Genomic DNA, 288,358 nt, shown 5'->3' with positions numbered 1-288,358 from the left:
AAAGGAGGGAGGAAAGAATAGCAAGATATCTATCTCTAAGCCTTGTGATTGAATGCAAGGCTGCGTATTGATTTTGCTTCTTTGGTTTTCTTCCTGACAAGCATTTGTCAACATGGATTTGTATTAGTTCCCAAGTTTGTTTGTGAAATACACATCCTTCTTTCCCTGCACAAGAAACAAAGAAGGTGCCTAGAACATGGTGCCAGTCAGGACAGGTGACTATCATTGTCATGCCTATGCTTTTCCTTAGCTACGAATGAAGAGAATGTTCCTTTTCATATTACAAAGGAAATGCGCTCAGCTCCCTCCTAAGAGAAGGATGGTAGATTTCTTTTCCTGGTATTGTGATGGCATCATCAAATGGTTTTTATCTTCAAATAGTTTGAGCACTCAGCTGTGGAAATGCTAAAATTATTAAAAGCCTTGTGCATTGAAAGCTTCAGAATTTTGAATTGAAAGGGGAGATCTTTTAATAAAGTAGTTGTATATGTTCACATGACTAGTTCTATGACAGATGGTACAGAGTTTTTGTTTTGTTTATTCATTTAGTCGCTTCCGACTCTTCGTGACTTCATGGACCAGCCCACGCCAGAGCTTCCTGTCGGTCGTCAACACCCCCAGCTCCCCCAGGGACGAGTCCATCACCTCTAGAATATCATCCATCCACCTTGCCCTTGGTCGGCCCCTCTTCCTTTTGCCTTCCACTTTCCCTAGCATCAACATCTTCTCCAGGGTGTCCTGTCTTCCAATTATGTGGCCAAAGTACTTCAGTTTTGCCTTTAATATCGTTCCCTCAAGTGAGCAGTCTGGCTTTATTTCCTGGAGGATGGACTGGTTTGATCTTCTTGCAGTCCAAGGCACTCTCAGAATTTTTCTCCAACACCACAGTTCAAAAGCATCGATCTTCCTTCTCTCAGCCTTCCTTATGGTCCAGCTCTCGCAGCCATATGTTACGAAGGGGGAACACCATTGCTTTAACTATGCGGACCTTTGTTGTTAGTGTGATGTCTCTGCTCTTAACTATTTTACCGAGATTTGTCATTGCTCTTCTCCCAAGGATTAAGCATCTTCTGATTTCCTGACTGCAGTCAGCATCTGCAGTAATCTTCGCACCTAGGAATACAAAGTCTTTCACTGCTTCTATGTTTTCTCCCTCTATTTGCCAGTTATCAATCAAGCTGCTTGCCATAATCTTGGTTTTTTTCAGGTTTAGCTGCAAGCCAGCTTTTGCACTTTCTTCTTTCACCTTCATCATAAGGCTCCTCAGTTCCTCTTCGCTTTCAGCCATCAAAGTGGTATCATCTGCATATCTGAGATTGTTAATGTTTCTTCTAGCAGTTTTGACCCCAGACTTGGATTCTTCAAGCCCAGCATGTCACATGATGTGTTCTGCGTACAAGTTGAATAGGTAGGGTGAGAGTATACAGCCCTGCCGTACTCCTTTCCCAATCTTAAACCAGTCCGTTGTTCTGTGGTCTGTTCTTACTGTTCCTACTTGGTCGTTATACAGATTCCTCAGTAGGCAGACAAGATGACTTGGTATCCCCATACCACTAAGAACTTGCCACAATTTGTTATAGTCCACACAGTCAAAGGCTTTAGAATAGTCAATAAAACAGAAATAGATGTTTTTCTGAAACTCCCTGGCTTTTTCCATTATCCAGCGGATATTGGCAATTTGGTCCCTAGTTCCTCTGCCTTTTCTAAACCCAGCTTGTACATCTGGCAATTCTCGCTCCATGAATTGCTGAAGTCTACCTTGTAGGTTCTTGAGCATTACCTTACTGGCATGTGAAATGAGTGCCACTGTTCGATAGTTTGAACATTCTTTAGTGTTCCCCTTTTTTGGTATGGGGATATAAATTGATTTTTTCCAATCTGATGGCCATTCTTGTGTTTTCCAAATTTGCTGGCATATAGCATGCATTACCTTGACAGCATCATCTTGCAAGATTTTGAACAGTTCAGCTGGGATGCCGTCGTCTCCTGCTGCCTTGTTATTAGCAATGCTTCTTAAGGCCCATTCAACCTCACTCTTCAGGATGTCTGGCTCTAGCTCACTGACCACACGGTCAAAGCTATCCCCGATATTGTTATCCTTCCTATACAGGTCTTCCGTATATTCTTGCCACCTTTTCTTGATCTCTTCTTCTTCTGTTAGATCCTTGCCATCTTTGTTTTTGATCATACTCATTTTTGCCTGGAATTTACCTCCGATGTTTCTAATTTTCTGGAAGATGTCTCTTGTCCTTCCTATTCTATTGTCTTCTTCCACTTCCGCACATTGTTTGTTTAAAAATAATTCCTTATCTCTTCTGGCTAACCTCTGGAATTTTGCATTTAATTGGGCATATCTCCCCCTATCACTGTTGCCTTTTGCTTTCCTTCTTTCTTGGGCTACTTCTACTGTCTCAGCAGACAGCCATTTTGCCTTCTTGGTTTCTTTGGGATGTATTTTGTTGCCGCCTCCTGAACAATGTTGCAAACTTCTGTCCATAGTTCTTCCGGGACCCTATCTACTAAGTCCAGTCCCTTAAATCTATTCTTCACCTCCACTGCATATTCCTTAGGAATATTAGTGAGCTCATATCTAGCTGATCTGTGGGTCTTCCCTAATCTCTTTAGTCTGATCCTAAATTGTGCAATAAGAAGTTCATGATCTGAACTACAGTCAGCTCCAGGTCTTGTTTTTACTGACTGTATAGATGTCCGCCACCTTTGGCTGCAAAGGATGTAGTCAATCTGATTTCGGTGTTGTCCATCTGGTGAAGTCCATGTATAAAGCCATCTCTTAGGCTGCTGGAAGAGAGTGTTTGTTATGCAGAGTGAGTTGTCTTGGCAAAATTCTATCAGCCTATGTCCTGCTTCATTTTATTCTCCCAGGCCATGCTTACCTGTAATTCCAGGAGTCATCTGACTGCCCACATTAGCATTCCACTCTCCTGTGATGAAAATAATGTCTCTTTTAGTTGTGTTGTCCAGTAGGTGCTGCAGATCCTCATAGAACTGATCTACTTCAGGTTCTTCAGCATCTGTGGTTGGGCATATATTTGGATCACTGTGATGTTAGATGGCTTGCCCTGAATTTGAATTGAGATCATTCTATCATTTTTTGGATTGTATCCAAGCACTGCTTTAGCCACTTTACTATTAATTATGAAGGCTACTCCATTTCTTCTGTGGTCCTCTTGTCCACAGTAGTAGATCTGGTGGTCATTTGATGTGAAGTGGCCCATTTCAGTCCGTTTCAGTTCACTGACACCCAGAATGTCTATCTTTAATCTTGACATCTCACCAATAACCACATCCAATTTGCCCTGGCTCATAGATCTTACATTCCAGGTTCCAATGGTTTGTTGATCCTTAAAATATAGGATTCGCCATTCACCACCAGCACCGTCGGCCGCTAGCCATCATTTCGGCTTTGAGCTAGCTGCGTCATCACGTCTGGGGCTAGTTGAAACCATCCTCTGTTCCTCCCCAGTAGCATTTTGACCATCTTCCAACCTGGGAGTCTCATCTTCCGATGGTATACTGACATATCTCTGGTTGTACTGTTCCATTTAGTTTTCACGGCAAGAATACTGGGGTGGGTTGCCATTACCTTCCCCAGGGATCGCATTTAGTCTGACCTCTCTGTCATGACTTTCCCATCTTGGGTGGCCCTTCATGGTTTAGCTCATGGCATCACTGAGGTGCTCAAGCTCCAGCCCACGGCAAGGCAACGATCCTTTGCTGAAGATGGTACACAGTAGCTATATATATTCAGTTGTGGTTCATCATGTGATCAGATACCAAAATATAGATCTAAATAGGGACTGATGGTAAATTGCTCCTCAGAAGGACAGGGTTGTGTACAGAAGATAGAGAAATCCCTTCCTTTAGAGTCACTTCTTTTCCATCCTGCAAAGCAACTGACTCCTTTGGACTATTAAAGAAAAGATAAAGCAGTTTTTCTTTAATTTTGGGAAGCCAATAAACTCTGAGATTCTGCCATGGAATGGTGGTGCTAAGCTTGCCACTTCCTGTTAGGTGAAGGCGAGAAGAGGCCATGCCTGGCAATGCCTTCCCACTTAGCAAAACCACATTCAGGGATTCTGCAAGCTGGAAATCAAGGGATGCTTCCCCCCACCCCCCGGAGACTGGTTTATACATATATGCATAAAGATGCATATATATGTATATGACCTGATATATATATACATATAACTTTGTATGTTATCACCGTACCATGGGGGATGTTTCATGTCTCATCTTAAATATACCAGTTCAGAAATATTATGTAACTCGATAGTGTTTATACTGCAGTAAACATATGTAGGTTATATCTACCTGGAAACTGAGCAAACTGGTGCCATCAGAGTCTGCCTTTCCTTTTTCCATTTTTAGAACAAAAACAGGCTATTCACTCAGTGGAGCAAGAACTATCCTTGATACTGTGGCTCTTAGAACCTATGAAAAGAGGGGATATCCTCTAAGGCATATAGAAAAAAATATAGAAAAAAATACATTACAAATATCTTTTAGATCACAATATTGTTCTCTGCTGTAGTAGTCTGGTGATCCACAGTGATGGCAGTGATGAAATCAGTTAGCTGCAGTTCATCATTCTTCATGAAAGAAAAGTTTATGCAATTTGGGCAAAGTTATGTAAAAATCAGCATATTTTTAAAGAAAGATATGTCAAGGCCTAGTACTGTTAAAATAAAACACCTCATGGAAAACTGTATTCATTGGAGTGTTGATTAGATAACGTTGCCAAGAAAAAGCATAAATAGCTGAAACTATTATGCAAAAAAATATGAGTCTAGGTTCCAGAAGTAATTTACATAAAATGTACTTACTGTAGGAAGCTTTACTCAAAATCCATATGGCAATGACTACATTTTTTTCAAGCTTTAAAAAAAATCCACATTGTAATTTGACAGTGTTAATAACACAGGAGAGTAAGTGGCACTCATACCAAACAGACTTGGACTCGTTCTGACATCCCCATAGGTTCTCATCTCAGCAGTTGTGCCCAATATCTCAATTACAGACAAGCAGTCTGATCCTATGGTTATTTAATTGGACATATGATCTTCCAAATTCAATAACAAGTATACTTAGGATGACAGACCAAACAATCCCCAAGTTACAAGCATATTATTACCACTTCCAGGTTATTCAGGCTCCCAATAACCTGACATAGTTCCCTCAACATCAGATTAAAAAATAAAACTACAAATACTCAAGAATAAATGCCCAGGGCTATCACTGCTCCCCATATATTAAAAATAAAATGAATTCTCCATTAAGTGTTTCCCAGATATTTAATTGCATAAAGCAAAATATGGAGTCCATCAAGTTTGATTCACCATTGAGTTACAGTTCAAGATGAAGGAACAGTGAAAACAGAAGCTACAGATGTCAGCTATATTTCCTGTTTCAACAGGGAACCTGGTTGATAGAAATCACTACAAGCTGTTTATGTGCTCTCTGTTCTTTGCTACCACTCCTATTCTTGAAAATGAAGCCAAAGCTGAATAAAAACTCTTATCCATAGTAAATGAATCTTCTTTTTGGTCCCATAATAAATACTACTTTCCATATTGTAGTCTCATGTTATATAAATAAGAACTGCTCAAACAGAACAGCAGGTTGGGATCCTGAGATAAGCACTTTGCTAACACAGTGTTTACTGCTTGAAGTTTGGGCTCAATGTATAGTTTCATAAAACATAAAATCTTGTGATCATGAGCAATAAACTACAGTCAACAGATGTGATAATTATTGGCATTTTCTCATATATTATAAGAATAGCAAAACAGGAATATTGCAACACTGGAGTTCAGAACTTGTATGTAATTTTGAACAACAACAATAGATGGCAAATCAGTACTTCATTTGCTGATGTAAATTATGTTTGATTTACATAGTTACAGCAATTCATGGTTCTTTTTTTTTTACATGAGACAGTATTTTTATTTCACTTATTTTCTTATCTTTTAAAAGTACTGCAAGATGTAATAACTGAAAATAGCAGAAAATCTATCTTCCATCAGTGCTCTGTCTTGGATATGCTATTAAAGTAATTCAAAGAGATATGTCTTTCTCAAGTGTGTAATACATTGTGAATTCCATAATCATGAAATTAGGAAATTAAATAAGACTTTATGTTGAAATGCCTCTTTCAAAAAAACTTGAGCCAGAAATATACTTAGAAATATATAAAGGAAAGAGTAATGAGTGGAATATTTTCATTTTGTAAATTTTATTATTTCATTTTCATTCTTTTTATTCCTAACATAAATTTACTCCTAACACAAGAACAAGCAAAGAGGCCTGTTGGATGAGATGAAACTCCTATTAGTGCACCATCCTGTTTCCCTTTATAATTAGCTATAGTGAGTATAAAGGATGCCATTGAAGGACAGAGGGAAGATCCATTACAAAGACAACAATCAGATGCATGAGGCTTGAACCCAGGCCAAGAAAGTAGTTCATGAAAATATCTCAGTCAGCCCCCACACCACCCCAATTCTATGAATGTGCTTCCCTTCCTCCCTCTTTTATCTTCATGAGAATTGCAAGATTCTGTTACTATAGCTGTTCTAATAAAAGTAGCTTTAGGTCTGCACGTTGTCTGTTTCTTAGTCTGGTCTACCTTATACAGCTAACATCAAGGAGACAGGTAAGAAATTCCAACTCCATCTACATCTAGGATGCAAGACTGGAGGGGGGAGATAAGGACTACCAGAATGGGAAGATGTAGAGCAGTCTGCATAGCAGAAAGAAAGGGCAGGGGGGAGTCACCTCACAGGGTACAGTTATGTTACAAGACTTACCCCTATATCAATGATATTGGGGAATTGCCAGCGGATGAGGGGAGCAACACATCTGCACTTGGTTCCCATGGCCCTGACCATGACAATTTAAATGAGGCTTGAACCCAGGCCCAGAAAGTGGTTTATGAAAATGTCTCAGACAGCCCCAACCACAACCCACATGAAGATAAACAAGGGAGGAAGAGAGGCACATTCTGTTACTATAGCTGTTCTAATAAAAATAGCTTTAGGTCTGTATGGTGTCTGTTTCTTAATCTGGTCTACCTTATAGGGCTGACACTAGCTAGTTATCTCTGGAGAGACCATAAGCAAGACAAGAGAAATTCATACTCCTGCTCCAGTAGCAGTTCAATTGCAAAGAGACTATAGTTTATTCTCCTGGAACTTTTTTCTGTGAAAAAGATGCTGCTCTTAAGTACCTTTGACGCTGAAACATACCTCAACCTTATCAGCAAAATGGGATAATAACTTGGGGAAACAATTCCACAAATGCTCTTTTATTTTTCATTTTCTATGAAATGTTTATCAGCAAGCTCTAATTAAGAGTTAAATTTAATGTGAGAATATTGTGCCACATCATGATCTAGGGTTATGCTTTCCCCCTTTTTCAAATGCCTGAAGTTGTAGTTGTAAAGAAATGGTCCTGAAACTTTGTCCATTTTCTAAAGATCACTATGGACACTATGTTAGTTTTGGCTTGCTTTCTGCCTATCATTTTAGGTTCTTTGGACAGAGAAATGTCAGCTTCGCTAGTACTCTGCTTGCATATCTGCATGTACTTTATAAGTGAAAATCTGTAGCCACATCCAAAGTGAAGCATATTTCAAGAGCCTCAAAATGTTTTATGACGACTAGGCCTAATTAATGCTTCCACAATGACCTCTACATCTAGCCCATATCAAAAACATTACAGCCAAGTTGATTCAGTATGAACTTGAGACCAGGCAAGAAGTAGTATAATGAATACTTAATGAAGAGTAATTACTGGAACTCTGCCACCACAACCCATGGCAGAAGTGTATGATAATTAGATCATTACAATCATGTGTAATCTTGTATACTACAACATCCGTAATCAGCAGCAGGAACAACTGCATCTCACAGAATAACTATTCACCACAGTATTCAATAACTTTATTGATTAGTCAAATGACCATATCAGAAAGTTGGGCATCAGCCACTATAAAATATTAAATGTGATACCATAAAAGAGCTGAAAACAGTAAAATTAACTAGAATATACTATGTTGAGATAAAATACGATAAAATACGGTAAGATAAAATAGAGATAAAATTGTTAGATAAAAATGCAGGATGTGATAAAACAAGTGATAAAATACAGAAACAATGTGAGTTTAAATGAATTCGTCACCTTTACATGCCACCCCAGTGCGTTCTATAAATTGCGTTCTCAGTTGGACAGCCCTAACTATAAACTTAACAGTTCTATTGACCACATACGTATTTGTGCCCCGGAGGAAGTAACATAGTATTTTGTCATGATCCCAGTATGTGGTTCTGTCAATTAGTGTCTGAAGGTACCGAGCCCTTGCTGGGGCATATAGCTGGCAGTTAAACAGGACATGTGCAATGTCTTCTACTTCGGGTGCTCCACAAACACATGTCCGCTCAAGGTAAGGCACTTGGTGGAATCGTCCGTATTTGACCATAGAATCTAGCTGCTCAAATCTTGCTCTAGTAAGAGCTATTATTATCTCACAGAATAACTAAATACTACTTATTTACTCATATGTGCTAAAAACTTTTATTTCTTCTATCTTGACCCAGGAAATTCTTCAAATATACAAATATTAAATACATAATCTTCAGTGGTAAGTAAACCTCAGATTAGGCCTCTCTTGTACAACATGCATGTGTTTTCCTAAATGGAAAAAAAGTTGGAAGATCTATAGGAATCTTCCCTAGCTTTACCCAAATGCCATTCTGGTTTTAAATTAGGGACTTAGAGACCATCACATCTGACAGATATTATTTTAGAGGAAGGCTGTTTTACAGGTATCTCACATTTAGGAATGTTGAGGGTAAAATTTTGTAGACAAGTCAAGTCTCTGCTTACAGTTTGACACATACAAGCAGTAGTGAAGGAAGAGAGAGACAAAGGATTTGATGCATTTAAAGGCACACATACTGTAATAACTCAGCTAGTCTTTATGGTGCTACAAAGTTTTTCTTGTTTTTAAAATGATGGAAGAATGAAGGATGCATCCTTTTCTTTATCAGTGAACTTATGGGCTAGGACCTCCACACAAAATGTCCAATCACATGGAGACTTTATTTATGCAAATGAAATTAGCCTGGTGGAAACAAGGCTGATCCCCATTCCATGTCTTGATTATCAGGCTTCCATCCTGGCCTTCAGCAGAACATCTCAGATGTCCTGACACTTCACAACTTAGTTCAACTTCTCATCTTGGCTTGGCTCTCACAGACATATTCATCTATATTAGAAGTTTTATTGCAGAGAAGAATAAAGCTGTATATAACAATGGACTGCCCACTACCAGTGCAAAAATGTTAATGACTAACACTCTCAGGGGTTTAAACTCATGGCTTCTTCGTTCCACACTTCCAAGAGAATGCTTGATAGCTTTGAAATCATCAAACCTCAGTAGACAATTGAACTGTTGAATATTATAGAAAGGCAATACAAAAATACTATGAGTGAATGAAGGACTCATATATGTGAAAAAGCTACCATTAAGTCACACAAGAAATTACTTATAATTTTGTATCTTATTAGGTCAGCATGTTTAATCAAAACAATTCTGCAGGAAGTCATGAAGTACTGGATTTGCTTATGTAAACCACTCCTGAATCATCAAGGGAACACAAAACTCTGTCTTTGTGTGCGTGTGTATTTGTGTCTGTGTCTGTACTTCAATGGAAATTCAAAAATGAAAGGGCCAGGAAACAACATTCAAGGTTGGAGTTGAAGAGAACAGACCTAATAGCCAAGGCAGCTATCAGTATCTTCATATACTGGATATGAGATGCTAGGTGATTTGACTAGAACCAAGTTGGCCAATTCTAAGAATATATCTTATATCCATATAAAGCCATTTTCACTATTGGATTGTCCTGAGCCAACTTTTCTTCCACACAGAACTGATGGCTCTTTCTTTTTCCTTTTTATGAATAACTTTTATTAAAAGAAGATTTTACAAAGATTTTAAAAACTACAGAAACACAGAAGAAGAAATAGAAAAAGAAATTATAAAAGGATAAAGAAGAAGTGAAGCATAACAAAAAAGCAAGAAAAAGAAATACAGTATGTATTTGCGTCCAGTATCTTTTCGCTTTTTCTCAAGTCCGCCATGCACAACGAAATGTCCCTTCATGTTTTTCACAATTTCATGGCTCTTTCTTTTGCTGATATCTCTTTGGCTTCAGTACTAATAAAAAGACATGCTCATTTTTCTTGAGAGCAGTGTTTTAATCATGTGGCATTTTCTTTTACTCCAAGGGTAATTGAGCAATCAATTCAATTAAGGTGTCTTGGTCCAAACAGAGAGTATTTTTATTTATTTATTTATTTATTTATCAAATTTGTCACCACCCATCTCCTCCCACCAGAGGGACTCTGGGCGGTTTACAACAAAATACTCAGTAAAACAATAAATATATAAAATACATTATAAAATTACATATTATTAATAATATAAATAAAAATAAAGTCCAGATGGCTGTATCTCATTCAGTCTTCACGTGGAAGGGGCACTTCAAGGAACTAGCCAACCCCAGACATGACTCCTCTCCTCCCCGCCCCAGGCCAGCTGGCAGAGCCAGGTCTTCAAGTTTCTCCAAAAGGCCAGGAGTGATGGGGCTAGCCTCACCTCCAGGGGCAAGATGTTCCAAAGGATGGGCGCTACTGTTTAATATTCTTCAGTTGTAAAAATCCTTGTACTGGCTCTTTTAAAAATTCCCTATACAGACATACAAAATTCGCTTCTGAAAACCTTTAATACAGGTTAAGTATCTTCTCATCACTTTGATGGTTAAAGAGTGGCAAAATGATACCATTTTTGTCAATACCTTAAGAAAAGTAACTTAAGAAAACTTAAAGACAACACTCCTTCCCCTGGCAAAAGCCTTGACTTCATACAGTGTACTAAACCATATCTCCGCAAAGGATCGTTACCTTGTCGTGGTGCTGGAGCTTGAGCACCTCAATGATGCCATGAGCTAAACCGTGAAGGGCCACCCAAGATGGGAAGGTCATGACAGAGAGGTCAGACTAAATGCGATCCCTGGGGAAGGTAATGGCAACCCACCCCAGTATTCTTGCCGTGAAAACTAAATGGATCAGTACAACCAGAGATATGTCAGTATACCATCGGAAGATGAGACCCCCAGGTCGGAAGATGGTCAAAATGCTACTGGGGAGGAACAGAGGATGAGCTCAACTAGCCCCAGTCGTGATGACGCAGCTAGCTCAAAGCCGAAAGGACGGTTAGCGGCCGACGGTGCTGGTGGTGAACGGCGAATCCGATGTTCTAAGGATCAACACACCATTGGAACCTGGAATGTAAGATCTATGAGCCAGGGCAAATTGGATGTAGTTATTGGTGAGATGTCAAGATTAAAGATAGACATTCTGGGCGTCAGTGAACTGAAATGGACTGGAATGGGCCACTTCACATCAAATGACCACCAGATCTACTACTGTGGACAAGAGGACCACAGAAGAAATGGAGTAGCCTTCATAATTAATAGTAAAGTGGCTAAAGCAGTGCTTGGATACAACCCCAAAAACGACAGAATGATCTCAATTCGAATTCAGGGCAAGCCATCTAACATCACAATGATCCAAATATACGCCCCAACCACAAATGCTGAAGAAGCTGAAGTAGAGCAGTTCTATGAGGATCTGCAGCACCTACTGGACAACACGCCTAAAAGAGATGTTATTTTCATCACAGGAGACTGGAATGCTAAGGTGGGCAGTCAAATGACACCTCGAATTACAGGTAAGTATGGCCTGGGAGAACAAAACGAAGCAGGACATAGGCTGATAGGATTTTGCCAAGACAATTCACTCTGCATAACAAACACTCTCTTCCAACAACCTAAGAGACGGCTTTACACATGGACTTCACCAGATGGACAACACCGAAATCAGATTGATTACATCCTTTGCAGCCAAAGGTGGCGGACATCTGTACAGTCGGTAAAAACTAGGCCTGGAGCTGACTGTAGTTCCGATCACGAACTTCTTCTTGCACAATTTAGGATCAGACTAAAGAGATTAGGGAAGACCCACAGATCAGCTAGATATGAGCTCACGAATATTCCTCAGGAATATGCAGTGGAGGTGAAGAATAGATTTAAGGGACTGGACTTAGTAGATAGGGTCCCGGAAGAACTCTGGACAGAAGTTGGCAGCATTGTTCAGGAGGCGGCAACAAAATACATCCCAAAGAAAGAGAAAACCAAGAAGGCAAAATGGCTGTCTGCTGAGACACTAGAAGTAGCCCAAGAAAGAAGGAAAGCAAAAGGCAAGAGCGATAGGGGGAGATATGCCCAATTAAATGCAAAATTCCAGAGGTTAGCCAGAAGAGATAAGGAATTATTTTTAAACAAGCAATGCGCGGAAGTGGAAGAAGACAATAGAATAGGAAGGACAAGAGACCTCTTCCAGAAAATTAGAAACATTGGAGGTAAATTCCAGGCAAAAATGGGTATGATCAAAAACAAAGATGGCAAGGACCTAACAGAAGAAGAAGAGATCAAGAAAAGGTGGCAAGAATATACAGAAGACCTGTATAGGAAGGATAACAATATCGGGGATAGCTTTGACGGTGTGGTCAGTGAGCTAGAGCCAGACATCCTGAAGAGTGAGGTTGAGTGGGCCTTAAGAAGCATTGCTAATAACAAGGCAGCAGGAGAAGACGGCATCCCAGCTGAACTGTTCAAAATCTTGCAAGATGATGCTGTCAAGGTAATGCATGCTATATGCCAGCAAATTTGGAAAACACAAGAATGGCCATCAGATTGGAAAAAATCAACTTATATCCCCATACCAAAAAAGGGAAACACTAAAGAATGTTCAAACTATCGAACAGTGGCACTCATTTCACATGCCAGTAAGGTAATGCTCAAGATCCTGCAAGGTAGACTTCAGCAGTTCATGGAGCGAGAATTGCCAGATGTACAGGCTGGGTTTAGAAAAGGCAGAGGAACTAGAGACCAAATTGCCAATATCCGCTGGATAATGGAAAAAGCCAGGGAGTTTCAGAAAAACATCTATTTCTGTTTTATTGACTATTCTAAAGCCTTTGACTGTGTGGACCATAACAAATTGTGGCAAGTTCTTAGTGGTATGGGGATACCAAGTCATCTTGTATGCCTCCTGAAGAATCTGTATAACGACCAAGTAGCAACAGTAAGAACAGACCACGGAACAACGGACTGGTTTAAGATTGGGAAAGGAGTACGGCAGGGCTGTATACTCTCACCCTACCTATTCAACTTGTATGCAGAACACATCATGCGACAAGCTGGTCTTGAGGAATCCAAGGCTGGAGTTAAAATCTCTGGAAGAAACATTAACAATCCCAGATATGCAGATGATACCACTTTGATGGCTGAAAGTGAAGAGGAACTGAGGAGCCTTATGATGAAGGTGAAAAAAGAAAGTGCAAAAGCTGGCTTGCAGCTAAACCTCAAAAAAACCAAGATTATGGCAACCAGCTTGATTGATAACTGGCAAATAAAGGGAGAAAATGTAGAAGCAGTGAAAGACTTTGTATTCCTAGGTGCAAAGATTACTGCAGATGCTGACTGCAGTCAGGAAATCAGAAGACGCTTAATTCTTGGGAGAAGAGCAATGACAAATCTCGATAAAATAGTTAAGAGCAGAGACATCACACTGACAACAAAGGCCCGCATAGTTAAAGCAATGGTGTTCCCCGTAGTAACATATGGCTGCGAGAGCTGGACCATAAGGAAGGCTGAGCGAAGGAAGATCGATGCTTTTGAACTGTGGTGTTGGAGGAAAATTCTGAGAGTGCCTTGGACTGCAAGAAGATCAAACCAGTCCATCCTCCAGGAAATAAAGCCAGACTGCTCACTTGAGGGAATGATATTAAAGGCAACACTGAAATACTTTGGCCACATAATGAGAAGACAGGACACCCTGGAGAAGATGCTGATGCTAGGGAGAGTGGAAGGCAAAAGGAAGAGGGGCCGACCAAGGGCAAGATGGATGGATGATATTCTAGAGGTGACGGACTCGTCCCTGGGGGAGCTGGGGATGTTGACGACCGACAGGAAGCTCTGGCGTGGGCTGGTCCATGAAGTCACGAAGAGTCGGAAGCGACTAAACGAATAAACAACAACTAAACCATATAAGAAGCCCTTGTGGATTTGTTGGGTTTCAACTTAGCATGAACCCAGCCATTTTTATTTTTATTTGTCAACCACAGTGTAGAGTCCTAGTGTGAGATATAAATTTAGACTTTGTGTTCAGTCAATCATAGACACAAATTATGACTTATTATGATGTGTGTGTAATGGTTGCCTATCCTAAAATACTCTCAGACTCACAAGCAAGAGCTTAATAAAATCTGGTTTATTTAAGAATAGTATGTAAGTACAAAGAAAGCTGAGAATGGGAAAAGCACACCAAATGCAAACTAAAAACCCCTCGGTACAAACGAGATCCCTCCCCCTGTAGAATCTTCCCAGGCTCACAATCCCAGGTACTCCCAACAGCTTCTGATGATGCGGTGTAAAAGTCCTTGAGCCGAGCACATAACCCAAACACATTCCATTGAAACAAACATAGATACAGAGCTTGGCACAAGGTCTCCCAGCAGCTCTGTCCCAACAGCAACGTGCGTCAGCGCCATGGCATGTGAAACGTTACGATATACAGTGCACATTGAAACAGTGAACATGACAGTGTGACTCCACTCCCAAATATGGTTGGATTCCACTTGGCTGTGAATATTCAATCTATAATATCTGCTATAGATATCCACTGCAGTTCTTGTGGATAAAAACCATGCCAAGGAGAATGAATGTCATTTATAATTTTTGCCTTAAGATATCTTTATGGAAAGAGATTAATACAAAGAAATTTATACCACCTTTCCTCAGTATGATGATCTCCAGATTTATGGTGCCCATAATTGCTCAAGCTGCTGCATTCCGGATCAGCTGGAGCTTCCAAGTGATTTTCAAGGACAGAGTGAATTGCTGGAGCTCAAACAGGAACTGACTAAGGTATGACTGACAATGAGCAAGACCTCCCAATACAGAAAAACTGAAACTGACCCACAAGATAGAGCTGTGCAAAAGTCTTCCTCCCCACAGCTGCCACCTGTTCTTTGAGCATGATCAATGAGTCCAGAAGGCCCCAAGATTACAGATCACCTGGGCACGGAAAGTGAAAGCCCATGCAGAGTCATAGATGGGGTCAAAGGGCTTTCCACCACAAAGTCTAGTTGGGATTGTGGCTGAGCCTGTTCATCCCCATCCAGATCTTAACACTCTATAGACTCAAGACAGAATTTTAATTACATCTTTTTGGCCTGGAGTTGAAAAGCTAATGACTTCTTGAAGATGTTAAGCATGTTGGCAGAGTGCTAGAAAGCATTTGGCCCAGGAGAGATCAGAAAAGTCACACACCAGGCATTTCTATAAAAATAATTTTATTTACAGAAAGCAAAACATATTTAAAGGCTGTTTGCTGAGAGGAGAGATTTCTGTCAGCTGCATACTCTCTGCAAGCCTACATAGAAGGGAAACTGAAACTAAAACAAGTTCAGGCAAGTTCCTCCCTTAGGCAATGCAACCATTAACACATGAAAAGGGGACAATTAAATTCAACCTCTTTACCTGGCCAAAATGATTAGTTACCATAGTAACCTTAATCTGTAGTAGAAAACATATTAACACTCCCCTTTTTATACTACAGATAAGATGCAAACCAATTTTCTTTGACAACTGTATGTCTTTCCATTCACAATATTTCAACATTATTTCTCCTTTGGTTTAACAGAAAGCTACCATCCTTCTTCCTGTGTATTTCCAAACCTAGGTAATTTGTTACAGTTCCAAGGCTTTTTAATGTGAAATGACTTTTCATGCAGGCTTCAAAATCAAGCCTTTGTTTTTCTGTTGGTGTGAACAGCAGCAAATCATCAACATAAATGCACAGATACATACAGCCTTGTTTGTCTTTCTTCATATATACACATGGATCTGCTTTTCCTTTTCCAAAACCAAAATTCTGCAGTTTTTCATCTAATTTTTGGTTCCAGGATCTAGCAGCTTGTTTTAACCCATAGATTGACTTCTGCAGTTCACAGACTAGATTCTCCCCTTTTACATAGCCAGGGGGTTGCTGCATATATAATTTGTGGTCTAAATCACCAAAGAGAAATGCAGTTTGAATGTCATAGTGGTGAACTGACATTCCTTTGAGTGCAGCAATTTTTAACAGTAATCTAATTGATTCACCTTTAGTAACTGGTGCAAAAGTCTTGTCAAAGTCTAAATCTTTCCTTTGAGTGAACCCTTTTGCAACCAACCTTGCTTTATATTTTTGGATTTTGCCATCAGCATCCCTTTTCAGTTTGAAAACCCACCTACAACCTAGACAGCGTTCATTGGGAGGTAGATTTACCAGTTTCCATGTTTTATTTTCTTTCAAGGATGCTAACTCCTGTTGCATGGCAGAATGCCAATTTTGTGCAATCTCAGGTGGTAAAGCATTCACTTGTTCTAAAGACTCAGGTTCTGTGAATATGTGAAATGCCTTTACTGTTTCAGCCTGAAAACCTGATGGAGGAACACCTTTATTACTTCTCTGAGATCTGCGAGGTAATACAGGGCTTAAATTTTGACTCCTATCACTTTCCTGAGAAGCATCTGTCTCATCAGACAGATCTTCAGTTTGCTTTTCTGGTTTAATGTCCTCATCAGGCAAAAGATCACCATCAGCAAGTCCTTGCTGTTCTCTTGTGGTGGTCAGATCAACTGGAGAGCTAGAATTTAATCTCCCCCAGTTTTGCTCAGCAAAAGAAGCGCTTTTGCTAATTATCAATTTCTCTCCCACTGTGAACCTGTAGCTCCTTTGGCTTTGTTCATAGCCAACAAAGATGGCTTTCTTTGTTGTGGGGCCTCCTTTCCTTCTCTGTTGTTTTGGAATATGAACCCATGCAGTGCTACCAAACACTCTAAGATGGTTTACCTTTGGTTTCACACCATAAAACAAATGGAATGGAGTGTCCTGAATCACAGAGTTATACAATCTGTTTTGTACATAACAGGCAGTAGATATTGCCTCTCCCCAATACTTAAAGGATAAATGTGAATCTTTCTTTAAGCATGCATTCCATCACATTTTGCAAGGTTCTGCCCTTTCTTTCAGCAACACCATTTTGCTGAGGGGTGTAAAGGTTAGAAAGAATTTGTTCTAGCCCCTTTTCCGCTAAGAACCTTTGTGAGAAAGGTACTCTCCTCCTCTATCACATTGGAGTGCAGATACAGGCCTAGGGAATTTTCTATTTGCCCATGTCACAAAACCTTTAAATTTCTCAAATGCCTCATCTTTATGTTTTAAGATGTAGATAAATGTGTATCTTGAGAAATCATCAATGATGGTCATTGCATACCTTGCTTGTCCAAGACTTGGAGCAAAAGGACCAATAATGTCAGAGTGTACAATTTCCAAAAGTCTAGTTGTAACTCTGTCACTGTGCTTACTCACAGGAGCTTTTAGTGTTTTGCATTCTTTGCAAACTACACAGTCTAAGTATTTATCACAGGGTTTTATCTTTAGGTCAGCACACAGCTGTGGTATTTGTGCTATATACTTGAAATTAGCATGACCAAATCTCCTGTGCATCAGGTGTACACATTGGTCATGATATGGAGTGTTGCCAACTGCAGCCTTGCAGCTTGGCTTCCTTGCATTTTGCACAATGTACAAGGAGTCTTTTAATATACCAGTAGCACACAATTTTCCATTTTTACATATCTCACAATCATTTTTCTTAAATGTTATGACATACCTGTTGCAGCCAATTGTGCCACAGATAAGAGATTTGATTGTAAATTTGGCACATACAACACACCTTTTATAGTTTTTCCCAAGCAGGATAAATACAAGTCACTTTGTCCCATAATTTTGGTCACAGACCGATCAGCCAAAGATACACTTTGTCTTTCAGTTTTAGACAGTGACACAAAAGAGCTTTTACAATTACATAAATGACAATTGGCCCCAGAATCTAACACCCATACATCAGAATTACCCTTCTCAGCAACCTGTGCAATTTGGGTTGTCTGAAGAGCCTTCTTCTGTGTTGCCCTTGTGTTCTTCTTCTCTGTCTTTCTACTCTTGGGTCTCAAGGCACAGTCTTTCTGCAAATGTCCAGCTGAACCACAAGTGAAGCATCGCTGGCTGGCTAGCGCTGTGGCCTCAGCTTCCTTTCCCTTCTTTTCCCTTGTTTTCTGGTACTGCAGCTTTCCAGAAGAGATTGGGGGGGGGATCTTTCCTCTCTCTTCTCCCATTCAGTGAGTAAGTCCTGTGTAACATACGATGGGGTGAGGTCTGCTTCAGGCATAGCCTCCAGGGTACAAATCAGCGTGTCCCACATTTCATTCAGTGAGGACAGGTAGATATAGGATTTTGTGAGAGGTGTAAATTCCATTCCTCTCTCCTGCAACTCAACAAACAACTGCTGAATATGATGCAGGTGCTCAGGAAGCCTATCTCCTTCTGCAAGGTAGGCTTTGTACAGCTTTTTTGTCAGGGTAACTTTACTCCCTGCTGTTGCCTTTACATACAAGTCTCTCAAAGCATCCCAAAGTTGCTTTGCAGACTGCATACCTCGCACGTGGACTAGCTGATTATCCTCAACTCCCAGGATAATGGTGGCTCTAGCCTGCTCATCCTGTCTAAGCCATTCAGCACTGGATTTTGGGGGGTTTGCTCACCAATTGGCAGCCAAAGATTCCCTCTGCGAAGATACATCTCCATCTTCAGGGCCCAATTCAAATTGTTTGTCTCTGATAGGCGCTCCAGAGGCATCGCTGAGGGCTGGGAGGTAGCCATGGCTTCTTCCTTCTTTTGCAAGTCACCTCGGCTGGCTTCTTTGTCCTGTAGACCGGCAGTTGCTGGAAAATCTCCAGGTGGCTACAAAGAAAATCTTCACAGGTCTTTGCTACCTGCCTTTAAATTGTGTATGAGGTGTGGAGCTGATCTCTCTATTCTCTCTGGGTTTTACTGGGCTTACTGGGTTTACTGGGCTGTTTACTGGGCCCATAACCTGTTGGCAGAGTGCTAGAAAGCATTTGGCCCAGGAGAGATCAGAAAAGTCACACACCAGGCATTTCTATAAAAATAATTTTATTTACAGAAAGCAAAACATATTTAAAGGCTGCTTGCTGAGAGGAGAGATTTCTCTCAGCTGCATACTCTCTGCAAGCCTACACAGAAGAGAAACTGAAACTAAAACAAGTTCAGGCAAGTTCCTCCCTTAGGCAATGCAACCATTAACACATGAAAAGGGGACAATTAAATTCAACCTCTTCACCCGGCCAAAATGATTAGTTACCATAGTAACCTTAATCTGTAGTAGAAAACATATTAACAAAGCAGAGGGAATAGAAGTGTTATCTCCTCAAGCAACCCTACATCTCAAACTCTTACTCCACACTTTCATCAACTTAAACTGCCCAGTCAGGGGAAAAAAAGACTAATATCCAGTGTCCCCTTTTCCCAATCTTCACAGAAGGCTATCATGACTGATCTTAATTACTATTAGTGTCATCACTATTAGATCTATTCATCTTCATTTCCCAGTAGAAGATGGAAATCTTATCCCTTCATTTTCTTGCAGGTATTACAACTTGCCATCCCAAGATTACTATAACTATTTTATCTTTTCTAGAGTTGATGAGTTTCTGAGGGGAAGAAAAATCCTGCTACAGAAATGGAATTCTGCTTGCAAAATATAAGATGTGGCCCCCAAATATTTGTGACCAGGAGATGCCTTCTTTTCACTTATCTTTATAGTAATATGCACCTTCATGAGTTAACAGAAAATTTTAAGTAAGACATATTTAGAACCTTGGAAGTATGAAACATGCCTGTCCCTCCCCACCCCCCAAAAAACTTCCAAGTTGGGACTTTCTGTGGAAGTATTCATCTATTTCCAGTTATAGTCCCTGCCTAGAAAATGATTAGAGAGCCAGTTTGGTGTAGTGGTTAAGGCCCCAGGCTAGAAAGCAGGAAACCATGAGTTCTAGTCCTGCCTTAAGCATCTAGCCAGCTGGGTGACCTTGGGCCAGTCACTTTCTCTCAGCCCTATGAAGCAGGCAATGGCAAACCACTTCTGAAATCTTGCCAAGAAAACTGCAGGGACCAGAACAGGCAGTCAAAAACTGACTCAAAGGCACCCCACCTGCAAAGAAATGAAATGATTACTTCCAACACAACAAAATAGTGTTTCATACATCATCTTCTGCCCTGATTCTGTTAGTCCATTAATATACAATAGCTCTCATCAAATTTCCATTAACTCTTAAAGCTACTAGAAAGTCCATTTGATTGAGTCTAGTGGCTAAAGGAATACCCTGATAATGAAAGATGTCATCAAAGTGATAACTTCACTGGGTTCCATCAAGCATAAATAATATCCTACCTCAGAAGTAAAATATGCTTTTCAGTGGCATGGAATTCAGATAAAGTGATGTTCTGAGTGAGTCATAATATAAAACGTACAAGCAGAGAAAAGATTAAATTATGAAGGGATAAGGGAAATAATCCATGTTTTTGAAAGATTACAGTTGGAGATTGGTCTGTAGCAAAGAGTGAAAAGAACATCCACAAGGTGTTCAACTTATCTCACAGGGATATTAGCCCAACTTATTTCACAGGGATATTGTAGAAAGAAGAAACTGAGGGAAGCCGGTTGTGTACTTACCATGAGCTCCTGGTAAAAAGGGGGAAAATAAATCGAATGAATATATAAAGAACTTACCTGGAAAAACTAAAAGTTGCAGTTCCAGCACACTTGGAGGATGCCAAGTGGGGGGAATATCATATGTTTTCACCAGGATTCAAGCTGCAAGCTCATTATTAAAAGAAAAAAAATATTAAAAGAAAAAAAATGAGGCTAAGTTAGCAATTGAGAATGTTTATGCAGATTTATTTTCCTGTATATTTATACAGAGGTCAGATCTTATGAGAGACACTCAGAAACAAACAACTTCTAATATATGAATTTAATATTATATTAAATTCATAAAGACTGCCAACTTTTATCTTCATTTTTTTTTCCTTCCACAAGTTATCAGTTAGAGGTACCCACTGAAAACAATGGAGAAATGTATGCACAACTGGAATGAAAAAGCAGCATATCCCATTCTTTCCAGAAAATAAAAGAGAAAGGTACAGACAGGAGTTCTTATGCTTTCTCAGTCAGATATTCCTTTTAAAAAGGTATTATTTCATTATTTTTTAAACATTTTCAAATGTAGTAAATCTGCAATCAAGTCAATCAATGCAAGACTCCCGTGTGCAAATGAACTCTGAATTTAAGGTAGGAAGGGCTCTGAGGAGACTATTTAATTAACTGATTCTTGCTACAGACCCAAGCCAACTCCTTAACAACGGTTGCTCTCTAATTTTTCCTATCTCTAAAAATGTCTAGAATAGAGGAAGAGAGCATACAACCATTCCAGGCCAGAGTTCTATCACAGCTAAACAGTGCCGGTTAATGCCCAGTGCTGATAGATGCTGGAAGTTGTACCTCAGGAATACCTGGAGCCATAGGTTCTAAAATCCTTATAGGTTTGTGGAAAAAGATGGATGAGCCACCCTAAGAATCTTTCTCTTTTTCTCTTTTACTCCTTATTCCTTGAGAACTTCATGCTCTAGATTTATTGTTCTAAAGTTCATCTGGTGTTTCCAACATACGGTCAGGAGCACCTAACAGGATGCAGATGTTGATGGACAGCAGGTAGAGAGATGGAGGTCATAACAATCAGGGACATTGACATACAGTGAAATAGCAGCAAGTCCTGCTGAGAGGATTTATAGTTCCTAAATACATAGGTTTCTAGTCTCCAACATGCATAAAGGAATTGATGCTAGATCTCACATTAAATGGCAAATTTCATATTGCCATACCTGGCTTTTAATAGAAATCAGGCATCCATAAAGAGCTTCTAATTCAATAAGTCAAGATGTCTGTCTTGAACGTTTGACCCTCCCTGTGAAGACAGCTGATGGAAACCTTAAACAATACTTCATGACTGGTGGAAAGTTGTTGTTGTATTTGCTGAACTACCAACAGATTGGTGAAGCATTCAGACAGGTTTATGATTAAATCTAAGAGATCCATAAAGTCAAGAACCACACAAACGTTACAGAAGTATTATTAATAGCCACAGTATCTCAGGGTTTGATCTGGTGTCTGCTAGTTTTTTCTGCTTCACCCATGACAGATTTCCTTGTAACTGCATTACAGACATCTTAATGAGCCTCTGTGCTCCCAAATTTACTTGCCCTTTACTTCCATGTGAGCAAATTCCACAAGGTTCTACTGCATATCGTGTTCTGAGATTCTGGCATGAATAAATCTCTTTGTGGCATTAAAATCACTCTTTTTCATTATGGGGAAAACTTAGTAAGATTCTTTTCCACTACAGTAACATCTACATTTATTAAAGAAAATGAAAAAATCTATTATTTTACTTCTCCATGCTAAAAGATAGGATCCTACTATAACACAATTTTCCTGTCAATCAACTGACAGCACTATCTAATATAATTATAATTTAACATGCTTTCCTTTTCTTGTATATATTAGTTAACTCATTATCGTTCATATACTAAATCTGGGTATTATCTAAAGTGGGTTTTCAGAAAGCCTTCATCCACTTTTGGAATTTTTCAGTAGCATTCATTCTCTTTCAGATTCTATTTTGACTTTTGATTAACAAGTGTCCTATCCTCATTAACATGTTAAAAACACTCACCTCTTCTGATTAGCACAGTCCGCCATGCAAATTCTTTTGTATTGCACTTCTAATGACTAATACATGCACTCAGATCCAAATGTAGTATATGCTTATTCATTTTTATTCTCATTTAGTTTGACAGTCAACTTCTGATATGCATTTGGTGTCAAATGCTGGTAAATGAAGCTACCATAGAGAAGAAAGATGCCTCCATTCATTGTTCATCTTCAAAAGAAAACTCCTTGAAGGTGTTGCACATTCAGCCTTTCTCAGGATAGAAGCAGAACCACAGACAATTATCTGCAGCTACATTTGGAAATAATGTGCTAGACAAAAGAATTATTCTTTTGATGAGGGTAACATGGGTAGGATGGAATGACACCAAAGGAAGAATGAGACCAACCCATGTACAGCAAAATGCAGCTTAGGTCTGAGACAAGAGGCCATAATAAAAGAGTTTAGTAATGTCACCCATGGGGAGTGGATATTACAAGATTCTCTTTGACTTAGAGTATCAAACTCATACAAGTTGTTGGGAAACTTAAGAGAAAGTGTATGGCAGCCTTTCCCAACCTGGTGCCCTCCAAATATGGGGGAGCTGTGCCTAATTTCCACAACCAGCATAGCCCATACATATGGAGGGCACCAGGCTAAGAACAGCTCTCCTAGGAAGATGTAACTGAACAGTTTAGATTTTCTGCAGCAGATTGCAGCAGTACATCAGTACTTGTAGAAATTCTTCAGTCAAGTTGACTTTTATTTAGTTCTGTGATCTCCTCTTCTCTCCAAGACACTCTGGTGTATTTGGGGCTATCCAATTTTATCTCTGTTAAGTAGTCTAAATGTTAACAATCCAATGAACTTCATGCTCAAGTCAGGAAAGAAGTATCTTCAGTCCAACTCCAAAACTCTGCCCATTGATCACTTATGTCCATGAGCTGTTGGTTTCAGGTTGGATTCACATAAATGATTTAAATAAGTAAAAAAATAAAGGTAATATATTATCTATGGATATCCCAGATCTCATGCAAGGGTTAGATTATATACATAACAGACAATGAATCTATAATCCATATTCATTATATCAGTCATATAACAACAAAGTGGGTGAGGTTCAGTTTGACATAAGAATGTTGCTTGAGACATGGCTAAGTGCTGCATTTTTTTCACATACTTTACTAAAAAATAAAAATATAAAATTCTCATTAAGAACTATAATGCCTTTTTCTTTTGCATCATGGTGACGAGGCTGTATGAATACTAGTGACTGGCCATAGGAATTTGCTGATGAATTATGTTGGAGGTGGTATGTCTAAGTTATGAGGGACTGATTTTGAAGGTCTTCAGATCGCCCCTGAGTCATGAGTTGGTGCTGTAGAGGTTCACAGTAGCTGCAGGGATAGCAACAGGCAGAACCTCCAGGGTCGCCTCACAGTGTCCAAGGAAGAAGGCATGTTTGGCAGCCTGCAATAGACACGGGCTGGACAGGACTGTATAGCTGACCAGGTTGAGTCAGTGGTGGAGAAGCAACAGAGGCACCTGTTCATCAGTGCTTGGTGCTGGGCTGGAGGTACCACCAATCAGCTGTTAAAGATATGGGAGTAGTAAGAAAGCAGGCAGTGATTCCCAACTCAATGGCAGTGGTATTATGTCCAGCAGAGACCAATCTCCCAAAGGAGCAGTGGCAGCAACAGCAACCCAGAGACACTTGACTTCAGTGTTTCAGATGAGGGCACTGAGCAGCAGCAGGAACAGGATGGGCTGGTGGGTATGCTGGAGGGCTGCCCTGAGTCCGGTAGCTGTTGCAAAGGTAGTCATCTGGGCATCAGCCATTTTGCCTTTAGCTGGATTCAGAGCAAAGGGAGTGTGTATCGTGTGTTCTATCTACCAGCATGATACCAAGGTTGATTTTTTTTTCCCTCAGGCATTGGGCCAGGGTGCTCGATGAGCCTATTTTTAGAACTATTGATTTTAAATGAGATTGGCCTTAGATACACTGTGCTTTTACTTCTGTCATTTTTGAAAGTTTTAACCCAACATTAGCTGCCCAAAATCATGTTCAAAGTTCAATCAATTAATATTTAAGTATAAATTTTCTATACCTTTTACTTGAGCTACATTTTCCCTGGGACTACTGATGGTTTTGAGGGTAATGGGGTGGGGGGGTTAAATATAATCAAATACCTGCCTTTATTATTGTGGCTTATTTTTACAGGTAGTCCTCGTTTAGTGACAATTGGGACTGGCAACTTGGTCATTAAGTGAAATAGCCACTAAGTGAAACTGTGACTGTGCTTATGATCTTACTTCAGATTTCCTTTGCCTTACAGACCTGCAAAGATCATAAGTGCAGGTCACAAAGTTACTTTTCATCACAGCCATAACTGCGAATGGTCACTGTCTGAGGCAATCACTAAGCGAGGATTACCTGTATTAATTGTCTATTGCTACACTAATTTCAGTAAGTGAGCTTTGAGAGAGTTTTATATTATAAAAGGCAACTGAAAATACTGTAAAGAAAAAATATATACTTAAAGCCTTTACATCAGGGCCCATAAGGAGACAGGAAATTGTAATTAAAATATAGCAGCACCATGAAAAACATAACAATACCTCCAAAACATGGAAAATTTCATGACACTGATAACTGCATTCGTTTCAGAGAAAACCATCTCTAATTCCTCCCACTTAAAAAAAATATATTAATAGCAATGTGTACTGCCAGTTATTACTATAGGGATGTAACCATTCAACAAATAAAAGCTAAATGATACTCAGCCTCCTCCTGAGAATAACTGGATGTGTATAGATCATGAAGCTACAAATATCACACCACCTTCCTTCCTGACTGGACAAAAATGGATCTGCTTTGGATACACCATTATCTTCATGTTCAAGCTGTTCAAGCTGTCTCCTTTTTGGGTGGAATTTTTTAATACAAAGATGGACATGCTAAAAGGTATAAGAAGAAAACATCTACTAGAGAAAGAAGAAATAAAAAAGAAATGCTGTGCATATATGGAAGAACTGTACAAAAGAGATATCCAGAGCAACAATACTTATGAAGATTTGATCACTGAACTACATGAAAGAAATGCTTAAATATTTTGGGCACCTAAGCAAAGGAAGTGTCATTGGAAAAGATCTTTATGCTTGAAAAAATTGAAAGGATTTGATAAACAGGCTGAAAGAAGACATGGTAGCTGGAAAGTATCACCAATGACACATGTAGCAGCTGTCAAGGACTTAAAAAAGCAGTAACTGAGAGACAACTCTGACAAAATTACGTCCATTGACTTGAATGGACCTAACTTGGTCATTGTACTCCATAAGCTTCCATGCTTGAATGAAGCATATCTGTACCAGCAACTCATAATGTTTTGAATATTCAGAATAGGAACTTAAAAGCTGTCCAACTTTGCCCACTTCAGGCAAGCTGCCCACTTATAATGCTCTCAAAGTGGTATCTTGAGCATATATTGAAATATATTTTGCAAACTTTAAAAGCAATTTGGCCAAATTTTTATGGGATTTGAATATGGGAGAGTAATTTTCCCCATTCACACAACCAGCATTTCCCCATTCAAAGCAAAACTTTGTAAGCCATAGAACGCCTCTCCCAAAAGAAAAAGCGTGCGTGAAGGTTGCAAATCTATGTCCTATTAAAGTTCCTTCTCAGCAAAGATAGATAGGGATGGAATGTTTGTTTGCAATACTATTTCCATTTCTTTAAAGTGAAGATGCACTGCAAATATTGAAACTTGCTTTCAAGTAAACCAAGCTTGGGTTCCATTGTGGAAATGAATGTATGAAGTATATTTTCAATTGCCTTTCACAACTGTATGGGTATCATGTCCATCTTCTCTCCCAGATGACTTTTCGTAACCAATGTGTGATGCAGATCCTTGTGGATCATGGCCTTGAAATAGCTTAACACTTTTCTTCAATTAAACTGTCTGCAGAAAATTGTTCTTTCATCTGGCATTTGATACACAAATGCACTTCCAAGTTCTCAGTTGGATGAAGATTTTTCAAGTTCAGCCCTAATTTATTTATCTTAAAACAGACAATGTACTATAATTATACAATAAAGGCTTCCCAATCAAAGCTTACCTTATCCAGAGGTAATTAATACAAAGATTGTTGAATTAAAGATGTGAGTCTTGACACTTTGGTAGGGGGTAAGGGACATGGTCTCAAAGGCCCAAATTATGCCTGAAACAGACCAATTAACACCATGTATCTTCTTTTATGTTAACTCCAATTAGGGTTTCTTAAAATTTTTGAAGTTATTTTCTTTTTTACAGTCTCAGAATGTCAGAAATGTACATCAAAGGAAAACACTTCAGTGCGAACACCATAGGTAACACTCATTTGCACACAAATCTGCATATTGCAAAGGAGTACAGAACTCAGTTTGCATGCATTATTGCAAGATGAGAGCTGATGAATTAAAAGCCTTAACAGTCATGTAAAGGATAGAATGCACCTATATCTATTTACAGAATGAACTTCCAAAAAGGAAATTAAAATCAGAATCCATTCATGTACAAGCCATGTATGCTTGGACCTTTTTTAGACATAGAGAAAGCTTACTTACAGGAAATATCTATCTACAACCTTAAACTGGCTTAAATACCATTTTTTTTCTCTCTGGAGGAAACTGAGAACTGTAATTCTGTGTGAGTCAGATGAAACTACAATTCCCAACATTCTTTGTAGGAAAACATGCCCGTTAAAAGTTGTAGGAAATCAATATATCTTAGTAATACTAATGTGTCTTCTGATACTGTTCTTAAGATCCAGATTTTCACTCCAATTAAGGTGGTTTTTTTTAGTATCACCCCCTGCCAAATTCTGGTACTCAGTATCTACCTGTTAACAAGAAGGTCAAATGTGTTTGACCCTGGCTTTCACAGTTCCTAGTCCAATATTTTAACAACTACACTTTCTAGAACACTGAGAAAAGTTAGCCCTTTTGTGGAACAGAGTACTGACCATTTCCTCAATTCCTGACTGATATCCTATAAACTCCAGTGCCAGGAAGTCCATCAGGCCATCAACACATCAATAGTCAAGCAGGCAGTTGAAGCTTGATTTAGACACTGCCACAAATCGATGCTTGGCAGGTATGGTCTGTGGTTGTCAAGTCCTGGCAGAAAATTTCATAATGGAGTGTTTTGTACCTATCTCCCTGTATTTTTGTTGTTTGCTTGGAGAATATGCTTAGACAGACTGTGTCTCATGGTTGATTCATATAATATGGCTTCTTGTGACTAATAATAGCCCCAGCATATTTTTTAGAAAAACAATCACTCCTATTACTCTACTGACTAGGTTAATGGCTTTACATGACATATTTTCCCTAGCATGATCTAGTTAAGGATGTGGATCCAGTCATGGTGAATCTGTCATGTCTCAGAGGTTATTTAATATATACATGAAATGGCTGAAGTACCATTCAACATTTTGGGATCCAGAACCACAAGAGGGATAACATCCAATTCTAGCCTTTTTTCTCTCCAAGGAACCTATTCAAGTTCCAGATCAATGTCTGATGACCATGATGGACTGGATAGTGCTAAACAAATTGAAGCTGAAGATAGTTCAGAGAATAGAGCTTCAATGTGTCTTTATCAAGATTATACTTACGACTATACAGGGACGCGGTGGCGCTGCGGGTTAAACCGCTGAGCTGTCGATCGGAAGGTCGGCGGTTCGAAACCGCGCAGCGGGGTGAGCTCCCGTTGCTCGTCCCAGCTTCTGCACACCAAGCAGTTCGAAAACATGCAAATGTGAGTAGATTAATTGGTACCTATGGACAACGCCGGCTCCAAGGCTTTGAAACGGAGATGAGCACCGCCCCCTAGAGTCGGACACGACTGGACTTTACGTCAAGGGAAACCTTTACCTTTACCTTATACATGACAACTGAAGTTCATAGTCTGTGTTTTATTTATTTATTTTCTATCCCGCCTTTATTATTTTTATAAATAACTCAAGGCGGAGAACATACCTAATACTCCTTCCTCCTCCTATTTTCCCCACAACAACAACCCTGTGAGGTGAGTTGGGCTGAGTGTCAGCACCTGCTCATTAGAGCATTCACACACACACAGTCAAGTAACTGGATTTCTTTGAACTGTTTTAATGAAGCATAATGAACAGTACAGAAGGCAAGCTGCGAATAAAGAATTCCCGCCAAAACCTAGTTTAAACTACATTCCCTTAACTAGTCCCCTTTCCCACAAAGTATGTCACTCCCCCTCCCATCCAGATGGTATTCCTGTCATATCTCAACCTCACGTCCTTGATGTGCTCCGTAGCCAAAACAACCCCTTTACACTCCAACTTCACACACCCCTCACATCCGGCAACCTTAGAGAATGACATGATGGGAGATGCCCTGATAAGGGTTTCTGTGAAACCTTTGATCAGGGAATCTGACATTGAGAGAGAGTGACTGGCCCAAGGTCACCCAGCCAGCTTTCATGCCTAAGGCAGGACTAGAACTCACAGACTCCTGGTTTATAGCCCAGCACCTTAACCACTAGACCAAACTGGAAGTTTAGGATGTCTCCCAGTTGTAAGTCCATAGAACTGTTCAATAATGTATTTCAGTTTTCTTGTTTCTCTGGAATATTTCAAGGAAAATCTGAGAAAATTTGAATAGTATTGTATCTCTTATTTTTTTTCTTTTCTTTCCCAATTTCAGTTATAATAATCACTATTACCTGATTAACATAATCAAATCTTATAAAAGTTCTTGAAGTTCAATATTCCTATCTTTCTTTTTCTCTTTTTCATATATATACCCACAAGCAAGTCCCACACACCAAGCTGTTCCTATTGTAAAATTCTAGGTATCTTTGATTGGTCTACTGATAATGAAATTATATGTGGGCCTTTAAAATACAGTATATCTGTTGGGTTAGACCAACATCTTATTTCTGAAAGTGGCCAAGTGGATACTTGTCAGAATTTACACCACTGTGTATAACCATCAGCATCTGCTTCTCCTGTAGTTTGCTTCTGCTGGGCCTTCAGCCAAAACATGATGCTGCTTTTGTTTGGTCCATAATTCAAAGAAATGCATTTATTCCTGTTAATGTAATGTAACAAATACAAGATGCTTTCTTCTGCTGGAATTTTAATTCTAACCTGTAGCACAGTTGCAGGCACATACAGCTACTGTATAACGTTTCTTATTAAAACAAACCTTCTCTGGTATACAATTATTTCTTCAGATGGGGATTATAGGCTTGTCAACATCAGCAACTGACTGCATGTGTGTGTTGTGTGCGTGTATATATTCATGCTCTGAGATCTGCAAGTTTCATTCTTAACTCACCAAGAAAATGGGACATGACACTCAGCACTATGGGATATTCAATCATTTCTGACCCACTTGCACTCTTGGCTTGTCAAGGCCAGGTAGATGTGGGATCAGCCAGCTTTTAACATTATTGCAACAGTGCTGGGAGTTTATGTCTTTACTTTAAGACATGGAACTGAAGCTGTGAAAACAGAGGTGGGGATAACCCAAGCAGATATATTCAGTTGTTTGCTGAATATATAGGTCTGTAAGAATAGCCTCTTAGGATTAAACTAAGGATCTGCAGCACTTTTCCAACTAGATTTCCAGGCTTATGTTTCCAGCACTAACTAACTCTATGCTTCAAAAAAGCTAATACACACTATTTGAAGGCAACTGAGTTCCCCTAAAAGCTAATACACACTATTTGAAGGCAACTGAGTTCCCCTATATTTTGCCCCTCACCAAATTGTTTGTTAGATGCATGCTGCCTCTGAGCATGGAAATTGTTATGCTATCACAGGTACTTGCTAGTCATCACCCAATTCTTCATGAGTTTATCTACCTCTCTAGGCTGCCACATTTTTTGTTATCCCTTAAAGTTATTTAATGTTGAGTAATTTTCTGCCTCCTATTTTATTGCATAGATCTGAATTTATCCGGGAAGTTTAAAAACGTTTTTCCACATTATGTATAATTTTAGAAGCAGATCTCTCTTTTCTTCAGCTGCATGTTCATGTATGATTTGTTCATTGTTTCCCTGTAGTTAGCCTTAAATATTTATATTCCATATACCCTATTTAATTCAGTTTAATGTAGTTCCTCAAATTCTTCAGATACAGATATCAAACTAACATCTTCAGAATAGCTCTACAAAGTAGCTAATTTATTATATCATATACTATAAATCTGTTTATTTAATTACCAAATAAACTGGATGAGTCTTCTTGATGCTTGAAATTAAATCCATCAAACTTCCTTTGAATTTTGTAGAAATCCCTTCTCTGATTTGTTGAGTGATATATTTCAGTGAATCAGCTGTATACTTTCAGAATTTCAGCAGTTTGGTTGCGTCCTTTATGGTTTAAAGCTGGGTGCATAACCCACATCCATGTGTGGGCCTACAATATCAAGATTGTGCTTCCTAAATTCAGCACCAAAATGGCTGAGTATTAGCACTGCAGTGGAGGAACTGTTTCAGAATCAAGGATAAGAATGAGAATGTGAGATAAAGCTTAAATACCCACTCTTAAATACAAAGTCCCTCCCACAACAGCTGAAATCAGTCTAAAAACTGCTCCCATTCCCAACTATATACTCGCTTAAAAACTCAAAACACACCATTGGTGAATGTGATATGGGATTAGACTACAGGTTATCTCACACAGTAATTTTGTTTTGAAAAACTGATATTTTTTAGAAGTTTGCACTCTTGTTAATTAAATTCAAATAGTATGGATACTATAGATATTGCATGATCTTACAAACTGTAAAAAGATTGATTTTACGAGGATGGAAGGATAACATTTTCCAATAATTACCCCAATGGTCTGCCTTTTGGCTTTATCGAAGGCTATGTTTTGACTTCAATTTCTATATGGAATGCCAGTGATCAAGTCAAAAAAATTGCTATGGGCTCCATTATAAATAACTTTCTTTTTTTGAGTGGGGGAAGTCATGCACAAATAGGGGCAGATACTTCAGAATTTGCAATGTTGCCGATTAAAATTGAAAATGAAAGTGTTTTCAATTAAAGCACCTCTTGATTTCACAATTTAGTCAAAATGCAGGACTATCTCCTTAAAATCCCCAAATACTGTACTATTAATTTGTTTTTAATTATTCTAAGTCTATAGTTTTGTTTATAAACAATTTTATAAATATTACTTAGGTAAGATGGATATTGCTGGATATGATTGGAATAAATAGCTGGAATATCCCATATTAATAAATTAATGCCTAATAGTCTTAAAAGTAGTAAGCATGTTACTTATGATCTTCAGATGAGACTAATTCAACAAGAAATTTTCTTTTACAAACATTGGACACCCCAGAGGATGTTTTAAAGTGTTTTAAGCGTTTTCCAAAAGACTTTTCCAGGTATGCCTTACCAACAAATCCCCTCATATTTTTTCCATTCTCTCTTTTCCTTCATATGGTGGGATCGTAATGGCATTTTTCAAATCAGCAGGTACATGTGCAGTCTTCACACATGTTATAGAAGTTGTGTGGCTTCTCCATAAGCATACAACATCCATATTGTAATGTATCGCCAATTATACTATCTGCACTTGCACAGTTACCATTTTTCAACACTGTCGCAACACTTCACACTTAGATTCATCAGGTTGGTCAGGGACACTACCAGTTATAGCATTCATTTCAGTTCTACTCTGTACAGGTCAGCCATATCCCTCTCATCCACGGCCTCTAAAATGCTCCATCAAGTATCCTGGCTTCACTTTCATTCCAAGTCATGTTATCACTTTTGTTTTAATTGCTTTCACTTTCCTGGAGGCTTCCTGGGTAGACCTTTTCACCCACCCAAAACTTTTTTTAAAATTTTCCATCAAGATCACTCTGCATTTGCTCTGCTTCTTTTAGTAGCAATCATTCCCTGCCCTCTTTGATACGTGCTTTACAATTATCTCTTTCTTTCTATACGCATTGTAAAATCTTTTTCTCGTCATTTTTACAACAAACATTCTTTTACAACACAATTTCCTTTGCTTCATTTCAGCAAGCATTCTTTTTAATATTTGTCTTCAACTCTACTTTTTCATAATTGTCTTTAATTCTACTTCTGCGGCACTTAGTTTCACTCTTTTCCAAGCAATTTCCACATTCTCTTTCCTTCTGCCATCTTCTGCTCATTCTGCTGGGACATTAATTTATCTTCTAATACCTTTTCACTTTTTCCAGCAGTTTTACTTACACTCTAGTTTCTTTCACTTCTTTCCTTTTCTTCCATGACCATCCCCCCCAAATTCTCTCTTGATATTTTTAGAAACTGTTATATCCCTCATTCAGATCTTTTCATCCTCCTTTTATCCTTCTGTAAGTCATCCTTTTATCATAAGCAGTTTAATCAATCATGCTTTTTAATTATTTCTTTGTTTCTTTGTACCATAAGCCGTGATCATCAACAGATGGATATATTTATATTGACCTCCATTGCCCATCATGGCTTTAATCAATCAAGACAATTATGAATAATGGAGGTCAATGTGCATGAGTTCATCTGTTGGCAAATAGGAAGTATGGAAGATAAAATTAATTTAATTTAAATATAATATTTTAATTACATTATATTACATTTAAAATTTATACACACACACATCCATTCAATTCAATTTAAAACAACTACATTAATTTAATGGCGTTGTATGAACCTATGTTTAAGGCTAACTGAATTGTCTATAAGTAATAAATATTCATGTAAATTCTTCTATTTTTACTCTTTTTCATTTTGAAATAATCAGATTTTTTTTTAAAAAAACAATAAGTTAAACAGGAAATGTATTGCATATCAAGGCAGAGAAACTGGGGAAAAAGTAGGTCATCTGGGAAAAATAGGAGCATCTTCAGAAAGATGGTTGTTACACTGTGTTCAAAAGATTGTTTAGAGGTTCCTAATTAATATATTCCATATATTCCATTTTGTATCTGTTGATGACATATCAATGTTTGAACCTCTTGTCCAAGAGCCTTGGGTGGACAGGATTCTCTATCCCAATATTTCTTTCATAAATGTATGGTAGTGATTCTACAAGAGATGATTGTGGCATCTCAGCCAATCTCCTAATGTTGTATAAAGTATTCATGCTGAACTGGAAAGCCAAATGTTCTGAAGGATTACATGAGCAAATCCTTGATTATGTGCAGCTTAAGGCAAAAAAGGAAATCCATTGGTAAGTACAAAAGTACATGCAATTTTCAGTGCCTTAGTGCCCTCCCCAAAAATCAAGATGTGGATCTTTAATACAATCAGGGTGATCACTAAATGGGACAAATATAGCATCTATTAAATGAACTGTTCTTTATATTACACAAAAGGTATTCTTTGCATTATATACTATCCCTCCTAATTTTTCTTGGATACAAACCATGCTTTGATTTTATGTGTCACCTTGAGACACAAAGCCTAATTTGGCACATTGGTAATTGAAATTCCAGTATCCATGCAGTTTAATTATTGGCAGAACTGCAGTGTTGGTTTTGTTTGCATTAGCATATGTCACCAGGTGGCATTCTGATCTAGCTGGGGTGCCTAATTCATTATTCCCTGAGAACTGGAGAGATACAAGCACTGATGAACCGCAGGAAACTAGAAGTCCCAAAGTACAAAGAAGGTTCTAAAGTGCTTGAATGCTTTTTTCTCCACTGTTATGTGGGGTGGTGGTGGTTATAAGAGGATCTCATATATGGAATGATTATGCCCTTGCAAGGCTGGGCAAGGGTTGAGACTGCTAGTGTGTCCCCCTTCAGTGTCTGCTATATAGAGAAATGCACAATAATTTTAAGCAGAGCTGCTCATCATTCATATTTGCAAATGCTGTGGATGTCTTAGAATCCCCCAATAACATAAAAAGTTCTTTGCTTTTGTGCTGCTGCCTGTTAAACTTGCCATGCTGGCTGGAGAATTCTGGGAGTTGAAGTCCACACGTCTGGAAGTTGAGAACACCAGTCTAAGAGCACCTCCTTCCTGTCTTACAATGCAAACTGCTCAGATGCTATCCCACAAGCGCAACATGTCCACCACATCCATGCAGCTTTTATGCAATTTTCTGTTATTTATATATACATGAAAGCAAGCAAATCAGCTGCAGTTCTCCAGCTCATGATATATCCCTTTGAAGGAGATCTTGATTCTGGTTACAGAACCCACATGAAAGGTGGTATTGTAGCATTAGCAATATCTTGGAGTTTGTTCTGATCAATTACCCTTCTGCTATCACATAAACAGTAAATTAAGCCAAATTATACAACATTGGTGTAAATGCAATATTATCAAGCTGTTTAAAAGTATAACCACCCAGAGTCACTCTTTGAGTGGGATGGGCGGTGATTAAATTCAAAATATAAACAAACAAACAAACAAACAGTATAAATAAGTATATTCTGCAAGTTCTGTCACCAGCACAAGTCATTTTACAGACTAAACTGGTTTGTCCAAGTTATGCTGCGCTTTTTTTTAATGCATGCTTTGTCATGGAAAATATCTAATTAGAAGCAGTTTAAAAATGACATTTCTTCTGCTTGTAAATCATTAACACCTCCCCCCACAAAAAAAAATAGTAAAAATGAATCCATGATGCTTTCAGCCCTGAACTGCATAGAGTTACAGTAGTCTATTAGTAGATCACACTGCCATCTAATGGTAACTACATAATGTTGCCTGGTTTCTTTTTTTCCAAATGTAATGCTGGTAAATAAACAAAGGTGGCAAAAAATGGTGTACTCCCAGGTATATGCTATAAAACCAAAGCATGCAGGCTGTCTTCACGCTGCCAATGAAACCTTTAGCCTGTCTCCTGCATACAAGCTACCAGCCTTCTGGTTTCCTTGTGCTGAACTTAACTTTTTTGCCCATCAGTGGTCCTAGTATGTTTCACTGGTATTTTCTAAACTCAACTAAAGAAGAGCTCTATATGGAAGAACGGCTGCTTGAGGTCTTAATTATCAAGCTACTCAATCCATCTTCTGTTATTTCTGCCTGCTGCTTTCAGAGGGAAAACCTCTGTGAATCTGAATTACATAGATTACCACCAAAGATCAGAAGAGGCTGCCCCCTGCTGTCTAGCTTTATTAGTTTGTCTGATTAATTGGTTGATTGATTGATTGATTCAGACTCCAGTTTTTGGCACAGGTGAGCACTCAAGGCAGCTTTGTGTGTGTGTGTGTGCACATGGGTGTGTGCGTGCGTGCACACATGTTTGTCTTCAAGTCAGTCTTGACTCCTGCTTGGACAATTTTCTTGGCAGCATTTTCAGAAGTGGTTTGCCCTTGCCATCTTCCTCAGCCTGAGAGAAGATGAGTGGACCAAACTCACCCAGCTGGCTTCATACCCAAGACAGGATTAAAACTCATGGTTTCCTGGTTTATAGTCTGATGCTTTTAACTACTATACCAAACTGGCTCTCCAAGGCAGCTAACACAATTTAAAAACAAAACCAGAATACACAGCATGTATTTTCAGGATGGTAGGATGCATGTTGGCTCACAAGGCAGTCTCTGGGTCAGAGTTCTGTCATTCGCAACTTGGCATAGCATGCTTGATGCATTGCCAGGGAGGAAAGAGGTGTTTTCTGTTGGCTCAGCTGACAGAAATTTGTATTCTGCACTACCTGAGCAACCAGAGAAAGTTGAGGAAATGAACCCACTGCAGTTTGGGACAATCTGTGTCCCAGTCTGGCCAGACTTAGTAATGGTTGCCTAGTGGTATATCTCTTGCCCACCAACCAATGTTCCAAATGAGAGTGTGTTCTCCAGGATAGGTGACTTGATAACACCCATCACTCATGCCTGGATGCTGACTTGGTTCAGCAATTCATCTCCTTAAGATGAACCTGATAAATCTCACATTGCTGAACTTCCCTGTCTTCATTCCATACCTCATTCTCCAGACGGCTGGCAAGATATGGGCAATGGTGAGGGGTGAGTGCTGTTCTTAAGACAGAAACTCAACTGGATCACATTCTGAGCCACTCATTCACTCACTGCAGCAGGTCATACTAGGATTAGTCCCTGGCTCATATCACTGGAAGATGAACACTGGAGGTTCCACCCTCCATCTACACAAACATCAGTTATGTCACAACAATAAAACCATAGATAATTTCCTTAACTAATAAAGTTTACAATCAACCATAACCTTGAATAAGAACATTTTGTCCAATACCAAAAGATTACAAGCAATCTTTTTAAAAGAGGATCCAGAACATGTCCCCAATGTCAGGCTCAGGCAACAAGCTGGTCAGTCAATTCCTGTCACAATTAAATGGATCAACATTTAATTGCAACATTGATCCAAAAAAAGCGGACCCTGCACATGTGGGAAAAACACTAGGAAGAAATTCCAGAACTATGTCATCACTGCTTGATAAAGTTTATAATCATGCCCTGGTCACCTCCCAGATAGACTACTGCAACACGTTCTACATAGGGCTGCCCTTGAAGAGCATTCTGAGGTTTCAGCTGATACAAAATGTGGCAGCGTGGGCAGTTATGTGTTTCTCTAGAACAGTTCATGTTACATCTCTGCTCTGTGAGCTGCACTGGTTGTCAGTTTGCTTCCGGGTGCAATTCAAGATGCTGGTTTTGGCCTTTAAAGCCCTTCATGACATGGGGCTGGATTATTTGAGGGACCACCTCCACCCAATTATATCAGGCCATCCCATCAGGTCTGACAGAAGAAGTATGCTGCGGGTTCCGTCCACTAAGGAGTTACATCTGGTGGGACCCAGGAGATGGGCCTTTTCTGCCATAGCACCCACCCTGTGGAACATCACCCGCCCTGAGGTAAGACCAGCCTTATGCCTGATATCCTAAGGATCAGGAAGTCCCTTAAAACATGGTTGTGCCAACAGACTTGGGGATCTCAGGAGGTGGTAAATTAGTGAAATGGCTTTATTGCCCATAACAATAACTCTCTCTGCTACTCCATTATTGGTATTTTTGATTGGTGATTTAATTGAATTTTTCAATTGTTAGTTTTTTATGATTGCTTTTTATTGTATGCCACCCAGAATCATTAAGCTGTGAGATGGGCGGCTATATAAATATGTAATGTTATTAATTAATTAATTAAATTACTGTATAATACAATACAACACAATTGTAACAATATAATAACAATTTTTTGAAGTATAGCATTAATCATGAAAAGAAAATACTCCAAACAGTCTGGGTACTTCTTTCCTCACCTTTGTCCTGTTTCACACGAGCTCATTAACATAGCTTTCCCTAATTGTCGATAAAGATTGATTGATTATCTACATTCTACCCTGCCACAATTCAGAAACTTTGATGGCTTACGTAATATATGAAGCCAAATAAAACATCAGTGCGATTATAAAACAATAAAACAACTCCGCCTGTACAAAAATAACAAGCAAAATGGCAAATAAAGATGGCTTTAAAATCTTTCAAGTTGTTAACGAGGGAGCTAGCCTGATCACAAGCAGGGTGCTCTTCCACAGCATTGATGCTGCCATGGAGAAGCATCACCTTTTTGTTTCAGCCCCTCCCCCCAGTCCTCCTGAACATGTGGGGTCAGTAGCATCTGTCTGTTTGATCTTATAAAAGGCTTAATATTGTTTTAATGCTGGAATAAATTTTATTATTGGTTATTTTGTTGTATATCGCTATTTTATGCTTCAATGTTTAATTAGTCCGAGTGTTAGCTTCTTGGAATACAAATAATGGAAAAGGGGTACACAGGACAAAAACCCTGAGAAGACAGAGTTTATAGCACAATTCTCTAGCATCACTTCATAAGGCTGACTGGAAAGCTAGCTAGTCCGGGACGTAAGATCAAGCCTCTGCACAAAATTATTTTACCTGCAGAAAAACTCTAGTTAGCAATCTTCTTGTTCAGGGTAAAGCACGTGATTCTTACGAATATATAGCTCAACCCCAGAAGGAACATACATACCCATAAAGTGGACATTTCAGTCATACAATCATATCTGAATTCTGCCGCAACAGACCCTGGCTGATATACATAATCCTTAATTATGTATATCAGCCAGTACTGAAAGACTGTAACTTACCTGGACAACTGAATTATCAGAAGAAGAATTTGACTTTGTTTCATATTACCTCTAAAATCCCCTTCCACCCTGCCTTTTTAACCTACAAGGATTTGTGCCACAGACATTCACTTATTTTAAGTTGTGTTTTATACAGACGTAAGAAATTATCTTGTTCTTTCCTCAGTTCATGAGCAGACACCATGTTCCTAATTTATTTATATTTATCTCTTATTGCAGAAATCGTATTACAGCAATGTTAAAGAAAATTCAAATACTAAATGAACAGTTGGTTTCCAGCAGACTATCTAATATATATGACCTTTGCTAAAATTAAGCTACATTAACTAGTCACTGGAAGAATAAGATGAACAATTGTATGGCTATAAATTAACAATGCAAGCTATAAGCAGCGGTTAATTTAGATAAGACACCAGAAAAAAACAAAACAGACACCACCTAAGATGAAAAATTTCACTTAACATCTAAAACCTAAATCTCAAGGAAACACAAAGATAGCTAAGCATTACTATAATAAACCAATATATTTTCCAGAAGAAAGTGTGTATCTAATAGTGGTAGTTCTAGACAGCATGAAGGAAAATGAAAACTGTAGTTCAACTTCTCATGGTGTACGTACTGCTCAACCCTAGTTGGCCACTATGTGTCACTGGGTGCTGGATTAGATGAGCCTGTGTCCCGATCCAACCTAGCTCTTCTTCATGTTTTCATACTACTGAACCCAAAATTCTAAATTTAGCACTGTTAGCAATTGCTTCTCCAGTGATGAAAAATTTTCTTCAGCATGTTCAGTTTGAAGATATGGACAAGATTTTAGGATGAGAGAAGTTCCTATGCAACACTGATGTTTGTTCCTCTTGGTCATCTTGGTTTGTAAGGGTACACAAAGGTGTCAGGTCTTCTTTCCAATCTATCTAAAAATAGCAGTAGTTCATTCTCCCACTTTTTTCTTTAGGTCCCACTTTTTTCAACCATCATTAGTAAGTGTCAAATTTCACAGTTTAGGATATTATGTTTTTGTGCTCTGTGATGACCCATCACCAGGAATTCACAGATGAAATTATCTGGATCCCTTTCAACTTGGCTTTAGGGCTGGATTTAGGACTGAGACATCTTGGATCACCATAGCAAATTAATTCAGTTCAAGTAGAAACTGGATCATATCTCTGTCAGACCTCCCAGCAATATTTACACCTGTATTCTTCTGGGCTATCTTACTATCTGACTTGGGGCTCCAGTCTTCAACCTCTTGGTCTGTGACATCCCACAGGGTTTAATTTTAGGGGGCCTACTTAACTTAAAATTTGAAACCTAAAAAGCAATACCTAGATCATTGCTTCTGAAAAAAAGAATGCAGCTGGCACATCAACCTAAGTTGTAATCTTATATTCAGGAATACAAATCAGTAGAATTCATGTCTATGAATATGTGCACAAGACTGTAATTTTAGCCATCACTACCATCTGGTAATCTAAAAGCAGTACTGGATCTAATAGGATATACAACTTAAAAGCTGCCAAGAATTTTAGAACTAATAGGGCTGTGTTTTTTCTATCCCTCATTTAATAAAGGTTGTCCACTAAAGACAGCAATATTGTTTACTGAAAGCTAAACTGAAAAGAACCTCACAAACAGAGTCATTAAAGTTATAGAAGGATATGGAGGTATTCTTAACTAGTGCTGAAGTAGGAAAGACACAGAACTTTCTCAGTCTTCTTCAGGATGTATTTGTCTCTATGTCAGAACTAAACTCACAAACACTTCCCTGTTATTAGACCTGTATTCTATTGTTTAAAAACCCCTCCCTAATCCACCAGATGGTGCTCATTACCATATGTAATATGCAGTTTGCTCTTTCAAAATAACCAAACCCACCCATCTTTGTCCTCCAATATTTTTTTTATGCTGATTCTTATGCAGGAGGGTGGGTGGGTTTGGTTATTTTGAGAACGAACTTCCATGTTGATGTTTTTAGATTGTGCACTAGCTAAAGTCATTTTGAAAGGCTGGTATAGAAATCCTGTAAGAGAAGTAAATAAAACTATAAATAAGTACTACCTGCCAGAAATGTAGCTCAAACATATTCAAATTTATTTATACATGTAGACAAAGTAAGCCACTAAGGAAAGATTTGTACTGTTAGCATCAACTTGCTAAAGCTACAACCAGCCATTGTGTATCTGAAATTCTTTTTTCCTGCTTCTCTTTACTGCAACCACAATCGACCTACTGTAGTTCCCATTAAATGCAATTCTGCTTCCAGGGTTCCATTTCTTCAGCCAAATCATAACTAAGCTATAAGTGAACACATGCTGAACTGTATGTTCTTCATTAACTTTTTTTCAAAAGCTGACTTATCTAACAAAGCCTACAAGCAATTACGAAGAGAAGAAAGATCTGGAATTCATCTAAGGTTTTTATTGAGAGAAACAAGGGCATGGCTCAGGTGAAAGGTAAAGCCATATGTTCAGAACTGATATATGCTTAGTACCATGTACAATGTACTGTATGTGTCTAATTCCAAAGGCAAAGCAATGCATAAAATAACAACACTATTTAAGCTATAGGACCCCATGAAGTATTAATTAATGGACATCAATGGATACAATGCAATAGCCCTAGCTGGCTGGTATGTTTCCATCCTGTTTCAGTTTGACCAGTTGTATCTTCTCCTTCTTCAGTTTCTGAAGTGATGGAATTGAACGACTGTCTTTTCAGGCTGGTTCGTGGACAACCCTAGCCCACTGGGAGGCATGATCAGTTGCACTCCAAAAAGTAAGAAAGGACAGGATTATGTACGAACGATGAACATGTGATTGCTAAAATGTATAAACTTATTTTCTTCTAAAAAAGAAGAAAAACAAATCAAAGAGTGCATGATAAAATGGGCTAAGAATTTAGGTTATAACATACAAATGGACCAGTGGGAGAGAATGTGGCCAAAAGGACTGAAATTTACATTGTGCCATAATTTAAGAGAGAACTTTTATAAAATGATGTACCATTGGTATATGACACCAGAGAAATTATCTAAGATGTGTAAGAGTACTTGTAATCAGTGTTGGAAATGTGAAAAACATGAAAGGACATTTTACCATGCATGGTAGACTTGTGATAAAGCAAAAAAAAATGGGTACAAATGCACACGATGATGCAAAGAATTTTAAAGATTAATATTCAGATGAAACCAGAACTTTTTAAATTGGGACTTAGGGATAGCCAATTAGAAAAAAACTTATGGAAGACTGGTTTTGTATATGGTAACTGCAGCGAGACTACTATTTGCACAAAGATGGAAAAACACTGCAATACCCACAACGGAGGAATGGATTATAAAGACAGTGGAATTCACAGAAATGGCAGAATTGATGTGTTTGATCAGGGAGAAAACAGTAAGTACTTTCATAAAAGACTGGAAACCTCTTATGGACTTTTTGCTGAAAATGGAAAAAAATGAATTAGTGATTTATGGATTTCATGATTAAAAAGGGTTGAATATGGGAAAAGGGAACTGTGTAATATAATCTTAAAGAGGGAAGAGAGGTAAGTTTGTAACTGCCATAAAGAAGATTGGAAGTTATTTCTTTATATATGCTTTTCCTTTTCTATCGCTACTGTTTCCTGCACTTTTTTTATCTTTTTACTTTTTCTTAAGTTTTCTATATATGTTCATATTTATATTTTATTTATGTTAAAATATCTAATAAAATTTTTGTGTATACACACACACACACACACACACTGTATGCATGTATGTGTATATGTGTGTGTGTATGTGTGTAGGAAGTTAGGAAGGAAGGAAGGGAGGGAGGAAGGAAGGAAGGAAGGACAGGATGTAAACAATCATTTAGATTTCATTTAAATTAGAAAAAATATTAAATTCAATAAACATGGTTATTTGCCAGGCATTTCGTAATGTTCTTCTTTTATCAACTTAAAAATTATAATTTATTGGCAACTTTTGAAGGCTTTCTAGGGACCAGACCCAAAGTTTTTAGGGGACTGCATGTGGTTCTGTGGCCTTAGCATGACAGAATGCAATTTGGCAATCTTAGGGTCATGTACTTTCTCCTTCCCTAAAAAGGACAGCATTCGCTGTGATTTATTTTTCTAACACTTTGTAAAGTGCTATGTGCACAGCAGATCTATATAAGTTTGCATGAGTGAAAGTTCTTTAGTTCATTAGTTTATTTATTTACTGAATTGATTTTTATAGCTGCCCAATAAAACTCATATAGTTTTATAATGTTTGTTTGTATGTGATCACAACTATCTGCCTTGAATGAATGAGAGTGACCTATCCGCATATATTTTCAAGTTTCCAAATAATTTTGCTCAGATTGAGAAGCAGAGAAAGAAAATTTTTACATAAGGAGCAAATTCTTAAGAGCAGAATAAGGGATCATACTTTACAAGCACTTTTAATAACTTTCCTTTCAATATGAGAAATGAGCTGTGTCTCAAAGTATTACCAAAGCACACTTTGTCCCAGCAAAAGGCAATTATATCATGGAGTTTATGAACAAAAGCAAAGTAATAAAAAGTAATAAAAAGGAAGCACAACATAAAGTAAAATCCAGACATATTAAATTCCTAAATGAATATATAAAAGAAAAAAAAAAAGAAAGAAAGAAAGAAGGAAATGTGGTTTGCTTTATTGAGAAAATCCCTTTTCATATTTTTAATCGATAATAAAGTTCAGACTTCTGAACTTGTGACTTGATTAAAATATCCTTTCATCCATGAAATCACCAGTTCCACTTTTTCAAGTCATGGTAATAAGCAGAGAAACTTTTTGTTGAATTATGCAGACTAATAGCATCCTGGACAGATAATTTTTCTGTGTGCAAAATGATGACTCGTTAGTGACTGTTCAAAAAGAGAAGCTTTCTAATTTCAAGGAAGAAATTATTGTCTTCTCACGTTATAAAAGTGAAACAAACGTTTTGAACTGGATGTTAGAAAGGAAGGCCTGAAGGCCTGAAGGTAATTTAGAAACCTGCAGTATTCCTTATTTGCACTAAATTCACATTGCCTTTTGGGGGGGGGGGTAAAATTCTAGTGAACTGTATCTGAGTGTATCTGTATCTTAAAGTAATGGGGCTAATTACTCTGAAATTTAATCAGTGATTCTGATTTGGAGCATGGAAGTAACCATTTCCAACAAACTGATCCAAAAGACAAAGAGCTTTATTATACTGCCATTAAAATCAGCAGGTAAGCAAAATCTAGACAATCACACCCACACAAAAAAGATAGATCATCATCATCAATTATCTTAAATTTTTACAGATGATCAGGTGTTTCTGCATCTAGATAGAAGCTTGGTAATCCAAAAGTTGATCAAACTATAACACTGAAGAATGCAAGCTTTCAATCTTTCCTATGTATAAATCTATTCTCATCAAACCAAGAACCAGTTAGTTTATGAAGCTATAGAGTTGCACTGTATTGATTCAAAAGCTCCAAAACTTTGCTTAAAAAAGAAAGTGCAGTATAACAAATGGTTCTTCATTGCAGTAGTTTTCCATACTGCCCAGTTTGTTTAGGTATTCCTTTTTTAGTTAAAGTTGTTGCTTTTGTGAAACATATATTTTAATTTTCAGATGTCTGTTAAATTGTGAGGCTGTTCATGTCTTTTGATTAGTCTCTAAAGTGATTTCTGTGAAAATGATGAATCCTGAAGAAATTTGCACAGGGATTCTCAACTCTGTTCATTTTTATAGACTATGCTACATTATATTGTGAGTGTTTGTTGTGTATGTGCAAATGTGTATGTGCATGTGAATATATGAAACAGAGCTGGGACAGGTGGGCAAATCTCCAGGAAAGACAATTATAGAAAAACTGCTTTCTTGCAGGAGTCATTACAGATAGTTCAAGTTTAACTAAAAACAAAACTAAATTCCAAACCATGTTCGATAAATTTATTTTCTAACCCAGCATTTGCCCACGCAATCTTTATTATTTTTTTCACATTTTTAAAAAGTAAATCTTGCTACCATAGCACTTTACAAGACAACTGATAAGCAACCAAGCAATCTTCTAAATCATGAGTCCTTCCACACTAAGTCTGTGAAGCCATTTAGTGGCCTGCTAGAACCACTGAAATGGAGCAGAGCTTATAACACAGCTGAGAAAAAGAAAATATCTTCAATGAGCATGACAGAGAAACACAGGTTATTGATCTTACACATTCAGCCCTCCCAAGCATAAAGAATCACATGCTTAGACAGATTAGGTAAAGATAAAGGTTTCCCTTGACATTAAGTCCAGTTGTGTCCAACTCTAGGGGGCGGTGCTCATCTCCGTTTCAAAGCCGAAGAGCCGGCGTTTGTCCGTAGACACTTCCGTGGTCATGTGGCCAGCATGACAGTCACAGAACGCCGTTACCTGCCCGCCAAAGCGGTACCTATTAATCTACTCACATTTGCATGTTTTCGAACTGCTAGGTTGGCAGGAGCTGGGACTAGCAACGGGAGCTCACCCCGTCACGTGGATTCGAACCGCTGAGCTTCTGATCGGCAAGCTCAGCAGGTCAGCAGTTTAACCCGCAGCACCACCGCATCCCCACTTAGACAGATTAGGTTAAGTAAAAAAGAGTTTTACTGACTTTATTGTTGCTTCTGTTACATCCATCTTGGTGGAAAAGATGAAGTTCCTTTGTTCTTCCTTTCTTTCTAAATACTTAGTTTGCCCTAAACCCTCAGCCCTATTTGCTGCCAAGGGCTGTGTGGAAGAAAGGGGCAGAATCCTTCATCAAGGCCTGAGCACACGGCCCTGATGAATGGAGAGCAGAGCAGCATGCTTGCTTCTCCCTGGGTGGAAGAAGGAAGAGGGAGAGAGGAAGTGGGAGTGGCAACAAACAGCTTCCTCAGAGTTCCATTGTGGGACAACTCAATTTACATGCTAATTCACATGCTAATGAGGCATGCTGGATTTGCCAGGACCTCCAACAGTCTGTTGGGCTGTGCAAGCAGGAAGCAAAGCTGGCCCACTGAAGCTCTGCATTGCAGTCCCACTGCAGCACACACTGTGAGGGTCGGGGGTCAGTTTGCAATCAGAAACCAAACAGTGAGAGACATGCACAAAAATGTGCTCTCCTCACAAAAAGACCTTCATTTAGAAGGGAGTCAAGAAAACACTACATTTAAGAATTTATTGTGCATCACCACAATGCTTGTGGTCAGCTGGTTACTTGGCTGGGATATGCCCCTCCCTCCACACTGAGATATGCAAATGTATTTCTAACTAGTGATGTGCAAACTTCTCTGTGCATAAATTACTCCATGCACAGAACAATTGCTTTCAGATAATCTGCCTGCTCCACATGCTTTGGTCTGTCTGGAATCTAGGGAAAGAATAGCCTGATCCAGATGAACACAGTGCTCTAGATTATCTATCTATCTATCTATCTATCTATCTATCTATCTATCTTCAGATTTGTCATTATGCTTTAGTTCCTCTGACTAGACACTGCACTATCTCTCAGGATTGGAATGATAAGCCAAGAAACATATATATAAATCACCTTCAGCAAGTAAGTGACACACTCCATGTATCACTGAAGCAAGGCAGGAGGACCTGTGGGGACTGTTGGTAGCAGGATGCCCTGGCACTTATGGCTACTTCACCATAGGTTGTGGAAGAGGACAGCCTCATAGGAAAAGGGCTGGGCTGTTCAGCAGATGGTCCTTCCCCAGCAGCAACCAGGGAGTCATTTCTGACATTGGATGCTCCTTGGCAGGCCTAAATGCACCTACTTCAGCTTAGAGAAGGGTGTTGCACATTGCCATGGAGGTGTTTTTTCTTGGCTCTGTGAGCTGTACATAATGCTGTCTTGCGGGCTACGTGAGTAACCTAGAGAAAATGTGAGGAAACAGAACATCTCCCATTTTGGCAAACAATGCTAAGATCTGGCCAGATGTGTCAACAGTTGCCTAACATTAAGTCTCTGTGTTGTCTGAGTATCAGTGGTGTTCATCCAACATATCTCCCATAGCTCTTCACCCTTCCTCATTGCCAGTGCCTTGGCCCATGTATCTGTCTGCATGCCCAGTTATGATGTCTCTGGGCCCCATCCCTGACACTACGAGGTCAAACAGGTGCTTTGATGCTCCATGTTTTCCTAGCACACCTACACATGCAGCAATTGTCTGAGTAGCTGTGGGGTTCATCCAACATATCTCCCATAGCTCTCCACCCTTCCTCATTCCCAGTGCCTTGGCCAATCACACAACCCAGACAGAAGAAGAGAGGACTATTTTCCCCCATCCTCACTCTTCATGCCATTGCTAGCCATCTGCCTGGAAAGTATGATACTGCCTTAAAAAAGAAAGATTTCTATGGAGAAGCTGGACTTCAGATGGGTAGTTACTGTGTGTGGCTTGCAAAAGAAAAGCAAGTGAAGCTTAAGGAACATGCAAATTGTGTGAGTGTTTTGTGTCTGTATGTGCACCCAACTGTGCTGAAGTTCACATCCAGGCAATAGAAATGCAAGAACATTGGTTTTGGTTGGATTGGCCCATGTGCTTACAGGCTCTCACCTTTGGAAGCATATCAATTCTGAGGGTGCTGCACCAGCTACTGATGGGTTTCCAGGTACAATTTAAGGTGCTAGTTTTGACCTATAAAGCCCTTTATGGCTCAGCACCCCAGTATCTACAGCAGGAGATTCTACTAAGTCCAGCTGATACTGGTTGGAACAGCAACTTTAAGATGGGTGGACTGACCTGTTCCAACCAGTATCAGCTGGACTTAGTAGAATCTCCAGGGAGAAACCTCGGATACCCCACATCTTTGAGAAGCTCTTGAAGTGCTTTTCTGTAGCAGCTCTGATGCAACCTCCCAGCAGAGATAAGGCTGTCCCACTCCTTGCTAGGTTTTTGGAAAGTGTTAAAACTGACTTTTTATGGTTTTTGTATTGGGGCTTTTATGTTGCTCTTGTGTATGAGATCATTTGAACCTGACCATGGATGTTTGAATTCTTGTTTTATATATACTGTAAACAGAGTTACTTTGATTGTGGCAGGATAGAAGTTTGCTCAAATAAATAATAGATAACGGAACCACCCCTCTCCTTTTGAAAACCATCCATTCTGAAATGAAACAAGAGAAATTATAGAGCGTGATGTGTTTCCTCTGTGCGCAGATAAATCAAAGCATACTTTTCTGCACTGTACATCCTCTAGTCCTAACCTATGAAGAACATACGTTACAATTTGTGTGATAATTCACAGATCATCTAATTTCTACTTTCCTATTCTTAGCACATCAACCCAGCCATCTTTCAGCCATTCTTTGATAACCCGAGCTTGGAACATTTACCTGGCTCAAATCACATTCTCCTGTCAATGCGTTTTCTGAGCTATTGGATTTCAAGAGCAGCTCTCTAATCTCACTAGCTATTTTCCTTATACTGTCATGCTGGCGCATACTGATGCTACCTAGAAGTTTTCCACAGACTCCAATCTGGGTTTGCTGTATAAAGATTTACATTCCATGCAGTTCTGCTTTTTGCTTCTAAATTTCATATGCAATCTATTTGTATTTCTTGCATTTCCCCCCAGAGTACTGCATTTTTGACAGCTGACTTTCAAGAAGAAAAGGAGAGTTCAAGACTCCAAAGTAATAGAGATGTCAGTCCACCCATCTTAAAGTTGCTAAGGTTGAGGAACACTGGCCTAAAGATTGGCAAATTTGTTAAACCAGTAAACGAGGAGGAGAACAAATGTATCTTTAAACAGCACATTGAATTATGACTGCTATTAATTCATGCTGATGAATGAATCTGTAGGGAGATTTAATATAGAGTAGGCAGAATTATTAGACCTCATATATAACTACGTATCACACGAGCATAGGAAATGGTAAATACCAGGTTAAAACCATTGGTTTACCTAATGATAACTCATGATAATAATTGGTTTGCCTAATCTTGCTTATGATATCGATTGTGGGAACGGCAGTGTACATTCACTGAAAGTGGCTCTTCGATTCTCAAATCAGGATGTTGTTTTTCAATGAAGTCTCAATCCAGAATGCTTCTATTTTACTATCTACATATCTTGACCCTTGTTCTCCCAAACTGACTTTCAGGCTGGTACATAAAACTGAAAATACATAGACAATAAAAACATATTAAAGTATTGATTTTAAAAAATGGAAATAAAATGAAATACACTAGCAACCATTTCAAAACCATTCAACCTGAATAAACTTGAATTAAATTTTTAAATGGCTGGGCAGCTAGAAGTATTTTTAACCCACATTCAACCCAGAAGCTAGTAGGATTTTCTTCAGAAGTAAACAAAAGGCATCTATAGTGTCAGTCATGCACTTCTCTTACTGAAGGCAAGTATTAAAACACATTTTTCAATAATGGCACATTTTTCAATAATGTATGATATCCCTGTAGCTTCCTATAACGAGGATAATGACTCCATTTTCCTAGAACTACCACAGTGGCCTCCTGTGAGTACAGATGAAATTACAAAATTAATTGTTGATTTAAAAATGGAAAAATCGCCCGGTCCGGATGGGCTTCCAGTCAAACTATTTAAAAAAACATGTTAATTGGTGGGTCCATCTATTGGCTTCTTTGGTCATGCTTATTGATCCCTATGGTAAAATGCTGAATACTTGGCTCAACTCGATAATAATCTCAATTTACAAGAAAGGAGGGTTTGATCAGCCCAGTAATTTTCGTCCAATCAGTCTCTTACCTATTTTGGGCAAGCTTTATGCTAAACATCTTGAATGCTGTCTACTAGATTGGATGTAGACAAATGACGTAATTGGTCCTGAACAGATAGGCCTCTGTAAAGGAAGTTCTGCGATTGATCATTGCCTTACATTGAATTTCCTAGTAGAAAAATATCTGAATTTAGGAAGGAAAAAGTTCTTTGTAGCATTTATAGATCTCAAAAGTGCATTTGATTTAATTCCGAGGGATGTACTATGGACCAAACTGAAGAACCAAGGAATCGACCTGAGGTTGTTGTTTCTATTAAAGGAACTTCACACGGATACCTCTTGTCAAGTTAAATATTCAATCAGGTCATCTAACAGAGAGAATACCCACTCACAAGGGGGTTAAGCAGGGCTGTGTTCTTGCCCCTCACCTTTTCGACCTCTTTATGAACGATTTGGCTCACTCCCTTAGCTCAGTTAATGGTCACTTCCCCCCCACCAGTCTTGGCAGTCTTCCCACCCCACTGTTACTTTACACTGACGATACGACAGTCCTTTCTTGTTCGAGAGCGGCCTACAAAGATACTTGGAGGCATTTTATAATTATTGTCATCGTAGCTCACTCACCATTAACTTCTCTAAATCAAAGGTAATAATATTTGCCAAAAGATGGCGTTCACTGAGATGGTTCATGGGTATACAGAAATTGAACAAGTTAAAACTTTTAAATATCTTGGCATTACATTTAGTTATAATCTTTCTTGAGTAACTCATCATAATGAGATAATTCATTTGGCCAACTGTTCGGCTGACCAGATTAAACAATTTTACTTTACAAGAGGTTACCAATATATACCTGCAACAATTAGAATTTTTAAAGCCAAATCTCTCTCTCAAATACTATATGATATTTCTATTTGGCTAAGAGTTTTAACTCTAAAGTAGAGGGTATTCAGGCATCCTTTTTGAGGCAGCTTTTAGGGGTTCCTAATTGCATCTCCTATCCTACAATTTGCTTAGAAACTGGTCAAAGCTTAATTGAAACTAAAGCTTGGTTAATAACAATTAAATACTGGCTTAGAATTTTATTTAGAGCTGCTCCTCAAAGTCTGTTATCATATCTTAAAAACGATAACTATACTTCGCTTTGGACTTGACATATTATGTCCAAGCTCAGGCAAATTGGGATTGCAACTGAGGATTTATATCTCTTGGACTATGTATTTAGTATTATTCAACAGAGATTTTTGGACTTAGAATATCATAAACTCAGACCAGCTCAACCTCGTGTCTGTTCGCCTGCTACACTTGGCATAGAAAATCATCTGGGCAAGATGGCGCATTATTTGCAGGATCTCGTGGTACCATTTCAGTGTAGGGCCTTCTTCCTGGCCAGAGTAAATGCTTTTCCTTCTGAGGTGCTCTTCGGAAGGTACAAACGCATTCCCATCCATGAGAGGCTCTGTCTCTGGGCAGTCCAGATACAATTCATCACATCATTTTTGACTGCCACTTATTTGTGTCTCTTCGGCATGAATTACTCTTAAAACCTTCACAGAGTAAGTACCCGTTAAATGTTGTAGATCCTGTATCATCTTGCCAATATCTACTGAGTGATGCTGCATCTGAAACCACCCGAATTGTTGCCAAATTCCTAGGGGAAATACTCAAAGGGAAATGTAACCAAATTTTTCAATGAGCATCGCTCTTTCTTTGTTACTCTCATGATATGTTAATGCCTTTTGTATTTTATTGCTTTTAGAATCCCAATAAAGGTTTGATTGATTATATTAAAACACCTCAACTAACATCCTGAATGCACAGGCCAAGAGGAAATGAGAGGTCATCTCTACAAGCTATTGGGACACCAAGCCATTTAAAACTTTAACAGTTCAGCTCTGGTACCTTGACTTGGCTCAGGAGCAGCCAAGGCATTGCTTTCACAATTGATGCAATATAGATCCACCAAAACAAATGAGTCAGAATTCTGCCTACCCAATTCTGCACCAACAGAAATTTCCATTAGCAGGTATACTTCAGTTGAACTACAGCCCATTCCCAGGTCCTTCTTTTATTGGTTCTTTGGATATTTTCATTTATTTGGGAATGCTGTTAATGTAAGGTAGAGATCCAAAAGGATCGTTCTGAACTAGAGCAAGCTACCTTGATTAGTTTTATACTGTTGTCTCATTTAGAACTTAAGATATTAAGGATATTGTGGTCTCATTCAGGGTATTTCTGTATTTCTGAACACTGTTAATGTGGAATAACAAATAGGAAAGGACCAATTTTAAAACAAAACACATGCACATTCCAGTCAAATAGGGTAGATGTAGAAATATCTATCTGAGATATCTTCTATCTCAGATAGAAAAATCTATCTGAGCCTCCTCTAAGAAAAGCTTTGTTGGATTGTACTAAAGGTCCATGCAAAATTACACTGTGTTTCCAACAACTATCTTTGTGAAAACCCCTATCGGTCTGGCAGTTGCTTCTGCCTAGAGATTTGCAAGCATTCATGCAAACAAGCATGAATTTCAGCCAAGCCTATAGAACAAGTATAGGTATTCTTATTCATATTTTGCAAAAATTTAAACTGCCTGACAAACAGTTTACTGAAATTCTGCAGTCAAAGGATCTCACTTGTTTGGAAAAATAAAAGGCAAGTTGAAAAGTGTACCTTTTCTATTTTCATCTCTAATTGAATCCTCCCTTGACCCCTTTATTCCCCATGGCTATATTTCAGGTTTTGATGATAAGAAAAAGAATTTTGTGTTTGGATAATACAATTTTCTCACTTGCCTTCAGCGACCTTCAGCTCAATTTCCTCTCTCCAGAGACACTGTGTATTACGGAATTGAACCGAATTCCTTATTCACAGAAAAAAAAAGTTCCAATTTAATCTGAATATTCAGCATTTTACACTGGTCAGGGTGATGGATGGCATATTGAAATGCTTTTAGTTTAGGTAATCAAATGGCAGAATTCAGACTTGTACTCAAAAAAATAATGAAGTCTATTCAATATTCTCATAAGGTACAAAAATGCACATTACCCAGGGGAAGGGAAGCTTTTTCTTATTACCTTACTGATATCATCTCCATTGCAAAAAGTACAAGCAGGGATTAACAATTTATGTGGGTTGGAACATTTGTAAAGCAGCAGCTGCTAAGAAGATCAAGAGGAGGGCACTTTTCAGATGAATATGTACTAAAAACTCTAAATTTCTACACATCAGCAATGATAAATACCAGGTTTGTCTTGATGATTCACTTTTTCACTTAGAATATATTTAAAAAATCTACTTGAGAATGTAACAGTAGCAAATTCAGGTCAACTCCGGAGGAATATTATCTTAATGCCACCATTTTGGCATCATATAATTTTGTACAGCCCCAGTCTAAAAAACCCACCCAGAATGGTGAAGATGAACAGGAATTACAGAAGACTTTCCACATCTTGTTTCTTGGTAGCTGTGCCCACTGTTAAGAAATTCCTTTTGGACCTTGGGGCTCTTTCCACAAATGTTGGGACTACAGCTCATATCACACTGCAGTCATAACCATTCATTGAAAAGAAGTACTGATCTGGTTTACAAAACTAAGTGATCACAAGAAATTGTTATTATGTTGTATTTGAACAAAATATGCTTAGTGAAATAAATATAACATGACTTCAGTTTATTTTGTTTGTCCAGAAAGAATATATTTGGGGCTGCTTCCACTGACATTCTAAAAGTTACTCTGTCTTTGTAGCACAATTCTCTTCAGTTCTACCCAGTTTTCAGTGAGGTTTAATGTTAGATAAGTAAATAGGAACTTAATCTCCATGACACCTCTGTGGAGTGGATACCAGCCAGGCTCTTTTCTATTTTCTCTCTTTTCCTTCCTTCTTTCCTTCCTTCCTTCCTTCCTTCCTTCCTTCATTCCTGTTACCTTTTTTTAATAACCCACTTTTCAGTTTTTCAGACAGGTTGAATTTTGATGTAGTCCCACGGAAGTATGCAAGTAGAAAATGTACATGTGATGTCTTTACAGTAAATCCTATATTCTGGTGGATCCTCTTCCACAGATTTCAGTCAGAAATGGCTGTATTGATAGTATATTCAAAAATACCTTAATAACCCAGGGGTCTGTTTTTTCATAGTAATTTATTTTGGAACCTTTCCAGTGTAAAGAAGGCTTCACATTCACAGCTGTCCATTCCTTTATTTTCCTAATAACTTTCTAATTTTCAGTTATTGTCACTTGACCACATCTTTACAACTGAACACAGATCTAAAACTGTGCCGCTCCACATCTGAGCCCACAATGTTTGCTTTACTTCACCTATCATCTAAGAGGCATGAAATGTAGTACTGGAATAAACATACCAGTAATTTTTCAAATGTTGTGGGGAAAATGGCCCAAGACTATGTTGTATATGTTTTAGTATTCTGATCATTGCACAAACAATTGTGCTGGAATGTGAAATCTCCCCCCAGGAAATATCCATCCTCACTGTCTGGTATAATTATCACCAGACTCTGGTATTATTATCACCAGTTTAAACAAATCTAGCTAGGTTAGTAAGCCATCACCCCTTCCCATATTTAGGAGAAGAGGAATGGTCCTTACAGATCTGGAGCCTGAAACATGTAGTCCTGCCTGATATAAGCCCTGAAGGATAACTCCTTTAAACTTCCAGATCCTCTCATCTCAGGAAAGGATGAAGATTTCTTGCAAGCCCGGAGGTCTTCAGTCTGCCACTTCAGTTGTTTCAAGCAACAGTTCTTCAAGAACCTTAGCTAAAGTTATTTCAACTGCAGAAAGCAATCTATCCGAAGAACTTTTTAAAGAGTAGACTATTATAGTATATCTACACAGAATTAAGAGTTCATAGTTTGGCATTTGAAATAAACGTTGCAGAAGTTCTGTTGTACTCAGTATCAATAATTTGTAATTATCACCCAAAATGCATTAATTTGTTAAAACCCTTTTGTTATACTAAGAAAGAAATACATTAAAGAACTACGTAGGAAAATACTGCTCTATGGAAGGACTCATGTTCTTATGGTTATATAACAACATAGTAAGATGCACTGCGGGACGCGGTGGCGCTGCGGGTTAAACTGCTGAGCTGCCGATCAGAAGGTCGGCGGTTCGAAACCGCGCAGCGGGGTGAGCTCCCGTTGCTAGTCCCAGCTCCTGCCAACCTAGCAGTTCGAAAACATGCAAATGTGAGTAGATCAATAGGTACCGCTTCGGCGGGAAGGTAACGGCGTTTCGTGTCATCATGCCGGCCACATACCCGGAAGTGTCTACGGACAACGCCGGCTCTAAGGCTTAGAAACGGAGATGAGCACCGCCCCCTAGAGTCGGACACGACTGGACTTTACGTCAAGGGAAACCTTTACCTTTACCTTTAAGATGCACTAGATTATATGGGATATATAAGCATCCTTTTGAGACTTTGAGATGTCTTCTCTCTAAAGACTCTGACTGGAAGCATGACTCCACATGCTTACTGTCTGTATGTGTTTTGTGTATAAGAGTTTGTAACAAGGGAATGTGGCAATCATCCTGCATGAGATCTTAGCATATGTTTTTCCTCCACTGTTAATCAGTATAGTTGCGAAAGCAAGTTTTCACAAAATACAGATAAGAAGCCTGACACCAGACCAGTCGGTAACCAAAGCAAAACACAGATAGGAACTGTCCCTCCCACTCTAAAGTTATACTGTGTAAGTGGAGAAAGAAGCACAAGAACACGAACCTTGATTTCAGTAAATAGAGCTTACGTTTGATACACATTTGTCACTGGAATTCTTTCATAATGGCTTAATTACTTTTTCCACAATATAGCTACTTATCAGAAGCTCTTATATCCTTCAAGTACTGTTTATCTGTTTCCACTCCTGCTTACCAATAGAAGCCTGACAGTAGTTTCAATAAAGGGACCTATATGGTTTATTTATGTTTGTGTGTGTGTTCTTAAATATATCAGCATTCAGCAAATATATATAGATATAGATATAGATAACAGATATATATCTCACACATAAGTTATATGCCTCTGATGACCTCAAGATAAGTCCATTCATCAAAAGAGTCTTGTCCATATCTACTGGACACTTCAGTGGATGTCTAAGGTGGGTTGGGTATCAATGTTTTTATGCTGGAAATATATTTGTTCTGGCACTTACGATTTGAATTTGTCCTGTGGTTGTCCCATTTGGATCTAATATTCACATTATTGTTGATATGATTTTGGAAAGAGAAATAAGGTTTAAAGATGTTAATGTGATAATTGAATTAGCTACCAAATGCTTGGGCTGTATCAAATACGTTTTCGTGTATCAATAAATCCAGATGGATTTATCATGCTTGGGAGGTAACTAAAAAGATAATTTTTCATTGTTAGAAAGAAACTACTATTCCAGACCTAAATCTTAGGTCTTTTAGGTTTTAACTGGAGAAATGTGTTTAGTCTCAGCCTTTGAACTGAGACTAAATGTAATGTAATGGAAGATTGAGCAATATCATTCAGTGCGGGCAATGTTTAACTTGCTTAAAAATTGAGTCACCTTTACATTATATTGTGATATATACTGTATGTGTGCTTTGTTTTATTGGATTAGGGTTAGAGGGTTTTGCTGTTTTCCAACTCTGCGAATTCTGTTTAATCTGAATTGCTTTGCAGGAAGAACAACAACCATAGTTTAACAAGTTATAGTTAAAAGCAAATACTTCCACTTTCTTATTGAGACTGCACCAGAAGAGGAAAATAGAGAAGTGGACTTACTGCTAGTTATTCATATTAATGACAACATGCTAATCTTGGTTTAATTCTGCATCTAACAATAGTCAATATTGCAATATCTTTATGCTACTGATTTACAGATAATCGTATGTTGTCTGGATGGAAAATAATTGAAATTGTATTAATAACATACAAGAGACAAAACTGAAGAATGTAATGCATGGAACATAAATAAAGCATCTCCAACCTGCTTTATTGCTACCCAGCAGTTATACGTGATTACGACTTCCATCATTCCCAAAAGAATGATGCCTGGAGGATTATGAGAATTGCTGTTCAGTACACAGTAGGTGAGGATCACCAGCTGGAAAAAGTTTAGTTAAGAAATTCTAAACTGTTACTGCAAAACGAAAAAGACATTTTTGGGTGACTTAACACCTGATTTTCCACAGGAGCTAAAATACGTTTTTTTCTTTTTTTCAGAAATATGAATGATACTAAAGAAAACAAAGCAAGTTGCCCCCAGGGAAGAAAATCAATACTTGGGAAAACAACTTTGAGCTGACAAATGACAAGAAGGCTTACCTTTTTCGAAACATTGAAAAAGTTGGGAATTTTTTCCAATATCAACATCCGGTTTAGCCTTTAACAAGCCACCAATCTTGCTAATATGAGCAACAATTATCACAATGTAACAGTGGTGGGGAAGCCGTTTTCTCCTTGGGGCCCCAGGCTTGGCAGTCCAAGTCTGCCCCAACATTACATTTCTCAGCACAACAGCATGGTAGGTTTGTCTCAGTGGCTGCAGTTTCTGTACTGAAGCTGAATACAATACTGTAATACTGACACCAAGGTGGTTTACATGGACTGTTGTACATGAAAATCAGGGAATGTGGCTCGACAGCAAAGAAAATAAATCTGATCTATTTATTTTCACATAACCCCAGCGCATATTTTATCTGGAAAAGGATTAATCTAGTTCTACCAGATGCGGTTAATTCAACAAGCAGTCAACATTTGCATTGCTCGAGGCATACTCCAAAAGGATTTCACCCCCACAATTAATATAAATCAGTAAAATTAATTTCAGTAAATTTGATTACTAGAATGATGTAGAAATGAATTATTCCAGATCAATAATTTCAGATGACTGGCAAACCGGTTCCATACTACATTTGGCAGGCCACCTGTCCTGAAAGTAAACAGATTTTTTGGATTTTATTGGTTCTTTTTACAAGTTCTGGGTAATTGCTCCCCTGTAGTAATGAGGATTGCTTCCATCAATACAAGTTCAAGAAGTCAAAGAAGCAGGGATTATTAGCATGCTGCTTATACAGTACTCCCTAAACCAGTGTTTTTCAAACTTGATTACTTTAAGCTGTGTGGACTTCAACTCCCAGCATGCTAGCTGGGGAATTCTGGAAATTGAAGTCCACACATCTTAAAGTTGCCAAGTTTGAAAAACACTGCCCTAAATCAAAACAGCAAGCTGTCAAATTAAAAGGCAATTCATAATGTAATCCTGCAATATTTTGTTCCTTTTTCCTTCCTGGAAATTTCCTGTAGTAGAATAGGAAAAAGCATCATGCACTTCAAATTTATCTGAATTACATTCCCTCCCTCCCTGTCAAGGTGGGTAGCATATGCAGTAAGCCAACATTGTTCGCATTTCTTGCCTGCATATGATTCTACTTCTGGATGGCATATGATCTGCAGCTCACTATTCTAGTTCTATTTTTGGTAAACAGCTGCAAGAGAGGATGAAATGGCATAGCTGACTGATATGGGCAAGGTGCCGAACTATTTGATTTATCCTTTTAGCCCTTACATTAAAAGCTGGCACAGATGTGCCGTGTTTAGTTTAAGAGCATTCTAGAGCTAGCAATAACCACTGGGATATTCTCAGATTTAACATTTCTCAAAAAACGGGCTTCTTTGTTCCAGAGAGTACTGAATCTGTAGTCACATGAAAAAAGTGCAGCCCTTTTATTCTGGATGACAAGCACTAAATTTGTGGACATTGAAGCACAAGAGAATATTAAATGGGTAAATGTTCTCAAAATGCTGTAACATGGATAGAGAAATTATATTCCTTATCATAAAATTCATCTCCCCTTTCATTTGCCATCACATGGACCATGATTCACTTAATTTACTGTCCCTATGGCAACTGCAGTAGTTGTTTACACGGCAACACAACAGGAAAATATTTAATGTATTTTTAACTCCCTTTTAATGGAATTTAGCAGCTGGATACACAACTGAGAGCCAGGAACACATGACATGGATAGCTAGGATTTTGTTTTGTTTTTTCCCCTCACCTATTGCTATAACCTTGGTAAATTAAACCACAAACTGGAAACTCTAGTTATATGGAGATCTTGGAACACAGCAATGGTCACATATTGCAGGAAACAACATCCAGTTTTCAGTCTCTATCACAAAATTGTATAGAGTTCCCCACATAATAACATCAATTATTTGTTTATCTATTTGATAAAAAGAATCTTGGTGGGATTTAGCACAATTAGAACATCAAGCATCCAAGGGGAGAAAGGAAGGAAGGAAGGAAGGAAGGAAGGAAGGAAGGAAGGAAGGAAGGAAGGAAGGAAGGAAGGAAGGAAGGAAGGAAGGAAGGAAGGAAGGAAGGAAGGAAGGAAGGAAATCCATTAAAACTGTAGCAACATAGAATTCAGCCAACCAATGGCATCAACTCCACAAGCTAAGCTAAAAGCCCTCCAGAAGGGCTCCATCTTCACCAATTTCCAGAAGGTTCCCATCTTCAGAAAAAGTCTCTAAGGAAAGGCTGTTCCAAAATATAGGGGCCATGACAGAAAAAACACTACCTCCTGACTTACAGAAGTGGGGGAATCCCAACTTTTATCAGGATGTGCATACAGGATGGGTCAATACTGGTTGGAGGAGTTTGTTCTGCAGGTACCTCAGTGCCAAGCCATGAAGAGTTTTATTGTTCAAAACCAACATTTTAAATTGAAGCAGGAAAATTATTGGCAGCCAATGCAGGGACTCCAGCCCAGCTGTAATAAGTTCTTGATGCCTAGTGTCAGTTAACGTGTTGGCTGCTGTATTCTGCACCAACTGTACTTCCCAAGTGATCTTGAAAGGCAGCCCCATGTAAAGCATACTGCAGTTGTCCAAATGGGTAGGGATGACAGCATGAGTTACTATTGCTAGATTATCATTTTCCAGGGCTGCAACTGGTACACCTGCCAAAGCTCATGAAGACCCTCCTGGCCATGGTTTCCACTTGCCCATCCAGCAGGAGCTGTGAGTCAAGGAGGACCTGTCAAGTTGCAGACCTGCTCCCTTAGGGTCAGTGATACCCGCTCAAGAGGTAACACTGGGGCTGACAGAGAACCTTGATGAACTAATAGCAATTTCATCTTGCTTAGGTTCAATTTTAGCATTTTTCCCCATCCAGGCTCCAAATGCTTCCATATACCAACACAAGACTCTGACCTTCTATAAGCCCTTATGCCACCATCTTAAACTTCATCATCTTCCTGAACTACTTCTCCAATCAAAATTTGAACAACAGGGACTGCTTTGAAGTTTCATATCTATGCATGTGTCTATGAATTAGTGAACTAATTGCAGATCTCCCACATCACAAATGCATCCATATGAAGCTCTTATTGTCTATCCTACTGTCTCATTTGTGGAATTTTTAAAAGTCTCCTAATTTGTACTCAATATTTTTTTCATCCCTTTGGTATTTAATCACAAATATAGAATAGCTGTATTGTGCCCTTTCACTGGTAGCACTTGTGTTTGCTATTGGAAACAACTCATGTCTAGCCTTTTTAGCATGATGATGACGATGATATAAATGCAAGCTCTACTTTAGGAGTTTCAGACTTAGAGAAAACCTTACAAAGCAATTAAAATATATAAGAAATAATAAGTCTGAATGATTACAAATAGGACATAGAAAGTGGGGGAAAATAAGCAAATGGGAACGAAAATATTAAGCCAATGCAATGTCATAATTTAATTTATTCAGTCTAGGCACTTCCCGATCTATTCTGGGCAGTGTACAACAAAAAGCAAAGAAAATAGAAATACAATACAATGATAATAAAAAAAGAAATAGGAAAGGAATAAAAAACAAGAACCAATGGCAAGTCCGGCTAACGACACTCATATCCTCAAACAAATCCAACAGGGGCCCCAGCCACCCTAATCCAAGGCCTGAGAGAATAGCCAAGTCTTTAAGGCTTTCCAGAATGCCATCAGGGTGGGAGCCACAGGGATATCAGGAGGAACCTCATTCCAGAAGGCCGACACTGCAACAGGGAAGGCACCCTTCCTGGGTCCTGAAAGATGACACTGAAGGGACCTGGAATGTACTAACCCTGTCAGCTAGAACTGACTGGGCAGACACTACAGGCCATAAGTGGTGCTTCAAATAACTCTGCCCTGCATCACGTAGGGCTTTATAAATTATAACCAGCATCTTGAATCGTATAAGAAAAGAACATTTAAAAAGGTTTTACATTCAAATGTTAAAAAGCAAATGAAAGGCCAATGCAAACTTCCCAATGGGTCAAATTCCACAATGGGGAACCAGTACTGAAAAATCCTTATTTCTAGAACCCACTAGTGTGATATCTCTTAACAGTAAGCCAGAGAGAAGGGGCACAGATTTATACAGAAAAGTCAGTCCTTCAGATAACTTGTATCCAAGTTCTGATATCAAAATCCCAATTTTAATCAAATCAGAAATGAACCCACAGCCAACATAGCCAATACAGAATAGTTGCAACATGATAAGAATGTCTGGCTCCTACAAGCATCCTGCTGGCAATGATCTGCACCAGCTGAAGTTTCTGGACTGTGGCCAAAGGAAGATCCATGTATAATTGTGATAAAAATATTTCAATCGCTTTTTAAGGCTATGCCATCCCAAAACAACAAGCAAAAAAAAAAGTTACAAAGCTATCGTAGACCTTTTGCAAGTAAACAGAGTAATTTGAGACATTGCTCAATAATGTACTTTTCATTATCTCAGTTAAGGGCAGTACTGAACAGTTCTCAAAATTTGAAAAACCTTGTAGTGGTGGATACAAATCAGTAGTTTGATTACAAATTTGTAGTGGTACAAATCAGTAGGAAGTTTCAGTTTGGGGAGCACCATGAAAAAAAAAGGCTTATTTGTTATATAGACCAACCTAACCAATTTTACATCAAGCACCACAGAAGTATATTTTAAAAAGTACACACACACTCACACATCAGTGAAAGAAATTTTACCACAGTTACTGTATCTCTATTCTGGAAGGGAAATTGCTTATGTAATGATATGGTTTGCAAAATTTATTTATGCTTGCTTTGCTGCCAATACTAAAACTGCAAATGGCTCATTAGAGTTGCAGGGATTTTTATTCTTGCTAAAGCTAGCAATATTTCAAAATAAAAAATCTGCTGCTGATGCACCATTTTTTTTTTATGTGAATGGCTCAATTCATTAATGGTAAATCAAAAGCCCCTTGCATAAACCTTAACCCTAACCCTGGGTGATCCTACCTTAATCTCAAGGATTAACAACAGAGTAAGCAATTTCTTCACACAGAAACATACAAACATACCTGACATACTAAGCTCTCAGATTCCAATTTTTATCAGCCTCTCCAAAAAGTTAGATATTTGCTTCTACAGCATTTTAGCACTACTATATAGTGGGCTGTAGTAAAATCAGTCCAAGCTTTCAACAGTAATGGATGGCTTTTCAAGATATCTTTTCACGAAACATGCATGAAAATGTACCTTCAAAATAGAGTCCTTTTTAGCAACTCAACAGTCAAGTTGTTACTTTCTTTTATCCCACTAGCTTGGCATTGGTGAGGAAACATAACAATTCTGAGTTGTTAACTTTTTTTAAATGTTTAACTCACTTCTGATAAACTAGTAAATTATCAAATTTTAGATAAATCTTTTCATATTACCAACCAGGGCAAAACATAGGACATATATTATCAATTGGCACCTTCCCCACTTCCACCCCCATCTATGAGGTATTTGATGTATCATTCCAATTCAGTGTATAATTCAAAACAAGCAACATGAAGCAAGAAAAACCTTCCAGAAATCTCATCAATTTTTTGAATATTCTAAATATGTCCTGTACAGGCAACTTCACAGAATTTGTCACACTCTACATCATTCTCTGCACTTGTAATCCTTTTACATTCAAGGCCAGAAGTTGGTGGTCATACAGTTAGGAATGATAGTGTGAACCAAACTCAATGTTTTCAGCAAATTTACAATATATTTGTTTTCCCTCTCATGAATGAGTGCTAACTGGTGAGGTTCAGCAAACTCATGCTTGAAAATGTCTTAATCCATGTGGACAGCTTGCTCTGGGATGGCAAGAACAACCTGAAGGCTGTAATCATCTGGATCTGCTTTGTGATGCCTGGAAAAACTGACAGTCATTTTCTCTTGCAATGAGAAAGCAGCTTTATTTCTCCGGTAATAAGAAACTTCAGCACTCCTGGTTATAACTATGGAAGTATTGGTAAAATTTAAAAATAATGTTCTCAGTGTCAATATCCATTATTTTTCATATGGTGAACACAGTTGTTCAAAATATATGCTGGGCATCACTTGTCGTTAATGTCCTCTCTTAAACAACTTCAGCTTGCAACACATTTTTGTCCTTCTTTCTCATGCAGGCATTTTCCAAATACAGTATTCTAGTTGTTACCATACACAATGCCATTCTCAACAAATACTTTTTTTTAAAAAATCCTTTATATATTGAATAAATATATCAACGGTTTGATTAGGTATGACTCTTGATTAATTTGATGACAATGCTCCATTCTTTCACTGAAATATTGATTAATTACTTCCATCTGTACCAACTCTATAGTAAGGCATATGAGATTTCCTTCAGATTCTTTTCAAGCAGAACCATAAGAATGTGGTATAAGAATATGATTTGAGCACTTCAACATTTTGGGGCTATCTTACAATTAAGGAGTATCTTTTTTTCACAGAACAGGTGTGATAATTTAACCTGTAATATGTAACAGCATAAAAGCAAAAACATCTACTGCAATAACATCTTTGGTTCCTCTGCCTGGATTTACAATATACTATAATCTGTCAGTCTTCCTAATGAGCTTTCTCTTCAAAGCTAATGAGCATTCTTGTGCTTTTTGGGACTCATCCACACATCCCTTGACTGTGGCTCAAATATTCCTCACTCCCTGTGCTTTAAGGAGATGTACACATGATGTAGATTTCATTTCATCTCCAGCCCTAAGCTGCCTAATTTCATACTATCTGATCTGATGTTAAAGTGTGTTTTTCATCTTTTCCCAATACAAGCCTTGCTATGCATGATTTGTGGCATTATGGTAGCAACCACGTGATGGTATAGCAGAAGCCAGGATATATCTCTAGTGCCCATTGACCATTTTTCTCTCACCAGCAGTAAGTCCACCAATTCTTTTCCTTAACTTGTCCCACATTAAAACTATAAGGACAGTGCCACTAGCTGCTCTCATTACCAAGGCAGACTAGAAATTGGCTGGTACTACTGAAGAAATTGTGCTGGCATAATTGTGCCTCCATATGGACTGGGGGACAGGACATTAAATGGTGGTTGTCTAGATTCTTAGATATGGGACAGAGGTGCAATTCATGCATTCCGGTTTGACATTTAAAGCCCAACATGGCATGAGGCCAGGTTATTTGTGGGACTGCCTCCACCCAATTACATTTGCCCGTCACATCAGGTCTGGCAGAAGAGATATGCTGCAGGTCCCATCTGGCAGGACCCAGAAGACAGGCCTTTTTTGCCGTGGCACCTGTCCTGTGGAACATCATCCCGCTCAAAGTGAGACTGGCCCCATCCTTGATATCCTTCTGGAAGTCCCTCAAAACATGGTTGTGTCAGCAGGCTTGGGGATCTCAAGGAAATGGTGATTAAGGAGATGGCTGCACTGTTTTTAACACCAATTTCTCTCTACTCTCTTGTTATTAGTAATGTCGCTTGATGACTTTTTAACTGTACTTGTTTTAATATTTTGATTTTATGATTTGTTTTTTATTGTGCGCTGCCTAGAGTCACATTTTTGTGAGATGGGCAGCTATGTAAATATGATAGATAGATAGATAGATAGATAGATAGATAGATAGATAGATAGATAGATAGATAGATAGATAGATAGATAGATATTCTGAGGCCATATGGGACTGTAAATCAATAGTGCTTTTATTATTTAAGGAACTGTAAGTACCAGTTCTACATATCAGCACTGGCTTTTGTAATTAGTATTTTGAAAAACATGAGAATTTAGTCTTCAGATCTGTAGTAAATTAGTACTTTGGTTTGGCATCAGTTTTGAGAATAGATCTTTTAAAAAATCATTTCTACCACTACATCAATAATTGGGTAATGAAATTACCAGTCTCTGCATCTCAAACCAACATTTCTTATATGAACACACAAACCTCTGCAAGGTAATTAAAATAAAAGTAATTTTCAGGATTTTTTTTAATTTTATAAAACTCTGTATTTTACTTATATGAATATATCTGGTTAAGAGACAGATGCCTTTTTAAATGTAAAAAATCTTGAGTTGTTGGATGTGCAGTCAGACAATTTTGCTGCACCCATACAGGAAATCTGTGATACTCTTGCAATGGTAAAGTCCAGAAAGGCCCCTAGCCCAAATGGAACAATAATAGAATAATATTTTAAAAAGTATAAAAATACTTTTAAAAATAGCCCCTACACTTTTAGAGATATTTCAGGCACCTTATGAAAACAAAGCTTTGACAGCTTCATGCTATCAAGTTCATGTTTTGAAAGCTGGTAAGGAACCCTACCCACTATACAAATTATCATCCAATATCTCTGTTTAACAAATATTAAAACTATTTTTACAATTGGTGAAAAGATTACAGAAGGTATAACCTGCAAGAATTTGTCCTGCAAGATTTGGTTTCATGAAAGGTGTCAAGCTTCAGATGTTATAAGACTCTTGACTGATATATGTAACAGCTTTGTGTACTGATAAATATGAATCAGCAGGTAAGCTTCATGAGATGCAAAAAAAGCTTTTGATATGGTTGAAGTGTTACAGAAGTTTAAATCTCCTTTAAAATATATTTTTGGGATTATAATTTATACTCTTAATTCTCCCACTCATATAATTCTCCTACTCATATAATGGGATTGTTCACCAGTAACTAAAGTTCAACAAGGAAGTCGTTGAGGATATCCTCTATCTCTTCTAATTTTTAATTTGGTGTTGAAATACTTGGCCTGCTTCTTAAGACAAACTCATGAAATTTGAAGGAAAATGCTTAGCTGGATTTGCATATAAGATATTGGCATAAGCAAATGACACTTTGGTTTTTTTCAATGATTATCAACAATCTTTAACTTTGTAGAAGTGGTTATTATACAGTAAAAATTCTAGGTATGCAAGAAATTGGAGTAAATCATATATTATTCCCATTGACAATACCCCTAAATTTGTGGGGGAGAATTAATGTAAAGAAAAATAATTTTGCATTAAGAATGATATAGGTTTTGAGAGCAATGCCTATATTGGTTCTACTGAAATATTTTAAATTAATTAATTTAAATAATAATATAATATAATATAATATAATATACAGTAATGTAATATAAAATTCATAAGTTTACTGTTAATTTTTTATGAAAAGAGGAATACCCATGACATCCTTCTTAAAGTTTCATCTCTCCTATGAGGATGGTAGTTTTAATTTTCTTGATTTTAACAGTAGTACTGATTGTATACATTGACTTCAATTGTGTGTCGGAATGGAAATGATATTGACTGTCTCTCATTATTGGTTCAACTTAACATTATTTAGTATCCTTGTAACCTTGACAAGTTTTTGCTTCTAATTACATTAGGAATTTGGCTACTTTTCCAGCACTAAAGGCCATCAGACATACCTGTGTCTTCCTTTCTTTGATTTATCCTCTCATGAGAAATTGACACATAAATAATTCTAAATAATTTAAAATAGCTGGTAACTTTTTTTTTCCAAGAAAACATTGGCTCATAATGGAATCATTACCCTTCACCAACTATTAAGTTATCATACTTTTAAACTTTGGAGATTTCATAAAAAGAATATGACATACCCCAAAAGGCTGAATGACAATACATATAGTTGAAATATTTGTTACATTATTTAGCCCTGGGCCCTCACAGCCTTTGAAACTCTGGAAGCATTGTGTTCATTGGAGAAGACCTTTACTAGACTAAATTGAAATTTAACATTACAATTTTTTGAAAAAACTACAAAAGTAAATTTGGACAATATACAAGACATTTGGGATAAGGAACTGGAGAATTGTAATTGCCCATTCAATGACTTCAGGTTGTCAGGAATGTTAAGTACATTTCTTATGACCTAAATAAAAAACTTGATTAATTTAGCAAAAACTTCTTGTTACATTTTTGGGATGTTTCAAATCATGTTTTTAAACCTTTATCCTTTCTTTAATGGAGATATAATAAAATTGGGGGGGAAATGGTACATACTGTCCACTTGTAGTTCCCTGTTGAATAAATATTATTACAATGATATAATAATACATCAGAGGCTATGAAGGCAGTTACAAGTTAAGGATGTTAACGTTTTGTTAATGTCCCTCAAATCTTCAGTCTTTCCATCTGTCAATGTGAAATTGGACTAAGAAATAATGGAAAGGAATTGGAAAGGAATTGGAAGCCGAACTAACAGACGCAAGGGATCTGGCTTATCTATGCACTTGCCAGGAGGTTGGAGAAGGGCTGGGGCTCTGTTACCTGTTCCCAGATGTGCCTGTGATCAGGGCCTGACTCTGGGGTGGGGAAGGCTACGTGACTAACCAAGCTTCCCTAACCACAAGGCACTGACCCCTAGCTAATTACCATTCCAAAGTCTCCACCCCAAGGCAGGGATTTAGGGGAAAACATAGAACATGCTAAGAACTATTATGGGATACCATGTGGGATGTATGTTGTATGTGAAGAAACTGCGCAAGTGCTGAAATAGTTAACCAATAAGAAGCTTTGATCTGCTGATGAACTGTTTTGATAACTGCTGTCAAACTGTATAAAATTGCCACTCGCAATGTGCTTGGGGTCGTTCCCTTTTCATGGGGAGACCCTATTTCTTCTAGATGTCTTGAATAAATAGCTGCTTGATTCCCCCGCTCTGCGTGATCAATTGGCTGTTAAATTGCGCCAGGCAAAGAACCAAGAAGCCCGCATTTTGAGTGCAACACATCTATGAAGAACTTAGGATATATCAAGCTTGGACTGTTCTGAAAAAGTGATTCCAGATTTTGAAAGCTGAGTCAATGAAATCTGTCAGTCTAAGATGGACAGAAGCAAGATTGGACAATATGGTTCTCTATACCTAAGTTTAATTTGTTGTTGAATAATTGAATCAAAATGATGAAATTGAATAAAATGATATAATTTCAGTAGCCTCATATTTTTTCTTGTTTTTTTAATTTAGTATTAGATGTAATTTAGGTTTTGTTTTGTGTTCATGTGTGTGTGCATGTTTTTTAGTTTTGTTTTGTTTAGTTCACTCTCTCTCAGCCCAACTCACCTCACAGGGTTGCTGTGGTGGGGAAAATAGGAGGAGGAAGTAGTATTTGGTATGTTTGCCGCCTTGAGTTATTTATAAAAATAATAATACAGGTGGGATATAAAATAAATAAAATATAAATAAATAAATAAATAAATAAGTTGTTAAGTTGCTATTTATTTTTCATAGTTTTTAACTTTTTCTTCTTCTTTATTTTCTAGGATTTTTTTCCTTAGGGCTTTAATTTTCTTCAGTTAGCTTAGTATAGGATTTTTTATTTCATCACCTAGATGATACAGACACACGTATATACATATATACATTTATATATAATGCTACGAACCGATAAGCAATGCTTTTCAAGAAATGTTAACTGTAATGTTTTTAAAGTTTAATGGAGATGTTTTTAAAAATCACTAAATTCTGCAAGCTAAACTCTCACTTCTTAATGAAATTGGCAGTCCGTACTCAAGGTTTACGGTACGAACTCAGATTGTCACTAAACCACTGTTATTTGAAACCTCAAATGTGTTGCTAAATCAGTGTTTCTACACATAATTGCATGTCTCTGCAACTTAACTATATGTCCATGGGCAAAATCACGTCTCTGCCCCTGTGGGACCCTCGGGCAAAACTAAAAGCAATACAGCTGGTGAAGCTGGAATGCTCCTGTGGGCCACGGAAGTGGCGCCACGGAGAATTTTCCGGTAGAAAATGGGACCTGTCACTTTAAGGAGCTAGAGCAAAAAAAGAAAAGATAGGTCTGTGTCCATGAATGCGATGCTTCTTCTCAAGGTTAACATAAAGAGTAGCTGTGATTCAGAACTGATGCAACCTTAATAGGTACTGAGTTTATTCCAATGACAATTTGAATTTAAACATTAAGCATTTCTCCAGAAATCTGCGTGGTCGCGAACACTCTTGGAATAGTCAGCAGCACAAAACCAGGCTTTGGGGTTCAAAACACTTTTTCAGAATGTTTGCCCTGAATAAAATCACAACTCTGCCACTGTTGCGATTTTTCTGCAACGTACACCACGGTCTACTGCGGAAAATCGCACTATTCTGGTCACGAGGCCCCAAGGGCTAATGGTTGCAGAATGAAATCACACTGGCATGGCATCACGAGATCCTACGAACTAAATCAATGTTGTACGCAGTAAGACGCCTCTACCCGCCCAGCAACATAACCCCCACCTCACAAACTCTGCAAACTACAGCAACTTTTCAAAATGTATTTCTCTACTTTCTCTGCCCACGCCTCCTCTTTCACCCACCAATTAGGAGGCAGCAGGAGTGACGCACTGTCTCAGACGTCACCGCTGGAAGTCCCGCCCCGTTTCCGCCTGGCTGCCGCCGCCGCCGCGCGCCCTCCCCGCCGCCTCTCCATTCCCGGACATTTCGGGCGGATGTTTTTTTCGGCCCGACGGAGCGCGATTGGGGCTAAAAGAGAACGTGTCCGGGAAAATCCGGATGCATGGTAATCCTATTTATAAACATTCCTGTGCTTTCTGGGATAAGTAATGGGCTTGGAACGGCTCCAACAGCTGAGTAAGGCTAACCTGCGGAAGAGCTGCGTTTCAGCCACGATTCTACCAACTGCTTTTTTTCCAGGATTCAACCTGGGGAAAGTTTCCTCTTCTCTTTTCTTACGGGAAAATATAAGGCCCAAAGCCTGTGTTGGCATTGCTTGTAGACTAGCTTTATTCCGCTTTTGAAGAAGCTGCTAACATCTTTTTTTAAAAAAATGAAATCTTTGCTTGGACCTATTTTAGGATGGGGGGGGCGTGACCACGCATGGCACGAACTATTTGCAGAAGATAGAAGTAAATTTTCGGCTAGCAGCACTCCAGCTCCTTGACCCTCTTTCAAGCACTAGGCTGGGGGAAACAATATAATAAAAGTCTATTTTTAAAACAATCACCTGGTAATTACAATCTATTGCTGTATATATGGTCTACTTAGCTAGGAAAACTGAGTCCTGGCTGATCTGTCCAAGTGTTTTACAAACATTAAATACACTTCTGAATGCTACCCAGAATAACAGAGATATTGAAGTATTTTTTTCACTGACTTTAAAAAGCTTCTCACAGCTGTTGCTTCCCTTGCTAAAAAGTCCTTAATGAGGAAAAGATGGAATAGCTACACAGTATATTTTATTGGTATTGCTAAAAGTTCTTCGTTGTACATAACCTAATGCGTACTTATGTACTACTCTTAATTCCCAGAGGTGAAGTGTTTTAGTCATGAACTGTTTGATGTATGCATGTATATCAGGTCAGAAATAAATGAATGCAATGAGTCTTACTACCAAATAAAAGGATATAGACCATAAACTTTGCCATTTTCTTATTACAGCTGAATGGGGGCTGAAGTCCAGTATATATACTGTGCACACTTCAAAAATAATTCATAAGTGCTTCAGGCCACATGCAAGCACATTACTGCTCAGCCATTCATTAAGACATCCACAACTTTGTAACATAGTGAAGATGACAAAAAATAATTTAATTTAATTTTAATCCACTAATCATGGCAGGTGTGCAGATTTCCTATATAAATGGAGTAATATACCATCTCTAAGATGTGACTGCTGGGCTGACAGGCAAACTGTTAAACTGAAGACTAGAGACTATGACGGGAACTTTGCTGATTTCCTGGTGGCAACGGATGCTGCAAAGGACTATATTTGTAATCTTAATGTTTGTTTTTAGTTATAATTGCCCTATGACCAATGTATATTTTCTATATACTTTTTTATATTCCCAATTATTTTTAAAATAATATATTTGTAATATTTATGTTTTTATTTTATTTTTATCCATGTATGATGTGCTGCCATACGATAAATAAATCCACAACTTTATTTCATGTTTCCATGTGAGCTTGACAAAAGATGTTTTTGCACTAAGAATTACTTTAATGAGCTGGCTCCTTAAAACAAGGCCCTGTTTTATTTTATTTTTTTCAGGCTTGATTGAACAATGCTACTTGAATTAGTAGCAGAGAGGTGCTGTTGTTGTACAGCTGTAATGTCTGAAGAAGTTCTGAATTTTTCAAAGTATGAACATAGCTGACTATAGCTGAATCCATGCTAGTGTCTCTGGTCCATGTTCCATAGGACTCAGTTATAGATAGCAGTGTTTGTTTGTTTAATTCTAGTTTATGCTGTTAGGTTCTGTTGCACATCATTTGCAGTATTTGCCCTGAGAGTTATATCCAGATCAAATCCAATATCAATCTTCATTTCATCATGTTAAAATAAACCTAATGAAATGAATAATTGAGAAGGATGGATTTTTCATACGGCCTGCTAGATCTGGGCTACAAAAATACAAATACAAAATGGCAGCAAGAGATACAAAATGTTTCTATTTATTGGTCGTATGGAATTTTGCAACCCAGATCTGGTATCCCAACATAAAATTATTTTTCTCATGTTCTAAATGTTTTATTTAAAAAATATACAGCTAACTTGTTCCTCAGTTGTCAAATTACAGAAAGATCTTAATCTTCATGCTTAGTAACACCACAATCTAAAACATGTAAAACTGTTAATAATGTCATAATCTATTTTGTTTAGCATCTTTATATTTTAGAGTAATTTTGGTGGCCTCTTGTGATAGAGGTCTATTATCAGTATTCTTAAATGAAATCTTTTTAACAGGTACTTTGTCTTCCAGGTGGAAATCTGTTCAGTCTGAATTGAGAAATTCATCTATTTCATTCAACCAAAAAATAAACTGAGAGGAGGACAAGATGCCAACTGTGAAAGTTTTGCAGCCTGTACTAAAAATGAAAGTAGATGAGCTCTTTTTGTGCTGGTTAAGTGAAACTGCAACTCAAGTGATGCTCAAAGACTATTTAAGAAGCATAACCAGTGACGAGAAAATTGAAATAGGTAGTGGTAGTGCTGGGAACAATGAAAATATTCTTACTCAAATTAACTGTGTCTCCAAACAAAGCATGTTAGACACTCTAATGTCTCCTTTGACTCCAACAAGCCCTCCTCACCTTTCTACCACTCTCCCATTCAGTACACCAACAAGTCCTAGGAGATGTTCTGGTATTCGTGGAAAGCGCAGATCTTCAAGAAGAAGTGTAAGTGCCTTAATGATTTGATTAACTGTCAGAGTAGATCAGATTTCTTGCATTGTAACAAGACGCTGTTTTGGTAGATTGGTATGCTGCTGCATGAATACTGTTAGTTTTATCTGCAGTTATTAAAAATGTTCTCCATAGTTCTTAGGTAAATTTTTCACCTAAAATAGAGTGTGTTATCTGTCCCACAATAAATTTTATTTGCTTCAAATATTTATCCTTCATTTAAAGCAACATCAAAATATTATTTAAACAGGAATTTTTATGGGAATTACAGTGGAATGGCTTGTATTTTGAATGTAATACTAAACCAGAAACCTATGTTTATACAGTACATTCATTCTGAGGTAGAGTATTCAATGTGTAACTGTTTGTTGGCAAGTAATAGACATAATTAAATGCTTAAATTCATCATTTACGGTACAAATGGTTTTAACTAGTTACTTTCTGCAGTGCCAATATAATATTAACAGTCAGGTTGTTCTTGAGATAGATGAGCTAGAGGATTGCCTATTCCTTCTACTTCTTCTATGTATACCAAGTAGAAATTTCTTTCCTGACACCCACATGGGCCAAGATATGAACTTATTTCACTTAACAACACCAATGCAACATATTCATCTTTAGAGGGCCTATTCCTTCTCAACGGTCTTCTTCGATTGAACTTCAGTTCTTTCAGTTTTAGTAGATCAGGACATTTAACAGTTGTGGCACTACTCAGAATGGCATAAAGCTGATACCGTCTCTGTGGAGTCCTTGGTGCTCTCTGAGCCTTGTTGTTTTCTTGCCAACATTTCATTGCCAGACTAGGCAACATCTTCAGTGCAAAGAGGGAGTGGGCCTTGCTCTCAGTTTATATACTCTAGCTTGCCCTGCTTGTGTTGGTAGGGGTATTGTTCTCTCCTAGGGAGTTGATTGGGCGGCTGTTTGCTGCTTGGTTGATTGACTGAGTTAATAGTTCCTTGATTAGGGTGTATTGTGCTGTTTGATGGTTCATCTAGTGTTAATCCTAGTGTTGATTTTTGGATATCTGGGTGTTGATTGCTGGCAAGGGAGTGTACTAGTCTTCTGGCTTTTCTATTGTCTCTTTGGAATGGTATGTAAATGTTGTTTACATCTCTGTGTCTGTTGATGGCTGCTTGGTCTGAGTGCCAGGCTTCCAGGAATTCTCTGGTGTTTTTGGATTTGGCTTGGTTTAGGATGCTCACTGTTTCCCAGTTGAAACTATGGTTGAATCTGTCCACGTGTTGTGAGATGAAGGAGTTCTCATCGTGTCTTCTGACTGCTAGTTGGTGTTCGTGGATGCGCTCTGCTAGTCTTCTGCCTGTCTGTCCTACATAGTGGCTGTTACAGTCTTTGCATTGTATGTTGTAAATAACTCCTGTTTTTTTCTTCTTGGGCTATTGGGTCTTTTGGCTTGCTTAATATGTTTTGAAGAGTTTTAGTTGGTTTATGTGCTACAGTGATGCCATGTGGTTGTAACAGTCTGTTGGTGGTTTCTGAGATGTTTCTAATGTATGGCTGTGTTATCCTTTTCATAGTTTCCATTGGTTGGGTTGTAGTGGGTTGGGTGGTGGGGCACTTTTTGATAAAGTTGAGCGGGTATCCATTTTGTTGGAAGATGCTGTGCAGATGTTCTTTTTCTTTTTTCTGGTGTTCTGAGTTGCTGCAGTGTTTAAGTGCTTATCTGAATAATGTTCTTACACAGCTTCTCTTGTGGGAGGTTGGATTGTTACTTTGGTAGTGGAGCACTTGGTTGGTGTGGGTAGCTTTCCTGTAGACTTGTGTTTCTAACTTACCATCATTTCCTCTACTGATGAGGATGTCCAGGAATGGCAGTGAGTTGTTGTTTTCTTCCTCCCTTGTGAATTTTATTCCATTAAAGATGTTATTGATGGTTTTGTGGATTTCTTCCAGTTGTTTCTTTTGCCTTATGACAAAAGTGTCATCTACATACTGGATCCAATTGCAATTGCAATTCTCAAGCATTACTATGTAATGGTATTCATATGTTACAGATGTGGTAAAACTGAGTGAAAGTAGTAACTTTATAATACGTGATAGAATGTGTAAATTTCCATTAGCTTCTTGTTGCCTTTTTCCCCAAAGTTTTCTACTAATTCCTTCTAGGATAAATTTGCTGTTGAAAAACTGTACAAACTACAAATCACAGTAAATTTATAGTAATCTAAGTGCAAGCATATAAATGTTGAAGTCTGGGGATTGAAGCCAGTTAATTGAATTAATTAATTGAATTAATTAATTAATTGAAAAAATATTGCTATAATGAATAGATTAAAAATTATGTTAAGAAAAAAATAGAACACAATATTGGTTTTTATTCTGTAAGATTGTGGACATTAATCCATCTGCTGTATGAAACATTATAAATAATAATAATAAATTATGCTCTGAAAAGAAAAAGTAAAATCTTTGTCTAATCCTAGTGGACTGGGCAGTCTAGAAAGTCTCCATTCATTAGATGAATACAGGCAACAAATTTAATGCTTGACACAATATTTTACCATCTGGTTGTTTGAATTTTAGAATATGGTGTGGATTTTTCCTGTCATATGGTCTTGTGCAGAAGCATTTTCCATATTATTGGATGATTGTCTAAATTAATAATCCATAGCAGATGAAAATGAATAATGTCCTAAGCAAGGCATTTGCAGAGGTGGGCAGGTGATTTTATGCACATAACAGCATCATCACACAGACATGCAAGTTATTTAATTCGGATCAGTTGCATGACCATAAGTGATAGTGTTACTATAGGCTACAGAGCTTGAAGCAAAGTGTTGATACAGAAAAGATGCACCGAACATTCTTTTCATTTTTTGTAAGAATTTTATTGAGTTTGAAACAAAGATAAAAACTACAAAAAAGCAAAAATGAAACTACAAAAAAAGGGGGGGGAAACCTAAAAGGGTGTGTAACACAAGAAAAAAGAAGTTTGAAGATTACATATAGAGGTGACTTCCAACTTTCAACAACAAGAATATACAGCAATTTCCATAATCCCTTACTCTGTATCAAACCAAGATCACATTATTTCTATAAATCATTAGGACATTATAAAAATCACTAAACACAATTGCTCCTTCCCCTTATGTTAAAAGAAAGAAAGATTGATCTCCAAATCAATTTCCCTCCCAAAAAACATTTATTTAATTACCACTATTCTATATATTTCTGCCCACTATAATAGAAATCAAATTATAAAAACATTTAAGTTGTCTACTTTTATAATTAATAATACTACAACAATCTTAACCCTATTAAACCTAAAACCAACAATTATTATTATATCTTATAAATCTTAAAAATCAAACAAATCTTACAGGCAATCCAGTAAATCTTAATCCAAATCATTAAAGAAAAATGGAACCATACAAGCCTTAACATCAATCCAAAAAAAAAAAATTCTTAATTTTTTACCCCACCTCAAAAGAATAGATTTTTGAAAATTAATCCCAAAAATAACAATAAGCACCAAGAGAGACCGCTTCTCCTTGCTGTAGAAAGTCTCTCTTAGGGTACATAACTTTAAAAATATATATATAAATTGGGTGATTTTAAAATGGGCTGGCTTGACCTAATGTCCCTTTAAGGCTACAGCATGGCTTGGAAATGATGACATCCTGGCCTTGCGGCAGCTCTTACCCAGTCAGCACGAACACTGTTTGTGATTCTCGGGCTGCAAGTCGCCTTTCCAGAGGGGATGATTCTGTGTGTTTTCTTACCGTGAAAGCGCTCTTGGGCTTCAGGGAAAAGCCTGCCCATGGCCAAAAAAAAAAAGTTGCTGTCAGTCCTGTTCGCAGAGGTTGCAGACACAGCTGTTCAGTCGGCCATTTCCCCACCAAAAGTCCACTAAACATTCTTTTCAAACTGAACAATAAATGTATTACATTTAAAAAGATCTGATCCTGTGCTTTTCAAATCAAATATGAGGTAGTATTGAAGACTAAATACATGAAAAACGTTTAGGGAGAAAGTCTTATTGAACTCTTCTGGAGAGACATCTCAAGTGTGGTGCCACAGAGCTCTGTCCTAGGCCAGGTGCTGTTCAGTGTTTTTATAAATTATATGGATGAGGGAGTCAAGGGAATGCTCACCAAATTTGAAAACAATACAAAGCTAGGAGGGGTGGCTAATACTTGGGAAGACAAGGAGAAAATTAAAAAGACTTAGACTAGAACAGTGAGTGGAAACAAATAGAATGACATTTAACAAAGAAATGTAAAGTCGTGCTTCTAGATAAGAAAAATGAAATAAACATGTACAGGATGGGGGAAATCTGTCTCAAGAGCAGCACATTTGAGGAGTTGAGTATACTGATGGATCACAAGCTCAAAATATCCCAACAGTGTAATACAGGTGCAAAAAGGCTGGTGACATCTTGAGAAGCATCAAGAGGAGCATAGAGTCCAGATCATGGGAAGTAATTATCTGGCTCTACTCAGCCTTGGCTAGGACTCAGTTGAAGTATTGTATTCAGTTCTCCACACCCCAGTTTAAAAAAGACATTGATAAACTGGAGCAAGTCCTGAGAAGCACTACCAAGATGGTGAAAGAATTGGAAACTGAAAAATCCTACAAGGAATGGTTAAAAGACCTAAGTATGTTTAGCTTGCAGAAGAAAATGTTGAGAGAGGATATGATAACTATCTTAAAATACCCAAAGGGTTGGTTGGTTATTTGTTTATTTATTTTCTATCCTGCCTTTCTTATTTTTATAAATAACTCAAGGCAGCAAACATACCTAATACTCCTTCTTCCTTTTTCTTCCCCCACAACAACAACCCTGTGAAGTGAGTTGGCCTGAGAGAGAGTGACTGTCCCAAGGTCACCCAGCTGGCTTTCATGCCTAAGGCAGGACTAGAACTCATGGTCTCTGTTGCCTGAATCTGTAGAGGGTTTTGACTTATTCTCGCTTGCTCCAGAGGGTAACACTAGAATTAATGGGACAAAATCTCAAAGATGTATATACAGGTTAGACAAAAGGAAGAACCTCTTGACAGTAACAGCTGTCAATCACTGGAATAGGTTACCCCATAGAGTGGTTTCTTTCCTTTCACTAGACGTTTTCAAACAGAGGCTGGATAGTTATCTATCAGGGATGGTGTAATGAATATTACACCATCCCTGATAGATAAGGGAGGTTGGACTTGATGACCTCTCAGGTCCTTTCTAACTCTGTGATTCTGTTGGCTACTGGAAGGATTTTTTTTCCAAATTATAATATATACCAATAATTGTTTTCAAGGGGAAAAAAAGCATCAAATGCCTCTAGGTAATAATTTTAATAATTGCGGAACATCTTTGCTCATTAACTTTGTTCTTCATAGCATGAAGGATAAAAAGACTAATAAAGATGATACTGAAGGATGCAGCTGTAGTAACGTATCACATTGGAGCCAATATTCTGGCCATTTAATCAGCAAAAACGATTATCTAATTAGATCTTGGGTAAACATTAAAATGCCTTGTACTGTACAAGTAGGGGACAACAAGCTGCTTCCATTTGTTTCTTGGTATGTCCCACATGCTGATTTAGTGCATGCCATGAACAGCAGTGGTGGTACCAATAGCTTTTATGAGTGAGACATAGTGAGGGGTTGTGCTGCTCTCATGGCAAATGAAAGAATTGCAATAATTGTAAAATAGAAACAGTAAGTTTGTTAAACTTCCAAACATCTTTCTTGAAAGAGTATATGCACAGTTACAAAAAGTGCACATATATTCTTTCAAGAGAGATGTAATAAGTACAAAGACACTTATTAACATTAACTTCAAAAAGTTATATAATAAAGCAGCACACAGGTCACTGTATCTACCACCCCAAGCTACATGGTTAGACTTCTTCAAAATACAAGAGTTGTCAAAATCTGTCCTCAAACAGGGCTGATGACGGATGTCATAATAAAGGCATTCTTCTAATTAAGGAGGAAAAAGAGTTGCTGAAGGGTAATTGTTACTACTGATGTCAAGGGTATAGTAACCAAAAATTAGGCATGAATTTCTTTATAAGTCAATGTCCCTAAGCTTGATCGTGGCCTTGTCTTTTTGAAACACCACAGCAGCCATGAACTCCAGGGTGAAAGGAGTAGATTTTTCACTCTGCTATCCTCTTCCAGACAGATTGAAAACTATCTTGGAGAATTATAGGTATCAGGCTTGGTAAAGTAAACAGCTGTTAATTATTAACCCTTTTGAGTCTCATAGACAAAAGGCAGATAGAAAATTAATAAATGATTATGTCTGGCAGCTTCTCTGCTCTGGTTCCAGGTGAAGTACCATTTGAAGTACTGATAAAATAGTTCTCAAAAATTTAGGTTTGACCTTTTCTAATGGGATGCAGCACCTATAGATAACATAGCTGGATATTGTTTCGTGCTATATGCCTTAAATTCAAATGGGATGTAATGTCTGTCAGTTGCACAATGAAACTTAAGGGTGGCAATAGCAGTTCTCTAATTGTTCTCAGGGGTGTGTGTGTGTGTGTGTGTGTGTGTGTGTGTGTCCATCCTCCAAGAATCAGATGCATGCATACAAACCCACAAATGCTGAAAAAGCATGACCTATTCTGTTTGGCCAGCATCCAAATGCCACCTTTATTTACTTGGTTATTTTGCAAACATTGTAATTTTAATTTGTTGATTGAGGCTCAGATCTTATGTAGTATAATATTTATCTCTAAGAGCTCTCCACAATTCTGTCACCACAGATCCTATTAGGTAGAATCTTGCCTATCAGTTTCCATTCTGAGAGGAGAAAGGAATATGCGTTAAGGTTTTTTGAAAGTCTGTATTCAGCATCTGCTATCTAACCTTTGCTTTAGCCTGCTTGAAAAATCAGTATTGACTAGAACATCCACATTGTCATAGACAATCTTCCTTTTCCAGCATGACAGAAACCCTTCTGTAAAATCAAACCAGCCAGGGATCCAGAACTTAGAATTAGCCAGTAATTGAAGTTGCCAATTCCCACATGCATTTCAAAAGAAGTGATCCCAGATAACATCTCATTAAAGATGCACCAAGTAATCTGGAACATAGTTTTCAGAATTGTTGAATGGATGCTTCCTAAACACAGAACTGGAAGGTATACAGCTCATTACTTTAGATTTAAACATTTTGGCCTTTTTTGGCATTCGGAGAGTGGATTTGAGACCAATTTCAGACTGTTTTTCAGTACTTTTATGTTTTTCAGTACTTTTATGAGTATGAATGGGAACAGTTTATTTCCCAGAGGCATCCAGCTCCTATTCCCACCCTTAAAATACTTTTAAAATAGGGGCTGGGAAATTTCACCCTCTTCCAGTAGTGTCACTATCTGGTCCTATAGAGCCCTTTAAAAGGTCAGGAGTCTTAGTTGCAACCCATGACCTCTCAAATGTTGTCCACTCTTGCTTTGTACTCTTGCCTATAAAATGCTGTAGGAGGTAACATATAGACTGTGTGTGTGTTTGCAAATATTTTCTTTGAAAGTGACTCTGCATTTATGTAGGTTTTGAGTGTAGATCCCAATGAGAGAAGGCAATTGGTCTATCTTTGTAGGCTGTGCTGGGCATTCTTCCATACGAGTGTTCTGAACTTCTGGTGAGCTCAGTTTAGAGCAGATGTAGAAGGATATGTGTGGTTTTTAAGAAGCCGGTTTTGTATTCCAGGATTTCATTCCCTAAATTGCAGGACTTCGTGGAAATAACACAGGATGTTGTTCTGAAGCTATAATTAAAGGGGGATTATTGTCCTGAAACACTCAGTTTTACAGTGCAAATGTACATGTTTCGATTTAGAAACAAGCTGCAATGACTTCAGTAGAATTCACTTCCAGATAGATGCCTATAGGATTACAAACCTAATATGTGTTGCTTATATTAAGATGGTGTCAGTCTCAGAATCTAATATTTCATTTTAAATAATCTCAATATCTAAATGCAGTTTTAAAAGGTTTGGTGTAAAAGTGAGATTGTTTATTGTTAAGACACAATTTTCCAAAACCATGGTATCATGCTAATCTTCTGTAACTCATATTCTTTCAATTCTCAGCTCTTTCTCCTTTTTTTTTAACCAGTCATTGTGATCATGGGATGAGTTAATATAAATATGTACTGATTCAAAAAGGAAGTTATAATAAGTACCCTATTATTCTAATACATGTACTGTATACTTATGTCTACTGCATTCTACTATATTGTATTACACAGAATTGTGTTATAACTGTCATCAGCAAAGACAGATTTAGCCTGACATCATCATTTTTATTGTTGTTATTGACATTTACAGGTCACCTAATCCCCAAGGACAAGAAACAACACACAATAAACAAAAACATACAAATAAAAGGTTCACAGACTAAAAAAAATGAATTAATCAACCAAACTATAAGCAAACTAAGACAGAATCAAGACTCAAATGCCCTCTGGAAAAGCTCTCTTTTCACCACTTCCAGAAGACAGTCATGGTGGAAAAAACCAGATGTTCACAAGAAAGGCATTCCAAAAGATCAGGGCAGCCACTGAAAAGGAGCACCAGCAAACTCTCCACACTTCTGTGCAACGGGGAACCACTAACAGTTTCCCCTAGGTAGATTGGCTGGGCCAATTCCAATGGGAGATAACTGCAGATAACTAGGCACCAAGCCAAGCAGGGCTTTATAGGTTAGTACCAGCACTTTCAATTACATCCAGAAGCTTATTGGCAATCAGTGCAGGGCCCACAGTACTTGTGTGATATGGTCCACTAGCAAATGCCAACAGCCATTGCAACTTCCAAGTGATCTTCAAAGTCAGTCCCATGTAGAACATGTGGCAGTAGTCTAAGCAGGTCATAACAAGGGCATGAGTCACTGTAGCAAGATCCTCCTACCCCAGGTAAGGTGTCCCAGCTTTGGCACCCTGAGCTACAGCCTTCAGCTGCTCTTCTAGCAGGAGCCGTGAGTCCAGAATAATCCCAAGTTATGGACCTTTTCCTTTATGGGTAGCGTCACCCCTTCAAGAGACATCCCTGGAGTAGACAACCCTGAGGGACATACAATAACTCTGTCTTACTAAGATTAAGTTTAATCCTGTTTTCTCCATCCAGACTCTCACATCCTCCAGGGACTGGGACAGGACTTCAACAGCATCAGTAGTGTGGCCTGGTTGTAGCAGTGTAAAGATTGGTGTCATCAGCATACTGATGGTACCAAACACCAAACCTTTGCATGACCTCTACCAGTGGCTTCATGTAAATGTTAAATAGGAATAGAGAGAGAATTGGCTCTTCTAGTACCCCATAAGGGATTAGGCAGCAGGCTGATCTCTCCTGCCTTGTCCACCAATGATTGATTGGAACTGTCCACCAAGGAAGGAACAGAACCACTGGAACAGAGTGCCCCCAATCCTTAATCCCTGCAGGTGGTCCAGAGGTTACCATGGTCAATATATACTTGGGACATTTCTAGAGCAGATCATAAAGTGATCTATAAGTGCCTTGAAAACAGTGCAGTGCTTACTAGATGTCAACATGACTTTATCAAGAACAAATCTCATCAGATTAATATTAATTTTTTTTATTAGCTAACTTCATCAATATGTTGTGGGTTTGCTGTGGACAGGACGTACCTTGGCTTTTAAAAGCATGTGACAAAGTTCTCCATGTCATTCTGTTTTAACAAGCTAGTTAAACATGACTAAATGACATAACATGGATTCCCAATTTATTTGCAAACAGTACTCATAAAGTGATCATCAGTTTTTTTCTCAGAGTCAAATGAGGTGTTAAGAATTATATTGGCTATATAAATTGCTATAATAATTTTTTAATTGGTATAATTTTTTTTAAATGGGGTGCTATTCCTTGTTTCACCATGGTGGCAAGGAATCCTACATCTGTGATTGTTTAACTCTTCATGCTGCCACAGCATTGTGGCAGGAAACAAAAAGCTGGGTGGTGAGGAAGCTGTAACTTTGTTTTAGTGCAGTGTTTCTCAACCTTGGCAACTTTAAGGTACGTGGATTTCAATTCCCAGAATTCCCCAGACAGCAAAGTTTCTGGGAATTCTGAGGGTTGAAGTCCTCATATCTTAAAGTTGCCAAGGTTAAGAAACACTGTTTTAGTGAGATCACAGAATGGTCCAGCATAAGAAATCTTTTGTGAGCCTTCACTGCCTTCACTGCCCTAACTGGCTGCTCTACAAATAATCAAAAACATGGGAGAAGATCACTTTTGCCAATTGCCAGCTGTAGCCTTATCTGATGAAGGTAGAGGCACATAGTGATCCCTTGTCACATCTGAATAAATGTCTGAAAGTGGTTTAAGATGTTAAACCCCTAGAGGAGAAAAGCTGTGACATTCTTTCTGTAAAAGGATAGAGATAAAATGCATAGACAGCGCAGCAGTAGCTCTCTCTGCCTTGTTTATAAAGCCCAGTTAATGAGCATAGATATTTTGGAAGACCGAAGCTCGTTTAGCTACATTTTCTGTTCCACAGGTCAAAATGTGTTGTACCTCTTAAAACTTTGTGTTAAAACTTAAAGCATAAAATTTATTTTGTGCATCAGATGTTTGCTTTTTGTTAAGTTCTTTCTATGGTAGTGAATTCTTGCTTCTTACACACACAGTACTGTAAGAACACATGAACCAGATCTACTTTATTAGATGTTTTATTCATAGGTCACATAACTTTCACCTCTCTTTCCATATATGTCTGCTAATTTGTTTGGGAGGTAAACTGTTCTTCCTGGCAGGGCTCCACCAATTAGGCAGCGCCCTGGCTGCCAGAATTTCAAAAGTATCTGTCCCAGCTATGCTCTTGGACAGAGAACACTGTTGGCAATTTGGACCAAGCTGTAGCCACACAAAATGCAACTCCTTGGCTGGGTGATGCCCCCTGCATTCCACTTGATAGTGATCCTTCTGATGTCCATCAGCTGCCCAGGACTGTGCAACAGTTGCAGAAGGGGGAAGTCAAGAAGTGACAGATACTAAAAATGAGTATGAGAAAATAGCATCTCAGTTAGCTGTTGATTGCTTATGCTATTTATTAAGTGTTATGCTCTTTGCTGACAAGGGGAAGGATGAGCAAAAGGCATTGGGCTAGCCCTGCTCACTGGTTCCGAGTTTCTGTCTCTAAATGCAGACTGCTTCACATAGTATTTAAAGAAACTTCTCTACCTACTTTTTCTAACAGGCAAAGGGAAAATAATGCTTATATCACAGATAGAACTGTATGTAGTTTTACCAAACTGTATGGTTTTACTTATTTAATTTGCACCATTCCTATAAAGACAAAATTGAGCAAGCCACTAAAAAGGAAGGGCAGTAAATGTTATAATTCTTAGTGTTATATGGGTCTTTTGAGGTCAGTTCTTCAGTCTGATGTTAAAGTTGATAGGAAGGAGATAGAGGCAGACGACTGTGGTGGTTACCCATTTGTGGAAGGAGGGGTGTTGTGTGTGCTGCTCATCCATGTCATTTATTTCTGGTTCTCCCTTTGGAATCTGATTCATATGGTAGTCAAAGCCACCAATGAAAATTAGGTATGTAGGAAAAGATAACTTTCCTACACACCTAATTTTCATTGATTGAACCTTGGGGTCAATTAAGAACGGATGGCCAACTGTCTTCTACTTGCCAGTTAGTTGATTTTAACCACAACCATATGGTTAAAGTATTCTGGAGAAATTCTGTTAACTGCTAAGTTTCAAAAAGGACTATCTTTTATGGAAATATTTTCATTCCCTGAGAAAATAATGGCAAACACCGAAAGCTAAAGAAGATCAAGTTTATAAAGTTAAACAGTGTATTTTGAATCAGATACTATTAGTCATAGGATATTAATATTTAATTTTATTCTGGTCTTATAGGGAGGATACAGATGAAGTGGTTCAATTGACATGGCTGGTTCTTGTTCATACAACATTTCAGTTTGATTGCTTGTAGAAAATGAAGTAGACCTATACTGGATAACGGAGAGCTTTGGCACTGATAAAATCTAGTCAGTGCAACATTCCATATTAAATGTAAGCTTTTCAGGGATATTTCCTTTTAATTTAAGCATGCAAGAAAAACAATAATTTATTAGGCTTCTGTTCGTAGTTACATTCTATAGGATTTGTGATAGGACAAGGAGGTAGACAAAGAAGTGAGTTTTTGCTTTTTCAAGGATAATAACGAAAAGTTGGTCAATATTACCTGTCCTTGAAAATGGATTTAGATTTTTTTTTGCTTTGTAACTGCAGCTTACTTTCATAAGAAAAATTATTATACATTGCTTTATAATTTCTCTTGCACTTGAGTTTTTTTAGGATATAAGAATATGTGAAAGGCCTTTGTAAATTCAACAGTGCCTCCAGACTTCAATACTAAATAGACTACTCTGAGACTGTTCCACCCTCATTGTTTTTACTAAACCAAACCAGATACTTATTTTATTGATGGTTTAAAGGGTCCCTTTTATAAGAGGCTCACATATATACCATACCATTAAGACATTGGAATGTACAAAGTAAGGGACAGGCTCCTACGTTACTTTGTGTTTGCAGTCCTGGCAAGTTCCCTTTTAATGTATGGAGCAGGCTACGTTGAACTGGCTCTCAGAATAACACAGAAGTAAAACGCAGCTGCTACTTTAAGTGGCACTGTGTGATAATAGGACTCTGCTGTTTACTGGGACTCAAGAGCCTGGACTGGTGCACACATAAGCATTATATGAAATCTGAAAGCATGAGGATCAAGGAGATTTCTTTACGACAAGACCCTGATCTACGAAAGGAATTGGCATTGCTAGCTCGAGGATGTGATTTTGTTCTGCCTTCCAGATTCAAGAAGAGACTCAAAGCTTTCCAACAAGTACAGGTTTGTTTTCTTTTATGCATTTGGCCGCAGTCTGTTTGGGAGTTTTGGAGGGGAGGAAAATTCCAGCTTTGAGTGGAAACGAGATGCATGTGCCCTACTGCTTCATGATTTGAACTCTGAAAAATTTGGAAAAATGTCCAGTTTGGTGTAAAAATAAATAAATATATGCCTAGATCAGAACCATTCTTCGAAAACTGCTTTAGTTTTGCCCTCATTTTTTTTTTAGCTTTCTGATGCTTAGTATATACAAGGAGGGTGAAAACAATATGACTTGATCTAAGCAGGGGGTTTCTTTTTTCATACCTTATTGAGTAACTACACATTTGAAAATAAATACTGTATTACATGATATTATTTGTACTGCAAAATGACATAAAGGACGTTTTAAAGGACTGTTATAAGCGAGTGAATATTATTTGTTATAGCAGAAATCATATGCCCCAGAAGTGTTTCTCTTTATGATCACTTTCTCCTGCATATTATACTTAAAATAAGATAATATAATTTATTGCCAAATAGAACATATTGATAACTATTAACTGGTTTCATTGTTTAATTCTTTCATTTCTTTCATCTTGCTTTTCTAATCTTTTGTCCATTTACCAATGAGGGCGCCTCCACAAGGGTAGTTAGACAGAAGATTAAATTTTCTTTCTTAAAGCTGGAAATAAAATCAAAGCATTGACCTCAGCTGAATGTTGTCAATAGCAAGATGCTAAATCTGCAAGATTTATACAGTTCATCATTCTCACTTCCCTTCAGGTGGATGGTAGTAAAAAGTTTGGTCTTGTGAATGATGTTTTTTGCAAGAGTTTTTCCTGATCCCCTGATGCTCAGGAGTTGGCTTTGAAATGTACGGGTGCGTGCATGCAGAGAACTTGTATAGGGTGGTAGATTCTGGAAGAGTCTCGCTTTCCCTCTATTTGCCTATGAATATATGGATTGTACAAGGTCTATCAGAAAGAAGGAATGATAGCAGTCTAGCTGGAATAAGTAATACATGATGGCTCTTCAAAATACAGTAATAGGCTTCCAAATTCTGCTTTCCTTCTGAGATTTGGATACTGGCAGAAGGCTGAACAAAGACTTGAATTTGTTAAAGGGTAGAATGTTCCCCCTCCCCAAGATAGGCAGGAGTGAAAAATTATAAGCAAACATGACTGAAGTGTTTTGGTTTGTGGGTTTTATCTGCTGCAATTCACGCCCTCCCCATTTTTTCTTCCAAAGGAAAAGGGACATTTAACCATTCCCTGGATCTTTTTTGTGTTGGTTTTGTTATTGCAAAATTGTCCAACTTTCTTTATATTTAAAATCTGCTGATTTAAATATATCCTACAAAAATGCTGTTTCTACAACATTTTAATAACATGTTCTGGCACACAATAGACCAGTTGGAAAAGGCTAGATTAGGTCAGGCATCCAGTAAATTCTTTCTGGGGGAAGGGTTCAAACTATGCTCTCTTTTGCAGTCAAACTCTCAGCTTCTCTCAGAGTGTGTACCATTCCTCTGGCTTCTGTTCCAGAGGTCATCTTATTTTCACACACGAGACTCAACTGTTGTAAGACTGTTCATTTGGCATAATGTAAATAACCTTTTAAAGAAGAAAGGTTGAAAGATTTGGAAATCCACATAGGAGAAGAACCTCAAGTTGAACTTGACTCTTGGTGATTCCATTCAGTACAGTGGCAATAATACAGCGGAGCATTGCTTCCTTCTGGAATTATTTTTTTACTTTCCTCTTTAGCAGAGCACACAGCCCTTTTCAGTACTAACTTTTCCCTCTAACCACTTGACCTTCTCTTGATGCCAGTACTCAGAAATGAATATTGTGTATCTTGTGTACGCAGGCGGTTCCCTAGATATATATAGCAAAATAGAGTAAGGAGGAACTCCTAAGGTTCTTGAAATGGTAATATGAAATAGGTGAAGAGGATCTGTCTTTGCAGCTGCCATTCCTTCTCATTTGTGGCTTGCTTCCTCTTTACTGGAATGCTGGCCTCTCATGAGGTAATCTTCATGTCCTAAGTGAATTCTGACCATGAAATCTAGAAGTATCCAATTTTCAAATTTTGCCAGTGGTGCTTGTAGCAACTCTTATAAGTAGAGATGCAGAAGCTTGTTACAGATTGGAGAACTCCCTGTTCTGTTGTAAGATCTCTCTCTTAAAGGAGCAAGTAAATGTTAGAAATGCACACGTTCTTACGTTTTATACTTTTATGGTTTTCCTTTTTAACGTTCTACTGTGCACTGAATGCATCTTACAGATTTGTAAGACATTGCGTATGAATAGCTTAAAATATATATTGATGCAATGTCAGCAATGTTGGCCATTCAATGAAGACTTTATAAAAATAGGCCATTCTTGGTCTCCAAATGCTTTGCTAAATAATTTTTATTTATGCATCTTTCTATGGAATATTTTAACCTGGCTATTTTAATTTGTCTGGTTTAAGGATGAGCATGGTAGTATTTCATTTGCTGTTGGCTTTTTCTTCAAAGCCCATTAATCAAATCAAACTATAAAAGAAGCAGTTCAGGAGAAGAGCATAACCATGTAAGACAGACTGCAGCCTAGGAATTTGTAGACTCATACTAAGTTTTTAATACTTTCATACACAAATCAACTCCCACTTTTCCCTAGAATTTGGAGACCCTTGCCAGTATCTGTCATCTGATCCATGTTTTGCTGCTCCCTGATATAGCCATTGACTTCAACAGTTGGATGGGATCATGGAAATCCTGCTGTTACATTTTATTCTTTTGTTGATTAGAACTGCCTTCCAAATAAGATACTTTGAACTTGATTGTGATTGATCCTGTATTGCAAGTTGGAATTAAATACATCATTGACCTCAAAAGTTGGAAGGCAACTTGTCTAGACTACAAAGTTAATGGGTTCATCTGTGTGTCTAATTATACAACATAAAGCACTCAGAACAAACACTCATAAACTCATAGACTAGTTATTGAGCCCAAATTGTTGCTTAGTGCGAGAATCCCAATTAAGGCATCCCTAACAGATGGCTATCCCCCCTCCGTTGAACACATCCAGTGAATGGAAGCCCATTTACTTGTCTGGGTATTTGCCTGCACTATCATACTCCTCTTATTGATAGGTGATTTTTCCTAACATTCAATCAGAATCCGCCTTCCTGCAGTTTAAACTGAGTATTTTGTGCTCTGCACTCTGGAATTACGCAAAACAGAATTTGATCTTCTGCATGACATGCTTTCAGATACTTCAAAGATACCACTGTATACCTTCTCAGTCTTCTCTTCTCACAGCCAAACATGCCCAGTGACTTCAAAGTCTTTTCATAGAATTTAAGTCTTCTTGTTATCCTTCTCTGAACCTGTTCAAGTTTCTGTGAATGCATCTTAAAGTATGGACATAATATTTGAGATGGGGCATGCCTGAAGAAGTGTAAATTGGAAACTATACTTCTGTTGCAACCTAAATTGATTTTGCCTTTCTTGTAGCTATATCACACTGCTGACTCATATTCAACTGCAATTTGAATATATTTTCTCTAAGTCCTGTAATCAAGCCAGGTATATCATATCCTATACATGTACTTTGGAATTTGCTTTTTAAGTGAAGAACTTTACATTTGTTTCTGTTAATTTTCATTCAACTGTTCTCAACTCGTTTCTTTAACCTACCAAGATAGTTTTGAGTTTTATTGCTGTCCTCTACAGTAGGGTATTAGCTGTTCTACCCAATTTTATGTCAACTGCAAATTTGATCAGGATTTCTTCCACCTCTTCAATTAATTAATAAAAACATTAAAAATATCAGACTCAGGACTGAATCTTGGGGCACCCCACTGTCATGAGTAAGGATGGCGAGCAGGGGGCTCCCATCCAGACTGTCAAGTGCATGCGTAGCACTGATGAATTGTTCAGCCATTCAAAGAGACACAGATCGGGACCGCCTTAACCCTTGGGGGTTATATGTCTGGGTTTTTCCCACGCTTCCTTAGTTTGTTAGGATTCCTGTTAAGTACTAGCAATAAATATTAGAGACCAGTTCATTGTCTCAGTGTGTTTCCTGGTTGTTAGGACACCCACTCAGTACTTCACTCCAGTTTAATAAGGAACTGTTGATGAGCACTCCTGGAGTAGACTCAAGCCAGCTATATAGCATCTACTTGTGATATCACCCTTGCTTAACTAACTTGCTCAGTGGAATGTTGTAGGATACTTTGCCAAACTCTTTACTGAAATCAATATATTACATCTGCAGCTCTCCCAACTACATTCTATCACTTGAGAATCTTCCCAAGTATCATCATCATACTAACTTAATTATAATTCCCAATTCATTCCCTTGTCCCTCTCTGAAGATAAGAACATTTGGCCTTCCTCCAGTTGTCTTAGCACTTTACCAGGATTCTCAAAGATAAGATATAAATTTTCAATCTGATTATCCACTAGTTCTTTCAGTTCTTTAGGACACAACTCATCTCAGCATGGAGGTTAAAACATATTTAAAATAATACATATTCCCTTATATGTTTCTCCCAATCTTAAGCTTGAACCCTTTCCCTCATTGTCCTTTTCACAATTTTCCTTGGATCACCTTCTTTCTTATTAGAGAAGATTGAACCAAAATAAGAGTTGAATAGGTCTGCATTTTCTTTGTTACTTTTTAGCATGTTGCCATCTTCACTGAATATCCAGTGTACTGATTGTTTTTCCTTTATTCTCAATATATCTAAAGAGGCTGTTTTTTGTAGTCCTTAATCTCCTTTGCCAATCATCTCTGGATGTTTTTCAAGAATTAAGACAAGAATACTAGCAGCTCTGCTCGGTACTACCACTTTTCATTGAAGCTCAGCGTTGTAGGTTTTTTTTAAAGCACTTTTAGTAGTTGACTATGTTATAAACAATGTACTCAGCTGTTTTACAATGAGACAAAATTAAATAGAAACCAGTTATGTGTACAAAGTCTGATGTACACAAAATCAACTCAATTTTCCAAACTTTAATATATACAGAACTTAGATTGACTGATAATGATTCTTTGATGCTGTAGCTCATATGAAATGGAAAGAAACATTGAGTTGACGTTGTTAGTCAGTTTGTTGGCTTTTAAATTTTGGACTGGATTCACAGAGTTGTACACAATGTTCTGTGCCCACCTCAAGCCTCTTTTGAGCTTCCTCTTTCTGAATAAGGCTTTCATGCATCCTATTCTACCCTTCAGTAAAAATTGTCACTGAAGGGCTTTTTTAATGCAGTACAAAAACTTCCAACATCAGTAGATTGTATTGACATACAAACATAACTTTGAATCTGTTTTGTATACAGCATTATATGTCAAGAACAATTGGCAACCCAGATAAGTCCCCCGATACTTTGGATTTCCATTACTGTATTCCTAAACATTGACCATGCTAACTCCAGCTGCTGGAAATTGTTCAAAACATCTGGAGGGCCAGGTTAGATTTCTCTTACTCATAATGGATCATAACAATAATAATACACAAACACATACTAGCCATTCTTTAGCCATGGCTTCTTTGCATTATAGAAATTGTAAACTGGTACTTCTCTTCCAATAAACACCAAAGCAAACATACCATTTTTGATACCAAAAAGTATAGAAATGTATTCCTTTTAAAGTCAAAATGCTCTACACTATAATTGCATACACACAGTTAATAAGCACTAATTTATTTATCTGAGTGCCTGAGAAAGTGGAAACTCAGTGTATAATTGCTACAAAATTATTGAGTGTTAATATTCAGTTCTATTCACTGAATAATAATGTAATTCAGTATAATATGTAATTCTATTAATGAATTATTGGAATGTTTCTTCCTATTTTCTTTCTGTAATTCTGTTTTAAAACAAAACTAATAGTTACACTTCCTTTCAGGCACAAAGTTCAAGATAAAGTGACATAATGATGCATTTGGGCATTCTGTTTGTGTTTTAATGCTTTAAAGCATTACATTCAAATTTGATAAATAACTATTAAATATTAAAAGTTTGTTTCACTTTGCTCATAATTTCAGTGAACCTTGAGTAAAGAATTGTTAGCAATGCCATTTATTCTGAAATTTAAAGAAATGTTTACTGAAAATGCAGCATATCCATCGATAGCAGGGTCAGCCAAACAGCTGTTGGTGTGTTTTAGCTATCAGAAGTCTAATGTGAAAGGAAAAAGTACTGTTGTGGATATGTATGTTAATATAATTAACATTTCTTTTAATTCCAAGACTTAATATGTTCTCAGTTGTCTTTAAATTGGTTTCTAGAGAAAATAATTAAGGCCTGTAGGCTTAAATTGTATGTTGTGTTGTTGACATTTTAATTTCACTTTAAGTTGTCACGAAGTGTTTGTAATAGAGCTGTTTACAGAAAGTTTACAGAAAGTAAACTTTACTTTTCATTTCTTTGCGGAAGGCACTGAGGCAAGATAATTGAAACCCTTCTATAACTTTCGTAAAATATGCTTTTCTTAGCCCCAGTGTAGGGCAATGAGCTATGAAGAGCTTTGATATTTGATTAGTAGGTATACTAGTAATGCACGCTCCACCAGGCTGGCTTCAGAATATTGTCCATATTCCCTACAGCTTCTAGCTGACATATCAGTTAGAAATTTTTTTAAAAAAATAAAAGTTATGATTAGATCAATAATGAATTATTGGGCTCTTATGTCCCACACCACTGTGCCTATGTATGACTATAGCCATTATTAGAATACTACTGAGTATGGAGCAAAAAATAAAACACAGGGATGGTTACATGAAAATGCCCTTTTAATTCCACCAAACAAAAAGTTGACTGACTATTGTTTTGAAGAATGCTAAAGCTATCCATGAAAAGAAAGCTGAATGCTATAGTATGAGCATTTTATCACTGAAAATAGAATTTGGCTTTTCTGTGTCATACATGCCCTCCATGTACAATGCCATACCACATAGGAGTAACATTTTCAACATTATCATCAATCTATCGTGTAAAATCTTTACCCTGAGCTCTCAAAAATTCTATGTGTTCTCCTTAGTGCTGAAGACAGATTCAAATTATGACTAAATTATATATTAGAGCTTTGCCCCAAGAGTAAAAAAAATGGATCAGTTTTGCATATAGCTGGGTATGATGCAGTCAAGTTTCCCTGGTATCTTCTAGCATATCATCATGGGTCTATGTTACACTGCAGACTTTGTGGCTTCAACGTTCTTTCCCCATGTTGCTTAGTATCTCAGAAGTTTGGAGAAATAATGAAAGTCAGACCTGCGCTTTCTTCATTAGTGGTGAAAGCATTAAAGCAACCACTAATACTTGAGAGCAATCTAAGAATTTTTATTTGGTAGTTTGGGCTGGCTTTAATTTTAGTGAAGATCATGATTGTCTAGTCCTGTTTTGTAAAACCTAATGGTGCATTTGGAAGAAAAAGTGTTTTATTAGCAGATAGGCTTATTAATATCAAATAAGCTCCATTATGTTTAGTGCTTTCTGCCAAAATACAAACAAGTCACTTGTTCATGATGAGACCAGTATTGTATGCCATAAACAGTTCATAAGCTAGCCCTGAACACATGTTAATTATGCAGCTTCTCTCACTGTTTATCAGCCCATGATTTGCATAGAGGACAAGGGATCAGAAGTTGCATCAAGCAGCAGGTGGCATAAAACAAAAACATGAATTACACGTTAAAAGGAATGTTGAATTTTTCATCATGTGATCCTTCTCACATCAAGGCCGTACCTCCTGTATGTGTGTGTTCCATTTTTGTTTCTATTTATGTTGTATCCATACTGAAAATAACTGGAGTACAGGAAAATAATACCCAGACATATAGCAGATAGAACATTCCAAAAAAATGTATTCATGTGTGCTCATGGCATACCACCATGATACTAATAGTTTCCGAAGATGATAGTGCTCAATAGTTTGGCAGTCTACCAACAAAAAGTTAGTTATATTCATTTGTTTAAAATCATATTACTGTGTGTAACACTGTCATAAATCAGTTTGTTGAACTCAGCAATATTTTAACCAGTAAACTTGCAATCAGTGATCCTCAGCATTTTTTTACAAGTAATCATTTCCATAGCAAGAAAAAATAATTAACTATACAAATGTATCCCAAATCTTTTATGCTGCTACTGCAAAAAGTGATATGGTTATAAAATACATTGCAGGACAAATATGTAAAATTATGTATGTTTTAGAAGTATCTTTTTTCCATAGAGTCGCCGAGAATCAGACACGATTGGATAGCATCATCATCATTTCCATGGAAATATTTATAGAATTGTAACTTAGTGTCAAAATAAGTAATAAGTGTATCAAAGTCATGGATGCACATGAATATAGAACCTTTCTAATAATTTTATACAATTGACAATGCAAAACCTGCATCTGAAACCCATGATAAATTAAAATCTGAAAATCTTGTCTTGAAACACTTAGGGTTTTGCTCGGTTTCTTGAAGGATAAATTGTTAAACTAAAAATGGGATTGCTGAATATAATAACTATTCTGAAAGTCTCAGAAATCTTATCTACTGAGTAAATTCCATATCAAATAGTACATTGTTTTTAATCCTTTCTCTAATCTCCTTTTAGTTACTGTGGCAATTACTCTGTGTGTTTGTGTGCGTGTCCGTGTGCATGTGTGTATTTTACAATACTCAAATACTGTTCTAGTCCACAGGCTCTGGGCAGTGAATGAAATGAGATTAGCCCTAACTAAACCACCAAACCACATTAAACAACAAAGCCATCGGACTAGACAGTCACCCACAATTCCTCATTTTGGGCCCAAAACCTACTGAAATAGAAAGGTTTTAAATGCATTCCAAAAAGTAAGATGGGTAGAAGCCAGACAAGTACATCGCCCCTGCGATGGCTTCTACAAAAAAGGCCTGACTTCTGGCCATACCCCTTTGGCTTTTCATGGGGATGGGGCCTGTAGCCAAGCTTGCCTAGGCTTCCAGACCAAATGGGCAAAACCCATCCTTTAACTCATCACAGACAAGTTTCCTCCTGTAGGAGCATTAAGTCAGTTTTTCTTTTTTACATTTTTTCATGTCCTCATCTAAAATTCTCATTGTAGCAGTTGATGGATAATACTGGTGAGTTTTCAACCCCTGGAAATTATGCATACTGCCTTTTGATTTGCTTCCTGGTAATCCTTTCATTTTAGCTGTATGAAGGAACTGGCCAGCGATTACAGTTTTGAAATATTGCATCTTTTGTCATTAGCTATGTGCGGTAATATTTCCAGAAGATAGCATGATTGTAGGACAGTCTCCCTTCACAACTTTAATTTATTATCCAGTAATGTGACTGCTGTTTTTAAATTCTGAGTAGTGGAATGTCACAGCTATTGTGAGAAGGGTTTTTTTTTCTCTTTAAACTGAGTCTAATTTTAAAGCAGCCACCCTCATCTCCAAGGATGTGATGTCTTTCCCCACCCCCTGTTCTCCCTATCAGACTTTGCAGGGAAAAACGTGCACTCTTCATGAAGGTAGGGATAGACCAAACTAGAAATTAGAGTGTAGTCACTTCTAGCTAAGCTGTTTATTATTTGCTTGTGACTTGGTGGGTAATGCTGTTTCCAGTAATAGATAACCTTTTTAAAAAGTGCAGATGTTTGTTAGAAATGTGTTTCTAAAAATAGGTGAAGCGGCTGCAGGGCAAAATAAAGCTTTTGGATCAGGGGGAAAAAAGCACCCTCATTTTCCATTTTTTCTCAGATTTGAGCTTTATTAAAATCTTACTGTAAGAATATAATCATGTTTGGAGATTACAGTCCAATCCAATCCATCTCTACTCAGAAGTCCCATTGAGTGCAAGCAAATTTAGTCTCAGACTGTGTTCACCTTTTGTATATTTGGGGGAATAATAATAATAATAATAATGTGCAATTGCCAAAAATCCTATCTTTAAACTGTCACTTTCCTTTTACTTCAGGTTCAGTCAAAGAAAGAGGAATCTTTAACACCATCCCTGAGCCAAACCATTCCAACATTTTATTTTCCTCAAGGATGTCCAAAAGAAAAAGTCAACATTGATGCTATTATTGCAAAGATAGACAGAACTTTCTCCCAGTTTCCAAATGAGCGAGCTACATTAGAAGATATGGGCAAAGTTGCGAAGGTGAGTGGTGAGAGGTAGTTGGGGGGTTTTCTGGCCCGGAAAATGCAAAGGGACAATTAAGAACCTGAATTGCATTAAAATGTTGTCCAATTCAGTCCTATTTGGGTTTACTTAATAGACTTAAAATGTTTAGTGCATTACTGCCAAATGACTGAATATAGAATTGCAGCTTTAATGTTTTTGGAAAAATAAATGCTTACTAGAGAGAAATGCTCACTAGCAGTCTGCGTAGATATGGTTCATGCAGCAAGATTCCAAAACTTTCTGCTAAACTTGGATTCATTTTAACCAGACAAAAATGTCATAATTGTACCTTAAATAGCCAATTCAAGTTTATTTCCCTCTGCTTTTTCTGCCAGGAAGAAATGAACAAGGCACCAATAAGACTAAGACAGAGTCTTGAACTCAGCCATAACAAATCAAAATGAAAATCATCTAAGATAATAAACCATGGCTTGATATTGATATTACTCCAAAAAATGGGCCATTTCTCTTTTCTTGGGATGGGTTCACACATCACACTCTACTAACAAATCACATCATCAAACAAATACATTCTGGTAGGGAGCAGTTCCCTTTGCATACAGTGGGCAATGCTGTTAATTCTGTTAATTTTGTTCAGTGCTTTGGGCACCAAAAACCAATTCTGAAATCTTTTTGATTAATTTTCTTAAGTCTGGAACCATGCAAAAATAAAGTTTTTGACACTTGTCTTTACCTTTCCTTTTTTAATTGTAGGGATCTGAAATTTAGAAATACACAAGAAACAAGTCTGAATTATTGAGCAGTTTATAAATACTGTAAAGTAAATAAGAACCCAAACAATTAGGCTTTATAAAGTATCATCTGCAGTGCTTTGGGAAAGGAAAGAGCATGGCATTCGTACTGTGCATGGTATATGCCTGTTTATGCCCTTTTGTTCAGTGCACTTTTCATTAGGCTTCTGCAGGAGACAGGGTTTTTTTTATCATTCAACACTTTCTGAGCGTGCTGGTTTGCATAGAAAAACATGATATAAAAAATAAAGTAAACAGATATTAGAATCATTCCATTTTCTTGTGCTCAGTAAATATAGTAAAGATTTATTTACTTTATTTAAAGAACTGATTTAAATAATGATTGGAGTATATTCTAGCATCATGAATAGTGCATCTCTTCATGTTACAATAATGCAATTTATGGCTTATAATGAAGATATAAATTGTATTATCATTATGATTGTTGTTGTCATTGCCATTATCTTTCTTTTACCAAAATCTTGTCATACAGTACTTGTAGGCCCTGAAGTTCTGCCGAAATAACTTCCAGTTGTTTCTTTTTAATCATATATCTTAATTCTAGGCCTGTGATTGTCCCCTTTACTGGAAAGGTCCATTATTTTATTGTGCTGGAGGAGAGCGCACAGGATTTATATCAGTTCATAAGTTTATTGCTATGTGGCGAAAGTAAGTATGTTTTTCCAGTAAGGTCATTTAACTTGTTTTAAAATATTACTTGAAGAATCTTTTAAGGAAAATCCAGCTATTACCTGAATGAAAAAAACAGTTGAGGGATACTTTTTACCATTTTCATTCTCCCCCATCCCAAGAAAATACATTTTGGATCTGATATGAAATACTGTTCACATTTATTATTTAGGTCATTTTGAATGAAAGATTTCTTTAAAAAAGAAGGCAGAATGAGAGATGAATGATAGAAGTTGGGGGAGGAGAGACACTGTTGAATTTAAATCATTGCATATTTAAGTGTGCTATGTTCCTAAACTTTATTATGATAGGTAGAGGGTAGTTGAAAGAATCAGGGAAAGGATCAGGGTCCACTGGACCCTAGGCTGCACATTTGTTATCCTTTGAATTTGCTTAATTTTGAAGGGGGAAAGGGCAACTTTGAGAGGGAATGAATAGAAACAAGAAGTGAAATTAAAAGCCTTTGAAATTAAGAGAATTTTGCTTACCCTTGTAGGGTTTTTTTTTTCCTCTCTTTAATGGACTTTTAATTTCAAAGAACGCATGCATGTGATCCTAGTGATACAGGATCAATATCTTCCTTTTTTATATACAGCGATCACTGACAATGTAACATTGTATGGTCAGATAATTGTGTATAAATTCAGATGGTGAACAAGGCAGTATCTTCTGCCATAGTGGGAATACACACAAGATTTTTTTTCATCTGAGTGCAGAATGGTGGCTGAACCCTACATTGTTCATGGTTGATCACTATATGTGAAGACAGAGGCTGGAAAAGGCAAGCCATTACTCCACAATGACTATGCATTGAAAATAGACATCCATCCAGTAACCTTTCCTCTTCTAAAATTTTCATAGCATTCATTCAAAAGGGGCACACACCTTCAAAGGGAATAACACCTGGGGATTGGCCCAACACAAATACTATTCATGCTTGTGAATACATTTTAAGTTTGGAAATAAGATACGTAAACTTTCTGTACCTGCATAAATTAGACAAATTATGCTTTGCAGAATATTACAGACCTGTCATGATGCTGCTGCCAAGTTTGTTCACCTTCTAAAGAGTCCTGGATGTAACTATCTGGTACAAGAAGACTTCATTCCATTTCTACAAGTAAATTACCTTTTTTTACATTATTTTTTATCCATTTATCCAATGTCCATTTTTTTCATTATTACTATTATCCCACAGAAATATGCACCCAACAAAGTACTTCGTTGACCCAGTTAATGTTTCATTATTATGCGAGAAATCAGAAATAGCTAAGTTCAATCTACCAAGCCATTGACATGCTAGCTGGTGGATAGAAACTCATCAGATTACTAGAACAATGTGAAAACAAGAGAATGCTGTTCTCTATACTGCCTTACAACTCTTCTCAGTGCCTTTCAATTAAATGTACACACTAAGCCAGGTTCTAGGTTTGCCTTCCCCTTCCCTTTCCATTAGCTCTTTCAGTCCTAAAATGTTCCTGGTTCATTTCTTTTCTCTTAATATTGAAGTCTTTTTTTAAAGGAACTGAGTTTTGCATGTATTCTAATTTTCTATCTAAAAATGAAACTTAATGGTTATATTGTCTTGAAACAATTAGGATATTTTGCTTATGATATTATAAATGCACCCCATATATGGTGTTATGATTTGGTAGAGTTAAATGGTTTTATTGAATAGTTGTACATAAAAATTCTGAACTGACTGTGCTGGTTAACTTCATGTCTCTTTCATCCTTCATACTTAGGATGTGGTCAATAGTCATCCTAGTCTAGTCTTCTTAAAAGAAGCATCAGAATTTCATTCTCGGTACATTACAACAGTAAGTGCCTTCTATATAGAAAGTGTTCTTCATGTGGACCAGCTACTGTAGATGTGATAGCTATTGCTGTATGTTTATGTACACAACGCACATCTATTTATATGTAAGTGAGGCAACAAATATGTCTCATTTAAATTAAAGATTTATGCTTTAAATTAAAGATGAATGCTACCATCCACATTGAGTTATATTAGTTTAGTGGATTAAGTTCACAAGTGGTGATGTTTATAGACCATCTGTCCATTTCCTTAGGATCCACAGCCTCAAAAAACAATTAACAATTTTAACCACTTGGAAAATACAAAAATTCTGCCATAAATACAATAAATCCTCATACCTCAGCCCCCATAAATCATCTGAGGGTGACAGTAATTTCTGCTCCATAGTGTGCAAAGACTCAACAGAACAATCAAGTGTTTATAAGTTTCTAAAATATCAGGAGGGAGGGAGCTGCTTTCCTCTTAACGGGCTAGTTATGCCATAATAAGAGGAACCCCAACACAAAATGCTCTACAAGACAAAGAAGCTGTCCTTGCTTATTTTTGCACTTAGTTGATGACAGCCATTTAAGGTTTCCCCTCCACTGCTAGAAATCACCTAAAAGAATGACTTCATAATCTCCATGCTGCTCTCTCATGCTGGAGCTCTGCATCACCTCCAAATTCATTCCTTCTTCTGGCTGTTCATTCCTGCTGAATGTGGATAGCAGAGCTTTCAGCAGCATGCACACTGATCAACATACTCAAAAAGCAGGAGCAGGAAGTAGGAGGCAGCAAAAAAAGAAACTCAAACTTATAAAAACTTGATTGTTCTGTTGGAGCAGAAACGCAGCTTGATAAAACCACTTTTTCCCCTTTCGGCTGCATAGAATCAGATTAGTCAGGTAGTGCATCCTCAAACCAAGTAGCTAGATAGAAGAAAGCAGGGGGGGATGGTTTTCCTACTGGAATTTTAATTTACCTTATAGATAAAGTAGATGGAAAGTCAATTAATTTTACAGAAGTGGGATCAGCCTTCCACAGGTTGAGTTCTTTACTCCTTGTGACCAAAGGCTTTATGACTTTACTGTTTTCTTGCACAGTGCAAAAGTGGTTTGACATTCCCTTCTTGCAGGTTGTTTGTTGACTTCAAAGTCTAGTTGCTAGCCCTAAGATTTCCTATGATCTATCCAAATACGTACCAGATCCAACCCAGGTCCTCCATTTTCAAGTACAGCCAAGGTTGAATAGATGTCGCCACTTTCTGTAAACAGTTTGAAGGAATATATGAAGGACTGAGTCATTTTGTTTTATTTGATTGGGGGGGGGAGGATATAATCTGGAAAAAGATACAAATATTAATTCTCTGAATTGATTTAGTCCTTCTGATTGGTAAATTCTAAGTATAAGTACACAAAAGAAATGTACACACAAGCTGGCAAATGTTACTGTAATATTTAAGTACTTGGGTAACAATTTATAACAGTTGCACTTTATATTTTCTTGCTGTAGGTAATACAGAGGATATTTTATACAGTAAACAGGTCATGGTCAGGAAGGATCACTTGTAATGAACTCAGAAAAAGCAGCTTTTTACAGGTACAGCATGCAGTTTTGTAATAAAATTAATTTTACTGATTAACTGTTCAAATGGGTCATGAATAACTAATTTTTTTTTTCTTCATAGTTTACTTCTGTTTACAAATGAACTTAGGAAATTTACATTTCTGACTTGATGGCTTTAATTAGCTCTTAACTTGGCTTAATGGAAGCCACCATTAGCTTCTATCATATATTTGTAAATTCAGTAACAGTAACTTAAAAGTTGTCCCACAGATTTTGGTCAGTATGATGATTATCTCAGGTTTAGATGATGGTTGGTTAAGGCCTCTTACGAAGTGATGTGTGGCTGGGTCCAAGCAGAGATCAATTCATCCTTTAATGAAGGAGTGATTCTGCCTGCATTTAAGGAGGGGGGATCTGTATTCTCCTCAAGAAACCATTGCTGATCCCAACAGTGACGTACAATTTCTGACCATGTCCAGTATTTCCTTTCTAGGGAATGTTGTTTAGAAGGTGATCATACTGCAGCTTCACATGATTTTGGAGGTAATAGATTATCTGGATCTTTTCCAATCAGAGTTATCTGGATCCTTTCCAATCAGATTTCATGCCTGGGCACAGTCCCAAGATGGCATTGATTGCACTTGTGGATGACCTATGGCAGGACAGGAATGGTGGTGATGCATCCATCCTGGTCTTCCTTGATTGATCCGTGTGGCCTTTAATACCATTGATCATGATATCTTTCTGGACTGGCTCAGGGGGTTGGGAGTAGGCGTCTCACTGTTGCAGTGATTCTCTTCCTTCCTCCAGGGCTGGTTGATGGAGGAAGAGGTAGCCCTTGGACTTTGCTTTGTGGAGTGCCTTAGGGCTTGACTTCTCCCTACTTCTGTTTAACATCTATATGAGGATATTGGGTTAGGTCATCTATCAGTATATATCTCAACTCTTGGACAGCCAAATGATGCCACTGAGTGTCTGGACACTGTGGGATCTGCACAGGGAAGAACAGGCTCAGACGCAATTCTAGCAAGGTTTAATGGCTGTGGGTTTGGGGCTGCCTGGATAGGGAGATGCATTTATTCATTCATTTCATTGATTTATATAGCCACCCATCTCACAATTGCAGCTCTGGGTGGCAAACATAGGATTAAAACCAATAAAACCAAAATAATAAATAACAATAATTGTCCATCCTTAGTTCTGGATGGTGTCACACTGCCCACACAAACCCAGTACACAATATAGGGGACCTCCTAGACTCACGGCTCCTGTTTAAAGAGCAGGAACAGTTGTGGTTCAGAGAGCCTTTGCACAAATCCATCTTGTCTGGCGCTGTCTCATTCCTGGATCAAAAGGCCTCACTCATGGTCACTCATGTCTTGGTCTGAAGTACTGCAGTGTGCTCTACATGAAGCTGTCCTCGAAGACCACTCTGAAGCTATAGCTGGTGAGAATGCATCACTGGTAGTTATGAGCAAGCTCAGTATGCCCATGCAACACTGCACAGGTTGCCAGTAAGCTCCTGAGTGCAATTCAGATTGCTGGTCATCAGTCATAAAACCCTTCATAGGACAGGACCTGGTTATTTGCTGGACTGCCTGTCTCCAGTTTCCTCTGTTTGTCCATAAGATCTGACAGGTTTTGCATGCTCTGGGTCCTGTCACTTAAGCAATGTCATCTGGTGGAACCTATCTGTCACCATGCCTGCTCCATGGAACAGTGTTCCCCATGAGATCCGGATGGTTCTGACTATGCCTACCTCCTGAAAGACTTTGAAGACCTGTCGGGAGGTTTTATGAACCCAGCTTGATTTATAGTTTCTGCTTGTTTGAGCTGCCTCTGATGCGATATGAATTATTATATTTTATTGTTTTGCTAGTTGCTATTAGTCATTTTTACACTGTCCTGAGTCACATGTTGAGTGACTATATAAATTGATAGACTATAAACTGTCTGGTATTAAATCATTGGGACCTGGAGTAAATTCACAAGAGGTTAAGATATTAGAGACTTCAACCTGTTATAACCTATCCTAACCAATGAGATTAGTGCCTTAATTTTTTTAATGTTTCTCTCTCTCAATAGAATGTGGCATTGTTAGAAGAGGAAGTAGATATTAACCAGCTGACAGAATACTTCTCTTACGAGCATTTTTATGTGATTTATTGCAAATTTTGGGAGCTAGATACAGACCACGATCTTTACATTGACCCAAAGGATTTAGCTCGACATAACGATCATGGTATGGTATGATACTACCAAAGGAACAATTTAGTTAAAAATAAAACTATACGAATGTTCAATGAAATCTTGGAAAACATGTAATTCCCACCATAATCTTACTGTGTGATAGTTATTAATTGTTCTCATACATATGGATAATCAACCTATAAATGTGTGTAAGTTGCATATATAGGATGATGTATGTATGTCAGAATACATTTACATTTCTGGTGTATAGTGTTGAGAATTACTCTGAACTTTCATAGTTTTCCACTTTTCTGTGGACCTGTAGTAGGGAGATGGCAGTGATTTAAAAAGTAGAAATTTAAGCCTGAAAGTTATTCAATACAGATGCACGTCATTTCCTAAGAGATCTAAGACCAGTTTATTATGTCACTTTAAGAGCAACGATGCTCTAAAAATGAATTAAAATGAGTGCTGTATCTTTCTTCTGTATTAAGCTTTGTCTTCTGAAGTGCTGCTTATCAAAAGGTTGCCTGTGGTATAGTAGCCATTTGGCTAGTACCAGTGCTGAATTCTTTGTTAAACACTTGCACCAGTGTAATCATGGGGCATCCTGAAAACCATTGAGAAGCTATAAACAAAGAAGCTTTTTCTAACTGGGTGGTGGTGATGGTGATGATTATGTCCGTACTGTTAAACCTCCAGACTAGCCAACACTGGGATGTTGAAACGCTCTCTTTGGCAAGAATGGGCAGTGTATCAGCGATTGTGGAAAGGGGCAGTTTCTTCCACAGAGTTGGGTTTTCATTCTTCTTTTTTTAAAGCTCTGCTAAGCCTATTTTAGAGTTCAAATCAGGTACAAATAAACAGAGCAGAGATGAATTTGCAATTCGGAATGTGCCCGGAGAATTCACGGGGTCTTGCTTAAACAAGAATCCTTAGATGGGGAAGAACCAGCTGAGCCAACATGCTATATATATGCATGTGACATATACATGTTGTATGTATATATGCAGCAGCTGTCCTTGTTCCCTCAATGGGAAAAGTGGCGTCACATCACTGATACCTAAGGAGGGGGATATTGAAAAAGGGTCCATCTTTCAATAAGCTTTGTCTCGATTTTTGTTAAGGGTGATGTTTTCTGTGTTTAACACCAAGGATAAGTCAATGTAGCTTCCTGCTCACAAATTCAGTAGAGGCAGGAAGGAAGTGCATGGAACTAGTTTCACGATTCTTGCAGAAAAGCAAGATATATTTTTAAATTCAGATTTGCTAATGATCAGGGAAAAGTAAATCTTTATAGCTATCCATATTGAATAGAATATAATAAAAGTTTTCTAAGTAACTTCTGATGCTCAGTTTAAAAATGAGTGAATTAGCACAATTTTTAAAAGTATAAATGAGTATGTTTATTCATAACCAAATTAAATGTTTCTATTTTACTTTTTTCACAGCTATATCTAACCGGATGATAGAGAGGATTTTCTCGGGAGCTGTAACAAGGTGTCTTCTTTTTTTAAATACACATTTCCCAATCATGTAAATTATACGGCAAAGTATATAGTACTACTGAATTCCAATAAAAAGTCCTTTTAGTATAAACAGTATAAATAAAATAAAAATAAATCTGGCCTCTCAAGTTAGCTGACCCTTTTTATACAAAGTCCACTATACAAACCACCTGTTATATTAGTGTACAATGAATACTTTTAAGTCAGTGTTTTAACATTGCTTATGTGTAAAAGATATGCAGTGAAATATTGTTTACTATGTACCGTGTCTTAAATTACCACCCACCAATATTGCACAGTTGTGTGTATGCTGTAATTGAGCAATGCAGGCTCCTGCTTGCAATCTGAGCTGTCAGTTGATGTCATCAGCAAAGGAACCTCAGTCCAAGCTTTGGATTTTCAGCTCTGTAATATAGTGGCATTCTTGACCGAAGGAGACAACCCTTCCTGTAATTTTCTCCATAGGATACTTTGCAGTGAGAAGCAGCATTAAAACATTTTTAATAAAATATTTTCCTAGTAGAAAATCAGAGGAACATGACTAACTGAATACAGTCGTGTTTTATAAAAGCCTTACTTCACACAGTATTATATATTTATGCCCAATTGTATGCTGTCTTTCTGTCCACAGGACAGTCACGGTAGCTTGTAATCAAATATAAAACTAGCAAAATTAATGTCAGTGTTATCAATCCATCTCAAAAAGTCTTGACCTCTTTCTGAATTTGGAAATTGAGGCCTAAGAGTAGGACCATTTAATTGTAAAGGTTAGTGGCCGAAAATTACTCATCATGATAACAGAAAGGATAGATATAGAGATAAAATGAGGAAACCTCCTATATACTGTTCAGTACTTGGAAGAAATGCAGGATACAAATGATTTTTAAAAAACCCTCTATATTCTAGTATGTTTGGAAAGCACAGAGGCTATTTGAAACCTTAAAGCTAAGGTGGTGCATAGAACCATACATGTTTTCTCATCCCCTTTTTAAATCTTAATTTCAAAGGGGCAAGAAAGCACAGAGAGAAGGAAAAATCAGCTATGCAGATTTTGTGTGGTTTTTGATATCAGAGGAGGACAAAAAGACTGCCACTAGGTAAGAAAAAACCTGGTATTTCAGGCTTGCTTTTCAAAAGATTATGACGTTATGCTGCTGTCAAAGTTAAATCATCAAGATACTGTTTGACACTACATTCATTATAACTAACTTAGTTTACGGAGAGCCAGTTTGGTACAGGTATCCTTGCTTACCAACCACATTCAGCAGCCATTCAAAGTTGCAGTGGCCCTGAACGAGTGGTACTTAAAACCAGTCCTCGAACTTCCAGCCATCACACCACCCCAACGGTCACGATTGTGATCCATGCACTTAGCAATGGGCTTGCACTTAATGATATGATCACCATTTGTGACCTTCCCTGCCAGCTTCCCACAAGCAAAGTCAATGGGGAAGCTGGCAGGGAAGGTTGCAAGTCGCTCACTAAGTCCCCCGTGGCCTCCCTGCGCTCACACGGCACTGCACTGCACTGTGCTTCCCAGCCTCCCTGCACTCACAGTGGCCTGCGTCAGGCCTCCAGGGCCTCCCCCACCCCCGCACAGCACCCCCGCACTCCTTACCTGGGACTCCCGCTGCTTCCCACTTAACAACACATACCTCTTGGGGTTATGACAGCAACCAGGACTGCCAGGATTGTCGTTACTAAGTGATGCAGTCATGTGACATCCCACTTTATGACTGCATTATTTAGTGATGGCAATCCTGGTCCCAATTGCCATTGTAACCAGAGGACTACCTGTATAGGGGGTTAAGGCATCAGGCTAGAAACCAGGAGACTGTGGGTTTTAGTCCTGCCTTAGGCACAAAGTCAGCTGGGTGATCTTGGGCCAGTCACCCTCTCAGCCTTAGGAAGGAGGCAGTGGCAAACCACTTCTGAAAAACCTTGCCAAGACAACTGCAGGAACTTGTCCAGGCAGTCTTTAGGAGTCAAAACTGACTTGAAGGCACAAAAAAATATGTATTAATTACCCAGCCATTAAGAAAAACAACAAGACAGAGGATGTAAGATCTGTGGAATCAAGCACTCCTTGGAGCTGTACTTCTTATTGTCTGCAAGTAAGTGTGGGAGGCAGGGGAAATGCATCTTGCATATTCTGAGAAAGTGTTCATATATAAGCACAGGGTGAAGCATAATGTCCTAAGTAACCAAATCATATGGAATGTAAGAGGGTCCAGGCAAAATGAACACACATAAGAAGTTTCTATAGATTATATTTTGGTGTTGCCAGACTAAAAGCCTTGAGACATAGATGTCTTGAATTCTTAGTCATTCACAAGTGGACTTTTGTATTGCTTCACAGTAGACAAAAGACATAGAAATGAACATAGAATAGGTTACCAAATTGTTTAATGATTCATTTCAGCATTGAATATTGGTTTCGGTGTATGGATCTTGATGGTGATGGTGTGCTGTCCATGTATGAACTACAATACTTTTACGAAGAACAGTGTCAAAAACTGGATAATATGGCCATTGAACCCCTGCCATTTGAAGACTGCCTTTGCCAGATGCTTGATCTTGTGAAGCCAGAGAATGAAGGTGATGGATCCTTTTCCATCTCTATCTGTGGTGTCTTTGTTAACCAGGTTAATACAGCCATTCAGTATTTGGCATTTAAATGTTCTGTAAAGCCAACTTGGCTAAAAAAAAATTATCACATTTGGCAGGTAAAAAAGCCATCTGTTCCTCTTTCTTTTAATTTTCATCCATTCTGAAAATTGACTTAGGGGGGAATCAAGGTTACTCCAAAACTTGCTAATGTTAGAATTTTCACTTTTATCTTGAGAATGAATATGGCTGCTTTTGGTAAGATGTAGTAAAATTATTGTTTTGATTAATAACTGATGTAGATCAATCTTGAGCCAAATCCATTAAGCATTCTAATTGAGGGACTCACAATTTTAGGCAATCCTCATCTGTCACTAATTGTACCTGTTCAAGTATTAATAAAAACAATACATTTAAATCTTAAATTTTACAAGGGAATTGTATCACAATCTGAAACTCTTCAAACATTTCAGACTTTTTTTTTCCTGTTTCCAGGAAAAATAACTCTTCATGACTTAAAGAGATGTAAAATGGCAAACGTTTTCTTTGACACTTTCTTCAATATTGAGAAATACTTAGACCATGAACAGAAGGATCAGTTTTCTGTGCTGAGGGTAAGGACAACTGGTACTTAAAAGGATTTTGTCTATAAATTTAATAGGATTCATGAAGTCCATCTCAGTGTTGTGATCTTTATCAACTTAGTATTGAGAGACTTATGATAATATTTTAGGGCACTGAAAATGAAAATCAAGACATGTCTGATTGGGAAAAATATGCTGCTGAAGAGTACGATATCCTAGTTGCTGAAGAAGCAGCCAGTGACCAATGGAATGATTGGTAAGTAGAGTTTACACCATTATTGCTCTCTGCAGAATATGGCTCCACTTGGTAAGATGTAGTAAAATTATTGTTTTGATTAATAACTGATGAAAATCAATCTTGAGCCAAATCCATTAAGCATTCTAATTGAGGGACTCACAATTTTAGGCAATCCTCATCTGTCACTAATTGTACCTGTTCAAGTATTAATAAAAACAATACATTTAAATCTTAAATTTTACAAGGGAATTGTATCACAATCTAAAATAAAATAAAAGAAAGTTGACTATTTGATACCTTTGCATAAAGGAAGTGGTGTCTTGAGTATAGTCACACAATATTCTTCTGAGTTGTTGTTCATCATCTATTCCGATTTACTGTTTCTAGTATTTTCTGCTAAAATGCCTTGCCGCCAAACAAAACGTTAATTATACTTTTATATAATAGTATCAATTATTTCTATTACGGTCTAGAGTTAATTAAAGGTAGAAGTGAATGGAAATGAATTGTGCTGGAGCTGGCTTGTATGTCTTAGGGAAGTTTTAACTCAGCTTGTGCCCTCACTTAAATAGCTGGTATTCACTTACCTCTTCTTAACAGAAGTGCCCCTTTGAGCCATGCCTCATGGGGATTAATCTATCTGGGGAGAATCGCGTCAGGCCCAGCTGTCCTCCTTTTTGGATTCTGATAGCACAAGCAATTAGCTAATTTTGCTAAGGCTGAGAGCAAAGGACATAAGTAGCAGCATTTGTTCTATAAAGGAATGCCAAATTGGTCTTTTTATTTAAAGCATCGTTGATATCCTAAGCTAGGCTTACGTAATGTTAGTGTTGTATGTTAGAAAAAGAGACTGGTTTTATTATGATAGAAAATATTTAAATACATGTTTAAGGGCACTGTGTTCTTTTTCTTGAACAAAAAACTCACTGAAAATGCCATCAACTGTTCTAGGATATATTCTAGGAAGCAGGATGGTACAAATATACTCTGATATCACTGTGTTTTTCTGATGATCTTAACCTAGTTGGGCATCAAGTTGAATGTCAGTACATGCAGATAGATTGCTTAGTAGCTAACCCATCACTATGACATTCTTTCCTCGGGAAGGACAACTGTAGCCTTAATTTCTGAGAAAACTGTGTGTGTGAACTGCCTTTAAAAGCCATGCCTAAATATTTTGGCAGGTCATATATTTTAAGTTGATTTCTTTTAGTAATGCAGAGTTATTAACTTTGAACCTTCTAAGTTAAAAGTCTGTGTAACTGGAGAGTCTAGTGATTTGTTGATTAATTCATTAAAATCATTATTATTAAATAATTTGTATAACCATCCTGAATTAAAGAGTGGGAACTGCCTCCAGCAAAGCCTCTCATCCCACTGCCTTTTCCATGTCACCAGCTCCACCAACAATTCTCGGGATGCACGGAGAGGGGAGATGCTTCATCTCCTTTTCCTCTTTCACTGACAGAAGCAATTCTGTCAGCAGAAAGACTTAATTTATTACTTTTAGTCCAACAGATGGTAACCAGTTGCCTCCAAAAAGTGCACAAAGTAGACAATTTTTAAAACCTATACAATAAGGAAAGGTTTTCTAATACGTTACCTGATGTCACACACTCACTTTCATCTATGATTAATTCTACAAATACTAAGTGCTTCTCGTATTGGATTTAACTGAGAGAGGCTGGAAACCCATTGAATAGTGTGGCTTACTTCTGAATAAGTGAATATACAATCCCAAAGTAAATCTGCATTCCTATCTATATTTACTTGCCCCTGTGAACAAGTGGTACCACTGTAGCATAAACATGCATATTAGGGCTGTGCAATGCTTGCTATTTAAAGGGGGAAAAGTGCTTCAAAGCATGGAAGGGCACTGATGCAGCACCTGTTGGCAACCCCTTAAAGCAGCTATGTCTTTTCATGGGATCACACAGCTGCCCTCCACAGCTGCAGTGCAATCCTGGGGAGAGTCATTTGGTTTAAGGAGCTGTCAAAAGGTATTTTTTGCATACACTGCACCCTCCAACGTGTGCTTTTCCATTTGAATCCAAAGTACTATACAGCCCTAAAGCATATTATCTTTAAAATCCCTCTAATTAAGTAATAGTACACAGTGGGATTTGCCTGTTTCCTCCTCATGTTATTCAGATGCTAGAATATAATGTAATAAACACTCAAGTTACTTTAGCGAATATGTATAATCTGAATCTGTTCCCATTTCTTTCTTTTTTTTAGTTATGAAGCTGAACTAATTCCTGGTGATCATCAAAAGACCAACATACTAAAATATCAAATGGAGAAAAGACCTTTCTTTGATATGCCTTCCCACTTGGCAGATGTTGACTTGGATGATTATGACTATGAAGATGATTTTGAATAACTGTATTTGTAGAAATATAAGGACTGGGTCTGCAGCAGGTCTGCTAAACCTGTGTAGAATTCTGTCTCCAGAAAAGAGTAAAATTGAGTTCTTGTGCTGCAAAATTAATACCTTCAAAATATCTAAATGGTTACATTTGTATGGAATGACACTTTTTATGTATTTATTCAGCAGATCGTTGCCTATGAAATATACTTAAATTATTTATAGATACTCTTCCTTTAAGGAATTACAGTGTATCTTGTATAAAGGAAATTTACTGGCTTGTTTTTTACAAGATACTAGACTTTTTCTTGATCACTATAATAATGAAGTCCTTGCTCTTGTAGTCTCCAAGCTAAAATCTTGTAACTTTGTCAGGATTCAGAGAGAAAAGTGTCATGATTGTGAATGGCGATCGCAGTTCAAAACTCAAGTAAAGCATCACTGGATAAGCTAGATACACTGGTACATGTAGCAAATTATATCCTGCCTGAAAGCAGGCTGTAATTTTCTACTTCTTAGCATTCATTTTGTTCTACTGACTCCAATTTAAAAACTGGCTTTTATTGCTCACTTAACAGTTGTGGATATTATATTCCATGTCAAGGGAATCAATTGTAAGTTTTACTTGATCTGTGATGTGCACTAACCTTGTATGGGCATTTAGTGTATTTCTTCAATGGTTGGCTAATGGCACATTCCATGAATATTGTTACCAACAGTGTCAAAGTAGCTGAACAGTCTGATGCTTTATTTGCCTATATGAGGTGAGAGACTGCTTATAGGGCAAGATAGATGTTGCTATTCTGGTTTTTAAAAAAGCATAACGTTTGTAGTGCCTTAATTATCCTTATGTTCAGACAAGAAACGAAATATTGTAAAGTACAATTCTTGCTGTTAGGTTTTCCCAATAAACAAAAAGCTATTTCGTTTGCTGTGCAGAACTGTTAAACATTTAAAATATCATGTTCGTATTTTCAAATAAAGTTTTTTCATACGTGTAATTCAGCAGTTCCCTTCAGCAAGTTTATTTTTCATTTTTTTATGTACCAGATCATCATAGAAGTTATTGAAAGTGACTATAACAGCCAGTTTGAATACCAGAATCTTCATTTTCTTGAAACTAGCAACTTTGAATAATGTAATCTTAATAGCTGTAGACATTTTTCATACTTTTGAGATCTACAGTGAGGGGTGACTTCAGTTTGCTTTCCAGAATTGGGGATTATAGCTCCCAGCTCACCATATTCCTCAAAGCTAAAATGTCCAATTTTACAAATTCACATATGATTCTGATAAAGCTATGTGACACAGGTAGTTCAGCTGTGAAACTATAAGCCACCTTTTTATATTTGAGAATCTGAAGTTAATTGCAACACTAGTGCAATTTAATGAAGACTGACAGTCTCTATACACGTTACAACAGTTGAAAGATTTTTTTTTCTGTGTGAGGGGCTTCTCTTTCAGAGCAGATTTTGGTGCCTAATGATTTCTCTTGAATTGATAGTTTTTTGTGATGATTCCAAATTCCTGCATGCTACTTCAATAGAACTTACGGTGAGCTCCAAGATGGCATTACAAAGCTGAGGGAAAACCAGGAAAAGGTTTTTGTAACAGATTTATATCCTGCCTTTCCCTCCAAAATGGCACTTAATTACCATGATCTGCTTTTTGACAAGAGCACCTTTGCCTATAATTACCAATTTCTTTTCCTTCATGCAGAACCATGATCAATATCAAACACTGTTTTAGGATTTGAACAGATTCCTTTGATTTCAGCTTTTTAGGTTTTTGCCTAGAGGTGGAAAAATACACTGCTTAGATCCCAAGCTTATCAACTGAGAAAGGAGAACTGCAAGATTAGCAATTTTTCAAGTTCAGGTCTGTCTATTCTGATGGAGCAGCCAGTGCAGCAAGTCTACTATCAAATCTGTTAGAAGTGACAGATGTATTTTGACACTATTGGGCCTTTTCTTATTAAATGTGCAAACAGACACAGGCTCTGCAGCTCCAGGAATGAACATGCAGGTCCCAAGAGCACTGATGCAGTATGAATTTTAAATAATGCAAAAGTTGCAATGTTAGATGATGAAAAAAATACTTGAGCAACGAAGTAAATTCCAAATTCATTTCCCCTCATCCTCACTACTCAAAGCATTACTTCTTGACAGGACACTCACCTATAAAGGGTTATAGCTCAATAGTAGACTTTTGCTATTTGGCCAATTGAGACACTGCTGGGAAAGAATCCAATCTGAATACTGAAAAGCTGCTGCCCATCACAGAGACCAGTGCTTTTCAACCTTGGTAATTTCCAGATGCACAAAGTTCAACTCCCAGAATTTTCAGCAATGGCGATGCTGGGAGCTGAAGTTCACACATGCGGAAGCTGCAAAGACAGAAAACACTAATGCAGAGCCTGCTGATTTAGATGGTCTACAGCAGCTTCTTAAGATGCTTTTCTCAGTAGGCTTGACAGTATCTCATGATTTGCAAACAAGGTGTTGTCAAAAATCAGCCAATATATTTAAGACTGCTGTTTGTTATTCGTTCAGTCGCTTCCGACTCTTCGTGACTTCATGGACCAGCCCACGCCAGAACTTCCTGTCGGTCGTCAACACCCGCAGCTCCCCCAGGGATGAGTCCATCACCTCTAGAATATCATCCATCCATCTTGCCCTTGATCGGCCCCTCTTCCTTTTGCCCTCCACGCTCCCTAGCAACAGCATCTTCTCCAGGGTGTCCTGTCTTCTCATTATGGGGCCAAAGTATTTCAGTTTTGCCTTTAGTATCATTCCCTCAAGTGAGCAGTCTGGCTTTATTTCCTGGAGGATGGACTGGTCTGATCTTGCAGTCCAAGGCACTCTCAGAATTTTCTCCAACACCACAGTTCCAAAGCATCTATTTTCCTTCGCTCAGCCTTCCTTATGGTCCAGCTCTCGCAGCCATATGTTACTAAGGGGAACACCATTGCTTTAACTATGCAGATCTTTGTTGTCAGTGTGATGTCTCTGCTCTTAACTATTTTATCGAGATTTGTCATTGCTCTGCTTCCAAGGATTAAACGTCTTCTGATTTCCTGACTGCAGTCAGCATCTGCAGTAATCTTTGCACCTAGAAGTAGTCTGGGATATAACATACAGCAGCAAAACACACATACAAGAAACACAGATTGTTTTGCCGCTAATGCTACATACATAAACTATAGTTTCAGCCTATACTGCAGTTCACCACTTTGGAAAAGTTCCTGTGACATCCAAGCCTATGCTCTTTACATCTTTTTCATTTTCCCCACTGTAAGAAAAAATGACTTGCTGTAGAAACAGACAGGCAGAACTGATTATACAGTTTATTTTACAAACAGCTGCATATAAAAATGTGAAATAAAATGCCTTTTTAAAAAAAAATTGTGATAAACATATTAGCAGAGTCACCATTTTTCTTGTTTTGTTGTGATACTTAAGGCAGCACATAAGATGCAAAGTTCGTGTATTTTTTTCTGATTTACATTAATTTCTCTATTTTCGCTCTTCCTTTGAAGCCAGTGGCCTGCTCCCTTGAAACCAGATTGTCTGCCTTATTGTTTGAAGTTCCTCTTTCTTTCCCATTTTGCCATAAAATACTGAGCTGCAGCTTCTTGACACTTTTCCCATCTACCACAGAGTCTAGAATTACAAGTCAAGCGTGCTTGGAAAAAGTTTGAGTGAGCTGATAACATCAGAAGGTATAGAAAATACTGGCTGAAGAAACTCTCATTTTATTTGAATTTACCAGTCCAGGCTGGGCTCTACCAGGTCTGGCATCCAAATTATTCTGGCAAAATTAGTTATAACCCATTCTTTCTGGTTGTTTTTGTTCTATTTACATGAAAAAACAGAAGCATTTCCAGCAGTCTTCCTTCTTTAGGTATCCTAAACAATATAAGAATAAGACACTTTGTGACTAAGATGACTTTTTAAAATATAAATCTCTTAAAATATGCTTCCCCATAGCCTCTTGCAGCTACTATAATCTCTTCTAGATAAGATACTCTTCCAGAATTTTTAAAACTCCCCTATTTTGTAAACCAATTTTAATTGCTATTTAATCTGCACTCACTGGATTATATGAAATCCAAATGGCTCATTTAATCAACATTCTCTAAATTCAGTCCATTCTACTCAGTAAAAAAAGTCCTGTGTTGAGAAACCATATAGCTCCAGAGGTTTACTCTTTCGCTATGAAAAGTTCCATGGTAATATATTAATCTGTTAATAACAAAACAAGGAAGTTCTGCCATAGGAGAAGCACCAAATCCAAACCATGCTCACTGAAGCTAGGGCAGAAGAATGACCGATAATGGGGTGCATCAACTATGTCCATTTTTTTTTTCATTTCCCTTCTATTTTTTCCAATGTCGGAGGTGGTGGGATCAAGCTAATAGAAAGTTTTTAAATCCAGATGATTCAAAACCATCTCTAATGTGTCCCTTTACACATATGTGCTAATATCTGGCAAGATTCTATTAAGGGAACCAACTCATGGAAATGAACTTGCATAAAACAAAAGAATTATTGAAGCAAATTACCTTTATGGGGGTTGACATATTCTTTCTCTCCTAGTGAAAGAAAGAAATATATTACTAACAAAATATTTTATATAGAATCATCCTTACCTATTCAGCACCAACAACATCAATATCTGCATCTTCAACTGGAGCCTCTGCTGAATCCTCTACCTTGACTGGAGCCTGGGTACTAACATGAGAAAAATAAAAATAAAATCACCTTTCAAGTGAAATCATGTGATCTAAAAATAGTTTGGGGAGTTGGTTTGGTGTTTTTTTTTAACAATAATAATTCTGAGAAATCAATATTTGGTTGACATATACAATAGGGAAAGAAACTTAGTTTAATGTAAGACACAAATTTAATCCCTAGCATTACCAGTGATGTAATTTCTGGATAATTTCTTTCTGACACTAGAAATGGTTGCATGTTGTCCTGGACAATGCTAAGGTAAATGGATCAATAATCTAATTTAAAATATGACAGCACTATATATTCGTCAATTAAAACTCCATTTAAATGCCGTATCTTTCCTGCCCATATGCTCAGTGAACGCCACTCCTTCTAAAATAATTATAGAAACCAAATGAATTTAGATGTTAATAAATAGAACTTCTTTGAATAGCAGAACATACTATATCAAACCTGCTTTACAACTTTCAAAAATGTTTTTCTACGCAGCAGAAAGACAGGATGCACTGTGGGGGGTTTCATATTTTGAAAACCATGCTGGAATTATACAATATATTAAACAATGTCCTGGACTGTGGCCTGTGGATATTAAGTTTCAATTATCCCCAACATCAAATAACGTTGAAATCATAGCCAGATTGCCCTCACGTCACCACAGAATCATGGACATACCTTGAAGAAAACACCGCAACTGTTCATGTGTCTCGTAAACTAGAGTCGATGGACATCCTGTTTACCAAAGCTAATCCAACAACTCTTCTTACCTATGTTTTCTCTTCGGAGTTGCAGGACCCAATGGGAGGGAATATTCGTGGTGGTAACTATCATGAGACTTTAGCCTCTTCCTGTTTTTCAGTCCCAAGGAAGGCAGGCAGGATGGATAATGAGTATCAGAAGTCCTGTTTGCTCGCTCTGTGTGACTAATCTTGGACCAGGATCCTGAAACAGACAATTTCATCTTTCATACTTTAGCAGCACTCATGTATCTTTAGTCAGGTGTCTCACTGAACACTGTCCGAGGAAGAAAAATACAGATATTACTGTGGCCTAAATCAATCCTACTTGAAGTGGGATATCAGGAAAGTTGACTGATGTTGTTATCCAACACGCAAGCTTTTTTATACCTATTTCAGAAATGTCATACCTTCAGACAATTTCCTTTTAAAAGAAGATGTCCTAGTAATGCTAACAGATGGCCACTCCTGTGAGCTGCTGATAGCAGAATTGTCATCATCATCACTTGCCAACAAAGAAGTTCTGTACCAAGCCAGTGAGTACCAGGTATCTTCTTTACAAAGTGCTGTTTCAGGTACATATCGTAGCAAATAACTATATCTGCATGTAAAGATTGGGGAGAAAAATATTGATTTTTTTCCCGATTTTACTTAAAATTCTTTCAGAAAAGTTACAAATATTCATGTCATTACATTTAAATTAGACTTCAAATGTCACTACCTCCAGCCTTGGTTTTTAGCTCCTAATCATCGAATTTGTACTAAAGTGCTTTAACTGTCCTGGATTTTAATAGTACTATTTTTTAAGGTTTGTGCTCTTTTTTTCCTGTAAATATTCTGCACTTTTTAAACTAAGTGGAATATAAATTAAATAACAAAACTTACTGTACTATGGGTGGTTCAAAATTGTATTTAATTGCTTAATTATTATATTCTAACCTTGAAATTGGTTACGACATCCACTTTTCATGACTTGCTCATCAACACATGCCCTTCTGAATGCATAAATACATCTAATTATACAGTCATTACTGAAACATGTACATCTGCATGTATCAGAAAGTCAGCCTAACGTATGAAAAGCTCATCTGTTCAGTCTGAACACATATAGCTTAAATAAAACTAAAATCAAATAAAAGCCAAAGCACAGCTACACCTCTTATTCTGACACATAGTGCAAGAGCAGATGCATCACCTCTTGACAGACGCTTGACCTCTAAAATTAAATAATTTAAGTATTTTTAAAATAGTGCAACTTTCACAAAACTGTAAATATAGAATCTCATATAAATGCACTAGCATTTCAAGGGCAAAACTGTCGAATATTAGGATATGTCTGATGTTTTTTCCAAGGCACCTAGGCCACTGTGCAATTCTTATGACTGTGTTCAGTCAATCCCCACTAATTTCTGTATCACATAGACCCTTGTAATACTCCATGTTTTTTCCCAGAAGAAACTAGCATCAAAAACAAAACTTACACAAGTCTTTTATCAGGTTTTAGAAGTTTATTGGAGAATTCACTGAGGACGATCAAAAAGTTTAAATTAGGAGGTAGGGACTTCCCTTCCATTCCAGCTGCCCCTTGGAAGGCGAATTCAATACCTTCCCTTTTAACAGGCATGAGGAAGAAATGGAAACAGAAAAAGATATTTACAACATGGACACCCTTCAAACAGAAGACTAAGGGGCAACATGTAGTTGGCACCTACTTGTGTATCATAGCTACTGATTCTCGACTTTTCACCTGGTCCCAGCCAAATGTCAAAGAAAAGCGTCGGGCAAGCTCTTTAATGTTGTTGAAGGAGGTGGAAGAGGAATCCAAGCTATTGCTGCTACTGCTGCCATCACCATGGCTTTCAATATGCTTCTGAAACAGCTGCAGATCACAGACATTGGTTTAAAATTTATAGGCAATAAAACAGTCCCCAGGAGCACATACCTGGCATAAAACCAACACATTCTTTGCTCAGGATGGAAGCATACACCAAACTATACAATAATCCAATTATAAATTTTAAGAATCCCACCAAGCAGAACAAGAATGTGAATGACACAGATGGGAACCAAGAGCAGGAAGGTTAGGGAAGGGAAGCAAGATATCATCAGCATGCAAAGATATATTGAAATATATGCTGCAAAAAAAATAAGCCCTTTCCATTCCCGTTTAAAACAAGGATTATGTTTTTGGTAACGAGCACAAAATATTTTTCTTATGCATACTAGAAAGAGCAAATTACCTGTCTCCAGTTATGTGCTGCTGATTATAAAGACTTCTTGATAAGTACTTAATTGCTCATTTAAAAACCAGTATACTTTCTCTTAATCTTGACAACATTCTATTTTTACTTACTGTATTGCATTACAGCATACATTATGGCAGATTTAAATTTTACTGCATGCCCTTAAAAAGTAGAGGACAGAATAGCAATATATAAATAAAACCTAGGTGATAAAAACTGATGATTTCTTCTAAGTTTTGCTTTGAAAGTGGAACCTGTAGCAGAATAAATCTGGAGTTGTAAATCCATGTTTAGCATCCATGCAAACATATGCCCAGGATGGGGTGGAACACTGAAAAATAGTTAAGCACCCAAGCAGCAACTTTTCCACTACAAATTGTTCTCTCCCTAGGTGCATTAGTTAGAAATAGTATCACTACTTATTTGTATATAAAACATATAATTTCCATTAAATACTTGTCTCAAAACAGTTACTGCTCATTTGATGCATTCATATAAATTTGTGATCTATGATTTTGACTCTGCCATTCAAACTGTCAAGCTAATATCCAAATCAAAACTTTACTATAAGCCAACTTGGAAAACATATACAGGTAGTCCTCACTTAACGACTGTAACTGAGACTGGAATTTCCATCACTAAGCGACATGGTCATAAAGTATGAGGTCACGTGACTGCGCCACTTAACAACAGCAGTTCCAGCAGTCCTCGGTTATTGTTGTTAAACGAATCACTGCAGGTCATTAAGCAAGGACTTCATGTGATCGCAACTTCCAACTTCCTGACAACTTCCCCATTGGTTTTGATTGGGGGCAGCTGGCAGGAAGGTCACAAATTGTGATCATGTGACCACAGGACGCTACAACCACTGGAAATGTGGGCCGGTTGCCAAGCGTCCGGATCATGATCACATCACTGCAGAGGCGCTGTGACAGCTGGAACTTCAAGGACCCGTCTTAAGTACCACTCATTCAGTGCTGTTGTAAGTTGAAATGGTCGATGAATGAGTGGTCATTAACTGAGGACCACCTGTATGAAATAAACACATGAAGAAAAATCCATGTTGTTATATCCATAGGAAAATACAATTACCAAGGTAGGTAAACATTACCGTCTTAGACCAGCATGCAACAACTACCAAGTGGGTCTACAAAAATGAGCCCAGTACGTAAATACTGTGTAAGTATTAATCTGTTCTTATACTGTATTGAAAAACTAACCTGTAGAGGTAGTTTCTGGGACTGTCCCACAATAATGGAATTTCTCTCCAGTAGAGATAAGACATATCAAAAACTGAGCCATTTTTATACTTAATTCACAAAACTTGTAACAGGAAGATTTTTGGAGACACAGATTAAAGCAAGTAAGGAAGACTTTTCTATTTGGCTTACTGTATTTTGATGCTTTCTATATATGTATTTCTAATTGTACCTTGCAATGTTAAGTTAGATTAGAAGACGTTGATTAAAAGGTTCCCAAGCTACGCAGCTAGCAACATCAGTCTACTTATACATCCCAGCACAAAAGACAAAGCATGCTCCATTTTTCCCATGAAGATCGGTTAGGTGGGTTAGCATATTTCAATCTGCACTCTTTCAGGGACAGTCCAAACTGGGCCAGTTGCCTATGTGATTTGTAAACACAGGCTCCTGACTATGTGAGCAGAACTTACAACTTACTAAATTCTGCTGAGCCTCCCCTTATCTCATGTTTCAGGGGATAGCTTATGATCTTCCTACATTCTTTTTGATAACATGTGTGAAATCCAATGAGGTCATATATCAGTCATCTGAAGAGGGATGTTCTGAAGCCTGGAGGCTGCCGTGGAAATTAGCTACACAGAGCTAGTTCTGAGCAGGCTAGTTAAGTAGGATAACTGTGTAAACTAAAGCATTAGCTTCAGGGAATCATAGAAGAGTCAGTCTGAGTTCCCTCCTACTGCTTTACTTGTTTCCCAGGCTCAGTGTATGTTTATGCACGTAACCGTCTCTGAATACTGAAGTTTCTCCAAGGTCATCTCCACAGTTCCCTACAGGCTCCAAATAAGAATACTGGCTGTTATCCGGTGACATTTGCACACGGACAAGTCAGCCAGAGGAATATAAGAAGGGAGCTTATGCCTATTATGTCTTCCATTCATAAGATGTATCCATGAAAGTCAGTGTATCATGATTTCTTGAGAAGGTATAAGGAGAGGGTTCCAATCAGCTAGAACGAAGCATCTGTTGAAAAAGGAAGGTTTTTATAATCTTCCTGAACACAAGAAGGGAAGCCTTCAACTTATATATTCTGTAATATGGGGACTGCCACAGAGAAGACCTGCTGCTTTGTCCAAGTCCCATAAACCCTGGACAGAGAAGGGACTTTTAGCAGATCTTCCAAGATAATCAGGCAGGTAGAGTTAAATAAAGGAAGGTGGTGACTGACGTATTCCAGTGCTCACCTTACAGGGCTTTGTAAGAAATTAATAGCACACTGAATTGGGCTAGAAGCTAACCGGAAGCCAGTGCAGCATCCTCAAAATCAGCATTACTTTGCAATGGTAGGATTGCCTTTCCAGCCACCCGGCCATCACATTCTGGATTAATTGGAGATTTGAGGTATCTCCAAAGGCTGCCCCATGGAGAGCATCTTGCAATAGTCCAACTGCATGGTAATCAAGGCATGATTATCTTGGTTGAATTAGGCCTACAACTGGCACACGCTAGAGCTGGGTAAAGTTACCACTCGATCCCAGGTTATGGTTAGGCAGGTTAAGCAGGAGCAATGAGTCCGATAGGACCCCAAGTCACAGAGTAACTCCTCTGTGGGGAACGTGACCCGGTACAGAATTACTAGCCAGACCATTGCTATCACTGAATTACCACAATATTTATTGATGAAAAGCAACTCAGTATTGACAAATTAAATTTGAGCTTCCTTTGTCCCATGTAGATCCTGACAGCCTTCAGACACTGGTTGGTTCAGGCCAGGGTGGCAGTATAAATCTGAATACCATCACCATACTGGTGACAATTAATCCAAAAGCAATGGATAACTTTGCAAAGCAATCTCCTATAGATGTAACTTCAAAGACGAGAGTGTCAAACCTTATGCTCCCCAGTATGGAGTGACTGCAAACTCAAACACATGATTACTGACTAGAACCATCCACTCAGACAGAAGTGGAATCCCTGTAAAATGGTCCACCCAGATCCCAACTTTAGGTATCCAGCCAGATATCATTATCAAAGGTATCAAACACTGACAAAAGATCTAACAAAAACAAGAAGGGTGAGTCCCATCAATGTCTCTGTGTTCTACCAAAGTGTCTAATTCTGTTTCCGTCCCATGGCCGAATGTGAACCCAGTTTGGTATAACTCTAGATATCTGTTTCCTCTAAGATCTTCTATAGCTAAGCATCCATGACCAGGCACAACTTGTCAAAAATGGCTGGATCTACAGGAACGCTCAACTCTCTGCAATTCCTTACAGTCAGAGAGGAAAAGAGGTTCCCTAGCCCCTCTCTCCATTCTCCCATTCCAAGGGGGGGAAGTCTTCATCAGCCCTCTCTGGGTCTTACCAGGACATTCCAACAATATTTTAAAATACCATGACTACAAGATTCGATAATCTCCGAATCTAGTGATTAAAAGAGTGGGATCTAGAAGTGCGTGGAGCAGACTACCATGACCCAGTCATTGTCATGAGTGCAGGGGAAGAGGTAATTTTCATTTTTAAATATCCCCCTTCCTTTTAATCATGATAGCATGCAGTTAGTGATCATGAATCCAGCTACCTTCTACAAGTGAAGCTTTTCCCTTTGCAGACCACCAGGACTGGATCTAAATGCAACATATATTCTAACATTCAATACCCAAACAATGTTCCTGAGCTGCTCTCACAGAAAAGCATAGCTGCCCACAGGAATATTCTCACCTGCTGCAAGCAGAGGATCAATGTTCTTGCACTTTGAATTTTGTTGTTGTGCCTTGTCCGGCTCAAAGTCTCTTTAATTATATCTCCAAAGTCATTATAGGCCTGTCAAATAGGAAAGGAGAACATAGCCTCTTCGATCAAGGAGCAGTGTCAAAAAACAGAAGCCATTTTTTTTAAAAGGATACAATTTTATTGATAGCTACTTAGAGGAAACATGTATTAGAGGTGCACAAAATATTTCAAATCTGAAACACTTCAAGCTCAAAACAAATTGTTCCCAGCTTAGCAGGAGTGTCTGACCATTCTGGGCTTGAGATAGCTCTGTTTCAAAGCAGGTGTTTTGAACTCAAAACTGGGTTGTTTCTTGTTGAGAACACTTGGTCTGAACAGTGTTAGAACACTTCCGATATGTCCAGAACAGCTGTCTCAAATTTGAGACAATGTTTCAAGCATGTCACATTCTGCATACTATTAGTATTTGCAGCACAATCTTCTCCATGACTTGACAAAACTAGACAGCATTGGGAACTATTCCAATTTCATGTCTACAGTTTGGGTAAGCAACATTTTGCGCCCAGATGTTTTGGATTTTAATTTTCTTCAGTACTGGAAAGCACAATTATGGAGCTACAAGTTGTAGTTCCAAACATAAGAAGGGCATATAATTGTCTACTCCTGATTTACAGCATTTCAACCTTAGGTTATGTTGCACATAACATCATTCTATTTGTGAAGTAGTTAATTCGTTTAATTCAAAATCAGATTCAATTAACTTTATTAGAATACATTACCAATAAAACACATTTAGGAACATACTTAAAGCAATGCAAACCCCCCAAAAGAGTAAAGAAGAAAAAGTAGACTATGTTTGGATGATCACATAAAGATTAAAAGAATATTCCACTCAATTCTATTGTAGGAAATACAAGGCTTCAATAGAAGTCATGATGATGTCATGATACAGTGCTATCATCATACAAATGACATGGTTATATAATTTGCATCGTTTACATGATGTCATTATGACATGCATGATGTCACTTACCCCTTTTGCCCCCCTGCCGCCACCAATGGTAGAAAACAATACGTTTGCCTTTTCAAGCATTCATACTGGATATGAATATGCCTTCCTGCCAAAAGCATCACATTCACAGAAATGGTTGCAATACATATAAACTTTTATCAGAGATTGCAAGATTTCTTTCCATGTAGGTTTGTCTCAGAGTAAACCAAACAAAGAAGTTTGTGAATAAAATAAACATTTCTCCAGTTGTCATAAATTGATCCCTTATTTCAATATCATAATGTAAATAAAAACTGTAAGTATTCATCCATTCATATTGTGACTCAGGCATCAATTTATTCAATGTTCATGTTCATTTACCAAAAACATCAGAAAGGTTAATTTTATAGTGCTTGAAAGACATCAAGGGTTTTTTGCTATTACCTTCATATAATGCTTATAGATTTCAGCAGCAGCAGTTACTTCAACAACATTATAGATGATTAATTTGCAATAAGCTGCAAGGAGGCATCGCTTTAGATGCAAAACATCCAGCTTCTGACTTTCCTTTACCTTTACATCACCTTCCGTCAAATCTGTAGAGAGGAGTTCAGTTAGGTTTCATTCTAAAATCATGATGAATGATATATTTAAACAACATTGGTCTGAACAACAGACAAAATATTCAAGTATTTTGCCATTTCTCTAAACCACAATAATCACATCATCTTTCTATGTATTTCTCTGCTTGATGTCCTTTTCAGATATCATAGTGTTAGATACTCATTTGCTATTAAACATAAATTTTCCATTCTTCAAGAAGGAAGCAGCAAAAGTGAAGCAAAAACAAATATATAATTTTTAAAAGCTCAAAATCTGATCACATTCATGTATTCTTTGATTTATTAAACTGTATTTGTTATATAATGATATAACATTAAATTTTTAAAAATATAAATATATACAATACAAATAAAATAATGTGGCTTCAGAAATAATGATCATATTAAAAGAAAAAAGAGAGGAAAATGGAGACTTGGAAAATTATGTTTTATTTATTTATTGCCACCACAAACAAAAACCACTTTTAGCAGCTCATATTACAACCTTTTTTAAAAAATGACCCCATTGCTTGAAAAATCTTCCTTGCTCCTCTGTCCCCATCAGCTCCCCAAAAACCTAATTTAAATGATGGCAAACAATACATATCAGCAATCTATTGCTGCAAATTAGATGTAATTTTCTCCTTCCAGTGTTGGTTGATTGACTGACTGACTGACTGACTGATTGATTTACAGTTTTTGTAACCCACCCCAATCTGTAGAGTCTGAGGAACACATGCAACAGAGTACAGTACAAACATAGAAAAAAAAATCCAACAAATTTTAACCATAATAAAAAAAAACCCTACCTCCAAAATATATACACAGTAGAAAACAGCAGAAAAGTACTGCAGAATAGTTATTTTAATTGCTTTTGAATTGCCCAGGAGGGAGTAAAGAGTTTCCCAACACAGGGCCACAAGCAAAAAAGCCTTCCTTCTTGTTCATCTCCTGTAGCCTGTTTGCCATATCCAAACAGACCAGAGTTCCTGATTCCAAATATTGGGGATATCTGTTCTTCTGGTTAAACAATATTTTGAAGATAGAACATTGTTTATTTGTGTCACCAGTTTTTATTAATTTTGGAGTTTTACTGTTGAACTGCTTTAAGATAGTTTCATCTTAAATTACAAAATAAAACTATTTTGAACAAATGCAATAAAACAAACTGAATCAGAGTAAACACAAAAAAATTAAAGATCATATTTATATTACCTCTTTGTGACAGGCTGATATTATTCCAACTGAATAGCCCAAGAACACAAAGAAAGGATCTGTTTTTGGCCAATCTGTTTCCTCAATAAATAAATGAACAAATATGATGTTTTTGACTCATTTGTTCAATTGTGTTCTCCTTATCTAGTCTTAGGACTTGTGAGGAGAACAGATCACATTTTAGGTCATATTTATGCAGAAATACAGAAAATTCAAAAGGGTTCACAAATTTTTAAGCACCACTGTAACTGTCTATCTCACCCTGCTTATCCTGAATGATGGAATACAAAGTGAAAGAAGCAAGCATCATCAGCAAAATACATTTACTGAAAAATATTGCTGACCTTTGGTTTCTTCTTCTTCCTCTCCAAAAACATGATCCTGAATAAATAAGAGCATTTTTGACTGAAGACATGTACTGGGAAGGTATTCCAGTAACCCAGCAGCACCATCATTGCTTGAATCTTGATGACTTAGAATTAACAGTAGATCGCAAAGTAACATAAAAGCCTACAGTGACAAACAACAAAAATGACTTAGACATTTTTAAAAACAATACTCTGTCATAATATTTATCTGCCTTCCTTTTTCAAGTAACAAGCAAAGCGAAATAATTCCCAGCCTGCTTTAATTAATCTAAGCTGGAGTTCCAGGGATCATTGGTTTTCTAAGCAGCGCAAATTGTTTATATGAATTCATTCAAGTTACAAATTTGCATAAATAATGTAAGATCTATAATCCAACACAATGAGTAGTTTAATCAAGAGTACATGTCACAGAATGTTGTATAAAGATACCACTGTTTAAATGAGTACTGATATGTCCCGAAATTCCCCGTCTGGACATACTTCATAACTGCCATTGTGGCTTTTCAGCTAATAGCAGGTAAACATTCTTACTTATCCTTGTTTCATCAAATAATAATAATTAATGGCAGATTTTATATTTGGAGACTTATAATTTATTATTCAGTCTCTTCAGCTGCTGTCCTATACCAGAAGTCAGTTTCTATCTCCTTATCAGAGATAGTCTTGATGTTTTATTTCCTTCTGTCACAGCACCTGGAGAAGATTCATCCTCAGAAGATGAGGAGAAACTAGAAGGGACTTCAAAAGCCAATGAATTAATTGTTCAGTCCAACAATTACAGAACAGTGGATATGAGACCTCCTTAGAGGTTTCACAAAGTATCCTGGGAATAATAGACTACTCAGAAGTTACTGCTGCTCCTGGGTAGCCCTGTATTCTTATTTAAAGTATAGACATATCAACTACACTAGAGATGGAGATTATGTATAACTGCTTGAAACAACATCCATTATCATGAATGTTCCTAGTCTGGCTGTTTCAAATTATCTTGGACCCTCAGAATGACTTCTTAGATTATGACTTGGTTTATTTGTCATCTTTACATGTGTTTGGGGTGCCTTTTGAATTATCTGCTAATCTGGTTTTCTCTAGATTGCTTTTCCTGCTGAATTATCTGGTTGCACACTAATTCTAAGATAAATTATAGCCCATCCCAACTATGCTTGCCTCAACACTGCTAAGCCCACTGGCTGATATGGGACATCTTCCCAGTTTTCCAAAGACTTTGTTTAATATACGTAGATTGAGAGGCCTCAAAACTAGGAGTGGAGACATTGATTTTTAGGTATGCACACTTAGCTATACTGTCATTAATTCAGGACATGCTATAAATTTTAAAAGAAACGTTTTAGAACAATTACCTTTTCTCGTAACTGTCTGTTATAGTGGCTGAGGTAGCATGTGCAAATTTCGCAGTATTGCCTCAAATGTGTCCTCAGAAGAAATATATTTTCCTTTAAAAATAGAAATCAGATTAATAGTTTTTACATGGTGGTGGTGGTGGTTGTTATTCTCTCAACATACTACATGTGATAAACTTAGGAAAGGCTCAAGCCTTTGAGTTTTCTTGGTGTACAAAGCTGAGAGCCAGATATTTTATCAATTAAATAATGACCTGTATGGTTCAATGTGGACCCCTTGTCAAAGAGTATTGCAAATAAGCCATCTGGCTTTCTTTACCAGCCTGAAGTTAGAGGTTCATGTTCCCTATAAGCCTGAGGTTTCAACCCTACATTTCTTGAAACCATGGGAATAAAACAGTGATCTGGGAGCACTGTAAAGGTAGGAAAGATGATTCATCCTTCCAAGCTTCCCAGTCTTTACTTAGAGAAACATCCTTCTTGCAAATGATTTTTTTAGAAGCCTTAGATATCCCAACCCTCACTGAAATTCTAAAATAGTCAAAATCAATTACGTCTCCTCAAATGCTCCTGATAGTTTGATCATAAATTTAATTGTAGTGAAATTACCAGAGCTAGGTGAGCCTCCCATATTCAGGGATACATTTTTTAAATGGTGAATCATGTTGGCAGGTGGGTTATATGGTTGCTTTTCATACCAGAAAGTGACCATGGTGTCTTCCCCTCCTTTATCAGCTCAACCATGGAAGAAAAAGCTATCTTCCCAAGTGCTGGGTAAGTATCTCCTAAATCAAGAGGACTTATCTCCATGCAAGAAAATTTAAATTTAAACTAAGCATGCTATCAGTTGTTTCCAAGACAACATCTCACAGCAACAAGACATTCATTGACTATTTAGGTGGCAGTAATAAGTGCACTTTTCAGTACGAACAATCTGCTCAGTTTAATGGTTCTCACTTTTGAATATTTATTTATTTAATCAACATATAGGCTGCCTCATTCATCAGAGCAACTCTAAGCAGCATATAACAATATAGTAGAAACAGTAACAACTACAAAAGACAATCTAAACATAGGAATAGAAATATTAGTAAACTACATTTCAGCATTACAATTGTCATTATATTGCCAATTCAAAACATGAAATCTGTTTCCAGTTTCAGAGTAACATAGAGTAGGTAGAAATCCTTAATGGTATTGATCATTACTTTGGCCATGTTTGACAGAACTTCTATTTTAAGTACTCAGGTTTTTAGAGGATATGTTTCCTTGTCTGACACAAAGGTAATGAGTACTTTTTGTGTTGAGTATATTGTGTGATGTAGCTTCAGAGTGACCTGGGGAACAAATTCACACACACACACACCACAACCACCACCACCACCACCACCAATCAAGTAGAAGGCATTCTTAGATACTTTCTGTCATGCCAGATGCCAGCTTCTGCCTGCATGAAACTTCATCATTGCAACCAAACCTGATGGGAAGTGCTAACCAAAACTATCAACTAAATATCAGGGTGCTCAATTTGCTTCCCAAGCAGAATTGAAGCTATGTCTAGAAGTGTCTTTTGATCTATTCAACATTTCATCTTTGAATATAACAGGGTTAAAAAAGAAGCTCAGAAATACTTTTTCAGGTAATTAAAGGTCAGACGTAGGTTGTGAGAAATCCCTAAGAAAAGCTATAAGACAGCTTGACTGACCCCATTTCACTTTTATATTCTGAAAGTTTTATTCCAAAACCACATTGTTTTGATGGGTACAAAACACTCTTGAATTCTTGAATAACTTTATTGATTAGTCAATTGACCATATCAAAAAGTTGGGCATCAGCCACTATTAGATATAAAATATAAAATATAATACCATAAAACAGATAAAATACAGTAAGAAAAGATAAAATATACTATGGTAAGATAAAATACGATAAAATACAGTAGGGTAAAATAGAGATAAAATTGTAAGATAAAAATGCAAGATACAATAAAATGAGTAATAAAATACAGAGACGATGTGAGTTTAAATGAATTCATCATGCCACCCCAATGTGTTCTATAAATTGCATTCTCAGTTGGACAGCCCTAACTATAAACTTAACAGTTCTATTAACCACATACGTATTTGTGCCCTGGAGGAAGTAACACAGTCTTTTGTTATGGTCCCAGTATGTGGTTCTGTCAATTAATGTCTGAAGGTACTGAGCCCTTGCTGGGGCATATAGTTGGCAGTTAAACAGGACATGTGCAATGTCTTCTACTTCGGGTGCTCCACAAACACATGTCCTCTCAAGGTAAGGCACTTGGTGGAATCGTCTGTATTTGACCATAGAATCTAGCTGCTCAAATCTTGCTCTAGTAAGAGCTATCGTATGGTATTGAGTCAGACCCATTGTCAGGTATTTTTCTATTTGAAAGGACAGTTTATTCTTGGCCAGCCATTTCAACGACCTATTGTGTGCTAGTGACTCAACGTCTGTTTGGGCATTAACATCCAAGACTCTTGGAATATTGCCTTGGCCTGATCTCCGGCTGAAAGTAAATATTGTGGTGAAAAGCTGAGGAATGCGATAGTTTGGAGAAGTTGATTGATCCATGTGGTGGACTGAGGTGTGCCCATCTGTTCTTCAAGGCACATTTTTGGTAGTCTATCATGTTCCATTGGGAGAATCCTCCACCAATAGTTAAAGACTTTGATTACTGATAAATGGAATGGGTGCCTGTTTCAGCTCTTGCTGCTGCTGCAGGTGTATTCCTGTCCGTCCCCAGAATGGTTCTTAAAAAGTGTGCTTGATTTTGTTCAAGTCAGGAGGCCTTTGATAGGCCCCACAATTTGGCACCATATGTAACGCACAGGTACAACTTTTGCCTTGTGGACCTTCAAAATGGAGAGCAGAGAGCAAGGGTGGTTGTAACTAAGTAGTTTAATTAGCATTTTAGAACTTGGTACAAAATACTCAAGAACTTTTCTTCCCATCCTCTGTTTAATAATCTGCCACAAAATCCAGACTGCTCTAAGATACTACGGAACAGTCTGGACAACGAGTTCAAATGTAGCTATTTTCTACAGAATCCCTTACACCCGTTAACTCAGAAAATCAAACTATCTACACTAAGAACCAGTAATTTGTTTAAAATACCATAAAAACTTGCAATATTTTTCTGTAATTTTGGATAAAACCTCGTAACAATAAGCATGAAATAAATTGTACAAATATAAAGTAAGATTTTAATGGGATTTGCTTGCCTTTTCTATGGTTATACATCTACAGATTAGATACCATGCACATTGGGACACGCACATTGCAAACTTTGTTGTTTATTCGTTTAGTCGCTTCCGACTCTTCGTGACTTCATGGACCAGCCCACGCCAGAGCTTCCTGTCGGTCGTCAACACCCCCAGCTCCCCCAGGGACGAGTCCGTCACCTCTAGAATATCATCCATCCATCTTGCCCTTGGTCGGCCCCTCTTCCTTTTGCCTTCCACTCTCCCTAGCATCAGCATCTTCTCCAGGGTGTCCTGTCTTCTCATTATGTGGCCAAAGTATTTCAGTTTTGCCTTTAATATCATTCCCTCAAGTGAGCAGTCTGGCTTGATTTCCTGGAGGATGGACTGGTTTGATCTTCTTGCAGTCCAAGGCACTCTCAGAATTTTCCTCCAACACCACAGTTCAAAAGCATCGATCTTCCTTCGCTCAGCCTTCCTTATGGTCCAGCTCTCGCAGCCATATGTTACTACAGGGAACACCATTGCTTTAACTATGCGGGCCTTTGTTGTCAGTGTGATGTCTCTGCTCTTAACTATTTTATCGAGATTTGTCATTGCTCTTCTTCCAAGGATTAAGCGTCTTCTGATTTCCTGACTGCAGTCAGCATCTGCAGTAATCTTTGCGCCTAGGAATACAAAGTCTTTCACTGCTTCTACATTTTCTCCCTCTATTTGCCAGTTATCAATCAAGCTGGTTGCCATAATCTTGGTTTTTTTGAGGTTTAGCTGCAAACCAGCTTTTGCACTTTCTTCTTTCACCTTCATCATAAGGCTCCTCAGTTCCTCTTCACTTTCAGCCATCAAAGTGGTATCATCTGCATATCTGAGATTGTTAATGTTTCTTCCAGAGATTTTAACTCCAGCCTTGGATTCCTCAAGGCCAGCTTGTCGCATGATGTGTTCTGCATACAAGTTGAATAGGTAGGGTGAGAGTATACAGCCCTGCCGTACTCCTTTCCCAATCTTAAACCAGTCTGTTGTTCCGTGGTCTGTTCTTACTGTTGCTACTTGGTCGTTATACAGATTCTTCAGGAGGCATACAAGATGACTTGGTATCCCCATACCACTAAGGACTTGCCACAATTTGTTATGGTCCACACAGTCAAAGGCTTTAGAATAGTCAATAAAACAGAAATAGATGTTTTTCTGAAACTCCCTGGCTTTTTCCATTATCCAGCGGATATTGGCAATTTGGTCCCTAGTTCCTCTGCCTTTTCTAAACCCAGCTTGTACATCTGGCAATTCTCGCTCCATGAACTGCTGAAGTCTACCTTGCAGGATCTTGAGCATTACCTTACTGGCATGTGAAATGAGTGCCACTGTTCGATAGTTTGAACATTCTTTAGTGTTTCCCTTTTTTGGTATGGGGATATAAGTTGATTTTTTCCAGTCTGATGGCCATTCTTGTGTTTTCCAAATTTGCTGGCATATAGCATGCATTACCTTGACAGCATCATCTTGCAAGATTTTGAACAGTTCAGCTGGGATGCCGTCGTCTCCTGTTGCCTTGTTATTAGCAATGCTTCTTAAGGCCCACTCAACCTCACTCTTCAGGATGTCTGGCTCTAGCTCACCGACCACACTGTCAAAGCTATCCCCGATATTGTTATCCTTCCTATACAGGTCTTCCGTATATTCTTGCCACCTTTTCTTGATCTCTTCTTCTTCTGTTAGGTCCTTGCCATCTTTGTTTTTGATCATACCCATTTTTGCCTGGAATTTACCTCCAATGTTTCTAATTTTCTGGAAGAGGTCTCTTGTCCTTCCTATTCTATTGTCTTCTTCCACTTCTGCGCATTGCTTGTTTAAAAATAATTCCTTATCTCTTCTGGCTAACCTCTGGAATTTTGCATTTAATTGGGCATATCTCCCCCTATCACTGTTGCCTTTTGCTTTCCTTCTTTCTTGGGCTACTTCTAGTGTCTCAGCAGACAGCCATTTTGCCTTCTTGGTTTTCTCTTTCTTTGGGATGTATTTTGTTGCCGCCTCCTGAACAATGCTGCCAACTTCTGTCCAGAGTTCTTCCGGGACCCTATCTACTAAGTCCAGTCCCTTAAATCTATTCTTCACCTCCACTGCATATTCCTTAGGAATATTAGTGAGCTCATATCTAGCTGATCTGTGGGTCTTCCCTAATCTCTTTAGTCTGATCCTAAATTGTGCAAGAAGAAGTTCGTGATCTGAACTACAGTCAGCTCCAGGCCTTGTTTTTACCGACTGTACAGATGTCCGCCACCTTTGGCTGCAAAGGATGTAATCAATCTGATTTCGGTGTTGTCCATCTGGTGAAGTCCATGTATAAAGCCGTCTCTTAAGTTGTTGGAAGAGAGTGTTTGTTATGCAGAGTGAATTGTCTTGGCAAAATTCTATCAGCCTGCGTCCTGCTTCGTTTTGTTCTCCCAGGCCATACTTACCTGTAATTCGAGGTGTCATTTGACTGCCCACCTTAGCATTCCAGTCTCCTGTGATGAAAATAACATCTCTTTTAGGCGTGTTGTCCAGTAGGTGCTGCAGATCCTCATAGAACTGCTCTACTTCAGCTTCTTCAGCATTTGTGGTTGGGGCGTATATTTGGATCACTGTGATGTTAGATGGCTTGCCCTGAATTCGAATTGAGATCATTCTGTCGTTTTTTGGGTTGTATCCGAGCACTGCTTTAGCCACTTTACTATTAATTATGAAGGCTACTAAGGCAGTCTATAAAAACAAGAGTGAACAATAAATTAAGAAACTAGTAATCTGTATTCCAAACTTACACACTTTTTAAAAATACTCATACAGATTGTATTAGAAAGCAACGCAGACATGACTTTCCACAGCTTGTGGTCAGTGTACATATGATCAAAGAATACTATGGCCTTATCAAGGGTACACTAATTTCATAACACATAGGGAATCTATATTTAAACTTGTACAAGTCTCCTCCAAATTAAGGTCAGCCCTGATATTATACATGGAGCGTCGTTCTATTGAAATATCAAAGGAAAAGGGAGGTTGTATATTTCATATAAAACTCTCTAAATAACCTCTGGATTGAGAATCTGAACGATTGTGACTATGAGCCACCTCTGTTGTATTAGAAGTATGAGTGTGAATCATGGCACCTGGCTAACACAGATAGATATGTGAACAAAACTCAGAAAGTAATTTGTAATTATTGTCATGAGTCTAACCTTGGAAGACGTAGACTCTGCCACAGAAGGGAGCTGCCAAAGCAGTGCAAAATAAGCACACTGTAAAGCAGGCAAAAGAATCTGCAAAAGAGACAAGCAAGCAAAAGCATGATCATAATTTAAGTATGTTCTATCTGGAGCCCACAAAAACTTACAATGATAAATCTAATGTTTTAACTGCAACAGATTAACATGAATAATACAGGTAAGAATTTGCTTAGCCAAATTAATTACTTTCATATTCGCTGACACTCAGGCAAATAAAATGCAAAATTGGGGATGTTGAAATTTAACAAGGATATTCAAACAAGAAATGTATTTTGGAGCACACATGTGCTCAAAACAGTTAAAATTACCTGAAGAGGTAAAGGGCTCTGTTCCAACTCAGAAACAAGTAGCTTAGACATCTTGTCATAGAGGTTCCACTTGGTGAGATCATGGGCACTACATAATCCAGAAAGAAATAAAACATAAGCTCAAGTACTTTCAAAGAGAATTTAGCTTTGAAGATTATAGTCCTACAGCCATGTCTATTCCACATTCACAATTTTGTCTGCAAAAAAATCTTCAGAATTCCCCAGGGTAGCAATCTTGATAATAAAATATAGATTAAATTGGATTATCTTTTTTTAAAAAAATCAAATTATTTCTCTCAGTGGAGTAAATGGAAGTGGTTTATTTAACCAGTACCACTTATAGAAAACCAAAGATCTCTCTTAATTTCAAATAATAACATAAAGGTATTTGATTTAACTTCTGTTAAAACATTTTTGTTATCAGAGATCTATACTAGAATAAGTTAATACATTGTGTCGAGAGCATCTAGCATACCATCTAAAGACCTAAAGGCTCAATAGGACATTTTTAAATTTATCCAAAGAAAGAACAAACATATAAACACACATAATTTACTGCACAGATGGGCCACAGAATTCAGAAACCTCTGACGTTTTCACATAAACTCTTCGGTTTTATTTGAAAGGCAATTTTTAATTCTAACATGCACATTTTCTTTTGGCCAGGGAGCTACACTCTATCCTTGTGCTTTGTCTGGAGATCACAGGTAGAATGTTACGAGGTCACCAAAGTAGAGGGGGCAAAGTGTTTGGCCTAGTTTTCCAGTGGGCTGTAAGGGAAAAAATGGATGCCGGGTCTCAGAAGGCCCAAGCAAAAAAGTACAGTCAGACAGTAATCAGGGACATATGACAAATTCACAAAAGAGGGACTACAGCAGAGATAATCAAAGTCGAGTCCCAGAATTCAAAACAGGAGAGGCGGTATCATAAAATGCACAGAATTAGGCGTAGAAGCATAGTCAAGGATCAGATCAAGGCTTTGAATTCCAGAACAGTGTTGTTGTCTCCAGCACTGGGATGTTGTAACGAAAAGCTTTTCATTAGCCTCCACTCCTGAGCTTCCACTCCAGCGTATGGTAATCTAGCCTTAGAAACCAGAGCTTTCTAGTGTTAGAGAATCACACCTGAGCAATTCTCAAGTAGCCCGTTAGCCTTACAGAACTCTTCCCTGCAGCGCTGTACAACTGCAGCTTTCAGCCTTTTGATTATTTGATTCTGGAGCACTGTACTCCTGTAGGCTGAGGGGTTATGCCCCAAAATCTGGGCTTCTGCCTGAGATACCATGCCAGAGAGGTTGGTTGGTCCCCAGTAACTGTGTGGGGCCTTACATTTCTAGCTTCAGTGGCTTCCCAAACCACCCTTATTTGATCCTTTTTCTCAAGCCATATCAGGGTACTAACGTTCTTTTAAGAGTTGTAATAGGCTCTAAGCGTCCATTTTCCCCCAAGCCCTTACAACCCCCCAATACAAAAAGCAAAAAAGGGGGGGAGTCTGAAAAATTTCATCCCTGTCCATCCCAGAGAGGAGTCTGTGAGCTGTAAATGAGACTGAATCCAGACCACTAGTTACAACTTGGTTCTTCCTCTTGGACTCTGTAGGTAAAGCACCTAATTCTAATTATACATAGTTACACAACATCAAAGTATGAAATGAGCAATTGGCATTAAAAAAAATCTCACTTATGAAAAGCAGCTATTTGTCGCAAAGTGGAGCACAGATGCCGAATTCCTTCTTCTTCTGTACGAACACCGTCTCCCTAGAATCATAAGCAGAAAGGACAGAAAAGGCTGAGGTGTGCTTGAACAGCCAACTTCCTCTCCCCACCGGAGGCTTGCCATAAACGTCTTTCTATTGCTCGCAGGTATTTAACTTGTAAACAAGATGTTAAAAATCTTGAGAGGTGAAAGGGACTTGCAGTATCCCTATCTCCTCTTCACACACACACACACACACACACACATCACTCCCCATATCCATGGTGCATGCTCCAGCACTACATACACTCGCCTTCCAACTGTTTTTATTTCAATGATTGTTGATGATACATGCAAGTTGCCTTAGTAGAATCGAAAGGAAGGATATAAACAATTCTAATAAATAGGGAAATTGCAATAATACTAATAGTGTCAGCCCTTCAGGGTAGTCCAGACAGGAAACCAAAACCATAGGTACTAACACTACCTTTATTGTAAGGTTACAGTAACAGAATCTTGCAAGTCTGAAAGCCCTTCGCCCCTCCCTTGCCTTTCCTTTCCAGAGAACGAGGGAGGGTCTCTTCTGAGACGCTTTCTCCCCCCCATCCCTCCTCTGGACTTAGATTTTGTTTATCAGGCCGTTGTCTAGGCTGCAGATCTTCCTTTGGTCTCCCAAGGCTATTCTCACAGCCCATTACAACTAGTTATTGCTTCTTTGGCCCAAGAGGTGGTTCAGCTCCCAGAACATCTACCTAGAGAACAGTCCTCCTGCAGTGGCACTAGGAAGCCTACCATTAAATCCATACACAAAGCCAGACTGCATGGTGACCATTCCTAGAAAGCTGATGGTTTAAGATGTGAGATGTCCCTGATTAAAAAGACACAAAATCCCAGGACAGGTAATGCTTCCCCTCCTCTCCCTGCATCACCTGAATGGCACAAATGCCCTTGGGACATCCATCCTCAGGGAACCACAATATACCCATACCATTTCCGTCAAACACTGCTGTACACTCACTAACATTACAAATGGGGAATTACAACTCTGTTGTAAATACCCAAATTAGTCCAGGTACCATGAGTGAGCTTATTACATTTTCTTTCATTCTGGCAAGGGTTTGGCCAACCTGATTGCAAAGAAAAATGGAAGCTTATCCTGACTTTGGATGCTTAGAAAGGAATAACAATTTCTTGTTTTCTGGGCTTCCCCCAATTCAGAGTGATGCGGACAATTTCCTGCTAACTGAATTCAGAAGGGGAGCTGAGGGTAGGAGGAGGCTGCCTTACCCAGGGCCTGAATGTTCAACACAACTACCTACTTCAGGACAAATCTTCCTCTAATTTATTATCTTCACTAGAAGCTAATCTATGTCTCTCAAACTACAAGGGCTCAATGGGTATTTGACGGAGGGCATTTCCAGTTACTGAGCTCTCTTTGAAGAGTGATTACATTGCCATGTTCAGTCCGGCTTTTAAAGGTACTTAATTCTTCTTTTATTCACTCTTTAATTTTATTGGGCTTTTCATGACTTAGAAGGTTTTACTTGTTTTTTATTGCAGTTTTATGCATGCCTGATACAAGCTCTGGTAAAGAGAGAACAGGATTATGCATCAATAAAATAAAATAAACTATTCTCCCCATCCCCTTGGGAAGCCCATTCATTTGATGGCACAGGTCATACATTTTGGCTAGTTGATCACATCGGTCAAAATGTGTGGATCTCCAGGTTTTTAATCATAAAAATGGTTGCTAAAACCCTTTCTACTACCTAGTTAAGAGAGACGGATTTAGTTACACAGAGGCCGTACAGATAAAAGCCTTTGAATTCCATCCTTCTACAATTACAGACATATGTAGAATTTTAAAGATCATGGAAAAATGTAGTAGCTATCAACTATAAAATAGCTTAATGACATGACAATTTTATTACAGTGTCTTTTTTTTTTTTTTTTTTTGCAGTCTTAGAAAGCAATGTCCAGCTGGTATTTAAGTTTCGCAACTAAGACTGAATTCCTCCTTAATTTTTCCCTTTCTGCGCCTGCCCGTAGTTCCCACTGCTGATGTATGTGGACATGCTAGATCTCTTTTTTAAAAAAGCACCCTCACCAGCAAGATGCAGCAAATTTTTAAAACTAGCAGTACAAATTAAACAAATTTAGTTAATTCTCCTAGTTTTCATATTATTTTTTACAAAACCTTCATCTGAGTTTTCACTGTTAAAAGCAATTCCAAAATGATTATGTGATCAGATTGCAGAAACTAAGATGTACAATGCAAACTTGTGTTGATCTCACTGCATAAACTGCAAGGCTGGTGCAAAATTCATTATTCTTTATTATCCACAACCAAAATAAATATGGGGTGAGATTACTCTGCCTAATACATTAAAAAAAAACTGTCAGCATGACATGAACTCTTACATGGTGGAATGACATCTGTTAGTCATGGCACAGTTGATCAACTGTTGTTGAACTGAGTCTGCAGGCTATTCATATTTCCAACAGCTGCTCTTGTATTCTTAGAACTACTAAAACCTTTTCAAGTATTTCTGCAGCCCCCTCCCCCCAACATATGCACAGAAATGGAAATGCAAAAGCCATATTTAGCATTTAAAACATCTTACAAATGTTTTCAACCAACAATCTACACGTACAACAAAATTTTAAAACCAATGCAAGAGGAATGTTCTTATTAGCCACACTATGAAACAGGATCAGTTTTATTTCCAAATTAGTTTCTATTTTAAATTATTTTTTTTCTAAATAGATTTTAGTAGATTATAAGCTTTAAAATAATCCAATAATAAAATGTAATTTCTTCAAAATGAAATAAGTATCACTCTGTTCTTCCACTTTATTGTTATTTTTAGGATTGGGGAAGAAGTGGTTGATAATGGTTTTAGCTGGTTTAATATGCTTTCATACTGTTGTATATACTTTTGTATTTTTATAATAGGCTTTTATATTGTTATACACAACTTTGAACAATTTCTTTAAAGAAAGAAGTGGAGTAGGAATGTCTTAAATAAAACCTTTTTTTAAAAGAAGGTTTTAAAGAAATTTGCTCTTGAAATTTTGGCAAGAGCATTCACAGTGTACCCTCCAAAGAAGCATGTTAAATTATAACATTATTTTTTTTTCTACTGAAATACTCAATGCCTTATTCCTGTAGCAAGAGTGTAGAGATGTGCCTAACTATTTGGTGCATGCACAGCTGGTTTGGGGTGGTCTATGCCCAAGTCAAAATATACATTTAGGAAGGAAAGAGGGCTGTTTTGTGGAGAAAGTGGGAAGAAGCCAATGATATTGGCGGCAGCACCTGAGGATTGCAAAGGGGGGAAACAAAGGAGCTATGCAGGGGTGCAGACAGGCCAGTGAGATGCCAAACTGGGATACTGGCCTCAGAGGCAGCTCAAGGAAGGCCCTAGGAAGACTAGGCTACGGGGTGGGAGGGTCAGCAGAATATGCAGTGTTGAGATTTGCTGAAGAAAGGTGGAACAACCTGCCCAATCTTTGCTATAGTTGCTCCATAAAATACCTAAATCTAGATCATTCCAGGTTTTATTTCTACCAAACCACAGCCAATCCAAAACTGTTTGATAGAACTTCCAGAATGTGATGGTTTATTCTTACGTTGAAACAAAACATTTTACATACCATGTATACCTCCACAGGATTGTAATATATACTTTAAACTAAAGGAAGCAAGACTAACACTAAACCTTGAATGACTTCATACATGATCAGTCTCCAATATTTTTGTACAGGAACTCCACAAAGATACGTATCATCTTCATTTTATCACAGGTACTACTGACTTGCTTCAAAATGTGCAACACAGATATGCAGCCTATGTCATTAATAATTCAGATGTAGCAAGAAAGAAAGTAGATCATTCCTTCATGGGCCTTTTGAATTATCCTCATAGCTGGCAGGAAGGGAGCAAACGAACTACAGAAGGGACAACCATCTCGGTGTTGTGACTGGCAAACAGTCATGTGTACAAAATAGCAGATAACCCTGGCTTCCTATTGACATAATTTAATAGATATTATTTTTAGCTTGCAAATTAATCATATGTGAAGATGCCACTTGCTTGTATATATCTGCTCTCACCAATACAAAAACGATGTATTTAACATTTTTGAAAAATCAGTATTTTGTTCCAGATATCTAAGCTTTGCTTCTCATTAAATCCAAAGCTCATACTTACCTCATGCCAAAAAGTGCCTAGTAGGTGATTTAGTTTCTTCACCAATTCATTCACCAGTTCAGCTCTAGCAAAAGCCACTTGGTTATGAATGCTAAGCTCTTCTCTGGAAAGAAAACTATATATCCTGGAGCACGTCTCTAGGATATCAGTGTTGGAGTGTATCATTACAATGGCTTTCACCTCTCTCAATAAAGCATCCAGGTTCTGCAAGAAAAGGAACTATGAATATCATAAATACTAAACCAGTGTAGTCCACAAATAGTAGTCAGTTTGAACTTAGGAGAATCTTTGCTTAACCATAAATGCACTTTAAGTTTTGAACAGGGCACTGCCTATTAACAGTACAAAGTAAGAAATATAAGGTCTAATTCACAAATCAGATATATTATCTGAACCTCACAGAGCATCTACCACGAAGTTAGCTGTGCAGGAATAACAGGTGAATAATCACAGAGGTTCCACATCTGCACAGTCTGAAAAACTACCCTTGAGATCATTCCAAGTGAAAATGCTTTTGTGGCAAAGGCCATGCTTTCTCACCATGTCCCAGACATCAGTTCAACTTTTAAGCATGGTGATGAAAACAAATTTAATAATAGTAGTAGTAATAACAATAACAGTGTTATGGCTGAATGAATATAGCACAGAACAACCCACTCTACATGGCAAGTACCTTGGGGAAAGATCAATTATTTTTTTCAGTAGTTACAACGAATTAATCAATCAATTATATTTTTTTCACCACATTTCTCACAAATTCTCTATCTCCCCATCTGTCATAAAAGCTAATTCACCTTATTGAATGGACCAGTACTGTACCGCTCTAAATCAAAATACTGTGAGATCTGCAGAAGGTTTGTCACTTTTTCGGCATCTAGTGAATACTGCAAAGGAAAACGGGATATTAGTATGCTGCTGAAATTCAAATTAGTTATTTAATATGCATTCACAAGAGCAGCTGCTAGTTACCTTTGCCAAGAGCTGAGGAAGCACCACAATAAAGTGTTCAGTAATTTTAGCACAATCTTCCATTTGTATCTTTTTCTCTTTGGTAGACAAGATCTATAGACAAAGCACTTCGTTGTAATTATAGCATAATCATGCCATTGTTCATGATTTAAATTAGCTGCAGAATCCAAATTTTGTACGGCAAATTGCTAGGTATGAAAGTATTACACTGCTTGAATTTGTGGCTGATTCATTAAAACTTTTTATCCTTGTTTTTTTTAAGCATGACTATTTACTGAAAGGAAAGTTAGCTGCTTTGAATCTTCTTTTTCTATTCTAAGATATATCCATGTTTGAGCAAAGGAATCGAGAGCACAGATAAAGAAACCTCTAGGCATTCCAATCATATCAGTGGTTTAGAAAGAGTTCAGCACTTCTAGGTTCTAAGAACAAGCTGGGCATATCTCACAACTCTTTCAATAGCAACAAGTTGGTACTTTTTAAGACCACAGCTAAATAAACTGCCTGACCAGCAAAACAGAACTTTGAGTCTTACCAACTTGTAGTTAACAAACAAACCTTACAAGGTCACAGTGATTTGCAGTTGCAATATGATCATGGTTTGTATCCTGTTTTAACATATGCACATAAACTCACATATTATTCCAAACATAACAATAAACTATGATTTCATCCAGTTGGCAAGCATTCCATTAAGCCCAAAGAGGGGAGGAAGCCTGCAAATACAGGAAATGTTCCCAATCCCCTGAAATATCCTTCCCCAACTTAGTGCCTTTCAGTTGTGTTGATAATGTAGCTGTCAATATTCCCAGTCAATATGACTTCAGAGATAGATTTACTTTTTCTCAAAAACAGAGAATAATAGTTTCTTTTTCATTTTTTAAATCTGTCCTTCTCCAGAGAAGTTTTTAAAAATCTAAGGAGTTTAAAAAATATATATTTTTTAAAAATCCTACAAAAAGCCAGTGCCATCCATACATAAATACACATAATTGCCATTACTTAATTATCGTTAGGATAACTCTCTTCAATCAATAAACTAAACTGGTTGCACTCAAATATTTTTGCTCAACTTAATCTCAATCATAAGTATTTGTAAAATTTTAAAGTAGCCTTGCATTTTATAATTTGTGCAAAAAAATGATGCATGAGATTTTGGACATGCTATCCTCTGAAAACATAAATTCATTTTTTTAAAGATACACAAGACGCATATAGTGCCATTTACTTATTTATTTATACATACATACATACATACACACAATTTATGGGCTGCCCAACTCCCACCAAACACCTATCCAACAGGGGCTCAGCCATCACCCTGCCCCAAAGCCTGGGAGAATAGCCAGGTCATTAATAGTTTCCTGCACATCATCAAGGTGGGAGCCACCCAGATCTCTGGAGGGATATCATTCCAGAGGGCAGGCAACACAACAGTGAAGGTACCCGTCCTGGCTTTGACAAGATGACACTCTTAATTGATGGGACCCAAAGCATACCCACTCTGCCTAATCTCACCAGATGGACAGAAACAATGAGAGACAGCCAATCCCTCAAGCAACAAAGCCCTATGCTATGAAGGGCTTTATAGGTAGTAACCAGCACCTCAAATTGCACATGGACACCAAGTGGTAACTCGTGCAGCTTGTGGAGTCATGGGGTCACAAAGCTCTAATGAGGCATCCCCAACATTCCCCACACCACTGTGTTGTAGACCAGCTGTAGCTTCCAAATGGTCTTATAGACTGCATTACAATAATCCATTTGTGAGATGACTAGAGCATGAGCGACTGACTGAAGGGGTCTGGACCAGGAAAGAGTGCAACTGGCACACTAGTGTATCTGTACAAAGGCTCTCTTGGCCACAACTGCTACCTGCTCTATTTAAGGGCAACATAAAGCAGAAGGTTTTTGCAATCAACACAGAAAAAAAAAAGCTGCACTGACTTTCCTGATCCCTCCTCTGCCTGTGGGAGGATGACCTTCAGCAGCTTGTCGAACCGTCGCTAAGATAATCTCAATGAGGGCACTCTCCTGGGCATCACTCAGTGCTGTAAAGAAAACAATGAAGATTCTATTCAATCTCCCACAGAAAGAAGTGGAGTTCTGAGAATCCGGAAACCCACACTGACTTTAGATATTGAGCCTAGGAATGTTTTAATGAAACTAAAAAGACATTCTATAAGTCTACTTCCTTTTCTCTACAAATGATTGTGGGTTATTTGGTGGAACATACCCCTACAGGCTAAAATAAGAGACAAAGATCTAAATACAATCATGAAAGAAATAGGCAAATCAACAAATGGTAAAAAAAGATCAATGCTTATTAAGTAAGATAGATAGAGCTACTAGTCAGCATTCTGCTCTACATGCACATACACATGGTTCATACATCAGGATAAGCCTTAAAGCCTTAATCTGCTTCACTATAGTTAATTAAATTATAAAATACACACACACAATGGTGTCATAAATTATGGCACACAACACACTAAGCCAAACAAATCCTCTTACAGCTTACCAGAATTCATGAACCAGCAACGCGCTGCATTCTTTGCTCTGACATAAAACAGAAGTCAGATTGGCTAAGCTGCTGAGCCAAATTCTGAGTGGAGGCCTGGTCTTCATAGCACATGGCATTCTAAACTAGTGTCTGATTATGACAAAGGTTCCCTGCTCCTGAAATCTCATATCCAACCTGGGCTCATATCATGATGCTCTGGGTTACCCTTTCAGAGCCAGAAGATAGCAATGAAAGCACTAAGCTTTATGGCCCACTTACCTCCTTCATATTCTCTGGCATTCTCCAGTAAGAGAGCTGTCATGCACTCCCAATCTTTCAATAAACTCACGGCCCAATCCCACAGGCTGTCTACAAGATATGTGACGTGGTTATGCAGCTAAAAAATAAAACCCGTATCTTCAGAAATAATCCATTAGGACAAGCTACATTATGATCCAAGGAAGCAGTAAGTGTATGTTGAGAGGTCAAGCAGGATCCTGCATGTTTTCAGTATCTCCTCAAAAGTAGAAATTCCCATGACACCAATATTTAATCTGTAAGCATAGTTTTCTAAGATGTATAACAACAGTGCTCAGAAATAAGAAATGCTCCTTTGGTGCTTTAACCATTCATCACTTCCAGTTAAGACCAGCTAGTAGAATACATTCAGGGAGAAGCAAATTTAGCCAATGTACAGACATGCCCAACATTCGGGGATGCCTCAAAGCAGCCACATCCAGGTTAAAATTGTAGACATTTATATTCAACTGGATTTTAACTTAACAACCATGAAACAATTCATCTGGACATGTTAGTTCTCTGAATACATCACAATCTATCATCATATTCCTTAACTGAAAAAATAAATTGCCTTGGCTGTTTCAACAACAATTCAAAAATACACAGTCAGAACTCAGCCTTTCAACAATTTCAATAAAGGATGTAATCAGGTGGGGTTTTTTCCTGTAAATTAATTCAATCTTTTTCCTTCATTCCTTCAGGCATATTTCTCAAAACAAATTCTAATTAATTCTATTCTCCAAATCTTCCACTATAACTACAATTATTTGAAAATAGTAATAACAATATCAGTCAGTACTTTCTAACACATTTTGTTTAATAGCAAATCTTTTTAAAAATTAACTCAGTTAATATTCACCCACTCTCAAACTTTCACATTTGCCTCTTAATTTCATTAGTTGTCTTTATTCAGCTGTTCCCCCTTTGTAGTCTGTGGGGGGGGGGGGTTTACCTCACTTTCCAAGAAAAAAAGTATTAGTGTTTTCAGCTGGCTAGTAATGGGTTCCTGCTTTCCATTTCTTTTGATGAATGATTCTGACTCAATTTCCTGGATAATCAATCTGTCAAAGAAACAAGCAGTAGGTCAAAAACAACTCCCAAATTCTGATTTACAGCAAGCAACTGAAATATCTAAGTAGGTTATAGTAGTGCAAATACTGACAAAAGTAAGGCCATAGACTTCAATCAATCTTACTTCCAGGTAGGTGAGTTTAGGATTCTAATCAAAACTTCCAATTTTTCAATCTGGAGAAAAAGTCTTATTCCCATGATCTTGGAGATAGCCTTGAAAACATGAGAGCAATGTCTTGCATACATTTAGTCTTCATCCTTTCTTTACAAATTATACTCCTTGGGTCAGTACTAATCTTAAAAGTTTTATTTCATTTCCAACAGTGCAGGTTTTATGTAAGTCTGATGATTTGAAAGGCAAGCTGAAGAGTATGGCGAAGTATTCAGTATTGTCATGAAGTAGAATTTTGCTTTCTAAGAAAAACCTTGCCTTGAAATATTTTCAGTTAAAGGGGTGCTATAAGGTCAGCACCATACAAATGGACTATATTTTTTTCTAGGGCTGTGCACACTTTGAAAACTATTCAGAAGCACTTCAAACTTCAGGTGAACATCACACTTCTCTGCTTTTCATAAAAAGAAGGGCTGTTTTAGCAAGAGGCACTCTATTCACTATGGTTCAAAAAGAACCCACAACATTCACACAAGGTCCAAAACACTCTTTAAATCATTGTCAATATCTGTACAGCCCTTTTTCTTCTTGTTATGTTAAGAAAAATTACCAAGTTCCTCTTGGGTAAACTGGATTTTCATGTAACTGAAGAAAGCAGGAATGTTTTACCCCATTCTCTCATTGATAATTCTAGTTGTTGTATTGTGGAATGTGGAAGAAAATTACTTTGTGATTAACCACAAAGAATAAATCTTTCACAATAACCCAAGCAGATGTAGCTTGATGAAAAAGTTACTCACTGAATATAGCCAACAAGCCAAATAAAGATAGGTGGATGCAACATAGTTGGTCCTTGTAGATAAGAAGAGGCTATCCCTGAGTCATATCTCACCGTAACCATGACTTCAGTAGACAACCTGATGACCTTATCGAAATGCTTTTCTTTCATTTTCATTGCTGCATCTACTGAAAGTTAATAAATAATCTGCTGGTTCTTTTGGTGAAATGTATAAAGATTTGTTTTAGTTCTGTTTGTTTTCTACTTTTGCTGCAGGTATAGCTCTATTTTTCTCACACATCATGGCATGAGGTATAAGATAGCCTTTCTATGATGAGAAGCACCTTTCACATCTAGAAGGAAGGACATCTCTGCATCCACACACCACCACCCCAGTGAGACAAATATCTCTTCAACATTTGCACCATATGTGGCTGTCAAACTCAAGTGGGTGTGCACAGAACCAGGGTTTGCTTCAGTGTACTGCACTGCTCCTTATCCATCCATTTCCCCTCTAGAGCAAGTTATAAGGATTTAACAGTTGATATTAGTTTACATTGTGCCAGTACCAACCAAGTGCTAAAGAAAATATATTATACATAAAACATCACTAAAACTGGTTGGGTGAATTGATATTGGGACATTCTATCTTATATGAGAACTGCTGATACGATTCTTGTATTAGTACATAAATGTATTTCTAAAAACAGGTATCGATCTCATTACAAAAAGATGAATGTTAAGGATCAGTTAGAAGAGAATCACTCAACAAGAAAAAAAAAGTCATAGCATTTTGCTTAAAGAGAACATGAAGTGGTTTTGAAATTCCATCAACAATGACAAGTAGCTATACCTTTTGTAAAGTAATTCCCCAGCTGCTACAGCCAATGGTCGGTGGGTGCTATAAACAAACTGGTATAAGTTTTCACAGTCTTCAGATGATAAGGCATCATCACAGTTCCTGTACAGAGATCTAATGTTAAGTACTGTTTCCCAAAATTTATATTGTTTGGTATTCTGACAGCATAATCATATGCATGTTTTTTCAGAAGCAAGTCACAATATGTTGAATAAGGTTTAGCCATGGGTAAATGCACACAGAAATGCAGCCTAAAACTACAATAATTGGTTCTTAATTTTTCACTGCCTCACATTTTATTCACTTAATTGCAAAATAAGCTCAATATATGCCGTATACTTAAAATCATATATTAATTTAATGACCTTCCCCCCTGTGATTTTGTTTAACATGCACTGAAAATCAACTACTATCATATATTTTATCTTGGTATCTTTGTGCAATGAGAACATAAACATATTTGAAAGGGCTGGTTTTGTGCAGATGGTCCTAGGATTATAATTAGAAGCATCTGTAGATAAATTACTTTATACAGCAGACTGGGACAACTACTGTTAGCAAAACATATAACAGGGTAAGTTGACAGCTAATGGAAGGAGTAAACAAAATTCACTAAATTGTAACGGCTGGTCGAACTTGCCTTGAAAACTAAAAGAAAATTTAAGTTTTCATGAACTATAGATGTAATGAAAGGTCAACAGTGCACTTCAATACACAGGCTGCACTGTTTTAGTTTTGTCATACTTTACATGGTTATATAAAAATGACAAAATGTAAAAACTGATATTCTGTACTAGAACTTAAACATTCTGCAAACAAAGCAGATAATATTCAACTGAGAGTGCTATGCTCTCTACATATTAGATGGCAGCTCCTTATCCATAAACACTAGCTTCACAAATGAGCAGCTTTCAACTTAAAACTTGCTACCCTCCAGAGTGACCTTCTAGCAAGTAATCAGCTTGTGGAACAAATATCTCAGTAACTGTTAATTGAATTGGATATGACACTTCTCTTAATGGGACTGCTGTAGAGAGAAGTTCTGGAAACGCCTATCTTGTTTAAAGATTGGTCTCTGCCCTCATTATAAATAATGCAGGAGTTGAGAGATGGACACACAAGGCCTTCTTATGAGAATTGTCATTATTGGCTTGTCTACTAGGAGACAAGGCAGCTTCAAAAATACTGCAAGTTGATAATTATTGACCTAATGTTTCTAGAAAGCTGCCAGGCTTTTTTTTAATAAAAAAATCTTACTTTTCTTCAGAAAACATTCTACATAAATATCTTGGAGTACAGTAGAAATTCAACACTTTCTAATAATCAAAGAAGCAGCTGTCCTTCAATCCAGAAGTGATCAGACTTCATAAATATCATTTTCATATGTGAAGGTAGTTTAAGACTAGCCAGGAAACAGCTAAAAAAACCTACTATTAGAAAAAAGAAAAATAGTAAAAACAAAAAAGAAAGAAAAAGCAATGATTGCTGTAAATTCTAATTATTTCCCAATCTTACTTAATTAACACAGATAAAGGTTAAGCCAGAAATGCCTGCTGGTATTTGCTGTCTAAAAATAAGTCTGGCCTTCACATATCAAATCTACTTTACATAATTTTATTCCATATTTCATTGTGCTGAAGCATGAACAGAACATGTAATGGTGAAATAAAGATGTTTTCCAGAGATACAAAAAAGTAGACAAGAAAAGTTGAGCTTCTTCTGTGTATATGTGTATATAATACGTTACATATGCATGTGAGTTTATACGTACATACATACAATCATATATTGTGTGTGTGTGTGTGTGTGTGTATACGTATACACATACATACACACACACACACACACACAAGGTCAGTGCCCTGAAGAGGCCCCCATGAACTCATGAATTTAAATTAAGAACTTTTAATATCCCCAGCTTAGATTTTATATTTTACATTTACATTTATATTTTTATTTTTATTTAAGAAGTACTGCTTTTATTGTATTTTAGTTTTATTTTTATTGTAAACTGCCCAGAGTTACTCTTTGAGTGAGGTGGGCAATGACAAAATCAGAAATATAAATAAACAAACAAACAAATAAATATAAAATGCTTGTTGTATATAAACACATACACAGGGAGGGGGGGGAGAGAGCACAACCTGGTAAAATTTTCAATAATTTTCAAGAAAACTCATTTGTTTTGAGCTGATCCTGGGAAGATCTCAACAAGCGTTCTAAAACTATGTTCATTATAGGTTTGTATAACAAAAGGCTATAGTTCCTCCACTGAAATAGAGCCATCGTTTAATCCCAAAAAACAAAGCAAGAGAAATTCAGGAGATAAGAAAGAAGAGGCAAAATATCCATCTTGGAAGAAAAATGAAACTCAAGTGGTCGAAGCATCATTTATGCTTTTTCAAAAAGGCTATAATACAGGAGTAACATTTACCAAATTGGAGGGCGGGGGAGTGAAATTTCTTCCTCTAAAATAAGAATACTTGAAATTTTACATAATTTCTCCTATTATAAAGAACCTAGTATAAAGAACCAGATTTATAATAAACACACTTAAGCTCTAAAACAGTTTGTCAAAAATTGGACCTGCTACTGAGTTATTCAGAAACAGGGTTTACACTAGTGAACAATAAACTTCCCTACCACAATAATGATAAAAACCATGTTAAATTCTAAACCTGCCTAGAACATAAGTAAGTTGTGTATAATAGCAAGAGAAGCATCTAGTAATGGAATATTTTCTTTGAAAGAGGTTAAATATAAAATAAAAAGGAAGAAAAGATAAAAATCAGATTTATAGCCTCAATCTGCAGAATTTTCTGAAAGGTACTGTCCTAACAGCCAGGAACCACGCTGAGACAAGGAATAGGTCTCTAGTGTTTTATTACTGCTACATAACAGAAAATTCTAACACACTGAAGAAGCGTGGGAAAAACCCAGACATATAAACCCCAAAGACTAAGACGGGCCCGATCTATGTCTCTCTGAATGGCCACCTAATTCCTCAGTACTACGCATGCACTTTACAGCCTGGATGGGAGCCCCCTGCTCGCCATCCTCACTCATGACAGGTACAGCTGCCAGTCATCAATAATTGCCAAAGTTTTAGGCCTCTTTCTATCACCAATATAGGGACGCGGTGGCGCTGCGGGTTAAACCGCTGAGCTGTCGATCGGAAGGTCGGCGGTTCGAAACCGCACGGCGGGGTGAGCTCCCGTTGTTAATCCCAGCTCCTGCTCACCTAGCAGTTCGAAAACATGCAAATGTGAGTAGATCAATAGGTACCGCTTCGGCGGGAAGGTAACGGCGTTCCGTGTCGTCATGCTGGCCACATGACCCGGAAGTGTCCTATGGACAACGCCGGCTCCAAGGCTTAGAAACGGAGATGAGCACCGCCCCCTAGAGTCGAACTCGACTGGACTTTACGTCAAGGGAAACCTTTACCTTTACTACTATCACCAATGCAAAATCTCATCATTAGAATATGAATGCAAGAAATTCCTACTTGATCAAATCAAAGATCCTTCTGGTCAGCCATTATGTTTTCAAAATGAAAATTAAAACTATATTATGAAAAATCATACTTCCCCAATTTGGGTTTCCCAATCTTTTGGCATACATCTCTTATGCCTTGGCCAGTGTGACCATAATCAAAGATCATCGGTGTTGTAGACCAAAATCATTCTGCCATGTTGGCAAAGACTATACACAAATAAACCAAGGCCTTAGCAAGCTAACAGCTATGGGAGAATAAAGAAAAAAAATTCCTGTCATTTGGTAGGCAAATATTTACTCTGAAGACATATTTATTTATAAAAGGACATCTTGTTTTTCTAAATAAAATTTCCTCCAGGCAATTGAGAGGAATTAAATACCCATTAAAATGCATCTGGGCAAAAACCATCAGGATTACTTGCTTAATCTGCTACTAGAAGAAATAGCACTTATCCATCAACAGCATTTGTTTAATCATATTTAAAGCCAATTATGTTAGCTTAACAACTTCCTGTAGAAATTAATTCCACAAGTTAATAACATGCTGTGGTAAGAAGTATTCCCAGTTGGACAAACTAAGAAAAAATATATATATGCAGTTTTAACCTAATCAAATTTTTCCTGTGGCAGACCTAGCTTTTAATACAGATAACACAAAAATGTAAGATCAAGGAACTAAATCTATGCTGAACGTTTAGTGTTTGTTTCAGAGCATATTCAATGGGCATTAAACATTGCATTAAATAAATGAATCATCCTTATGATTCTTATAATATTAACATCTGTTTGTGGCCTCTAGTCCCACAGAGGAAAGTAAAATGCTACCAGTATTTACAGATTTGGGTATTAAGTCCCCTTCACACGACAATGACCTCAACAATACAATAAAATCACGTAAATAATACTGTCCTACTCAATTAAAAGCTACTTTAAAAATAGAACATTTTTAAATAACATTCCATAAGAAGGACAATATGTATTAAAATAATACTAGCAAGGCAGGATTTTTACAATCCTTCTGTACATTTCTTGCAGCTTAATGGTCCAAATTATGATCCAAAATTACTTGTACTTTTGGTGTTTAAATCCCTCTGCCATTTGTAGGGTTATGGTGACACATCAATATTCCCTTCTAATATTTCCTTTGGTTACCTCTTACATTTATCTAATCATTAACAGCAAGCTAGTTTTCAATGAATTTTCTGAACTTCGATACTATAGTCAAAAAGTTCTGAAGTTAACAAATACAGTATACTGAATATGCCAGTTAATGCTTAGACTAAGAAAAATATCTTAATGAAATACTATGACATTCCGAAGACAACAGTTCTCTTTAAAAATGCAAGCAGCAAAATAACGTTATTACTGATCTGTGTAATGCAGTGAGTATGAGAAAATTTTTAAAAATAAGCTATACTAACTGAATATGTTGTTATGAGCCACTCAGAGTTGCTTAAGATGGGCAGTCATATAAATTTTTTAAATAAAAAATAAAATAAAGTAAGTTTTAGGATGAGCCTGAATTTCTAGAGGAGTGCTCAGTGCTGTATATTTACTAGGACTGTGTGACTTACTTGAAGGCATGTTTAATCACAATAATTCAGCTGGTCCTCATGCATTTCAAGAGCCTTCCCAGGTATTTATCTATACATACATACATACATGCAAAAGACATGTCCACCAAGATTATTGTCATACTGCTTCTCTGTAGCTAGGCCTACCTTGTAGAACAGCCTCACCCGCCCAAGGCAGAGAGGGCCTCTATTTCTTTCGCCTTCTAGAAGGCTGTGAAAATCTGGTTTTTCCCTCCAGAGAGGAGGAAAGCCCAGCATTTGTACTTTTGTGATGGGACTGTTATGGTATGAGAGAGTTTTTAATTTTTTTATATTAATACTTCTTTATCTGTTAGCTGCCAGGAGTTATTTTAATATTTAATATAGGCGGCCATAAAAATCTTTTAAATAAATAAATAATCCCAGAAAAAATGTTTCTGTGCATACAGATGTACGTGCAAATAGCTTGGGAAGGCCCTCAAAGCTGCTACACCAAATCTTTGGAATGAATCAACCAAGAAGCAACAGCACATAATTAAAGCATCACTTCAAATAATTCACACAGCTCTAATACAGGTGGTCCTCACTTAACAACCACCCATTCAACAGCTGTTCAAACTTACAACAGCACTGAACAAGTGGTACTTACATTGGTCTCAGTATCCCCACGGTCATGTGATTGTGATCCAGGCAACTATGACATTGCAGCATCCCACAGTCACGTGATTGCCATTTGTGACCTTCTTTACCAGCTTCCTACAAGCAAAGTCTATGGGGAAGCCGGCAGGAGGTCACAAATGGTGACCATGTGACATCCTTGCTTACCGACCCACAGTGATTCACTTAACAACAGCAACAGGAAGTGCAGGAATTTAATCACTAAGCAGCGTTATCATGTGACGACACGCTTTACAACTGCATTGCTTAGTGACAGAAATTCTGGTCCCAATTACCATTGTTAACAGAGGACTACCTGTACTTAGTTTCAGGCTGCAGCCCTTTGCACACTTACCTAGAGATGAACTGAACATGATTTACCTGACCAGACAGTCACAGGATTTATTTCTAGATAAGTCAGTGGCTAATCATTGTTTAAATGAACAAGAGGAACAAACGCAAAGTCAAAAGTGCTCAGCAGCTGCAGTACCAACGCAATACTTGTCAATTCAGATGTAGAACAAGCATAACATTAATGGATACAACATTGTATGATAACAAAAGCACATTACTCCTCCTAGTACAGGATCGACATGTGCACAATGATAAGTGCAATGTATTTTGTTCCAGTTCCTAACTGCTAGGCATTAATGTCATGTACAGATGACATAATGTTGTTGTTTTCAAGGGTCATCTGTCTCCAGTAGTAATTGCCAGTACAATGGTTTCCACTTCTCAACCCCACAGCAGAAAAAAGAGAATTGTGGCAAGGAACCACTATTATTCATTATTATATTTCTAAAAGTGCCCTATCTTATGTTAATGCTTGGCCAAGTGAAATAGGAACTAACCTCTGAAGCCACAGAGTGTTATTTAAAGAAGTTAAAACCCAGCTTGACCATATTCAGTTATGATCTATGGCAAATTCAATATACTAAATTCAGATGGCCCCATCCTGGAGAATTTGTCCACTTAAAGAGGCTTCAGGTACTTTTGGCGTAGTGACATATTCACACAACTGAATATAGAATATTGCAGAAGCATACAGATGGTATTTCAGAACATTGTTGGGAACAGTCACTGCACACAAAAAAGAAGGTAAAAACCACTTGTGTATTCAACTTATCTGGTTGAAATGCAAGAGTTAAAAATGCAAGTTAGAGGAGTAAAAAATTCAAATCGCAAAAAACACATTTGCACATTTTTAAACAAAAGTGTTTGCAGACAAGGCATTATACTTCATAATGTATCTGCAAAGAACCCTTCTGTAATACGCTGTGTTATTGCATTAGGCTTCAGATATATAGCAAATCTCAGTTATGCAGTAAAACCTTCACATTGATCTATGGGAACTGCCTATTTGGCATGCTAATGAGGATTTAACTAGTTATAAAACTGCATCTTACACCCATTGGATTTTATATTATATTTAAGTGAAAAAGTTATTTACTGTGACATAACCATCAAGAGTTTCATGGCTTGAACCGTTACTTCATGGTCCCTGTCCAGAGTCATGGACACAATTCGATCCTAAATGGATATAAAGCAACAAGAGAGATTGAATACTTTCTATTCCAATGGCTTTTTGCTATAGAAATGTATCCATTTGACTGAATGCTTCTGATAGCATTAACTGCTCCTTCAATTTTATTAAACTACAACAAAGGATCATGGCTGGGATTTTCAAAAGAACCATACATAGCAAAATAGCTCATTGCCAAATCATGTCTGAAAAGCATATATTGTGTGGGGTTAAAAAAATAATAATAACCACAACTACCTTTTATTTTTTTAGCTTGGATGCTGATGTTTAGAATTTGCAATGGGTGGTTTGTAGCACCCTCTACAGGCTTTGAATAATTCAGAGTCCTGGTGTATGAAAATACCACACAAATCTCAAGCTAGTGATTCCAAATATATTAGATGAAACTTACTGCTGTAGAAATGGTTGCAGAGACATAGGTTCTAATAACTGGACTCACAAGAAAAATTGGTAATACTTCTTAATTAGTTTTATAACAGCCTAGAATACATACCTTGCATCAATAGTTTTCATTTCCAGATGCAATTCCAGAACAATTTAATCATTGATTCTGCACTAACCCTGAGAATTTCTTTTTCTTTTTTTACTAAATGAACCATATCACAACAAAGTTGAACAAGAAAAGTTATGGAATGCATGTACCTTCAAAGGACTAAAGTTAATATACTGTACAGGAACCTAGTGTACTAAATTGCTATTTATTTTATTTTTTTATTTATTTTCTATCCTGCCTTTATTATTTTTATAAATACTGTAACTCAAGGCAGTGAACATACCAAATACTCCTTCCTCCTCCTATTTTCCCCACAACAACAACAATATAGTGGTATCAGTTTACATATTATTAAGCATCCAAGTCCTGCAATATGTGCTTGTGCATTAGAAAGAAATCAGTACTGAACACGCACTATGAAAAGATTTGTGTTACTAATTTCTCCCCAAAATTGCAGGGCCTGAAGTGAGTCTAGTTTGGTTCTAAAAACTATCACTCCTAAAAGTATCAAAATGTTCACACTGGGAAAGGCTCATTTCAACTTACCCTGAACCTGCTAGTGAATAGATCCATTTTACAAACAACTTCTTTTTTACCATAAATTCCCTGTAGCGCCTGAAGGCACTTCAGTCGTACTTCAGGATGCTATGAGGAAAAGAACAACAGAGTGGGAATAACAGGCACAGGTGAAATTATACAGATACCAACATGATTCAACAGACAAAGCCAGGAGGCTCAATTGTCCAAGTGCCAACCTTTTGGTAGCAAAAGCTACCCATACCAAAGAGAAAAGGTTTTACCGTACTGCTTTGCTTACGTTATAGGATTTTTTTGCCTATAATTTGGGAGGTAGCTTGGAACAAACGGTCTGAGATGTGTGTATTTTTCTGTATTTTTTTTAATGCATGTACATGTGTGGCTTGGGGATATTATCTCAGCCAAGGTACAGGAGAGTATCCAAGCTTCCTTAAGTTTGGAATGTGGGGAAGGGCAGGTGCTGTCACTTTGATAGGCTTTGGGTTCTCAATGTTCTCTGGCATTTGCAGCATTGACCTCTCTTCTGCCTTATTCTTGGTTTCCTGGACATGTATCCTGTCTCATGAGTAAACAACAGAAGTATATAAAATATTTTGAATTTGGAATGCTTTGAATTTAAAATGGACTGTTCCTTCACAATGCTCTTCTGATTTTAGCAGCAGTGTTCCAAACTCAAGACAGTAATATTTCAGTCTTGTAACACAATTAGACAATTCCTTCAACAACAGTTTGGATTTAAATTTATAATGCTTTTCTATTTGGCTTTCTAAACTGGAAAAAGAAAAAATAGAATAACACTAATTGTGCTGTCTTTTAACGCTTTTCTTCAAACTTATTTCTGTTTTTCAATAGAAGGTTATCATGAAGCATGTATGAGTGAAAACACTACTTTTAACTTTTAGCACTTAGTCAGTGAAAAAGCAGTTTAATCTTTTTTTTCAGTAGTTAAGAACTCACTTTATCATGCAGCATCCATCCGAGATATTTCAAGTAACTGTCATTTAGGAATGTATCAGGATAAATTTTCATCCAGTTGCCCATTTCTTCAATGCAAATAGCCCGGATTTCCGGAATAATATCACTTCATTAAAAAAAATGAAAAAAAATATTTATGATCTTCCACAAGCTGGGTCACACATATACTATATCTGTGATATCATCTGATCAATCAGAATGTGGGCTACTACATGTAAATAATCTTTTATTAAAAGGACACTATAAAACTGTATGAAGTGATCTGACTAGTCTACCTGATGCAACCAGTCAAATATACAGACACTATAGTCTTATTCAAGCATCGTAGTTGAATATAATACCTGAATCTGCACAAGGCTCTTTCTACCAAGTCTCTCAACTACATAAGGATCAGGTGAATGCAAGCTGAAATCAGGGGCAACGTAACGTCTTGCACCTCTTAATACAATTTATTCTGGAGCTTGAATATTGTTATCTTTACACTGCAGACTTCAAAAGACTGTGTGCTTTTGCAGACAAGCTCCTCAGTCAATCTATCCTTAATATATTAGACTCCTTGGAAGCACATAAACATTCTTACCGATGGCGTGGCAAAAAGGTCCCCTTAAAAATTGCATTCATCATATTTTCTATTTCCAGAGATTTCTGTTCATACTGAAATGAGAAGAATTGAATTTTTTTTCCACATAGGAAAGGCTTTAATCCAGTGACTTTTCAGGCCACACTTTCACTTCAGAGTAGTTCATCAGTGGCTACACTCCCAAAATGTGGTGGTATCAGGATAAAAATGAGGTTTGAGTTCATTTTAATTACATTAAATTAGTGAATTAAATACCATTACTAGTTCTTCACATTTATGTTTTCTGTCGTCTTAACATCACAATTTGGCAGAATCTTTAGAGGGATTGTGGAAGCTATGCTTAAAGGAGATGCTCTCTTAGGGCAATTTTCTTTAACCTTCCTTCCATTCTCCCATGATCCCCACCTGCTGGGCTATATCCAATTTGCTCATACCAACAGAGCAGGCATACAGTAATTTGGATATAATGGACTACAGTTTCCTTCATCATTAGTTTGGCTAGCTGAGGATAACAGGAATTTACTCTAACACACCTAGAGGTTACCAGGCCAAGAAAGAATAGGCTTTGTTAGAAAAGCAGTATATAAAAAAGTAGGAAATTTTGAAGAAGCTCTTATATTATCAAGTTGTACAGTATTTCCTCCTTGGTCATACTATCTATAGCAGAAAGCAAGCTCAACTGCCTTTTCTTATTAGCAAACTATACTTGTCATTTCATCACATGGGAAGGGGAAAGGGTCACAAATTCTCCCAACAGATACTAATCTCAGATGTAATGGCTCAGGGCCATATAGATCTTAAAGCCTCCACCCCTCAACCATGCTCCAGCTCTTACAGCATCATATGAGAGCATAATTTGCCAACAAATGGCTACTTTCCTAAGCAAGGATGGTTGTGCTATGCAAATCCCAATCACAGGCTTAAATGCTAATGGCACTAAATGGCAAATTTAGTAACACTATCTCAGGTTCATGAATTGCAGTTTCTCTCCCCCTGAAAAATTGTCCTACCTCTCTCTTTTTCCTCTCAAGCTGGTCCAGTCTAGAATTAGTTTTCTTTCCCATGTTCCTCTTCTTTTCCACCTCATATAATCTTTCCAGATTATCTTTACTTATATCAAGACTTAGATTGAGATTTACAAGTGCTGTAAGAAGCTTCACAGCTGGAAACAAAAACAAATACAATACCATATTCAAGTCTGGAATCTCAACATACAGAATTTAGAAATCTAGACTATAGTTTACACTTATTACAGAATTATCTTCTTTCAACAGAAGTTTGATACTACTTTTTTAGCAGTGAAAAAACCTGTGTGTGTGTGTGTGTGTATAATCTCAAATTGATTAATTTAAGTACTTGTTGCTAAGTGTCAAACCCATAAAAGTCTAGCAAAAAAAACCCCACTCCCAACTAGTCTCCAAAAATTTTTGTTTGTTTGTTTTCTTTTGTGCCTTCAAGTCAGTACTGACTCCTGTTGACTGCCTTGGAATAGTCTCTGCAATTTTATTGGAAAGTTTTTTTCAGAAGTGGTTTGCCATTGCCTCCTTCCTAGGGTTGAGAGAAAGTGACTGGCCCAAGGTCCCCCAGCTGGCTTTGTGCCTAAAGCGGAACTAGAACTCACGGTCTCCCGGGTTCTAGCCTGATGCCTTAACCACTACACAAAACTCTCTTTTGGGGAGATGGGTGGTAAGAAAATTTGAATTAAGTATTATTAATACACTACAGCAAAGCATATGTCATAAAAATTGTTAGACCCCTTTTTTATTTAATTTTTTTCCATGGTTTTCTTTTATAATATATAAGGGACTCATAATTTTATAAGTTATTACAAGAAATAATCATTCATTACTAAATGATTATATACTGTACATCTTGATATTTTCATCACTTCTGAGGAAAGTTTTCTTTTATATTAATGTTTTATTAAAAATTCCATATCATTGCAAAATAAAATACAGCATGCAGCCATTCTTACTGATATTTCAATGGATATTTTTAAAGACTTATCTCATATTAAAATATATCAAAAGTTATCAGTTCATCTGATCTGTACCTATTTCGATAATTAATTAATGGAGTCCATGTTTAAAAAAGTCTGTACTGAGTTGATCTGGCATTCCCACAGCAGGATATAACTAGTCATTCTATTCACAAGTTTAATAGTCCGTATCTTCTTTTTCCATTCCTCAATGGATGGTATTTGGATTGATCGCCAAGCTCTTTCCAACATATGCCTTGCTGCAATTAACATAACATTTTAGGGGGAGATGGGTGGTGATAGAAATGTGAATAATAAACGAATAAAACATCACCATCACAATTCATTCTCTAATGATCTATGTTTAATAGGTCCCAACAATATGATCATGTTCTAAGCCTATTATTAATTTAAAATATATTTATTTTGAATGCCTTTTTTATAGTTTAAGTAGTTCAAGAGCAACTTTTCCATCATTTGAGACTGACTTCTTGTGTTTAAAATTTCTACCTCCTCCTTTAGCTTTTTTTTTCTTGTCTACCATTCAGCTTTATCTAGCAAAGGACAGAGTGTGAAAAAAGTTCAATCAGCCTGATGACCACAACAGGCAGCAAATCCAACAACCTTATTTAATATGGAAGAACTGGAAAGTTCCTCCAACCTGCAACCTAATTAAGTCTTTGTCTTAGCATCTCTTCTAAAAAATTGCCTTTTAGGGGGTGCATGTCACATCAATCTGAGGCCCATATTTTGAGCCACCTGTCTCAACTTCATTCTCTCAGGAATAGAAATACAGGTATAAACTCCTGTGGTTACAGGTGCCAAGGAGATTAACACACTATTTGGAATAATACCAAAGAGATATGCAACTCAGATCTCCAGATACTGGGATGTGAAGCATTCAAACTGGCCATATTCTCTAGCTCTGAATTTTTTTTTAATCCATTCTGAGGTTTCAGGATCAGAAATGGCAAAGAGTCCTAGCCAAAGCTCAGACCTAAACCTGAAGTTACAGTGTGCTTTAGGCAATATGAGATCTTCCATTAGTCTGAAGCCTATTTAAGAGAGAGAAAAATCAGAAAGAGTTCAGGTGTGTGGCACTGAAGATATGGCTTTTTTACTGTATACTCCAAGACAAAGAATGGCTGAAAGAGCAACTATAAAAATTGCCATGTTGCCAATGATCTTGATACTTCTATACTTCTATTTGTCTGGACAGCACCTGTTGTTTCATTAGCAACCTTGTCCTGAAGCCTACTTCACGTATCACTAGATAGTTCCTCCAACCTGCAAACAGGTGGAAACTGAGTTCAACAGGATCATTCCTGAAGAGCACCAAACAGTAGATGGGAGACCACCCCAGTGTCTGAATCAGTGGGAGACAACATGCAAAGAGAATGTTGTGAGTATAATGCCAGATGTTTCCCATACTTCCAGTAATAAAAGGCACAACAACACCTCATATTCATTAATAGCTCTGCAAAAAGTCATCAATTACAAATTTTAGAAAAACCTTTTAGTTAATGACTAGATAACAGTCCCTATGTTTTAACAGTTTCATTAGTGCAGGCTATCAAACTTCCAACTACTAAATAGTAACAGTACAGACTGTTGTCCATACCTGCCAATGTACTGGTATGCCTGAAAGCTCTAACCATGGAATCTGCCAAACCCGTAAGGAGAGAGATGACTGTGTCCATCAAATAGCTGTCATACAAAATGCTGCACTGGCATTGTTGGACTAGTACTGCAGTGAACTCACAAAAATTAGCTTTGAACTTCTTCCAATAGGACCCCGGTTTGATGAGTGGATAGTCTTCATTGCCCTGCAGGAAATGTAAAAAGATAATTATGATCTGACATTTAGTACAAAACTGTTTAATTTGATGGAAGAGAGTCCAAGGCATCCAGGAACACTGCAGAGAACAATGCTCTGACATGCAAGTTCACACAGATTTTGACATCTGGAATCACACATGGAAGCAACTGCATTGAGCTTGATGGGTCTAAAACTTTATAGACATTGACTTTTAGATGATTCTCCTAGTTAGACTTGCTAAAGACCTTTAATAACTTGCTAAAGTCACTGTATATGTGATTATAGCATACAGTGCTGTATGCTGTATGCTGTATGCATGGAATGACAGTGGTAGCCAAAAGTCAGCATAAGCCATGGTTGTAATGTTAGGCCCAGCTCTGTCAGTCACCGTTCAAGCTTTCCAACCAATTCTCAGCAGTAAAGAAAATCTGCTTGTACTTCACAACTTAACTCCTCAGCTTCATTTGGCAGAAGATTCACACTCATGGCCCAGCTAGATTAGACTTTTTAATTGCAGATGAGAATGAAGACATACAAATAGTTGACTTCCCACTACCAATGAGAAGATAGACATGACATTTATATCTCTAATGGGGTGTGTGCTTGTATATGCACATAGAAGGATGTGGTAGACTCAGTCTTCTGGCTTCCACAAGGGAGCCCCTAGATCCTCCACCCACAATCCTCCTTCTCCACTACCCAGATTCCTGGGAACAGTAGTCTGTTTGGTAGACTGCCACTATCCACTTTATTCCAGAGAAAACTGCGTGAGGCGTGAAGAGTGTGCTAAAATTAAAGTCGAGTGGGCAGCTTCATTAAAGAAATCAAAGCCCTTTATTATGTATATCAAGGTTAGGTAATTAACAGGAGTGAAAAACAAAGGAAGAAGGGCAACAAAAAATGAACTGAACAAATAATTCATAAAGGGTCCTCTCAGCCAGCAGGAAAATACATATAGACCAAAGGCACAATAAAATAAGCCACAGTATAACAAAATAAAACAAAGACAAATACCCATCATGCCATTAAACACATCTAAAATCCTAATATTCTTTTAGTTCCACTGTTCCCTGGTTCTCCAACTTCAGGTCCCTGGGAACTAGGGCTTGGCTAACCTGGCTTTGGGCAATCCAGGAAAGAGCTGCTCCACAATTCTCCATGAGAGAAAAAATGCAACAAAAGCCAAATGGAGTTGCTCATCCCACCTGAAAGGAGAATTTTCCTGCCCGTGATTGTTCTTCAGAGTTTGATTTTCCCAGCTCTGATAGACCTTGCCCACTATCTACATGGACAGATTTAGATCTGATTAATACATCTGATTTTAAATAGAAGCTTTCATTAATTCTTTCGTATTGAACCTTTTGGGATGTGATTTTTATCCATTACAGTCCACTAGGGGAATTAAACTTGTGGCTTCTTCCTCTCACCCTTCCAGATTAATGGATACTTGGTGCAGCATTTGGTGGCCCTGAAGCTAAGCAGCTGTTGTATATTTAATAATGGCCATTTCTGGAAGCCAGTGGTTCCCTCAACCCTCACAATTAGCTCTGAGAAGGCCCACTTCAGCTCCAGCATTTCATACCTTTCCCACCTCTGCAAACTGTGAAGACCTGAGGTGGAATGAACAGTGTAGCATGGTAAAATCAAGGAAGTCTGCACATATTCTTCTCGATTGTCAGTGACTGGCCAGATGTTACCAGCATACATGAAAAGAATTTTATTTGGTTCAAGGGAGGAGGAGGAAGAGGTGCGTTAAGCAATGTAATTCTTTTCAGTGAATGGAGAAGCATAAAGAATATCATTCTTAAGAATTCTATAAAATATATGACAAAAACTGATTAAGCAAGGAACTCCTGCTGGTGTTTTACAAAATGCAAACCTTTCTGTTATATACTGAAAAGATCCCATTGCGTACAGACTGTAAAAGTTTTAAATGGGAAGCAGCAATCTTGGGGAAGTTTGGCGCAATCTTGGTCACTGTCACTACATGGACTGGAGGGAACCCTAGTAGGTATCCCCTCATAAATTTCACCAGAAACAGGTTAAGTATATATGAAATAAGTACTTTACCATGTCCACTGGCCAAGTAACAGTCAAAATCCAGGGATAAGCCATGAACTTTTTATATTGCAATCCTGTTTCCTACAATATATAAGGTCAAAACGAAACGTAAGTAGTGCAGTGTGACAACACCAATGTTCTCATAATGATTTGATATAATTACAAACATGCATAGCTAAGTTCTAGCAGTTTTTGTGTATGTTGGCGTTGGCATTTCCATATAAGTAAGAACTTCCTTATCACTTCCAACGTATTGGAAACTCCCTACAGATATCCTCATTTTTCATGAGTGAAACTGCCATTGGTACTTAAGTCAATGAAGAAGCACACACAGTGAAGTGTCCACTGTCTCCCCTCACTTCTCTCCAGCCTTCTCAAATCGCTTGCTGCCTACAACAACCCATGCCATCCATGCCAGCCTAACAGATCTCCTCCAAATTTCTCTGGGCTCTCCAACTCCCCCTAACCTTTCCAGCCTCCTGTAACTGCATCCCCAAACCTCCAAACTATTTAATATTTGGTTTATATCCTGCCTTTCTGCTGCAGAGAGCACCTAAGGCAGCTACCAAATACAAACAGAGAGACATTACGTGTATGGTGTACTGACATATATATGTATGTGTGTATATTATAAACATATATTGTTTATGATTATGTGTATGTGATATATTTATACACACACACACACACACACACATATATACACACAGGCACACAGAGTCTCAAAATAAGCAAACTCTGAAGCACACAATTTGACCAGGGTGCCTAAACTTTTGTATGCAACTGTGTGTTGTGCCCTTGTCTGAAAAAAATCAAAGGCTGTACAATACACAGCACTTCCCTGTCCATTTTTTCCCCACAAGAACCCTGTAGCATAGATTGGCCTGAGACAGATAAACTGGTTCAAAGTTTTCCAGTAAGCTTCCACGACAGAGGGTGGAATCTGGCTCTCCCTGATTTATTTCAAGAAGTAAACGACAATGCCCCATCATCATGACTTTACAAAGCTGCTACTTTTATTTATTTTGCTATTGAAGTCTTACCAAAAAATAATTAAAAATGAAAGACATGTAATAAATTTCATATAAAAATGACTCTCAACAGTTCTGGACTATAGCCTTCTACATGCCTCTTCCATGTGTCCCTCAAACCAATGAAGTTGTGCTCTCCTGCCTTAGGAAAGGAAGAACCTACTTCATCAAATGTCTCTGTCATTTTATGCATCACTTCACAGTTCTGTAAACTTTGGAACATCTCTGCTGTAACCATTCCTATGGAAGTAACAATAGGAAAGTTAAAAGTCCCTTTAATGTATTAAAGTATTACATATATAAATGTTATTTTAAAACAATAATGAGGTAGCAATGTAACAGATTCAAAAGTCAATAAGAAATTAACATTCATCATAATAAATATTCTGCACTTTTATACCACATTGCTTTTTATTTAATGATTAGATCTCATTACAATCATACACACATCTATGAATAATTCAATGGAATACACATCCAGACGAAACATGCATAGGATTGACAACCCTTGATATGATACTCATAAGCACATTTTGGTATTTCAGAATTTCCAACATTCATCTTTATGTGTGAATAATTAACCTTTATATTCCTTAATGTAATTTTGCTTCAGGTTTTAACATTAATAAAGCTTATAAATGTGGTTACTTGAACATGTGACCACTGCCATCTATTAATTTTTACAGCTTCAGCTTTCTTTTTCCTAAGTATTACATTCAGAATACGAATTTCATCTGTCTAAGGCAGTGTTTCTCAATCTTAGCCATTTTAAGATGTGTAGACTTCTGCTCCCAGAATTCCCCAGCCAGCCAGCATGCTGACTGGGGAATTCTGGGAGCTGAAGTCCACATATCTTAAAATGGTTGAGGCTGAAAAACACTGGTCCAAGGAAAAGCAATCTGGCACTCTCCTGATGTTTTAGACTGTAATTCCCCAAAGCCTCAACAAGAATGGTCAATTACCAGATATCTGTGGCTCAAACAATAGAAGAACATCTTCCTTGGTCGGTTGTCAGACTTCATGCCAGACATGGCAATAAATCTCATCACTACAGACACTTAATCCCAAATTCAGGATTTTGCTTAGAGCAGAAGCACACCAACAAAACATAGATAGACAACTTGTTTTATTACAGACAAGATAGAAGCCATATAGGTGCAGAAGAGCTGCATGTGCAGAACCCAGACACTGTCCTATATATGTCTGCTCCAGAGTGTAAATTCTGCACCTCTTCTTCCACCTTTTTAAATCAATGGAAACTTGGCAACTCTCCTCTCAACCCTGAGATTAGGAAACATTTGCTCATGTTTACATAGTGGTTCTGTCTAGTCTGAGAACTGATGCTTCCCATTTTGCCAGCTTCTATCCTTATACCTATTTGGACCAATCATCAACAAGTTAAATCCTACACTGTAAACAAGAATCCCACTGAATGAATCATTAAAACATTTTTTTAATCAGTGTCCTTCATTATAATGTAGAGAAGAGATTTTTACCTTGACAGCCTGAACACTGAATGAAGAAGTTAATGAGATCCAGAAGTGCGACATCTCTATCTTTTTTGTAGGCTTCAACCCAATCATCTACCACAGACTGAACCAGATTGCAAAAAACAGATTAAAAATTAAAAATAGCTTACCTCAACAGTGAGATACAACAAGGTTTTTACAGAGTTTCATCTATATGTCATGCTCCCAGATCAAACATTCCCAGAACATATGATCTGGCTCGCATGCATGAATGAAGTCAACATGTGTCAAGACTTGCAAGTTGGTAGAAATGGGAGGGGGACAAGCCAAGAGTGTGAAAGCATCTTGTTTGGACTATCTCTGGCATCCAAGGTCAAGCTGCCAAGACCTTGAGAGACATCTGCACAGAACTGAACGGACTGGCACTAGAAAGGGGGGCTGCATACCGAAGAAGTGGGGGGGGGTTGAGTTCATCGGGCTGTTTAACTTGGAGAAAGAGCGGGAACTTCTGTTTGCAACTTTTTCACTGTACTGCATACTACACTCCATTAAAGAGATTTCTACTTTAACCACGTATTAATTGAATTTAATGGTAAGCTGAGTAGGGCAGTCATCACATATAGATGTCCAGTCAATCCAGAAAATATGTAGATGTACCTGCATAGCTCTTTTCCCCATACTGACCACCTCAAACAATGTAACAGCTTCAACCACTTCTCCATTTTGCAGCTGGCTTGACCGTCTACTACTGGAAGAGTTTCTTCTTCTGTTTTCGCATTGTTCTCTGATTTTTCTTTTCCCTTTCTAAAGTGATAAAGATGAAATTCAATCCATGATACAGGAACAGTATGCAAGGAGACAAATTCCTTGAAAGAACTGTTCTAGAATAAATACAGAGGTACCAATCCCATTGACCCAGAGTTATCAGTTGGGAGGAGTGGTCAATTTCACTGGGAGGGGGTGGTAGACATGGGAAATATATTTACAGGTAGTCCCCACTTAACAACCATTCATTCAGCAACCATTTGAAATTACAACGGCATTACTGGAACTGCCGTTGCTAAGCGGTAAGGTCATGTGTTTCACCTAATAACCGCTTCACTTAGCAAAGGAAATTCTGGTCCCAATTAGGGTCGTTAAGTGAGGACTACCTGTATGGGCATTTACAAAATATATCTACTACTGTAACCATTTCACATGAATATTAGTATAGGCCAACTTTGGACATACCCTTCAACTTAAATATATTAAACTGACAGCATCCCCCAATATAGTTTTAAGTTATAAAGTGTATATAGTGAGATTTAAGAAGATCAAATTCCATCTTTTCTCACCTAGTTTATGAAATTAGAGAACATAACACTTACAAAAACTTCAATGTTGCTACTTCTCAAGCAATTTCCATTCGGTGCAGTGGATTCAGGGACAACCTTATCCTGGATTCCATTTTCTCTATTCATAATTTTAAAAAGAGTAGAAAAACCTGTATGAGATATGAACTTAAAAGAGTAGAGAATACTATTCTGCAGTCTTGTTAAACAGATTGCTGGTTAAATCAATTTATCCCCAAAAGAAAAAAAAATATGTTAGAACTAATACTCAAAAACTGCTTCTTAGAACATATAATGAATCTACAGTATATTTGACTACAACAAAGCTGTATATACAGCAAACATAAAATCAGAATAGAAATTCTACAGAATCATGCAAACAACATTCTAATGTTTTCTTTTAATGAAAAGTAACTACAGAAAGCTAGAATTAAAAGCTTCCCTCTACTGCTACTTATCTGTGAATAATTTTCTTCTCTGGAAAGGAAAGTATAAATTATATTTTTCCCCATGAGAAATCTTGACAAATCTTTAGCAAACAACTAGCACCTTTCCTGTTATACTACACTCCCAAATTTCATTTAAATCAAATGCACATAAAGTAAACAGGAAAATATTTTCATATGATCTCTGTTTTGCTTTTCCAGTCATCTCAAGAAAGCCATTTTGAAATCTACCAAACACCTACCTGTTTTTATATACACGTATATAAAATAAAGTAAAATAAAATATAAAATATACCAAATATATAAACAGTACTGGTTCCATAATAAAACCACTAACAATGGTGTGTGTCTTTCCTCACTATTTCTATCTTCATACAAATTTCCGCCACAATTATTATTATTATTATTATTCGCATAGGCTAACATGCAGGCAACAATCCTTAATTCAGGCTTGACCTACTTAATGGAAGAAAATGAGGTAGCAATTCCAGACACTGCCTCACTGTCCAATTATCTATCTATCCTAAAGAAGTGCTTATATACATTCAATCAGAACAAATTAGGATAAGGTATATCATTGGCTGAAAGCAAAGAGGAACTGAGGATCCTTACAATGAAGGTGAAAGAAGAAAGTGCAAAAGCTGGCTTGCAGCTAAACCTCAAAAAAACCAAGATTATGGCAACCAGCTTGATTGATAAATGGCAAATAGAGGGAGAAAGTGTAGAAGCAGTGAAAGACTTTGTATTTCTAGGTGCGAAGATTACTGCAGATGCTGACTGCAGTCAGGAAATCAGAAGATGCTTAATCCTTGGGAGAAGAGCAATGACAAATCTCGATAAAATAGTTAAGAGCAGAGACATCACACTAACAACAAAGGTCCGCATAGTTAAAGCAATGGTGTTCCCCATAGTAACATATGGCTGTGAGAGCTGGACCATAAGGAAGACTGAGAGAAGGAAGATCGATGCTTTGGAACTGTGGTGTTGGAGGAAAATTCTGAGAGTGCCTTGGACTGCAAGAAGATCAAACCAGTCCATACTCCAGGAAATAAAGCCAGACTGCTCACTTGAGGGAATATTAAAGGCAAAACTGAAATACTTTGGCCACATAATGAGAAGACAGGACGCCCTGGAGAAGATGCTGATGCTAGGGAGAGTGGAGGGCAAAAGGAAGAGGGGCCGACCAAGGGCAAGGTGGATGGATGATATTCTAGAGGTGACGGACTCGTCCCTGGAGGAGCTGGGGGGTGTTGACGACCGACAGGAAGCTCTGGCGTGGGCTGGCCCATGAAGTCACGAAGAGTCAGAAGCAACTAAACAAATAAACAAAATATCATTTGCATCCAGAAGGTCTCAAGACTCCATCCAGCTGACTTGATGAGTAAGTAGTGTAAAAATGATGGTTTATTAAAGGAAAAGACAAAACATCTGTGTGCAGATGCCAAAATCTCAAGAGACCAGTGAAGGCCAAGGATGATTCTAAACCTCAGACACCTTCAAAACATTTTTTCCCACTCCATTGCTTTGAACTGTACTAGAGAAACTTAAGAAACTTAAAATGGCATCTGGGACTGCTTAGAGCTGTGTTTCTCAACCTTGACAACTTTAAGCTGGGTGGACTTCAACTCCCAGAAATCCCTAGCTGGAAATGCTGGCTGGGGAATTCTGGGAATGGAAGTCCACACAGCTTAAAGTTGCCATGGTTAAGAAACACTGGCTTAGAGTGTTCTGCTAATTGCTAATGGACTTGCCTGCTACTGTCAGGGAAATCCATTATGGACCGCTTAGATAAGAGAAAACCAAACTGAGGATCTTTCCCACAGCCATGTTCAGTTTGGGCCTGGCTTTCATCAAGCTACCTATTATATTACAGAAACAGATACCAAGGCTTAGCAGCAGGCACACACTTCACATGGAGCAGCAGCGCCTGGATGGTGGGGCTTAACATTTTTGGTTGAAATCAACTACCTTTATGATTATTTCTATTACAGATCCATAATGCATTCATTTTCAAGGGAAAAGGTGGCAGGCCCAGGACATGTTTCACTTGACTTTTGTTAACATTTGTCATAGTTCACTGGATAATCATTTCTAGCTTTCCAATCCTGTTCCCCTTCCACCAAACTCCCCTGCTCATCCACATATCCCGCAAGGAAAATAAAAATCTAATTTGGTTTGCTGTGTATGCTGCTATATACAGATTTCTCCTGCAGTCAACGAGTGCTTCCCAAATCTTCATCCAATCTGTACATGTACATTTATTCTGTATTCCTTCCTTCTTCTAGCCAGAGACAACACTAGCATATCTAGGCAGAAGGTCCAGAGAACCAGCACTTCTAGTGTCCTATATATAGTCATCCCTCTATCTCCTTTCCTGCTGTGAATTCAGGATCAAGGGATATATTCTAAGTGGCATGGCGAATGTTCACAACCAACCACAGTCTGAGTGAAGTGTTGCATGTGGGCAGATAAGTCACTGGCTTTTCTCTCCTTTGAGGACAGAGCAATAGGCTTGGATGAAGAGGCAGAGAGCTGACTTTTTCAGCTAAACAACAGTGTTTACATCCAGGGCAGCACTCCCTGTGAGAGAGAGAAAGGGAAGGGATAGGGAAAAACAGTGACTGTGGATTATGAAGATGTGTAAGAGAAGATGGGAGGCATTAGCAAGTATTTACTCTAGAAGAATCCAGATACCTGAAGGCAGCAAGAAGACAGTAGATATTGTCTAGGGTTATATTTAATCTGCCTACTTTTCAGTTTTCCTAATTGAATGGGACAGAGTGTTTAGGAGTTAGTGTTGGCTAATTAAAAAAAATTGGTTGAATCTGCTGCTGTAGAAAAGGCAGCTTTGGCTAATTATTTACTTTTTAAATCTGGTTTGGCAGGGCTTTATTTTAATATGTTGTTAGTGTAGTGAATAAATGTGATATTAAAGAAATGTTTTTCTTTTGTTTCCCTAACAGAATCTATCAGAGTGTTTAGGTGTTAGTGTTGGCTACAGTACTCACCCATGATCTTCTCTGACATCACTGAACTGACATCTTTCTCCTGGAGACATTCACACTCAAGTATGTGAAGAACAGTCTTGAATGTATGGAGTTATATGTGTTGGTATTCACACAACTTTACAACAGCAAAGTCCAGAAGTACCTGGAAGCCAAAACACATACAGTGTTATCCTCCGGGACTTTTCTACTGTAGATGCAACTTCAGAGATATTGGGGATTATCTGAAACGCTCACATACTGAAAGCTCCTGATTGTGTAACAAATGAACAGGACTATATACAGACATATGCACACATACCCACATTTCCAAACCACAAACATAACCTAATGAAACATAAATACTTTTCAATAAAAATGCCAAGCTAATTTTTGTATTCTATTGTTAGGTTCTTACTTGTGGTTAGGGACTGGCACCGGAACTGGGCTCTGCTATCATTTTCACTACATCCTCTCAGCAGGGCAGAAAGAAAATCATCCAGGACAGACACTTCAATATGAAAAAGAATATAAACAGAAGAAATTCCAGTTCACTCTCCTTAGCCCCTCTCCAAGCAGCAGTAACAAACTATTCAAAATTGAAATACCAGGCAGTACACACAATCCCATGAGACACTTAAAAGTAAGAAGCAAACTCAGCAATTTCCAAAGAAAACATAATTATATTTTAGCAACATGAAAATTATATTTCAGTAACATTTTAAAATGGGAATCAAATGTCATTATGAGTGATCCTACAAATATCACAATTAACAGAGCAACGTTTATGGTGAAAGCCAGTTATCTAATTGCAGACAGTGACCAGTACACAAATGAGGAATAATACAGAAGCAATACAGAAGCTCACACTTTAAGGCTTACACTGTAGCTGATGTAGGAAGGTAAAGGGAAAAGTATTGCATTTAACATTGTGTTTAAGGGAAAAGACACTCTCGTTGCAAGAGTTATAAATATACTCAAGCAAGACACTGTGATTCTGCAATCAACTGATGTATATAATTTGTTGACCCAGTAGATCCACATCTCCAGGAAAAAGTTGGAGGAGGAAAGAAAGAGAGGGAGGGAGCACCATTTGAAGCAAACACACTACAGTACCCTGAAAAAACAAAATGTTGCCGTTATCAGCTTTCAGTGACACATTTAGCTCTCTGTGTACATGCCTCTCCATGCCAGACCCTCTCCTGAATAACTTAAGGTGAGCATCCTGTGCAAAGACATTAGATGGTAGGCCAACTTGTCAAGTGTTTCCAATGCTCCTAATGGTTTGAGACATGCTTCCTTGAATATAGGAAGCATATATTCCCCAGAGCTTTTGCAATTTTAATTAAAATGTGGGGAAAGTATTTACTGCTGCCTTCTTCCTCAGCCAGTCTGCCTCAGTTTTTCCGTGAGTTTCAGCTCCTTAAAGGAGCTGCCATCACTCTTTCTTCTATCATTGTTTTCAAGTCATGTTGCACCTAATCTATTTTCTTATGCATGTAAATGTGTATGTCTATATGGATATGTGTTTTATCTTTTCCACTTCTGACCATGTTAACTGAAACATGTCCAGTAGCACTGGATTCTACTTGGGTAAACCACTTGGTCAAGACTGCATGATATTCAAGCTTTTTTATTATAATATTGTTGTTCCTTCTATAGTACTGAAGGTTTTTTGCAGTCATGTTCTGCCCTATCCAGGTCTTCTTCCAACCCTCTTAATTAATTAATTAATTACTTAATTCAGACAGCTGGCAGAGATCCAGCATTCTTATAATAGAGAAGATCTGATCTGAATGTAACTGATAGCCTATTCCCACATTTTACCTCATCTTCCTCTTTTTTCTCTTAGTCCTTCGGTAACTATAGCCTTTTAAACCAAGTCCAAGCAATCTCCAGGAACAAGCCACCTTTGGCTTCTCCCATTTTAACAGCTTTTTAATTAGAAATTATTTTGTCTACTGCTAGTCCTAACCAGACTTGGGAACCATGGCTTGAGTTCACATCCCCACACAGCCCAGTTGTCCCATTTAGTTCTCCATTCAAAAGATACAACCTAGTGTTGTCTCCAGTTAATAGGGCCCCTTACCCTTTTGACTTACATTCTGACTTGAGCTGATTCCCTGTGAGAATTTATTTATTACATACCCTAACAAAAATCATTTCATTTTGTGCTTACAAGTTTACTCAATAAACACAGTCCTCTTTTAAAATAAACTCTTGTGGGCAAAGATACTGGCTAAGTTAGCACAATACACTATTGTCAGCAAGGATACTTTAACACATGAACATGAGAAAGTAAGCTGCTCAGATGTGTGAGAGCAACCCATGTAATGACTAGGGCAGTGTTTCTCAACCTTGACAAGCTTGAAGATGTGTGGACTTCAACTCCCAGAATTCTAGGAGTTGAAGTCCACACATCTTCAAGTTGCCAAGGTTGAAAAACACTGGACTAGGGAAATATATGTTCAGACTGCAACAAACTTGCTGCAATGTTATCTTCAGCAAATTACAGTAACACCAAAATGATGACATGTACATAATGACAAGATCACACAAATGCTGCCAGTATGTACTTGTGGCCTAACATCTGACACAAGTACATAAGTCACTGCATTTGAATGATGACATAACCACACGTCATTTGCCCCTGCAGATGCCCAAGCCTCTTTGTACTAAGATCTTCCATTATTTAGTCTGGTGCTCACTAACATGTTTTCAGGCCAGAGGGCTATCTTGGCAAGTGTGCACAGTCCCCAGATGAACCAAGAGTAATTAAGAGGGTTGGAAGGACTTTTTGTAATGCTATTCTTTCAAAATTTCTACGTCCTCCCTCACTGTCATTTTTGAGGCAGATAAGGCTTAGTGGCTGCTTTTGTGCAGGAACAAACTAGCATGTCCTACAAAGCTACAGCCACTATGGCCATCAGTCAGAGATCAGGACAACTGTAATACAAAACATCTGGATTATGTAACAGGTAGTCCAAAACAACTAGAGTATTAAGATATTTTAGAATACTGGTGTTTCCATATTTTGTTGAGTAAGCCATCTCGGGAATTTATTATTAATAAAATCAAAATTAGGATGTAAATATTACATAGCATTTTAGGTAAGCAAATCTGAAGAGTTGGGGAAAAAAAGCTGGAGAGGTGGCAGTCTTAAGCATTATTCTGGATAATGCCCCTGCTCAGGAATGAAGTGTAAGGACCATTGAAACAATGATGACACTTCAATCAAATGTGATATAAAAAGTGGTCCTAAAAGTTCCATCCAGTCACATTTAACAATGGTTTTCAAAACACAATAGCATTACTAAAACAATCTTGCAATGTAGATTCAAGAGATTCAAATCTTTTAAGGAAATCTTTCAATTTATTTAAAACAACAATAGATACTCAGCTAGAAGGTACCATACTTTTTGGGAAGGGCACCAATAGGTATGAGAGCCTTCCAGTGGGGTTAACAGACACAATCAATGAAACTATAAAAGGAAAAACAGCTTCCTGTAACAATGGAAGTCTTGTCCAAGTGAAAAAAAACAGCGCAAGTTTTGGCCAAGTTAACAAAAGATGTGGAAAAATAAAAAACTGAGGTACACTCTGCTAATAAAATAAAGTCAAAGAATAAACTATCTAAATTATTTGGCATGTTCTGGGGAATAAAAAGGAAATTCATGCTAAATATTATTAGAAAAAGGACTAAACCTAAAACATGAGCTGTATAAAGCTGTTTTACAAATCTATGGCAAAGTCATATTCAGAACATTATATCCCATCCCATCTCACATCAATTTGAGCAATATGCAGGATACAATTATCATATAAGAGTCAGAACACCTTTCATATGAATCAACATTTGGAGCTCTGGGAGAAAGATTAAGAGGGTGGTATGAACAAAGGTTTTTTTTCTCTCCCTATTTTATCATTTATTTTGATACTATATTCAGGACAAAGAAAACATACGTTAATTCCATGTATAACTGAATTTTGAATGTACTATTCTTAAAGTATTTTCAAAAGGGCTCAACATTCACAGAGGACCAATATAGCAACTGCTAATACCACCAATGACTAAAAGGTACTTCCATGTGGTTCAGTCAGGATGTCACTGGATATATTGTCAGAAAGGAAAACTGCATGTGCATCTGCAAAATGTCAGTCTAGAGGTTTTTTCCCTCTGCTCTCACATTCTTAAGCATCTATTGAAAATCTCTTGACTCATTATTGTTCCCTGATGAAACATACTTACAAACAGTAACACCTGTTACAATCAGGAGGCACCTTATTACCAGTTTCATCCTTATTGGGGATCATCAAGACACAGGTAGCCAGATGGTCAAACCTGCATATAGTCATCTAAATATAGAGTCTATACCATACAGGATATGCACTGTAAAAATAGAGTAATTCACCCCTTCCAAGATGGAGGGGATGTGGAAAACTCTGTATGTGGAGGCATGATATAAATATATATCTGTATCCCTCTGTTCTGAGAGTTTACGGAAGAGTATACTGTACAGAATATACCATTCTGTAATCTGACAGACAGGAAGCTTTCCACACCTCTCTTCCTCTGAAGTTTAGAACATTACTTCTTTTGTTATGATGCAATAGAACGCATAAAACTCTGTAACATGTCCATGAAAATAAAAGCCTAAACTGGGTGCAAAGCTGCACAATATATAGTGCATACAATGCAAGAAAGGAGACACCTTGCATGATCATGAGTGCAAATCAAAAGAAAACATGGCAGCAATGTACATGAAGGAAGGTGTCTATCTTGCCCTGTAAAATAAAGTCGGATGCAAAAAAAAAAAACACCTCCCAAATTACAAAAAGACGCTATCGCCAGCTTTAGACTTTGTGCACGAGAAGCACAAAAATCCATAGGTAAGGATCTGATTAAACAAAGCCTCAGCCATGGAAGTTTTCACTTTGTAAGAGAAAGAGCCTTGAAAGGAAAAAAGGAACCATTATCTGAGAGAGAAGAGGGGCTACAGATTACGTTAAAGCCGGTGCAAAGGGGGTCGCCGGAATAGCTACATAAAAAGACGGCGAGGGAGGGACGCTGGAGGGCACGGGGCGCCGATTGACAACCCCGCGGGAAAGCCAAACGGGGAGCTAAGCTCCGCGCACGACCGGCCCGCCTCACTCCAAGCCCAGGCCTGCGTCCGGATACCCGCGCGAGCCCCCTACCCAGCGGCCTGCGCCGGTCCAGAGAAGGACCCGATTCGGACCAGAACAAAGCAAGGCGGTCCCGGCGTCAGTCTGGGCAGCTGCCTTCCTGCCGCTGAATCAATCCCGGGTGCAGAGCCAGACACAGCGCGCGCCCTCCTCCCGTCGTTCTCCTGTCACGTGCCTCGACCCACCCAATGAAAAAGGAATGTGACAGCCGCCCCGGAGAGACTGAGGCGTCGTTACCTAGAAGGGAGAGGCTTTCTTCAAACCCCGCCCATTGGGGGGCTGCTTCCTTCGCCGGGAGGGAAAGAATGGCGGCGAGGGGAGGGGTTTCTAGGCGCGGTGCACTACTTGGTGGGGTCAACGAAGAAGCGACTTCCGTTCCGTCCAAGTCTTGTTTGAAAGCTGAGATGGAGTGCCTTGGGGAATGTTATGAGTGTTGCACATATTGATCGGCATGGGCTCCCGGTGGCGGCAATTGCCACGCTTGGTTCAGAAATTACGCCCGGCGGTTCCTCTGCTGCCAGCTAGCTGTCTCGGGCGTAATCCCGTTAGGCTTTGGCACAACTCTGCTATCAGTTACCGTCAGCTGCCATCTGGCAATGGACCTACTCGGGGAAAGAGTGGGACGGGTGCGTTGTCTTCCTGGGGGGCGGATGACAACGAGGAGGGGAACGAAGACAACGACGACCTGGACATAGAGGACAAGCATTTGGAGGAATCGAGGTTACCGCTTATCACGCAGGAGACGCAGAGAGTGTTTATTGTACACCCGGCTGTGAAATGGGGACCAGACAAGCCGAAGCTGACCACAGGTTTGATCAGGATTGTCGCAATGACTGCATAGAGAGGCCAACCGAGGTGCAGCTCACAGTCTTACTGCATTCAGGAGCCACGATTGGTGCACTTGGATGCTGTGCAAATGCTGAAAACCTCTCAGAAGCAACAGCCCGCTATTAAGGCGTGTTAATAAACTGCGATTATAACATGGGAGAGTGATATAATAGGGCTAAGTTAATAAAAACTGCAGCTTTTCTCAGAATTAGTTTTTTTCCCAAAGTTGCATGCATAATATTTCCGCTTTTTGCAATGGTTTCAGTCCACATTCTGTGTTTTCGGTATCGTCTGCTTGGAAAATGAGATGGTTGGAAGGAACACCCAGCCTAGGACTATGAGATCTGAGATGCAGAAATCCGGGCGATCCTTAGAGGACAGTAGACCCTCTAGTGGTCATTCGAATTTTTGCAGCCCAAATCTGGTAGGTAACCTTAGTAAACTTTCACCTCTCAATACTGAAAAGGGATGTCAGACGTGCTTAACTTTTCCAAAGGCCCCACTTAGCTTCTGAATTCAAAATTAAATATTGAGCTGCTGCCAGGAAGTAATAGCATGGGAACAAAAGGAAACTTCACTTTCATTTATATTAACATTTAACTAAAATCTAATTAACGTAACTCTCCAGTTGTGAATTAATTCTTCTTAAAAATAATCATGTTTGGTGGTCTTGTTTGGGGAAAGAGCATGGCTCTTTTAGTCCCAGGTTCTTTAGAATAGACAAAACAGGAATTTTTTTTACATTAATCAAATAATCCCAAATGTGTTCATAGATCACCCATTCTCAGCCACTCTAAAAATGGCAGGCCAAAAGTAAATACAGTATTGTCATTTCAAAACAATATTATTTATTTTTTAAGATTATTACAGGTGGTCAGTAGAGTTGATACCCAAATATACATTTAAAGGGGGGGGGGGAAATCCTAAGAGATCATCACATTTTGCAAGATTTTGGATTTTTTTGCTTAACCTTATAAGATTTTAAACAGGAACATCAAAATCTCATGAAAGTTGGTGATGTGTGATTTCAGCCATTTAATTTTTTAAAATTAAAAAATTGAATTTTGGGGTACCGTAGACATCACCTTGAGGAATCATATGCTGCCTGCAAGTGCCACATTGCCAAACTGGTTTATATGGTGGTTCTCAACCTTTACTGCTGTCATAGTGCTCATAAAGGAAGATTAAGAGCCACTGTTTGATCCATATTGTATGTTTTATCATTTGAAATATTCAGACTTGAATGCATTGACACTTTACTGATGGCTGTGCTATTGATATATGGAAAGCCTGCTAATGAAATTCTATCTTGCTGTAACACTTTACCCTTAATTTCAAATAAATGAATTTTCCAAAGTATCATTACATCCATTTTTTTATGTAGTTGTTTATAGATAAGCAAATGTTAGAAATACATATTGTATGATTACAGTTACAATTCCATTTTTTCCCAATATTATAGCCGAACTGCAGCTAGCTGAAGCTGTTACTCTAATAAACACCCTTCAAAACTGGACAGTGATCGATAAAATCATTCTGCCTATACAAATTCCTGACAAGAAATTTATCTTTCACAAAGGAAATTTTCAACTTCTAACTGGTAAGAATGAAGCCCAAAACTTAATGCAAGATTCTAAGGCCAAAAAACCCTATTTTTCCTTTAATGTATGATTACCTATAATACTTCATTTTATAGTTAAGATCCTATAGTATCCTATGATATGATTTTACAATGAATATTTCTATTAGTATGAAACCTAGACCAAATCCTTGTTTGCAATGAAATAGATTGCCATATTTTAGAAGTCTTTTACTTGCAGTTTTCAGATAAATTAGAAATATAATAGTGCATATTGTACGTCTTAATTTTTTTTTAACAGAAGTGGTGCTATAACTTGCTTGAGTATATAAGCTATCAGAGATTTGATTCATTAGTATTTGAAGCATGGTCCTGAGTGAATAACTGTAGTGTTCCAATATTATTTCACTTCTAAAATCAACAATTAGATCTTACTGATGCAAAAATAACCATCTTAATCATTTTCTTTTAGAAAGGATTAAAAGATTGCCTCTTGTATCATCTGTCTTTGTAAATGTAGAAGTACTCTCTCCTGTAACTAAAGTAAGTACATTTTACTTTGAATCTCCATTCCTTTAGTTCAACCCTTTGGAATTTTTTTTATGTGCAAACTGTAGAGTATGCATGTTTCCAGTAATGAGATGCATTGACATCAGTGGTCCAGATTTAATTCTGGCTTTATACATTAGCTTCATGTGAGTATAAGACTATAACCCTATGGACATTTACTTATGACTAAACACCATTGAGCCCAATAAAGAATTAGGGTTCCGCCCCCTGAGGTAAAGGTAAAGGTTTCCCTTGACGTAAAGTCCAGTCGTGTCCGACTCTAGGGGGCGGTGCTCATCTCCGTTTCTAAGCCTTGGAGCCGGCGTTGTCATAGACACTTCCGGGTCATGTGGCCAGCATGACGACTCGGAACGCCGTTACCTTCCCGCCGAAGCAGTACCTATTGATCTACTCACATTTGCATGTTTTCGAACTGCTAGGTGAGCAGATTTTCTGCTTATAGTGAGACAAGCAGAATAATAAAGTGGAGGTCAGCACTAGTCAGTTTTTGTGGTTGGCTACTTCCTAGTTCCCTCTTAAAAATATAAATGCTGATTTCAGATAACTTGCAAGCCAACTTCTGCAAATGTCTAAGCAAGCTATTAAGGAGGCTTACTTGAGCTCAGGGGCCTTGGTTGCTTGGAGGTTTTGGTTCAGGTGTTTTGCACCTTCAGTTGAGATTGGCAATGGAGACAGCAGATTTCATGCTGGTATAGTTTTCTGCCAACTCAAATACTATAGCACTTTAATTCAACCAAGGGAAAAGTTCCTGCAGCTTTCTGTTGTTATTATCAAGTCAAAAGTGGCTGATCCTCTTGCATCTTGCTCCACCATATTTCCTTCCTTCATCTGAAGGAAGAAGCTGTGTGCAAGACAAGTCAGGGATTTCCTGGAAAGACTCTGCTTGGCATAGTTCATCTTCCTTCAGATGCCAGGCTAATTAAAGTCCTCCATCACTTACCTTCTGGAAGACTTGAAAACAGACCTTCTCAATAGCAACGCTTTCTCTGAAATAGTCTGCCCCACAAAGTTCAGATGGCCTCTTCCCTGTTATACCACTTTGGAAAACTACTAAAACCACAGTTTTCCAGTGGCACTTCAGGTTGGAGAGAGCAATATAATAGAAGAAGCTGTATCAGGGAGATATCATTTTATCTATCTCAGAGTTACATTATGTATTTGTATTTATTTAATATGTTTTAAGGTGTTATGCTCTGTTGTGACATGTTTTATTATCAGCTGTCTAGAATAGGAGGAGACATATTCATATATGTAAATGAATAAGTATTTTATTTAACTTTTTATCTATAGCTATTTGATCTAGTTTGGCACATTTTAATTTTATCTGTTACTTTTTAACTTTTCACCATCTAATGTTGCACTTATGAAAAAGGATCACCGGTACCCCAGATGTTTCTTTGTGAGCAGAGTTCTTCCTCTGCAATGTAACACTCCATGATGACATGCAATGAATTATCCCCACAGGATGCACTTTGGCATTTATTCATTATAGGCTAGAGAGAGGCTTGAGGGCAAGTAAATTTGCAGACAGTATTAAAAACTTCCATTTATTTTATATTTTTATAGAAAGAACTTGAAAAGGCCTGGGGCGTGAAGGTTTTTGACAGATACACAATTGTCCTTCATATTTTCCGATGCAATGCTCAAACAAAGGAGGCAAAACTCCAGATAGCTTTGGCTGAACTCCCACTTCTAAGGTACATAAAGTAGCAAAAGTAATGTTATGTCAATAAGATGGAAAATATACTATCAGGTAATAATTAAAATAATAATACGTGGCCTACTTGTCTTAGATGATATGTTTATACATTTGTACAATGTTTCACATAAGGAAGTTTAGATCAAACATGAAAACCTGATTATTATAATTCCACTTAATAATATTTTGTTTCATTCCATGACTTTCTGTTTGAAGATGTATGTGTGTGAGAGAGAGAGGGATTTTGCAGAACCCTAATAGCAACAAGGCCCTGATGTATCCGCATTTGGGCAGCAAAATCTTTAGGCGTAGCTAAAAATCTGAAGGTATACATTTGTTGAAAGTAGTTGAGCTTAATTAGTATATCAGCTGAGTCAGGGCTGTTATAGAGTTACCTTCAGTAGATCAGTAGATCCATTCAAAAAGACATAATACTTTCTTTCTCTCTTTTCCCAGGACCAATGTAAGAAATGAAGTTACTCAGTTAGACCAGCAGAGAGGTGGCTCAAGATACATTATGGGGTCAGGTAGTGTGAATAAGTTGGAAAAGAATATCCCAATAACTGATGTACCCAGAATCAAAACAGTCACAAAATACTTTTCCCATAAAAGAGATCTTTCACTTTATATCGAAATGATAATTGTATCTGTTTACAAAGTATTTGACCTTGTGTTTAATTGTCATGCTTTTTTTCTCTATGCAATAGCAAACATTCTTGTTAAAATCAAATCTAACAGATGAGGCAGAATCTTGCTGGTTGGGATAGTCTTGTAGTATTTGGCCATCAATATGCGTGGTCCTAAAAAACCAATTCAGAACTAAGTCACTTCCATGTACAGGACAATGTATTTTTATGGAACTCTTCTTATAATGTTGGGCATATCTATATTAAAAATATTTGTTTGGATCTGGTTCTGTGGCTCCAGGGAGAACTCCAAGTAGGAACAGAAAAAGATCTCTTGCTCTTTCCATAGATCGTTGCTTATAAAAATGTATTAGTGTAAATGGGTTAAAGTTTAGAGATCACTGTAGCTATGATATGTTGATGAAGGCATAATTAGCTTTTATTCATTTTATATGCTTAAGGAATACACATCTTCTATGGTATTGTGTTGTATCAGCTTTTGCGTTCTTGATTCCTTCTAAAATTCTTGATTTCCATAGTATACATTCAATTTTAATAATTATCAAAGTTTAAGTTACTGTATAAGATAGAATTTCAATGAAAACTTTAAAGTTTTTAAAATACTATATAATTTTTGAGATTGGTCCCAGTATTTATTTTCATTGTAGTCAGAATTGCTGCAAATCAACATTATGTTTCATCGTATGCTTATTTACTGTCCTATGGTTAATGTAAATATTACAGGCTACTGATGGCACCAAAGTATTGGCATCAAATATTATGATTACTGCATTTTTATTTTTATACCGTATATAGTATGCATAAAAATAAAAATGCAGTAATCATAATATTCTCTTGCTTTATGTTTTTGACAGGTGAAACCTTCATGGAAATTCAGCTTCGTCTCTTAAAAGAAAAAGAAGTTAAAATTCGAAAGGCTCTACAGAAGCTTAAAAAAAATAGGAGTTTACTCAGAAAACAACGGAAGAGATGCGAGTTTCCTATTATTTCCGTAATGGGCTATACTAATTGTGGTAAGAACCATTGTGCTGGAAATTCATGTAAACATGTTAAATGCTTTTGTACAGAATATTTGAATTTGTGGAAAGTAAGATGTGTGTGTATTTATTTTTCCTAAAAATGCAAAATTATGCTCTTATTTGTTAGAAATATGTCTTCCATATAGAATTCAGTGTTTCAATAAATTATTTTTCCATTCTACGTTGGTAGAAATTCACAAAGTTCTAAACAGAAGTTATGCCTGGTTGAAATAGTCAGATGATGATATAGACCAAAATGTAAATGTCCATATAGTTTGTATCAGGGATTTTCAGCCCTGCAAATGATGTCCTTTTGAAAAACTTCATGTGGTATGGAGAGCTGAATACAAATACAAAGGCAAAAAATGGCTCACTGTCTCTCCCCATTTGTTGAATCACTTTCTGCATACCTCAAAAACCCTTTGAAACCTGCTGGGGAAATTGATACTAAAAATTCAATCATTTTTAAGTTTGAATGCTGCTAGAAGCAAAGCTTAGTGTGAATTTCTTAGTACAACTTTGATCATTCTTAAAAATGAGTTTAGATATTCACTGGGGGTTTTGTTAATTGGAAAATTTGCATGCATAATTTTGCATTTTTAGGAAAAATAAAATATTCTAAATTTTAGTTACTTATAGCTTTTCCCATCCTTTCCACCTGGAAGCAAACTGGAAAAACAAGGTTGTAATTGGGAAGGAATTTCCCAATTTAAAGTACATAACATCTGTCTTGAAACTAGAGACAGTTACGTAATATATATATGCATTCAGTAATGATTGTCTATTATTGTCATTATTTATCTCTTTTTTTAAAAAAGACTACATGAAGCCAAAATTGTTCGATTTATATTATTTCTGTCTTTATTTCTGTTAGGGAAGACCACTCTAATCAAGGCTCTCACCGGGCATGCAAAGTTACAGCCTCGAGATCAGCTTTTTGCCACATTGGACATTACAGCTCACGCTGGACACCTGCCATCTCGGTTGACTGTTCTATATGTTGATACTATTGGATTTCTCTCTCAGTTGCCCCACAATCTTGTTGAATCATTTTCAGCTACATTAGAAGATGTAGCTTGCTCAGTAAGTACCACAGCAGTCCTTTGTTTATTTGTTCATTCATTCATTTCCTTACCATTCAAAAAAGAATAACAGGTCATTTTCTAATTTAAGATGGAAATATAAAACATGGAAAGAAAACCAATATATAATTTAAAAAAACAGTAGCAAAACATCATTCGGCAGAGTTGAATGTGGCTTTTGAAAGATAGTAAGCATCTTTAGTTTAAACTACACTTCTGACTCATGCAGCTATACCAATTGTTCTATAATGTGTGCTTGCTTTCAAAGAATTCAGAGTCTTTCATTCAACCACCTATAGGAAAAGCTAGGATTGCTTTCTATCAGTTGAAACGACACATTTTTGTAGCTAATGTCTGACTTCCTGAGAGTCGGCATGATGTAGTGGTTAAGATGCTGACTAGGAGAGAGAAGATCCAGGTTCTAGTCCTACCGTAGTCACAGAAGCCAGCTTGGTGACTTTGGGCCAATCACTGTCCCTCAGCTCTAGATGGCGAAGTTGAAAAACATCTATCTACAACCTGCACTGGAGCAGTCTGGTAGATTATGGTCTATAACTTTCAGTGAACAGGCCTTCATCCTGCAGTGGACTCATTGGGGCTGAATCATCATCATCCTCATCATCATCCTCCACTTCAAGCATAGACTTTTATTGTTTGGTAGAACGCTGTTATGATGCCATCTTGAACTGACTTTGAACTACACCTTACTAGTTAGTCTAATGCAAATAACAACTGTGTAAGGATTGTTTGTATATTACAAAAGAGAAAGATATGCTGAACAACTTCCTAATTTTGGCCTTAATTAGACTGTTATGGAAATAGGCTTATGTAAGAATCCTGTCAACACAACATCTTTTGAATAATGTTGGATTCATTCATTGGCATCAATTGTGTGAGTTTGGGACAGAAATTGAGGTTAACATTTGGTTTTTACCATGCAATTCCTTTTTACTTTATGGTATTTTTTGCAGTATTCAAGAAACATGCTAAATACCACCCATCTAACAGTCCTCCAATATTGTTCAGTTTTAGTTTTGTACCTTGTATAGTAATGTCTGCAGAAAATCTAGCTTTCTTTTCTTCCCATCAAATAACTGAGTAATTATACATGTATGTATTTGCTCTTAGGATTTAATTGTCCATGTGAGGGACATTAGCCATCCAGAAACCAGCCTCCAGAAGAAAACTGTATTATCAGTTCTCAAGAATCTTAATCTTCCCAATCATCTACTTGAATCAATTATTGAAGTACATAACAAAGTGGATTTAATAGATAGGTAAGAGATAACCTAACTTTCAAAATGCTATTGTAGTTTATGTTTTGGCTATCTCAGTTCACAACAAATTAAACCTATAAGTATTTCAGTTGAATTACTACAAGCTTATCATTGAAGAAACAAAATGTCTTAACTCGTGTCCCAAAATTATTTTCATTGAAGTACAGAGCAGAAATTTAACTAATCTGATCAGTGTTTCATTTATAATTGGATAAAATTACAGTTTCTGAAGATAAATTTTTTAGCCTGAAGGTGCTTTTGGAATTGACACAGTCTGTGGAAGCTTAAGTGGTGCTGATAGCTAGGTGTACTATTTTGCCAGATTTAGTTGGTGGTATTTAGTTAGTTAGTTAAATTTATGTCAGCTGCATCTCCTTACAGGGAAAGAGCATCAGGTTACATGGTGCATTTAAGACTTATTTAAAATAAATAAACTAGGATTCTATCCAAAGGGCAGGAAGTGGTAACGATCTGGGATGGGTCTGGAATGGAAGAAACCAGCTGAGCAGGTTTCTGAGGGAACTGTTATCTGTCTTCCGCCATCCCTCCAGATGGCAGTTGGTGTAATGGTACAGATTATGTAGAGGTGAGCAGGGGGAAGAAGCAAAGACTCCAAATGAACATATACATGGATTCTTCTACCCTTCTGATCCTCTCCGGTACTTTTAAATTATCTTCCAAAAAAAATTCCCTTAGTATATAACACTAGATCATTTTCCTGCAATATGATATTAACGTGACATGATAAAAACTCATCAGAAAATAAATGTTTCTTACTTAGAACAAAAGAAAAATATGAAATCCAGAGTGCTATAAAATGTGTGTGTTATAGAAACAAGCTAGCTTTCTATAGTTATGCAAGAGTCTGTTGCTACATAGATATTTCTCAATTGCCTTCTGTGCCAAGGTCTGTCTCTGATTTGTGTTTGCTGCTAGGTATCAACCTAAAGAACAAAACGCTATAACCACTTCAGCTCTCCTTGGACATGGTTTAAAAGAGCTGAAAGAGGAAATTGAGACAAGAATTTTGAAAGGAACTGGGAAAAAAATTCTGACAATTAAAATCAATTTATCTGGACCTCAACTCAGGTCAGTGACAACTGCACACAAATAGTGGCTGAAAATCAGGCAAATTAGTATCAAAACCCTACTTTTCAGAAACAGTTTGCTTTCAGTTACTTTTACTGTATTTCATCTTTAGACAAGTTCAATATTACTTGCTGATCCAGCTTTTTTTTTTCTTGGTAAGCTCATTGAATATGTAAACGTATATTTTCCCTCTGTCAATTTATTGGCTGTGCGTTTACACAAGTGCTGCCCTGCCAATAGCTAAAAACAAAGCTACATATATTATAGAGTAAGCTGCAGAGAAGAGCTTGTTGATTGTGCTGTGCTTGTGAACTACTGTGTTTAAATGAGAATGGGGAAAACAATGAGGAGTTCCCCTTTGTTTGTTATACCCAATTTGTAGCAGCCACTCTTTCCCACATCTTTGTATATTTTAGACAAAGCATATGTATTTATAAGTCACAAACCCCATTTCAAAAAGTCCTCCAAACCATCATCTGAAATCAAAATTGCAAGATTGCAATCCTGCTTTAGAGGATTTGAGTTTACGAAGGGAAGAGAAAGCATGCAAGCTTGGGATACTTTTCTAATCCTTGAAACCATGGTACTTGGGATACTATGATTGATAACATTCTTTCTCTAGTAACAAGACAAGAACTGTGTTATATCGTTGCAGTTGGCTCTACAAAGAAGCAGTAGTACAAGAAGTTGTTGTTGTTCCTGAGGATAATACAGCTAAAGTAAAGGTCATCATAAGCGACGCTGCCTTGTGGAAATACAAACGTCTATTTCCTCAATCTAGTTGTTTGTCTTGAAAGCAAGAACCTGCTTTGCCTCTGGGAGAAAGGTCCTCCAGCAAATTTTTAAGAGACAAGAAGTTCATCAGAGCTCCAGCCACAGTGATGAGACTCCATAGACTAACAGTGACTCCAGTGGACTTAAAATTTAACACATAGATGTTTATATGAAAATGTTACTGCTGATACAAGGCTCTCAGTTTTTCAACAGAGTGTTAGAGATGACAGTGAGATGAAAGATGTGCCAGGACAGTTTTAAGATTTTGGTGGGGGAAATGGGTTACCCATGTGTGACAATTATATTGAGGAGAGACTGAGGTATGCTTAATGCTAGAGAATATACTTATAGGAGTACATAAAGCTCTGTTGGCATTCTGCTAATTTCAAGTTTTGAGTATGGGATGGGTGTTGATATTATATTGTGTCATTTGGAGTCTCTTAAATTGTTGGAATAATATGTGATTGCTTCACATGAGTTGCAGATTCTTACAACTAAAAAAATCTGTAGCCAGAGAGAGGGTGAAACAGAATAAGCAATCCAACCCAGAATAACACAGCTCAAATGGGAATAGCTAGGATAATATGCTGTATGCTTATCCATGTAGGTTGGAGATCTCAATACATCCTGCTACCCATTAGCTTCATTCTATCTGTGGGCTACAGAATTGGTTGCTGACTCCCCTGCTAAAGGTATTGCTCTAGAAGATTCTCAGAGCAAACGTCACTGCAAACAGTTATTCAGGATGGTAGATCAGGAAAGTGGCAGGCAGGGTCCTGTTCACAGTCCACTTCCCCTTTCTAATCCATCACTTGTGAAAGAGTTGTGACACAACCCCATCAACCTCAGCCATCACAAAACATTTTCCTCTCTCCAGCAGAGAATTAAATCTTGTTCTGCTTCCTTGTTCTTTCAGACATAATTCTCAGGGCAGTGCTGAGCTATTACTGGGGAGAACCAGGTTCTAGGCTACTCCCTCAGCCATGGAAACTTTATTGGGTGACTTTGGTCCAGCCAAACATTCTCAGTCTGTTCTCTCTCACCATATTGTGAGATAAAATGTGGAGATAAAATGATGGGAAGCCCATGCAAACTATCTTCACCTGGAGCAGGGTTTCTCGACCAGGGTTCCATGGAACCCTACAGTTTCACAAGAGGTCACTAGGAGTTCCCTGGGAGATCACAATTTACTTTAAAAATTATTTCAAATTCAAAACTTCACATAAAAGAGTTAAGTTCCATTCTTTATTTTTTGAGAACACTGTTAATGCATATATATAGGCCTACCCATGAAACAAATATAATTTTGTAACTTCTGACCTATATTTGAGCCTGAATGTGCAGGGATTCCCCAAGGCCTGAAAAATATTTCAGCAGTTCCTCCGGGGTCAAAAGGTTGAGAAAGGCTGACCTGGAGAAATGGGCCATAAACCTAACTATTAATAATACTTAATTTACCAGTCTACTTCTTAAGTCACCACCATCTCAACTTTGAGCATATTGAGATGTAACAGCCAATGTTTACTGTTATGTCACATAAAGTCTAAAAATAAATAGGGCAGTTTAGTACAGAAAGCCAGTGCTAGAACTTGAAAAAATAAACTCATTCAAATAAAGCAGCAAATGTTTAAAGATTAATTTATCTGTTCCTAACATAGTTCTTGTAATAAAAAGTAGGCCAAGTTAATGATGCTCCTTCTCAGCCTTAACTATCTGCCTTTTACTGTCAACATGAAAGCTCTTTAGTACGTTCCTAAAATTCTTGTTAGAGCGTAAGAGGGAACATAATCAACTTTATATTTTTCAGCTAAGAATAAGAAAATAGAACATAATCCTGTATATCAGCTAACACCTACAAATAAAATTTTTTTCCAAAATTAGGCAGTGAGAAAAATACCGATTTCAGGTACATTTGCACCTTCTCTGCTATACTGACTTAACTCATTGAGCCACTTTGTAAGCATGAACAGACCTTCCATCTCCCACTAAGGTGGTTAATTGTAGTGATCTTGTATGTTTTATTAGAAGCATTATCATTCCACCTTGGCTGTTTGAGAACTTCTGGTATAGCTAACTGACTATACTAGAATTTGTCCTTACTGTTACTTATCTTATTTGGGCCAATTTCTTGCATGTTGTAGTAGGCCCCCACCCCCCAAAAATCTTGACAAGTATTAAGCCACTGAAACACATCTGCAGTTGCATAATACAACAGGTGCACAGCTTCCAGAGGTCCATGTGGTCCCCCAATACTTCATGTGTAGTCTTTGGCATTCCTCCAGAAGTCGCTACTGAATTGTAAGTTGTAATGCTATAGAAAAGAGAAATTGTTAAATACATGAAATGTATTTATATTAACTTTAGTTAATGTAATATTAGTACAATTTAAGTTTTAAAAAAGGTGGGTTTTATCCTGGTCCCAACCACTTCGGGGAGTGTTATCCACAGCAAGCCACTCAGAAACCAAGTGTGACCTCAAACTGAAAAGTACTATATGAAGGCCAGAGAAATACTTCAGATCTAGAACTGGTTGGCCCAGGGATTTTTATTTTTCATTTTATAGCTGCATTTCCAGAAAGCTGGATAAAATGTTCGACTTCACAGCTGCCAATACAGCAACAAGTACCCTGGAATCTTGCTAACCCTTTTTATATCTGAAAAAGGTAGCTAAAACTGAGGTAGATAAATGATGGAATTAAAAATCAATGTGTCTCTTTCTGCATCATACATCTTGCTATGCCTCTGACCACATCAAACACTTAAGGTTTCACAGTATAAGTTCCCTTAATAAGCTGGAATTATATTTACATTCCAGTCAATTGGCTAGATTTTCAGATCCACCTATGTACGTGGAAAGGATGAGCTAAGCCTGCCTTCCTTTGTTCCTAAGAGATCATCAGTGCTGAGGAACTGTAGCTCATTTGTTGTAAAGTTTTGCATGCAAAAGTCCCATATTCAATACTTGGCACCTCCAAATAAGAAAATCTTGCTTAAAATTCTAAAAAGCTGGTGCTGCTAAACATCAACAAGTTTGGGCTAGATGTGCAAACAACTCAGCGTTTCTCAACCTTGGCAACTTAAAGATGTGTGGACTTCAGCTCTCAGAATTCCCCAGCCATGTGAGGTAGGTGAATTATTTATGTACTGTATCTTTATCCTTGCAGTTAGTCCCGTCATTTCCTTTCAAAACATGAGCAAAATAGAAGAGCAATGTTATTTCAAAATCAGTTTTCTGTTAAGGTTTATCACGTTCTCCACAAAGTTATTTTTTTCTATGAAATCTCCAGCAATGATGTTAATGCAGTCTTTTTTTGATCCGGGGTGCTGTTTCTTTATCCATAAATTTAGGCATGGAAGAGCATTCAGAGCCATTTTTTTTAAAGAACTATGTATATTTTTCAAAATACACCCCAAATCTGCAGTAAGATTGATTCCTGCAACAAATAATCCATCTGGAAGGGGGGAAAAAAACAGGAATAAGAATTGCCATTTGATTCTTGTAACAATTACCAACTGTTTTCCAAAGAAGTGAATAGTCTCAACCATTTATTTTAATAGGAAGTAGCAAACTTTATTTGCAAACTAGGTGGATTACGAGCATCCCACAGATGGCTTACAACTAAGGGGCAGAAAAAATATATCTCTGCTACATCTCATTTGGATGGCTCCCAAATTCAGTCTAGTAATGTCTACCTGCATATCCCCAAACCAACCCAAATTAAAACAAGTGTTTTCAACGTTCTTGTTATTCAGTATATCAAATGTTGCTCTGATCATATTAAAGCTTTTTTAGATGCAAAATATTTCTACATCTATCCATCTGCAAAAGATGAGAACCACCCTTCTGGATAAAGTGAGAAATGTGAAGCCAAAGGATCCCTGTCACTTTTCCTGCCACCCTGTTGATCATCCAGCCAAAAAACATAAAGACTGCAGTGAAATCTCATCAAACTGGAGTAACATCTTTGGGAGGACAGGAACACCTGTGACCTCTGCCTTCATCCCAGCAATACAAATTCTGATCACTGGAGTTCCAGCAAAACCTTTTAACTGAAGATAGCTTTGCTGTAAGGAATCAAGTGGTTTTTGTCTCCATCACCACAAAGCTGGTTGCTGAGTTTCGATGGATATACAGTATGTGGGAATGTTCATGGAGGGGAATTCAGGAGCTGATTCAGGATATATACCATGTGTGCAGATGAAACAAATACCTGGACGACCATTTTGCTTCCTTTTTTCCAAATATTGAATAAGCCCTCGTGCTGTGGCCTTATTTCCCCACCAGTATGGAATTGCAGGCCACAATTCAAGATGTTGTACCACTTGCCCCACATCTTCATAGGACACAATAACTTGGTAGCTGCTGGACCACATATTCCTGAGGGTTGGGACCATCTGAAAGGGAGAGTAAGATAACACTCTGTATTCCTATTATTCAGATCAAAGAAAGCTGTGGGCCAGGTTCTTGACAACTCTCTGGAACATCAAACTCTATAGCCTGTGTCCTACATTTTATTTTTGTTTTGCTGTATTTTTAAATGAATGAAACAAGAAGGCGAAGTAATCAAGGATGCGAAGGTGGAATACAGTACTTGAAGATGTGACTGATGTTGAAAAACTTGCTATACAATATTCAAATAATTTACTAGGGTTATTCTATAAATTAGTGGTGAAATATAATTCAAAAAGTGAATGTCAGAGACTATGATTAAAAATATGAATAATCTAAATGGAGTGATCAACCTGCAACAATCATAATGTCAGAAGAAGAAAAATAATCGAATTTACAGATATTGCACTCAAAGAAAATTGGTATAAGATGTTCTGATATCAATGGTATATTACCCCCAATGTTGACTGCCAAAATAGACAATTTATTCTCTAAAAATTGTTGAAAATGTAATACTCAGGTTGGATCACTTTTTCATATGTGGTGGCAATGTTGTAAAACTCAACAGTTCTGGAAAATGATTTATACAGAATCAAACAAAAAAATTTTAAAGTGGATTTTTTTCTTTGAGCCTGCTATTTTTAATTAAATATTACTAGACCATATATTCCCATAAATTATACTGAATTGGCTTTGTACATGGTAACAACTGCTAGGACTCTCTATACTTCTCATTGGAAATTACAAGTAATTCCTTCCATAGAAGAATGGCAAGCTAAGTTATGTGAGTATGCTTTGATATCAAAATTATCTGATAAGATAATCACATCTTCATATCTGATAATCACATCTTCATATCTGATGCAATACAAAACAGATCTGATACAGATTTTAAGTCAATGTGGAAACCATTTTTGGATTATAATCTTATAAACAGGCTCACACTACATTTGAAGCTTGAGTTTTAATGTAATATAAATTTAATTATATTAAATTTCCTATCTTACAATTTGAGGTATATTGATTACAGTTGTTAATTATTGCATAATATAAACTGGTTTAAGTATTAGCTTATTTAACTATTGACATAAAATTTCAAATTGATACATTATATTCCAATATACAGATTTATATTAACATTTTGAAACATTTTAGCTATTTTTATAATGTTTGTAAATCTCCTTTCATCAATTTTCTATTCTGTTTGTTCTTGTTTTCTTTGCATTTGTAAAATTAATAATAAATTATGAATGTATATATACTCATACACACACACCTGTTTGCAATATAAAAGAAGGGATGTGAAAACCCCTTCTATTTGATGGTTGCATTACTTTATAGAAATCTTTAGGCAAAGGGACCTATGTATTTGAAAACTATACTCACACATATATATCATATATATTCTGTCCAATATAGCCACATTTTCATACATAAGATGCATGGATATACAAACAACCAGTCATGGGCCGCTATTTTGGCACTTAATGCCTATAGAGCAGAGGAGACATTGAAGGAGAAGAGTCATCCTATTATCTCCATCTTTTCCACCAGTATCACTGAACAGAAGTTTTTTTTAAAGTTTCTTCTTCCAGATTAGTATTAATTGACAATTCACTCTTTAGTCCTTGTCTCCTCCTCTATCTTTTTAGCATTTCAGGAAACACAACCAGACATCTTGCGATTCCTCAGTTTTATGGATCAGCATCTCATGTACTTACTTACTTGTTGCTTGCTTACTTACTTTATGTCCTGTCTTTCATTCATGAGTTCATAGCATTTCTCCTTCCTCCTACTTTTCTTCACAACAGTTCTGCAAAGTAGGTTGTACTGAGAGAAAGTGACTGACCTAAGTCACTCAGTGAACTTCAGTGGTTGAGGGTGGACCAGAACCTGGATCTGCCTGGTCCTAGTCCAACTTAACCACTATACTACAATTTCTGGAAGCTCCTTTTCCTTTTCCTCCCCCTTATAAAAGGATTATGCATTTAATGTTACTGAAATTGTTCTCATTTACCAGCTTGTGAACAAGAGTAATTTGAAAACAAAGGACAGCACTGTTTGGTCTACCTCCACACAATAATAAAATTACAGCAAAATACTTTATCTGCATAGCCTTGGACTACAGCTGCAATGAACTCTGTCAGACAAGGTCTATGGAGGCAATTCAATATTACCCAGGAATCTGTTTGGAATTTTGCCAATTACAGCAATATTCAGATTTGTATATGATCAATCCACATTCCTCTAATGCAACTTCCAGACCATACTGTACCAAAGTGAATTAGGGCTTTCATAATCTCAAAATCTCAAAACTAAGTTTTCCAAGCAACTCACATTTCTAGGACACAGTCTGTAACTGAAGATCTTCTTTATGCAGGAGACCAAATGACAGTGATGATTTTCATCCAAGCCATCAAAATTTCTGAAAGCTAGTATGACTACCTCCCAAGGATGGTTTCTCAACCATTGTAAAATATCCCACAGAACAACCTATAAAAATCAATGTAAGACTGGTAAAATGCAGTGTGAAACATGGCTTTATGCTATGAGGAAAATGACTCAATCTATAATTGGCCAGTTTCTCAACAATACTGTATCATACTATCAGACCAGGAAATGTTCATTATACAGGATGTTCCATATGAACTGGAAACTTGCTATTTGCATATTCTTTCCTGTTTGATGTATATGAACTTGTTACAGGTGGTGATCATCTATCAAGACATACAAAATCCAACTAAATATTACCATAACTATAAAATATTATCTACATTGTGATTCCTAGAAATCTTAGCTTTAATTTTCATGTTTTATAAGTATTTGTAGTCCAACAAATCTGAAAATTACTAGGTTGAAAAAGGCTATCCTTTTTGAAAAACACTACCCAGAGACATGAACAATACTACTCCTTTCTCCAGAACCATTAGAAAGAGTGCTGTTTCATTACAGCCCAGATCCTAAGCAGATATCTGAAACTCTGCAGCATACTTGTGCACAGAACACTTATCTCAATGATTTGGGAGTCACAACCTTGACTGGACCCTCAAAATTAGTTGTCAAGTGTGCTACAAAATTCATGTAGTTATCAAAATCTGGGCCAGCTTGAATCAGAAGAGAGGGTGCCCACTTCATGGCTCCCTAAATCATTAGGCTAATTCTATGCAGATCACTGGAAAAGTCTTCTGGCCTCAGGGAGATGTATAGTTCACATTGGACATGGAAGGCAATATATTGGCTTAGATTTCCAGCATATTTGTTTGGCAGGAAAGGGGGTGCTTCCTGTTGGATGACTTCCATATTTACTGCAGAAGTTGTATCAGTAGCATTGGCAAGTTGGCCTGACACCCCACTGAGAGGGGCTTACTTGGGATGGTTGATTTGGGCTAGTTGGTTCATTATTTAGGCTGGTCCATCTGGGTAGCCATTTCAGTCTGACATTGAAGCAAGTAACTGGCCATTTGTGGAATTAGCAGAGAGCAAGTAACCAAAATATTAATCCTTGATCTCTAGGCAACAGCAGCAACAGGGTAGGACTGGCAATCGAGCTGTCAGACTCTTGACTTTTCATGACTAAACTCCCCTCCTAGACTAGCCTTAGCAGAAGTCTCACAGGCAGTGTTTGGCTAGATAAGAATACTTAATGCAAAGAAGAATGAAACCAAAGTGTGAATGCATAACTGCTGCTCATAAATGCAGTGGTTTAGACCCAAGCCTTTTTCATCCCATGAATTAATGGACTCTTTGCATAACACCTGGTGAAGTTGAGCAGTTGTTGAGCATTTGCATAATTTCCAACTCTGCTCTGAGAACCAGTAGCTCTTGGTGTACTTTTCACATTACTTTTGATTTAATTTGGATAACTTTGAAACTGTGGTTGGGGTTGGAACCAATTAAGGGCAACATAAATCTTCCTTCCCTGAAGATAGGCCTTCATAAGTGCAGACATTTCAGACAAAACATTTGGGAGGGAGTGTTAAATGAGTGTTAACCCTCCTTTGCAAATCTGCATTTCAATGTCAATAAAGTCAAAAGCCATTTTTCCATTAAATTGTTCATAGTAGCATAGCAAGAAAATATTTGATTAAGTAAGGCTGTTTATAATCCATTTAGATAATGCTTTAGTGAATAATGCTGATACATATATATAGTATTCCAGCCTAAGAATGCCAAAATCCATTAAAAAATAAATTTGAAGGCATTGCTACAAATTGTTTGGACCAGAAAGTACATAGAGGGATGACCAAATGAATTTTGCTAAACTTAGTCATGTAATTCAGAACAGCTGATTTTTTTTTACTAAGAACTGTATGCTATAATTGTTGTTCAGCGCACTGTGGAATCTTAATAATTTTCCAACACAGCAAAATGTGTAACTGAATGTCACATGGAGCTGCTGTGGCATGCCTGAGTCAATATGATCATTTCTGAATCTTTACTAAGCACAAGTTTTGGACTTGATTCAAACAACAGTTATCAGCAAACTCATATCTTGAGAACTGGCCACTTCATGACTTAATACACTGGGTTTTATCCAGACCAAGTTACTTTAATATATATTCTATTAAAATCAATGGGGCAAATTAGTTATGGGTTGATTTACATTCATTTTAAAGAAGCTGAGTGAAGTATTGATCCTAACCTAGGAAACTTCTAAACCTCATCACCAAAAACCCTGTTCAATTCAACTGCATCTTTAAAATTACCATATCCATGCATAAGGTAATAATCACAAGGGCTCCAGTTCATAAGTTACACTTGCTTAATTTTCATATAGAAACCATCAGACATGTCCACCAATTTTAAAGGGAGTAAGCATAGCTAACTTTTCTGGTCTCATCTATTCATATCTAACTCTCTAACCTCAATATTATTGGCCACCTAAGTTTTGCTATGAGTGCCCATTAACTTCAGTTTAGCCAACATTATATAACTTACCATTTTTTTAGTTGTTCAGTGACTTGGTACCTATCTCATGCCTTCAGAGGGTATCATGAGTGGAACAATACAGATAACTCTTCCTGTCATAGATGAATGGCAACCAAATATACATGTTTTGAAGCAAATAATCTAGCAAGCCAACCTCACTTTGGGACCAGTGGGAGACTGCTGCTACTTGAGGTACATAGCAGAGCACTGGCCAGTGACTTGCTTCATTGTCAGACTGAAATGGCTAACCAGATGGACCAGCCTAAATAATGAAACAACCAAATCTGACGTACCTTTATGTAAGCAAGTTAAGTTGGCATCTTCCTGCACCATTTAAGATAATGCTGTGATAAAATCTGCCATCCAATTTTCCAAAAGGTTTTCTTTCTTCACAAGGTGATCTCTATTTGTATATCTCAGTTTTGGGATACTTTAAATTTTATTTTGTATTTCTTTTGGTGGAGTGTTTGAGCTGACTTTACTGCTGCCAGATGGGATGGAGCAGTATTCAGGACACAGCCTGTAAGCTCTAAAAGAACTGCAGGAAATTCCTGCTCCCAACATCATATAGGCACCAAAAACTTTATATTGGTTCACAAATTAAAAACAATTCTAAAAATTCTAAAAATCTAAAAATAAATCTAAAAATGCCTAACACAACCAAATGGGACAAAAAATTAGTAAACATTTGAGTTTCTAGAGTTCTTCAAAAGATATGATTCGACCATGAGGTCATGAAGTTCAAAGTCAGTCTCAAAATGGAGATTCTGGATCGAATGCAGTAGCTCATGGTAGGTGTTATCCATATGAGGGATCAATATCTAGCTTTTAGGGACAAAGGAAATGGTTATTTCCCAAGTTCTGAAAACATAAAAGCCATTAGCCTCCACTCTGCCAGAAGCATCTTACTGCCAAAAAGCTGGGTTTCCTCACCTCTGCACAGAAAGCCAGTTCATAACCCTTATTTCTTAAATAGTGTATTTTATTTAAAACAATTATTTCCATATAATTCAGTTAAGAAACTGTACCTCTACTTCCACTGTTGTATATAACATATGAACAAAGTACAGTTTCATGGAAGGATCATCAGGTTTGTGAGCAATTCTAAAATCGAAATACCTAATTCCAGCATCCAGTTGTTCCAACACAGTCAGATCCTGAAAAGTTTTTAAAAAAAACCACAAAGGTTTCCAAAATGTTTGCAAAAAAGATATATTTAATTATGTTTCAATGGTATACATTTCATATGTTTTAAACAGTTTCAGGAAAACCATGGTCTCGGATTGCACTCTACAAGCCTTTGGTAAAACCCATAAGGTTTCTAACACAAAATATAAACCTCTTTCATCCAAAGGTTTTGTTCCTCCTTATGAAACCTGTATCATGCTATGTATTGCAGAAACAAAAAGTGAATAAGCATATTTAATATTGGAAAAAAGACTTCCAAAAGGAAAAAGTGGGAAGTCTGAGAAATGTTTACCTGTGTTATTGACCATCTCAAAATAATAGGGTGCACTATGCAATGCATATGTTCATCCATAAACTGCAACAATTTGGATCCATTTACACTGACTTTTGACTCCTTATCCAGACAATATGTCATTGCATCATGACTACCTATATAGGAATAAAGACAAAGTCAACCTAATTCTAAATTAGGATAATGTCAGCTTTTTCAAATCTTTCCACTGCACCAAACTTCACCTCTAACATTCTTCTTACTTTAAGATAATTCTCAGTGAACTATCAGGGATTATTTAAGTAATAAAACTCACCTGAGAGCAAAGGCATATGATAAGGAAATCATCAAGAAAGGATGTCTTCTTTAGTAAATGGTAGGTGACAAAGTAAGGTAAAGCACATTTCTCTTCAGTAAAAGGGCCACCTAAGAATGCCTGGATGGATCAGATGTACCTCTAGCACCAATCATCTTTTGGGATTTCTATGATGCAGGGATTTGTTCAATATGATCTTCCTGGGTACTTCCTTAATGTATTACTTGAAGTATCATCCCAATGGGTGTTATTTTTATCACATCTTAATTTAGGGATTGATGCTTGTAGGTTAGTTGGGGTAGCCCTCAGAGCAACTTCTATTCCAGAGGGTTTAAATTCCTCAACGAAAGCTATCTTGGGAAGTTTTATGCACTTCTTTAAATCAGGCCTTATGGAGGTTGGGAAACTGAACTGAAAAAATCATTCCACCTGATTCTCAGACTCACTGGATGGGTTGCCACTATAGGATGAGCAAGGAAAAGAAAGAATCCTTGTGTGACCTTGGTGATTTATTTTTTTCTCAAGGGGTGGTTTAAAACTTTGATTTCACTAACATCTTTGTATTTTAGATAAATTTTAACAAGCTGCACAGAACATAATAGAATGTTTCTAGATCTAGACTAAAGCCATAAAGTTAACACAGATGTATCTGTGACACTGGGCAAATCCAACCCCCTATATTTCTACACTTTTTGAACAGATGTGTTGCAAAGATATCAAGAAGTTGAAAAGGTAACACTAAACATAATACCCTCTTTATTTAAACAATACTTTCCAATTATCCAATATTTTGTTTCAAAACAATGCATTACTTACCTGGTAATGACAGATTAGAGAGAGGCACAGCCCAGAGACTTTCTGGTAAATCAGACATCCACTGATCAGCTTCACTGCCCAAATTAATGGATTTCTTTTTTGGATATTCCTTCCTTTTTCCCATTTTGAATAATGTCCTAGAAAAAGATCTAAACAAAGAATAGGTCAATGTTCCTCAACCTTGGCAACTTTAAGATTTGTGGACTTCAACTGGCTGGGGAATTCTGGCAGTTGAAGTCTACACATCTTAAAGTTGCCACGATTGAGAAACTCTGGAATAGGTGTTAATGCAGTTCTGCAGATGCAAATATAATTCACCCAGTGTCCTCCCATGCCTCTCACCCTGATGATGTTCTGAAAGTCTTTCAAAATCCAGCTGTTCTTTCTCCCAGACCCTGAGGTGAAGTAGCTGCCGATCTCCTGTAAGGTGTTTTTCTTGTTATGTGTGACTTTCTCTTCTGGATGTGCATAATCTATTTCTCGGGTTTTTGTTTCTTGCTTTTCAAGAAACAAAGTGTAAGCTACTCAGAGCAATTTGGAGTTGGGTGGAATTTGGAGTTGGGTGGAAGTACTTAAAAGATACTGGACAATAACTGCTGACTTGGCAGCTGATTTATATAACTCTCAGTCTGGTGCCTTCCCAAAAATATTAGATGTATAACCCCCAGATTCCCCACTCTTTACAGAATTCTGGCTCAAAATCTGTGATGTCCATGCTGTGTGTGTGGAAGTGGGGTTTAAAACATGTAAGGCGGCAGGTGGAGCCTCATGATCCAAGCCTTCCCTATTTTGTTACATGTGTAATGCAGGTTCAAAAGGGGCGGAACTTGGATTGTGATGCCACACTTACCATCTTGCAGATTTTGACACACATGCGCGCATGCACACACACTCACGGATGCTGTTCCTCAGATTTTCTGAGAGCTGCATCACAAAAAGTAGAGGGGGTTGCCCTGGGAGTTGTGATAAGGACAGGAATAATATCATCAGCCCAAGTCATTGTCTCTTTTCTATGAGTCATACAAATGGGGACATAACCTTCAGTGACAATCCAATAGATCAGGATAGCTGAAGCCACATATCAGGATCAGTATTTGTATTGCTGACCCCAAAGCCACTTCATACTATTAAGCTATTCATCTAAAACTGAGCTATAGCTAACAAGATTCAGACAATCGTTTTCAATTGATCTCCTCCCACAAACCCCAATAACCTGAAGCAGGGTTTTTCAGACTGTGGGTTTCTGAGAACTAATGGGAGTTCTATGAATTACTAAGGGCCTTCCCCCCCAAACAAAGTTAACTTAAGCACAGCCAATTTTCTATCGCTAGAGCTTGGCTTCTTAATCAGGAGTACCAGGTTTGTTTGTTCTTTAAACTAACAGGTTCCATGGCTTGAACATACTACCAAGGACTAAAGAATAACCCAAATTAAATAGACTTTCATATATGTCACAAAGCTCTGTACACATACTATTTCTATGTAATAATTGTTAATTTCATATTCTCTATGTTTTTTACTTTATTCTAGTCTAAGACCAAAATAAAAACATTGTACAGTATTGTGTATTCTCACTGGGGCACAAAAAACAAATACTACAAATCCCAATATAATTATGTATCTGTAAATAGGGAAAGATTGATTAGAAGGCATGTTATTGTTGGCTGCAGTTTAATTTGTGTTATGCACTTTGTACTACGAGCTCACTTTACTCTGGCCACATACTACATATTTTATGGCTTTGCCAGCAGAACCTAGGAGATGTAAACAGATGCAACCTGGTTATCTGATGTAGGTCTTTGCTCCATTGACCTCTTCAGCCTCGCTTATTGCTTCTTAAGTGGAACATTTTCCTCCCACGCATAAGCTGGCAATCAAAAACGCAGCTGTTGCAGGAGTGTGTCCCTGCTCAGGTATAAACTCAGAACAGCCTTCCTTAGCGTGAAACTATCACAACATGCCACATTCCTGTTGCCACATACCCTCTCATGCCTTCAGCTGGTTGGAGATTAAGGAGAAGTCTAGCAGGTTTGGGCACTAAAGGTTGTTCCAGATGAAACTTATGAGCCAAAGAAACAGCTCTACTGTAGGCAAACTCTCTTCCCCACACACCCAAGTTAAAGCAGTAAGAATGTTCTTAATTTGATTAACATCCATATGACCACATGCAATCATTTTGATCTAGAAACAATTATCATTACTAAAAAGCCATTTTTTCTGGAAGTACATCTCTTCTGGATCTGGCTTTGAACATGTAAAAAGAAGAAATGCTCTGTATTCAAGAACACCCTCATGCACACAGTATGTCAGTCATCACAGGTGGCCCAGTGTTTGGACCTGTCAGCTGTAAAAATGATATATATTTTTAATGAAAAAGTTGAATCCAAACAATTTCTACACCAGTTTTCACAATCTGGTGGCTCCCAGATGTGATGAACAACAGCTCCCATCATCGCCACCATCAAGATCTTATGCTTTTCTAGCAAAGAGCTAACAGTCACATTCCCAAACTGGCAGAAACTTACACTAGCTAAAATAGTCAGAATTGGAAAAACATATTTATTTTTTATCTGTACATTCAGGACACTGTTTATATTGCAACCTGCAGCATTAGTGAAAGCTTTAAGTCCCATTTATTGGGTGTCATATTCCTGATCAGAAATGTACTGCTGCTATTTCACAGCACAGATATAAAGGTACAATCACATTTAAGGGAACCTCTAATCTTGTCTTTAGATTCTCAAATCCGTCTAACAAACCAATCCAAGAGAAGAAAAAGATCTACTGTGAAAAGTCTATCATTTCTCAAACCTGACTCTCTCCAGTAAGTATATCAGATGGTTTTCTGGTTACTGACTGTGCAAGATTTTCTCTCCTGTCTCCCAGTGATATCAGTATGATCATTCTGGTGAAAGGCGAAAGGTCCCCTGTGCAAGCACCGAGTCATGTCTGACCGTTTGGGGGGACGCCACTTTTGCAAAGTTTTCTTGGAAGACTATAGAGCGGGGTGGTTTGCCATTGCCTTCCCCAGTCGTCACCTTTCCCAGCAAGCAAGCTGGGCACTCATTTTACTGACCTCGGAAGGGTGGAAGGCTGAGTCGACCTGAGCCGGCTACCCGAGAGAGAATCCAGCTTCCGCTGGGATCGAACTCGGGTCGTGGGGAGAGTTTCGGTCGCAATACTGCTGCCTACTGCTCTGTGCCACATGAGACTGATCATTCTAGGTTAGCATAAATAGAGGCCTGTCAAGACAGCCTTACATACCCCTAACATCCACTCCTACTCTGTTTGGACCCTTACCAGCTATTTTCCTATATCTATAAGGCAGAGAGAGATGTACTGTAGATCTCTAGAGAAGAAAAAATGCCTACTAGTGGAGATGCTTTTCCACCCCATACTAAACCTCTCAACCAGCACCCTTCGAAGGTGGGTTTCAGGATTTCCAATGAAACAGTTCAAGGAGTCCTCTTCTCTGAAATGAGAAATTCTCTTATGTCCAGGATGTTTGTATGTATTGGCCATACAGCCATGATTTTTAACAGATGTTTAGTTGGTGGTCTCCCACCCAACTGTTAGCCAGGTCCAAGGTCAGCTGGGTGGTGTCACATGGCAGGACAAAGCTATAGGCCTTAAGACTGGATTCATACACTGAACCATAATAAACCACTATAATTTTTTAACCAGTTTCAATAAATTACAATGACTAAGTTCACATAACACATTAGGTTAAAATCAAATATACCATGTTAGGGCTTAGCAAAGTTTGGGAACCAGATCAAAATCAAATTAACTTTTTTATTCTCAGAAACCACCCAAAGAACATGATGCTGCTTCTAATCACTAACTGGAATCAGGGGCACTTCCAAGTGGCCTTTTATTGTGCAGTTACCCTAACAAATCAGTGGAATTTTCTGAGCATCTCAGAATGTCTGCCCATTCAAGCTCTTTTTCCCCCCAGAAAAGTTTGTTAAGAAGCGGGAAATGGAAAGCTATACAGTAGAATCACTATATCACTAGAAGTATCCAAACATAAGTGCTAAATTGCAAAGAAAGTATTAGGCAATATATTCTGATTCTTGTTATTATACATTATTATTATTATTATTATTATTATTATTATTATTAATCTTGCGTATTAATGCTTCAATCCCAGAATGAAATATCATAGGAATACAGAGTCCGATTTTCCCTGGTAGTTAACTGTGAAAAATATATGTATATTTAAGTTGCAAACCTATTCACACAGTTCATAAAACACAATAATGACTTACTTTCGAGTAATCAGGGATAGGATCAGCAACGCTTCTCATTTATCTTATCATTATTAAAACAAAAGAAAAAAACCCACTCCGTTACCTACTGAGAATGAATAAGCTACCGGACTACTCCGTTGCAGGGAACGGACTGAAGGGTTTCAAAACCTGCTTCTTTCAAAACAGATCCCACGATGCCCTCAGGGCTCCGGAGTCCGCTGATCTGCGTTTTCCTCCCCAGGACAAGCGCAGTGTTTTGGGGGGTTTCTTACTCACTGTTTTAATCAGCATCTGAGCAATATTTGCAAAGAGAGAGAGGGCGACCCGGCGGGATTCGCACTCCCTCCACACAGGTCGGCTGAGGTCTCAAGCCCCACTGGCGACACCGCCTCCCGGATCTGAAAACAAGCATATTTTTGCATACCAGTCGCGCGATTGGTCCGCCCCGACTGCGCTCCTCCTCCTCCTCCTGCCTCGAAGAAGGCGGGAAGAGCCGGTCGAAGCAGAGGAGTAAAAGCGGGACGAGAATTGGGAGTCGTTGGAATACCGGGTCTAAATAAATGGGGAATGTACAAAGACTGACGAGTCGGGATGCACGTCTGCGCTGCAAAAACGCAGGCTGGGAATGTCCCGGGCTGATTTCCGAATAAAATGGCTTACGAAGACCCGATTCAGGATGAGTTACGGGTTGATTCAGTTCCTGTTGCTGTCTCATAAACACACCCATCTGAAAGATCGTCTATGAAAAGTACAGAAAGCTATTCAGGTCAGAAAAATTAAATAGGGGTACTTCATAGAGCGGTTACTGCCGAAGCTTCAGACAAGACGTGTGCAGTGTATGGATTGCCAGAGGCTGTTCGCAAGGTAAACTCCAATTTACCCCGTTTTCTGGACGCACGTGAGACAGGAATCCAGAAGGAAATTACCTGGCGGCGATTGCACAACATTCTAAGATAATAGTGGCTTTGTGGCTGAGTGGTTTGTGCAAACACAGGATCTACATCCCTTATCAACGTTTTATTTCGGGGGTGGTGAGAACGGATTGATTTCCATCAAGTGAGAAATGTCTGGCTTTATATAGCCATACTCTTTCTGAGTATGGCTATATAAATCTTTATGAAAGTTTGTTAAGGTTTGGCAGCTGTGAAGGGGAAAGATTCTTGGGCATGGGTCCTGCTTCTGAGTCCTTTCTTCAGTGGAGAAGTGTATTGGCTTGGAAGTCATTTGGACATCATCTAGTCCGACTTCACTGGACAACCTGAAAGACCGGGTAATGGAGAAGATCCATTTTCCATGGCTGGCTGGGGAATTCTGGGAGTTGAAGTCCACACATCTTAAAGTTGCCAAGGTTGAGAAACAGTGGTCTATGTGGTTGTTAAGACTCAACAACAACTTGATGGAACAAGATTGATTTTTTAAAATGAGTGTGCCTTACTCTGGCAGTATCTATGCAGTGAACACAAATCGTCTGTCCCTTCCTCTGGAAAACCAACCAACTTGACTGATTAGAAAAGCTATTCGGGGGCAGAGCTGGTCAGTACTTGGATAAAAGATGACCAGGAAATACCTGTCATGTGGACTAAGCTGAAAAAAAACAAACCCTCCAGAATAATATATTCCTGTATTGTTGCCAAGAATACTGCATGGATGTTTCCATTAAGTCACCAGAGTTCAGCGTGACTCAAAGAAGATTTTTTTTTCTGTCTTACTTTAGAAGGGGGTTGGGGGGGGAGTGTGGTATCTGGAAAAAAAGCTAGTCCCTTGGAATGATCTCTGAAAGAAATGACATGAATCTGTAGACAATAAAGGAAATGAATGCCTATGTAAATCTCCATTTGTTTCCAACCACAGCCAACCAGATGCCTCTGGAAGCTGATGGACAGAGTTCGAGGTGATGAAGATCTTCCTCCAGTGCCATCCAGAGATTCTTGTTATCTTGCAACAAACTTAACAAGGTAAAGTCCTCCTGCTGAGAATTCCAGCTATCCATATTCTTTGTTACAAACGTCCCATTCTACAGTTACTTCCACCAAATCTTTCCATGTCCTTTCCTCCTAGGTAACTTTGTATCCTGCAGCCATTAAACATACCTCGCTGAAGTATTCAAGTTTCAGAGTATTCCTGCAAATCTGGGATTCCTCCCTTCTTCTGTGCTGTAGGTTACCAATAAATATAGTTTCTGGCAGGTCAACATGGATGTCGCACTTGATATAACAAGTAGACTCTTGTGGGTAGAATTAGGCTGATCTAGTAGAAGGACTTCAGCAAAGGATCATTACCTTGTCATGCTGCTGGAGCTTGAGCACCTCAATGATGCCATGAGCTAAACCGTGAAGGGCCACCCAAGACGGGAAGGTCATGACAGAGAGGTCAGACTAAATGCGATCCCTGGGGAAGGTGATGGCAACCCACCCCAGTATTCTTGCTGTGAAAACTAAATGGATCACATAATGAGAAGACAGGACACCTTGGAGAAGATGCTGATGCTAGGGAGAGTGGAGGGCAAAAGGAAGAGGGGCCGACCAAGGGCAAGGTGGATGGATGATATTCTAGAGGTGACGGACTCGTCCCTGGGGGAGCTGGGGGTGTTGACAACTGACAGGAAGCTCTGGCATGGGCAGGTCCATGAAGTCACGAAGAGTCGGAAGCGACTAAACGAATAAACAACAAACAAAAGTAGAAGGAGCTTTAAATGGATAGAGAGAAGGAAAAATACAATGGGGAGAGCTTGGCTGGTGATGTGGCTTGCCATTTTTAATGTGCCATTTCATCTGTCTCAATCTGTTTCCAAAAGAGCAGATTAGATTGGCATCTATTCCATACGGCTTTTGGTGAACCCACTTATATCCTACTTGTACAGATTATATAGTCATGCATAATTTCTAGTCTTGAATTATTGAGCTGTTACTGTAGCACTTATGAGTAAAATGCACGTAGAGAGCTGCTACTGTCTAGAAAGCCATAAAATCAGGAAACCTGGAGGGCAATGCAGTCTGTCACAAAACAAGCATGTACCACATCACCCAAGAGCTCTACCTGATTGGAGGACACAAATGGACTTTGGGGAAGAGCTGGCAAATACTCAAATTAGTATTAGTTCTAAGATGCTGGCTTGGGACAATGGCTGAATCACAACTATGTCTGAAAAAGAAGGCAAAAATTTCAGCGCTCATGATTTTTAATTACAGGCTCATGATGTGATGCTGGGGGGAAGAATCTGGTCTTCTTAGTCATGAGAATTCAGAACAATGATGGGAATCATGCTAACACTGCTGGCAGCTCATTAACTCGTTCCCCAGAGGAGATGTGAGCCTTCTCAGCACAGAGCTATTAAACCTCTTCCTTGTCATTCATACCATGGTCAGTGAGACTTCCTGACTAGCATCTATATTATGCTGTGAAACGGTAGGAGGCCATTAAAGACCTGGAATTACAGGAAACAAGAGTGATTTGATAGCCCACAGTAGTTAAGACAATTAGCTGCGAAGTCATTAACTCACTGGGTGATTTGGGGCAAGGTAGAATTTTAGGGAAGTAAATCCTCTGTATGCATTAGAGTGTGCTATAACTCTCAGCCCTAGGCCACTTCCCAAGGGTGTTGATAAGCAGATTTGTTGGAAGGGTGACTGGACTGGAAGGGGCACAAGCACTTAGAAAATGTGAATGTAAATAGTATATTAAAAAGAAAAATTGCATTGATCATTTTTGCAAGATGAAAAAAGTCTCCTGGCACCTTAAAAATGAATTGTGGGTTCACACAGCACTCTAAGCCTTGCTTTTTAGCATATTGTAGTCTGTAAACCATGGTTTAGCATGTGTGAACTCTTCCAATTATGATTTTTTTTAGATTTTTTATTCCACCTTTATTTTTATAAAGAACTCAAGGCAGCAAACATACCTAATACTCCTTCCTCCTCCTATTTTCCCCACAACAACATCCCTGTGAGGTGAGTTGGGCTGAGAGAGCGTGACTGGCCCAAGGTCACCCAGCCAGCTTTCATGCCAAAGGTGGGATTTATTTAATAAACCATGATTATGCAAATTGTGGCTTAGTAAATTGGGTAAACATAAATGCTAATAGTAGCAGCAAGAGTAGCATGCTCTAGGTAAAGGTAAAGGTTTCCCTTGACATTAAGTTCAGTCGTGTCCGACTCTAGGGGGCGGTGCTCATCTCCGTTTCAAAGCCGAAGAGCCGGCATTTGTCCGTAGACACTTCCTCCGTGGTCATGTGGCCGGCATGACTACACGGAACGCCATTACCTGCCCGCCAAAGCGGTACCTATTAATCTACTCACGTTTGCATGTTTTCGAACTGCTAAATTGGCAGGAGCTGGGACTAGCAACGGGAGCTCACCCCGCCGCACGGTTTCGAACCGCCAACCTTCCGATTGGCAAGCTCAGCAGCTCAGCGGTTTAACCCGCAGCGCCACCGCGTCCCACAATAAAATAACAAGATTCCAGTAGAAAAGAATATATACAGCTCAGGGTTGAACTGTGGAGTCCCTGAGAGAGCACCAAGGACTCCACAAAATAACAAGATTTAACTCAGCTTAATTCCATTAGATTGACCTGTAATTATAAATGCTTTAGCAGAAGTTGGCAATATTATGCTGACTGTTGCAACTCTATATCCAAAGAAATGGGACAAAGCAAAATACTTTCTAAATTAAGGTTCTCAGTAGCCAAATAATGATTTGACGAAGTTGCAAACATTTATTTCACATGCATCAATAACAAGACAGAAGCAGTTATGAAAACGATTGGCAAAAAAAATTAAAGATTAAAAAATGAGGAAGTACACAGCTGGTGTGTGTGTATGTGTGTGCATAAACTCTGCTTTAGGCCAATTATATTAGCTATAACATTACATAAATTCTCCAATATCGCATTTGGAATGCATTCTCTTCCTTTGCACAAAATGGTAGTCTGATAAAGTGATTTGTTGTTTTGCCTCAGTAGGATATGAAGTCCAGCCACTCTAGTTCATTCCATGAAAATGGTTAAACAAATCTTGGCTTTGTGCAGTGTGTGAACCTATTGATATTGCACCAGGGAAAGAAGACCCTCGATGTCATAGCATTCAGTGGGAATGTGCCCTAAACGGTCTCTCACTTTCTGTTGCTAGCTTAATGAGGAGAGAATTTAGAATGTGTTGTGCTGTACAAGAAGATCCCCACCCAACTGCAGTCTGACTTGCAGTCTGCAAGTCATCTTGCAGTCAGACTGCAAGATGACTGTCATACTTAAATAAGAGGAAAAGAAGTACCTTTTATTGATGAAATTTTACCATACATACTCTTCAGGGGAGTACCCTGAGCTTACTTTGTAAAGGAAGCTGCGGTGCATCAAGTCCAAGCAGCACCCCAAATATTTGGGCAGGATTTTATAGGTTGATCATGCTAAGTGAATCAGAAACCATGCTTCTTTCTTACAATAGTTGTTTACAAGATATGGTTACTTATCATGCAGATTCTGCAATAGCCATTCATGTCTGTGCTAGGAATGTGAATAGCTTGCTCCCAGTCACCCTGGAGTCAGCCTTTTCTTCCCTCAATGTTGAGATTTAGGTTGACTTTCAGGGAAACTTTTAATCCTAAATGGTAAAATCATTTTCACTACCACTGCACTAATCCAAAACAAAGTAGTTTTATGGTAAACAAGATATGTGACTGGGGCCATTGCTTGAGCTTATATGATACACTGAGCTGGACTGCCACATCTGGACTGCAGACGCTTATCTGTACATTTATGTTGCCATCAAATGTTTGCCCAGATTTTTGCAGCCCAGATACGGCAACCCTACAATTAGCCATACTGTTGTGTATATTCCAGCAATGTTACTAGAGACCCTGGTTTCAGCAACTGTTAGTATGATATCATCACCCAATAATTTCAGTGTATGATTTTGTGCAGCTAATTTAATTCCTAGGATTCTATTTTCTTGACTTGTTTGGATTGCCAAGAGTTCTAATGGTAATTAAAATAAAGAATAGTAGCAGCAAGAGTAGCATGCAAGAGTAGCATGCTCTACCACACAATAAAATAACAAGATTCCAGTAGAAAAGAATATATATAGCTCAGGGTCATCTTGCTTTCATATCGAACAGGAAGAGCAGTATGTCCTTCAGGCTGTGTTGAACTCTCATTCCAATCAAGCTTGCCAGTGGTGAAGCACAACTGCAGCTACAGTCCAGTAAGAACTGGAGGGTCACACATAGTGTAACTGTGCTTAATAATCACAAGATCATTAATCATAAACCTTATTAATTACCCTTATTAATTAATAATTACCAAAGGGCTTAATTTATAGTAATGTCATGAAAGCAATATACAAGGTTTTATTCACTTTTTCCAGTTTGCCTACTTAATTCTTCAAAAAAAAAAACAGAACTACCACATTTTTCTGGAAGAAGTAACACATTACTACAAGAAGTAACATATTCTACAAGAAGTAACATATTACCCAGCAGTGATCTATGCCATAAAAAGATTAACTGTGCCTATCATATGCCAAACTCTAGCTAGAAAAAAACTGGGGCAAGCTTGAAAGGAATGGTTTCGTCTTCCAGTCTGGATTTTATATGGAAAGAAGAGGGAAAAGGCAGAGCTGTCAAATATTGTGAAGACAAAATAGAAAATAAAGTAGTATCTTGACACATGTCTCTAGTTCAAAGTAGGGGTAACCTATCTCAAAATTATCTTGCTCAATCAAAACAGTTATTTTGCTCAATCAAAATTTATGCTTGGCCTATCTTTTAACCTGCTTGTTCAAAATATAAATGATCTGTACTAATAATGTGACACTGACCCTGCATGCCATATATATCAATATTACAAACTATAACAAGAAAATCTTCTGAAAGTTGCCTTTAATTACTGGACCTTGGAAGAAAGAATATGTAACAATTTTCCCAGCATGTACATCATGGCTGAAGGCATACATAACATAGGCTAAGCTACAGATGTAGAAGAAAGTTCTATGTTCTGGGATCAAATATGTATCAATATTCAAAAGATTCTTAAAGTGGACTTACCTGTACAAAAAAACCCAGAACTGTTTCTCTTGGGACTGATGGAGAAACTACTTGAGAAACAACATGGGACTTTGCTTTTATACATGATTACCCCAGCAAGACTTTTATATGCACAAAGATGGAAAGATCCACAAATCCCTACAGTGGAGGAATGGATGATTAAATTGATGGAACTGGCCCAAATGGCCAAGCTAACAGCATTGATAAGAGCAAATACCACATCTGGATTTGTTTCTATTTGGCAACCACTTTTAGACTATTTACTTGTGTTGGAAAAAAATGAAGTTTTGACTTCGGGTTTTGATGATTAAATGGTCTGATTTTATAGAAATAATGTTATTAAAGTTTAACTAATGATAAGAGACTATATTTGTAAATGCATTTATATTTGTATTGGAGAAAGTTGGAAGTCACTTTCTTTTTCTTCTTTCTAACTTTGCACTTTTATAGTTTTTTCTTTAGTTCTGTACTCTGTCTTTTCTGTCTTTTGTATTTTAACTGTACTTTGAAAAGTAATAAAGTTCTTTTTAAAAGGGGGCGGGAGTTTTATGATCCAGCGGAGATGTCCACTTGCTCTACTATCTACTCACTTCATTGCACATCAACCGGGAAAAGTATATAGAGAGCGCCATGGTGCTTGACTTTCACATCTGGTGGTGCCTCTTCAGCCATGATGCCTAAGGGAATGGTGCAAGAGAAGCATGGTCAGGTAATTTGGCACTGCAGGTCATTAAAAAATAAGAATTGCACCAGACTAAAATTCTAAAAGTTCCACCTAATCCAACCTTTCATCTCTACTCCAGGTCTGCCTGCACAGCTGGATAGGGACGGTGGGAGCTGTAGCCCAGCATATCTGAAAATGGTGGTCCAAAAGGTCCGTCATATCCTACATGGTTGTAGTTGTCTTATCAACCTTTAATGAACAACTCTATTTAAAGTTTTTGACAAACATCAAGTGACACATCTGCCAGATCACCCACATCAGATATATATGTTGGTCTTCTTGGTAGACTTTAACCAAGCAATTAAATAAGACTTTCCTTAATAAAAATGATTCTTTTATTTCTCAGCAGAGATCTATGCATTAACTTTCTTGTCTTTTCTGTAATATAGTATAAACAATACAATATTATAGACTCTACAGCAAAATATTAAATTCTACAACAAAAAATAAAGTTTACAAACTTTTTTTCACAGTGCAGTTTAAATAGGCTAGTATATTATTATTTCCAATTTGCTCCATTGTGATTTTGGATCCTAAATTGGTCATCACTCCAGTCTTTTCTTTTTTTAACTGGGGATACTTGGCTACCTTCCAATTCAACCCTCTGTTGAACAGTCTCATTACAGTATTTATTTTAGTGTAAATAAATTTACCTTTCTTTTAAAAAAACTGCTGGAGAAAGCTTTCTGACCCAGCAATTGTTACTTTTTAACTTTTGCCTGTCAGAAAAACTTTTCTTCCTAATATGTAGTTAAAACAAATGTTGACTGCTCTTGTTTATTTGTACTTTTCATGTAGAGGTCTAAAGAATTGAGAAATTTACATCTCTCCTGTTGCTCCATAATTCTTGGGGAAGAGGGGACACATATATGGATAATCATTTGAGTTCTTTCCTGTCATTGGCCATATCTGCCAACTCGTCCAAATCTTAACTTACTGAAGGTCAGAATAAATTTGACTAAAGCAACTGAAACTTACTGGGGCAATAAAATGTAGTTTTCCATCCAAAATCAAGAGCCTGTTTTGTTGCTATTCTCTTGAAATTTAAGGTCTCCTGAAACCTAGCTTTAAATTCTGCCATGTTAGTAGAGAGACAAGACAGAAGTCATCATTCAGATTGAAAGCTAAGTATCTTTACTGTTAAAAATTCTGGATTAATTAAAATCACAGTGGAGCAAACTGGAAATAATAATATACTAGCCTTCTTATTTGGGAAAAACCTAGATGCTGTAGTATTCTGGTTTAGAATTTTATATTAATATGGACACTGTTCCTTTTACTATACTGACAGAAATCTAATTATCAAAACAAGTTTATATTAAAAAAAACATATAATTTCCTAAATCTCAGTTATTTACAATCTTTACATATAGATCATATTGGTTAAAAATGACCCTAGGTTAGCATTCAAAAATCCACAGTTAGCCAAGATTTTTATTTGACCCAACCAAAATATTACAACATAATGGAAGCTTTTGAGTTCCCCAGAATTCTTCTTAAATCTGAATAGGACTATATTCTTTGTTAAATACCATTTCAACTGATCAAACTTTGGTTACTCCACTTTTAAAACCAAATGGTAATTGATTGTTTCACTTAGGTTATTGTTGGGTTGCCAGTAAGAATTTGAAAGTAAAACTGCACACATTGGGGAGACTTCGGTCAAGCTATTGAGCATAGCCCTCAGTAGTAAATAGCAATTTATTCTTTTTAGCCATTAAGAATAATCACATATTTATATGTGTTTGTGAAAGCAAAGCAAAGGCCATGATTGTATAGTTATGCATATTAATCAACATTAATCAGTTTCCCAAAACTAAATAGACATACTCAGTCTGTAGAACAGTGTTTCTCAACCTTGGCCACTTTAAGCTTTATGCTGGCTGGGGAATTCTGGGAGTTGAAGTCCACACAGCTTAAAGTGGCCATGGTTGAGAAACACTGCTGTAGAAACTTCCTAGGCTGAGTCTAGATACAGCCCATCAAGAACAGCCAATCTAGCATATATATAAATGTATTGTATGTCTGTCCGTATGTGTGTATGCGTATGCAAAATCCTCCCATTTGGGTCCACTTTTCCATCATTCAGTCTGTTGGCTTACCTAACTCCAGCTTAATAATAGCAATGACTGCACAATCTTCCCACTGTAACAAACAATGCAAGCCTAGTTCAGAGAGGGATCTCATAGCCTCTATACTTGCAAAGGGCTGCTGAGTCAACTGACCACCTGCAGACAGAAATAAATGAGGAAGGGTCAAGTCAGAACGCACCAGATGTGGCTGTGCACTCTTGGTGGGGGGGAAAAATGAGGAAAAAAAGTTCTTTTTTCACTCAGCCTTACTGAGGCTTGATCAAGAGTACTGTTTTCTATAGAGTTAAATCATTGCCCTACTTCTTTCATGAAATTTTATGAGAATCTTCCATTTCTAACTGTATTCCCATTGTTTCTTCAATCTTTTCACCATTTCCTTCAGAAATGTTGTGTCTCCTATGTTTATGACTCCCAATGCAAGTAACTTTCTCTCTCTCCATTTTTAAGATCTGCATATAAGCAAGGTGCTACACCAGATGCTATTCCTGACCAAGGAGCAAAAGTGATAAAACTCAACATGCTTTTGAGTCTAAATGAAAAGGCAATTGGCTTGCATTTGGGACATCTAACTGGGAAGTGAATGCTACATTTTGTAAATCTCTTACACACTGTGCTGGAGCAGGAAGCCTTCAAAATTCTGGCTCTCTCTTTCAGCAAGATTCTTGGTGTTACTTTTCCTGCCTTCAGCTTAATTTTTTCCGATTCTCTGTCACTTTCTGAATTTCATGCTGTTTTTCATTCTGTGTCTCAATTTGATCCCTTTCTGGCCCTATTGATTATATACCTCAAGTTACATCAGTTTAATAAAAATAAGGTTGGGAGGGAATGGAAAAAGTTGGGATAAGAGCTCAAATTGAATTAATTTTGTATTCATATGCTTCTTTTATACATATAGCATTACATATGTGGCTTTTTTTGTGTATCTCTCATGTAGCATCTTTAAGAATGGAATTTTAGTGCAGTGCCAATTTATGCTTGTTAGTAACTAAATGGTTATAGACCTTATGGCTTGAGAGCAGGCAGTAGATTAAACAATGCGTAATGCTGCTGCCTTATTGCTGTCTCTCCATTTGCAATAAAGCACAGGGTCAGCCTCTTAGAATAACAGTTAGAGCCTTGGCACCTCTCATATATCAAAGCTACATTGCCTTTTAAGGAATATGTCTGTAATGTTTTCACACCATGAAGGATACCTGTGTCTTCCATTCTGTGTTCTGCATCCTTAGCAATTCTCTCTATTGGGGTCTTCTGCTAGTATGCATGCTCAACTGTCTTAATCAACTTCCTATATAGGACTTATGCAACTGTGTGGATCTTGGCTTCTCTGGGTGCAACAGACCAGCTAGCTTTGGAAAAAAAAAACCCTATCATTTGGAGCCTCTCTAATTGTTAGTGTTTATTGGAGATACTTTCCACCACAAAAGTAATGCCTATGTTGGTTCCACTTAAATATTTTAAACAGGTTAATGGTTAATTTTTAATGGAAGGAACAAATACCTAGTATTTCTTTCTGAAAGGTTCAGAAAAAGATGCTTTTAATTTTCCTGATTTTAAAGAATACTGTATCATTGGGCATACCTATTAATTTCAGCATTATATTGGAATGAAAATGACATGTGGGCTCAACTTAGGTGTTACTATTTGGCACCCTTAAAGTCCTGGGGATTTTTAGTTCCCTCTATGATAGGAAGTTAAATCATTTTTCCAGCAATGAAGATGGTCAGCCATATTTGGTCCTTATAGGGAGGAAAACTAAAATTCAATTTTAGTTCTCATAAAGACTTTAGAATAAACCTTACTTAATGATAGGTGAAAAGATTTTTTTCTAGAAAACATGGATTGAAAATGAGATAATTATTCTTAATCAATTAATGTAATGACACTTTAAAAACTTTGAAACTTCACCAAAGGAATATAATTTACCGATAGCAATATATACAGTTAAAACACTTTTTATGGTCCCTATTTGGCCTTTGTGCCTTAGTGGACTCCAAAAGCCAGTTTGTTCTAGTGGTTAAGGCACCAGGCTGGAAACCAGGAGACTGTGAGTTCTAGTCCCACCTGAGGCACAAAAGCTGGCTGGGTGACTTCGGGCTCTCTTAGCCCACATCAGCTGCAGGCAACAAACTGGTCAGTTAATTCCTGTCACAACCAATGGATCAATATTCAGTTGATCCGAAAAAAACAGACACTGCCCTTCTGGAAAAAATGTTAGGAAGAAAAAAAAATAGTGTATGGTGTAAGAAATATAATGTATAAAAATGGAAGCTCCAATGATTCATATAAACATTAGTTTTAATATGTACCTGTTGTGCCTTTTTATTAGGTTAACTGAACATATTACCAATGGAGTATTATTAAAATGAGAGCCAGTTTGGTCTGGTGGTTAAGGCAACGGGCTAGGAACCAGGAGCCTGAGAGTTCTAGTCCCTCCTTAGGCATGAAAGCTGGCTGGGTGACCTTGGGCCAGTCACTCCCTCAGCCCAACTCACCTCACAGGGTGGTTGTTGTGGGGAAAGTAGGAGGAGGAAAGAGTATTAGGTAAGTTTGCCGCCTTGAGTTATTTATAAAAATAATAAAGGTGGGATAAAAATTTAAAAAAAAACCTCCAGAGGCATTCAGTATATTGGAGAAGGCTTTCCTAGAGACCAAATCAATAATGCACTATTATTTAAAAAATTAAAAATGATACAAAGAAATTTGGATAATATACAAGAAATATTAAATAAAAAATAAAATAAAAATGGGAGTATCTTATATTACAAAGTAGTCTCAGGTTTTAAGAAACATTACATACATTTCATATTATTTGAAAACTCAGTTCAGCAAAAAATCGTTTTTTGGGTTTATAGGACTACTCAAAGAATGTTTGAAAAAGGTTGGCTGTCCTCCTTTTTTTGCTGGAGATGTAATACATTTAGTGCACATGCTATGGATTTACCCACTGGGACTCCCACAATCTGAAATTTGTCAATTAATCAAAAAACTGTTATATCATGCCTGGATGACTGCATAGAAGGTAATTTCTAGAAGGATGTCTATATATCTGACTCTAGATTTTAGACTCTGTACAAACAACTAAGATTTGAATAGTGAGGTAGTGAAATCTTGAAATTTTTACTGTTGATTTCTTTTTCCTCTTTTCTTCTCTTTCTCTCTTCTCTTCTAAAATATTTTTGCTCTTTTGTTTTTTGTTTTTCTTTTTATTCAGTTACCTTCAGGTTTTTTTAACTGTTTGGTTTTTTTTTAATAGTATTCAGTCTACATATGTTTGTGTGTATATATACACATCCTATTATATACAGTATACACACACACAAACATATGTAGATTTCATATCAATAAAAAATCCCCACTTTAAAAAACCTGTTAAGTAACTGAATAAAAAGACAGACACACAGACACACACACACACACGAAGTTTAGAGCCTCGTGTGGCACAGAGGGGTAGGCGGCAGTATTGCAACCGAAACTCTCCCCACAACCTGAGTTCAATCCCAGCGGAAGCTGGATTCTTGGGTAGCCGGCTCAGGTCAACTCAGCCTTCCATCCTTCCAAGGTCGGTAAAATGAGTGCCCAGTTCACTGGGGAAGGTGACGACCAGGGAAGGCAATGGCAAACCACCCTGATTTCCTAACAGTCAGGAATCACGCTGAGACGAGCAGTAGGTCTCTAGTGTTTATTACTGCTACATAAGACAGAACAAACTGAAGAAGCGTGGGAAAACCCAGACAGATAAACCCTAACCCTAACCTGGAAGTGAACTGAGGGCCTCTGTCACTCACCAAGTGATTTACCATGCCTCTATACCTAAAAACATGGTCCATGAACAACTGTGCTGTGGCTTGCACAGATGGGAGGCCCGTGCAAGGAATAAAATGCGCCATTTTAGTGAAAAGGTCCACCACTACTAGTATGGAAGTCAGCCCCTGGACCGGGGGTAATTCAGTGATAAAATCCATGGAGATAGTATCCCAAGGCCTACTGGGGGTGGGTAAGGGTTGCAAGAGTCCTGTGGGCTTCCCTGGGAGAGGCTTGGCTCGTCTACAGGTATGACAAGAAGCCACGTAATCCTTTATGTCTGCAGTCATCTTAGGCCACCAGTAGTCTCTCAGAGCTCTATGGAGAGTTTTGAAAACACCTCCGTGGCCTGCCATTTGATGGTCATGGCAAAGTCTCAGTACTTCTTCCCTCAATGAGGGGGGAATGTATAATCGCACGCTATGCCAGAGGATTCCTGCCTCCACATTAAATGGGGAGGCAGTGTCTTGCAGGGCCCTCTGGTAGTCATCTATCCTGGCCCTGGCATATGGGTCCTGTTGCTGCTGAGCTCTGACTCTTGTAAATAGGTCCTCTGCTTGTCTGCCTGCTGCTAAAATCTCTGTCTGGTTCCCCCTCATAGACTGATCAAAGTTGTGAGGTTGTAATATAGTAGCCTGTACCTCCTGGTGAGTAGCGGGGGTTGCCTGAATGGATCGAGTCAGAGCATCTGCCAAACGGTTCTGCACCTCAGGAACATAAGAAATAACAAAATTGAAACGGGAGAAAAATTGGCTCCATCTGATTTGGCGTGGGGTGAGGGATCTGGTGTTTTGTAGAAGCTGTAAATTCTTGTGACCGGTGCAAACTTTCACAGGAAAGGCTGCACCTTCTAGCCAGTGCCTCCACTCTTGGAATGCTGCTTTAATTGCTAGCAACTCCTTGTTAAAAACATCATAGTTTCTCTCTGCTGGTGAGAGCATGTGTGAACAAAAGGCACAAGGAATCAATGTATTCTCGGCTTTGTTTGTATATTGCAATAACACCACCCCAATGGCAATATCGGAAGCATCTGAATGCATTATGGATTGCTTCGGGGGATCAGGGTGCTTTAACAGCGGCTGGGATGCAAAGAGTTGCTGAAATTCCTGGAGGGCTGCTTGCTCCCTCTCCCCCCAAATGAATTTTGATCCTTTCTTCAAAAGCTGTGTGAGGGGTTTAGCCCTGTCACTAAATTTTTTTATGAACCTCCTGTAAAAATTGCAGAACCCTAGGAACCTTTGTACATCTTTCACATTTCGGGGGGGTTGCCAAGAGAGAATTGCCTGGACCTTTGAAGGATCCATGGATACGCCTTCTGTTGATATTTTATAGCCCAGGAAATGTAATTCAGCTAAATCAAAGGCACATTTCTCTAGCTTGGCGAACAGCTTGTTCTCTCTCAGTCTTTGTAAGACATTATGTACATGGGTTACATGAGTTGTAGCATCCTCAGAGAATATTAATATGTCATCTAGATAAATGACTAGATACTTATCTAGTAAATCAGAGAAAATTTGATTCATAAATCGGGAAAATATGGCTCCTGCATTAGACAAGCCAAAGGGCAAAACAAGGTACTCAAATTTACCAAACCTGGTATCGAAGGCAGTCAGATATTCATGCTCCTCTTTCATCCGGATCAGATTGTACGCATTCCTGAGGTCCAACCTAGTAAAAATGCGTGCTTTCTGTAAGCGATCCAGCAGATCAGATATTAGCGGCAAGGGATAATTTTCTTTTATAGTGAGTTTATTGAGGGAACTGAAATCGTGTACCACTCTCATGGGTGCCTCCTGGTTTGCCGGTGCCAATGGGTCAGGCTTCTTTGGTACGAAGAAGGTAGGAGCAGATGCTGGGGAAGTAGATGGTCGGATGAAACCCTTTTGGAGATTAGAATCCAACTAATCCTTTAAGGTGGCTAGTTCCTTGGGGAACATGGGATATTGTTTCCTTGCTGGAATCTTGGCTCCTGGTATCAACTCAATGGTGCAGTCACAGTCCCTATGGGGGGGTAGTGCTGTGGCCTCTTGTTCACTGAAAATGTCTGCAAAATCTGCATACTTGGCTGGCAACTGGACCCCCCCTGCTTCTGTGGCTTTGTTGGTTGCTGGAGAGAGGAGAGCGGCTTGAATCTTGTGGTGCTGGCATTCCTTAGCTGGGTAGGAGATTGCTCCCGTAGTCCAGTTTAACAATGGGTTGTGGATCTTCAGCCAAGGTGTGCCCAGGACTATAGGCACAATAAGTGATGCCGTAACATAAAGTTGGATCCACTCAGTGTGGTCTCCCGTTGTTAGTTGCAAAGGTTCTGTGAACCTTCTAATCAGCCCTGCCTTGAGGGGCTGGCCATCAATGGTCTCCACTTCTATGGGACGTGGCAATTCTATGGTCGGGATGTTGAAGTCTTGTACAGTCTGTACATCAATAAAATTGGTGGAAGCTCTGCAATCCACGAGGGCCTCCAGCTTGACCTGGTGCTCTGGGTTTACGTTCATTATGACTGGTAAGTAGTAAAAGGATTGCTTGGAATCCTCGGAATGAGCCCTTCTTAATTGATTGTCTCCCTGCTGAGTTCTGTGGAGGGAGACCGACGGAGTTTCCCTGGTTGGAAGTAGAGGCAGAGGCAGCTCTTGGTTCAGCTGCTTGCCCTGGGGCTCTTACGGAATTTGCTTGGCTTCTCTCTGGGCAAGCTCTCACCATGTGCCCCTGGACTCCACAGTAGAAACAGAGGGCTCTCTCTCCCCTTCTCTGTCTCTCAGCCTCGGAAATAAGCTTCCTGCTCGCCCCGATCTGCATCGGCTCCTCTGGCCCTGAGTAAGGAGATGCTGTGGAAAGAGCTGGAAATCCTGGAAGCACTCTGAGGCCCCTGCTTCTCCCCAGCTGCATCTGTCTGAGCTCTTCTAGCCTGGCGTCTACGACCACAGACAGTTGATATAAACCTTCTAGGGTAGCTGGTGTTCCCTGGCGCACTAATTCATTTTTAATTTCTTCATCCAGCCCCTGTTTGAATTGATCTTTCAAGGCACTCTCATTCCAGTCCAAATCTCCTGCTAACAGCTTGAAATCAGCAATGTAGATTCCCACTCTCTTGTTGCCTTGCTTGAGCTTCTGAATTTCCCGGCTGGCAGTGACCTCTGATCGGGTCATCAAAGTGTGCTCGGAACCCTGCCAGAAAATTCTGGTAGTCGTTGAGAATTGGGTCATTGTTCTCCACCATGGGAATAGCCCATTTGGCTGCTGGGCCCTTTAGCAGAATGAAGGTGACTCTGGTTCTGTCTGTGGGAAACTCTGCCGGTCTGCTGTCAAAAAACATTGTGCACTGTGTGAGAAAGGTTCTCAACTGTCCTGCTTCTCCTCCAAACTTCTCTGGTAGACTGCCCTGGGATCTCAAGACTACTGGTGGAGCTGCTGCTGCTGCTGCTGCTGGCACCGGTTGTGGGTTAATCGGAGCTGGTTGTTGTAACTGCTGTAGCATGGCTGCTTGTAACGTGTTGATCTGGAGATCTACTTGTTGGTGGTGTTGTTGCAGGGCTGCTGCCAATTGTGGGATGGCTTGCCAAATTTCCTGGTTTTCCGAAGACATTTTCCAAATGTCTCTCCTTTATTTTTCTTTGTTCCTCCCTCTTTCAATGGGAGTAGGAGTTTGTTAGGATTGATGTCCTAACAGTCAGGAATCATGCTGAGATGAGGAGTAGGTCTCTAGTGTTTATTACTGCTACATAAGACAGAAAATCCTAACAAACTGAAGAAGCGTGGGGAAACCCAGACAGATAAACCCCAAAAGTTAAGGCGGGTCTGATCTGTGTCTCTTTGAATGGCTGCTTAATTCCTCAGTACTACGCATGCGTTTTCCCCCTTGGATAGAGGCCCCCTCCTGCTCGCCATCAGTACTCATGACACTGATATACAGTCTGCCAAGAAATTATCATGAAAGCAGCATCCCCCCAAAGGGTCAGACATGACTCGGTGCTTGCACAGGGGAACTTTCACCACCTTTCACCACATGAAGTTTATCAATTGCACTAAAAAAAAAAATTATACAAAGTAAAGAAAAATGAGGTATTATTAGTATTGCATGACTCTAAAGCGGTAGATACACTGAAGTGATTTCATTTTATCAATCCTTGCAGTATTTTGAAAAATATTTATAGAAATTCCACCACTACCTCATTAGACAAATAAATCATTATTTTTGGCCAGAGTAGATTATACATTTTCAGAAATGTTGAATTATTCAACCAAGGTCACATTTTGTTGTTGTTTATTCGTTTAGTCGCTTCCGACTCTTCGTGACTTCATGGACCAGCCCACGCCAGAGCTTCCTGTCGGTCGTCAACACCCCCAGCTCCCCCAGGGACGAGTCCGTCACCTCTAGAATATCATCCATCCACCTTGCCCTTGGTCGGCCCCTCTTCCTTTTGCCTTCCACTCTCCCTAGCATCAGCATCTTCTCCAGGGTGTCCTGTCTTCTCATTATGTGGCCAAAGTATTTCAGTTTTGCCTTTAATATCATTCCCTCAAGTGAGCAGTCTGGCTTTATTTCCTGGAGGATGGACTGGTTTGATCTTCTTGCAGTCCAAGGCACTCTCAGAATTTTCCTCCAACACCACAGTTCAAAAGCATCGATCTTCCTTCGCTCAGCCTTCCTTATGGTCCAGCTCTCGCAGCCATATGTTACTACGGGGAACACCATTGCTTTAACTATGCGGACCTTTGTCGTCAGTGTGATGTCTCTGCTCTTAACTATTTTATCGAGATTTGTCATTGCTCTTCTCCCAAGGATTAAGCGTCTTCTGATTTCCTGACTGCAGTCAGCATCTGCAGTAATCTTTGCACCTAGAAATACAAAGTCTTTCACTGCTTCTACATTTTCTCCCTCTATTTGCCAGTTATCAATCAAGCTGGTTGCCATAATCTTGGTTTTTTTGAGGTTTAGCTGCAAACCAGCTTTTGCACTTTCTTCTTTCACCTTCATCATAAGGCTCCTCAGTTCCTCTTCGCTTTCAGCCATCAAAGTGGTATCATCTGCATATCTGAGATTGTTAATGTTTCTTCCAGAGATTTTAACTCCAACCTTGGATTCCTCAAGCCCAGCTTGTCGCATGATGTGTTCTGAATACAAGTTGAATAGGTAGGGTGAGAGTATACAGCCCTGCCGTACTCCTTTCCCAATCCTAAACCAGTCAGTTGTTCCGTGGTCTGTTCTTACTGTTGCTACTTGGTCGTTATACAGATTCTTCAGGAGGAAGACAAGATGACTTGGTATCCCCATACCGCTAAGAACTTGCCACAATTTGTTATGGTCCACACAGTCAAAGGCTTTAGAATAGTCAATAAAACAGAAATAGATGTTTTTCTGAAACTCCCTGGCTTTTTCCATTATCCAGCGGATATTGGCAATTTGGTCTCTAGTTCCTCTGCCTTTTCTAAACCCAGCTTGTACATCTGGCAATTCTCGCTCCATGAACTGCTGAAGTCTACCTTGCAGGATCTTGAGCATTACCTTACTGGCATGCGAAATGAGTGCCACTGTTCGATAGTTTGAACATTCTTTAGTGTTTCCCTTTTTTGGTATGGGGATATAAGTTGATTTTTTCCAATCTGATGGCCATTCTTGTGTTTTCCAAATTTGCTGGCATATAGCATGCATTACCTTGACAGCATCATCTTGCAAGATTTTGAACAGTTCCGCTGGGATGCCGTCGTCTCCTGCTGCCTTGTTATTAGCAATGCTTCTTAAGGCCCACTCAACCTCACTCTTCAGGATGTCTGGCTCTAGCTCACTGACCACACCGTCAAAGCTATCCCCGATATTGTTATCCTTCCTATACAGATCTTCCGTATATTCTTGCCACCTTTTCTTGATCTCTTCTTCTTCTGTTAGGTCCTTGCCATCTTTGTTTTTGATCATACCCATTTTGGCCTGGAATTTACCTCCAATGTTTCTAATTTTCTGGAAGAGGTCTCTTGTCCTTCCTATTCTGTTGTCTTCTTCCACTTCCGCGCATTGCTTGTTTAAAAATAATTCCTTATCTCTTCTGGCTAACCTCTGGAATTTTGCATTTAATTGGGCATATCTCCCCCTATCACTGTTGCCTTTTGCTTTCCTTCTTTCTTGGGCTACTTCTAGTGTCTCAGCAGACAGCCATTTTGCCTTCTTGGTTTTCTCTTTCTTTGGGATGTATTTTGTTGCTGCCTCCTGAACAATGCTGCCAACTTCTGTCCAGAGTTCTTCCGGGACCCTATCTACTAAGTCCAGTCCCTTAAATCTATTCTTCACCTCCACTGCATATTCCTTAGGAATATTAGTGAGCTCATATCTAGCTGATCTGTGGGTCTTCCCTAATCTCTTTAGTCTGATCCTAAATTGTGCAAGAAGAAGTTCGTGATCTGAACTACAGTCAGCTCCAGGCCTTGTTTTTACCGACTGTACAGATGTCCGCCACCTTTGGCTGCAAAGGATGTAGTCAATCTGATTTCGGTGTTGTCCATCTGGTGAAGTCCATGTATAAAGCCGTCTCTTAGGTTGTTGGAAGAGAGTGTTTGTTATGCAGAGTGAATTGTCTTGGCAAAATTCTATCAGCCTATGTCCTGCTTCATTTTGTTCTCCCAGGCCATACTTACCTGTAATTCGAGGTGTCATTTGACTGCCCACCTTAGCATTCCAGTCTCCTGTGATGAAAATAACATCTCTTTTAGGCGTGTTGTCCAGTAGGTGCTGCAGATCCTCATAGAACTGCTCTACTTCAGCTTCTTCAGCATTTGTGGTTGGGGCGTATATTTGGATCACTGTGATGTTAGATGGCTTGCCCTGAATTCGAATTGAGATCATTCTGTCGTTTTTTGGGTTGTATCCAAGCACTGCTTTAGCCACTTTACTATTAATTATGAAGGCTACTCCATTTCTTCTGTGGTCCTCTTGTCCACAGTAGTAGATCTGGTGGTCATTTGAGGTGAAGTGGCCCATTCCAGTCCATTTCAGTTCACTGACGCCCAGAATGTCTATCTTTAATCTTGACATCTCACCAATAACCACATCCAATTTGCCCTGGCTCATAGATCTTACATTCCAGGTTCCAATGGTGTGTTGATCCTTAGAACATCGGATTCGCCGTTCACCACCAGCACCGTCGGCCGCTAGCCGTCCTTTCGGCTTTGAGCTAGCTGCGTCATCACGTCTGGGGCTAGTTGAGCTCATCCTCTGTTCCTCCCCAGTAGCATTTTGACCATCTTCCGACCTGGGGGTCTCACCTTCCGATGGTATACCGACATATCTCTGGTTGTACTGATCCATTTAGTTTTCACGGCAAGAATACTGGGGTGGGTTGCCATTACCTTCCCCAGGGATCGCATTTAGTCTGACCTCTCTGTCATGACCTTCCCGTCTTGGGTGGCCCTTCACGGTTTAGCTCATGGCATCATTGAGGTGCTCAAGCTCCAGCACCACGACAAGGTAACGATCCTTTGCTGAAGAGGTCACATTTACTCAAGCAAAATTAATTCAGTTCAAATTAAACATTTATCAGGAAATAAAAGGCTGAGGTCATACACTATACTAAGCCATGGTCTGTTTAATTATGGTTTGTTCAATAAGCCACAATTGGCTGGATTTGCACAAGGCAATAAGCAAAAAAAAACAAACCATATTATTGCTAGAAAATACACTTATATCACGCTATAGCTAAATATTTGTTTTTCAATTAGGACTAACACTATGCAAACTGTGAGCTTTTTTTGTGATCAGAGTTAATTTTATAATAGTACTTATATTTGCTGCAGAAGAAATCAGAAGCTTCTATTTCTTTTTGTTCTTTTTGCACTTTTTATTTCTTCTTTCTTTCTTTCTTTTCTTCCTTTTACTCCTTATTAGTTTGTGTTAGTTTTTATGTTCTTTGTAAAATTTTCAATAAAATTTGTATATGTATAAAAAGGCTAACACAATATGCAAACTGATAAATTCACACATATACAGGATTCATATATTTGAAACTTCATTAAAAATATTTTTACCAGAGAGGAAAAACATTGTTGTTGTTTTTAGTTAGCAACAAAAACAAAAGCCAATTGGGCACAATGCAAATCTGAATTCATGGTTTGGGAGTTTATTGCTTTACTTGTTGGCCTACCATCCTTTATAGCTTCTAAAAAAGAGATAGATGAAAGGTTAAGTGATGCAACTCTTTGTCATTTCCTTCCTTCTTTGTTTTGATATTTGTCTTCAAGGGTAATTATTAACCTGCATATGAATGCGGTGGGATTCCTTTCACCCCAAGGCCAGTAATCTGTTAAAAAAAATGAGGATATGAACACAATAGTTTCAAAATTGTAATGTCTTTCCTAATAAACACCAAGCATTTATTTGCCTGCATATAGTTACTGATTTTACTGGATTGGAGGGTACCCAACTCCCAGATGACTCTGGGTGGCTTACATCAAAGGACACGAGACAAAAAAACACATACACATCCAGAAAACACACAGAACACCCCAAATCTCCAACAAAATAACCATAAGGGGCTCAGCAACCATTGTAAGCCTAGACCTGAGAGCAAAGCCAGGTCTTTAAAGACGAAGCATTTAATCTGAGATGCTTAGTTTGATTCTTCACAATACCCAAGCTGCAAAAATTAATAAAAAAGAATATTGGAACTTTAGTTTTATTTAAGTATGTGTTTTAAAATGAATGTTATTTTTTAAAAAGAGATGTTAGTGAAAACTTAGTTCTTAAATCAGTCAGTTAAAACAGGTGTCCATGGGGGGTGGATAAAAAAATTAGGATAGTGGCTGCAGCAGCACAATTGAAGCTGCCATCTTGACTTTCTTGACCCCCAGATCCCCCTCAGTTAATTAGTCAAATGCTGCTCCCAACTACTGTATCATTCAAACCATGATTTCCAATGCACTGAAGCTCTCCAATTACCTTGAAAATGCCACCAGCCTGGGGTTGTTGTAGGAGAGATGACTCATCCATTCCTTGACAAGCTGAACTGACATACAATTCTGAATAATCATATCCACCAAAAGAACAAGAAGTTGTTTTGTCAACAGGCAGCTTCACTGTCTGAATTCTTTTTCCTGTTAAAATAAATTAGGTCATTTTCTTAACAAAGGGCAGCAGATCAGCAAACTGGAAAGCAAACTGCTACATTTCCATCCTTAAATTTGGAAAAAAGAAAAGAACAGGCACCAAAAATGAGGCAGCAGGGGGCTGCAAATGGGGTGCTGGACCCTACATGCAATCTGCAGGTTGCACACTCCATCCTAAAGAAACAAAAGGTATTCCCTAGAGCTGGATAAAAGAACTCCATAGCCTTTAAAGAACCAGATTTTCAAAGGCAAAAATACTGATTGCATGCATTGTGCATGAATGTGATCCATTTGTAACATATAGTATAGGACTCTTGAGCCAGTTCAGTAAATGCCTGATCATTCTTCCACTATGGACAGTAGGAATATGCCACATGCCAGACAAGGTTACTTATCTATCTGGCAAAGTCTACAGAGAGTTTCCCTGAGCACAGAGAGGACTCACTTTCTTTGATTCTTTATCTGGAAATGTCAGGGCTTTTTGCACTTGAATGTACCTTCTGATCACAGGCAGAAAACTCCAGGTCATGGCATTTGTGGGATGACATTATCACACAGGTTGCACCAGTCACGGAAGGTTTTCCATTTGCGTTAACAAGTAAACTGAAACCAGGAGACTGAGAGTCCTAGTTCCGCCTTAGGCATGAAAGCCGGCTGGGCGACCTTGGGCCAGTCACACTCTCTCAGCCCAACTCACTTCACAGGGTTGTTGTTGTAGGGAAAATAGGAGGAGGAAGGAGTATTAGCTATGTTTCCCACCTTGAGTTATTTATGAAAAATAAAGGTGGGATAGTAAATAAATAAATAAGCAAGCAAGCAAGCAAGCTGCTTTGCATTTCAGATGAGATAAGGCCTTTTCATACTTTCTCGTTCCTGGGGACCAGCAGGCTGCTTTTTCAAAACAACATCTCTACATGAGCAAAGCATGTTCTGAAACTAACAAAACATGTATTGTGTTTGCTCTGGATCCCTTGCACCTAACAGCTGGATCTCAGGAAAGAGATGCGGATCGTCAGCGGCTTCCCCAGCCCACTCTCCACAATTGCTAACCTGTCTCAGGATCTATACGGATTACCCGTCCTCCATCATAGCAGGCCACCCAAAGCTTCCCCTCTGTGTCGATACACATCCCATCCGGAATGCTCTCTTCCTTTTCCAGTTTGTATATGTTCCTGCGGTTGGCTGAAGAAAGACATTGAAACATATTACAAGCTAAGTCACATATTTCCCGAGTAATTTCTTTTTACAAGAAATGCAAATGGCAACACCATTAATTTATCCTGGAAGGAGTATTTGGATTCATGCAGGAAAATATTCTAAACTATAAATGGAAATCTCAGGAAACCAGGCCTTCATTTGTAATGTAACATTACAGCAAAAGGACTGCTAGAGGTTGACTTCTCCAAATTGCAGACAGTATCTTCCAAGATGTATATTTCTGTTAAATGAGTAAGACTAACTGAACTACTTAGTTGGGAGAACAAATATGGATAAGAAACTTGCTCTTGGGTATCAAATTCCATTTAGTCTGGATGTGCTGTATCTAAGAAAGCAGATCCGCTGATCTGAGCACAGCGCTTGAATAACTAGGGCTACGTTCCTGAGATGGGGAGACCTACTTGAGTGTTTTCTCCCCATCGCTACGATACCTGGCTCACATAGCACATTCCAAACCCATCCACCTAAAAGAGGATGGATTTCTTCCTTCATTATTCAATGTTTTTCCAGACTAATTTATACATTTCTTTTGATTAACTGTAGCTTTTACTTTTATACTACAGAATAAAATAATTATTATTGCAAGCAGTTGCAAGATAGATGGCAAAAAGAGACTTTGTGGGTCTGCTTAGCAGTATTCAAAGAGGGAGAAGAGACAAAGCAGGCATGGGACCATCAGATCTGAAAGGGAAAAAAATGGAGCAGTGATATTAGTGCTTATTGTTTCCTTTATTAAAGAGTGCAAGTTCTATCAGGGCTGTACCAAGCATCTGAAAGAGGCATTTCACAAAATGCATGAGTGAAGCATCCCTCTTCAAAATATTAAAACAGCTGAATCTTCTGGAAGGCTCAGCCCAGCTGCTTCAAAGGCTTTCTCCAGCTAGGTCATGTGCATGCCTGCAACAACAGTCTACTGACTACCAGTGAAGTGAATCAGTTGTGCATGAACAGCCAGATGTTCACAACTGAGGATTCCTTTAAAACCAGCCACAACAACCTTCTGGAATATGTGGTGGCTTTAACACTTGAGCTGTAGCAAGATCCCAGAAAACAGATGGGTTAAGGTTAAGGGATTGCAAACAGATGCTATATACAGTATATAAAGTATTTATGTATATGCACTTTGATTTCCAAAGCACCTTTTTGCCTTTGAATCTGAAGAATAGGAACTACTGTTTCCTATATTATTCCCTGTCCTGGTGACTACAGAAGACTATGTTGCTGAAGCTAGAGTCATTTCTAATCTGCCTAATGAACATTACAGCTGTGCTTTAAACTGCTCTAAGAGAACATGTAAAATCAATCTGATTTTTACACAGACTGACTTGTGGCTCTAGGTATTCTACTGTAGTAGGTTTTATTTTGTGTGTGTGCACTGTCAAGTCAGTGTTAACTCCTGGCAACTGCCTGGACAGGTCCCCGCAGTTTTATTGGCAAGATTTTCAGAAGTGCCTTGCCACTGCCTTCTTCCTAGGGCTGGGAGAGAGTGAGTGGTCCAGAGCCACCCAGCTGGCTTTGTGCCTAAGACATGACTAGAACCCACCATATCCCAGTTTCTAGTTCCTTAACCACTATACCAAGAGTGGAAAGAGAAAATGCAACAATTTTAAAATGGTGTCCAAAAAAAGAACTTCGTTAGGCATTTCAAAACACTGAAAGTAGTCATACAAAGCTTTCCAGTTTGCAGGTCGTAATCAAAGGCATCAACGTGGTACGAAAGGCTGTCGATGTAGAAGAAGGTTCTATGATCCAGAGACCAATCTAAACCATTGGAGATGTCCACCTTGTCAAAATGTTTCATCACAGAGTGGTTGGGGAAGAGAGTGTAGAGTGAGCCCTGGTGCCGCTCAAGCACCGCAGGGCGAATCTCCTCAGCCATCGTACCTATGAGAACCACAGAGTCAGCAGGGAAAGGTAACAGAGCACCACAGAAGCAACATCAGGAGAAAGGGTGGAGTTGGATGTCACCTTTCCTAAGACACAATGGAAAAGTGCAGGGGGAGTGGACAAATCATTTGTTTTCATGTCCACAAAACACTGAGGTGAACTTTCAAGATTCATGGAAGCTGCATATTAGCCACATCTCTTCCTCCACTGCTTCCTTACCTACATCTTCAAAAGCAGAAGGTAAGTGAACGTAAGCAAATTCTGAAAGCCTCTGCTGTTAGGATGGTTATATAGGATGTTTTGTTCTGTGACTATCCAAACCCTAATTGCACAATTTCAAAACCAGAAAGGAAGGAGAGCACAGCCTGTTTCTTTGACTCAGATCTTCCTTTCCTTGAAACCCTGGCAGCTGTTCTAGTTGGCTGAAAGAGATAAAATGCCCCATTACAGGCTTAACTGGGACCAACCAGCTTCTACTTTCCTTCTCAGTGACCTGGTCATAATACAGGTTTGCATATGATCTTATCCCTGTAGATCATAAATACGAGAACTGGACCTGTCTTTTAATCTTTCTATAGATAAACGTTAGCCATTAGGCAAGGAGTGGTGCTATTATAATCATAATCAGATTGGAAGATGTATTTTAAACTCCTGAAACTCAGAAGTAGTTGATAACACCTTTTCAGACTGTCACATATTTTATTAAAAGGAATAAGCTTTTGTGAGCAGTAGCTCACTTCATCAGATGCATGGAGTGGCTAAACTGTAGGATTTAAATCAGGATGAGGTGGGGAGAAGGGAAGGGGGGTTGGTTATGCAGATGCACGTTACATGTGAGACAAATTACAAGTACCTTGTCAATTAACAACTTAATGCCTTAAAATATTGTGTTTGTTGAAATTTTCTGTGGATGATAGAAATAGTAATTTGACCTCCCTGAGAGAAAAATTGTACTGGGAAAATTTAAAAAGTAAAACAATAATTGATTTCAAAATTAAAACACAAGCTATCCCAATTAAAAGTTTTTGTGGACAAAAGAAAAATGTACACATATCCAGCACTTGGGATTGAATAGGCAGAAAGGATCATACACACATACCACAACAGGTTACTGTAATAGGAGTCAGCTGATATAACTCCTTGTATCAGCTGCCCCCAACATCCCATCCATCAATGGGATGGCCAATGAAATTTGCAGCAAACCACAATGACACCAAAAGGATAGCATACCCACAGTGACATCATCCTGCAAATGCTGCCATTATATAATTGAGTCTTATAGTCTAATGCAAGTATGTAACTCACAGCATCTGACTGAGATATTGTCATATATGTTTCATCATTTACCCACTCCATTCCTCAAATAACACGTATGATTAATGCCATGGAAGTGGGAATGTAGGACCTCCTTTTCTCTTCAGCAAGTCCCCATCCCTGAGGAAGGAACAGCAAAGGCAGAGAACAAGGTTCTACTGAATGGAGCCAGAAGCCACCATCAAATGACTTACAAATTTCTTAAAAGAGAAAAAAAATGAATAAAAATTCTTTAAGAATGTGAGTTATGGCCAACTTACCTGCAAACAGTCTTCCTGCAGGATCCACTTTCCCATCATTGAATCGGTTGTTGGTTTTATCCTTGTCCACATGAATAATGGTGGTAATGGACTTCTTTTTCCAGTCTAGAGCTGCGAACTGGGTTCCCAGAGTAATAATGTAATCACCAGATTTGTGAAGTGATACTGTGCTCACTGGGGCATCTGGACACAATGTTAAGGGGATTAGGTGGGGAGAAGAAATGGTAGTAACAAAAAATAATAACTGTATACCTAACAGTTTTTGATAACTTTCCTTTGAAAGGCATCACGTAGTATTCCACAACTCTAAAACAGCCAACCTGATCCTCCACCCATGGCACCACACTGGCTTTTAGTGATATTCAACTACTACTAAGATGCTTCTTTCCATTACTTAAGCTTTAGATCACTAAATATTCCAGGACAAAGGCAAACATCTGACTTATTAAAATTAAATTGTTTTTCTTACCCACAGAAACACTTTGCACTTCTTTAGTGAGAGAATTCCACCGATAGACCTTTTTGCCAGTTATGTCTACAAAGAGAAGGGAATTTTCCTTTTCCTCCCATACAGGTGATTCTCCAATCTTGCATTTCTCTTGTACAACACATTCAACTTTGATAGATGACATTGTGTCTTGTTTCTCCAAAAGCAATCAAGGAATGAAGCAAAAATTGACTTTAAATTGATCAAAACTAGATATCCTTACAGACTTCAATATCAGCTAAATATACAGAATTTTTTCTAAACCTTTGGTTGTTCAGCTCTGCAGTATTCCAATTACTAATCTGATGATCTAGAATACAGTCCAAAAAGGTTATTACCTAATCAATAAGGTTATTACCTCTGCTTTTCCTTAGCTTCCAAAATGTCCCCAAACTTAAAGCAGCTGGTATTGCTAATCTTTAATAGCAGCTATTATCTTCACAGTTAAACATTACCAAGTTTCTGCTGAATATGTTTTTTTAAGTGTCTGCAAATGCTAACAAGTAGGTCAAACTTCAAAAGCCCTTTGGTCAGCATTCTTTCCAGGCAAAATGCTTGCCTGCTAACAAGAAGGGAGAGGAAAAGGAAGAATGTTACTATGGTGTTAGTGCAGTGCAAATCTTCTGTGCAAACACATGTAAAGTAACTTGAAAGAGGAGGCAGATCCTGCACTTTAAAAAATGAACAAAGGTACTTCTTACATCTAACTGTACTCATTACATGATTTCATTAAGCTTAACATGCTTTCTTAGTAACACCATTTTGGCACAGGAAAATTACTTTACAGAACAGTAGATTTTTCTCTTATGGGTATAAACTTTACTGTGCCAAACTTATGTGAAAATAGCTACGTTGGCACAAAACACTGAGCCACAAACTAGCCCAAAAGGATTTTGCAGAGATCCAGATTCAAAGGGTGAAATGTGATTCAGAGTACACCGAGATACACATGTAACCCATCAGGGACCCACTAAATCAAATGTGTCTTTTCTTGAGATTATATAAGCTGTGGAGGTCAGCCAAGGATGCTCAGGGAAAGATGCAGCTACTTTAAGATGTTCAATACATGCTCCAAAATGCATTTGGCACTAGATCTCTGTACAGCCCAACTAGCCAACCACAGTGTTGTTTATTTATTGATTCGATTTCTATAGCCGCCCATCTCAACAAGTGACTTTGGGCAGCTTACAACAATAAAACTGTAAAACAGTTAAAACAATTACAATTAAAACGATTAAAATACAAAATAAATACAAGATAAATATACATGGCTGCCAAGTAAGCAATTTATGGATGTTAATATAACCAAGAAATGGGACCATTCACACGCTTGGGTCCCCAGGCCTGGGCGCATAGCCAGGTTTTCATGGCCTTACGAAAGGCCAACAGGGTCGGGGACATCCTAATTTCTGGAAGGAGAATGTTCCAGAGGGCAGGCGCTACAGAAGAGAAGGCAAGCCTTCTAGTTCCCGCAAACCAACACTCCCTGGCTGACGGGACCCGTAGCATACCCAACCTGCCAGTTCGAATTGGTCCCTTAGGTAACCTGGTCCCAAGCCATGAAGGGCTTTAAACATGACAACCAGCACCCTGAATTGCACCTGGAAGCACACTGGCAACCAATGCAGCTCATGTAGCAGTGGTGTTACACGTGTTGACTACCCAACACCATTTACTATCCGTGCAGCTGCATTCTGCACCAGTTGAAGCTTCCGAATGCTCTTCAAGGGCAGCCCCATGTAGAGCACATTACAGTAGTCCAGACGGGAGGTCAAGAGGGCATGAGTGACTGTGAGCAAAGCCTCTCGATCTAGCTGGCGCACAACCTGAAGGTGTGCAAAAGCCCTCCTAGCCACAGCTGCCACCTGCTCTTTGAGCAGAAGCCATGAGTCTACAAGGACCCTCAGATTGCCCATTGCACCCCATCCAGACCTTTACAGCCTTCAGGCACTAGGTCAGGACATCCACGGCATCACTCAGGCAGTCTGGGGGACAGATATAAAGCTGAGTATCATCAGCATATTGATGATATATCACTCCAAACCGTCAGATCATCTCCCCCAATGGCCTCATGTAGATGTTCAGTAGGAGAGGGGAGAGAACTGAACCCTGAGGCACCCCACAGAGTAGGGGGTTTGGGCTGGACCTCTCCCCTCCATCAACACTGACTGGAACCGATCCCGAAAGGAGGAGGAGAACCAGCACAACACTATGCTGCCCACCCCCAACTCCCAAAGCCATGATTGATGGTATCGAAGGCCACCAAGAGGTCAAGAAGAGCAAGTGTTGTTCAGTGTGTCCTGAAATTTATTTATTTTCTATCCCACCTTTATTATTTTTATAAATAACTCAAGGGGGTGAACATACTTAATACTCCTTCCTCCTCCTATTTTCCCCACAACAACAACCCTGCGAGGTGAGTTGGGCTGAGAGAGTGACTGGCCCAAGGTCACCCAGCCGGCTTTCATGCCTAAGCGGGACTAGAACTCTCAGGCTCCTGGTTCCTAGCCCGTTGTCTTGACCACTAGACCAAACTGGCTGTCCATCTATCCTGATCTATGGGATTGTGTTATGGTTCAGTCAATCATGCAAACCCAGAGTATAGGACTCAGTAAGCTATGATTATGAGTAGATGAAATGCAGATATAAACAGGCAAGCCCAACAAGGTAGACATGCAGAGGACTGCACTGGTGTTGTTTTACTGCATTTTTTATGTTCTGCTCTGAGAACTCTACCGGATGGAAAACTGGGGACATGAAGTGCTCTAATAAAAACCAGGCTTGTTTTCCATGGCTACTAAAAATTAGACACATCGGTTCGGGCTACCATACGGGGCTGCAATAATCCGGACGATCACTAGACTGTAGCAAAGAGCTACATCCAACACTGGATTTTTTCTGCCCAGCTATGGCAGCCAGACGGTAGGCTCCCGTTGCAGCAAGAACAAACGTTACAAACAAATATGTACAGAGGATTAATTATACCCTTTAGCCTTTTCAACAGCCCCTCAAAGGAATTAGGGAGAGTTACAGAGTAAATGATTTTCCTGCACTGCGGCGGATGTTCGTGTTGATACTTGTCAATTGCACAGGCAGCGAGAGGGCGATTAAATATCTGCTTGCGCTGCAAAAAGAGCGCTTTCCCGAGGGGATTCGCTGCGGGGAGTGGGGGGGGCAAAATCCTGGGTTCTTTAAACTGAAGATTTCATTCTCCGCGTCTGAAATGTCCCCTGGCGAGTGGGCAGCCAAATAAAATAAATCTATATGTAGGGGGGGAGCCTTGAAGCCCCTTCCTTCCCTGCGATCCCGGAAACTAGGAAGAGTTGAGCTGGGCCTGTTCCTCGCCCGACCAACGTCGCAGATAGCCGAGTAGGAAGAGCTGGGAGAAAGCGCCGCGTTCGTTCCGCGCTGCCGGACCCACGCGAGACTCACCCGCGCTGGGACTGCGGCGGCGGCGGCGCTCACGGGAGATTTGCGACAGCGACCGGAAAAGGCCCGACCGGCTCACCTTGCCTGTACTCGTTGGGTTGTTCTCGTTGCAACAATGCTCGTGAGCAGAAAGTATCAATTTTCTAACGCCGTGATTTCAACTTTGGAAATAATTATTCTTACATAGTGAGTGACAGTGAATGAAAATTCTTACATAGGCAGTGACTGTTAAAGTGCATCAAGCTGTGAAGAAGGTGGGTCCCTTCTGCAATCCCTGCCCCTACTCCTCTTTTCGCTAGCAACAAATACGTGCAGAATACGAAGATCATCCCTGCTAAATTTTGGGAAGAAAGCGAATTTGAAGCAACGTTGAGCAGGGGACGCTGATCTTACCTCCGTTAATCTCCAGGCTACTTGTAGCTGATCGGCTAACACCCCGTTTAAAAATACCTGTTCGGCAACAAAATTAGTTTTCCCTTCCTAATTATACTACTAAAATTTGGGCGAGGAAGGATCAAAAGCCTGGGAAACCAGGAGCAATTTTTTCAGCTGAAGGACTGTAAACTCTTTTGACATTTAAAACAAAATCTTGGCTTACTAACTTTTAGTTTGAAATCCATAGGTATGTCCATACTACTCTGGGCTCTGACTGGTAAATCTCAGGCTAGTAAACAGGCAACAAAGTAAGCCTGCTCACTTATTTTTTCTTTGGTAAGCATCCTGCAGTTTCTTAAAGCAGCTTTACAATAATTATAACTCTGAGCAGATTAAATTGGGATTGTATGACAGGATTTGCATATTTCAGTAATTTGCTTGCTTAAATTATGTTTGTGCATTGACCAAGTTCGTACAACACACTGAGCTGAAACCAGATATATCCTGCCAGTGATTTGCCTCCATTAGCTGGCTGGGTTTGCTAAGTCGTGGTTTCTATCATTGTGATTCAGTAAACGCTCCACAATCGATGGCTTTGCATAAATATTCCACCAGTAGTTGGATTTGCATAATATGTTAAGCTGTAAACCAGGGTTTTAAATCATCCTGGATTCACACATACTGTTTAAATGAAACAAACTATATTACAGTTTAGGAAAACGTGTAATCCAAGTCATTTAGTTGATTTCCAGGCCAAGTGGAAAACTGAAGCTAGCTTAGCCAAAAAATTTTTTTTCCCAGAGTCAGGGGAGCATCATGTGGATAGGCCACGCTTGCCTCACTACAGCATCTCAGTAATTTTTGTAACAACAATTACGGAAGGCAAGCCAGCACCATGTTGATAAGAGGCAAAGTCAGAAGTAGGTAAAGGTAAAGGTTTCCCTTGACGTAAAGTCCAGTCGTGTCCGACTCTAGGGGGCGGTGCTCATCTCCATAGGACACTTCTGGGTCATGTGGCCAGCATGACGACACGGAACGCCGTTACCTTCCCGCCGAAGCGGTACCTATTGATCTACTCACATTTGCATGTTTTCGAACTGCTAGGTGAGCAGGAGCTGGGACTAGCAACGGGAGCTCACCCCGCCACGCGGTTTCGAACCGCCGACCTTCCGATCGGCAGCTCAGCGGTTTAACCCGCAGCGCCACCGCGTCCCTTAAAGTCAGAAGTAGCTACCCTTAATTTACCCAGATAATTTATGATGGTGGGAACTGGGAAAAGCTGTGTTCCTGGACTAAGCCTCGGGAGTTAACAAGGCGCACACGTGCTGTCATGCTGCTGCCCCCATTTTTCGGAATTGGAAGCTTACCTGACACTTTGCTTATTGTCCAAGCCTGGAATGACTGACATTTTAGAGTTGTGAACCTGGAATTTGCGACTAAGGCATGTTACATGAGAGAGAGTGGGATGGCTATGTGCATGGTCCTGGCGTTTAGCATAGCTTGAAAATTAGCAATCTTACTGATTGCACATGTCATTAAAACCATTTGGATTATCTGTAGCCTGGAATGGATATAGAGGAACATCTGTATGTTCTTCCTGTAACAGGAGGGCAGGTAGTAACCTTCCAACTGCTTCAAGAGATGGCCTGCAAGAGAGTCAAGTGGTTGTTAAGTAGCTGCTAAGAGGTTTGAAGTTAATCTTCCCTGATTCAGGATGAATGTGCAGCTTTCCCACTTTTGCAAACCACCATCCCCTTTGGGGTCTGATAAGTCCATTACAGACTTAGCTATCACTGAACTTTCCATTTCCAGTAACTCCTATCCAAACGGCCAATGGGAAAATATCTCAGGAGCTGTAAGACAGCGGAGTCTGTAGAGCCACATGCTGCTTAGCTCTGCAGGATACAGCTCTTCCATGATAGGATTTGAGAACTCTGGCTATATTGCACATAGTGAAATACTTCCAGAAAATTAGTCTGAGGGAAAATCATTCAAGAGGGCAAAACTGTGTATGTTATTAAATAATAATAATTCACACACTGGCATGTGAAGCTTCCTTGAGTAGAGCAGGTGATCCAAAAGAGAATGGTCTGATCGAGCGAAAGGAGCAGATTTTTATCAAGTGCCCCCTTCTGGGGGTTTAATGCTATATTACACATGACTGTTACACACACACACACAAAGACCCATTTATATATAGCTGTAAGCTAAAATAAAATTTCTAATTTAATGCAGGAAGCCACCAGAAAAACAGAAGAAATTACAAAAATGCTGCTTTTATTGCCATTAACAGACGATTTCAAATTTCATCAACTGTATCTATAGCAACGTTTCTTTCCATAAAGAACTTGGATCTCTGTAGGTGAGCCTCAGAAGATTATTGTGCTGTAAATGCCTACTCCTGATGCATCTCTCTCCTTCCCCCAGTTTGCTTTGCAGGGCACAGTATTTAACTGACAGATCTTTCCTAACAAAAAGCAATGAGGAATCTGTTTCACAGTCTGCTTTTTCTCACATCCCTGTTTAATGTTTACTGCCTCGGTAAAGCTGCCTGATGCAGCTGCTAGTCAGTCTTGCAGAAAGGAAACCTGAATATTAGCACGGCTCTTTTCCCAACTGACAGAGACATCAGTAAAGGTACAGGGTGGAAAGAACAAAGATGTCGTCCACCATTTTCCACATATCAAGGTTGTTACCAGTCTAGATCACCTTTTCCAAATTAACGGCTTCCAGCTGTGTATCTTGCGTTATCTCGTTGTGTGTTGGCTGCTACTGTACTTATGTAGTATTACTGCATTATAACGATTGCTTTTTCTTGTACCTATGAAAAATTTGGTATATTAATACTGCAAACAAGGAAAATCTGAAAAAGAGTTCAGTAAGGACCGAGCATGCTCAGTAGCTAAATAGTGCTAGTTCTCAGAAGGTATATAGAAAACAAAGAGGCTGGGAAAAAAAGTGGGGAAAAAAAGAAGCAAATGTTTAAAAAGGCAGGAACCATATAATTGTAATTGTTTTCCAAGGATCCCTTGAAAGAAAGTACGATCTGGTATCATCTTACAAATCAAACCTATGACATCCACATAGTGCAGTGCAGAAACCTAGTATTTGAAATGTAGGTATGACTGGTCAAAAATTTTAACTATATTCAGCTACTCATTTGATTACTTACAACTAAAACAAAGCACAGCTTTTACTGATTGAGAAAGAAGATTGTTGTACTTAGCTGTGCTCATGTTGCACCAGTTACATTCTTTCTATCTATCTATCTATCTATCTATCTATCTATCTATCTATCTATCTATCTATCTATCTGATCAAATTATTTGGCTGCCCATCTCACAAGAAATTACTCTGAGTGGCATATTTGTCTATAAATAAATATTAAAAATCAATTCAATTGTTTGGGTTATATATAGTGAATCTTAACACAGTCTATTTCAGATACTTGGTTTAAATTAGAACAATTTAAAAGTTCTAATGATTCTGTATCCAAGCATGGGTTGGAACCAAGTGCTCTGAAAGACCACTTCCTACTGCCTGGATTGGCTGTGCACTGCATTCAACCACCAAGCCTCTGTTCCCTGCGATGCATCCTTGAAAGTCTGCAGGATGGGGATGAGGGCAGGCTTTTGGTGGTAGTATTTGTTCTTTAGAATTGTATCACAGGAGAGCAGTACATCATAATCATCAATATACTGCCTGACCGCCTGGCTGATCCAGTCTCTCAGGGTTGGCACACTCCAAGTTCCTCCGATTAAACAATGCAATTTATTGGGACTCTGGAAGCGTGCCTTCTCTGTAGCAGCACCTCCCCTCTGGAATTTGGTTCCCCACAGATTCAAACAGACCCAGAGAGACGCTGGGTGGTTTACAAATTATTAAAAACAAGAAAACAACACAAAACAAAAAGGAACAAAGATGGCAGAAATAGCAGACCCAGATGAGAACAAAGAAAAGAAGAAAAGGGGCTTCAATCACATTCACCAAAGGCCTGGGAGAAGAACCAGGTCTTCAGGGCCTTTCAAAAACCCCAGCAGGGTGGGGGCCATTTGAATCTGGGGAGGAACCAAATTCCAGAAGGCAGGCACTGCTAGAGAAGGCATGCTTCCAGAGTCCCAACAGATTGCATTGTTTAATCGGAGGAACTTGGAGTGTGCCAGCTCTGACAGATTGGATCAGCCAGGTAGATACTATAGGAGACAGGTAGTCCCTCAAGTAACCAGGCCACATACCACGTAGGGCTTTATAGGTAGAGACCAGCACCTTGAATCATACCTGGAGCAAACTGAAACCAGTGCAGCTTGCGAAGCAGAGGTGTTACATGGACATACTGAGGCATACCCATCACTGTCCGTGTCACTGCATTCTGGACCAGTTGAAGCTTCCAGGTGGTCTTCAAGGGCAGCTCTGTGTAGAGTGCATTGCAGTAATGAAGCCATAAGGTGACCAGGACTTGAGTGACTGAAGAGCCCCTCGATCTAGGAAAGTGTGCAACTGGTGCACCAGATAAAGCTGTGCAAAGGACTTCCTGGCTATAGCTGCCACCTGCTCATCAAGCAGGAGCTGAATCCAGGAATACCCCCAAATTGCATACCACCCTTGAATGGGGAAGTAATATGCCATTCAATATCAAGGATGGAATATCCTCAGATCTGGGCAATCCAAACACCCACAGCCACTCAGTCTTGGTAGGATTGAGTCAGAGTTCAATCCTACAGTTCCTTCCCATCCAAACCCCCACAACCTCCAGGCACTAGACAGAACCTCAACAGTCTCACTTGACTGACCCCGAGTTAAAAGATATAATTGCATATATTGATCATACTAAACCTCAAACCAGCAGATGGTCTCACCCAGCAATTTCATGTACATACATTGGAAGGGGAGAGAGTATAGAACCCTGTGGCAACCCATTCTTTTTATTTATCACATACTTTTTGTGTCTCTCTCTAACCTGCCTTAGTTTCTTGGGCCATTAAAACGGACCTGTTTTATACTTCTCTGATCTAATATATTTCCTATTTTTTTAATCAAGTATTTAGAAGCTATCCGGGGATCCCCTTTTTTAAGGCCAAAAATGCGTGTTAGACAATTCCTAAAAGATAGCAGTGCCATGATCTTAAACTAATTTCAACAAATAGTAAGTAGCGCTCCAATGTCCCAATGTTAATTGTCTGAAAGCAAATAAACAAAAAGTACTGTGCTAAATTAGGCAGAACGTTGCAGGTTTTTCTGGAAAAAAAAGTTATCCAAGACTATCGTAAGAGGCATTCCTATCCCTCTTGTCTTATGTAACATGAAATGCCTTTTGTAAGGTAAGACATTGTTAAAAATGCTTGATTCAGAACCATATACTAATAAAGGAACAAATTAATCAAATGCATAGAATTCATTAAAACTCATACGAACTTATTTATATTTATTTAATCTGATTTTTAGCCCTGTAAAAATTAAGATTCATACATTATCGAATCTTTATATGGAGGATTTCTCTGTTCTTGTACAGAGAGTATCCTACATTATGTGCAAGTACTTTGAGGTCCTCAAGGCCACTTACACATACCTGGATTGCCCATGTGCTTTTTTCCAATGTAGGAATGTTTCTAGTCCTTCATGAATTAACTAAAGCACTAAATACAATCTTCCCAAGTACTACAGTCTCCAAATGATCACAATGAAAAAGGTAAGGTTAGCAGTTTCATAATTTAATGAAAAAGTATTGTAAAAAGGAAACGTCTGAAAAAGTCCATTTTTAAAAAAACTGAATTTAGGTATGCATATGTGTCAAAACAAGGAAACAAATTAAGAGGTAATACTTCAAAGTTAGCTACTGAACACTTTGTGGAAACTAGCAATTATATTTTGGAGACAGATACTTGAAATTATGAAGCCAAAGGATCCTTTGTGTATCTACGGAAATCATGTAAAAGTATTATGGAAAAACACTATTGCCTGATCAGATGTATTTTAAATCATCAACCTAAAAGTTTCAAAACAGCTGTAGCTTGCTGAAGCACCATTTCCTACTTTCTTTTTCTCAATGCATGAGTCACTAACTGTGTGTTTTCTCCTCATGGCCACTAAAAAATTGCACCCAATTCAGTCAGGACCAGTACGTAGAGAATTGAATTTACTAGCACCATTCTGAATGGCTCAAAATTTGAAGGCTACCCTTTCTCAACAAACTTAAAACAAAATACAATTGCATATTTACACCAAAGAAAATGCCTTAAAAATACATCTTTTTAAAGACAAAAAAATACAGATACAAAAACTTGACAAAGCAAATGTTAAATATACCTAAAACAAAAAGTACAGACCTGTCAAATTTGTTATATAACTTTCATGAGTCAATTTATTCTTCCTAACTAAATCCAATAGTATTAAGGCTTTCAAGGACATAAAGGCCCTCATTTGTTGTTTTGCTACAAATGATGTTTTTGCTATCATTATATTCCAAATTTACAGCAATTACTGTTGTTTCACATTATGGCATTATGTTAACAAAAGTAGATTGTGATTATTCCAAAAATAAAATCATTTTTTAATTTTGATTAAAAATCAGAAATGTGCAGCAATGAACAAAAGAATAAATTAGGTAATGATGTTATGTGTGTGCATTTTAATATATTACAATGTGTTAGTAAAAAAATTAAAGAATAAAGTGGTTGTGAAGATGTTTGGAAATTTTGATTTATGTTTTTTGATTATTTAAACCTAGAATTCAATACACATACACACCTTTGCATAAACTGATTTTAAATGTTTTGGCTCAGAAATCTGAATGTATTTGTTAGCTTAAAAAAAATACATGTTGGGAAGGGGACCAAGTTTTAAGAACACATGGGAAAATTTGGCATAACCGGTGATTGCCTGAATATGTAAAAGAGATTAAGTACTTCTAGTGTTAAACATTATCCACACACCAGCCATTTTCATTGGCTGGCTGCATAAAATATTTTACAAGTGCAATGCACAACAAGTTACTATGTACAAAGGGATTAAAAACAATTTAAAAATACTAGAAGTTAAAAGGTATTTATAGAATACAGCAATTTATAATAGTGAAAAGAAACACAACTTTTAAGAGTTAACTATTGGGAAAAATCTAGAGGTCAGTGTGTGTTTGGCAGCATTGACTGTGGAGTTTATAAACCTTCCTCAGTAGATTAGAAGGACATATGATATATTCTGATGATATATAATGTTATTTGAAAGCAAGTCCCACTGAATTAAAATGGGTCCTTCTTCTAAGGATTTAGGATCATACGATGTGTTCTAATATTGACTGAGAACATGATTTTTTCTAGTAGTTACATGACTCAATTCAGAAAAACACTTAAGCAGACACTATAATTTCAAATACACTTTCCCTTTGTTACAATTCAAAAGCTGAGATTTAAGTGCTTTCATGAAATGAGAATCTACTGCAGCTGCAACAAGAATTGTCTGGTCACCTTGAAGATTGTCACAGGATGGTGAAAGAGCTTTCTGAGTATTTGCCCACAATGGCTGGGGGGGTGGGGGTGGGGGTGGGAGCAATCTCCTCAAAAAGGGCAAACCAGTGTACAGTTTGGAAAAATATTGTCACTTGCTTGTGGACCCTGTACTCTATTCGTTAACCTGGAGATTTCCCAAGGTTTGTAATAACTACTCTCGGAACCCACAAAGCTGAGCTATTCTCATCTTCAGGGACTTCTATCACCTTTGCACTGAACTATGAGAAATCAAGTTTCTTTTCTTTCTACTGTGACAATCTCTACTGAAGTCTTTATTTGGGCTCTCTCTGCCTGAGCTGCTTTTCCTCAATCTGATCTGCCCTTTATTCTCTTCACTCTCTGCTTCAGAGTCACTGAGTTCCAGATCAGGGCAATACCCATCATTGTCTTGATAGGGGGCACTCCCCATTTGATATTCAAAAGTCTGCTTGCCCCATGGACGCTCTCTCACTGAAAGCCTTCTTGAGGGTTTTTCGCAACACCTGAGATCTTCTGTAGTCCTCACCAAACTATTGGTTGCTTCTTTGAAGGACCTGCTAAAGTGTTCCATTGTGGATTTTCTGAAGGTGCTCTGGCTAGCCAAGTGGGCAGAGAGTACAGACTGTTGTTCATAGGTTGTTTGGCTGGAGCTATCTCGCTGAGTGATATCCCCAACTCTGCTCATTAAGCCATTAGACTTTTCTAATTTAGAATTCTGTTGAATTTTCCCATTCCCAACAGAGGACTGTCCATGCAGTGCAGCTTGAAGTGCCAGGGGTTTGCCAGATGATTGTCCATGATGGAAATCTAATAGGTTCTCAGACCCAGAATCCTTTGCTTCAATTCTAGGTTTCAAAATCCCTTCCAGTAAGCCATTGCTTCTGTTTTCATGCTGAAACCTTGAGTAGGACTTCATATTTGAAATAAAAGTCTCCTTGGTTAGTGGAATACCTTTTTTGTTATAAATCATGGCAGTGTTGTCAGGAGAAAGTGATTTTGTACCAGTTTTTAAGTTACTTTTGCAATCCCCCAATGATTTTGGCATTTTTAATTTTAAAGTGATTCTAGGAGGAGGGTAGAACAATGTATTCTCTAGTGCACTTGTCAGGGAATGACCTGAAAGAGAGAAAGACAGGAGAGAGATATTTCAGACTCAACTTAAATCATGAAAATTGATACAATGTATCCATTATGAAACTGTTACATACAGCAACCTCACACATCTATAATATAAAGAGCAATTTCTGAACATTCCCTATTTTTCTCTTTTTGCTCCAGTAAAAGTAAATATAGCCCAATATTAAGTGTTTTTCTTTACGAAGTTACTGGATACTGTTTATTTTCAGGTATTAAACCTCTTTATTTTTGAGAACACCTGAAACACAAGTGTAATCCGTAACAAAAAATATTATGAAAAAAAAATGAGTTATGTATTTCTTATACAATTTAATGTAGAAGTCAAGAACTGTTTGGGTCTAGACAGCATTTTTTTTTAAATGGGAAAAACTATACAATCAAAAAACAATTTACTGTACAGTCTGAACCTGGCGGTGCAGTGAGGCTAGGGGCTGTTTGACGGCTCGCAGACTGCCCAACCCTGTTCCAGTGGTTAACTATTAAAAGTGCCAGGACAGGACAGCATTATTGTGTGGCTCGCTTGCCCTCACTCTTTTCAGTTTTTGCCTTCCATTACATGATAAAAGAGAGAGCCTCCTGTTTGTCTTCTGCTCTACTTTTCCTCCTCTGCAGTGACTGAAATTATTCTTCTCTTCCTTTTCCATCAAATTTCTCTCTACCCTCCTACTCTCTTTACTCATGGCTTGCACTACAAGCGAAAGGAAAATCCAGAGGTAACCGTCAACTGCTTTCTTCTCCTGTTCTGTGGCTGAAAGGAAAGATGCCAATGTGAACTCATAACTAGGCTGGACGTTTATTTAAAACTAAGTCAATTCGGTACAGTGATTCCAGGGGTAATGATTTTGCAAAAGGAGAATATAGATTCGGATAATCTTTGAATAAAAATATTAATTTGGAGGAATACTTGGGGCCAGGCCTGGAAAAGACAATAGAACAAGGTAAGATACTGAGAAAAGGGGTGGTTCCATATACCTCTGATGTGCAATCCTGGACAGATTCCCTCTGAAGCAATGCAAACCTCACCAGATGTCTACTCCCAGATTCTACTATATTCTACAGTTATCCAGAGTTATTTACACAGTGAATGTAATGCAAACAATTACATCAATTGAACTGCAGCATGTAAGTATTTTATAACTTTGTTCTCATTAAAAAGAATCTTAAGATTACTATCCAATGAAAATAGCGTTTTTAAAGGTTCAGGGAGGTACCAATACATAGCAAATAAATCTGTTGTACATTCATTACCTGCAGCAATTTCCTGATTAATAAGCTGGACTTGTAAATTGAAGACCTGTTCATGTGCTTTGCTATGAGAAAGTTTTATTTTTTCTCTTCTGCTTACCATGTAGCAAAGATTTCTTACCTACAGAAAACACAAAACCAAACACTTTCAAAAGCTTGCAAAAGATTTGCAAAATCAAGCACCCAAAAAAGCTTGCAAAAGATTTTTTTTTAACCATTAAGGATAAATTCCCTGACAAATTAAAAGATTATTTATATCTGTATACTTAAAATTATTTACAAAAACTGAATCTAAAGATGCAAGTTATATTAAAATTTCTTGATTTAAAACAATTCTTTTCAGAACTCCAACTGCAACTAACCACTCACAAAAATAAGTGCTTCACCTGACAATAATTTCTTTCAATTTTCAGGAATTAAAAATGGACATCCATCTGGTTACAGAGGATTGTAAGGATCTCAGGAACATAACTTTCATTTATGCAGCAGCTTATCCTTTATGATAGATACTTTATTTTGAACAGTTTGATGTTCTCCAGAAATTTCCTAAGTACTTTCTTCTCCATTCCTTTAAAATACTCCAATTTTTCAAAATCTTCCCCTTTATAATTCTAGTCCCATTTTAGCCATCCACCCACAAAGCATCATTCTGGATCCTTCTAATGTTCACAATGAAAAAATCACCAGTGACCACTCGTTTTCAGGGCCAGATTAGTCCCTTCCCTTTTATTGAAGGCAGTTTCTAAAGCCAGAACTAATAAGGGAAGTACGTCTGGAAAAATCTCACCAAATGTTGCAGTTTTTCCCAACCCAAGTGCCTTTTAGATGTGTGAACCAATTCTCAGAATTCTCAGCAATCACCATATTGACTGGAAAATTCTAAGATTTGAAGTCCACAGAACTGGAAGGCACCGGAAGGCTGCACTATTGTTTTTCTCATCACTGTCAGGTCAATCAGCAGCCTCTGCTCCATTGTCCCCAATGTAAGCATGCAGATAGACAACTGATCATCCAACGAGCACAGCCAGTATCTCTACAGTATTGTAAACAAGTAAGTCAACTGGACTGTACAACTCAGGCACTATCTATTCAGTGGGACAACATGGCAGATGGATGCAAAGTTTCATGTACATTCATAGTCTTCCCAGATGGAACTGCTGCTGCAAATTTTGCACTACGGAAGTCCCAAAAGTATCTCATACCTTGAGTAGTACAGTTAAGATATCCATAAACTACCTTCCATTCTGGCTATTATTCTATCCCTCATTCTCCAGTATAGAGTTTTTTCTTGTTTCTCCTAGTGCAACAGCTCCCTTTATAAGATCATTAACCACTCACCCTCTCTAAATCCTGTCTCAAATGCATGAACATCCTCATTCGAGTATGAATGCTATCTTCTTTTGGCTGAATCAAGCCATTTTCTTCATCCTCCTTGGGAGGAAATAACGGTTTATTAAAGTTACTCTTCCTTTTTAATTTCCAGTAATTAAAGATCAGGTCCACGGTGAGCTTAGGAAGCCCCAGTTCTGCTGCAACATCATCTATTCTCACTAGTGAGTAAAACTCTTCCTCCAGTTCCTGAAGTTTCTGAGCACGCAAACTGGTTTTCTCACTCTCAGTTTGCTTCTGGTCTACTGTGCTCTTGAGGTTTTCTGTATCAGGTATCAAGTTTTGCTTGGTTTTGCTATGCTTTAGACAATATGACTTGAACTTGACTTCATCACCATCATCCAGGATTGTTTTCATTTCTAAGCTATGCTCAAAGGCACATGTGACATGAAAGGCAGTGATACAGCTCTTCACAGAGCACTGTTGAATGAAAAAAATCAAGCATCACCAGAACAGAACAGAATACTGAAAATTTGCTTAACAAAGCTCTCATAATTATACTGGCCCACACACCAAGTTACAGATGATACTAAAGAAACATTGCTTCCAGCAATGCACTTGTATCGCTCCCCAAGTCTTTGGCCACTTCTGGAGTCCCTCCTCCAGTACCTGCCTCCAAAACTAGATCACTAGCATGGATTCACAGCTTCCTGACACACAAACACAGTTAGTAATAATTCAAGATTTAAATAGCACTTTTGAGCAAATCATCTCCTTCAAGAAGTTGCATGTTTTTCTGGGTTTGCACCACAGATCCCAGAAAAAAGCATGTGTCCGTGTGACGGGGTGAGCTTCCGTTGCTAGTCCCAGTTCCTGCCAACCTAGCAGTTTGAAAACATGCAAATGTGAGTAGATTAATAGGTACTGCTTCGGCGGGCAGGTAACGGCGTTCCGTTCAGTCATGCAGGCCACATGACCACGGAAGTGTCTACGGACAAACGCTGGCTCTTTGGCTTTGAAATGGAGATGAGCACCGCCCCCTAGAGTCGGACACGACTGGACTTAATGTCAAGGGAAACCTTTACCTTTACCTACCACAACCCTAAAAATGCCTAAAAATCTCATTTAACATCCACTTTCTTTTTCCAAAGACCAAAGATTTCTAAAAACTATTTACCTGGGAACAAAGCAGCTGCCAAATGTGTATGCCTTCCTCATATTATGAGGTAGTTACTTGGTATCAATCAGAATGAGATGTGCTTACTAGTGCACAATTTCAATTCTTTAACCTCAAAGATCACAACACAGAATCAGCACATACCTGAATACAAGCACCAGTTTTCAGTTTGCATAAACTGCAAACTAAAGCCCATCTACTTGGAGGAATGTGGGACACTTTTGTAATTGGTTCCATCCTTTCTGGACAAGCAATGCTTACCTACAAAGCAAAATATCCAACACATTTGCTGACATTTCCAGAAAGAACTAGTTTGCAAACCAGGCAAAAAATTTGAGCCAACAGTAATTATGGTACTAGGGTAAGTTTATAAATACAGTAGAGGCTAAAAGTGCTAAAAATTGAAATGAAATTAATTTCTTCATTTCTGACAAGGTTCTTAGGTTCGTCTTTAATACAGTAAAAATATAATAAAATACTACAGTTTCACTGCTCTGAATAGAACTGATTAATAAATATGATATAAACAGCCACAAGGGGAAAGTGATAGAATAATAATAATAATGACGCAAATAGCACAACTTCAAACATCAGATTGAAAGTACCCAAGGGTGAGATTTGTATCATGGTATGACCATATGCACTGCAATTTTTCATCACTATGGTTCACTGTAGCTGCCACAGGTTTATAGAGGAAGTTGAGGTTTTAAGAATCACATGTATCTTCAACAAAAATAGGCTGGTTGGGCATGGCTAGCCACAGGAGAAGATGCCAACTGCGCTCATCCTGACCCAGCTTTTTTGCTGATGTTTGCCAATTACTTTTAACTAATGTCCAACTAATTGGCAAGATTAATAATAAAAAAGTTGTCTAAGAAGGGCAATCCTCAAAATGGCAGAGGAGTTAACGCTTATATGGATGAATCAAAGACAGCTGAGACAGCACCCAGCACTAGTAATAAAGAAGAAATGATGGTTGGGGGAGGAGGAGGAGGAAAATGTCCCATCAGAGGGCACTAAAGCCAACTGCCACCCAAAAAAAGCCTTGAGGTTGACTCAATAGGAAATCTGATTAAGCAACTTAAGAATTAAACAAGGAGTGGGATAAATCAGCCACCTTGATTTGAAAGGACTTGGCAGTATGTTTGAACAAGTTAATTTACAATTAAAAGATTTGCCTTCTCAAGTTTTAGAGGTCACCCAGACTACCAGCAAAGCATATGATGATGCTATGAAAAATGAGCTTGATAATGGAGGAAAAGCTCTAAAAGATATTAATGACATCAGATTGGATTTAGCTGATATACAGGATGGAAACAGAAGAAATAATTTGAGAATTAAAAGAATCGGGAAAACCAGGAAAGACTAATTTAATCAGATATCGTATCTCAAAACTGAGTAACAATCTACCAGATTTAAAGCTTTCAGATAACAATGCAGAGCGTGCCCATACAGTCTTCTCTCCTAAGTCCAATCAGATGCAAAAACCAAGAGATAGAAGCTTTGTAATAAGGTGAAAGAAAACAGATTTTAGACTAAAAGAGATAAATTGCCATGGAGATAAAGTGTTATTTTCCCAAGATATTAGTCTTGTCACACTACAAAGGAAGGCCTTCAAACCTCTAACAAAAGAATTGTGTTGTTGTTTATTCGTTTAGTCGCTTCCGACTCTTCGTGACTTCATGGACCAGCCCACGCCAGAGCTTCCTGTCGGTCGTCAACACCCCCAGCTTCCTCAGGGACGAGTCCGTCACCTCTAGAATATCATCCATCCATCTTGCCCTTGGTCGGCCCCTCTTCCTTTTGCCTTCCACTCTCCCTAGCATCAGCATCTTCTCCAGGGTGTCCTGTCTTCTCATTATGTGGCCAAAGTATTTCAGTTTGGCCTTTAATATCATTCCCTCAAGTGAAAACTCTGGCTTTATTTCCTGGAGGATGGACTGGTTTGATCTTCTTGCAGTCCAAGGCACTCTCAGAATTTTCCTCCAACACCACAGTTCAAAAGCATCGATCTTCCTTCGCTCAGCCTTCCTTATGGTCCAGCTCTCGCAGCCATATGTTACTACGGGGAACACCATTGCTTTAACTATGCGGACCTTTGTTGTCAGTGTGATGTCTCTGCTCTTAACTATTTTATCGAGATTTGTCATTGCTCTTCTTCCAAGGATTAAGCGTCTTCTGATTTCCTGACTGCAGTCAGCATCTGCAGTAATCTTCGCACCTAGGAATACAAAGTCTTTCACTGCTTCTACATTTTCTCCCTCTATTTGCCAGTTATCAATCAAGCTGGTTGCCATAATCTTGGTTTTTTTGAGGTTTAGCTGCAAGCCAGCTTTTGCACTTTCTTCTTTCACCTTCATCATAAGGCTCCTCAGTTCCTCTTCGCTTTCAGCCATCAAAGTGGTATCATCTGCATATCTGAGATTGTTAATGTTTCTTCCAGCGATTTTAACTCCAGCCTTGGATTCCTCAAGGCCAGCTTGTCGCATGATGTGTTCTGCATACAAGTTGAATAGGTAGGGTGAGAGGATACAGCCCTGCCGTACTCCTTTCCCAATCTTAAACCAGTCTGTTGTTCCGTGGTCTGTTCTTACTGTTGCTACTTGGCCGTTATACAGATTCTTCAGGAGGCATACAAGATGACTTGGTATCCCCATACCACTAAGAACTTGCCACAATTTGTTATGGTCCACACAGTCAAAGGCTTTAGAATAGTCAATAAAACAGAAATAGATGTTTTTCTGAAACTCCCTGGCTTTTTCCATTATCCAGCGGATATTGGCAATTTGGTCCCTAGTTCCTCTGCCTTTTCTAAACCCAGCTTGTACATCTGGCAATTCTCGCTCCATGAACTGCTGAAGTCTACCTTGCAGGATCTTGAGCATTACCTTACTGGCATGTGAAATGAGTGCCACTGTTCGATAGTTTGAACATTCTTTAGTGTTTCCCTTTTTTGGTATGGGGATATAAGTTGATTTTTTCCAGTCTGATGGTCATTCTTGTGTTTTCCAAATTTGCTGGCATATAGCATGCATTACCTTGACAGCATCATCTTGCAAGATTTTGAACAGTTCAGCTGGGATGCCGTCGTCTCCTGTTGCCTTGTTATTAGCAATGCTTCTTAAGGCCCACTCAACCTCACTCTTCAGGATGTCTGGCTCTAGCTCACTGACCACACCGTCAAAGCTATCCCCGATATTGTTATCCTTCCTATACAGGTCTTCCGTATATTCTTGCCACCTTTTCTTGATCTCTTCTTCTTCTGTTAGGTCCTTGCCATCTTTGTTTTTGATCATACCCATTTTTGCCTGGAATTTACCTCCAATGTTTCTAATTTTCTGGAAGAGGTCTCTTGTCCTTCCTATTCTATTGTCTTCTTCCACTTCCGCACATTGCTTGTTTAAAAATAATTCCTTATCTCTTCTGGCTAACCTCTGGAATTTTGCATTTAATTGGGCATATCTCCCCCTATCACTGTTGCCTTTTGCTTTCCTTCTTTCTTGGGCTACTTCTAGTGTCTCAGCAGACAGCCATTTTGCCTTCTTGGTTTTCTCTTTCTTTGGGATGTATTTTGTTGCTGCCTCCTGAACAATGCTGCCAACTTCTGTCCAGAGTTCTTCCGGGACCCTATCTACTAAGTCCAGTCCCTTAAATCTATTCTTCACCTCCACTGCATATTCCTTAGGAATATTAGTGAGCTCATATCTAGCTGATCTGTGGGTCTTCCCTAATCTCTTTAGTCTGATCCTAAATTGTGCAAGAAGAAGTTCATGATCTGAACTACAGTCAGCTCCAGGCCTTGTTTTTACCGACTGTACAGATGTCCGCCACCTTTGGCTGCAAAGGATGTAATCAATCTGATTTCGGTGTTGTCCATCTGGTGAAGTCCATGTATAAAGCCGTCTCTTAGGTTGTTGGAAGAGAGTGTTTGTTATGCAGAGTGAATTGTCTTGGCAAAATTCTATCAGCCTATGGCCTGCTTCATTTTGTTCTCCCAGGCCATACTTACCTGTAATTCGACGTGTCATTTGACTGCCCACCTTAGCATTCCAGTCTCCTGTGATGAAAATAACATCTCTTTTAGGCATGTTGTCCAGTAGGTGCTGCAGATCCTCATAGAACTGCTCTACTTCAGCTTCTTCAGCATTTGTGGTTGGGGCATATATTTGGATCACTGTGATGTTAGATGGCTTGCCCTGAATTCGAATTGAGATCATTCTGTCGTTTTTTGGGTTGTATCCAAGCACTGCTTTAGCCACTTTACTATTAATTATGAAGGCTACTCCATTTCTTCTGTGGTCCTCTTGTCCACAGTAGTAGATCTGGTGGTCATTTGATGTGAAGTGGCCCATTCCAGTCCATTTCAGTTCACTGACGCCCAGAATGTCTATCTTTAATCTTGACATCTCACCAATAACCACATCCAATTTGCCCTGGCTCATAGATCTTACATTCCAGGTTCCAATGGTGTGTTGATCCTTAGAACATCGGATTCGCCGTTCACCACCAGCACCGTCGGCCGCTAGCCGTCCTTTCGGCTTTGAGCTAGCTGCGTCATCACGTCTGGGGCTAGTTGAGCTCATCCTCTGTTCCTCCCCAGTAGCATTTTGACCATCTTCCGACCTGGGGGTCTCACCTTCTGATGGTATACCGACATATCTCTGGTTGTACTGATCCATTTAGTTTTCACGGCAAGAATACTGGGGTGGGTTGCCATTACTCCAAAAAAAAAAAAAAGACAAAGGGGGGGGTCACTTTCACACTAATTCGATTTCAGTTACAAGGAAGAGAAATTATTTCTGTACTCCCAGAGGTGAAGAAAGTCTTAATAAACCTAAATAAGGCTTCATGAAGAATTAATAAATAACAAGCTTTGAGATTTAAAAGATTCATATAACTTCATGAGAAAACAGGACAATAGGATAATTCAGTTTATGACACACAGGTTGGTTGCTGGTTATAGCAAAAATGTTTGATGTTGTTTGTATTAGTTGGGAAATAAGTAAGACAAAACAGGGAGGACAGCAAGATATTATCTGGAAGTTAATATAAATACAAGGTGAGTTGGGAACAGAGGAGCTAGAGCTCCACACAGCACTCACCTAAACTAGACCAATTAGGGGATCTAATTAATAATCTGTGAACTCTTTTCCCTTGGGGTCTAAATGGTTTGGAGGGTGCAGCTGGGAGGAGGAGATGGAGAAAGAAGCTGGGAAAGGCTGGGAAAGAAGGGAACAGGGGCAAAAGGGATAGATAGAGTATGACAGTTGGGGTTTCATTGTTGGTAAGTCTGTTTTGTAGGAATGGTAAACAAAACAAGAATAGCAGCAATATAATAGGGCAATGGGAGAACAATAGGATAGTTTCATCAAATGTGAGGGGATTAGGTGATTCAATAAAAACTAGAATTAATAAATACTTAAAATCCTTCAATCCATCTGTTGTTAGGCTACAAGAAATATGCATCAGAATGTATTTATTAAGGATAAATATTTTGGAGGGCAATTATTTGCAGAAGGAACTACTGTAGCAAGACAAAAGAGGTAGCCATCCTAATAAAGCTAATATGGACTTTAAGGTAGAAAAGATTCAAAAATGACGAGGGAAGATTTACCGTTATTAAAGGGAAGATTGACAATAAGAGCATAACATAAGTTTCTATATATGCACCAAATCAGGATCAGTCAGGGTTTATAGAAAAAGTAATGAAAGTCTTAAATAAATTAGGCTGGGAGAATTTGGTTCTTGGGGGAGATTTAAATATTGATGCAGGTACACCAAGTAATTAAACAGGTTGTCATAAAAACAAAAGGTTCAAAAATAGAAGATTAGCATTCAAGAGATTGCAGAATTTGATACAAATGCATGAGCTTACAGATATATATACATACATATATATATATATCACTTCAAATTTAGTCACTGCCCATCTCACTTATTTAGGGTACTATACATCCAATGACAAAGGGCTTTACATATTGTTCAAGTACTGTAGGCCTCAATCTCACTCAAGAATAGATTGTATTTGGGCCTCAGCAATATTTTTGAATCAACCCAAATAGAGATTACACTAATACATATCTCAGACCATGCTCCAGAGATTTTGGGGCTTAATTTTGATGACAAAACACCATTTACCCATTTTCAACATTTTAAATCTAGATTGCTATTTAATTTGCAAGTAAAAAAAAACATTAAGCTCAGAATTTTATTTTTTTGAGAAAACGGTACAGAGCAACATTCTTAACCATGAGATGGGATGCCATGAAGACGGTAATAAGAGGTGGAATGTATAAGTCAAATGAGCAAAATAAAAATAATGTACATAGATGAATGCATTGGGATTATTACACATTTTTGAAGAGACAGATATAAACTAAATAAAAAGAAGCTTGTTGTGTTCTTACTCCTGGCTTCAAAATTAAGAGTTGCTCAAAACTGGAAATTTCTAGATAACCTATCACTGAATAATTGGTGCTAAAAGTACGGTCAATTGCTCTTATAAAAAAAGTTGCTGATAATATTCGAATACCAACTTCTTAGATGGATGAATCACAGTTTTACTGGATCTGGAAAGTTATATTACTAACAACAACAACTCTCCTTTTGATAAATTAAATGTTATAGGTAACCTATGATTGAATGTTAAGATATATTTTGGGGGGCTGTTATCTTGTATTCCTGCCTTATAGAATATTAAAAATGAAAAATAAAACAAAAACCAGGCTTGTTGTTGTATCACAGAATCTTTTCCTTGCATATAAACAGTATAGACAAAAGGACTGTGATAAAAGATAGCATGTAATTAATATATTCATACCTCTGGAATCCAGAGAGCACAACTCACATGTGCCCACTTAGTACCCGTTCTTGTGGCTTTCATAGCTCCACCCCTCTTTGGACACAGGAGACACTGAGGGTGTATACCTAGAACACAAGTACGGCAAAGCCAACTCCCCTCAGGAACTTTTAGGATACCATAGCATGCCTGGAGATGAAAAAGAAAACACTGTTTTGTATAAGGAAGAAATATATAATATCTATCTTCATCAATTTTAACCACAGTATATTTTTACACACACAAATTTTCAAAGCAGTCAGCGATTTCCTAGCTATCTAAAACACAACAAACAGAAAAATCACCTTTTCGTTAATAAATTACGTTTTATTTTATTCATAGAGATATAAAGGGAATATGCATAAAAGGCGCAGGTGCAGCTTCTCAGAAGAAAATGGAACTTGGGTAGCAAGTTCTCTTCAGTACCAGCATACAAACAAGGAACAGACTACAAATATAAAGTAGCAGTTCCTTTTATAAGCATTAGCAATTTAGGAAAGGAGCTCTTTATGGCACATATGGTTTTCCTATTCACACCATCTATAAAATAACCTGGAAAAGTGCTCTAAATGGCCTTAGGAGTGAAGAATCTCAAAAAGACTATAGTTGCATCAAAAATGTTCTAGTTTTATCCAGTAGGGGGCACGCTTGGCCAAGCATAAATTTAGAAAAGGAACTCCTCCAATATCCTTCTATACACTTTCGTGAGTGCTCCAATGTTATTAACCAGGATCATTTTATGAAGTTTAGAAACACATTGCTTTCTGCCCTGTTTCTTTCCTATTGTTCAAAGATAACCATTTAGAAGATAACTTTCCTTAGTAACTTTCCTTATGAACTCTTAAAAATATTAATAGACTCAGACTTGGAAATCTAATTCCTTATTCAATGTAAGAATTAATTTAAACCTTCTCCAAGAGATGGCTGCTCAGCCTCTGCCTGAACACAAAGCTCACCACATCTCATATCTGCACTGAAGACACATTCTGAAATATTCCTCCCTCCCCTCTCTGATAAGCACGATTGATTGTTACATCAGCTGCATTCAAGATTTGAATGCCCATCAATATAGACACAGTGCAAATCCAGGCATATCTATTCAGAAATCCTGGGGTATTTCCCAAAGCACATATCCATAAGAACAGAAACTTAAGAACAAGGAGGAGAGTCAACTTAAGAACAAGGAGGAGAGTCGTATCAGGCTGAAATGATGTTTGAGTTTTTCAAAGATGATGATTTATTTCAACTGGGGGAGGGTCATGATACAGTGCAGGAATCAATATTCCATTCAAGATAAAAACCAGAAGAGGCATTCAGAGACTTCTCTCCAACACTTGAAGAGGACGACCTTGTCTTTTTAGTTCTGATCCAGTTGGGGGGTGCATTCATCTCCCCTAACATTCACAGGAGGAAATAACTGCTATTCAGATCTCACCTTCTGGCAAGGACTAAAGCAAGACAGAGAACTACTGTACTGCTGACAGCCAGAGGATGCCTTCTATGATTCCTTTCACTGTGACCCTCCTTCTGGGGCCTGGAGATCATGTAATGTTTTTTAGAAGTTGTATTGCTAGTGTAGTGAATGACTAAGACTAAACCCTAAAATGGGGCAAATAGCAACTGAACATCTGAACATTACCTTGCCAGACATTCTGGAATGTGATCGGTGGATAGATGATGCAGAGTGAGAGGACACTGTATGGCAGGGAAGAAATCTTGAATTGAACTCTGTGGGCAGCCCAGTCAGAGCTGCAGCAAAGGAAGGTTGTGGGGGAGGTCTTTTCTGTATCAGCACTTTCCTCCCATTTCAGGGACAGGAGAAAAACGTATTGCCAAGGATGTGAGGAAGAGCCATTTGAATCAATTCCTATACTCTTTTTTTTCCCCATATGGTGACCAGAATTGTAGACTGAGATCGATAACAGAGATAACTTGCACAGTAGGATGAAATTATTACTTCTCATGACTGGAACCAACAGTTCTAGTGATATAACTGAAAGTTGCATTTGTATGCTTTGTCACTATTACTTCTTTTAGTGGCATCTCCTGCCGAAAGTTAGCAACCATCAGTGCTATTTGTTATCTTAGGTTATTGCCCAAAAACTGCACTTTTGCCAAACCATGTATGTAGATTTTTTTTAGCCAGGATATGCTTGGTCATCTAGAGATGCGTTTACCTTCAATCTTTCCTTGTGTAATTAACTAAAGTACTCGATATTTCTTGTGGTACATCATGAGCCTTAAATATTTCAATTTCCTTTACACAATTTCATATTTGCTTATTCTTTGGAGGGCTCTCTCATTTCATACATGTTCAACCCATAATATTTAAAATAACCTTCTGTAAATTTCCAAGGCTTCTGTTCTCATTATTGTAATTTGGTCACTGTCCTCCATAAAATAAACTGGCAAGATTTAATACCATAAATCTGCCAAAAAATTTGCAATCTTAAGTTCCAACAACTTATTTTTCAAGAAGCTACCCTTATCTGTTCTATCCTGTTTCTTCTTCCCATGTTACTATTCCATCTATCGTTCAAAATACCACTTGGGTATTTTATACATTGTACCCTCTGCATGTGCTTTCCTGTAAGCATACAAAACAGTAATATTCAGTTCACAGATTTTATTTTTAATGATAATCTTTACTTTTATTGTCTTCTGATTTATATTTAGCCCATAAAATTTGATTAACATTTATAAACGTTGCTCGCTAATAGAACAATATCTGCATAAATTATTATTTATACCACTAACATTTGTATCTTCTTGGCATTCTTCTGAAGAATCTTAGAAAATAGATTCAGAATGTATTTTAAATATCAACAATGGTAATGCAGATTATTATCACACATCATATAATATTTGAAATAATTTTTTTTTCTTCAACTTTAAAAGCTGTTGTTTGTTTCTAGTATAAATTCATAATGATGCATTTTGTCTCTATCATCCAACCCATTTTTAATATATTTAGTTCAATCTAATGCATTTTCATACAGTCCTCAATATGCATAAATACCCACTTTCACATCTCTACAATGTTTTACTAGTTTTCATATGCTAAAAAAAACATTCCTGCTACCTAATACATTCCTGAATCCAAATTATGTTACATACTCAAAACAGTTTCACATTTCTGAAATATTATCTCATTTATGAGTGGACGAATATTTATAAAACATGACTCATCAAGCTTATCATACAGGATTCATTACATCTTTGTGCTGTTTGTTTGAGATAGAACAGTAAACACAGATATTATCTGGAATCATTCCTGTATTGTATAATATGTCGAACAATTTGTTAAGGTATCTATCGCAGTTTTATTAATTTTAATATTTTTACAGAAATATCATCAGATCCTATGCCTTTTATTCTTTAAATTGATTGTATTTATATGAAGGGTCCTATATCCATGTTTAGGTAATTATAATGTCTTGGTGTAGCATAACAGTGGAAGACTGGACTGGACTACTGCAACATGCTCTATATGGGACCACCCTTAAAGGGTATTCGGAATCTCCAGCTAGTGCAGAATTGCAATGGCAAGGGTAGTTAATGGTGCCAGTTATTCAGTGCATGTAACACCACTGCTCCACAAACTGCACTGGCTTCCAGTGTGCTTCTGGATACAATTCAAGGTGCTGGTAGTTACTTTAAAGCCCTTCATGGCTTGGGACTGGGTTACTTACCCAATTTGGCAAGAGGGGCATGCTTTGGGTACCATCAGCTAAGGAGTGTTGGCTGATGGGGCCCAGAAGGACAGCCTTTTCTGCCATGGTGCCCACCCTTTAGGACATCATCCCTCAGAGATCAGACTAGCCCCGACCCTGCTGGCCTTTCGTAAGGCCTTGAAAACTGCCTGAGCCTGGGGTCCAGGTGTGTGATGGAGCTGTTTTCTGCTTATGTTAATGATGGCTTTATGATTCCAAGCTGCTGTGTGTTTCTATTTTTGTACTGCATGTTTTTTTATCGATTTTATTGTAAGCCACCCAGAGGTCACGAATGTAACCGATATAAACCGGCTAAATAAATAAATAAATAATATAATATACAAAAAGTTGTTTCATGTATATTTCCAGGTATGTAATATATTCACATTTTGTGTACACCTGTAACTTGATTTTTAATTCATATATTTAGCTTTCAAAACTTCAGTTTCGCTACATCACTTACCAATTTCTCTTTGCACTTCAAATTTTTCTGATTTTCTGATGCTTTCCTGAATATTTTTACTTGTTTTTTTAGTTCTAAAATTTTGTCATACATCCCTTCTTTTATGACAATTTGCATCAATAATTTAATAATGAATGAAAACTATTAATCAATAACCAATAGTTTTCATTCACTTCATTCATGCTTCTGTTAACATTTCCCACTTGTTTCATAATCGTATTTATATTTTCTATGATAAATTTTGGATCCTGGAGTTTGCTCTTGTCATTTCTATTATGTTCCTTTGTCCTCTATCAGGGATATTTGCAGATGGCATAATTCATCAGGTCACAATACAGTACATTTTTGTTACGTCAGTAACATCTTCTACACATCACTGTTACAATGTCCTGCTAGCGTTACGACTAACTATCCATAGCTACTTATTCAACAGAGCTATTTGTCTGCTTGTTTGTTTTCTATCCCGCCTTTATTTTTTTTATCAATAACTCTAGGCAGTGAACATACCTAATACTCCCTCCTCCTCCTATTTTCCCCACAACAACAACCCTGTGAGGTGAGTTGGGCTGAGAGAGCGCGACTGGCCCAAGGTCACCCAGCCGGCCTATCATAGCTAACTATTATATTTAACGGCCATCTGACTATGTAATAACAAAATCTCGTGTTTCCTTATACTTCTTAGCATATTTTCAAAAACCGCTTAAAAATCCCTAGTTTCAACAAAGACGTCTGAATGTTGCGTTCAAATTAGCAAAGAATTAAACCTAACAAACCTGATGCACACAGATGTTACATTTATCACAAAACACCATATCATTTCCATCTTCACTATCAGGAGATCGGCACACATCACAGATTACATCTTCATCGTATTCTATACCAAGCCCTTCCTCTGTTTCAATGGCATGGTTCATATTCTCATGACAGTGACGTTCCAGGACTTCTACCATTTTCTCCATAGTATTTTCATCAAGCTGTCCATATCCTGCCAAATGGTAAAAATTACTGTTAAACATGGTACACTGAAAATTGCCTCAATAATGTCTCTTCAAATCTTTCACTTTCAAAGCATATTCCCATTTAGCATTAGTTATGAAGCTGATTTTCACTTTAGCATGGGTTTATCAGAGTGGTTTTTGTTTTGCAGAATTAATTCTGTTCCCCACTGCAGCCATGAGAAGAAAGAGGAAGAGACATAAATAATAACAAGAATAATAATGAAGAAGATACGATGAGATTGGGGAAGACTGTTTTTAGAAAAGGAGATAGGATGAAGACAAAGCAGCTCTGTCCTGAACCAAAGGCAAAAAAAATAATTACAGAATATTCATGGTATCTCTGATTTCTTTCTTGATTTGCGATCCTGACTTGATAAGACATAATCCATTGTTCTATGTCTCTTACCAATAAACTAAGAAACATCATGCAATTAATAATAAAATATGTTGTTTGAACTGGGCCTGTCTGCATTTAGTAAATATTTTCTAAACACCAGGAAAAAAAAATGTTCAGCAAGCTTATATTCTGGTTTTATAAAGAGAGATGGCTGTCATATAATCACATCTTAGTAAGCCATATTACATTTCCTTGAGTCCCAAAGACCTTGTTTCTACAGCCTGTCCAATTAGGAATGGAAGGAAAGGGCAGTTTATGACAGATATGAATGAAGGTGGATTTAGCTTAGTCAAGTTAAGAGGCAATCTCTTTAAAATAACTTGTCACTAACAGACACAAAAATCAGAATTATGCATTACTATGTCAATTTGTATTATTGCCGAGTAATAGAATAGGATTTTAAGTGTATGACTTCTAAGAATTATGATATGCTCTACTGCAAGGTTTCTCAACCAGGGTTCCGTGGAACCCTAGGGTACTGCAAGAGGTCGCTAGGGGTTTCCTGGAAGATCATGATTTAAAAAATTATTTCAAATTCGGGCAACTTCACATTAAAAAGGTCAGTTTCATTCTTTATTTTTACTTATACTGTTAATGCATATATACAGGCCTACACACGAAACAAATAATTTTGTAACTTCTGGCCTATATTTGAGCCTAAATGTGCAGGGGTTCCCTGAGGCCTGAAAAATATTTCAAGGGTTCCTCCAGGGTCAAAAAAGTTGAGAAAGGCTGCTCTGCTGGGTGCCACTAATTTCAGGCTAGGTGGTATATTATTAGTAGTAGCTCCCTGCTTTTTATTTATATATAGTTTAAATATATAAAATATATACGAAACAAATTCTAGCTATTCCTTAAAACTCTACAAACCTACTGTAATAATGGGAAAGGAATGATAGAACCACATATCAGTGTATATATCTTTCATTTCAGAACTGTTAGATTGCATTTTTTATCTGTTAAACAAATTATTATTTTTGCTTTCTCACCCATTTCAGCAAGTTCCTCATTTACTTCCTGAAGCCAGAAGATATCCATGTCATCCAAGTCATAACGACACATTGATTCTGCCAATTCTAGAATGTTGATGTAGCCAGGTTCAGCAGACTCTTGACTTGAACAACGGATGTACTTTCTGGGCCGTGTATAAAGTACTTGCTTCACCTTTTCTGCTACAATTCTAAGCAGCAAAACATTACAGTGAGCTACAAACCCTCTGGAGAAAGAACTCTTGTGGAAGTCAGGCAAAAATGACAAGGTATTTCATACTTCAGGTACCCTTAGGCCAAAGGACAGAGTCTGAACAATTTTAAATTGTTCAGAATATTGCTATTTACCAAAGGATCACCTATTAGTAACTGATTTGATCACTAACAATCTGTTGGTACATTCAACCAGTACCAAACCAGTGCCACAGTAGTACGTTTAAACAAAAGACACAAGCAAAATCTGTACTGAATAACCATACAGAAAAGTACTTCCTAGAATCTGCCTTGAATTATGGCCATTCAGTACATTAGAGGAAAAAATTAAAGCCCAATATATTTTGGAACAAATACTTATGACTCTAGTTGGTCAAACAAGCAGTTTTTGGGAGGTAGTTTTTATATACACAAACATTAGTTCAGCTTTGAAATAGGGTCTGGTGGCAAAGACAATAGTTGTATTCCTACTGGTATCAGGTAATGAAATAAAGGATGGTAATTATCAAGTTTTGGTGTACTGAAACATCTAAAATTGTTATTCTGTTAAGATATGTCTTCTGTCAAAACAGAACTACACGGCATTCCTAGATGAAATGGAATTAGCCCCATATTCAAAAGTTTTTCTGCATTTGGTGGCAGAGTAAACTGGTTACAAAGATGGTTTTCTAGAGGTCCATAGGCCACATCCTAGCAGTAACAAGCTGCTTGGGAGAAGGGGAGCTAACAGCCCAAAGTCTTCACAGGGTACTTTTTGGGAAGCACCAGAAATTCCATCTGGACTAAAAACCACTGTAAAACAAACCTGCTGAAGTAAACTGTGTAAATTGCTGTAGCCAGTTCTGCTTATAAGAGAGCATCACACAGGCATTCCCTCTGGATTAAAATTTAAGTTCTGGATTCATTCATTTTTTATTATTTTCTGCATGCTAAAAATTGAAGTAGTACATGTTATTTGTTTCTATAAAATGGAATATATTACAGCTGATACCATCACAAGATAGTCAGATGTCTGCTAATGCTACTTTGGGATGGAAGCACAAAATCAAATGCTTTAATAAGGCACACATGATTAATAAAAATACCTGAGAGAAGGCTGTGGAATAGTTTCTGGGCTTGCAGGGACTTGCACACCCTTTTCCCATTCTTGTTTCCAGGTATCCGCAAACAAATAATATTCATCTGGGTTAATATGATGAGAGTCTGGCAGTTTCATGGCACTGATGAGATCCTTTCGAAACACCTGAAGGCACAGTCAGAAATAAAAAAATAATCCACACATTTTAAAACTTCATTTTTAAATTTAACAATAAAATCTACTGATGTACTACATAAAACAGCTTTCAGAACCACAGTGATCAAGAAGCTTAAGGCAAGTATGGCAAGTAAATTAGTATTTTCTACTATCTCTGCGTTACAATTGTTTGCACAAGAAATACAACTAATTATTTATTTACAATTTTTGTAACTTGTCCCAATCTGAAGACTCTAGATGGCATACAACTAGGAAAAATAGTAAAAAAAAATAAAATGAAAAAAACAGGAAATAATTAACCATCCCAATGCAATCCAAAGATATGTGTGTCCAAAACAATCAATCTAACAGGATTCAAAGCACAGTGAAATAAAGTTGTTTGGGCAACTTTGCAAGGGATGGTACTGCACAGACCTCTAAAGGACCACTGTTCCATAACATGCGGGCCATTACAGAAAAGGCCTGCTGTCTTGCCCAGGACCTGTGGCTTTCCCATGGGAGAGGTTCTCTCAGAAGGCCATCATCATAAGATATTCATACTGGCCTGGCAGATTTAATCTTGATTAAGGCAGTGCCTGATATATCCCACTGCTATGCCATATGAAGTTTTATAGTTTATAACCAGAACCTTGAATTGAGCCCAGACTTTTATGGGTAACCATGCAGCAACTTCAAGATAGATATTATTCTGCAATGGCAGATTCATCAGCCAGCATTCTAGTTGCTGTATTTCAGACCACTTGTAGCTTATGGGTTATATCTACAAGCTGCCCCACAAATGGCATATTACAGTAGTAAAGTATGTGCTGATCTAGGTTTGAAATACCATTACCAAGGTATCTTGGTCCATGTAAGGTTGTAACTGGAAGAAGACCTCTCTGCCCATCACCTCCACTTGCTATGTAAGCAGTACCTGTAAATCCAAGGGTCACCCAACCTATGAACCAATATCTTTCATTTATAGTTTGGCATAACTGTCAGTATCCTGAAATAAACTTTATAAATTATAAGCCTAATAAATTAATCGTTCATGTTAATTTAGGTTCAACAGTAAATAAAAAAGATTTGGATAAGAAAAAGCAAACATTCAGGTATGTTGGTAAATAAATTATTAAGGTAAACCATTAAGAATCAAAATATACATTTTCACCTCGGCAGGCTTCTTTTGTTCATTTGTTGGTGTTTTTGATTTGCTTCTGTATTTAGAACAAAAGGAGAAAGAAGTGGAAGGACCTACATGAGCAGCAAGAAAAAGAAAGAGAATTGAAATTTGTCTGGAACAGAGGCTGTTATGTTAAGCCAACAAAACAATGACTTTCGTTTAATAAGTCATAGTAAATTTTGTAGATAAGCAAAATTATACTGCCTTCTTTGCTCAATTTCTGATTTGTTTTTCCTCTAGCTTTTGTAAAAGTACCAAAGCAAGAATTTCTAAATAACCCAAACATCAAAATATCAATTTGTGTTTGCAGAAATATGCAAACACACATCCCTTCCTGCCGCCTTGGTGTTTATGGGGGTTTTCTAGAATGCGATTGGGCATTTTAGATGAGGACAATGTGCATAAGGTTTATTTATGAAATGGGGGAAGAAGGGTGATGTTTGTGTTTCTGAGTACTTTTAATGGCATGTGCATCTGTCTGTATTTTAAAGGTTTATTTTTCCATGAAGTCTGTGATTTGGATTTTTTTTTTTTTGCTTAAAGCATGTTTATGGGGGATGGTGTTTATGAGGTTGTGGTTTATTTGTTGTAACTATGTACAGTATGAAGGGGGAGGGTCCCATATGCATTTTCCTGAGCATTTGTAGTTTCCGTTCTGTAAACCGGATGTTCTGGTCAGCGTTGTGAAGGCATATGCAGATTTGAAGATTAGGGGCCTACCTCTACCTTGTGCTCAGAGAGCGGCTGAGCATGGAAAAAATACTGACAGAGGAAGAGCAAGAGAGCAACAGTTCAGCCTTTTTAGATGCTTTTGACTTATATCTCTATTCACTGGCAAGAGGCTTGGGCATCCTACAAACCAGAAATGAATCATGGACCGGCTTCAGACATAACAGCAAATTATAATAAAAGAAGCCTTGATTGGTGCATCAAACCCTGGTTTCAAACTGTGGTATGCTGCCAGAACTACACCACAGTTCATTGTCTGAAGTGAGTTCTAATATTCAAATAAATTAGGCTAAAAAATTTTGGTTTTGTCATTAAGTATGAATTAGACCAGCATAAACTTAAATTTCCTAAAATTATAGGAAATACCCATCATGTTCTAACAATTTTGTCTACTGAAATCATAACTATTTACATTGTTAGGAAGCAGATAAACAATTAGGAACACATTGCCCTAAAATACATTATATTTTGCTGTTGTAGCTTCAAGAGGTGGATCGCTAATGAAAGGACATATTCTATAGTTCCAAAACTAGGTATTTTTGACTTTCCTACTTCTCATAGCAGAATAAATTGATCCCTTAACCATAAACAAGAATATCTGTCATATATTGTAGTGGGTGGATTTTTGAATTCCAGCAGGTAATATAATGCCCAGTGAATCACTAACCATAGGCAACTAGGTAGTGTGGTAGGTTCATCTGGACAAGCAGTTCTGGAATGTTCTCAATTCTGAGATAACAATCTTTAAATTTTGGGTTTCAGCAGAAAATGTAACGGAATCAAGGGGACAAACCAAAAACATATACTCTCTCTACTTCAAAAGTAGTCACCAAAAGTATAGTCACCTGCTTTGATTCTATCCTGATCCCTACATAGATAGAACGAATGCAAGAGTGATAGATGATTTTTTTTAATAGTGATCAGTCCCTCATACTGTATGAATTTTAGCAGCTGATGTTTGGGAATTTCCATCATTTTTGCAGACACATCTGCAAGGTGACAAAATACTGGAGCAGAGGAAGATCTACTCTCTCTGCTTTAAATGAAAAGCAGATCAACTGCTCACATACATAAAGAACTGGTAGCATTATAAAATGCCATTTTCCCAATAAAATTGGAATCTAAAGTGATATTGTTTCGGTCTACGTATCTAGCTTTTATTTAGTAATCATTGTAAATTCTAAAAAATTTGCCACAAACTATAACCAAAATTTTTCACATAGAGAAGTGAGTATAACCAGGAAATTTCATTTGGAAACCAGAAGCCTCAGGATAACATACTAGAATACAGCCAACCTGTCTGGACTCAGAATTATGCAGCTTTTTACATTCTAAACTAACGCTCTGAAGAACTGTAACTGTATTTAACAGTTACATTTATCTTCTTATTGTACTGTTTCTAATTTTGTTTTTGTCTCTCTGATATTACTAAATACCACATGACACAAGAGGAAATGAAATTGAACAAGAAATACAACTCTTTTTATAGCTGAAGAAAAAGTGTAACAGTTTGCCCTCAAACCAAAGAAGGAAACCACAGGAAGGGTTACAGATCAAAGAAAGATTAGATCACTTTATTTACTTTCATTGTCTGAACTGTCACTGCTGCTTAGATGCCTGTGGCGTTTCATCCTGACGCATCCTATAAGGAGTGAAAAGAAACAGTTAGCAAAATTCTTCCTGCAAGGGAAATATGCACCCATATGCCTTAATTCTGCACCCAGAATTAGTTTTGCTGCCCAATGAAATACAAGGATATTTTATTTATTTATCACATTTATACAGCTGCCTAACTCCAAAGTCACTGTGGCATACAGTATTAAAATCAAATTAAGAGCCAGTTTGGTGTAATGGTTAAGGCATCAGGCTAGAAACCAGGAGGCCGTGAGTTCTAGTCCCACCTTAGGCCAGTCATTTTCTCTTAGCCCTAGGAGGGAGGCAATGGCAAACCACTTCTGAAAAACCTTGCCAAGAAAACTGCAGGGACTTGTCCAGGCACTCTCCAAGAATTGAAAATGATTGAATGGATTAAAAAAAACACAATAAGGCAGAAACAGTAAACATTTGGAAAGAATAAAAACGCTTTCTCAACCATACAGCATTCCCACAAGGGCCCATCACCCAGCCTTATCCAAGGTCTGGAGGAAAACCCAGTTTTTAAAGGTCTATTTGAATGAGGCCAGGATAGGGGTAATGCAAATCTCGGGGGGGGGGGGGTGCTGTTCTAGAGTCTAGGTGCAAGAACAGAGAAGCTTACTTTCTCAGTCACATTAGGTAACACTGTTTACAGACGCATACAAGACATTCCAGACAAACTATATTAAATCATCCATTTAAACCACTTGCATCAGTTAAAATACATATTAAGATAAACTAAATTCCCCCAAGATCCCTGTGAATGACTAAAAATTATTAATCAGTAGGAGAGCAGGAATTCAGAATATTAAATCACTTAGGAATAAATTATACAGCTCTAGTTTCAATCTTTGGAAATAGTCACCACAATCCACATTTCAATAATTATTCAGTATTTCTATTTCCTGCTTCCTCTTATTTAACTAGCTACCAGTAAGAGGACCCTCCTCTTATTCCATGATGCTACCTTTTATCAGAGTATTTTCCAAAAGCCTTTTGAAAGTCCAAGTGAGCAAGATCTACCAAAACCTCATCTGTGTGCTTCGTATTTCAAAAAATTCCAAGAAATTAGCAAGATAACTTTTATCCTTGGCAGAAGCCATGTTAATTCTTCTACATGAGTATCTTTTTGCTATATGCCCATTAATTTTATAGTAACTAATATTTTCCAGCTTACCTAACATGAGAGTTTAAGGTAACAAGGCTATAAATACCAGCATTTGCTTCAGTGTTTTTTTTTTAAATTAGTATTCCAGTGGCCATGTCATACCTGTCTTGTACAGAGGCAGATCTTAGGGTTATTATATACTTTCTGTTAAAAGATCAGTGATTCTTTTATTTCAGTTATTTAAGAACTCTTGTATGTGGTCTAGTATTTTTAACATCTTATCACTATTGTCACTCTATTCATTGGACTCACTTCTAAAAAATGTAAGTTCAGAAATGAGTATCTGCTTTACATCTTTACAATGAAGACAAAGCAGAGAGTTCATTTTGCTTCTCTTTATCTTCCTTATTTTCTTTTAGAGACCATTAATTCCTTTCTCATCCAACAGCTGAGCAGGCTTTCTAGCTAGCTACATATTTGTGATGCATTTTTAATTGTACAATCTCCACGTTTTTTGTAAAAAAAAAAAAAAAAAACAAATTTATATCTATTCTCATCTGCACACAGTTCACATTTTCTGATTTTTTTTAATAGCCCATTTGGCATCCATCATTATTAATCATGCTGGTGATGTCATGGGTTTGGACACTACCTCTGTTACTCTGTGGTATGTAATCTAGCCATGTTTTATTGTATTGTAACAGCTTCCAAAATATAAAACCTGATGAGGTATGCAGGTATACTCAGGAATATCTCTCTATATAAAGCTTATCCCTTAGCTATACACTGAAAAATTCCTGATAAAAAGATTGATCTTCTAAATTACTGCAGAGTAATTTGGAGAGAACAAAGATGAGGTATAATTCCTGAACAGTGATGTTTTGTTTTCAGTCTAGCAATACAGAAATATTACCCATATTCCAGTAAATGTATAGGAATGTGATCTTAAATTAAGCAGTAACATTTCCAGCTTAATTGTCAAGCTTTGTAGCCATACACTTTTATTCACACAAACTGCTTTCCCTTCCTTATCTACTTCACACCATTTTGCCTCAACATGCTACAGGCAGAAAAGAAATCCTGTCATTTTTGCCATTAATCTGATCCTAAACAATGTGTAAAAATAAAAAATTAAATGTGTGGCTACCTTTAGGTAATTAAATGAGCATATAGAAATAGACCTAAGAGAATTTTTTTTCAAATCTGCAGATAAAATACTAATTTTTTTTAGCTTCTACTGCATAACAAATTGGAAGCAGCAAGTAGAATATTCCCCTAAAATAGAAATAGGAAATGAATACAAGGATGCTTCAGCTTTATATTAACCCCATGAATTGTGACTAGGATAGAGACTACAACCAGATGGAAGAGTTGTAATGACAGAATAACTGAAAAATCATGACTACAGCAGACAAATTGAAATTCTTTATTTGAATTTACATCCCACGCTGTCAGTATCACACCCAAAAAACTCCCAGCAGTGGAATCAATCTATCTGACTACTGTAAGTCAGAAACCTAACAAAAACTTCCTTTTGTATAGCTTTTTTATCTGCACAAGGCAAATATCCCAACTATTTTCCATCATAGTTCCATATGCATAATTATTGGGTATTTAAAAAGCATATCCAAAGATTAATATTTCTGGGGGCAACCAATGTATAATTCTTTACAAGTTAAAATCTTGATTAAAAACTATCCCCGCATGTGAAGCTACATACACACAACAAGGCAGAGTGTTCTTAGTTCTGACCGGCTGCAACCAATATCCAACAAAACAGAGTCTACCTGCAGATGTTGATAAGTAGATTATCATATGCTGTGCAAAGATTTTAAATACAGATTCAGCAACCACCAGCCCAAAGTAACTGAGGTAAAACTAATACTATCAAGCAAGCTAATTACATTCTTTTGAAGTATTATAGTTAGCTATCTGGTCTTAATTGAAACTTCCAGCCATCTCTCAACTAAAGAGATTGATGAATATGCAGCTACATTAGAACCTGGAGATCATTCAATTAAATTACAATTTAAAACTCTGATGATCATAGGCTTTGGCCTAAGCAAATCACACATTATAAGTAGACCATGTTATATATGGTCATATAAATAATTCCAAGTACTCTATTGGAAATACAGTAGTTTTAGTATTATAATTCACAACATTATTCTTTTTGTAAAAGTGTAATAGATCAGTTGTTTTTATAGAATGGTTTATTTTTATTCACTACATGATTTGCAATGAAGTACATTAATCCAACTTTCAATCACACTGAATTTCACTGATTTCAACTTCTTAAAATTTCTTAGCATTTCCAGTGTTCATCTACTAACACTGAAGTAAGAAAATATAACCAAATGTTGCCACCACCTTTACCACAAAAAAGATTCTGTTCTAGTTCTATCATTATAGTTCAATAATTTTCTTTCACAACAAAAAAATTGAACAAATTCCTGATATAAGTGCATGAGTGAAACTGAAAACAAATAAGCATCTCTTGGCTACTGTACATCCAGAAGCTCAAAAGACAGTATGGGCTCTTAACTATGATCTGCACATATATGCCTGAAAGCAGCTGTGCTCTTATTCATAGGATGCAATGTTTACAGTTAAAATAAAATCTGCTTACCATTTCAATACTGATAGAATCTTCCTGAACATACATAATGAAGACACAGCAATATATCCACATGTTGACTGAATGAGCTTCAGGATTCAGCACTAATCATGAACTCACAGCATTTGATTCTTGATGTAAAACGAGGTCATTAGAGAAAAGAAATATTCCTCTTTGGCAAAATCCATCTGAAGCAAAAATGCTTTATCAAGATTAAAACAGCTGATGTCTTTTCTTGCACAGGCAATTAGCACAAAAATTCAAACATATGGACAGATTCTGATATATCAAAGTAAATCCAAATCTAAATGGTGACACACACATTTCTTGCTGGAAGCCAAAGGTTTTAACTGAACCACAAATACAAGCCAGTGTAACTGTCACAACTTCCTCCAAAGAAATGCTATGTTGCTGCCTTGAACTCCTGAGGAAAAGATGGATATAAATCTAATAAATAAATAAATATGTATCCCATCCTCCAAAGTAGGATTACTTTAAAAAATGAGGAGCTTTGGCAGCACCCTCTTGGTCCCATGAAAGCATAAGTCATCTATCCTCATTCATTTTATGGCTATCTGCTTTATCTAGCCTTAGCAATGCAGCTGTAGGCTTCAGCCATCAATATTGAGGACCTCAGCTACCACTATTGAGAAGGTGAGCATTTCTGAAGCTACTGCTAGGAAAACACTATACAAGTTCTTTTCACAATGGCCTTTCCAGTTGTTATTTTTTAGCTCTTTTTTCTGTATATCCTGTCTCCTGCCTCTCTCCAAAATATATCCCTCAACATTCCTCAGAATCATTAGAGCATCCTACAGAGACAAAGTGTTATTAACCCACACTAGGATCCTGTCTATTATTCTGCTTGAGCCTGTGAGTTCACAATCCACAAGTAAAAGAAGAGATAGTGCCCACAGATTCCACTACTCCTATTAACTGCAAGATAGTGATACAGGAAAATCTTGCTTAGAATTTCATTAAACCAATAAAGTTTGATCAAAGTATTCCAGCTGTTTTAACTAACATTGAAAAATATATGATAAAATGTTGGTAACCAAAGATGGTATTATGCTGAAGCACTTTCTTACAAGAAACTGTCCATACTGTGCATAGTTACAAGTCAACCTCTATAATATTTTCTGGCACACTCCAAATTCCAATAGAACAGCAAGTATTTGAAGTTACAACATGGGGACCTGTTCTTAAATTGCATAGAACAAAGAGAAGCAGAAGAAAGTCCAAACAAGTCATATTAATGCTTCTGTTCCCTGCACAACACAGCATTTTCATTTAAGAAAAGGTGAGAAATCCTAAAAAAAATAGCTCATAGATGTCACTGTGTGCAAGATCAACAGAAACAAAAATATATATATAGTTAATACTGTTGTGAACAGCTAGCCAGCATTCACAAAGTTACAGCCACCCTGCCAGTCTAAATAGCAGACTGCATGTGAGTTTGAATACACACCAGCCCTCAGGTATAGGCTTTAGCACATATGTTCAGGAGATTCCCACAACCTCTCCCTTTCTAGATAATGAAACTTTTGTTACTTTAAAACATATCTATGGGAAAATGGACAAACAAGTTGCCGTGCATGAGCTGGGATGTACCATCTTCAAACAGCTAGCTAAGATTATCCCCAGAGGTTGAGGGAGGTCTAGGAAAAAGAAGGAAAAAAACTTTACTTTGGAATTTAGATTGTCTAAAATGCTTACTTATTTCTTAAAGATTAAATAGTATTATAGTATTAAATAGTATTCTATTTTAATTCCTTTTGTCTGTATATGCTTAGGTCTAATATTCTTTATAGCTCTGTAAAATGCAGTGTGTGCGGGTGTACACACACACACACACACACACACACACACAAGGTTGGCATGTTGACACTTTGTTTCTTCAAGTCTCTTGAGGGAGGAATTTTTGAGCTTGGTAAAATTGGAGCCTGGTGAAATTGTAACAGCAAGATCTAGAGTCAGAATCTAACTGTCCAATTTATAGCATACAGCAGTTGACAAATTGGACAACCCAAAAAATCCAATAGATCTGAGATGGCACTGATCTGATACAGGTTCCAAATTTTACTCAACTCAAATCTCACTTTATTTTAAAAAGAAAAGGCTATCTTTTCTTTTTCCCTTGTGAGATTGGTCTACTGGTCTCCTCAAGGAGGACAGGAAGGACTGATAATACTAATCATATACCTCAAAGCTATACACTCAGAAGATAGAACTATAGCAATTGCTTCATTCTTACCCTTTTACTTACTAGAAAGGCAGCAGGGTGCAAGTCTTATCCCTCCTACATGCTGGAGATTAAAGAGAACATCCGAGTGAGGTGTTCCTTGAAAGAAGAGTGATGGCAATAGAAACTACTAAGTCATTTGTCCAGGGCAGAAGATGGGACCAGGGTGTGAAAAACTAGATTTCTGGGACAATATGTTTGGATTTCTGGCCTACTACCCTATTGGTGCAGCTCTGATTGCTACAAAGACAATACATCTTTTACTGGCACAAAGCAGATTTTCAAGACGAGTCATGAAAAAGTTCATAATATAATAGAAAGAGGAAGAGGCATTGCAATTAACTTTTGAGCCTAAGAACTCTAAGGGAAAGCTTCAAACAGGCTAATGGCATATTAAAAACCTAATCTTATTGCCTCTTTTAAAAAAGGCTTTAATGCTATACTAGATACAAATCACACATTTATGCACAAAGGAACATGTACTAGCCTAAATAGTCAAAGAGAAGATACAGAAAATATACTGTAGGCTATACTGTATACTGCAATGAGGGATTTCTCAAAACCAAAGAATATAAAGCATCCAGGTTTTAGAAGTTATATAGTAAAAAATATTTTTTGTGTGTGATAGTAATATTTCTGAATGGTCAAGTCTCTTTTAATACGAAAGTAGAAAAAATGCAGCCCTTCAGCCACATACAACCTGACAGGACCTCTACTGAGATCCCCAGAGTTCCACAAAATAGATGGGGCTAAATATTCAGCCCTTTTCAGTTTTTTTTCAGGGTTTGAGAGTTTTATGAGCATTATAAGGTCTTAAACCTTGCAAAGGCTTAGTACTTCTTTCACCCCATTAATACTCTGACTCCTTCCAAATAGGTTCCTGGCCCCACCTATTTTTGGACTGTGATCTTTGAGTGATAAAGCTGTATCAATAAAACAAAGTCAAGTTTGGAATCCTTGTACCCTAACCCTAACCTAAAATTTACACAACACAATGCTTGGCTTACCTTCACTGGATTATATAACACATTAAGAGGAGTAAGAACAAAAATTGTATTACTTAGAGGATCTTTAATATTTAACAGCACCACTCTTTTGATATTGGTGCTGGTACATATCGTCAACATTAAACTAGGAATGATTACAGTGTATATGTAAAATATTTCAAATTTGAAAAGTTTCAAACACAAAACAATTGTTTCAAGATCAATGCATACAGTTCAATCTCACAGGAAATGTCCAATGCCATTCCAACCCTACTAGCACAGTATGTGGGCTCTTCCAAGCTCAGAATACTTTTATTAAAATTGGATCAGCATTGGAATACATCTTAGGAAGTCAAACAAGCTCATTTTGAACTCGAAATGGTTTTTTTCATGATTGAAATGTTTCAAGTATGCATAAAATCATGTATAAAACTCTACCAAAAAAAGGAAAGAGTATAAAACAGTAACATAAACTGAAACGCTAATCATATTCACTGCAGTCACACTGCACAGACAGTTCATAAAACTAAGGTCAGATTGACATGGAATGATTTATATAGATCTAGGAATGCATGTAGCAGAAAAAATATATATTTTAATTGGACAGCCTTCCCTAATTGGGTGTCTTCCAAATATACTGGACTACAACTATCATCACAAGTATAGATGTTTTGAAATTGATCATTTAGTCATCACTTTAAACCTCTCTTCAACTGTTATATAAAGCACATACAATATAATGGATAATACATCCAAAAGAATACCTCCTACAGTATCTATTGATGCAAAATATTATACTGGAATTAGCTTTATATATTAGTGTCCCAATAACCATGGTCAATATTTTTCAGAATCAGCAGTCAAAGCTAAATATAAAAATGGAAATAATTCTAATAATGGTTGGGGGGAAAAAAATTTTACACCATTTTTTGCAACAAAATTCAATGACTGGTTTCACTTCCAAAAGGGCGTGATAAAAAAGCAAAGTGAAAATTTCCAAGGATTACCATAACAGAAAGTCCCCAACTTTCCTTTTTGATCACTTTTCATTTCACTTTTCTACAGAAAAGGGTTCTCACAGAAAAACACTTTAAAAGTTACTATCAACACCTTTATTTTAGAATTCTCTCTTAAGTTGCTTTAACAAAAGATAACTCAAGTTGACTCTAATTATATAACTGAATTATTTTAGTCAACAGGAGGTTTGGATCCAGTGCCCATATGTAATTTGGTGCTATATGAACAAGTCTGGAACACACCAAATCCTTCTCTTTTGAACTGCAAGTCATTCTCCATTTTTTAAAATTTCTGAAAAACCAGAGTTTACATCTGCATCTAAACTGGGAGATTACAAAAAGAGTGAGAGTATTACAATACAGAAGGAAGGAGCAATTCAAGAAGCCAAATTTTTGTATTGTTCAATTGGTTGTCCACTGTCCTGTTCAGACTATGAGGTGACCAGAAAGGTTTCCTACAAAAAACTCTTTATTAAAGGCAACTATTTATAATAATAAAGTCCTGGTGAGTAATAAGGAAAGACTGCTGAATCAAGACCACCCAGGCAATGACAGAAAAACAGGCAAGGCTGCAGGATCAGACTGTGGCAGATCAGCAGGGCAGATCTCAACTTTCTCACTGCACCAAGCTGCTGGGCTTGATGAAGCTACAGTGCCTGGCAAGGCAGGAACTGGAGGCAAGAGTCTGCGGACTGGCACACCAACAGGACTGGGCTGATGCAAGGAGGCTAGGCAAGACCAAACTGGAACCACTGGGCAAGGCTTGACTCTGGAAGCTGGGCTAGACTGGGCTGGATATTCTAGGCAAGACTGGGAACTAGAAGCAAAGCTAGACTGAACTGGAGACTCTAGGCAAGGCTGAGAGCTTGAAGCAAGGCTGGACTGGACTGGAGATACCAGACAAGGCTGAGAGCTTGAAACATGACTGGAATGGACTGGAACTCCTAGGCAAGACTGAGGACTCGAAGCACTACTAGACTGGACTGAGGATTTCGGGCAAGGCAGAGAGCTTGAAGCAAGGCCAGACTGGATTGGAGATCCTGGGCAAGGCTGGGAGCTTGAAGCATGACTGGGTTGAACTGGAGATTCTGGGCAAGGCTGGGAGCTAGGAGCAAGGCTGGGTACACATCTGGATCGTATTGAAACGTGGCAACAAGGTCCGGAGCTTGATGCGAGGCTGAGCTCGACAGGAACGGCAAGGCAAGGATCCTCGGAAGCAGCTTGTGCAGAAGGCAAATCTTCAGTGGTAGAAAGCGCTGCCTCTGATTCCCCTCCGGCTACAGATGAGGTTTCTGACACAGGTAAGGACTCTTTCGCAAAGGCTGTGAGCTCGAAGCATCGGTTGTCTCCAGCAGCTTGCTCTTTGCGTGTCTGCCTTTTATGCCGATCCTTTGTGCATCTGTTTCCTTCTGCAGCCAATCAGGCTGCCTTTTCCTTCATGTGCTTTTCTGCATGCCTTTTCTGCGCACTGATTGGTGGATCCAAAGTTTCCTCCGAAGACTGGCCAATCAGCGTCTCAAACTTCTCCCGCTCTGCTGAGTCATTTCTTAATTTCGTTTTCCCAAGTTCTGCCTGGTAAGTTTCGGTTTCTCCTTCTGACTCAGAATAGGTTTTATTTTCTGAGTCAGAAGCTGGCTGAAACCTCATACCCGCTCCCCAAACCACTCTGCACACTAACAAGGGTTTACAAAAATCACAATGCATAAAAATCAATTAAGTCACATATAGCACCAGGGATAAATCATACATCGCATATTAACAGTTCATGCAACATCTTGGCCCAGTGCCAGAGCAAAGAACCAGGTCTTCAAAACCTTTCTAAAGGCTAGCATTATTGGGGATATCTATATTTGTGTGGGGCATGTTGCTCCACAGGGCAGACATTATAATAAAGTAATTGAGAAGGCATGCTTCCTGTAAATATCCTTGGCTCTGTGTTACCTATGTCTTTATCAGTGACCATCAGCACTTTGAATTGCACCCAGTAGCTCACTGGCAACTACTATGGCTTGTGCAGTAGTGGTGTTATATGGTGTTCCCATAACTACTCACACTACAGTGCTCTGGATCAGCTGCAGCTTCTGATCTTCAAGGGCAGCCTAATGTAGAGCACACTGCAGTAATCCAGATGAGAAGTGACCAAGGGATGAGTGACTATGAACAGTGCTTCCTGATCTAGGTATGGCCATACCTGGCACACAAGATAGATTTGTGCAAAACCCCTCCTAGCCATGCTGCTATCAGCTCTTTGAGAGTTTAACAGGACCCCCAAATTGCATACCAGTTATGTTATGGGGAAATACAACCCCATCCAGGACTAGACATGAAAGATTTCCGGAACCCAGTGGCCCAGCTATCAACAGCCACTCAGTCTTGCTAGGGTTGAATCTGAATTGTTCCTCCCCATTTAGATTCCTACAGCCTCCAGACACTGAGACACAATCTTGACAGCATCAGTTGGGCAGCCAAAGCTTGATATAAATAACTGGGTATCATCATCATACTGATAATACCTAACCCTATGCCACCAGATAATCTCACCCAGCAGCTTCATTAGTTATATTACATACTGATTTATGAAACAAAAATTAACGATTTTATTTTTCAAGTTATCTTCTACTTCTCTTTGTAGAATGCTCAAAGTGACTAAAGAGAAGAACTACAGGAAGAGAAGAACTACAGGAATACACAGAAAAAGATAAAAACAAGTATACAATTCCAAAATCCAGCTTGTTGAAGAAATAAAATGGCATATCCCCACAAATTCTATTTTGAGTTCATCTGAGAAGGGGAGTGGGAGAGTTGTGATGAATAAATTATAGCTACAACAGTGGTTTAACTCCAGTTTTGACAGAAATACTACGTTGCTTTTTGCAGAAACAAACTGTAGAGATTTCTACACACTTGATTTGGGCCCATTTTATTTCTAAGTAATACTTAGAAAGTAAATTAGAGACAGCAACAAGGAACAGCCAAAAACATTTAATGAAGGTAATTCATTACTTTTAAAATGCAGAATTTGGTAAAGTACAAAGCAGTATGAGAATCACAGAAACAGAGGTACAGTAATATATTCCACAAAAAAGCTTAAACTACTATATAATTTTACTATCCTATTGAAGTTTCCCATTTCTTAAATAAGAAAGCAATTTAAGTTTTTGCTTTTTATAAATCACTTCAGAATACCCACAAGTATGCTTTGAAAGAACTAACAATTGAAACTTAGTATTATATTTTAACTATTTTATTAGTTATTAAATAGCTGTTTCATTAAATAATCTTGTTAAATGTGTAACAGTACATATATTGCTCTAGCTTAATAAACTGTGATTTGTGATAGCAGAATTCTTTTTTGTTGTTGCTGTTGCTTTGTACAAAGCCAGATTACCATTTTATTTATTTATTTTATTTATTTGATTACTATAGCCCATCTCAACAAGTGACTCTGTTCTGCCACTTTTTTGCTCTGCCACCCTTGCTATATTCTAGAACTGAAGTGACCAACACAAGAATGTACCAAATAAATAAATTTAAATTTGTAAAATATTCCCAATTCCATTTGTATTCAGAACACAGCTGCAACTAAAATAAATCAAATTAGTAGTTCATCTCTACATTTTATTTAGATAGCCACACATTGTTTCTGCTCTGTTGTTTAAATACTTGATAATATTTACATTTGTCTTCAGAAGAACTCTCTTTTCATTACCCCTTTCTATTCAGTTACATGCTAGAAAGAAGGACTTCTGTGTTCATATCCTTCCGGGCCAAAGCAAGTAACACTGTTCTTTTTTATTCCTATGCTGCATTTCAGCAGACATCCTTTCAGTGAATAGGTACCCTGTGTCCACTTGTGGGAAAGCTGTAGGGAATAGCCAACAGAAGCAAAACAGTTATTCCTGATCCTTGTCTGTTTTTACTGCAGCCTGCAAGATCAGACAGTTTTCACTCTATCCTTTAATTCCTTTTCTACCAGCAACTGTATACTTTATAATCTCAGGCTTACTCGTCTCAAGAGTTTGTAGGAAAACTTGTATCAGTTTAGAAGCATTTTGAGCACACCTGTACAGCCAAACAGAGAGTTCCCACAATGTAGTGCTTGAGAAAATTATTTTAAAATATAGAAACAGACAGACCTATTACAAAAGGGAAAATCTGGAATACAGATTTTGGAAACAGACTTTTATTTTTTTAAAAAAAGTATTGCACCGGTTATACAAACCCCAGTGACTACAAATTATAATTTATAGATACCATGGATGGACTTAATTTCCTCATGTTCAGATACAATTTAGTCTGCAGTGTAGGTTATACCTATGGCATAGCTGTGAGGAGTTCAGATGCAGCGTTTTAAAATAATCATCTAAAGATTTTACATTTTGAAAATGTAGCTAAGATGGTTTGTTTGCAATATGAACTTTAACAAAAGTAGATTTTTTTTAAGGAAACTAAAAGACTGCCTGTTTTGGAGGTGTCTCAAATGCATAAGATCCTCTACTCTTTTATTATTGCCTTATCTGTTTTATGCCATAGAAACATTTTGTGAAAACTAAATAAAAACGAGCTAATTACATTCCTATCTCTTCAGTTGGATTTTGTTCTCTAAAAGCTTCCAAAGAGCTTGAATACTACCACAAGCAATCCATATCTCTATGCAAAGGATAACCATCTGCTAGCCTGCCCTTTAATTCCCATTTGTTTCAAAGTAAGAAAGTGTGCTCTAACAATACATTTATTTTATTACAAATATTTCTTGCTAGCACATACTTCCTTGGTTAAATGATCAAATCAAAAATATTCTACCTCTTCCATATTTAACAAGACCTTCACAAACTTTAAGAAGGAAAAACAAATGTTCAGAAAATGAAGGAGACAAACCAAGAGCTTTTCACTTTTTTCCATGAAAATTTCTTCCCATCATAAATAAGACCACTACATCTCTTTCATGGGAGGAAAAAAACTTACTATGTGAGTATACTGTCTTATAAAACAACTTCAGGAATTTTCTTCTTGACTAGTCTAGAAAGTTTTTATTTCTTCTGCAGAGTTTGCTTTAAGCATAACTTTCAGGACATACATTTGAACTATGACTTAGCTCAGCATTTCCTAAACTGTGTTCTGTGGCGCACTGGCATTCCCCAGGAGTGCAATAGGTGTTCTGTAGGGGAACACAAATAATTCATTGCCTGGTTTCCTGGCAACCGGGAATTCTGAGTGGGTGACTGGCTAAAGGAGAATATGGGTATTGTATGCTTTTTACCTCAAAAGTGTTTGCTTTAACAGACTGAAATTTTCCAAGTGGCAGCCATTTTGATTTATTTGAAATGAGATGAGAAAGTACTTTCCCTTCTCACTGCAGACTAGAAAGTACCATTTGCTTAGGTCTAACTCTCAACCAGAATAAAAATTTAACAAACTCCACTGAATTATTTTTCAAGAAGCTTAATTCAAGAGTATCCAAATGTGGTGAAACATCTGGATGCTTCTTTTTGTTTGATGTACTTATATGAATCAAGATTTTCATATTATCTTGCAAGAAAAAGAAATCAATTTGATGTTATGCAAAATATGAAGAAACAACTTTCTAACAGTACTTTAAATATTAAGCAGATTTGTTATCAACAAAAGTGAAATATTATTTTGGAGGACTTCCGGTGAGGACATGGCAGACTGAACAGCTGTGCCCACGGGCTTAGCAGGCAGAATTGACAATGTGGCGATTTTTGGGGGGCTCAGGCAGGTTTTCCTGAAGCCCAGGAATGGTCTCCGGGTAAAGGAAAACACCTGGAATCACCTCATCTGCCCACCAGATGGCTGCCTGTAGCATTTGACTGGTAAGAGCTTAAGCTGGGAGGCAGGGACATCATCATTTTCAAAGCCACACTGTAGCCTTAAAGGGACATTAAGACCAGCCACCCCATTTCTAAATCACCAAAGTAATTATTTTTTAAGTATGCATACCCTAAGAGAGGCTTTCTACAGTGAGGAGAAGCTGGCTGTCTTGGTGCTTATCATTATTTTTGGGATTACTTTTTAAAAATTCTTTTTTAAGTTTTGGATTTCGTTCTTCTTCCAAATATTGAGGATTGGGACTAAACAATTGTCTTATTATTTTTGTACTAAATTTGAAGATATTAGCATTTTCCTACATGTTGAATTGGCTGATTTGAACTTTCAGCTTTCTGCTTCTACTTTCCCTTCGGAACTGTCTGCTTGATCTCACTTTCACTTCATGTAAACACATTCCAGAACTCTTCCATATCTTTGGCTTTCGCTGGTTAAGCTTCTAGGAGGCGCCATAATCAACTGCGTGAGACATGGAAGAACTTAAACAGATTTTTTCTGACTTCCACCAAGGTTTTAAACAGATTCTTTCTGACTCCTATCAAGCTTTTATGCAAGACATTTGGGACATCGTGGAAAATATGAGATCTGAAATGTGTCATCTGGTTGGGGATGTAATGGATGAAACTGAGGAATTTAACAGTGATAGAAATGTTTCTTCTAAGAGTGAGATCGGGAGTTCTATTGAGATGCTGGACAAAGGATGGACAATGGAGTTGGAGAAATTTAAGGGAGAGAGAGATCTGCAAGCAATAAGTGAAATTGATTTTCTGGTGGAATGCCATGAAAAAGAAGGGGTCACTATGTATGGGAGGTTTTCTGAAGAGAAGTTGGAATTTTTGAGGGGGGCAGTTGGGCTGTTCGATTTTCCTAAGAAAAAAGCTCTGTGCACATTGTGGGGACATGTAAACGCTCTAGTTTATTTTGAAGTGGGATAAGGGTTAAAGAATGTTTATCTGGATTGCTTTTAGGGTTTGGCTGATGTTATTTGTCCTTAAGGATTTGGACTAAGATTAGGGTAAAAAAATGCTTATTTGGATGGTTTTGGGTTTATTAAGATTATCAAAATTCTTGTACTATTAAGTATAATGGCAGACAATTTATGTGCTTTTTACTTCGATTTTTATTATAGTAGACAGAAATGTATAGAATAGTAGTAGGAAGGTAATAATTAAATAAGTGCTATCTTTGGGAGGGAAGTTGTTTACAAGGTTCATATGAATTTCTTTTTTATTTCAATATAAAGGGAGGGAGTAACTGTACTTTATGATTTTTATAATGTGCCAAAGTGGAATGATTTATAGAAATAATGTGGTTTTGGTTTAATATAGAGTAAGAGATAGATTATAGAGAAATTTTTGTATATCCTTGCTGTTAAAAGTCAGAAGTCACATCTTTCTATAACATTGGGGAAAAAAATCTTTTTTCACATCTTTTTTAGTTTTCTTTTTTTGTAGTTTTCTTTTTTTGTACCTTTTATCTTTGTCTTGAAACTTAATAAAATTCTTATTAAAAAAAGTGAAACATTTTCATTAAAGAACTTCTGTGAAGGAATGAGTAGTCAATATACAGCACTTTTTTGTGTAACAGTAAAGTGTTTTTTTGCAAGGTAAAGTGTAAGTCTTCACTGACTCATAGTATCAACTGTTGTTTGTTTGTTTTTGAAGTATTACTATTACTTAAAAAAAAGAATAGTGCTGTGAATGTAGCTTGCCTGCAAGTCCCTCATCCTGACTAGCAATCCATATCCCCACAAGGAAGATCAGGCAGTAACATCAGATGGTCAATATGAATCCTGAAGCAGAGATTATCTTGGTCAAATAGAAAATGATATACTCCAGTTCCTCCTTCTGCTAGAGACAGAAGAGGTTTGTTATTTTAAAATACGGAGCAAAATTTGGAGAACAACTCCTTTGAAGTGTGGACTAAGGCTGGGAAGAGTGTGGAACTTCATTATTCTTAAATAGTTTCTGATAAATGGTGAGAATACCCCAAGTAGCTGGTGAAGTCAAATGAAGAAAGCAGAGTCACTGCTTTAGAATACTTCTATTTTGTGGAAATAGATAAAATAAATACCCAGAAATTTATGGTAGATTTTTAATTAACGTTTTCTCCGTGGTACATCAGTCTCATTATCTCATGTTCTTATTTGTCATTTCTCTGTACCAGAGTTAAGGAACTGTTCTGATTCTTACTTCACAGGCATTCATAATTTTCTTTAGATCACATTTTTTTTAAATTACCTTATGATTTGTAATATACCAAGAACTTTTTTTTCATTTTTAGCAGACCAGTGCCTTCTTGTGATCTTCTCACAGCATTGCATTTCCTTTTGAATGTTTCTTTTTAATCTTGTGATCTAGGCAGTTCTGAAATGTATATTTATCCAACATAGAATATTTGCATTTTAATATTTAAAGCTTAAATTAATGTTTAAACGTTATCGTTTCCTTTTTTAAAATAAGGCTTATTTTTCCTCTTTTGTGAAATGGTTCTTTCTCCCAAGGAAGGATGAAAGGGCTTAATACACTAGAAATCATGCCCCTAAATTATATGGCCAGGAAACTGTATTATTTATTATTAATTTATTAATCCAATTTATAGTCTGCCCATCTATCCAAGAAACTCTGGGTGGTGAACAAACAAAAGCAGAGAATTAAAACATTAAAACAAAAACTAATACTGCATTGAGACTCAATACAAACACAAACCACTGAATATACACGCCCAAGCCAGGCCTTCCAAACTAACCTCCCTCTTCCAGTGCCTGTGGAAAGAGCCAGGTCTTCACAGCTTTGCAAAAGGCCAATAGATTTGTAGCTGTCTGTATTCTAGGGGGAGGCTTTTCCACAGGGCAGGCACCATAACACAAAACACAGGCTTCCAGGGATCTTCTAGATGACATTGTTGGATTGATGGTACTGGAGCATGCCCACTCTGCCAGATCTGGTGGAGCAGTCAGAAACCCACTGGGGAGAGGTAGTCCCACAAGTAAATTAGGCCCATGCCATGTAGGAACAACCAGCACCTTAAACTGCATCCAGAAACCTAGTGGGAGCCAGTTCAGCTCACATAACAGCAGTATCATATGGGTGTACCATGGTGTGCCCAAACTGCACATGTTGTTGCATTTTTGAATTTGTTTTGGCTTTTTTTTTAATTGCTTAAGGGAGCACAGGGTATGACAATTATGCCTTTCTAGCGCACTGGACACAGAGGCTGGATGCCTCTGGAAGATAGCTGACGGCAATGAGAGCTATCAAACCGCTACCCAAAGCAGGAGGCAGAGCCAGGACATGGAGATTGAGATGGTTTCTGGGAGAAGAGGTTTGAGGTCTCCAGCTTTCCATTCTACAATTTCAGCTATCAACTACATACAGTCTAATAATATTTTTTCACTATCATACTTCTTTTTTCTGAGCTAGTATTGATTCAAATCCCCTAAATGATTTGTGTCTGAGATATACTGTTGTTGTTTATTCGCTTAGTCGCTTCCGACTCTTCGTGACATCATGGACCAGCCCACGCCAGAGCTTCCTGTCAGTCGTCAACACCCCCAGCTCCCCCAGAGACAAGTCCGTCACCTCTAGAATATCATCCATCCATCTTGCCCTTGGTCGGCCCCTCTTCCTTTTGCCTTCCACTCTCCCTAGCATCAGCATCTTCTCCAGGGTGTCCTGTCTTCTCATTATGTGGTCAAAGTATTTCATTTTTGCCTTTAATACCATTCCCTCAAGTGAGCAGTCTGGCTTGATTTCCTGGAGGATGGACTGGTTTGATCTTCTTGCAGTCCAAGGCACTCTCAGAATTTCCTCCAACACCACAGTTCAAAAGTATCGATCTTCCTTCTCTCAGCCTTCCTTATGGTCCAGCTCTCACGGCCATATGTTACTATGAGGAACACCATTGCTTTAACTATGCGGGCCTTTGTTGTCAGTGTGATGTCTCTGCTCTTAACTATTTTATCGAGATTTGTCATTGCTCGTCTCCCAAGGATTAAGCGTCTTCTGATTTCCTGACTGCAGTCAGCATCCACAGTAATCTTTGAACTTAGAAATACAAAGTCTTTCACTGCTTCTACATTTTCTCCCTCTATTTGCCAGTTATCAATCAAGCTGGTTGCCATAATCTTGGTTTTTTTGAGGTTTAGCTACAAGCCAGCTTTTGCACTTTCTTCTTTCACCTTCATCATAAGGCTCCTCAGTTCCTCTTCACTTTCAGCCATCAAAGTGGTATCATCTGCATATCTGAGATTGTTAATGTTTCTTCCAGCGATTTTAACTCCAGCCTTGGATTCCTCAAGCCCAGCTTGTCGCATGATATGTTCTGCGTACAAGTTGAATAGGTAGGGGGAGAGTATACAGCCCTGCCGTACTCCTTTCCCAATCTTAAACCAGTCTGTTGTTCTGTGGTCTGTTCTTACTGTTGCTACTTGGTCGTTACACAGATTCCTCAGTAGGCAGACAAGATGACTTGGTATCCCCATACTGCTAAGAACTTGCCACAGTTTGTTATAGTCCACACAGTCAAAGGCTTTAGAATGGTCAATAAAACAGAAATAGATGTTTTTCTGAAACTCCCTGGCTTTTTCCATTGTCCAGCAGATATTGGCAATTTGGTCCCTAGTTCCTCTGCCTTTTCTAAACCCAGCTTGTACATCTGGCAATTCTCGCTCCATGAATTGCTGAAGTCTACCTTGCAGGACCTTGAGCATTACCTTACTGGCATGTGAAATGAGTGCCACTGTTCGATAGTTTGAACATTCTTTAGTGTTCCCCTTTTTTGGTATGGGGATATAAGTTGATTTTTTCCAATCTGATGGCCATTCTTGTGTTTTCCAAATTTGCTGGCATATAGCATGCATTACCTTGACAGCATCATCTTGCAAGATTTTGAACAGTTCAGCTGGGATGCCGTCGTCTCCTACTGCCTTGTTATTAGCAATGCTTCTTAAGGCCCATTCAACCTCACTCTTCAGGATGTCTGGCTCTAGCTCACTGACCACACCGTCAAAGCTATCCCCGATATTGTTATCCTTCCTATACAGGCCTTCTGTATATTCTTGCCACCTTTTCTTGATCCCTTCTTCTTCTGTTAGGTCCTTGCCATCTTTGTTTTTGATCATGCCCATTTTTGCCTGGAATTTACCTCCAATGTTTCTAATTTTCTGGAAGAGGTCTCTTGTCCTTCCTATTCTATTGTCTTCTTCCACTTCCACACATTGCTTGTTTAAAAATAATTCCTTATCTCTTCTGGCTAACCTCTGGAATTTTGCATTTAATTGGGCATATCTCCCCCTATCACTGATGCCTTTTGCTTTTCTTCTTTCTTGGGCTACTTCTAGTGTCTCAGCAGACAGCCATTTTGCCTTCTTGGTTTTCTCTTTCTTTGGGATGTATTTTGTTGCCACCTCTTGAACAATGTTGCAAACTTCTGTCCATAGTTCTTCCGGGACCCTATCTACTAAGTCCAGTCCCTTAAATCTATTCTTCACCTCCACTGCATATTCCTTAGGAATATTAGTGAGCTCATATCTAGCTGATCTGTGGGTCTTCCCTAATCTCTTTAGTCTGATCCTAAATTGTGCAAGAAGAAGTTCGTGATCTGAACTACAGTCAGCTCCAGGTCTTGTTTTTCCCCACTGTATAGATGTCCACCACCTTTGGCTGCAAAGGATGTAGTCAATCTGGTTTCAGTGTTGTCCATCTGGGGAAGTCCATGTATAAAGCCGTCTCTTAGGTTGCTGGAAGGGAGTGTTTGTTATGCACATTGAGTTGTCTTGGCAAAATTCTATCAGCCTATGTCCTTCTTCGTTTTGTTCACCCAGGCCATGCTTACCTGTAATTCCAGGTGTCATTTGACTGCCCACCTTAGCATTCCAGTCTCCTGTGATGAAAATAACATCTCTTTTAGGCGTGTTGTCCAGTAGGTGCTGCAGATCCTCATAGAACTGATCTAATTCAGCTTCTTCAGCATCTGTGTTTGGGGCGTATATTTGGATCACTGTGATGTTAGATGGCTTGCCCTGAATTCGAATTGAGATCATTCTATTGTTTTTTGGATTGTATCCGAGCACTGCTTTAGCCACTTTACTATTAATTATGAAGGCTACTCCATTTCTTCTGTGGTCCTCTTGTCCACAGTAGTAGATCTGGTGGTCATTTGATGTGAAGTGGCCCATTCCAGTCCATTTCAGTTCACTGACGCCCAGAATGTCTATCTTTAATCTTGACATCTCACCAATAACCACGTCCAATTTGCCCTGGCTCATAGATCTTACATTCCAGGTTCCAATGGCGTGTTGATCCTTAGAACATCAGATTCACCGTTCACCACCAGCACCGTCGGCCGCTGGCCGTCCTTTCGGCTTTGAGCTAGCTGCGTCATCACGTCTGGGGCTAGTTGAACTCATCCTCTGTTCCTCCCCAGTAGCATTTTGACCATCTTCCGACCTGGGGGTCTCATCTTCCGATGGTATACCGACATATCTCTGGTTGTACTGATCCATTTAGTTTTCACGGCAAGAATACTGGGGTGGGTTGCCGTTATCTTCCCCAGGGATCGCATTTAGTCTGACCTCTCTGTCATGACCTTCCCGTCTTGGGTGGCCCTTCATGGTTTAGCTCATGGCATCATTGAGGTGCTCAAGCTCCAGCACCACGACAAGGTAACGATCCTTTGCTGAAGCGGGGATATACTACTTTACCTTAATTCATGATACTAATTTTTTACAGAACAAAAGCAAAATTTCCTCCCCGAGGAAACTGTTTTCCCCATGTACAGAATAAATGCCATTTTCTTGAATCTAACAAGAACCCTTTTCCACTGCCTTAGTAATATCTCCCATAAAGTTATGTACATGACATTTTTCTTATATAATCATATATTATTACCACAGCTAGTTCTGATATGACAGTGAGTTTTAAGTCTTCACACTGTATTTTTAAGATAACTTTCTTCACTGCTAGAAGGTTAATATAAAAAGTAGGGGGAAGCTGTTCAATACTTTGTAATATCTTAGGAAATTTCCCGTCACAAAATACTTCAAACCCCCAATTAATTAAACAGAGACTTCCATTATTTATTTAGAAATTTTATATGCTGTCTTTTCACATAGCATTAGTAAATTTTAATCTCTCTGTGTGCATCTCTGTTAATGTATGAAAGCTGTAGTCCTCAACAATACACATTTACAACTTTCACACTTTATTAGATCTGATCAAACAATTCTTGATGGCTTAAAAGATCATACAATAATAACATCCACAATTACAATTAAGTAGTAAGAATGGTTTTATCAGACTTTTCAGCCCAGGAAATCTCATTATTCTAAATATCCCCCCTCCTCACTGAAATTAAAAGAGGATTTAGCTATGCTAGTTCTTGATCCATCTAGGCCTGTTTTAGTGGAAATCTTGAATTTAGCAGATCCAGACTCTTGCCCATTTCATTTAGGAGCCTTATGCTGCAGGAGATCTAGTGATAGCAACTTCTGGAAATGGAACTGGGCCTCTGGATGGACAGAACCAATCTGCTAAATATTTCAATTGTTGTATACAATATGATACATTAAGCTAGCCAACAACACCAAGTAAAGGTTACTCTAGTTCTGTGGTAATTGAGACAGTAATTCTTTACAGATTGACTTCCTATACATTGAAACAAACTTAGTAGCTGACCAAATATTTGCAGCTCAGATATGGCAACTCCAGCTGTGTCTGCTAGCACCATTATATTTATATGTGACCTATTCACTTCCCAAAGCACAGTTACTTGGCTTCTGATCAAAGCACCACCATGGCTTTGAATTATATATGTGGTTGGGAGTAGCACAGGCAATTCAGGAATCAATCCTGACTTCACAAGTCTTTATCTCCAATAATGTCTTTCTTTTGCTTGTACATAGAAGGCATAGCTATCAGATACTATTTGGTCACAACCCAACAGATGCCAGCAAAAGCTTCTAATCAGGTTTCTGTTTGCACTGTTCTAGTGGTGCAAAATTTTACAAAACTTAAACAGAAGACTTCTCTGATCATGTGAAAACTATCAGTCATCTCCTTTCCCATTCTGTAAAGCTAGGGATCTAATTTTCACCAGCCCTATCCTATGATTAAGGAACTTCAAGCATAAATCTATCAGATCATTGAACTATCGATTAAAATTTTAAACCTACAGCTTCAGCACATTTGTGTTTGTAGTCTGCAAAACAGACAAAGTAATATAATGGATTATAATACACAATGTTAATTACAATAATTAATAAGTTTATGGCTCAAAAATAAGATTTTGCCTGGTATCTGAATGCCACTGAACTATTTTATGAATAGCATTAAAAAAATAAGCGGTGAAATAACAAAGATAGCTCTTCCATCATTCTTGCCCTATCTAAATCTGAAGGGACACCCAGGACTAAGTCCCTGCTGATGATTTGAGGAATGCTATGAAGACCACCTGAAAGTGCTTGGGTTTCAGGGGATTTAAAAAGTAAGAAGTAATAGTTTGAACTGAGCTTGAAAACAGACTTGGCAATAATGGAGTTCGTCCACACATAGGAGAGACGATCCTTATGCCCAGTCCCAGTTCGGGATCTCATGATCTTACTTTGAAAAGACTACAGTTTCCATATCACTATTAGAGAGAGTCTTGTATACATTGCCTTGCAGTAATCCAGACTAGATGTTAACTAAGTATGGCTGTTAGATGTTAGCTAAATATGTATCTATATCCCTCAACCCAAAATCTGGGATAGGAAGGAAAAAGAGAAAAGAATAAGAACCAAAACAGAGGAGAACCCTATGAAAATCATTAATTCAAAACCTCTGGTAAGGAGAAAACCAGGAAAGACAGGGAAAGGAATCAGCCTTCCTACCACAAATTCCAAAGGGAATGAATTCCTGGACAGACAGAAAGATTTCCATACCTTACCTGATTAAAGAACTAAGCTTTAGAAAAAGTGCATTATCAAGTTATACTGCAACTATATGCATGCATAACTTAAAGCAAGGACTGTGGATATTCAATGAGGTTTATTCCCCATTGTATCATTTTGGCACTACATCAACAAAGGTCTGCAAAACTCCTATATCTGAAACCTGTGCAATATATTATGCCATACAAATCCTCGGATACAGTATATAGTATGTTAGTGCACCACCTGATGCTATAGAAATCCTAATGCAATGGGCTTCATGCCTTCATCAATCATTAATTTGTAGTCATGAAGGCATTTGTGAATCTCAATGACACTATAATTGTACTGTTGGGAATATACAGTCCCAGAAGAATGACAGGTATACAATGAAGGTTTAAAAATGAATACAATCCACCAGAGAAAGAAATGCCTACCCGCTCGTTTTCTGACAAAAAAACCCAAATGTTTGGAAGGTATCCCATGAGCTACTGAGGAAGAGAAGAGTTAAGTACAAGTACCACTGCTGCTCATGATGTAGCTGGATTAAAGCTGAAAAAAACTTCTAACTGCTGTTGAGCCCAGAGGCAAAAGGAAAGTTCAGCACTGCATCCATCCATCCCTGGTACAGAACTACAAACAAAGGCAAACTTAATGTTTCCAGAGCATAAATGTCAAGATTGAACACTAGCATCCTGGGAATCAGCAAACTAAATTAACTAGAATGGGTCACTTCACTTCAGAGGAGTATTATTTCTTCTACTGTGTTTAAGCAAATCAGAGAAAAAATGGAGTGGCCATCATTAACAAAAGGGTGTCAAAATCAGTGCTCAGATACAACCCCCAAATGACAGAACCATCTCAATTTAAGTCCAAGCCCAATCTATATCATGGTCATTCAAGTCTATGCTTCAATCACAATTGCAGAAGAAGCAGAATCAAAACAGTTTTATAGTGACTTGCCACACCTTGTCTACGTAACACCAAAAAAAAAAAAAAGACTCATACTAACTAGAGGAAATTAGAATGCTAAAGTTGATAACAAATAGCATCTGGAATATGGTAAAATTTGCTCTATGAAATGAAGCAAAGAGACAGACTAATAGAATTCTGCCAAGAAAATTCAATATTTATGGCAAACACCTTCCGCCAGCCCAAGAAAACTATATATGGAAAACACAAAAACCAAACTGACTAAATGAATGGAGAAGCTTTTATGCTGTTCCACGTTGAAAAAATATAAATAAGTTTATGTCAACAAGCAATACCAACCAGTGCAATTAGAAAGAAGAAAAATGAAGAAACTGAAATAGTAATGGACAAACATTTGGAACAGTGGTATTTGTAACCATGATAAAAAGTGATACCTGCTGCTTTGGAGAAAGTCTATCATAGATGTAGGTAAATAAAGTGCAGAGTATCACACTGACAAAAAGTACATATTAAAGCCATGGTTTCCCTAGTTGTAAAATATGGCTGTGAAACCTAGACCATCTGAAAGGCTAAACAAAGAAAAAATGATGCCTTTGAAATATAATGCTGATAAAATAGCCGAGAATACCTTGGACGACAAGAAAAACAATTCAATACAGTACTAGAAGTAAATCCAGACTGCTCACTAGCAGCACTAAGAATGAAGCTAAAGCTTAACTCTTTTGGATATTTAACACAGAGGCAGGAGTTACTGGAAAAGAGCCCACACGTTGTATCCTAGGCAGCTCTAATGCTCCGAAAGATGTAAGGAATGAAGGACGAGCAGCAGCAAGGTGGATTGACTCAGTCACAGGAGCAATGAGCTGACGGACCAGGGTAGGGATAGATCATCATGGATAAAATCTATCTATGTGGTCGCTAAGAGTCGACAACAACTTGAGGGCACACAATCCACCTCCTCGTCCACTGAAAAAGAGGCCAACAGAAGCTCAAGGGATATTGTAACTGAAAACAAAAGCTGAGCTTGCAAGAACTCAAAGCAGGAGTTACCGACAGACAGTTCCAGTGAAATGATGTCCATCGGGTCACAAAAAGTTGAAAATGGCTGAACAATTGTAAACAGTAACAACGGATTTCAACTCTCCTGATTCAAGCTACTTTACGAACCATGCTCTATCGGAATTGAAATCCAATGCTTCTGGACCGTAGGAGGTTAAGGAAAGCTGAAAATCCTTAATACAAGTCCTCAAAGTGCAACTGCCAAGTACTGCTTTTCACAAACTCAGAAGTCATATGGGCTACAGAAGAGACGCCGGCCGAGGACAGCTGCGTTTGCCCGACCCAAGAGAATCACAACCTAGCGACCCGGTTTAGCTCATTTATTGAACGCATTCAGGAAATTGGATGAACGGTATCACCTCAGTTAACCACGACAGGTGTGTAACGCCGAGTCAGACTTAAGGGCAGAAAATAAAGCAGTGAATTGGAAAAAAAGTAGCTAAAAGGAGGGTGTTCTACCTCGCCTCTGTGGATACCGATTCAGAAGCCCGCATAAATTCAAGGCCTGAGTTGATCCTATAAAAATATATCCTCCCCCTCAGTCCGAGGGGGGGCGACGAAGCAAGAGGAGAAAACTTATCCCCCACCCACCCCCGGGCCGGGAACAGCCAACGACCACCCGCGCAATCACGTGGCCCCTCAGGAACACCGGAGCCGATCCCTGAGGCGGCGCTAGCGCGGCGGCTCCTCCCCTTCCCCGCTCACCTCATGGAGGCTCGGCCCCTTCCCGCCCCGCCAGCGTGACTCCAGCGGCCAGGCCTTGGCGCCAAGCGCCGCCTGTGCGTGGGAGGGGGCGCGCGGCTCGTCGCAGCGGCGGGATCGGCGATATGGGTAAAGCGCCACCCCAAGCTCGGCCAAGAGCCGACTCGGCCCCTCGATCGCGCCCCCGCAGGCCGGGTGAGCAGGCGAGGGCCGGGAGCTGCCTCCCGTCCCCTCTCTCCGGGTGCCTGGAGCTGTTTCCGCCGCACCGTCACACCAGGGCTCTCGCCAGCCCGGCCCTGCCCGCGGCCCCAGGCAACCTCGCCGCCGCCGTGGGCCCCTCTTCCGCAGCTCACCTTGTGGCTCTGGAGCAGGCGGCGACCACGGTGTGCGTTCCGCCAGGGCCTGGAGCTCGGGCTGCTATCTGGCGGCGCTCATCGGTGCCCCGGTTCCTCTTTAGCCGCAGCGGCGCTGCCCCCGGGCCTGCCTGTCCTGACTACGGCCCGGCCGTCTCGTTGGGCATGTCGCCTGCCTCCCCCCTTTTTCCTTTCTCGTACTCTGGGGGGAGCGGGCCCTTGCCCTTGTAGTCTCCCTCTTGGCAGGCCAGGCGGCGGTACAAGAGCCCTATTGTATTATTGACACTGCTGCCGCCACCGCCTCTCAGGCTCCGCCTCTTCCCCTTCCCTTCTCTCCCACCCTGCCGGCAGCGGCGGCGGTTCAGCTCTTCTCTCGCGCCCGGGCCTGGCCGGGGCTGCCAGGCACCTGCACGCCAAAAAATGCCCCGCCGCCCCCGGT

The 288,358-nt window shown here is 38.1% G+C and overlaps 6 protein-coding genes and 1 long non-coding RNA gene across 10 annotated transcripts; 3 read left to right on the top strand and 4 right to left on the bottom strand.

Moving 5' to 3' along the window:
• The first annotated feature begins 84,735 nt into the window (after positions 1-84,735).
• Positions 84,736-110,344, top strand: PPP2R3B (protein phosphatase 2 regulatory subunit B''beta). The gene is made up of 13 exons (XM_063305037.1): positions 84,736-84,895; positions 94,833-95,018; positions 96,360-96,463; positions 97,502-97,604; positions 98,230-98,304; positions 99,795-99,881; positions 101,934-102,090; positions 103,490-103,538; positions 104,554-104,643; positions 105,969-106,144; positions 106,649-106,767; positions 106,887-106,993; positions 109,214-110,344. Exons 1-13 carry the CDS (start codon positions 84,749-84,751, stop codon positions 109,356-109,358), a joined length of 1,545 nt encoding a protein of 514 aa, XP_063161107.1. The 5' UTR covers positions 84,736-84,748; the 3' UTR covers positions 109,359-110,344.
• A 1,240-nt stretch (positions 110,345-111,584) lies between these two features.
• On the top strand, positions 111,585-112,747 carry LOC134498768 (uncharacterized). The gene is made up of 2 exons (XR_010068061.1): positions 111,585-111,882; positions 112,465-112,747. It is a non-coding gene; the product is annotated as an uncharacterized LOC134498768 (long non-coding RNA).
• Positions 112,670-173,085, bottom strand: LOC134498767 (cohesin subunit SA-2-like). Of its 3 annotated transcripts, XM_063305033.1 has the most exons (34): positions 172,967-173,085; positions 168,189-168,281; positions 167,795-167,936; positions 164,377-164,461; positions 163,667-163,813; positions 163,037-163,133; positions 161,704-161,780; positions 160,519-160,590; positions 158,251-158,455; positions 155,662-155,813; positions 154,652-154,725; positions 154,054-154,177; positions 153,106-153,204; positions 151,974-152,053; positions 144,813-144,920; positions 142,951-143,059; positions 141,978-142,095; positions 141,143-141,246; positions 139,196-139,288; positions 139,021-139,110; positions 138,227-138,430; positions 133,999-134,075; positions 132,320-132,407; positions 131,964-132,044; positions 125,525-125,617; positions 124,140-124,305; positions 122,423-122,574; positions 120,976-121,077; positions 116,526-116,692; positions 116,295-116,423; positions 115,224-115,414; positions 114,844-115,018; positions 113,995-114,076; positions 112,670-113,251 (listed from the first exon to the last, which is right to left on the bottom strand). In XM_063305033.1, the coding sequence occupies exons 3-33, from the start codon at positions 167,842-167,844 to the stop codon at positions 113,995-113,997; spliced, it is 3,591 nt and encodes a 1,196-aa protein (XP_063161103.1). In that variant the 5' UTR covers positions 167,845-167,936; positions 168,189-168,281; positions 172,967-173,085; the 3' UTR covers positions 112,670-113,251. The 3 variants fall into 3 exon arrangements, with proteins under 3 accessions (XP_063161103.1, XP_063161105.1, XP_063161104.1); XM_063305035.1 differs by lacking the exon at positions 144,813-144,920; XM_063305034.1 differs by lacking the exon at positions 168,189-168,281.
• Positions 173,086-173,322: 237 nt separating this feature from the next.
• On the top strand, positions 173,323-183,901 carry GTPBP6 (GTP binding protein 6 (putative)). Its single transcript, XM_063305030.1, has 10 exons — positions 173,323-173,763; positions 175,245-175,382; positions 175,834-175,904; positions 177,498-177,628; positions 178,087-178,157; positions 179,132-179,290; positions 180,171-180,379; positions 181,507-181,655; positions 182,592-182,744; positions 183,400-183,901. Exons 1-10 carry the CDS (start codon positions 173,406-173,408, stop codon positions 183,536-183,538), a joined length of 1,578 nt encoding a protein of 525 aa, XP_063161100.1. The 5' UTR covers positions 173,323-173,405; the 3' UTR covers positions 183,539-183,901.
• Positions 183,902-184,945: 1,044 nt separating this feature from the next.
• On the bottom strand, positions 184,946-199,981 carry PLCXD1 (phosphatidylinositol specific phospholipase C X domain containing 1). Of its 2 annotated transcripts, XR_010068060.1 has the most exons (7): positions 195,429-199,981; positions 194,318-194,454; positions 193,866-193,994; positions 190,246-190,401; positions 187,730-187,913; positions 186,587-186,970; positions 184,946-185,829 (listed from the first exon to the last, which is right to left on the bottom strand). XR_010068060.1 is itself a non-coding variant. In XM_063305032.1 (6 exons), the coding sequence occupies exons 1-6, from the start codon at positions 195,550-195,552 to the stop codon at positions 186,732-186,734; spliced, it is 969 nt and encodes a 322-aa protein (XP_063161102.1). In that variant the 5' UTR covers positions 195,553-199,981; the 3' UTR covers positions 184,946-186,731. The 2 variants fall into 2 exon arrangements, 1 of the variants encoding a protein (XP_063161102.1); XM_063305032.1 differs by having other exon boundaries at positions 184,946-186,970.
• A 21,380-nt stretch (positions 199,982-221,361) lies between these two features.
• Positions 221,362-228,690, bottom strand: RGN (regucalcin). Its single transcript, XM_063305029.1, has 7 exons — positions 228,551-228,690; positions 227,566-228,276; positions 227,097-227,279; positions 225,304-225,519; positions 223,468-223,599; positions 222,251-222,405; positions 221,362-221,612 (listed from the first exon to the last, which is right to left on the bottom strand). Exons 2-7 carry the CDS (start codon positions 227,726-227,728, stop codon positions 221,562-221,564), a joined length of 900 nt encoding a protein of 299 aa, XP_063161099.1. The 5' UTR covers positions 227,729-228,276; positions 228,551-228,690; the 3' UTR covers positions 221,362-221,561.
• Positions 228,691-237,073: 8,383 nt separating this feature from the next.
• JADE3 (jade family PHD finger 3) lies at positions 237,074-288,051 on the bottom strand. Its single transcript, XM_063305028.1, has 11 exons — positions 287,920-288,051; positions 262,096-262,155; positions 259,773-259,855; positions 258,453-258,610; positions 257,155-257,345; positions 255,544-255,755; positions 250,577-250,744; positions 243,901-244,017; positions 242,589-243,059; positions 241,254-241,371; positions 237,074-239,984 (listed from the first exon to the last, which is right to left on the bottom strand). The coding sequence occupies exons 2-11, from the start codon at positions 262,142-262,144 to the stop codon at positions 239,092-239,094; spliced, it is 2,460 nt and encodes an 819-aa protein (XP_063161098.1). The 5' UTR covers positions 262,145-262,155; positions 287,920-288,051; the 3' UTR covers positions 237,074-239,091.
• Between the last annotated feature and the right edge of the window lie 307 nt (positions 288,052-288,358).

The sequence above is a fragment of the Candoia aspera genome, chromosome 5 (assembly GCF_035149785.1).
Source record: "Candoia aspera isolate rCanAsp1 chromosome 5, rCanAsp1.hap2, whole genome shotgun sequence".
NCBI lineage: Eukaryota > Metazoa > Chordata > Lepidosauria > Squamata > Boidae > Candoia > Candoia aspera.
Note: the sequence above shows the minus strand (reverse complement) of the source record. Positions and strands in the feature narration are given on the sequence as shown.

Bases quoted from the DNA above. Each gene is read 5' to 3' on its own strand.
- RGN (XM_063305029.1), bottom strand. From the start codon at position 227,728: ATGTCATCTATCAAAGTTGAATGTGTTGTACAAGAGAAATGCAAGATT. The intron at 227,280-227,565 runs GTAAGAAAAACA...CATTGTGTCCAG, and splicing joins AGTGCAAAGTGTTTCTGTGG to ATGCCCCAGTGAGCACAGTA. The intron at 223,600-225,303 runs GTATGACTACTT...GTCTTTCTTCAG, and splicing joins CCTGCAAACTGGAAAGCTTT to CCAACCGCAGGAACATATAC.
- JADE3 (XM_063305028.1), bottom strand. From the start codon at position 262,144: ATGAAACGCCACAGGCATCTAAGCAGCAGTGACAGTTCAGACAATGAA. The intron at 255,756-257,154 runs GTGAGAAAGCAA...ACCATTTGGCAG, and splicing joins TGAGGAACTTGCTGAAATGG to GATATGGACAGCTTGATGAA. The intron at 239,985-241,253 runs GTAATGAATGTA...TCTCTCTTTCAG, and splicing joins TAATCAGGAAATTGCTGCAG to GTCATTCCCTGACAAGTGCA.
- LOC134498767 (XM_063305033.1), bottom strand. From the start codon at position 167,844: ATGTCTCCAGGAGAAAGATGTCAGTTCAGTGATGTCAGAGAAGATCAT. The intron at 163,134-163,666 runs GTACATCTACAT...AATCTGGTTCAG, and splicing joins TGGGGAAAAGAGCTATGCAG to TCTGTGGTAGATGATTGGGT. The intron at 125,618-131,963 runs GTTAGACTCATG...CTATTTTTAAAG, and splicing joins CAGAGTCTACGTCTTCCAAG to GAAAATATATTTCTTCTGAG.
- PLCXD1 (XM_063305032.1), bottom strand. From the start codon at position 195,552: ATGGGAAAAAGGAAGGAATATCCAAAAAAGAAATCCATTAATTTGGGC. The intron at 190,402-193,865 runs GTACAGTTTCTT...TGATTTTTATAG, and splicing joins ATACAACAGTGGAAGTAGAG to GTTGTTCTGTGGGATATTTT. The intron at 187,914-190,245 runs GTGAGTTGCTTG...TCTCCCTTTCAG, and splicing joins ACAGACTGTGTCCTAGAAAT to ATGGTCCCAACCCTCAGGAA.
- GTPBP6 (XM_063305030.1), top strand. From the start codon at position 173,406: ATGGGCTCCCGGTGGCGGCAATTGCCACGCTTGGTTCAGAAATTACGC. The intron at 175,905-177,497 runs GTAAGTACATTT...ATATTTTTATAG, and splicing joins TACTCTCTCCTGTAACTAAA to AAAGAACTTGAAAAGGCCTG. The intron at 182,745-183,399 runs GTCAGTGACAAC...ATATCGTTGCAG, and splicing joins TTATCTGGACCTCAACTCAG to TTGGCTCTACAAAGAAGCAG.
- PPP2R3B (XM_063305037.1), top strand. From the start codon at position 84,749: ATGAAATCTGAAAGCATGAGGATCAAGGAGATTTCTTTACGACAAGAC. The intron at 102,091-103,489 runs GTATGGTATGAT...CTTTTTTCACAG, and splicing joins AGCTCGACATAACGATCATG to CTATATCTAACCGGATGATA. The intron at 106,768-106,886 runs GTAAGGACAACT...ATAATATTTTAG, and splicing joins ATCAGTTTTCTGTGCTGAGG to GGCACTGAAAATGAAAATCA.